We start from the raw sequence: 259867 nt of genomic DNA, 5'->3' as shown, positions 1-259867 counted from the left end.
CTCCAGGAACACACTTATGAGTTTAAACACTTCTGTTGGCACCAGAATCCTCAGACATGAACATTATTGAGTATATCTGGGATGCCTTACAATGTGCTGTTCAGAAGAGATCTCCACCCGATCATACTCTTACGTATTCATGGTGCCAGTTCCCTCCAGCACTACTTCAGACATTAGTCAAGCCCATGCCACATTGTGTTGCAGCACCTCTGCGTCCTTGTGGGGGCCCTACATGATATTAGGCAGGTATACCAGTTTCTTTGGCCTTCAGTTATAACAAAAATGAGATATAGAATATGTATACCCATTTTCCTTTCTATGATATTATTCATAAATTATATTGTCTTCTGTCATGATTTTACTTCTCCATGACTTTCCATGAATTAAAATTGCCTACAGTGTATCAATGAGCACCGCACTGTTGAAAAGAGTTGGTTTTTTTCCATCTGCTTCTCTTTGAACTTGTGTAGCCGAGGTGAATTTGCATGCGGACAAGGTTGATACAACAAGAACACTACTTGGGAAATGGGAAATGCACACTGTTCTTTTGATGATGGCCATTTGTAAGCATTGGCAGGACCATGAGGTGTCATAAAGGATATGGTTATATCTTGTAGCTCATGAGAGACACTTTTCATCTGTCCCAACCACTACTGATTGTCATATACACAAGAAATGAAGTGACCCACTGCAAAGTCTTTGAAAGTATACTGTAGTCTCTGTATTTCACATACAGTAACAGGCTGCATTCCATGGAGAACCATTCTTGCAATGTATGTGCCACTCCAGGATGCAACCCAGTAGTGACGATTGAATTCCTACCACAGGCTTCATAGCAGACCACCCTTCTCTCCTTTTTAAACACAATCCCCTTAATGTACTTTCATTTAGAATTACAGAGTTTCATGTTTGTTAATAATGTTGATAGGTGTGTACAAATCCTGTAGCATCTCTTATAGCATCAACAGCTCCATGCTGGAGGTTAAACCTTTTTGCAAGATGTTTACAGAGACCTCCTACCCCATCACATGCACTTTTTCCATGGCCTGTTAATGAAAATATCCATTTTTTTCCTTAATTCCTGTACTACAGTGTTGACCACACTCATAAAGCTGAAAATGGTTTTTAAAATGAGATGCTGCACCATCAGTCACATAGATATGTTTAGGAAATGCACAAGCTCTAGATGCTACATCATCAATTATCATGCTGACAGTGTAGCATGCAAGTGCACACTGTCATGAATGAGATCGTCAGTTACAATAGCAGAACAGTATGATGTTCCAAGGAAGTGAGCAAAACATGTGAATATTGATACCTGTGATGTGTGCCAGTGATAACTTTGAATTTCATTTTTAAAAGCAACAGATCAGTTCCCAGCAAAGTTGAAATGAAGAACTAATGTGTCAGTATTCTGGGATGTGGCTGGTTTTACTTCTGCTATGGCAGCTCTCTGAATCCTCCAGATATATTAGTGAGCTGTTCTTTTAATGACCCAGTGTCTAACCTCTTTAAAAAACTTCTCTGGCTCCACCAACTCTCTTCTTTCCTGCCATGCATAGGTTACATCATTGTCAGTATCCTGAAGGTGTAATGCTTCAACAGTCATCACTTCAGCACCAGAAAACATTGCACACACCTGTACCCAACATTTGTCTTGTGGCTCTTGACATACACACAAAAGCATCAGGTCCATCTCTGTTTACTTCTTTCCTGTGACACTGCTTATTGTAAAACAAACACATTTCAAATTAGTGCAGTAAATACATGTGCTTACTTTCTTCACTGCCTGGAATCTTACCCATTTTGGTTGTAAGAAGTAGAATTTTGTGAGACCAATTTTTAAATTTGGGTGCTCCTTTTTCGTTAGGAAAAAACTTCTCGAATTAACCTTATCATGTATCTTTTTAACTTTTCCACTAACAGAGATAACATCAACCTAGTTAGGGTTTTGCCTGCTGCAATGTTTGTCATCACTTAGGTAATATTCCAGAGCAATAGTAAGTGTACCATCTTGCAATGGATCTCCAAAGTAAGAATCTGGGCATACCCAAATACCTTCCTCACTTTTTATTTTACAAGCTTTTGAAATCAAATAATATGAGGAAGTGAGTATGTATTTCTGTATCTGCTGCTTAGCATAGCTGCCTGGTATCAATGTCTGTAACTGACCTTCTCAGTACAGGTAGCTGCCGAGATAGTAGTATTTGGGTTTTGAAGCTAAACATCGCATTTTGTGCACCTATTACTCTCTTCAGGTTCTGCACCAAGTGCTTCTACATTATGTATTTCACAAAGTTTTGAAGAAGTACTTCTGTAAAACTTGTTTCATTGTCTTTCACTTTTCTTTTTACATGCTGTTTTCTTCTTGTGCTTCTTACCTTTCCTGAACGTTTAAGGGGGGATATAGTAGGGGCTACAGCAGATGTGCTGACATTCAGTGCACCAACAATTTCACACGCAGCAATATTAACATCTGCCCTGTCTTCTTCACTTTCACATTTGGGTGATGGTGATCATTCAGGTGTCTTGTCACAAAATTTCTTCTTGCAGTTAGTGTAGCAATTCCTGCACAATACCGTTACTTGAGGACCAAGATATTTCTGCAGTACCTCTGACAGATTTCCAACAACTGTGAAGTATTTTTCACTTTTCCTAAACACCACCTTCTTGTGTCTTTCTTCATAGTCCAAACACCTCACTCTTTCACTGCTGTATTTCCTCACTGACATTGTATCTAACAAAAAGTAAGACACAAAACACAAAACTTGATCAGAATAGTTGCTCATTTGTTATAAACAGAAGAGCACTGGGCACAGTGTTGCCAACATGCATATTTTACACTAGAAATTCAGTGATGTGAAATATGCAGCATGTTGAAAAAATTTTAATGCTTTACACAGAAAAATATTGCCCACTGTGTTTGCACTGACTACTAACATATTAACCAAACAATATTTTATGTAATTCTCAAGAGTTGTTGGATAGGGGTTTTCGAATAAATCATTCATAAAAACTCATAGAAATGGAATTTGTTACAATTTCATAATAAATATTTGTATAATATAGATAATTGGAGCAGAGAAGATACTGTTTATAATTACATCGATAGTATCTGGTAATATGACAGAAAAGATAGTGTTCTGTGACTTTCCAAATTAAAAAAAAAAATGGAAAAATTAATTTAAATTTCATATTTTCATCTAAAATTTGTAATTTAAAAGAAGCCCATTAGTGTCAACGAAATTTCAAGACACTAAGAGAGAGCTTTAAAGCAAAACATCTGCCAGGTCTCCAGTACTTTCGACTTATTTGTTACATTTTTTTTGTTCTCTAATGTTTTAAGAGTTATGTACAAAATGTACATTTTCAAAGAGGAAAAAAATTAAGTTAGAATGAAAATACTTTTTTTTAACACTAATGATATAGAGGTCTAACATATATTTTTTCAAGAGAAATTCATGACGACAAGCTGACATGACCTGTATGATTTGAGACGAAATCACCCAGTAGTGTTATGAATGCCCTGCTATAAGTGCAATAGCTAATGTGAGCATTAAATGGGATCACAGCAAGTTGTTTAGTGAATTTTGATTCCACTTGTTGTGAGTTGTCATTGCTGATTGTGGTGGTAAGTGATAAATTCTGCATAAGCAAGCGAGGAACATAATTTCCAGGATACACGCTTTCTTAAAGCGGATAGCTGGGGCATGCACATACCGCAACTGCCACTTGGAACCACCAACAATGCAATCCCTGTCTATTCCACCGCATGTGCAAACCACCATTGTTCATGGATCGGACTATAGTCAAGTCAAAGCAAAGTCATACACCCCATTTATAAAGCGAAGTATCATGTGATCATTCATTTTCTGTATTTTAAGGAGAGCTGGGCTGAGTTGGTCGAAGTGTATGACAACAATGCCTCATCATATGACATAGTGGATAAATGGCATAGACACTTCCGAGGGGCCAAAGAAATCTGAATGCTAAAGAAATACTTGGCAGACCACATCACTGCGAAGAACTGTAAAACTCAAGAAAAGCACTAGTGATGATAGCCTGATGTATTCATAACCATGATGATAGTGGAAAAAGTGAAACCAGTCACAGATCCAATTTCAGCATCTTGCACAACATATTGAACATGGTGAAGGCCATGACTAGCTGGGTTCTGCAACAGCCCACATCCATTCAAAAGGCCCACCAAATGAAGGCAGAAGTGGAAATGTTGCAGCTCTATCAGGCCAGTCATAATGACTTCATAGCTGCCTGAACACCCTGAGTGCCAGGTTTATCCCTATGACTTGAAGTAAAGGAGCACAGCAAGCATCAAAAATACGAATTTACAGCTGCTGAAAAAAGGGAAGACCCAACCATCATTGGACAAGTTGATGCCAAGAGATTTTTGTGTGATACTTTTAGAATATGCTTGTAAGGTGCAAATTGCCACAAGCCGTATCAGCTTCTGGTGAGGTAACCAATATAAGTGAATCCAGGTACAGAGACTAGCCACTCTGTAAAAAGGGGAAAAGGGATAATGTAGACAATTTTCGACCTATTTCTATGCCATCAGGCATTAATTTAACTAAGACATTTGATTGTGTTGATCACAAAATATAACTCCAGAAGTTGGACAATTACAGAATACGGGGAGTAGTTCATAATTGGTTCACCTCTTACTTAAACAAGTGACAGCAAAAGGCCATTATTCACAATGATGAGAATGGCTGTGATGTGGGGTCTGAGTGGGGTACGGTCAAGTGAGGGTGCCCCAGGGATCAGTGTCAGGGCCATTCCTGTTCCTTATTTATTTAAATGATATACCCTCTAATGTTATGGGTAGCTCTAAAACATTTCTGTTTGCTGATGACGCTAGCTTGGTAGTAAAGGATGTTGTGTGCAACATTGGCTCGGTTTCAAATAGTGCAGTTCATAACATAAGTTCAAGGCTTGTAGAAAATAAATGAAAGCTAAATTACAGTAAGACACAATTTTTACAGTTTCTAACACGATTCAACAAAACCTGACATTTTAATTTCACAGAATGGGCATTGCTGTTGTGGTCTTCATTCGAGGGACTGGTGCGATGCAGCCCTCCATGCTGCTCTATCCTGCGCAAGTGTCTACATCTCCAAGTAACTACTTCAGCCTACATCCTTCTGAATCTTCTTAGTGTATTCATCTCTTGGTCTCCCTCTACAGTTTTTACCTTCCGTGCTGACCTCCGGTACTAAATTAGTGATCCCTTGTTGCCTCAGAACATTTCCTACCAACTGATCCCTTCTTCTAGTCAAGCTGTGCCAGAAATTCCTCTTCTCCTCAATTCTATTCAGTACCTCCTCATTAGTTGTGTGATCTAGCCATATAATATTCAGCATTCTTATGTAACACCACATTTCAAAACCTTCTATTCTCTTCTTGTCTAAACTAGTTATTGTCATATTTCACTTCCATACATGGCTACAATCCATACAAATATCTTCAGAAAAGACTTCCTAACACTTAAATCTATACTCGATGTTCACAAATTTCTCTTCTTCAGAAACGCTTTCCTTGCCATTCTGTCTATATCTTGTATCCTCTCTGCTTTGACCATCATCAGTTATTTTGCTCCCCAAATAGCGAAACTCATCTACTACTTTAAGTGTCTCATTTCTAATCTAAATCATCACCTGATTTAATTAGACTACTTTCCATTATCCTTGTTTTGCTTTTGTTGATGTTCAGCTTATATCCTCCTTTCAAGACACTGCCCATTCCATTCAGCTCTCTTCCAGGTCCTTTGCTGTTTCTGACAGAATTATAATGTCATCGGCAAACCTTAAAGTTTTTATTTATTCTCCCTGGATTTTAATTCCTACTCAAGATTTTTCTTTTGTTTCCTTTATTGTTTGCTCAATATACAGATTGAATAACATAGGGGATAGGCTGCAACCCTGTCTTGCTACCTTCTGCACCACTGCTTCTCTTTCATCTCCCTCAACTCTTAAACTGCCATCTGGTTTCTGTACAAATTGTAAATAGCCTTTCGCTCCCTGTATTTGAACCCTGCCACCTTCAGAATTTGAAAGATAGTATTCCAGCCAACATTGTCTAAAGCCTTCTCCAAGTATACAAATGCTAAAAATCTAGGTTTGCCTTTCCTTAATCTATCTTCTAAGATAATACTTATGGTCAGTATTGCCTCACGTGTTCCAACAATTCTTTGGAATCCAAACTGATTCTCCTCAAGGTCAGCTTCTACCAGTTTTTCCATTCGTCTGTAAAGGATTCATGTTAGTATTTTGCAGCTGTGACTTATTAAACTGATAGTTTGATAATTTTCACACCTGTCAACACCTGCTTTCTTTGTGATTGGAATTTTTACATTCTTCTTGAAGTCTGAGGGTAGTTCACCTGTCTCATAGATCCAGCTAACCAGATGGTAGAGTTTTGTCAGGGCTGGCTCTCCCAAGTCTATCAGTAGATGTAGTGGAATGTTGTCTACTCCTGGGGCCTTGTTTCGACTCAGGTCTTTCAGTGCTCTGTTAAATTCTTCACACAGTATCGTACCTCCCATTTCATCTTCATCTACATCCTCCTCCATTTCCATAATATTGTCCTCAAGTACATCACCCTTGTATAGACCCTCTATATACTCCTTCCACCTTTCTGCATTCCCTTCTTTTGCTTAGAACTGGGTTTCCATCTGAGCTCTTGATGTTCATACAAGTGCTTCTGTTATCTCCAAAGGTCTCTTTAACTTTCCTGTAGGCAATATCTATCTTACCCCTAGTGAGATAAGCCCCTACATCCTTACATTTGTCCTCTAGCCATCCCTGCTTAGCCATTTTGCACTTCATGTCAACCTCTTTTTTGAGACATTTGTAGTTCTTTTTGCCCACTTCATTTACTGCATTTTTATATTTTCTCCTTTCATCAGTTAAGTTCAATATCTTTTCTTTTACCCAAGGATTTCAGCTAGCCCTCATCTTTTTACCTACTTGATCCTCTGCTGCCTTAACTATTGCATCTCTCAAAGCTACCCATTATACTTCTACTGCATTTCTTTCCCCTGTTCTTGTCAATCATTCCCTAATGATCTCTCCGAAACTCTCTACAACCTCTAATTCCTTCAGTTTATCCAGATCCTATATCCTTAAATTCCCACCTTTTTGCAGTTTCTTCAGTTTTAATCTACAGTTCATAACCAATAAATTGTGGTCAGAGTAGGTATTAAAATCCATGGAGAAGAAAGAAAAACTTTGAGGTTCGTGGATGACATTGTAATTCTGTCAGAGACAGCAAAGGACTTGGAAGAGCAGTTGAATGGAATGGAAGTGTCTTGAAAGGATGATATAAGATCAACATCAACAAATGCAAGATGAGGATAATGGAATGTAGTCGAATTAAGTCGGGTGATGCTGAGGGAATTAGATTAGGAAATGAGACACTTAAAGTAGTAAAAGAGTTTTGCTATTTGGGGAGAAAAATAACTGATGATGTTCGAAGTAGAGAAGATATAAAATGTAGACTGGCAATTGCATGGAAAGCGTTTCCGAAGAAGAGAAATTTGTTAACATCGAGTATAGATTTAAGTGTCAGGAAGTCATTTCTGAAAGTATTTGTATGGGGTGTAGCCATGTATGGAAGTGAAACATGGACGATAAATAGTTTGGACAAGTAGAGAATAGAAGCTTTCGAAATATGGTGCTACAGAAGAATACTAAAGATTAGATTGGTAGATCACATAACTAATGATGAGGTATTGAATAGGATTGGGGAGAAGAGAAGTTTGTGGCACAACTTGACCAGAAGAAGGGATCGGTTGGTAGGACATGTTCTGAGGCATCAAGGGATCACCAATTTAGTACTGGAGGGCAGCGTGGAGGGTAAAAATCATAGAGGGAGACCAAGAGCTGAATACACTAAGCAGATTCAGAAGGATGTAGGTTGCAGTAGGTACTGGGAGATGAAGCAACTTGCACAGGATAGAGTAGCATGGAGAGCTGCATCAAACCAGTCTCAGGACTGAAGACCACAACAAACAAAACCCTGTATTCACCTGATCATAAGTCTTGTTCCTCATGCCACAGAACGTTAGTAATCTCCACTATATCTAACTTTAACCTATCCATATCTAACTTTAACCTATCCATTTCCCTTTTTAAAATTTTGAACCTACCTACCCGATTGAGAGATTTGTAATTCCACACTCCCATCCGTAGAATGCCAGTTTTCTTTCTCCTGATAATGATATCCTCCTGAGTAGTCCTTGCCCAGAGATCCTAGTAGGGATCTGTTTTACCTCCTGAATATTTTACCCAAGAGGACGCCATCATCATTTAACCATACAATAAAGTTGCATGCTCTCAGGAAAAATTATGGCTGTAATTTCCCCTTACTTTCTGCCGTTTGCTGTTTCAACGCAGTAAGGTAGTTTTGGTTAATGTTACAGGGCCAGATCAGTCAATCATCCAGACTGTTGCTCCTGCAACTACTGATAAGGCTGCTGCCCCTCTTCAGGAAACACACGTTTGTCTGGTCTCTCAACAGATACCCCTGCGTTGTGGTTGCACCTACAATACGGCTATCTGTGTAACTTAGGCATGCAAGCCTCCCCGCCTGCGGCAAGGTCGATAGTTCATGGCGGGGTGGGGGGTGGGGGGATTGGGTAAACGATTAGTGAAACTGAACAGTTCAAATTTCTAGGTGTTCATGGAAAATAGTAAACTGTTATGGAAACCCCACAATAAGGATCTTGTTCATTGACATAATGCTGCCATTTTTACTATTCGAACAGTATCTGAAGTGAGTGATCATTCGACACAAAAATTACGGCCTTTACAAATGTCTGCTTGTGTCTGTGTATGTGCGGATGGATATGTGCGTGTGTGCGAGTGTACACCTGTCCTTTCTTCCCCCTAAGGTAAGTCTTTCCGCTCCCGGGATTGGAATGACTCCTTACCCTCTCCCTTAAAACCCACATCCTTTCATCTTTCCCTCTCCTTCCCTCTTTCCTGAAGAAGCAACCGTCGGTTGTGATAGCTAGAAATTCTGTGTGTGTGTTGTGTGTTTTATTTATTGTGCCTATCTACCATGGAAACGAAGATTCCAAGACTTACCAAGCGGGAAAGTGCTGGTAGATAGGCACAATGAATAAAACACTCAAACACACACACAGAATTTGAGCTTTCGCAACCGGCGGCTGCTTCGTCAGGAAAAAGGGAAGGAAAAGGAAAGATGAAAGAATGTGGGTTTTAAGGGAGAGGGTAAGGAGTCATTCCAATCCCAGGAGCGGAAAGACTTACCTTAGGGGGAAAAAAGGATAGGTATATACTCGCGCACACACACACACACACACACACACACACACACACACACGCATATCCATCCATACATACACAGACACAAACAGACATATTTAAAGGCAAAGAGTATGGGCAGAGACGTAAGTCAAGGCGGAAGTGTGGAGGCAAAGATGATGTTGAATGACAGGTGAGGTATGAGTGGTGGCAACTTGAAATTAGTGGAGATTGAGGCCTGGTGGATAACGAGAAGAGAGGATATATTGTAGGGCAAGTTCCCATCTCCGGAGTTCGGATAGGTTGGTGTTGGTGGGAAGTATCCAGATAACTCGGACGGTGTAACACTGTGCCAAGATGTGCTGGCTGTGCACCAAGGCATGTTTAGCCACAGGGTGATCCTCATTACCAACAAACACTGTCTGCCTGTGTCCATTCATGTGAATGGACAGTTTGTTGCTGGTCATTCTCACATAGAAAGCGTCACAGTGTAGGCAGGTCAGTTGGTAAATCACGTGGGTGGTTTCACACATGGCTCTGCCTTTGATCGTGTACACCTTCTGGGTTACAGGACTGGAGTAGGTGGTGGCGGGAGGGTGCATATTTTATTTTTTCGGGAAATCTTTTTCGAAACTTTTTTCGAAAAATTTTTTCTTTCGTAACTTTTTTCGAGAAATTTTTTTCCAAATTTTCCTGAATTTCCCCACGCTTCAACGAGTTTTGGAGGCAACACAACTACCTATCCTTTGCACCCATTGTTGTTCACCAACTTAAGTTCAGCACAGGATCAACATAGCTCATCTCAAACCAACACTTTTTTGACTTTTTTCACACCTTTATCTCTCCCTATATAAATTTCTATTTATTTTCACTTTAACCTCATATTACCCTTTCCACCTTCTAATACCATGTCAACCTCACAACATCCTTACAACGACCCCATTAAATTTTATTTACATTCCCTCCGCAAACATGCCTTCACCCTAGCCAGATTACGCTCCCATATTTTATTTACTCAGGCTTGCCTGACATTTGGCATTACCCCCAAAGCCCTCACACTTAAAGTTCCCATCTCTGGCTGCAATCCTTCTTTCCATCAGTCCTTATACCAGTTCCAAACAGCACAATCCATAGCCCTCACCCACCTAATCCTTCACCTATACATCGACTCAGCCAATGAACACACCCGTTAACTCCTATCCCAAATCAAAGTCCTCAATCTTTCCTCTCCCACATCCACACCGGCTGTTCATAGCATCCTCCTACAGGCCAACCGCAAATTAGAACAGCATGCCACCCTCCACCTGAAAAAACTATCCAATCTCCTGGTTTCCCACCTCCGGAAAGGCAACTCACTCACCCTCCACAACCTTTCCGACAAACCTCAACCTCCTCTCATTGCACACAAACCCAGTCTCTCCCATCTACTCAATCTCCCACTTCCAGCTCCACTCCCCCCAACACCTCAAAATTCTAGTCAACACAATCTGGAACCACAACACCCCAATTCAGTAGTTAATCTTTCCTCCAAACCTCTCTCCCAATCCGAAACCTCTGTCCTATCCAAAGGCCTCACCTTCAGCCCCACTCCCAGGTTCAACCAAACTGCCCTTGTCAAAGATTTACTGTCCTACACTCGTAGTCTCTGCTGGAAATATCACTTTGCCACGAAGAAAAATAATCCTGATCCCACTCCTAATGATCCACCTACCCAAGACACTATCCAAATTGAACCCTGCCTGGAACAGTTCCGTCCTCCATTACAGCGGGACCCACCTCCTCTTCCTCAAAATCACCCTCTCCAAACCTTCCAGGAATTTCTCACTTCCAACCTTGCCTCTCAATCTTTCTTGAAAAACCTTAATCCTACTCCCAACATCACCACAGCCGAAGCCCAAGCTGTCCGTGATCTGAAAGTTGACCGATCCATCATCATTCTTCCGGCTGACAAGGGTTCCACGACCGTGGTACTTGATCGTCGGGAGTATGTGGCTGAGGGACTGCGTCAGCTTTCAGACAACTCTACATACAAAGTTTGCCAAGGTAATCCCATTCCTGATGTCCAGGCGGAGCTTCAAGGAATCCTCAAAACCTTAGGCCCCCTACAAAACCTTTCACTTGACTCCATCAAACTCCTGACCCCACCAACACCTCGCACTCCTACCTTCTACCTACTTCCTAAAATTCACAAACCCAAACATCCTGGCCGTCCCATTGTAGCTGGTTACCAAGCCCCCACAGAACGTATCTCTGCCTACATAGATCAACACCTTCAACCCATTACATGCAGTATCCCATCCTTCATCAAACACACCAACCACTTTCTGGAACACCTGGAATCCGTACCCAGTCTGTTACCCCTGGAAACCATCCTTGTAACCATTGATGCCACTTCCCTATACACAAATATCCCGCACGTCCAGACCTCGCTGCAATGGAGCATTTCCTTTCACGCCGATCACCTGCCACCCTACCCGAAACCTCTTTCCTCGTCACCTTAGCCAGCTTCAACCTGACCCACAATTTCTTCACTTTTGAAGGCCAGACATACCAACAATTAAAGGGAACAGCCATGGGTACCAGGATGGCCCCCTCGTATGCCAACCTATTTATGGGTCGCTTAGAGGAAGCCTTCTTGGTTTCCCAAGCCTGCCAACCCAAAGTTTGGTACAGATTTATTGATGACATCTTCATGATCTGGACTCACAGTGAAGAGCAACTACAGAATTTCCTCTCCAACCTCAACTTCTTTGGTTCCATCAGATTCACCTGGTCCTACTCCAAATCCCATGCCACCTTCCTTGACGTTGACCTCCATCTGTTCAATGGCCAGCTTCACACATCCGTCCACATCAAACCCACCAACAAGCAACAGTACCTCCATTATGACAGCTGCCACCCATTCCATATCAAACGGTCCCTTCCCTACAGCCTAGGCCTTCGTGGCAAATGAATCTGCTCCAGTCCTGAATCCCTGGACCATTACACCAACAACCTGAAAACAGCTTTCGCATCCCGCAACTACCCTCCCGACCTGGTACAGAAGCAGATAACCAGAGCCACTTCCTCATCCCCTCAAACCCAGAACCTCTCACAGAAGTACCCCAAAAGTGCCCCACTTGTGACAGGATACTTCCCGGGACTGGATCAGACTCTGAATGTGGCTCTCCAGCAGGGATACGACTTCCTAAAATCCTGCCCCGAAATGAGATCCATCCTTCATGAAATCCTCCCCACTCCACCAAGAGTGTCTTTCCGCCGTCCACCTAACCTTCGTAACCTCTTGGTTCATTCCTATGAAATCCCGAAAGCACCTTCCCTACCCTCTGGCTCCTACCCTTGCAACCGCTCCCCGTGTAAAACCTGTCCTATGCACCCACCCACCCTCCCACCACCACCTACTCCAGTCCTGTAACCCAGAAGGTGTACACGATCAAAGGCAGAGCCACGTGTGAAAGCACCCACGTGATTTACCAACTGACCTGCCTACACTGTGACGCTTTCTATGTGGGAATGACCAGCAACAAACTGTCCATTCACATGAATGGACACAGGCAGACAGTGTTTGTTGGTAATGAGGATCACCCTGCGGCTAAACATGCCTTGGTGCACAGCCAGCACATCTTGGCACAGTGTTACACCGTCCGAGTTATCTGGATACTTCCCACCAACACCAACCTATCCGGACTCCGGAGATGGGAACTTGCCTCACAATATATCATCTCTTCTCGTTATCCACCAGGCCTCAATCTCCGCTAATTTCAAGTTGCCGCCACTCATACCTCACCTGTCTTTCAACATCATCTTTGCCTCCACACTTCCGCCTTGACTTACGTCTCTGCCCATACTCTTTGCCTTTAAATATGTCTGTTTGTGTCTGTGTATGTATGGATGGATATGCGTGTGTGTGTGTGTGTGTGTGTGTGTGTGTGTGTGTGTGTGTGTGTGTGCGCGCGCGCGAGTATATACCTATCCTTTTTTCCCCCTAAGGTAAGTCTTTCCACTCCCGTGATTGGAATGACTCCTTACCCTCTCCCTTAAAACCCACATCCTTTCATCTTTCCTTTTCCTTCCCTCTTTCCTGACGAAGCAGCCGCCGGTTGCGAAAGCTCAAATTCTGTGTGTGTGTTTGTGTGTTTTATTCATTGTGCCTATCTACCGGCTCTTTCCCGCTTGGTAAGTCTTGGAATCTTTGTTTTTAATATATTTTTACCATGTGGAAGTTTCTTTCTATTATATATATATATAGTACTGTCATTTATTGTTAACAATATTAGCTGATTCCCAAGAATAAGCAGGTTTCACCCAATAAATACTTGGCAGAAATCAAACCTGCATTTGGATCAGACTTCCTTAACTCTTGTGCAGAAAGGTATGCAGTATACTGCTGCACCCATTTCCAATAAGCTACCATTCAAATTCAAAAATCTTAGCAGTAATCCACGTCCTTTCAAATACAAACTTGAAGAGATTCCTTATGGGTCACTCCTTCAATTCTGCCGAGGATTTCCTTGAAAAATTAAGCTGATTCTTGTTGTAAGATTGTGTTTACTTAAACTTATGGCTTGATTTTTTTTTTGTTTCATAAACATTTTATTTTTATCTGTTATTACTTTTATGTTGTAATTTAATGTACTGACATGTTCCATGACCTTGGAGATTTGCTCCTCTGTTTGGTCCTATGAAAATTGACATGTAAATAAATAAACAAAGCATTCTACTTAAAACTTCTGAGAGATGGCAGGAAGCTGTCAAGACAAAGTGTAGCTGTAAACTATTCAGGGAGTGTTTTTGATCCTTGGATTAAGACATCATTATGTGATAGGTATTTTCTGAATGATGAAAAGGTAATTTTCAAAGTGGGGCTTTTCATAAACAACTACAATGCACACTTCTGCTGTGAAGGACCAAGTCATCCATCATTCAGAAAAAATTGTCATAGTGGATGTGTACAGAAAGACCAACATGTCACATAGCTTTATTTTTTCTGAGGTGATAATAAATCTTTTATCACAGCCCCTCATATTTTTGTGTCTTGTATTGATGTTTTGTCAGTCTCAGCGTAGGAACTGGTATGTCTTGAAATAGATATCTGCAAGAAGTTTAGTTAATTGCTTTGCATATCATTATTACTAGAGATTTTTCCAAATAAATGTGTTTTCCTTAGCTGAAAAGCCAAAGAAGATAATTCCATAAGACAACTCGGAGTGAAAAAATGCAGAATATGCCATCACCCATCTTCAACTGCTTGTAATTGTAAGGCAAAAGTGCAAGACTGATCTTTTTTATTAATTTATCTGTGTGTTGACTCCATCTTAGCTTGTTATCAAGCAGCAGTTCAATGTATTTTACACACACTGTTTCCTCTAATGTATGGCCATTAATATCTCTTTCTGGTATCATCATGATATAAGATATCTTTGTCTGAAACTGCAGAATATGAGTCACTGTGAGATGGAGACATGAATTGTGCTAGCAGGGAACACTTAGGAATATATAGGTAACGTAATCAGCTGCCTAGAATTGCTACATGGTTAGACAAATTTTCTGCATGGGTGAACGCTAGTGGGACCAGGTCTCAGGGGCACCACAGCATTATCAGCTTCCAATGAGATAACCAATATAAATGAGTCCAGGTACAGAGACTAACAGCTTTGCTGGAAATGTGGAAAATCTCTGTGCATGTAATTTTGATGGCTGTCACTTATTTAACCTTTGTACAGAGACAATGCTCGAAGACATAGCAGTGTCTTGGACAAGCTGAAAGATAGTTTCTTACAGCACTTTGAGAGTCTATAACAATTTGCATCAAGTATTAAAGCAAATCTGAATGCATTGATGATCTCAGATAAACAAAGTGCATCAATGACACAACAGTATTTCAGTATCTTCAAAACTACAGAAGTTAATATTTCACAATGAATAAACATTTACACGATGAACTTCTGAGTTAACAGCTTTTAATTATATATGAAGGTAGTAACTGTTCCCAAAAGAACAGATACCATTGATGAGCATGCAGCTTCTCTAGAATGAAATGATAATTAAATCAACACCCTAGCTGCAAATAGGCCTTGATATAGATCATTGTGGACATGTTGAAAATGTGTCCCCCAACTGGGACTTGAACCCGGGATCTCCTGCCTACATGAGAGACACTCTGTCCATCTGAGCCACCAAGGGCACATGCTATACCCCAACTTGTACATGACTTGGTAGATTAATCTGCCATAAGTAATGAGTGTGATGGGCAAACATCTATTAGTTACACTACAAATGTAGTGGGGTGGACATGTTGGGAATGTAGGTCTCACGGGGAGCATGCAAGGGTTAAGTCCCTGCAGGTGCACTATCCTCTGTGCCCTTGGTGGCTCAGATAGGTAGAGCATCTGCCATGTAAACAGGAGATCCCGGGTTTGAGTCCTGGTCATGGCACACATTTTCAACATGTCTCCAATGATCTATATCAATGCCTGTTTGCAGCTTTTAATTGCTTCATGTGATTTCAACAAATGATATCTCACAAGATAACATTGTGCTACAACTATCACCCCAGAAAGCTATGTATCTGTATGTATTTTATTTGTTGATTTACAAAGTCTTTTATATCTGTTTCAATATGTAAACGTTTGTCAGTATATTGTATCCACCAAAATTACAGAGCAAATGAACTAAGCATCAATACCTTATATCATCATATTTGAGTAATTGCTTAATGAACAGTTTACTCTTTTGCCAGTAACTTTATTTAAATGTTGATTGCAAGTGCTATTAAAAAATTTTGCTAATTTAAAAGTGGTCATTCATATGCATTAGTGGACACCAGAATTAAAATGAGAAGTAAAAGATACTTCTGTCAAGAAGGCATAAATAATTGTTTAAATAATATTTAATGACAGTCTCTTCTCATTTACTATGTGCACACTTGTGCAAGAATGTTGGCTTATTTATTTAGAATTATATGTAACATAAGTGAACTGTGTGTAACTGAATAACATGTCTTTATTTCAATATTGTTGTAACACATTAGTTTAGTCAGGAAAGTTGTCAAATTGCAATGAAGGTGAGTCAAATCATGTCTGTAGCACATAAGAATTATGTAGTTTTGGTGAGGATGGCCTTCAGTCAAAGGAAAAGCAAACAGTAGTGAAACACTACAGGAGTCAAGTGGTGACTCAAACTTTTCTAGTGACAAGGCCATGGGAGCAAATCTGGCCACTTTGATGTTCATCCTGGAAGAAGACAGACCTGCCTGTCATAATCTGCATGATTCAGTCATATTGGTGACTGATTGTGGGTGGTGAATGTCTGCTAATTTACCCTAACTTTTGAAGGTACTTACATTTTGAGAAGTATGAATGTGCTCCTGAGTAGGACTCTAATTGTTCCCATTTGTATTACGGAACTGAAAATAGAAACAGTATGAGTTACTATTCTTTGCATCACACGCATCAGTTTGTGAATCATCATGTTGATCTCTGAACTGTTTTGAACTGGTGTATATTTCATGTATTGTGATAACAAAAGGAACCTAGTTTTCACATATCTTTGAAGACTATTTAGTTTGAGGATTTTGCTACCATTCTCTTAACACTCTCAACATAATTGTACTGCATTTGAAGAGGGTATTTTTTGTGTGTATTTTAATGAAATATCATAGGGCCACTTCCCATTTATTTGAGATGTCTTTTCTTCAATAAACATTATTCAACATAAGTCTTTGTCATCTGCATCAATTACATACATTAGCACAGAGCTGGTGTTATTAAATTATTCGTTTATCAACTATTTTAGATGATGATGTAAATAAAATAGAAAGAAACTTCCACATGGGAAAAATATATTAAAAACAAAGATTCCAAGACTAACCAAGCAGGAAAGCGCCGGCAGACAGGCACAATGAACAAAATACACACACACACACACACACACACACACACACACACACACACACACACACACACACACACAGAATTACTAGCTTTCACAACCAATGGTTGCTTCTTCAGGAAACAGGGAAGGAGAGGGAAAGACGAAAGGATGTGGGTTTTAAGGATGAGGGTAAGGAGTCATTCCAATCCCGGGAGCGGAAAGACTTCCCTTAGGGGGAAAAAAGGACAGGTGTACACTCGCACACACACACATACCCATCAACACATACACAGACACAAGCAGGTCTGCAAACTTTGGAACATTAATGAAAAATCAAGGTATTCAAGAATTTTAATACACGAAATAAACAGAAACTATAGTAACTGCAGGCAAAAAGATGACAGGGCCAGTAATCGTCAACATTGTTAAGTAGTGGAAATGGTAAGTTGAACAAGGTGTTAGACTAATACCAGGACACACTCACACACTCACACACACACACACACACACACACATACACACACACACACACACACACACACACACATATTAATTCTGCACTTTGCCAATCAAGTATTTATTCAGGAGACAGAAAATGACCCCCAGTTTGAAATACATTACCTAAATGAAAAACATAAGAACTAAAATCCAAACATTTCAGTAAAAAGACATAAGTAGTGGCTTTCAAAGGTACATTTCAAGTATGCTCCAAAATAGAACTTCATGAGAAATCAATAGAATGTGTGACACATTTTCAGTGGTTAGGCTGTGATATTACCTACAAATATGAGAACAGTGGAACTAATAAATTAAACAAGTTTCAAATTGTATGTGTCACAATTCACAGTTCACTGGGTGACAAGATTAGAAAGGATATACAACTAACATTTTGTAAAGTAATAGCTACACCTATTCTAAAGTATTTGGTCATTAACTAAGAAAGACAAAATAAGAATGCAGTCAGATGAAATGAAATTTTTAAGAAAATGTAAATGATATATCCTCAGACAACAAATACAAAACAATACAAGAGTAAAACTTTATATAGACCGCTTAAATGAAAACAATAGAGCAAGGATGCAATAAGTGGAAGTTAAACCACAGTGGGTCTTTTCCATCCATAACCCACTTTTTTGGCACATACTTGTCCAATGCGTGATTTACAATGTGTTTAAAATTTGCCCATAATTCTTCCATGTCCACCGTCCAGGAAGTAAATGAACTCAATCCAATTAATAAGTGGGATGCTAAGAACTGCTTATCTGCTCTTTCTAGTAAGAATACTCCCCTAGCCTTCTTGATCAACTTTTTAACTTTTGTAACCATAGTCATAATGACAACATCATGATCACAAATCCCTGCCACAACACTGACACCGTTGATGAGGTCTGGTCTGTTCATGGCTACCAGATCTAAAATATTTCCATTACGTGTTGGCTGTCGATTTAGGTGCTCAAGACAGTTTTCGGATAATGTGTTCAAAAGTAATTCACATGATGGCTTGTCTGTAACACTTGTAATGAATCCATGGACATCCCAGTCTATACTAGGTAGGTTGAAGTTGCCTCCGACTAATATAGCATGATCCGGGAACTTCTGCGATACAGAATGTACACTCCCTTTGAATGATTCTAGAAGTGTCACGGTGGAACCTGGTGGCCGATAGTAGCACCACACAATTAACTTTATTTCCTCTAGCCCTGTTAAAAGTGTCCAGATAACTTCACAATCAAACTCTACTTTGACCTCAGTAGACACAATATTTTTGTCAACTGCAATGAAGACACCACCTCCTACGGTGTCTAATCTGTCTTTCCGATACACGTTCCAACCCTCACTAAATATTTCAGAACTTCCTATCTCAGGGTTCAGCCAGGTCCCAGTCCTGAGAATAATTTGCATGCCAAATGCTTTCTGGAGGGCAGTAAATTCAGAAACTTTATTCTGAACACTCTGAAAATTTACCGCTAATATCTTGATAGCTGAAGTGTGTTTATACTGAGCGTTTCCTGATTTCCCTGCCTGCACATTGACTGGTGAGTGTTCATCAGGACACCTCGCACTACTGCCTAACCTAAAAAAAAAACCATGTGCACGCCACAAGATAGTAACATATATAATTATACTAACCCCCAAAGATATCCCCCCCACTGGTAAAAGCACAAATCACACACTGGCATCACCTGACTTAATTCGACTACATTTCACTATCCTTGTTTTGCTTTTGTTGATGTTCATCTTATATCCTACTTTCAAGACACTGCCCATTCCGTTAACTGCTCTTCCAAGTCCTTTGCTTTCTCTGACAGAATTACAATGTCATCGGTGAACCTCAAAGTTTTTATTTCTTCTCCATGGATTTTAATACCTACTCCAAATTTTTCTTTTGTTTCCTTCACTGCTGCTCAATATACAGATTGAATAACATTGGGGAGAGGCTACAACCTTGTCTCACTCTCTTCCCAACCACTGCTTCCCTTTCATGCCCCTCGACTCTTATAACTGCCATCTGGTTTCTGTACAAATTGTAAATAGCCTTTCCCTCCCTGTTTGGAATTTGAAAGAGAGTATTCCAGTCAACATTGTCAAAAGCTTTCTCTAAGTCTAAAAATGCTAGGAATGTAGGTTTGCCTTTCCTTAATCTTTCTTCTAAGATAAGTCGTAAGGTCAGTATTGCCTCACATGTTCCAATATTTCTATGGAATCCAAACTGAACTTCCCCAAGGTCAGCTTCTATCAGTTTTTCCATTCTTCTGTATAGAATTCGTGTCAGTTCTTTGCAGCTGTGACTTATTAAACTGATAGTTTGGAAATTTTCACATCTGTCAACATCTGCTTTCTTTGGGATTGGAATTATTATATTTTCTTGAAGTCGGAGGGTATTTCACCTGTCTCATACATCTTGCTCACCAGATGGTAGAGTTTTGTCAGGACTGGCTCTCCCAAGGCTGTCAGTAGTTCTAGTGGAATGTTGTCTACTCCGGGGGCCTTGTTTTGACTCAGGTCTGTCACTGCTCTATCAATCTCTTCACTCAGTATCATATCTCCCATTTCATCTTCATTCTACATTATTAATAGGCTGAAAGTACTGTTCCATAAGGGCAGAGATTCTGTCTGAGAGGCACAGCAACTAGCCACAACAGGGCATCCTGGACAGTCAGATTTATACACAGGGTGTTTCAGAAAGAATCATCCAATTTGGCTCATCTATATTTCTGACACTAATAAACATATGCAATGAACTTTGTTGTTTGATGAATGGGGAACTCGGAAAATCCCTTTTCATAGGTGTTCAATACGCCTCTCTTGAGATGCACTTCATATGTCAATGTGGTATTCAAATTTTTCCCACAGTGCAGCAAGCATGTCATGAGTTGCAGCTTCCACAGCTGCTGTTATGCGATGTCTCAGTTCATTCATTGTTGTTGGTAACAGAGGCACATAAACAGATCTTTTATAAACCCCCACAAGAAATAGTCACATACAATCAGGTCCAGTGACCCTGAAGGCCAGTAATGTAAGGCTGAATCATTTGGTCCAGTGCGACCATGCCATCATTCAGTAATTCTTTGATTCAAAAATTCTTGCGCTTCCAGATGCTAGTGTGCCAGTGCCCCATCCTGTTGATAAATGAAGTCATTTGAATCAGTCTCTGTGGGAAAAGAAAGTTCTCTACCAATACAAGATATGTGGTTCGTTTAACAGTGTTCTCGACAAAGAAAAATTGGCCATACACCTTTTTCCATGAAGCTGCACAAAACACATTAAATTTTGGAGAGTCCCTCTCATGTTGTATAAGTTCATATGGTTGTTCCATACCCCTTATTCTCTATACTAAGTGTGGAAGAAAACTGTCATCCTCCATCTTCCCAAGAACGAAATTACAGAACACCACACATTGTTGTTTGTCACCTTCACAAAGAGTTTGCAGTAGCTGAATTTTGTATGGTTTCATGTGTAAATGTTGACACAACACATGCCAGATGGACACTGGGGGCATGTTGAGCTCTTGAGCTGCTTGGAAGACTGATTTCTGTGGACTTTTTGTGAAACAATTGTGGATGTCTGTGTCAGACACTTTGCCTTTAAGCAAACAAACTGTTTCCTGGAAGTGTTCATGCTGTCATCTAATGCTCTGTGCTGTAGGAGGATCCACACTATACTTAGTATGAATGTCATGCTGAACAGTTATTACTGACCCTTACGGCACAAAATGTAGAACTTAAAATGCTTTCTGTTGCCCTGACACCATTTTTACTTGAACTGAAGTATGCGCACACCGCTGCTACCTAGCAGAAACCAAGTAAAGCTTGAGGATTTGCTCTTTCCTATAGTATGTTGTACACAAAGATATCTCAAATAACATGATAGTTACGATTTTTTAAAAATCATGTGATTGTTTTTGATACACTCTATATTTTAGGAAGCATGTATAATGTAGGAGAGTGGGGAGTATTTGGGGTGGGGAAAGGGACTCAGGGTGAGGTTCTGGGATGTATCTAAGGATCTGAGGAGGACTGGAGATCCTGACGAATTTGTGGGATGGGGCCACTGTGGCCAGGGCCAATGTGTGGCTGTATCTGACAGCTGGCAAAGTCATTCTGCCAGGTAAGCCATGTAGCTCAAAACACAGTAGTGAAGCATTTGTTGGTAGGTTGTTTCTACACAGTTGTATCAATTTTTATTAGTTCCTCTATGTGCAATGAATTCATGAATAATTTTCATGAGATTTCTGTTTTTTCCTAACTGTGCACCAAAACTGCCCATTAGAATTTTCATATGATTTTGTTGAATTTTAAAGATTATATTTTCTATCACATCTCATGATCTGTTTACTTTTTTGTGGTTTTCTTTTATTTTTATGGCTGAACAGCATACATGCTTCAATCAGCTTGTACATTTTATTTGCACATTTCAAGGAAATTGTCATTAATCTGTTATTCACAGACTTTACTTTGAATATGGAACTAAGAATTAAGGATTCTTTTGTCTGTTTTACTTTGGATCAGCAATTTCCTAAATTCATGGTGTTGTCACCTATCAGTTTTGCGTATTGAATGGCTAAAATTTTAAATCTTTCGTTTGTTAATTGTTTCTCCTAGTCTGTAGAGTTTACATGGCTTTAGTAGTGAGTTGATGCTGATTGTACAAAAGGAAATTTTGAGTCTGAGATTGTGTTGGCCAGAAGATTCTGATTTTGGATATACGTACTGTGCTCAAAATCTAATAAACTAGTTGTGCCATTGACGGTGGAGAATGTGCTGCTGCTTGTAGTAATTTTGTGAGATTAGATTAGATTAATACTTGTTCCTTAGATCATGAATACGATGCTTCGTAATGATGTGGAAAGTGTCAGGTTAATAAAAGATGTCTGTACAAGATATTACATTACACAAAATATTGCATGAGTTAGTTTTTTTCCCCCCTCCCGTAATTTATATCTAAAAATTCAGCCAATGAGTAGAAGGAGTTGTCATCTAGAAATTCTTTTAATTTATTTTTAAATGTTGGTTGACTATCTGTCAGGCTTTTTATGCTGTTTGGTAGGTGACCAAAGACTTTTGTGGCAGCATAATTTACCCCTTTCTGAGCCAAAGTCAGATTTTACCCTGCAGAGTGAAGATCATCCTTTCTCCTGGTGTTATAGCTTATGCACACTGCTATTACTTTTGAACTGGGTTGGATTATTAACAACAAATTTCATAAGTGAATATATATACTGTGAGGTTACTGTGAGGATCCATAGATCCTTAAATAGATGTCTGTAGGATGACTGTGGGTGGGCTCCAGCAATTATTCTGATTACATGTTGTTGAGCAATGAATACTTTTCTACTCAACAAAGAATTACCCCAGAATATGATGCCATACGAAAGCAGTGAATGAAAGTAGGCATAGTAAGCTAATTTACTGAGATTCTTATCACCAAAATTTGCAATAACCCTAGTAGCATACGTAGCTGAACTCAGACGTTTCAGCAGACCATTAATGTGTTGCTTCCAGTTTAACCTCTCATCAATGGACATACCTAAAAATTTTGAAAATTCTACCTTAGCTACAGACTTCTGTTCAAAGTCTATATTTATTACTGGAGTTGTGCCATTTACTGTACGGAACTGAATATACTGTGTTTTATCAAAATTTAAAGAGAGTCTGTTTGCTGAGAACCACTTAATTATTTTGTGAAGAACATCATTTACAATTACATCACTTAGTTCTAGGTTTTTGGATGTTATTACTAAACTTGTATCATCAGCAAAAAGAACTAACTTTGCATCTTCATCAATGTGGAATGGTAAGTCATTAATGTATATCAAGAACAGTAAAGGACCTAAGACTGAACCCTGCAGGATAGCCCCCCAGTTTGAGGAATCAGCTGTTGTTTTAACATTACATGAACCACTTATTTCAACTTTCTGCATTCTTACAGTTAAGTATGAATTAAACCATTTGTGCACTGCCCCCTCAAACCATGATGATTTAGCTTATCTAAAAGAATTCCATGATTCACACAATCAAAGGTCTTAGAGAGATCACAAAAAATACCAATGGGTGATGTCCGGTTATTCAGAGCATTTAATATTTGATCAATGAAAGCGTATATAGCATTTTCTGTTGAAAAGCCTTTCTGAAAACCAAACTGACAGTTTGTTAGTACTTTATTTTTACAAATATGAGAGACTACTCTTGAATACATTACTTTCTCAAATATTTTTGATAGAGCTGTCAGAAGAGAGATTGGGTGATAGTTGTTGACATCTGACGTATCCCTCTTTTTATGCAATGGTTTTACAATGGCATATTTCAGTCTATCGGGGAAAACACCCTGCTCCAAAGAGCTATTACATATGTGGCTGAGAATCCTACTTATCTGTGGGGAACAAGCTTTAAGTATCTTGCAGGAAATGCCATAAATTCCATAAGAGCTTTTACTTTTCAGTGAGTTTATTATTTTACTGATTTCAGAGGGAGAGGTTGGTGGAAATACAGTTGTTTCAAACTGCACAAGTATGGCCTCTTCTATCAGAAGCGTTGCCTCTTCTAGTGATGATCTAGATCCTATTTTCTCCGCAACATATAAAAATTGATTATTGAAAATATTTTCAATTTCTGATTGTTAGTACACTTCTCATTCAGTTTTATGGCACTTAAGTCTTCCTGTGCTCTTGGTTGCCCTGTTTCCCTTTCAATAATATTCCAAATTGCTTTAATTTTATTATCAGAGTTACTGATCTCAGACATGATACACATGCTTCTGAACTTTTTTATAACTTTTCTTAGTACCGCACAATAGTTTTTATAATATTGAACAATTTTGAGGTCAGTACTCCCTCTTGCTGTTAGATACACTTCTCTTTTATGGTTGCAAGATTTTCTTATTCCTTTAGTTAGCCAAGGTTTTTTTATATGTTTTCTTGGAATTATGTTTAACCATTTTCTTGGGAAAACAATTTTCAAATACCCTTAAAAATGTATTGTGAAATAAGTTATATTTCAAGTTTGCATTGGGTTCCATATACACTTCATCCCAGTCTATCTGCTTTAGGCTTTCCCTAAAGTTTGCAAAATTTATATTGTTAATTGAATGCACTGCTTTGAAATTCTGATTTGATATACTGCATGGAGCTGTTATGTACTGTAACTAGCTGTGCACTATGATCTGAAAGACCATTCTCAACAGGATAAGCATTTATGTCCTTAAACTTATCTTGGTCTATAAAAAAGTTATCTATCAATGTCCTGCTGTTCTTTGTTATCCAAGTAGGAAAATCAATGACGGAGCTCAAATTGAAAGAACTGAGTAATACTACAAGGTCATTCTTCCTATTATACTCTTTCAGGGAGTCAACATTGAAATCCCCACAAATGATAATTTGCTTCCCCCTGTCTGACAGATAGCACAACAAAGCATCCAACTTTTCTAGAAATAGCTGGAAATTCCCTGAGGGGGACCTATACACTGTTACAATTATGAAAGTGCCATCATTTAGTTTTAGTTCAGTGGCACATGCTTCCACATGTTGCTCTACACAAAATTTTTTAGTTTCTAAATTTTTTACACTGTGGAAGCTTTTGACATATATGGCAACTCCTCCTCTCATCATATTATCTCTACTTACATGTGCAGCTAATTTGTACCCATTGATGCTAACCTTTTGCATATCAGTGACAATGTGATGCTCAGACAGGCATAGTACATGTATTGCATTCTCAGTTTCTATATCTTCTAAACAAAGCAGAAGCTCATCAGTTTTATTCTTCAATCCCCCAATATTTTGATGAAATATACTAACATTATTCTTCACTTTACTTTTGTGAGTATCTTGAAGTTTTTTAGTGTCTTTAGTACTTGCCTGGCTGAGTTTCCCACTAGACACTGATCTTACACTAAAAAAGAGTTTCCACCATGAGATGTGGTTCCTCCTCCCTTTAAATTTCCTGCTATCAGTCCAGCCAGTTTACCCTTCCCCATCTTGTTGAGGTGTAGGCCATGTCTAGTATAGTCCCACCTACAGAGTGAATCAACAGGAATCACACCAATGTGTGACCCTGCACCAGATCCAAGTAGCTGTTCGAACTCCAAATTAACTCTCCTGACAGAAGAGCTCAAATGAGGCTGGTCGTGGCACTCCAGAACCGACAAAAACCCAGCACTGGTATGCTCGATGCTGATGCAATCTTTGCCAGGTCACACTCTATGCTGTACCCCAGATCTCTGTCAATACTGTTGCCTGGCCCACCCACAACAACCACGGTATCTTCCTTAGTAAAGCCTCTACATAGTGAACCTAAATCCTCTGTAACCTGCCCCAGGCCAGCACTAGGTTTGAAAAAACTTGTGACCTGGTATTCTGACCCTAATTCATCCTGCAGAAGTTGGCCCACACCCCTAGCATGCGAACTACCTAGCAACAAGATTTTCTTTCTCTTTGCAGACTTCCCTATCTTCTTATTCAATTTGCTGCTGAAAGCTTGTTGAGCCCTGTCTACATCTACTTCTGTGAGAGGCTCATCAGTTTCTGACTGAGGCAACAGGTCAAACCTATTTTGTACATTAATAACAAAGCTGTCAGAAGAATTTCTTGGCCTGTTCCTTATGCCTATTGCCACTTCCCACCCCTGTTTACCCTTCTCCCCCCTTAACCTGCCCAGTTTTTGCCTAGCCTCATCTAATCTCAGCCTGAAGGGCAGCAATTTTCCCCTCCTGTTCCACAATCTTTCTATCTCTACTGCATAGCCTTCAGAACTACTGATGAGTCTCGCTCATTTTCCCAATTCCCCCGCCACTACAATCACCCCAATGAAAAAAGTCACTACATCCATCACACCAGACCCCGGAGCTAACGATTCTACAGCAAGTCAGGCACTTTACACACATGGTACAAACTGATTTTAGTGACAGAAAGTAAATTAAGTTACTGGAAAACAATGAAAATACGTGTATGAAAAATTAGGCCTACTCGTGACAATGTAAACAATGGTTCAGAAGTTTATTACTGGAAATTACTTAGGAGATGACAATACTCTACAGATATACAGGGGCAGCAAACGTATTTAGCACACTAAACTATCAGTAAATGCACTTAAAATTGCAGTATGAAGTTTAATCTGAAAGCTCAAAAGTTCGGCCTGGTCATGATACGTAAACAAAACGAACTTTACGTGATTACTGTGAAAATAGCGAGTAAGACAATAACTTTTAATGGTACGCTTGAAGAGCACTATAATTAACGTAATAAATTAGTTTAAAGTGTTAGAAAAAGTTTATTACTACATAAATTACTTATCTTGTACGGGAGCTGTGACTCAAACGTCCGTATAGCAGGCGCAGGGCTACCAACCTCCAGTGTGATTATTAAAATGCTTCATTGTTGTACTTGGAATTACAGGTTTGAGTTTGTAAAGAAACAACAACTGTTTAGAAGTGGAGGAGTTAGCTCCATACCTGTGGAAAATGGACGCTGAGCACATTGTTACTTGTTCCAAGTTAGAAGCTAAGAGGATTTTGTGAAATGAGATGCATGTTCCAGCCACCACACTGAGATCAATTCCATCTGCCTTCACTGTTAACATCTTATGCTATCACCATAGCAAAGGATCTTCACAGAGTTCTGTTACTTGGACCAGCTGAACCTTCTCTTCACCCCCCTCCTTCATCAACACTTCATGATAAGGTCCCCTGGCTTCATGATTAGTGAAGTAGAGTATTACTGTACATATACTTTTCATTTAATGTTGCCAAGACAATCACTCTATCCTGATTATACTTTATATAAAAATCATCTCTTTCTAGTGTCATTATGGTAACTTGTAAGAAGTATATATTTTTACAGTGTTTAGTAATGCTTAGGGACAAAAAAGAGATGCAACTAACTGAAGGAAACAGGAAAATAAACTGTTCAGAATTTATAAGGAAACTTAAAAGTGATAAAATTCAGTACACATATTATTTTTTGTGTACAAATATTGACATTTAATTTTATATACACGTTTTTAGTACAGCATTTAAGTGTACTTAACAGTTTATAGCTCTATATACAGAAAGTTTTACTTTATGATGCAATACAAAAAATGACAGTTGCTGTACATTAGGAAAAAAAATAATTATCAGCCTTACTCAATGTCACATTACACACTGACTGACAATAAAAAATTATTGTTTCAAGATAATGGATCCCTCAGGCAAGGGGAATGGATGTCCATGTTCATATACCGTCTTCCCTCGAACAACAGTCCGCATAACCATTCCATCCAGCTGCATTCCAAGGTAAGGTGTTGTCTGTCAAAAGACACAAAATTTGTATTGATCATTCTACATGCAGGTGTTATAAAGAACGTTCAAAAGCCGTATTTGTTCCCTTTGTGTTTTTAAACAGACATTTTGGAAATTCTGATAATTTAGAAAATATATTTTTGATTGATTACTGAGATCCACTACATGTCACATTACACAAAAAAAGAATAAAATGTAGAAATATAGCTAAAGGAAAAATACATTTCTCTAGTCTATAGGTCATAGTTGGAAGTAACAATGGAATGGAACGGCTAAAATTCAGATTCTACAATATTAATATATTGAACACAATTGATCACTAAAAGCTTTTTTCTCTTAATTAGACAAATCAGTTTACAATTTCTGACAGAAAAACAAATCTTCCCAAGAAAATCTATGACAATTTCTGAAAATTTATTTGAAAATAAGTGTTCACAGACAGCTGTCCACATTGAGCATGCACAGTATTTTGTTACTGATTGTACATGCCATCAGAACATCAGGAATCAAGTGCTTGTGCCAATGCATGTGTCAATTTAATATACCAACTTCCAGCATGAAGTTCCAGTGCATTGAATATCAGTGTGAATTTGTTTCATTTTATAACTTTAGATCACATTTCAGTTCCAAAATTTCTCATTTTCCTCTGACTCATCCATTTCTTGTTAATGTTTACATCCAGGAACAGTTGTTCATTTACTCATTCACTCCCTCATGTTCTAATATCACAAATCTTGATATTCTACTAATACTCTATTTAAGGCAAGGACAATGTCAGCTATTTTCTCCAGTCCTTAATAAATGCTCTCAGATCTACACTCCTGGAAATTGAAATAAGAACACCGTGAATTCATTGTCCCAGGAAGGGGAAACTTTATTGACACATTCCTGGGGTCAGATACATCACATGATCACACTGACAGAACCACAGGCACATAGACACAGGCAACAGAGCATGCACAATGTCGGCACTAGTACAGTGTATATCCACCTTTTGCAGCAATGCAGGCTGCTATTCTCCCATGGAGACGATCGTAGAGATGCTGGATGTAGTCCTGTGGAACGGGTTGCCATGCCATTTCCAACTGGTGCCTCAGTTGGACCAGCGTTCGTGCTGGACGTGCAGACCGCGTGAGACAACGCTTCATCCAGTCCCAAACATGCTCAATGGGGGACAGATCTGGAGATCTTGCTGGCCAGGGTAGTTGACTTACACTTTCTAGAGCACGTTGGGTGGCACGGGATACATGCGGACGTGCATTGTCCTGTTGGAACAGCAAGTTCCCTTGCTGGTCTAGGAATGGTAGAACGATGGGTTCGATGACAGTTTGGATGTACTGTGCACTATTCAGTGTCCCTTCGACGATCACCAGAGGTGTACGGCTAGTGTAGGAGATCGCTCCCCACACCATGATGCTGGGTGTTGGCCCTGTGTGCCTCGGTTGTATGCAGTCCTGATTGTGGCGCTCACTGCACGGCGCCAAACACGCATATGACCATCATTGGCACCAAGGCAGAAACGACTCTCATCGCTGAAGACGACATGTCTCCATTCGTCCCTCCATTCACGCCTGTCGCAACACCACTGGAGGCGGGCTGCATGATGTTGGGGCATGAGCGGAAGACGGCCTAACGGTGTGCGGGACCGTAGCCCAGCTTCATGGAGATGGTTGCGAATGGTCCTCGCCGATACCCCAGGAGCAACAGTGTCCCTAATTTGCTGGGAAGTGGCAGTGCGGTCCCCTACGGCACTGCATAGGATCCTACGGTCTTGGCGTGCATCCGTGCGTTGCTTCGGTCTGGTCCCAGGTCGACGGGCACGTGCACCTTCCGCCGACCACTGGCGACAACATCGATGTACTGTGGAGACCTCACGCCCCACGTGTTGAGCAATTCGGCGGTACGTCCACCCAGCCTCCCGCATGCCCACTGTACGCCCTCGTTCAAAGTCCGTCAACTGCACATACGGTTCACGTCCACGCTGTTGCGGCATGCTACCAGTGTTAAAGACTGCGATGGAGCTCTGTATGCCACGGCAAACTGGCTGACACTGACGGCGGCGGTGCACAAATGGTGCGCAGCTAGCGCCATTCGACGGCCAACACCGCGGTTCCTGGTGTGTCCGCTGTGCCGTGCGTGTGATCATTGCTTGTACAGCCCTCTCGCAGTGTCCGGAGCAAGTATGGTGGGTCTGACACACCGGTGTCAATGTGTTCTTTTTTCCATTTCCAGGAGTGTAATTACAAATGAACTGCATCATCTGAAATAACCTGACATATCCAGTAATAGTACTATTACCTGCAAGGTCATCAATATACAACATGAAGAGCAGGGGCCACAAAACATCTCACTAAGGCACATACGATGTTACTTTTATATATGTCAATGACCGTCCATGCAAAATAAAATACTGCATTCCCCTACCTAGAAATCACAAATTGTGTTTGATAGCCTTATGATTGTACTTTCATTAATATACACTATTATGACACAGAGTTAAACTGTTTGGATGCCAAGAAATACTGCATCTACCTGACTGCCTTGATCTATGGATTTCAGGATGTCATATGAGAACAATGTGAGTTGGGTTTTGCATGTCCAAGATTTTCAGAATCCACAGTGGCCAAATCACTCTGTTCAAGATATCATATATAATGTTATGTTCCTGGATTTTACAACACATGGATTCTAGTGATATCGATGATAGTTTCATGAATCACTTCTTCTCAAAAACAGGTGTGACCTGTTCTTTCTCCTAATTACCAGGACACCTTTTGGTGTGAGGCTCTGTGGTATATTATGGTTAGTAATGCCTGATGTTGTCTGGAATGGAGAAAGCAATCTTTACATCATTTAGCATAAGTTATTATTTTAATTCTCTTATGTAAATTCAATCTAAAAAATATTGAGTTTAAAATACCATGGTTAAGCAACTGGCTAAGTCGGTTGTCAATTTTCTGTAGAATCTGATGTAGATTTCATCTGGCCCTGAAGCTCTATTTAGTTTTAATGATTTCAGCTGTTTTTCAGTGACAATTATAAGTACTACTTCTCAGCCCTACAGTAGGCTTAAATTGTTGCATTAGTTTTGGATTTCGCTTTGTAAAGGGATGCATAGAAAACAAATTCAACATTTATACTTTTGGTTTGTTGCCTTCAGTTTCAGAACCAGTGCAATCTGCAAGTACCTGGACATTAACTTAGGTGTGCTGACAGCCTTTACATTTGACCATAGCTTTTTTTTGTGACAGGTCTTTTGATAAGATAATGGTGCAGTAGTTGTTGAAGGCTTCATGCATTGCCCATTTGACAGCCAAATACATTTCCTTGAGTATCTATCTGCAGTCCTATGATTTGGCCAGTAGCCGCTGTTTCTTACAATTTCCTTAACTGAGACTGTACGCTATGGAGATACTCACCCATCATGAACTGTTGTGTTAGGTACATAACTGTACTGTTCTTGGTCAAGTTTATTTATTTATTTATTTAGCGCCTGTATTATCACATTCATGATGTTGGACTTGTCAAAGTTCAGAACAGTGTAAAATATTACATAATTACATCATGTACAAAATCTTATCATTAGTATCAACACGTCTTTATAACAAAAACGTTATTCCACTTCATTAGATTATAAAATTATATACGTACAAACAGATACAATAAAAGCTAGTGAAACCCCTTGGTTGATTTTACTAAAACTATTAAATACCAGTACTTTAGGTAACCAGGCATAGTAACATATGGCACAAATGCTAGGTGCATAATTAGATACATTCATGGATGAAGTAAGTTTGGTATTATCTAGGAATGGTTAATAATTATGAATTATGGTTTAGAGATTTATGAAGCAGACCTACAGTTTCAAGCAAAATTCCAGGTATTCATTAATGCTGTAGAGGTTGTTGTTAATTAGTAGGTGTTTTAGTTCTTTTTTTGAATGTGTTAATCTTTAGTATTTTTTTGATGCTATCTGGCAATGCACTGTACATAATGTTTGGTTTGTAAACAGCGCTGTCCTGATATATTGATTTTCTGTGCACATCCCTATGATAGTTGTCCCTGTTCCTTGTTTGATAATTGTGGATCTCACTATTCAATGCTGAAACTTGAAGTTTTTTTAAAGAAGCCTATTCTTTCAAATGTAAATATAGATGGTAAGGTTATGATTCTTAATTCCTTAAGGATAGCTCCATATGGTGTTCTGCAACCAACATCACTTATTAATCTTACAGCTTTCTTTTGGAACTTAAATGACTGCTTTGCAAAAGAGGTATTTCCTCAGAACAATATACCATACTTCAGCAGACTATGCATGTATGTGCAATAAGCACTTAACACTGTTTCGGTATTGTGCCAATCTTTAAGCACTCTTAATGTGTAACAGTACTTGCTTAATTTTTTGTTAAGCTTTTCTACATGTTTTACCCATCTTAGATGCCCATCCACCCATGATCCTAAATATTTTATGTGATTCTTTTGCTGAATTTGGCTATTTGATGATGTGAATTTTACATTGGTCCTATTTTTGTTCCTTATATGGTTAAATTTCATCCATACAATTTTCTCATCATTGACAACTAGACAGTTATCTTTAAACCATTTTTGTGCCACTTCTGCCATTTTGTCGAGTTTTTTCTGCCTCTCATAATCATTCTTCCCTTTTATAATGAAGCTGGTATCATCAGCAAATAATATGGTATCAGCTGTTGAAAACTGTTGTGGTAGGTCATTAATAAAACTCAAGTATAACAATGACTCCAATACCGAGCCCTGGAGCACCTCATAATTAACTCTTTTATGTTCAGAATGGTACACATTTCCATCCTGAGAAATTTGTACTCTTTGTTTCTTGAACCACTCGTACTACATGCTCCTGCCCTGAGCAACATATTTCCATTTTCTCCTTGAGATATATGAAACAAATGCCTTTTTATGTAGTTTACTGAATAAATAAAGCTTTTTATTTGTTCTAGTTGCCTTTTTACTGTGGTAATCATTGACATTACAACTGCCTTATGGTCATTACTACCAATCTCAATGTGAAAATTGTCAAACAGGATAAGTTTATTTGTTGCTATTAGATCTAATATAATCCCATCAAGATCTTGTCTTATCATGCTCACAATTTACAAAAATGTGATTATCCCCATTGGGTGTTGGATAAATTTAATATCCTCCAGTGATGACCGTACTCTTAGGGAGCTTCTGCATATGCAGCTTCAAGTTCTGTCTTGGCATATTTAAGTTCTTGTCTAGTAAGATTAATATATCATCACTATTTCCCACAAGTAGCAGAACATGTTGCAAATACGAAGGAAGCAACAGATGAAAAACTGGAACAAGGCAGTTATTAAAGAGAAGCCAATAGTTTCAAATAAAAAGCAATAAGAGTACTACAATATTACTGAATTAAAGAAATCTGTCTGTAAATTATTTCAAGAGGATGTGAGAAGCTGCAGTATGAAAAGAGAAATAAACAGAAAACATCATATGGTTTGTTATCTGCGAGACCCTGAGCAGTGGGATCAGCCATCTAATTGGAAAGGTTTCAAAATGGTTCAAATGGCTCTGAGCACTATGGGACTTAACATCTATGGCCATCAGTTCCCTAGAACATAGAACTACTTAAACCTAACTAATCCTGACTAACCTAAGGACAGCACACAACACCCAGTCATCACAAGGCAGAGGAAATCCCTGATCCCGCCGGGAACGAAACCCGGGCATGGGAAGTGAGAAGGCTACTGCACGACCACGAGCTGTGGACGTTGGAAAAGGTTTTCTTCCATACAGACAACAGTCCCTTTCCTCACAACGTGTAAGAGTTGTTTCTTAAGTTTATGTTGTGACTGCAGGTGACTGTAATGGCAGTGTGTATACTGAAGTGTCATTTTTGTGTTGTATGATGAGAGAAGGGAGAGGGTGAAACATGATGACAGAACATACACACTCCTCTTGGATAGCACCAACTGCGCCATCAGTTCTTATGTTCCCATTTGATAACAGATCACCATGAGTGAAGTCACATTCTCTCATTCCATGAGACACTGTAGGGATATTTTGAGTTTAATCCAGGATATTGGTGCCAAATATAGGGTTGTATTCTACTGTTTACTGGTTCTGTGAATCATACATTGTGCAGGGTGTAATGTAACGGACTACTGAAGAGTGCGATACCACCCTTATAGTCGCATCTGCTCTTGCAGGGTCAGTGCTCCAATTTCTGTTCTATGATTTTTTTTAATTTAATATTATTGTATGTAGTATTTAATTTTGCCCAAATCTTTTTTATTATATTATTCTATAATGTGAACTTTATTTGTTTATTTCTGGAGAATATGTTGGCACCAGTGTGAGCCAAAGACATTCGTGTGTGAAAGGTAGAGAGTCGGACATTGTTAAGGTGACTGTTGGAGTGAGTTAGTTGGACTGTTGTGGGGACAGCGTGGTTTTGTGAGGTGGACTGTTGATGGGAGTACGGAAGGAAGTCTGTCGTCTTATATAGAGAGTATCTATAAATAGTATGTGATATGAAGATGGAAATTATTGTGAAAAAGTTAAATTAATAAAAATGAAGAATCAATAGTAAAACAAAAAGCGAGCACCAGTTTTCATTAGCACACAAAGACCCGGACCTAATATTAACAATGTTAGATGGATGGAACGCACCATGGCGAGAATCAAGACAATGAGACCAAATTCAGCATCTAAAGGTAATGTATTTTAATTAGTTTTAGTATTCTGTGATGTATCCTTCTTTTGACTAAATATTAAGCTTAACATTGTCTGTTGTAGATACAGACCACCCAAGCTGGCGGGGTGTCGTCAATTGATCATCATAATCTCAGGGTTTGAAATATCATTTAAATGAATTGAAAGTTTGTCGCTTGATATTTGATTTTCACCCCTGACAAAAGAGGGTACATTACAATTGGGGGCTCTTGTCCGGGATCCATTGCATTATTGGACTGATACTCGTTTTATGTTAACAGGTATGGACTAATAATGTATTAGAAAGAAGAGGAGAACGATCTAAATGAAAGGAAATATAATCTACTGACAAATGGAAGTAACAACCCAACATGAATAAGAAAAGTAAATAATAACGGACGTGGGACCACGCGGAAAAACGAGATAAGTACACCTATTAAGTTATATGTATTGTTGACATTTTGGGCGTTTGGTCGGAGCAAGAGTTTCTTAATTCGATTAAAAATGACCGTGACAGATGAGTTGGAACAAAATCAGCAGGGGGATAAAAAGTCTATCGAAAGTGTTCAAGCAAGTGCTAGTACAGAAATGGCAGGTAAAAAAATCGGAAGGAAAGATTGAAGAATTAGATATGTCCACTATGTTGCAATTACTGTTAACACAGAATGCTGAACAATTCGATACTTTGAACAAACGGTTTAGTTGTTTGAACAAGCAATGTTCTGAACAATTTAGTTTCTTGAATAAAGTAATTACAGAAAACGCGAAAAGTATGGAAAAGAAAGTGTCTGGTTTAGAAGAGAACCTTTAAAAGAAAATAGCCAATTGGCTAAGGAATTCTTTAATGAATGTTCAACTATCAGATCAGAAATGAAAGAGACGAAAACCAGTTTGGAGGAGCAAACAGACGAAATTGAAGATAGGGTAGACAATGTGGAAGATAAACTCAATAAAGTCGAATTAACAATCAAACGGGAAGTGGAAGAAACCTCGAAGTATTTTGAATCATTTTCGAGTGAGAGAAAAATTAAAGATAGGGAAATGATTACCAGAATTGTCTTACATACGAAAAATGTCGATGACAAATTGTCATTGTTCGAAAACAAGGTAACAGAAAAAGTGAAAATTATTGAACATAATGTAGATTCTTGTAACAATGTAATTAAAGACAATGAGCATGAGGTAGTTCGACTACAGAAACAATTAAATGAAATTCGGGATAATTTAGCTATGAAATCGGTAGCGACTTCATTTAACGGATTTTGGCCAGGTACAAACGTGCGTAATTTTCCGATAGACAGAAAATTACACCCACTTGATTTCATTATGAACTGTCGTGACAATTTTTCATTCGAAATTAGTGACACTGTAAAGATCAAATGGTTCAAATGGCTCTGAGCACTATGGGACTCAACTGCTGTGGTTATCAGTCCCCTAGAACTTAGAACTACTTAAACCTAACTAACCTAAGGACATCACACACATCCATGCACGAGGCAGGATTTGAACCTGCGTCTGTAGCAGTCGCACGGTTCCAGACTGCGCGCCTAGAACCGCGAGACCACCGCGGCTGGCTGTAAAGATCAAATTTGTTAAAAAATTCTTAGATGGAGAAGCATTGTCATGGGCTAATCTAACCACCAGTTCTGATTTAACCTATAGTCAATTCGAAAAAAGTTTTTTGAACAAATTTTTCTCAGCGTCTGTTCAGGCCAAAATCAAAAGCGATTTTCTTAATGGGGCTAATTATAAAGAATGTGATGGTACAATGAGGGAATTTTGCGAGAAACAACTAAGAAAGTTGGCACATTTAGACAGACCTTTTGATGAACTAACGCAAATAGATGCTCTAAAAAGGAGGTTACCATCTATAAATAGTATGTGATATGAAGATGGAAATTATTGTGAAAAAGTTAAATTAATAAAAATGAAGAATCAATAGTAAAACAAAAAGCGAGTACCAGTTTTCATTAGCACACAAAGACCCGGACCTAATATTAACAATGTTAGATGGATGGAACGCACCATGGCGAGAATCAAGACAATGAGACCAAATTCAGCATCTAAAGGTAACGTATTTTAATTAGTTTTAGTATTCTGTGATGTATCCTTCTTTTGACTAAATATTAAGCTTAACATTGTCTGTTGTAGATACAGACCACCCAAGCTGGCGGGGTGTCGTCAATTGATCATCATAATCTCAGGGTTTGAAATAGCATTTAAATGAATTGAAAGTTTGTCGCTTGATATTTGATTTTCACCCCGGACAAAAGAGGGTACATTACAAGGGATAAATAGTGATACAGGATAAGCAAATAATTGCAATAAAATTTGAACAGAAACTAATGTATGGTTTACAGTATATAGCAATATAAGCCTAACATATAGGAAAATCAGTCCACAAGCACACAAATACATTTTACACTTACACAGTTCTTACTTTTGGCCTTGATTGTACATACACACATATATAGATAATTGTCCACAAATACAAAGAATACATAAATAAATTTATACATACATATTTCTTATTTTGGCCTTAATTGTATAAACTATTTAAATAAAAATTCATCAACACTACTAGTATACTAGCAATTCTGTACCAAGTAGTCACTCACTGCAGATCTGAATTTCAGCAAGCTAGTTATTGCCTTAATTTTTTTAGGTAGTTTGTTATACAGTTTTTTTCCTGCTTGCAGTGATCCTTTTTCTGTTAGTGTTGTACGTGCAAACTACACATGTGAATCTTGATCATTCCTTGTGTTGTCTGAGTGGATATATTGGTTTCTTGGAACAATCTTGTTGTTGTTGTCTATGATTTTCCTTATAAACATTATTGTTTCTAAGATATATGGGCATGGTAAGGGAAGAATATGAAGCTTTTTAAATGAAGGTTTGCATGAAGATTGAGGTGCTGTACATTTCATAGCCCCTATAATTCTGTTTTACGCAATGACGCAGCTTTTGCTGGACAGTGAATTTCTCTAAAAGTTAAACAATGTTTTAGCAGAGATTCTCCTTACAAATTTTTTGTGACTTGCATTGATGTGCATGTAGCAAGAATTTTAATACTATAACAGGGTGTATAGAGCCCGGGACAACTGGGAAAGCTGGGAAAAAGATTAATAAAGCCAAATTTCTTTAGCAAACTGACAAAAATAACTTCACTGTTCCGTAAGGCGATTAATGCTTGACTGCTAATAAAAGATTGATAAGTTTTACAGTTTCAAGGGAAAAATATACAGAAAACCTATTGTCACTTAGCATGGAAGAAGTGTATTTTCTCCCGGGAAAATGTATATTTGTTAAACGGGATACCTGGGAAAAATCCAGGAATAATGTGGGAATTTTTTTACTGGTCCACATATACACCCTGTATAACAAATGGTATTTAATTTACCACACAGGTGTTATGTACGGTTCTGCCATCTTAGGTCATCTTGGATCCAAAATCCTAGAAATTTGGTGCTATTTACAGTTTCAGGTCTCTTGCCTAACAGCTCTATGACTGCAGTTAGAGGCTATTTACTCTGCACTGTGTATAGACAGATAGTACTTGTTTTCTGGTACTCAGGATCTTCATGACATCTGTTGGAATGGCAAATTGAACCATAACTGCTCATACTATCAGAGACAAAATTGTAAAAGCATTCCAGCATATCTTTAAATGTTGGTAAAGATTGAGAGCTGAAGTAGAAATACAGATAATTACTGACATATATAATGGAAGTCTTTAAGAAGTGTCAGATGAGGTGCAGAAAGTAATTCAAGGCTTGATGTAAATGTCATGTGACTAGGGCCTCCCACTGGGTAGACCGTTTGCCGGGTGCAAGTGTTTCGATTTGACACCACTCCGGCAACTTGTGTGTTGAAAGGCTTGGTGAAAGAATAAAAGCCTAGAGCTGATGATGTTTCAATAGAAATAGTTACATCTGAATCAAAGGCAAAGGAATTTGCAAAATTGTCTAGAAAGGAATACAAGTCCTAAAACCAGGAACAGTGCTGTAATTACTTTGGTTCAAAGAAAAGGGGCAAACATAGCCTAGGTTATAGACGTATTGGCCTCATGTTTGTAAATTACAAGATATTCACCAAAATTATTCCTAACAACATAGAAAAAGAGAGTAGATTGTGACCAGGTTTAGAAATGAATGTAGCACTAAGAACTATTTGTAAGTTTTGAGTAAAACTATAGAATGGAGCAATGAATATAAATTATCATTTTGTTTGGGATTCATAGATTTTGAGAAAGTTTTTGACTCAATTTCAGCAAAGTATGACCAAACAGTCAATGAGAAACAAGAGAGTTACTCCACATAACTTAATGTACTAATGAATATGTACATCAATTCTTCAGTTTCCATTATAAATCATAAGGATAACAAGAAATTCAGAATATAAAGAAGAGTCATGCAAAAGACCATGTCACCAACAACTATTCTCAGCAATTGTAGATGAAGTTTTTGCATTGTTCATGTGAAGTAACGTAGCAGAAATTTATGTCAGTGGAATATTTCTGAACCACTTTCATTGCGCTTTTGGTGCACTAATTACTTCTATTGCTGTTAAACTTCAACAATAAATGGAATTTTAATGCAGCAAGTTTTAAAGTAGGCCCAAAAACAAATATATAGGACTAAAGTAATGTTCAGTGATCATACTGAAAATAAAATAATACAAATTAATAACAAAGTCATAAAACCAACTGATGGGTTTCTGTATGTAGGGCAGTTGAATACAAGAAACTGACTGACAGCGAAAGAAATAAGTAGAAAAGTAACATGATTTGATGTGCCTATTGTACAGATAACAGTTTCCAAAAAACTTCTGATGAATATGAAAAGGAAAGTGTGCAATCACCATGTGTTTCCAGTTTTGCAGTGAGACATGAACTTTAATGAATAAGCTCTACAAAAACTAAAGGTTACTTTTGACCAGAAGAAAGATGAATGGTGAGGATTAATGGGACAATTTAACAAACAAATGGATTATGGTGCAGACTTGGAGTGGAATATGTAATAATGATAGTAATGAAAATGAAATGCAGGTGGCAGGGATAGGTAGTGAGGTCAACAGTCCTCTGTCTTGATTCCAAGAGATTAGAAAAGATCGATACAATGGTGTAGTGAAATACAGGTAAATGGTGTTAGGAAACACACAGGAGCAACATAGATGAGTATAGAAGAAGAGCATAATGCATAAAAGATTAGAGGAGTCTTTAATATGGCAGTGGAAGTCAGATGTTTGATGATATGTTCTGTCACAGTGGGGTGAGCAGTTATTTGCAGGGAGGTAGATTGAGATAAAGAGGGCAGGAGGGGCTATTGAGATAACAGTATCAGTGTACATTGTACAGAAAATATTGCACCTTGAAGTGATAATTTTTGTAGAACTGGAATGATAATTGGTGGATCAGTTCCCAGTTGTGATTAAAGAGGCTTCACCATGAGCCCCTGGTGTATTCTGATCATGTCATACAGATAGTCATTAATAAACATACTACTTTTACAAACAATTTATACACTTTGCACCTACCCTGAGCACTATATAATGTTGCTTCCTGATTGTTTTAATGTGAGATACTTCAACCATCTCTCTCAGATTTCAGTTGAAGCATCACACTTCAGCCACTTCCCTCAGACTTCAGTTGAATCATCAGCTGTTGTCTCTGTTAACCTGTTGGTTGTAAGAGCCAGTTCCCCTACAGTAGCTGAGCACTTCTTTGTGAGGTATCTCATGATAAAAACAATTTGTATCCTTTACTTCTGAATGAAATAATGAATACTCTGATTGTCTGAAGTACTGTAAGCAGACATAACCAACAATGAGATGAGGCAGTTGGCTACCAGTGTGTCATTGTATTTCATTCCATGTGCCTCTCTTTAGCTATGCTGTACTACCACCAGTTACTTGTTTTATGACAGTTTTCTGCACTGTCCTGGACTGTTTAGATAGTCTAGCTGATGTAAGTTTTTCCCAGTGCAAGCCATCACTATCAATATTCGGGAGGTAAACTAGGTTCCCATTCAGATCTCCAGGTGGAACCTACTTCGGAGAGATACAGGCCAAAAGGAACTTTCAGACTGGGAACATGGAACATTAAAAGTTTGAACAGGCAAGGAACATTCCAGACATTATTAGACGAATTAGATAGATACGATGTAGACATTACAGCTATTCAAGAAACTTGGTGGCAGGGGAGGGTAGCATAAAGAGGGGTAACTATACATTTCTCTATGGAGGGGTGGAAGCTCACAGTTTTGGAACAGGTTTTGCAGTACAGGAAAAAGTGCTTCAAGCAATCAGAGATATAAGGTTCATTAGTGACTGACTATCAGTTATAGTGTTGTCCAGCAGGTGGCATAGACTAGTAGTAATTAATGTACACGCACCAACTGAGGACACTGAAGAGGTTGTTAAAGACGTCTTTTATGAAGAACTAGATCAACTGTGGGATGAGTTCTCCTCGTATGATACAAAATTAATCATAGGTGATTTTAATGCGAATATAGGGAAGGAGGAAGCATTCTAGCCTACAGTTGGCAAACAAAGTTTGCATAACATTTCAAATGATAATAACACAAGGGTGGTTAATTTTGCTGTTTCAAAAGACATGATTGTTGAGAGCACATATTTCAAAAGGAAGGACATTCACAAGGCAACTTGGGTCTCTCTGGATGGAGAGACCACATGGCATTTCCATTTCTATTTACCTGGAGTGATCAGTTGTGTCATTCTCTCATTTGCACTGTTTATGACCATTACTAGTGTAGTAACCAAAACCAACTGCAGGAACACCTTGGGCTGCAATCGGAGCCGCCAGGTGGGGAAGCTGCCGACAGTGGAGCACGCACCACCGGGTAAACACAGGGATGAGTTGGATGACAGACCAATGACAACTGACAACAACCGACCATGACCGAGTATGACTGACACAATAAGGAAGAGATAAACAACGAAGGCTTGTGGAAACCACAACACCAAACACCAACAGTAAATCCACTCGGAACCAGAGCCAGGCAAATGTCAACAATGAGCAATGACCAGAACGCAGTACCACCAAGATAGAAACGCAATCCAGAGTGAGTACCAGACTGGCTGGACTAGGGCAGAGCAGGTCCCTATATACGAAACCAGAGGGAGCGGCTATTGGCCGATGTCTGCACGTGGCGTAGCGGTGGCGCCCTCGCTGCACGAGAGCCGCTGTGCAGAATAGCCACTGCGGAGGCGAAACCCTCTATGGGCTGACCACGTCCATTTGTTCTGGCACGTGTTCAACTTCTGTGGCGCAAGGTACTAGATCCCTCCCCCCCGAAATTGGTGCATAGAGGCGGAAATGCCCCGGACGATGGCGAGGCGGGCGGAACGAGGGCACAGGTTGTGAGATGTCCGGAGGGACCACTGGGGGATGGGAGGGCAGACTGTCTGCGGCATCCATCAAGGTGTCACCAGAGGGCAGGGGGTCAGAGGGCATCTCTATACCATGGCGAGGTGGAAAGGGTGTCTGCAGAGCCGGCGAGGAGATGGAGGTTGAAGTGAAGGGCTCCACCTCGAGGGATGTGTCCGCACCAGGAAGAAGGGAAGGCGGTGGGGGAGAAATCAAGGCAGGGGCTCGAGGGCGGAGTTGGTTATGGTGGTGACGCTCGAGCTCTCTGTGTTTCTGTATGGTTGTCACTCGCTGCCCATGAGCCGCTGTCACTGTAGCGGGTGTAAAAACAGGTGTGCTGCCATAGGAGCGGGCCCACACGGCCATGCCCGGGATGTAGCGCTGGGAGGAGCGAGGTGGTGGGCGAGGGCTCGACTGATTTCAGCAGCTGAAAGTGTGGACCAGGCGTTCTGCTGCGCCGTTGGATTAAGGATGGAAGGGGGGGAGAGCGAATGTGTTTGATACAGTAGGTCTGGATCAAGGACAATGTGAATTGGGGCCCGTTATCTGTTACCGACGTCTGAGAAAGGCCTTCAATGGCCAATACCTGTGCCAAGTCGATGAGGGTGGCATCAGTGGTGATGGTGGTGGATGCCTTGTGGACCACATATAAGTATTTGGAATAGGCATCAATGATGAGGAGCCACATGAAGCCTAAGAAGTGGCCTGCAAAATCTAGATGGATCCTGTCCCAGGATTGGCTGGGTGTTGGCCAGGGCGTGAAAGATTGTGGAGGACTAGCCTGATGACGCACACACACTGTGCAACCATGGACCAGGTGCTCAATGTCTCCATCGATCCCTGGCCAATAGACATGTCATCGAGCCAACGCCTTCATGCAAGACATCCCCCAGTGTCTGCGGTGTAATAAGTGCAGGACGCGGTGGCGTAAGTCCGGAGGGATGACCACCTGATGGATGTCTGAGTCCATGGTCAACAGCAGGACATCCTCCATCACCGAAAGTCTGTGTGAGACATGACACCATAGGCTGAAGTCAGTTTTCAAACGTCGGGTAAGGTAGGGAGGCCAACCATGGGTCACATAACGGAGGACTTGCCACAGAATGAGGTCCTGGTGCATGGAAGCAGCAATTTGCATAGCCGTCAGAGGAAATCCATCGAGAGTCTCCCAGCGGGCAGAGTCGATGTGGAAGCACAGGACTTCCTGCTGGTCAAACGCCAGATCAGGTCCTGCTGGGAGACGTGACAAGGCATCTGCATTAGTGTGTTGACTGGTGGGCTTATAGCGGATGGTGTAAGTGTAATTATGCAAGAACAACGCCCAGTGCTGAAGACGCTGAGCAGTCTGTTCTGGGAGGTGCGAATGGGGCCCGAAAAGCGACACTAAGGGCTTATGATCCATGAGGAGGGTGAACTGCGCCCCAAACAGGCAAATGTGAAACTTCTGAACTGCAAAAATAATGGCAAGATCCTCCTTTTCAATCTGAGAGTAATTCCTTTCCACAGGGGTTAATGTCTTGGATGCATATGCCACAAGTTGTTCCAACCCATCCTAATTCCTGTGTGCTAGGACTGCCCCAATCCCGTACACTGAGGCATTGGCCACCACCACCAAGGGACGATCCAGAGAGAAATGCATAAGGCCAGGAGCAGATTTCAGCATCGTCTTCAGGCAGGTGAAAGCCTGATCACAGGCAGAAGTCCACTTGTAAGGTACCCCTTTGCGATGCAGGCGATTTGGGGGATGTGGGATATGGGCGGCTTGGGGTAAGAACTTTGAGTAATAATTGACCTTCCCCAAAATTACCTGGAGTTCGGATAAGTTTTGTGGACGGGGAAGGGCATTGATGGCTGCGACATTGGTCCGAAGGGCGAATGCCATCTTTACTGAGCCTATATCCTAAGTACCCCACTGCCAGTTGAAAAAAAACTGCACTTCTCCAGCCGACAATGTAAACCCACAGCCTGCAGGGTGTGAAATAAGGTACTGAGGTTGGCCAGATGTTCCTGGCGCGTGCGCCCCATGACTAAGATACCATCGAGGTAATTGACACAAGCTGGTATTGGTTGCGTAAGTTGCTCGAGATACTGCTGGAAAATCGCAGGGGTAGAGGAAATGTCAAACGGAAGACGCTTGTATTTATAGAGGCCGAAAGGCATGTTGATGATGTTGATGGCCTGCGATTCCTCATCCAACGGTAATTGGTGATAGGCTTCTGCCAGATCAACCTTAGAAAAGTACTCGCCACCTGCTAGTTTAGCGAGAATATCTTCCTGTCGAGGAATGGAATAAGTTTTGACCAAAGACTGAGCATTGACCGTAGCCCCAAAATCCCTAAAAAGATGAAGCAACCCATTGGGTTTCTTGACGACCACTAAGGGTGTTGCCTAGGCACTCAATTGTACTGGCTCAATAACCCCCACAGCCTGGAGCCGATCGAGTTCATACTTGAAGGCCACACGCAAAGCAACTGGAATAGGCCAACCCTGACAAAAGCGAGGCCGTGCGTTCGGCAGTAAAGTGATGTGTGTCTGGAAATCAGAAGCTCTGGTCTGCCGAAACCAGGGAGGTAAAAGACGCACACAGATTGTCTAGGACCTTGAAATGGAACCGTAGTTGAAACGAACTGCACTTCGTCTTGAATGGAAAAGCCAAACCGTGTAAACGCATCTAGTCCAAAAATGTCCGAAGCCGATGGGTGGTCCACCACAAATAGGTTAAGGGGCCGGGGAACATTTTTGTAGATGGTCATAACAGAAAACTGCCCACGTAGAGGGATGGAACTGTTGCCGTAGGTGTCCAACCTCCAAGATAGTGGGGACAATTTTGGAGACCTGAGATGTGCATACGTCGTCAGATTGACCAAAGAAACTGTGGCCACTGTATCGACCTGGAAATGGACGTCCTCATTAAAGATGCGTAGGGTGAGGAATAACTCTTGAGCCAATGTGTCGGTCTGAAGGGCGACTACGTGTAAAGCATGGACGGCTTCCTGTTGGCCTGCAGGCGTGGGACAGGGATGGGTCGAGCGGCTATGACAGACTGACAGAAGGTGGCCTTCTTTCTCACAGAGCGAACAGGTCTTCCAGCGATGGGGACAGTCAGCTCGAGTGTGGGCTGAAAAGCACTGGGGGCATGACGGGAGGGGGCCACACAGCCAGCGTCGAGGGGTGACCGGTGGTTCAGACGCCATAGAGACGTCAGACAGCAAGGAATCTCGATGGTGGTGCCCTCTGGAGACTGCATCCCGTCGATGGCGGGAAGGAGTGGATCAGGAAGTGGACTCAACTGCCGTCACCTGGGGCCGCGCCTTGAGACATTCATTCGCTGCCTGAGCAATTTCGAAGGAATGGGCAATACGCAGAATATCTTCCAACGAGGGGTTGTCCAACTTTAACGCTGCAGTGCAGACCTCTGGATCGGGCGCTAGTTGAATGACACTATCCCGAATTAATGAATCTGCATATGACGCCTTGCACTGCTGATTGGTGCACGTGAAGTTGCATTTGCAGCTGAGGCCTTGCAAATCTGTCACCCAGGAATGGTAGGACTGACCTGGTTGCTTGTGGCATTGATGGAATTACAAGCGAGACACAACCACGTGGTATCGATGGGAATAATAGTTATTAACACACAGATCTTGTGAAAGGAGAGAGCCACGGGTTCGGCCAATGGTGCCAACTTGCGGAGCAAGAAAAACGTGTTCTATTAGGCCCAAGACAAGAATAACGTTCGCTGCAGAGACTCATTCGACACCTGAAAGGCCATGAAATGTTGCTTCAGACGATGCAGGTACGTTTCCCAATCCTCTTTGGCGTCGTTGCATGGTGGGAACGACGGCGGATATGGGAACGTGTCTGAAAGCGGGGCACCTGGGAGAAAAGGTGGTAGGGAATCCCGCTTATTGACCCGGTCTGAGAGCAACTACACTGACATCTGTAAGACCTCCAACTGCTGCTGCTGCTGTCGCATGAGCTGCTACTGTTGCTATAAGAGAGTGAGTAATTTCTCTTCCATACTCCTACATTCTGTTTACCTCGCCCCCAATGTAGTAACCAAAACCAACTGCAGGAACACCTTGGGCTGCGGATTGGAACCGCCAGGTGGGGAAGCCACCGACAGTGGAGCACACACCACAAGGACGAGTTGGACGACAGACCAACGACAACTGACAACAACTGATCATGACCGACTATCATCGACACAACATGGAAGAGATAAACAACGAAGGCTTGTGGAAACCACAACACCAAACACCAACAGTAAATCCACTCAGAACCAGAGCCAGGCAAATGTCAACAATTAGCAATGACCAGAACGCAGTATCGCCGAGATAGAAACGCAATCCAGAGCGAGTACCAGACTGGCTGGACTAGGGCAGAGCGGGTCCCTATATACGAAACCGGAGGGAGCGGCTATTGGCCGCTGTCTGGCTTAGCAGTGGCGCCCTCCCTGCGCAAGAGCCACTGCATGGTATAGCCGCCGCGGAGGCGGAGCCCTCTATGGGCTGAACACGTCCATTTGTTCTGGCGCATGTTCGACTTCTGCGGCAGAAGGTACTAGAATTAGTACTTGGCTCTCATGAATTGAACTTTGATACAATCTTAGGCTGTTTTTGAATGTGTTCTTTGTACTTGTATTTGTAATGCCTGTGATGTACCATGAAGTTTGTGTTGTTATTAAGCCGTCTAACTGTTGTGCATAATTTTCACATGTGCTTAGTTACTACACACATGGTGATGTGGACATTTTGAACTTACATGTGTGTCTGTCTCAAGTGCTACAATGACAATGAATACTTCAGTGGAAATTGTACTCCAAAGCCTGTTACAACAGAAAGTGGAGGACCAACAACACTGGGAAAGACAGCAGCAAGGAAACATGACTGTGTTGGAAGAGGCTGATGGGACTACTTGCCAAATAGCAACAATAGTCAGCCCATCTGCTGCTTTTTCCAGCATGTGATGAATAGACCAAGGATTGGGAGGCATATGAAAAGCAGTTATGGTGACATTTTGCCGCATTCAAGGTAATGAGTGATGACATCATTAAAGTTCTTTTTCTGTTGCAAATTGAGTGTGTTGTTTATTGTGAAGGTTGGCTCCCCTCACGGAACAGACATTGCTGTCATTCAAGGAAATGTGTCAGTTACTAACAGCATATCATGACCGCCATTTCCATATGATAACTTCTAGGGTTGATTTTTATCAGTGCAAGAACCAATCTAACCAGACCTACCTTGGTTAGCCAGTAGAGTTGTAGGACCTCAATAGGAAGTGCAGATTTGTTACTACAAAGTATAAAGAGTCATATGCAGATACCATGATCAGTGATACAATAATTGACTTGACCTCCCAAGAGCCATTACAATTTGATAACCCCACTTTCAAAGAAGTTCTAACACTTGCCCAATAATTTGAAGTTTCATGAGTGACTGGGCACCATTTAGAGTCACTGAGTGAGGTGGCTCAGTGGTTATCACACTGGACTTGCATTTGGGAGAACAAGGGTTCAAACGTGCATCTGGCCATCCAGATTCAGGTTTCCCACAATTTCCCTAAATCGATACAGGCAAATGCCAGAATGGTTCCACTGAAAAGGCAAGGCTAGTTTCCTTCTCCATCCTTAACACCATCTGAACTTGTGCTTCATGTCTAATGATCTCGATGTCAATGAGACGTTAAAGCCAATGTTCCTTTCTCCCCATTTAGAATCATGGACAGATGTAGGCACAGTAACCATTGACAATGGCAAGTGCTCAGACTATGTCACATCCAGTAAGGCAGAAATAGCACCAATACAGTGTACCCATAAACATGCCTTGGCTAAATCATGTCACCAGCAGCCTCAAGTGAAATCTACTGCCCACTACCCACTTCCATCTTTTCCTGCTTTTTTCATCAAACATGACTGTAAGAACTCTCTGAATCATTGATCTCACTGCAATAAATGTAAAAAGTAGGGGCACATTCTGACAGTGTATGACTCAATGTCAGTCATGCCACAATGCAATGTGGGTAACCAGTGGACTTCAATATTATGGCTGGTGTTCAGAACCCAAGAAGCAGTGTCAAATAAATGATTTATAGCTGTGAGCATTAACATAAAATCCATACAAATGTAAGTAAATACTGGCACAGCAGCATCTCTCATTAACACCCATATGTATCTGCACCTCAGTGCCCCAACTTTGATACTCAGTACACATAGGCTTGTTAGCTACAATAAGCAAAAGAAGTATTTACAGTGGACACTGCTTACAAAGTGTGGTGCATCAATTAACGTTTCTTAGTGGTTAACAGCATGTCAGCTGAGGTTTATTTGGGTTAGGTGTATTCACAGCTTTCAGATTTACAATTTTGTACTCAACAGATATGGTTTCAGTACGACTTCCATTCCAGGCACTAGAAAATTGCAAAGGCTTTACCAACATTTTTCAGCAGGGCTAGGTGAAAGTAGCAATTTCAATGCTCATTTCACTCTGAAACCATGTGCACAACCATATTTCTTTTGGGCACAACTTGTGCCATTAGCACTACACAAACAACTCAGGCAGCAACAGGACATATTAGTGGGTATGAGAGCAATAGAACCAATTAAATCTAGTTGATGCATGAGGCCACTAGTGATGATTAAAAAATCATTCAGCAAACTCTGCCTCTGATGCACGTTTAAAGAGAAAGTGAAAGATCAAGCCATGATGGACTCATACCAGTATCCTATTTCTCATCCAGAAGCAGTAACAAAACTGACAGGGGTCAGTAGTTTTCTAAAATAGACCTTTCTTATGCATATTTGGAGTTTCAACTTGATGTAGCATCTCAACAGCTTCTGTAGTCAACAGCCCCTTTGGGATGTACAAGTAAAAATGATTATTTTTCAGCATGGACTGTGCCTCTACACTTTACCAGCGTTTTCTAGAATATTCAGGCAACAATTTACATGTTGCACAAACAATCTGGACAATATTGTGGTCATGGGATCAAGTACAGAACAACACCTCTGCAACCTCAGCCATCTATTCTAGACCCTACAAGATGCAGGTATAATGTGGAACTTAAAAAAATCAATTTTTTTAGCCCTCAGTTGAGTATCTGAGGCAAATTATTTCACAGTGAGGAATTCAGCCAGTGGATAGCCACATTGCAGCTATTGATGCTCTACCACAATCCACAAACTTCAAAGAAATCCAGTCTTTTATGGGCGAAATTACATACTATAGTAAATTCATTGCACAGGTAGCTAAAACTGCATATCCCTTGCATCAAGTACATAAAACAGGTGTGACATTGTCTGGATGGCTTAGTGTGAATGCACATTCCAAACATTGAAGAACCGTCTCTGTTCAGCTGCAAGCCTGGTCACCTTACAGCCATGAAAACAGCTATTAGTAGCTACTGATGAGTTGCAGTTTGGGCTTAGGCACTTCTCATCCATCAAAATTCAGATGTTTGCAAGCAACCAATACCATTAACCTCTAAAATGCTGCATGCAGCACATAAACACTATTTGCAAATAAAAAAAGAGTCCCTAGCCATAATACAGGTGATAAAAAAATCATGTTTTTCATGTGGCTTGAAATGTCACCACATCATGTATCAAAAGCCACTGATCTCATTATTTAGCCCTTATGGATGGGTTGCTGGATACAACAGCCCACAGTTTACAATGTTGCGCCCCATCCCTGAGGCACTACAATTACGAAATTCACTTTCATCCAACAAATCAACACTGACACCCTATTCCATCTTCCAATGGGTCCAGATCCAAGCTTTGACCAAGAAGAACTTCTCTGTTTCTAAGTCAATGACTAGGCTAAACAAACAGCAGATTCCTTTGCAGTTACTGGTTTGCGCATTGCTGATGCCATTGGCATGGACCCTATTTCACAACAAGTGCAGCATCATGCCCTGTGGGGGTGGCAGGGGGGGGGGGGGGGAGTGGCCCAAATGAGCACCAAGATGGAAGTGAGACACCATATTTCACTACTCTACACTGCAAACATGGATTAATTCTGGTGGATGGAGTGGTGCTGTTAACCACTTCCACCTGAGTGGTAATCCCACAAACTCTAAGCAATAACATCCTCCAGTCACTGAATCATGGACACCAGGGAATATCAAATGCTTGCCCATCTTTACAGTTACTAGCTGGACATACACTGGCAAATAAAGCAATTAATTCATACATGCGTTATGTGTGTGGGACAACAGACCACTCCGTTGCAAAGTTTTTCATCATGGCCTATTGTAGTACTTTGAGAATTTCCGAGTGAATTCTAGAACCACTTGACCTTCCTCCATCTTGAGCCCACGATATTTTAAACAGAAGTGTGAGAGAGATGAATCTGATCTACTGCACATTGCATGTTTGTGTGTGCAGGTCTAAAAACAGTCATGAGCAAAACGTGGATGTGGCTGTCGAACAGCATCTGACAAGTACCTGCTGTATGATCTATAGAGTTTCAGTGCATGTGTAGTGTAACATTACAGGACATATTGGGACATATTGAAGTATTTGATACTGTAGACTTTTAGGAGATGTCGATACAGATATGCAAAATGTAAAGGGAAACTTTGGTGATGTTTAAATATTGTACTGTGTCAATACTAGGACATTTTGCACAGAAAGAACAAAAATAGAATTAATGTAAATATGTATTAGTGTTAGTAACCTATTTTCATTCAATTTTGTAATTATATTTCATTTTGTAAAAGAAAGACTCACTGTTTGCTGTAGCTCTGATTAATTGTATAAATTATCAGTTTTGAGCTAAATTATTTCGTATAATATGGACAAGATACTTTTAAAAACTCACCAGCTAAAGAGAAAGTCTGTAAATGAACGTTTAATGCACACTTCTGGAACTTTCTATGGAGAAATTCTATATTATGATCACAAAAATACGAAAACTTGTGAAAACTGTTTCATAACCTAATTTCGAAAGACGATTTGTATCAAGAAATATTGCTAAAAAGATTTATTTACGTTTTGAAACACGATTTAAATCATTTTACATATAAATAGTTGTTCTAAATCACTCAAGAAATATCCAGAATCAAATGTCAAGATATTTCTGGAACATCGATACAAATCTGGTGAAGGTTATCCAGAAGCTGGTAGAAAAATGTTATAAAATCTATTTGGAAATTATGCTTGTAAGAATTTATATGTACTGATCCTTTTACTTACTTTAATCTGTACTAAAATTCTGTAATGTCTAATTTAGTTTTAAGTCGTGAATTGCTATCGTATTGTAAACAAAACATTGTCAAAGACTCTCATTGTTTGGAAAGATATTAATACACCTAGGAGTTGTCAGTTGCCAGTTCGGATATGCAGTGCGGTTAGCTCTGAGAGTCAGTTGTTGAGTCTGTGAAGTCTGTCAGTTCTGTTTGTAAATAAACTTCTGTAATGAAGAATTACTTGTTGTCGTCAATATGAACTCAAGACTTTTTGCATGAAGCAGACACCTCCTAATGCAACGTTTTAATTTGGTGTTGAGGAGCTGAAATGTTATAATTTGGTGGAGGAGCTGGGATGTTATAGTAGGGAAGGACCTGTGCTATACTATGCTGGTTTAGTGACTGTGATGATTGCTAAGGGCAAATGAAGAAATGAGGTTAGACTTTTAAGTAATTCATGTGTTGGACTTACTAGAAACAAGACATGTTCATATTTTCTGGTGGTTATTAAACCAAGCCTGTTGTAAATATATTTTATTAGAGTCTAATGTTTGACTACTTGGTTGACTTGCACAAGTTCGAATATTTATATGAGAAATGGTGAATTTGTTTTTTGTGGAAATTGAAATATACCATGAGTGGACTAAAAATATTCTTCGAGTACCAGATTATTTCAAGAGTAGAGAGAGAGTCCGATAAATTCCCTTAAGCAGCATTGTTCTTCAGAGAAGAAGTTTTTGAGATCAGTGTGGCAGGCTATCTAGAGAAGAAGATTTGCTGTGCATACCAAGTAAGTCAACCTATGGGAGAGAGGTGGGAAGTTTGCAAACCAGCTCCACATCGCTTCTTGTTGTCTAAAGTGTTAGACTATGCCCATGTGGCCATGGCAATACATCCACTTGGATTTTGCATGCCTCTTTCTCAATGTGAATTCGTTAACTTTTATTGAAGCATATTTGCATTATCCATACATCATCTATTGCCATTCCACAACAGCAGAGATCAGTGTAAGAGCCCCCATGAAGATCTTTATGGTTAGAGGTCTCCCCCCCCTCCCCCCCCTCCCCCCCTCCCCCCTCCCCCCTCCCCCCCCCCCACACACACACACCGCCCCCTCCACTTGCACTCTGGTGACAGATATTATGCAATAGATTTTATCCCAAACATTTAATGATTTTTGTTCTAAGAATGATTTCCACCACAACAAAGCACCACTGTTTCACCCCAATGAAATGGAGCGTAGAATGACTAGTTCAAATGTTCAGAACTCAAATGAAGAAATATGTTGGGGATGCCCAAGAGGACAGTACACCAGCACTCTTTCTTAGCACTTTCAAGGCCATGTCTGTTGGAGAGAAGAGCCCAGCAGATTGACTGCATGGATGCCAGTCATGTACCAAGGTGCACCTGTTGAAGTCGGTCCCCCCACCAGCTAGAGCACCAGTGTCACAGTGATTCTGACTGTGGGCCCCAGTACAGGCCCACACCTCTGGCCAGCAGGAGCACTGGATTCCTGCAGTCATCCATAGGCAGCAGAGAGTGTGCAGTAGGTGACAAGCAGGTAGCTGACAAACAAAACCAGCTGTGAATCTGTGTGGGAAATCAATGTCCGACACTCCTGCTGCTACTACTTTGTACACCTGCATTACCTCAGCATTTGTATCTATGCCATCTGACATCTCCAATAATCATCCTGGTCAATGAACCCCATCTGATCTTTCATTCTTCTGTATGCCTACCCTCCCACACAAGGGAACTCATCAGCCGACTTTTCCAGTACTTCACTGGACCTCCCACAGCCAGAGCTATGGGGGAGTCTATTGTGGGAGGTGCAGCATAAGGATTTGTAGGAGCCACCAAAGCACATTTCCACCTCCACTTTCTGGGAGCTGGATAGCCATACAGCTCCAACCCCAGTGCCAGATCAACCAGCCACCATAGAGCCATTACACATTCAACCACAGTGGAGCTGCTTTTCCAGAGGCCAGTTCCAGCCTTATCTCATGTTTCAATTGGCAGGGATCAGTTCACCACACATTATTCAGCAGAGCCCAATGACCTGGATGCCATGGATGTCAGCTTCATGGGGTCACCTAAAAATGGTTCAAATGGCTCTGAGCACTATGGGACTTAACATCAATGGTCATCAGTCCCCTAGAACTTAGAACTAATTAAACCTAACTAACCTAAGGACATTACACACATCCATGCCTGAGGCAGGATTCGAACCTGCGACTGTAGCGGTCACGCGGTTCCAGACTGAAGCACCTAGAACCGCACAGTCACACCGGCCGGCTGGGGTCACCTCGGCAGCACACAGCACAGAGGGGTCTTGTGGCTGCTGGCTCATCATAATCTTACCAAAGGAGGAGTAATGTGATAACACACCCATGTTAACACCCTCAACTGGTCAGCATCTTTGTCATCACTAAAATACCCACAACTTTGGGCATACTAATCTCATCGTCATTGCTGGTCCAGGACGCACCAGACCAGCACTGCAAACCATCACCACTTCCACAGTGCACCTATGTAGGCCACCACCATTGCGTCACCTACACTGTCATTAGTCTCAGCATGGGGGCCAACACCAGACAACGCCACCACTAATCCAGAGAGCAGAACCTCATCTAGGCCTGTGCACCCTCACATCAGTCAGCACCACCGCAGCTCACTGAGACACCAACTATCAGTATATGAGTCAGAGCAGAGACCACTTCTGTCATTCTTTTATTTGCACTCCTATGACTATTACTAATACTCTGCTCTTGTGAATTAAGCTTTGCTACAATCCTGGACTCTGGTTTTGGCTGAGGTCTTTGATCTTTTATTTGTAATGCCTGTGGTGTACCATAAAGTTAGTGTTGTTATTAAACTGACAAACTATTGTGCATGCTTTTCCTGTGTGCTTGGTTGCCACAGCTTCCAAGATATCCATTATGTTTTGAAACATGAAATAGTCAGTCTCATATATTAAATTGTTTGCATCAAAGATGTATTTTCAGCGCATCAACACCATTAGGTCTCCATTTCATTGGTATATTAGATAGCTTGATACATGCAAATAGGTCATTAGGTGTAGATTTGAAATAAAGAGTGTGTGGAAAAATTTCATTACCCTTTTTTTAGAAACATTACATCAAAATAGGGTCAAAAGAGATTTTTCACTGACTGATGCATGTAATCAGTTCCAGTAAAAAAGATCTTCATTCACAGTCACACTGAAGACCAAACTTTGGTGGTAGGGGTTAAGACTGCTGGTATGGGACATTTACTAGAGAATACTTAAAATGGAATTTACTATCTAAAATGATGTTGGTTATGAAAATTCAAGAAATATAAAAATTCACTGCTGCACTTATACATATTTTCTTCGTGTTCAGTTCAGCTTTTTCAATATCTCTGTCACTTGTTCCATGATAATACTCTCTGTATACAGAGATCATACAAAATATTATTTATTATCACTGAAATACCACCCCAACTGTCTATGTTGCCATTGTAAAATCTGTATCACAGAAATATCAGTTGCTCAGTGATTTCTCATGTCACAAATAGACTTATAATTTTTTGCCTGAAATAATATTATACACAAAAAATAAAAATAAAAAAATGAATCTATGTTCTATAATCTAGATGGTATAAGTGAAATATTTACCTTGTTCTTGAATTCAATAATTGACTTTGTTACCTGCAAAAAAAAGAGATTGTTTATAAAATTGGCAAAAAGGTAAAATAATGCTTTTGATGTCACTCAGTTGACAATAATAGTAATCATCTACAGGACTTCATTTGCCTGATGAGATAGAGGGGAAAAAAACACATTAAAAATTGGTTATGGCTGGTATACTGTTTAATAACACTACTGACTGCCTCACAAAAATTACAACAACACACATTAAAAAGTTATGTATCAATAAAGGCTCAGCAATTAAATTGTTATAACATTTTAACACTTTTAGAAATGAAAAAAACATTGTCTGGTCAAGTTGTGTAGAGAAGGTTCTTGAATTACAGAACTATAGTTTTAGGTATGTAAAATATTGACACTGACCCAGAAGGTGAGTGTGTTAAACCATATATCTGCTTAAACTGCTTGAATGCCAAATGCTTAATTAATCTTTGAATGTTTTTACAAGCAGTCATTAACATCCAATAAATAATAAATTGCTAATAATGAAAGGAACAAAAATAACCATTCACCTGACCGAAAAACTTTGCTGGGCTTTCTGAAAATGTCATTATTCCAAGTGAAATAACAAAACACACAGACAAGCTTTGCCTTTAAATATGTCTGCTTGTGTCTGTGTATGTGCAGATGGATATGTGTGTGTGTGCAAGTGTACACCTGTCCTTTTTTCCCCCAAGGGAAGTCTTTCCACTCCCGGGATTGGAATGACTCCTTACCCTCTCCCTTAAAACTCACATCCTTTCGTCTTTCCCTCTCCTTCCCTCTTTCCTGAAGAAGCAACCATTGGTTGCGTAAGCTAGTAATTCTGTGTGTGTGTGTGTGTGTGTGTGTGTGTGTGTGTTTTGTTCACTGTGCCTGTCTGCCGGCTCTTTCCCGCTTGGTAAGTCTTGGAATCTTTGTTTTTAATATAGGTTAACTGAGTGAAATGGGATGTGTGGGAACAGGGATTGCTAGGATCTAGGCCAGGAGAGTTGCAGGGTCAAAGGTAGTGTTCTATGGACAGTTCCCTTCTATGTAAATAAAAGAAGCTAATATTAGGAGGGGGCTCAGATAGTAATGTGAAGCAGCCATTGAAGTTGAGCTTGTGTCTGTGTATGTGCGGATGGATATGTGTGTGTGTGCAAGTGTACACCTGTCCTTTTTTCCCCCAAGGGAAGTCTTTCCGCTCCCGGGATTGGAATGACTCCTTACCATCTCCCTTAAAACTCACATCCTTTCGTCTTTCCCTCTCCTTCCCTCTTTCCTGAAGAAGCAACCATCGGTTGCGTAAGCTAGTAATTCTGTGTGTGTGTGTGTGTGTGTGTGTGTGTGTGTGTGTGTGTGTGTGTGTGTGTGTGTTTTGTTCACTGTGCCTGCCTGCCGGCTCTTTCCCGCTTGGTAAGTCTTGGAATCTTTGTTTTTAATATAGGTTAACTGAGTGAAATGGGATGTGTAGGAACAGGGATTGCTAGGATCTAGGCCAGGAGAGTTGCAGGGTCAAAGGTTGTGTTCTATGGACAGTTCCCTTCTATGTAAATAAAAGAAGCTAATATTAGGAGGGGGCTCAGATAGTAATGTGAAGCAGCCATTGAAGTTGAGCACATTTTCAGCACAAAGTTCAGTGATAAAGTAATCAATTTAGCTCTTAACCATAATTTTCTGGTAACCATTCATTTAAGGTTACAGCTGATTAACAATTATGCCAGTTAATAGGCTGTTAAGAATTTGCAGTGAAGTCATTATATGGCCTGACTGCTTTTATAGCTGACCCTGCCACTGATAGGTTGTGACAGACCTGTAATAGCACATAATTGTTTGGTATCTAGGATAGGTCTTGCAAATAAATGGTTTGCAGGAATATGACTAATGTGGCTAGTGGCTAGGAGTGTATGTTATATAAGTATAAGGATGGAGTCGAATATTTTGTACAGTGGATGGACATGGGATACCACCTTGGGAGCAGAGTGGGAAGAATGTTCCTTGTTTCAGGGTGTGGTAAAAGATAGTTGAAGCCTAGGTGCATGGTGGGGTTGAATTGCTTCAGTCTGGTGTGATATTGGTTAATGAGAAGTACGCTCCTATGCTTCTTTACAACTGATTTGTAGGGGGAGTAGAATTAAAGGCATATGTGGATATGGCATGGGAAATCTGTGGACTGTATTTGGAAGGTAGTATCTGTCTTTGAAGCCTTAGTACAACCTTCAGAACACTGGGCAAGGGGTTGCTCATCATGACGGATGTGACGTCCAAAAGCGGCCAGACATAATTGGAGAGATGTTTTGGTATGTAAGGGCTGGTAACTATTGAAGAGGAACTGCTGTTAATTGTTAGTGGGTTTAAGATAAACAAAGGCTTTTATGAAGCCGTTGGAGATTTGGAAGTCAGTATCTAAAAAGTGACACGTTTCATCGAAGAGGACAAATTATGATTGATTGGAGAGAAGGTGTTGAAGCTTTGAAGGAATGAGGGTAGAATGTTTTCATCTTTAGTCCATTCCATGAAAATATCATCAAAGAACGTGAATCACACAAAGGGTTTAGGCTCCTGGATCACTAGGAACATTTCATTTAAGTCTCCTAAACCGACTGTCAACTGGGGAATAATGCAATTGTCCACGGCCATGACATCAGTTTGTTACTCTTCTGCTCTGGGTAGAAATGGGGTGTTTGTTTTATTTGTTCACAAGTACAGCTGTTGCCATTGTAGTGAACATAAGATTTGTACATCACTTAACTTGATTATACCTTTTTCTGTTTTCATACAGTGTGCTATGCAATAGATGAACTATATTTACCTTCATTCTGATCTCGATAATATTTGTGTTTCTCATCTGTTCAACCACATTTTTAAATTAAGCAATGCTTTTTGGAAACTAACTGATGATATTCCCTGGTAAACTGTTCCATTCTTTTAGTGCTCTACTAATGTAATAAGATTTGCCTCCATTGTTTTTCCATGATTTTCTACTTATTTTGTCCTTTCATTCTGTTATACAGGGTGAAGCAAAATTCATGCACTTGGGCTTCACAGTGCAACACCTCACATGCCAGCGATAAAAGAAAATTTCTCTCCCAAAATTTCATCCGTTGAGTATGTCCGGCAGAGAAAGGACGTTAAAGAATGACAATCTGGCAACACTGTAACCACATGTATGGTGACTACCTCTGTCAGCACTAATTAGTTGTACTATGCAGTTGGTGCATTGTATAAAGTTTTGCGTTAGCATGCAGGAGGTTGAGGCATATGTTTTTTATTTGGTAAATGGAGTCCAGGTGGTACTGTATCTGGCACCTTAATCATCAACAGCAATTGCAACGAGTCCCCTAGAAAACATTTGTACTTACATACAACAATTGTAGAAAGGGAAGACTGATCAGCTTTGGAAGAAGCCCTTTCCACATTGTGGGCGTGAATTTATTCACACCACTTCATCTAGCAGATATTAAACCTGTTTTTTTGGTACCTTCCTCCAATGGTCCCATAGATTAGTACCAACTATTGTTCTTGCCTTGTTCAGGTCCATTACAATTTGTTAGGGCCTTAAGTTACCAGTAGGACTAGCAACGTGCTTTGTGAATAATGTCCAAACTTGGTTACTATTTGTATGTGTTATCACCATAATCCCACTAATTATACCTTTCAACCTTTCAACATTGAGTCTGGTAACCGCTTGCTGTTTAGTACATAACTCAATGCACTATTATTGTTATTATTATTATTGTTATTATTCTATTGATAGGATTGTGGAAACATCACGTCTATTACCATTAGGGAAACAGTGTAATTTGAACCCAAACATTTCACAATTAGCAGTGTCAGGATGAATCATGCAGAACAGTATCTCTCAGAAGGGTAATGTGCATTAGGTGGAAGAGCACACAGGACTGATAGTCTGTTTGTACTGTATGCAAGTACCCGTGACAGACTCCAATGTACATCTGTACATGTATTGAATTTTCTCATTGTAAATCACTAAATCAGTGTGGCAGACATATGGCATAGACAAAATACGATGTATATGTGAATATGCTTCTGGTCCTTCGTGCGTCTGATAACTGGGCTGGTGCTGCCACTAGTGAATTTGCTGCTAGATATCCTCATTGACCCCATCCAGAAAAAATGTGTTTTGTCATCTGGAGCTGTACCTTCAGGAGTCAGATTGTCTGTTTCCACCATTGCATGACAGAGGTCGTCCACAGACTCATTGTACTCCAGCTGCTGAGGAAGCTATTCATACACCAAGAACCTCAGCAAAGTACACATAGCATAGCAAGGGAGCTGTGTGTTGTGCAATGCATGGTCGTTAACATGCTGCACGAGCATGGGCTGTCCCCCTATCATTATGATTTCACGCAACATCTGCTTCCTGCACATCATCAGAGAATGCAATTCTGTGAATGGTTCCAACAACAACAGGAAACCAACAATGACTTTGTGAACACTGTAATTTGGTCAAATGAACCAGCATTCACTTGTGAGTGTGTCTTCAATATGCACAATGTCCACCCTTGGTGTGACGTTAACCCACACATCACCCATGAGTGTGGACACTGAGTTCACTTTGGTATCAATGTCTGGGCCGGAATGTTGGGTGACAGGTGGTTGGGCCCTACATGTTACCTGACTGGTTGACTGCATGAAGGTATCATGCATTCCTCTCGAACTATATGCCTGATGTGCTGGAAGATTTTCCACTACATGTTCAATAGGGGATATGGTTCCAACATGATGGTGCACCTCCACACTCTGGAATTAATGTGTGACAATATTTGGACAGAACATTTCCAGAGAAATGGCTCAGATGTGGAGGTCCAGTTGTATGGCCCCCGCTTTCGCCTGACCTAAATCCCTATGATTTCTTCCTGTATGGACACCTGAAAGAGCACATGTACTCTACTCTGCCAACAAATGTGGAAGAATTGGTAGCGTGTCTTCATGTTACTCTTGTTACTGTGGATGCACCTTTGGTCCAAAAGGACCAGAGCTGTATGGTCCAGTGAGCTGTGCAATGTTTGGATGTGGAGGGAGGTCACTTTGAGCATCTGTTGTTCTGAGGACAACGTATTCTGTTGTGAAGGTCATGCGGTCATTAATAGGGACATTATTGTTGTCATTGGTTGCTAACATGCTATGTCTGAATGCTCATGTTACATGTAGTATAAATGACAGGTAGATGTCGTGTTATTGTACTGTGCTGTAAAGTTTAAAATTTCGAAACTGATATTGTTTTTGTAGTTATTGTGTCCTATGACAGGTCATTTGTTTTGACTGTCTATTTCTTATTTGTCTAACCATGTGTTTGTTATGTTCAGCGTTACAAAATGTTGTAAATTTAGGATTTGCATGACCTAAGAAATGGTTCATATTGCAGGATAAAATGTCAGAATGAAATTAGCAAATAAAAAAAAAAAAAATGCACCCCAACCCAGGATCAAACTCTTGACCTCCTGCTTGCCAACCCAAAATTTTATACGCTGCACCAACTGCACAGCACAACCAACATGTGTTGACAGAGGTAGTCACCATACATATGGTTACAGTGTAGCCAGATTGTCACTTTTTAATGTCCTTTTTCTGCCAGATGTACTTGCCAGACGAAATTTTGGGAGAGATTTTCTTTTATCGCTGGCATGTGAGGAGTCATGTTTCAAAGTCTGAATGTACGAATTTTGCTTTGCCCTGTATACCTCATCAAAGACTACATCCACAACTATGCTGTGCAAAGTATTGTATGTGCATGCAGAGAGTATGTTCCATATTAAAGCATCTTCACATTACATTGTGTGTAGGTACAGGAAGAATTATTGCTTAAATGCCTCTGTGTGCACTGTCATTATTCTAATGTTGTCTTTCCAGTCTTTACAGGAGCAATGCATAGGTGGTTGTACTGTTTGGCTACATTTAAGTTTTGCTGCTTGTTTTTAAAAATTTGTATGTAGACTTCTGTAAAGCAGATAGTGCCTGTCTTCAAGTGTAAGCAAGTTAAGATTTTCATCATCTCCATAAAACTCTATCATGGGTTAAAAAAACATAACCACTTTGTTATATACATTCAATATTCCCAGTTAACACAGGGTTGAGCAATATTCTGAGATGGGTGACAGAGGCATTTTGTAAGCTATCTCCATAGTATACTGACTGCAGTTTCTCAGTTTATGAACTTATGTCTAACGCCAACTTTACCTATTACAGATCATATGTGACTATTCCCTTACATACTCATACACATTGTTACACAGAGATGTTTGTGTGAGAAGACTGATTACAAATGTTACTCTTCGACATTGTAGTCAGAGGATATTATGCTTTGTATTTTGCGAAGAGCTCATTTAACTTAACTGAAAATTTAAAGCAAGTTGCCAATCTTTGTACCTATGAAGTCTTACAGAGAACTGGCTGGATGTTTGGGCAGCATTTCAAAACAGTTTAGGTTAGATTAGGTTAATTATTCATTCCATAGACCCATAAAGGATGGAATCCTCCTGTGTGTGGAACATGTCAGATAAACACATTACAAATATGTAATTAGAAAAACTCAAGTTGCATTAATTTTTATGATCCTCAGTCAATAAAAAGTAAAATTACACACACAAATTAAATTTAAACTTCTAATATTTACAGGTGTAATACTTACATCTGCTTTCATTAAATCCATCATTCAGACATTTGCTAGTTTCTTGGCTATTGCAACCAAATATTGTCAAAAATTATTCAGTTCAGTGATCCTTAGTTAAGAACAGTCAGATTACGTACAAGATTTAAAATTAAACTTCCACTATTTACAGACTTAAGACTTACATCTGCTTTCCATATGTCCATACTTTACAATAGGTAACCGTTTTGCTTAGAAAAAATCTGGGGTTACTGTTGTCTGTTAGATCATTAATTTACAACATGGACATCAAAGATTTCAATGCATATCCGTGAAGCGAGTGTGAAGTTACTTGGACATCTGTCTATGCCTTTCCTTCCAAGATAACACACCACATCCTCTGCACAAAGAAATCTTCAATGCAGTAACACATTTTGTTTCATATTTATATAATCATACTTCTAAAAATCTTCCGTAATTCAAACTGCACAGTTTATATAAAAGACATTTTGATGTAAAACCATCACAAGCTGCCAGAAATTTTTATTATGCCATGACTAGTTTAGACATGAAAGTCAATGTCTGGCAAATCATGACATAATATGCAGTAAGAACAAACAATTTTAGTAAGAAAGACGTATAGTGTTGCATGATGAGTACAGAAATTTATGATGTTGTGCCATATCTAAGAGACAGGCTCATTGAAGGTGGTAAATAGTTATTTAATATATCTTAAATTGTTGGCATGTTGTATGCATCGTAATACAGGGTGAGTCACAAACTATTGCCACCTAGAATAACTCCAAAAGTATGATACACACATCAAAAAACGCTTTGCATCACCCCAGCTCCCAGAACTCCTGAAGATAGATGTTAACTGTGGGTATTGTATCGCAGACACAGTCCCTTTGACTGTTTAGTGATGTCACTAAACTGCCCAAAGATGTAAACAACCATGCATGAGTACCACCTATTAGACGGAGGGTGTCCAACAGCTGATCAGTTCCAGTCATTCCACCAGGAAGGAGGTACATGGCTCATGTTGTATGTAGTTCAACCATGCCCGGATGGTCAGTACCGCAGTTGGATCATGCCCACATTGTTACTTTGTGCCAGGAATGTCTCTCAACAAGAGAAGCATCTAGGAGTGAACCAAAGCGACGTTGTTTGGACATGGAAGATATACAGAGAAGCAGAACTGTCAATGACATGCCTCACTCAGGCCACCCAAGGGGTACTACTGCAGTGGATGACTGCAACCTATGGATTATGGCTTGGAGGAAACCTGACAACAATGCCACCATGTTGAATAATGCTTATTATGCAACCACAAGACGTTGCTTTATGACTCAAACTGTGTGCAATAGGTTACATGATGTGCAACTTCACTCCTGATGTCCATAGCAAGGCCCATCTTTGCAATCATGACACCATGCAGTGTGGTACAGGTGGGCCCAACAACATGCCAAATGGACTGCTCAGGATTGGTATCATGTTCTCATCACTGATCAGTGTCGCATATGCCTTCAACCAGACAATCATTGGAGATGTGTTTGGAGGCAACCTGGTCAAGCTGATCGCCTTAGACACACTGTCCAGTGAGTGTAGCAAAGTGGAGGTTCCCTGCTGTTTTGGTGTGGCATTATGTGGAGCCAATGTATGCTGCTGGTGGTCATGGAAGGTGCTGTAATGGCTGTACAATCTGTGAATGCCATCCTCCAAGTGATAGCGCAACCATACCATCAGCACATTGATGAGGCATTTGTCTTCACGGACAACAGTTTGCACCCCCATCATGCACATCTTGTGAATGACTTCCTTCAGGATAATGACATTGCTTGACTAGAGTGGCCAGCATCTTCTCCAGACATGAACCCTATCGAACATGCCTGGGGTAGATTGAAAAGGGCTGTTTATGGATGATGTGACCCACCAAACCTTCTGAGGGATCTATGCCAAATCGCCACTGAGGAGTGGAACAATCTGGACCAACAGTGCCTTGATGAGCTTGTGGATAGTATGCCTCGATGAATACAGACATGCATGACTGCAAGAGGATGTGCTACTAGGTATTAGAGGTACCGGTGTGTGCAGTAATCTGGACCACCACCTCTAAAGGTCTCACTGTATGGTGGTACAACATGTAATGTGTCGTTTTCATGAGCAATAAAAAAAGGTGAAATGACATTTATGTTCATCTCTATTCCAGTTTTATGTACAGGTTCCAGAACTCTCAGAACCAAGGTGATGCAAAATTTTTGTTGTTGTCTGTAGAAGCTGAAAAGGTTGTGGGACAAATGTTGCATGGGACAACAAGGGCCATAATATGGCATTGTTTTTTTGTTGCTAGGTGGGGTTGTGTCAGAGATATGAAGGTTAATTTTGTTTTTTTAAATGGGACGCTGTAGTTTGCTACTTATTTTCTGTTAACGACTGTCAAGACGAATTCAATGATGTGTAACAGTAAGGTCTTTGAAGGTCAACAAAGGTCAAAAAGATGGCATGAAAGTCGATTTACAGAAGGTATTTGAAGTGATGACCATTGGTATTAATGCAGTGTGCAATCTTCTTATCATGGATTGAGTGGTGTTCCTTATCACTTAGTCACTTATCAAAGCACATGCTCTGTCAGTTCTCTCTCGTATATTGTGCAAATAGTAAATATTCACTGAATACGGCATATCCATCTAACATGCCATTGATATGTAAACACCATTTGGTGGTTTCACAATACAACACTAATAGGAATTGTAAGACTAGTATTGTCGAATCAGGCAAATGTGAATGATTTATTCCTTCTAAGAACAAGTCAATATGCTTCTCATTTATGGAGAATGCCAACTAAATTAATTGATAGCTAGACACTTATATGCTGAAAGATATCCTCTATGTACTGACGCTACATGTTGTATGTTTAAATATGCGTATGAAAAAACTGAGAACATCTGGATCTTTAATACATCAGAATTATATCCGGCAAAGGAAAGTTACTAATGAGGGAATGGAAATTGGTACTTTTGCCACTGTGGTTCGAGATCCTTGTGTTAGTCCATGTCAAACTGCAAGTGAACCTGGCATGAGTCAGAGTAGTGTTATTAGTCATCGCCGTAAATATCATCATCATCCTTACCATATCAGTCTCCACCAAGAATTAACTGGTATGGATTGTGTGGGTCACATTGAATACTGCTGATGGACTCAACTTTGGATTCAGAGGGATGACACATTTATTAATTTGATTTTATTTACTGATGAGGCTACATTCATGAGCCATGGAAATGTTAACATGCATTATTGGGCAACTGAACATCCATGTTGGGTGCAACAAGTTGCACTCTAAAAACAGTGGTTGGTGGATGTATGGTGCGGGATTCTGAGGACAGAATTGTTGTTGATTAGATTAGATTAGATTAGATTAGATTAATACTTGTTCCATAGATCATGAATACGACACTTCGTAATGATGTGGAACGTGTCAGGTTAATAAAAGATGTCTGTACAAGAAATTACATTACACAAAATATTGCATGACACTAATGATTAAGTTTTTTTTTTTTTTACTTAGTTTATATCTATGTTGTTGTGGTCTTCAGTCCTGAGACTGGTTTGATGCAGCTCTCCATGCTACTCTATCCTGTGCAAGCTTCATCATCTCCCAGTACCTACTGCAACCTACATCCTTCTGAATCTGCTTGGTGTATTCATCTCTTGGTCTCCCTCTATGATTTTTACTGTCCACACTGCCCTCCAATGCTAAATTGGTGATCCCTTGATGCCGCAGAACATGTCCTAACAATAGATCCCTTCTTCTAGTCAAGTTGTGCCACAAACTTCTCTTCTCCCCAATCCTATTCAATACCTCCTCATTAGTTCTGTGATCTACCCATCTAACCTTCAGCATTCTTTTGTAGCAACACATTTCAAAAGCTTCTATTCTCTTCTTGTCTAAACTGTTTATTGTCCATGTTTCACTCGGTGCAAATTTTGATAGCCTCCCTTTTAATGCTGTCCCAATATTTAGAGGTCTGAGCCAGGATCTTGGTACACTCATAACCCATCTTGTGTTTCTTGGACAGTGTTCTGCTACTACTGACTTATTTGGATATTTCAGTCGAGTGTACCTTTGATGTTCTCAGCAATGATCTTCGATGGTGCGTACTGTTTGTCCAATATAAGTCTTCGCATACTCACAGGTAATTTGGTATATGCTGGCCTTCCTCAAACCGAGGTCATCTTTCACACTTCCCAGTAATCTCTGTGTTTTATTGGGCAGGCAAAAGACTGTTTCAACTCAGTGTTTCTTTAATATATGGCTGATTTTCCCCGATAGTGCTCCATTGTACAGAATGAGGGCAACGGCTACCTCTTCTTCCGTGACTTCATCTGCCTCCACAGGTTGTGCTGTGGTGGAGGGATGGAGAGCATGTCTAATCTGCTATTCTGAGTATCTGCTTTTTAGGAACACAGTTTTGAGGTGTTCCAATTCCTTGGGCAGCTTCTCTGGCAGCAATGGGCAGCCCACTCTCACCAGTGGACGGGAATTTGTACATGGAGTACTTTGAGGAGGAAGCCTTGGTGTCATCCAATTGGAAACCTACTTGTTTCTTTCGTTATGTCAATAATACATTTGTCATCTGGCCCCATGGTAGGGACAAGCTCCTGGATTTCCTTACACACCTAAACTCCATACAGCCAGGGTGGACGTAGCAAGCACATCAACGCTACGACAGATTGCGATACCCACGTCTTCGCGACCGCTGCCAAGCGGGCGCGGAAGGCGATGAGAGCGGCCCGAGGGGGGGAGGGGATTTAAATCAGCCACCCACCCTCAGGAGCTCAGTTTGTCAGCATACCTGACGAAGGCGACGTGTCTGATCGCCGAAATATTGTGCCTGTTGGACACTATGAACCGGCAGTATACCCGTGGACTGTTCGAGCAACAAATATGCCGAGTGAAACTGAAGAATCACTACTGAGTCAACTGATTTTTGGAATTAATGAATACCACATCAGACTAACTCCCTTAATTTGTAACTTTCAGCATGTCAAGTGAGAAAAGCATGAGTTGCGTTCCCCATGACTGATGTTCTCAGAATTCAAGGTACTTTACATGTTGGAAGTAATTGTGTTTCAGTTATCTTGTTGCGTTCCCCATGACTGATGTTCTCAGAATCCAAGGTACTTTACATGTTGGAAGTAATTGTGTTTCAGTTATCTTGTTGCATTCCCCATGAGTGATGTTCTCAGAATCCAAGGTCCTCTACATTTTGGAAGTAATTGTGTTTCAGTTATCTTGTTATGTTTGAGCTCAGAATACATTTCAAGATAAAGGGGAAATTTGGGGAAACATGTAAGACTATTGGGAGGTATTCAGAAATAAACTGAGGAAGGAGTAAGTAACAAAATTTTGACTATTAACGAAATGTGGCTGCCTATCGCAACATCTAAACAGGATTGGAGAACTTCCCACAAATGAATTTCCTATTTACAATATTGAGGTCCAGTAACAGTGATCAAGTGTGTATGAGTTGTTGTGTGAATGTGTGGGAATTCTACTTCTGAAGCAGATCTGTGTCTGAAAGCTTTGAAATATTTCTAGTATTGATTTTTGTTGTTGCTGTCTGCAACCTGGTGCCTTCTCTACTTGTTTTAGTTACCCTCTGTAGTTTGGTAATATTTGTAGCTAAAACCTCATAATGTTCATTGATACCAGATTCAATATGGACATTTTCAAAGAAGCTATGTCCATCTGTTACAGTGGATCTAAAATATTTCCATAAATATGCTTCCCAGATATCAGTTCTAGGCATTGTTTCACAGGATGTCATGAGATGCCCACCACTTACTAAATTGTAACTATTCCAAGAAATTTTTGGATGAATAAAATCTTCTCCAGTGATTACAGTATATTTTGGGAAGATATGTACCAGCAAGTTTGGTTTTCTGTAGTTTTCTGTTACATTTGGGGGTAAGCCTGGCTGACGCCAGGTGGATAACATTATAAATTTGTGCCCAGTCTTGTTTCTAAATCTTGCTCAAACTATGTCACTTGTGGTTTCTACTAGCCTTCATGCTACATATTCTTATGCATCCTCACTCTCATATACTAACAAATTCCTCCAAATATAGCACTTCTTTGTATGACATGACGTATGATATGATCTCATTCCAGTTTTTAATCATTTCTGTAGCATTACTTACTGGTCCTGTAGTCTCCCATTGAATACATGTCTCTCCTTCATTGTGCTCCCTATCCCTTGCAGCATAGTTCAACTGGGAATTTACAAGGGGCATTTAGTCTATCTCTTGTTTGCCCTTGCTTGTACATTTTGCTTCATCTGCATGCAGTCCAAGGTGTATTTTCCTATCATGTGCTGTCACATCCAGATATTAACACTGTTGTCATATGGTGATGTTGTCTGATCCCAGCTTGTACTAGTATCTTACAGCACTCCTGCTATTTTAAGCAATCTTCCTGCATGTACTAACATCTGATTTCTCTGTATCTCATTTCTGAACATATCTAGGTCTTCTTGCAGTATCTCACAATTTTGCAAATTTTAGTTTCTTATACATCATCTACAAACAGTCTTAATTCAGATTTTATCCTGTCCCCAGTGTCATTCACATGAAGCGGATATTTCAGTGGCTCTAAATTACTATCTTGTGGTACACCTCTCTCTGTCATCACTATCTGTGATATGAAGTCTCTCAGTATCACCCTGTGCTTTTTGTGGTGTAGATGTACTATCCCCTACCACACTAATCTTGCATAGGTACCCAGCCCTTGTAATTTTGTTAGCAGTACCATGTAAGTAAAGCTAACAAACCCTTTATAGTGATCAGTGGCTATATTGTAAAGTTACCCTCTCCTATCAATTGTTTCTGATATATCTTCTAGTATCTGCCAGTTCAGGTTTTTGTGAACTGTTCTGATGCTCTACCATGAGTTAGTTAACTTGTGTCTATTCATGCTGTTCTTCTTTGTATATGATATATGCTTCCCATTACTCCTATTTGGTTGTAAACATTTGAGCAGTATCTTAGAACTAGTCACATGAGTGTATTGTAAGCATTCTCTAGGCAGGCTGCATTTTCCAAGTATCCTACCAGTAAAATGAAGTCTGCTACCTGGTTTACCTGTGATTGAACTCATGTGATTATTTCAAGTTGATAACAGACAGAACACACTGCCACACAGTTGCCCCATGGCACAGTGGGTATTTATTGTGATTCAGAGGGATTATGTATTGCAATAGACTTTCCATATTTTGGTAACGTTGCAGCTTCAGCATGAAATTTTGGCTCTACAAATGGTTCATTTACATATGTAACTTCATAGATTAGGTTCACATTTCTTTTTTAACACAGGCAGAAACATCACCATGATTTATTCTTGTTCTACATAGTTGGATGCCAGTTCATAATGACACAATAAACATAATTTAATTTTTTGTGTTTAAGTCATGCCACATTTATGAAAAACGTACTGCAGTTAAAGTTTGCCAGTTAAGTCTGAACTTCAGATAGGTAGACTATTTTAAAGACCACACATTAATTTGCAAGATCATTAATGTTTGTGCTTGGGGCTTATCTACATTGAGTAATTTCCTTAGTAAGTAATTTAGTGTGTGATTTTGGGAGCAATCACATTCAGAGCAACTTGTTATACTGTTTAGACTGAATTATTCAAGAGATTGTCTGTTATTATCATTAATATTCAGTACACATTTTCTTACCATTTCTCGGAGTGATATTAGTGCAGTGAATCACTTTTTATTGCCATAAAATTTAGTTCTTGTGTCCTGCAAAAAACACCACTGATATTCATAATACTTATGTATTTATAGTGCCTGCAGTGTTCTTCATTAGCAGCTGTGACATCATAATAAGGAAGTGAACTTGCAATAGAATTCCGTAGTCACTGCCAGAAAACATTTGCTACTAATAAAAGCAGCACACAACTTGTATAGTGCCAGAGACTCTGGTCATGTGTATGTGCATCACATATGTGTGTGTGTGTGTGTGTGTGTGTGTGTGTGTGTGTGTGTGTGTGTGTGTGTCTGTCAGTCTGTTGTCTATTTTTGACAAAGCCTTACTTTGCGACAGTCTGTTTGTTATGCCTACTTGCAAATCAATATTAAAAAATTACAATATTAATTCAACTGTCACTAAACAGCTTGTCCAGGTGATAATCTGTTTTGTGTATTAATGAATTTTGTATGATGTGGTTGGTGTATTTAATCTGTGTTAAAATCTTTTTTTTCCCTTTTACTGCTTAAATAATAATCTTGGAAATTATAATCCAGGTATTGTGTGAGACATCAGTGATGTGTTAGGTCATGTTTACCCCTATAATGTTCTTCTGTGGAGAAGTGAGGAGTGCCACAATTATTAACTCTTATAATGTAGTTTTGAGTTAATTATCCAATCAGTTAACAATAGTGCTGTTATAGTAGCTTGGGTGTGCTACATCAGTGAAGTTACACACGAAAAACAATTGGGCAATCCAGAAATTCTACAGCCATAACCACATTAGTCTAGATTTACTCTAGTGGTAAATGAGTCACAAGGGCTCACTTAGTCAGATCTTTGTACTATTATATGCAAATTTTGAGGACTTGTTGTACAATTATGTATAGTGCCAAACAAAAATTGCAAATATTCGCTGTTGTCTATAGACTGCTGGAAGGTATCAGACAGATGACCAATATTTCTTTGAAATCAGGTATCCAACATGTTTTTTCAAGTCTGTACAGTTCCATGCCAAATTTGTCTATAGTATTCATGTTTCTTGCTTGCATATCAGTAGAACATTCACAATTATTGGATAAAATGACAGTATTGTAAAAGTAGGACATACCGTAAAAGATGCATCAGGATCCCAAATGACAAAGTCAGCATCCTTGCCTTCTGCAATGGACCCTTTCCTATTATCTAGATGACACATCTGTGCTGCACCTTTGCAGAGAAATCGTGCTGCATCCAGCAAGCAAAATCCTCGTTTACGTGCTTGTGTCCAGAAAAGTGGTAGTCCTGTTGAATTTGGTTGTGGTCAGCAAAGTCTGTGACTGTATGACATCCTTACAACTATTGAAGCAAGTAAGAATCACTTTCTGTTTACTCAGTGACCAAAAGATACAGGAACATATGCTGAAGTACTGGATTATCTGAATTCACTGTGAGTTTAAAATTCACCATGCAATTTGAAATAGTTTTGTAATTTGTAAGTATTCTCATGATGTAAATAAGATGTTACAGAATACTTGACAGAATAGACAATATGACATCACAAATGCCTTTCAAGGATGCAAGGAATTTTGTATTTGGGAATTGCTCTTGATACTTACTGTGCTATACACTTTAGCCTCTTATCAGTCTCAGCTTGAAGGCTTAGATCTTCATTCAGATTTCTGTAACTTTTACATTTAAGACTCATTGCGGCCTAAACTACAGTTATCTTTGTTTACTGTTTTAATATAGTATTGAATGTCTGATATTTATTTACTTTTTATCATATCCATAAACAAAATACATTGTAAGGATCAGGTGAAATAGTATTATCAGTACTGATAAACATACATTAAATTAATAAACTGCTAAACTGGAATGAGGCCGCAGTTGCAGTTTGCCTATCTAACAGCCTCCAGGACAAAAATATTTACGTTTTCAATGTTTTTCAAACTTATTCACTGAATTTAAAATGCCTTTGTAACCTACTCATTAAAAGGTATAATCTTATGTCAGTATGTTAACATTATATGAAGAACATTACAGTCAGAAATAATGTGTTTGTCTTGAGGCAGTGCGACTGACAGCATCAAAATACCTTGACTATTTTCATCAAGTATTTGAAAATGAGAGTACTGACCGACTCCCAACAAAATTTACACATAATTTCAATCCTTTTAAAAACTCTTTCTCACTGACCCAAACACAAAATGATAAAAAGAAAAAAAATTATCACTTACTGTATTTTCACAGTTTGTGTGGTCAAACTTCAGCATCAGGCATGATATTTTAATTTATAATTTATTTGCTGCCAGTTCTATTTCCAACACAGCCAGTGTCCACATATGCTGCTGAATGTACATGTTAAATTATGTTATTGTGCAACACATAGTTCAGGAGATACAATGTCATGAACACTGAGATGAATGAAAAATTAACTTTTGCTTCAAATGGAGCACAAATTACCTACACTATGTTCATCCAGTGTTTCATAATGAGAGCACTTAGTGGCTGTCAACAAACTTTAAGCGTAATATCAAAACTATCCTATACCTTTTCATGCCTACACGTTTAAAGTTAAATATTTAACACATTAACTCATTTTTAGGCAATCAGATCTTTGGAACTGTTTTATACATGGGAGTTAGTAGTTGTTTAGTAACTAGGGTATTTAGCAAATTATAGCTTTTTGCAATGATATGCTAATCTTGTTTCATCTTAAATTACAACTTTGTTTACATTCTTTATGCCATGTGTACTTCTATATTTAATTTATATTTCTTCTTGATACAGTAATTGGACTGCAGTAGGTTTCAAACTGTAGTGAACATAAAATCATTTATAGTATAATAACAGTTTTCTATAAAAAAAATTTGAGATATTTTTCAGAAAATGTTTTTATTGTTTTGTGGCAACACACTAAAGTGTGTATGTGCCTGCCACTTCTCTGCTTTGACAGATGTCAACAGCAGAGGACACATCGCACAGTGCCAGGTTGGGCCTCAAGCAAATGCAATTCCAAGAGTTGGAGTTTTTGTCTGCCATGCACTTCCATGCTGACACTTTGAGTTTTCCCAGAAAGGCACACCACAGAATGTGCTCCCTGGCCAGAACTTCCAGATCTGATGCCTAGTGACTCACATCTTCATTTAAATGGAACAATTTAATCATATTGTCTTGCTCACATTGTAATTACATTGTAAGTTGTGGTATTAGTATGTGAATATACCCTTGCACATGGCACAACATTTCCCTCACTGCTGTAGCAAGAGTATTTAATTGTATTGTTTCTGGCACACATGATTAAGCTTAGATTAAATTCGTCTGTGGTCATTTTGCCCACCTCCTTTTGTATTACAGGTGTGTGATAGTGTTTTGTTGTCACAATAACACTGTGTGTGCACAGTCTGCTTGTAACTAGTACTGACATATTTGTCTAAGTTAAGCAGACCACCATGAGGATGTTCACAAGTTATAGATTGTGTAGTACCTTTTTGGGTTGTGTGTGATAAAGGATGCTCACAGCTCATGTTGCAAACACCCAATGTGTGTCACCTATCACAACTTAGTCATGGTTTGGCATTTACTCTTTGGTAAGCCAGGTAAAGGCAGCCTCTTGTAACCATGCATATGCCAAAGGGTTACATGGCAAGGATACCTTCAACCTAATATTTAATTTTGCTTTGGTTTGCACACCAGATGTAGGTGCATGCATATATTAGTGTCCAAGAGGAGAGAAGTAGTGCTTATTATGGGACAGCTTAAGTCATACATTATCCTATGTAATCCTACTATATGTTATATGTAGTTGTGGCCAGGTCCAATACAGGAACCATGAAAACAATTCTATGTTCTGTTATTTCATTCTACAGACCCAATCCTTCATGTGCTAGTGCATGACACAAGGTGAGCTCATGTGTTGCAAGATAGTTAGGAATGTATTTTCCACAGTTTCTGTCTCTCAGGTCACTATGTTCGAATTCTTTGTAATTTTATAGAAATAGCAATGAACAGCCTCTAAAATCAGATCATTACACAATACACAATGCTGTATTATTTCAGAATAGCTATGCATTTCAGGCCCATTTAACTGTCTTTAGCTGCTTCATCACACTTTGATACACAATGAGCAGACAAAGGTGTAAATAAATTTTGTAATGATGAGAATAAGTGATCACAACAGCTAACCTTGACATGCTGCTGTATGTAGATGCTATTATTCATTACAGTATATACAATAGATACAATTAGGAGAAGATGAAATACCTGTTGGAAACAGAAGAATTTTAGCAATGTATGAAGAACTGCACTAATTAAATATAATGAGTATTACAAAATATTACAACAAATTAGGAGATATCTCAGGGAGACATCTCTGAACTACAGCTGAACTGCAATACTGATCTTTTTATTTAATGGCTTGTTTTAATTTTGAAATATAGAGTCACATCTTTGAGCTAATAGCAAAAGGAGAGGATGTTGTGGAGAGCAATTCTCAGTTACTTAGAAGGAAAAACATGGAAGGTTAATTTCTTAAAAGATAATAATAAGCATACATTTTGGTATGAAATATTCTTTAGGATATCTAGTCCTCAGTATAACTTACAGACTGCACAAATTGCCTCTTTCAGTTAGAATTTATTGTAAAATGTCTGATTACCAGCAAACTGCTTTGAGGATTCCAATTTTTCTCTCTCATATATATATATATTTTCATTTTCAACTCATTCGAAAAGACAACATACCTCTTTTAACTTTTCAATCATCAGTATGTTATTAGTGGACTTCAAAGATAATTCTGGTGTTTGATGTTTTGAAATTGTTGTTAGGGGATTAACAATTAATTTTGAAAGAGCAGATTTCCCTGTACAAAAAAATGGTCTTTATTTACTGTAATGAGCTGTTACACATAATTGCTTGTAGCTCCATAAGGAAATCAGAGAAAACCAAATTCACAATTAATAGTGTTAACACTGATTCTATGTATTCACTCACTGCTTGGTGATCATTGGTGCAACAGCTTCAATTGAGCCTGATTTTGTTGTGCAAATGCTGGCCTCCTAACAGTAGAAAGTGTAGTAACCAAGTAATACTTGAAACCTATCTAAGTAACACAAATATGGCTTTATTCATAAACCTCTGAACAATGATGGAAATAGTTTTCTCGTGACTCCGCATGTAACAAGAAAAAAAGAGTCATACAGATGGTGCAATGTAAGTGATATACAGAACAATTGATGTGAGCAGTATAATCTAAAAAATGTAGTGAGAATGAGTCAGCACTGTTCGATGCATATATAGACACGAGTCATCGGTAGATGGCATGGTGAAGACCATGCTGTTTACACACTTCATACTGGTGGCTCCTAGTGGCCACCCCATGCTGATACAGTTGGCAGTTGATTTAAGTACACATGTGCAGTGGCACTACAATTGGTGAACATGCAGTAGTAACAGGATACAGCACACTTCTCTATTGTGTGAAGAGGGTTTCCAAGAGGAGGAGGAGACACCGGCAGTCCAATGAAAAACGTACCCATTAGATTTGTAACAGCAGCAGCTAGTGCCAACAGTGAAGGTGAGACAATGTGTCGGGCAGGCACCGGAGCATAGGGCTGGAACGTGTGGAAGCACGGGCATGCCCGAGGGTGGTGGCCCATGCGGGAACCAGTGACAGAACCAGAGAGGAGGGTTCTGTCACCATCTCTGCATTGTCATCAGCATGGAGGTCCCAGTGCAGAGGAGGTGGCGCTGGACCCACTGATGACAACTGCTGCGGTGACGAAGGCGAGGGTGCCGGTAGAGGCAGCCCAACCAGAACAGCAGGCTGTGGCAATGGACCTGAGGCCAGAGACAATCTGGTGCCTGCACCAAGAAGCTGAAACCCCAGGCTGCCACACATGGAGGAGGCAGCCAATGGGAACTTTCACAATAGGAAACGACAGGCTTGAGGTGGATAGAGGCAGGACAGTCTGTGGTAATGGGGGCTGCACTCATGAACCAGTAGCTTCCAGCAGCAAGCAGGGGTGCAACTAATCAAAGTAGTGTGCCACCAGCCTGTCAGCTGGGGTGGACATCACAATGATAGTGTCCCAGGCATTAGACAACAATGACTGGAATCCACTTAGGATGGCGACTACCGACACCAGCGATCCCGCTGCAAAGTGGGTAGGTGAACCTGATTGCAGAAATTGCAGCACAGACTACAGAATATCGAGGAACATGCATGGCTGCTGCCTGAGAAGCAACTCAGCCAGGCTTTACTTCCCCATAAGTGTGAAGCAATAGGTCCTCACAAAATGGAGAAGGCCATCATCTGGTGAAGAATACACAACAAACTTTTTCATTTGGGAATTTAACATATGTTCTAGTTGTTCTGCCTCACCATTTGATTGAGGGTGGAATGCAGGAGCTGTAACATGATGAATGCCATGATGGGAACAAAACAATTGAAAGGTGTGAGAAACAAACTGGGGCCATTATCAGAAACCAAGGTACAGGGCAATCTCTCAATAAAAAAAAAAACTCTCAAAGGCATGTGAATTGTGACCTCCATTAATGATGGCAACACCAGAGAATGTGTGGAAACTGGGAAAATGCATCCACAGCCAAGGGCCAATAGGAAGTCAAGAAGGGACCCAAAAAGCCTACATGAATATGTTCACAGGGAGACAGACATGACCTGGGAGCTACCTGTTGTCATGCACACTGCTCACTAGCTGTGGTAAAATGGAAAGTTTCGCCATCAATCCGTGGGCAAAAAATGTATCCTGGTTAGCAGTTTAGTGCATGAAACTACCCAATGGTCCTGGTGAAGAAGGTGTAGAATCTCGCTCTGTAATGTAGCAGGTATGACTATTCTGGGAGATAGGTCTTCTGTGGATAACAGCAAAATGCCATCAAAAACTGAGAGGTAATACCATAAGAAAATATAGTTGTGCAAAGGGTTTGAAGCCCAACCAGGCAATTTATCCGGCCAGCCCTGTTAAACAATCTGAACCTTCTGGCAGAGAACCAGCAATTGCTGCGCACAACTACGTAATTGGGAGCCCTCCACTGCAGCGTGCATTTCAGTATCAAGATGGAAGCAAAGCAATGATTCATGATGCAAGTTGGGGTCAGGACCCACAGGAAGGGAGTCTGCATTGGCATGTTAAGTACAGGTCAAAAATGGATGTCATAATTGTAGAGAGACAAGAACAGCACCCAGCACTGTAGACAGTGTGCTGCCTTGTCAGGCAAAGAAGTGTGAAGGTTAAACAGGGAAACCAGGGGTTTATGGTCAGTAATATGGTGAAACTTGGACCCACTAAAAATAATATGAAATTTTTGGAGAGAACAGGCTATGTCAAGAGCCTCTTTTTCCACCTGAGAGTAACACCGCTGAGCTGTAATGAACATTTAAACATGAAAGCAACAGATTGTTCAGAGTTGTTTGAATATCGGTACACTAGAATTGGACCGAGGCCATACTGTGGGGTGTCAGTCACCAAAATTATGTGCTGTTCTGGAGAGAATGTACCTAAGAAAGAGGCAAGACACACCAATAGGAAGGTGCAAAAATAGATGGAGCCCAAAGGAGTATTCAAAACCAGAACTTGTTGAGACTCTTCATCCACAGGAACCTGCAGACATGCTTCAGAAAAATCAATGTTAGAAAAGTTGTGGCCACCTGATATTTTTGCCACCAGTTCCTCCTGGCATAGGTATCCATGACTGACTAAGCATTGACAGTAGTACTGAAGTCACCATGCCGGCCAGAGTGGCCGAGCAGTTCTAGGCACTTCAGTCTGGAACTGCGCGACCACTACGGTCACAGGTTCGAATCCTGCCTCGGGCATGGACGTTTGTGATGTCTTTAGGTTAGTTAGGTTTAAGTAGTTCTAAGTTCTAGGGGACTAATGACCACAGAAGTTAAGTCCCATAGTGCTCAGAGCCATTTGAACCATTTTGAAGTCACCACAGAGGCAAATTTTCCTCACTAGCTACAATTCGCTAGCCATAACAGATTGCACCACCCCTACCAACTGAAGCTTGTCCAATTTGCCTTTAATTGATCTTCCAGAGTGACAGAAATAGGATGTGCATGACAAAACTGATGTCAAGCAGTGGATTTCAAAGAAATTTGAGCAGAGAAACTTGTAGCATACCCTATTCCAACCAAAAACTCCAGTTGAGAGTATGGAATCTGGTTGGACACAAGGTGAACTGTGCTGGTGATAGGAAATCCAAATGCTTGAGGTGCGCCCATCCTGAACAAGTTCTCAACACCGGGGTCAAAGGCCACCAAAAATGTAATGGAATGAACTACCAACTTCTAAGAAGCAGATGCTGTAAATTTTCCATGCAGCACAATATTCTGTTTGTTATAACTGACCAGCTTCTGTGTGACTGGTGATGGAGGCAGTGAGCCTAAACTCACATAGGTTTGAGAATTCAATTACATCACTGCAGTACCTGTGTTGACCTGTAGCCAGACCATTTGGCAAAAAAATGCTAAACTCAATAAACAACCAGGAGAAGTCAGAGACATTGGAGTCACACAGTTTGCGCCCATGTCTATATCCTGAGCAACCTTCAGTGAATGACATACAGAGGTGATGTGGCCTAATTGGTGGCAAGGGTTAGAAGTAGTCCAGTACTTGGGACATGCCATATGTTATGCTGAACAAAACAAAGGGAACAGGTTGGAAACAGAGAACACTGATGCTGGCATTGTGAGAGTCATGGCTGCTTGGTTTGGCCTTGGTCTGCTTGGTGCTGGGCCCACATGCTTACCACCATCACTGCCACTTCCTCGTGCAAGCTTTGTCACTCCATGTTTCAGTTTGGCCTGAGAAATTTCGAAAGATTGTGCTATTTACAGAACTTCTGTCAACAAGGAGTTTTCACAGAGTAAAGCCTTTTGGTGCCCTTCCTTGTTCGGAGATGACCAGAGAATTGCATCACGTACCATAGAATCTGCATAAGAGTCATTATGGGTGACAGCCACAAACTAACACTTATGGCTAATGCTGTGAAGGTCAGCTGCCCACATCCTATATCACTGGTTTTGTTTCTTACGGCATCAGTAGAATTCAAGTCATACCACTATGACATCAATATGTTTGTGACAGTTATTGGACAATAAACTGCTCATGTAATTAAAAGTGAGAGGAACCAGTTCTTGTAAAGGGGCAAGATGACACAGTAATTGATACAACTTAGGTGGAATCTATGGAAGGAATCAGGCTTTGTACAAATTCGAGTCTGTCACATTGAAAGTCAAAAAATACTGTCTAATTATCTTTTTGACAGCTTCCCAATCATTGGCTGAATCATCATGTGGAGGAAAAGTGGGTCAATAGACCAATGAAACAGTACCGTGTCTCTTAATGGAAGCCAGGAAATGGGTCACTGCTGAAGTAAGGTGTTCAATCAGTGCTGGTAGCACAGTGTCCATAATAGCTAAACCTGATGGAACTGTACTTAAAGACTGAATATGTGGAAACCATTCAAAATTCATCACCAATTGTATAGTAACCAAGTAATACATGAAACCAATCCAGGTAACACAAATGTGGCTTTATTCATAAAGCTCTGAACAATAACGGAAATAATCCTCTAATGACTCCACACATAGTAAGACAAAAGAATCATACAGAAGGAGCAACATAAGTGATTCATAGTAAAACTAATGTGAGTGGTACAAAGTAAAAGAATATAGTTCAAGTGAGTCAGTGCTGCTCTGTGAATACCAAGGCATGAGTCGCTGGTAGACAGCTTGGTGGAGACTGTCCTGTGCGTACACTTCCTACAGGTGGTCTGTGGTGATCAGCATGCACTGATGAAGTAGGAGGTTGATTTAAGTACACACACACTGCAGCACTGTAGTTGGTGGACTCATTCATGTTCACTAGTAGCACAATACAGCAGAAAGATAGAGAATAAAGGAGTGAATGAATAGTGCTGATGATTAACACAAACAAGGGCACAGGCTGTTGTCCCATTTGAATTTGATTACTGTGTGAACTAAATATCAAGTTGCTATAAACTGCCTAAAAATTTCTTCTATAAATTTTGAATCTCCTTCCCTCACCATCTTCAATATCAATTTCACATTACACCTGTTTATAAATATGTATTCCTTACATTTTATGACGTAATTACAGCATTGAGCAATGGAAATTAAATTTACCTAACTGCAGCGATGGAATTCCACCCCAAGCACGAAGAAAATCACCTTCATCAAAATATTTTACATCCGGTGTACTGGGAGAATGATCCGAGACAACAAAGTCTATCTCTCCAGAAGTCAAAGCAGCCCACAGTCTTTCCTGCAACATGATTCAGAGCTCAATGTGAGTTATATAAACAGAATCAGATAACAGCTAAGAAATGCAGTAAGGAATTGAGCCTCTGAAGTATGAGGAAGTGTATTTTGTTTGAACTTACTTAAGGAATACATAAGTTAATATATGAATGGCAACAATACATTGGATAATATCTAAATACCGACAAGTCGAATGTCAAATGTATCATTTTGAGTTATTGTTGTTTTTTTTCTATTATTTTTACATGCTTTCACAAATGAATTTTCAAGTATGATTATTTGTCTTCCAGTATTGGTACATATTTTTCACAAGGTATATATTTTTCACAAACTATCTTGATTTTAACAATATTTTGAAAATACCAGTACACTCTTGTATTCATGAATGTCTTGCATGCATTTGGCAGGTACAAAACAGTTATTGAGTTCTAACTCTAATGAATTTTCAGCAGAACTAAAAATCTAGAAAAAACCATAATGAAGTTTGCTATGAAATAGAAACAGCTGTAAAAATGTAAAATAATGGGAACTAAATAGAAAATTGAAAATATGTGTAATATTTTGTTTAGGAAGTAACATCATTGCCATTAAGCACTCATCATTGTCACTTAAGATTAACTGCCATACTTATTTAAGCATCATGCCTTAAAAGTGAAACAATTATGCGCATCTGCCCTTTATGAAGATAAGTGTTTCAAAGTATGATTAATGAGCTGGCACAGCAATTGACTTCTAGTGACTATACTGAGTGCCACATGACACCTTTATGTTGTTACTTCAATCCTCTTCATATAATCCTTCCTGGTATTTATCTTATGTTCTTTAGCAAATCCACAATAAAGACTTAAATCAGGATGGCAAGACACTGATTTACACCACCATTCTCCTGAATGTGAGTCCATTGTTTTCCCACTACACATTTCTCAGAAGACTATATTTACTCCACTTAAAGACATATGTTTAGTTAAACAATGGAAACTCCAGGAAGGAATATCAACAATGCAGGAAAAGATAGATTCCTGCTTACTGTAAAGACCACACTTGAACAGCAGACAGGCACAATTAAAAGATATTTACACAGGGCTTTTGGCCACAGTCTTCATCAGAAAAAGAGAAACACACACACACACACACACACACACACACACACACACACACACACACACACACACACCATTCATATACACAAGCAAACACACATGACTGCCAAATCTGGCAGCTTGGGCCAGAATCTTACATTTAATTATTATGATGAAATTTGAAAGCTATGTTCTGTCCAATAATTTCAGCTAAGTATAACATAGATATGTGACATAAAGAGATGGTAGGGGTGGAGATGGTCTTTGTTGCCATGTATTCTAGAGACCATATACAGTTCATAAACTGGATTTAAAAACAGGTCTTAGTGTAGAAACAAGATTTGAAGTATCAGCATTAAAGCTAGCTAGTGGTAAATTAAGAGTATTGCTGTAGTAAGGCTGCACAAATATTGTTGTATAGCTGACAATTTCTTACAAAACAGAATAAGTGGTTAACATTGTGTTTAGGAAATATAAGAATGTAGGCATTGCTTTACCTGGTGATTTTACTATAGGCTCCTTGAAGCACACTAAAAATTATGAACAATTAAATGATGTTCAACAAATCTTTGCACTTATAATTTGCCAGACAGATATGATAGGCTAACTAACAGAGAAAATAACTGTACCAATTCAGTGATTCAATGAATTAATATAACAGATACTTATGTCTGTGATAACTTTTACTAAATAGCTGAACTCCTGAGTATCAAAGTGGGCTTTGTTTGTGATGCGGAAAGAACCAATTTGTGGGTGCAAGTCATTGATATGAGGTGTCCGGGAAGGTTTGAAGACGACCTGCTTTGCAGATCTGGCAATTGGGTTGCCTAAATGCAGTTGTGAACTAATTCAATTTCACAAAACAGATATGAGGTATAACAATAAAACTTGAGGGCAGGACAGTATATAGGTGCAATTTATAGTTGTAAGGATTCTGCAAACCATTAGTATGCTTCCTTTTACCAGTGGGACACTGACACAAAGCAAAACATGCAACAAATTCCAATTGCTTCTCTGGTAACATATTGTGGGAAACATACATCTCAATAGTAGACAAAGTGTTAAAATGTCAGAGATTGGTCAGTAACATTTTCTGAATATTTTAGCATAAGAGACCTGTCATCTCTAGTGGGTTATTACAGTGTAATAATGTAGTTATCAGCTATATACATTGTTACCCAATTATCTACCACCATGAACCATGGACCTTGCCGTTGGTGGGGAGGCTTGCATGCCTCAGTGATACAGATGGCCGTACCATAGGTGCAACCACAACGGAGGGGAATCTGTTGAGAGGCCAGACAAATGTGTGGTTCCTGCAACCTTTTCAGTAGTTGCAGGGGCAGCAGTCTGGATGATTGACTGATCTGGCCTTGCAACACTAACCAAAACGGCCTTGCTGTGCTGGTACTGTGAATGCCTGAAAGCAAGGGGAAACTACAGCCGTAATTTTTCCCGAGGGCATGCAGCTTTACTGTATGGTTAAATGATGATGGCGTCCTCTTGGGTAAAATATTCCGGAGGTAAGATAGTCCCCCATTCGGATCTCTGGGTGGGGACTACTCAAGAGGACATCATTATCAGGAGAAAGAAAACTGACGTTCTACAGATCGGAGCATGGAATGTCAGATCCCTTAATCGGGCAGGTAGGTTAGAAAATTTAAAAAGGGAAATGGATAGGTTGAAGTTAGATATAGTGGGAGTTAGTGAAGTTTGGTGGCAGGAAGAACAAGACTTTTGGTCAGGTGAATACAGGGTTATAAATACCAAATCAAATAGGAGTAATGCAGGAGTAGGTTTAATAATGAATAAAAAAAATAGGAGTGCAGGTAAGCTACTACCAACATCATAGTGAACACATTATTGTGGCCAAGATAGACACAAAGCCCATGCCTACTACAGTAGTACAAGTTTATATGCCAAATAGCTCTGCTTCTGATGAAGAAATTGATGAAATGTATGATGAGATAAAAGAAATTATTCAGGTAGTGAAGGGAGATGGAAATTTAATAGTCATAGGTGATTGCAATTCGAGAGTAGGAAAAGGGAGAGAAGGAAAGATAGTGGGTGAATATGGATTGGGGGAGAGAAATGAAAGAGGAAGCCGTCTGGTAGAATTTTGCACAGAGCATAATTCAATCATAGCTAACACTTGGTTCAAGAATCATAAAAGAAGGTTTTATACATGGAAGAATCCTGGAGATACTAGAAGGTATCAGATAGATTATATAATGGTAAGACAGAGATTCAGGAACCAGGTTTTAAATTGTAAGACATTTCCAGGGGCAGATGTGTACTCTGACCACAATCTATTGGTTATGAACCGTAGATTAAAACTGAAGAAACTGCAAAAAGTTGGGAACTTAAGGAGATGGGACCTGGATAAACTGACTAAACCAGAGGTTGTACAGAGTTCCAGGGAGAGCATAAGGGAACAACTGACAAGAATGGGGGAAAGAATTACAGTAGAAGTAGAATGGGTAGCTTTCACGGATGAAGTAGTGAAGGAAGCAGAGGATCAAGTAGGTAAAAAGACGAGGGCTAGTAGAAATCCTTGGGTAACAGAGGAAATATTGAATTTAATTGATGAAAGGAGAGAATATAAAAATGCAGTAAATGAAGCAGGCAAAAAGGAATACAAGCGTCTCAAAAATGAGATCGACAGTGCAAAATGGCTAAGCAGGGATGCCTAGAGGACAAATGTAAGGATGTAGAGGCTTATCTCACTAGGGGTAAGATAGATACTGCCTACAGGAAAATTAAAGAGACCTTTGGAGATAAGAGAACCACTTGTATGAACATCAAGAGCTCAGATGGAAACCCAGTTCTAAGCAAAGAAGGGAAAGCAGAAAGGTGGAAGGAGTATATAGAGGGTCTATACAAGGGCGATGTACTTGAGGACAACATTATGGAAATGGAGGAGGATGTAGATGAAGATGAAATGGGAGATACAGTACTGCGTGAAGAATTTGACAGAGCACTGAAAGACCTGAATCAAAACAAGGCCCCGGGAGTAAGCAACATTCCATTGGAACTACTGATGGCCTTGGGAGAGCCAATCCTGACAAAACTCTACCATCTGGTGACCAAGATGTATGAGACAGGCGAAATACCCTCAGACTTCAAGAAGAACATAATAATTCCAATCCCAAAGAAAACAGGTGTTGACAGATGTGAAAATTACTGAACTATTAGTTTAATAAGTCACAGCTGCAAAATACTAACGTGAATTCTTTACAGACGAATGGAAAAACTGGTAGAAGACTACCTCAGCAAAGATCAGTTTGGATACCACAGAAATGTTGGAAGACGTGAGGCAATACTGACCGTATGACTTATCTTATAAAATAGATTAAGGAAAGGAAAACCTACATTTCTAGCATTTGTAGACTTAGAAAAGCTTTTGACTGGAATACTCTCTTTCAGATTCTGAAGGTGGTAGGGGTAAATAAAGGGAGCGAAAGGCTATTTACAATTTGTACAGAAATCAGATGGCAGTTATGAGTCAAGGGGCATGAAAGGGAAGCAGTGGTTGGGAAGGGAGTGAGACAGGGGTGTAGCCTCTCCCTGATGTTATTCAATCTGTATATTGAGCAATCAGTAAATCAAACAAAAGAAAAATTTGGAGTAGGTATTAAAGTCCATCTAGAAGAAATAAAAACATTGAGGTTTGCCGATGACATTGTAATTCTATCAGAGACAGCAAAGGACTTGGAAGAGCAGTTGAATGGAATGGACAGTGTCTTGAAAGAGATGAACATCAACAAAAGCAAAACAAGGATCATGGAATGTAGTTGAATTAAGTCGGGTGATGCTGACGGAATTAGATTAGGAAATGAGACACTTAAAGCAGTAAAGGAGTTTTGCTATTTGGGGAGCAAAATAACTGATGATGGTTGAAGTAGAGAGAATGTAAAATGTAGACTGGCAATGGCAAGGAAAGTGTTTCTGAAGAAGAGAAATTTGTTAACATCGAGTATAGATTTAAGTGTCAGGAAGTTGTTTCTGAAAGTATTTGTATGGAGTGTAGCCATGTATGGAAGTGAAACATGGACGGTAAATAGTTTGGACAAGTAGAGAATAGAAGCTTTCGAAATATGGTGCTACAGAAGAATACTAAAGATTAGATTGGTAGATCACATAACTAATGATGAGGTATTGAATAGGATTGGGGAGAAGAGAAGTTTGTGGCACAACTTGACTAGAAGAAGGGACCGGTTGGCATGACATGTTCTGAGGCATCGAGGGATCACAAATTTAGCATTGAAGGGCAGCGTGGAGGGTAAAAATCGTAGAGGGAGACCAAGAGAGGAATACACTAAGCAGATTCAGTAGGATGTAGGTTGCAGTAGGTACTGGGAGATGAAGAAGCTTGCACAGGATAGAGTAGCACGGAGAGTTGCACCAAACCAGTCTCAGGACTGAAGACAACAACAACAACAACATGCCCAATTATCTTTGCTTCTGTGAAATACTTGGACAACAGTGAAAAATGCCCATAATTTGTAACCATCAAAAATTCTAACACAAAACACAGAATAATGCAAGAAGACCTCATATGCATAAGCACTATGATGTTTTTGCCATAACCATGGGATCAGCTCTGAACAGCTTTGTTATACTGCTTATAATTTAACAGTAGTATGTGATACATCATTTTAATGTACTTCATGTATGACCAATGTTATTTTACAACTTACTGCCATCACTGTGTAACATTACACAGTATGATAATTTGACTTCAAAGGATTGTAAATCAGTGCAAACTTATTAAATGACAAAATAATTTTTCATTATATAAATAAGTTATATAATAAGCCTTGAATGCAGATTGGAATAGTGTATGTTGTACAAAATAACATTGATTTAGGTATGACATTACCACTATTAAAGATAAAGGAAATACTAATTTAATTTTAATGAAATTCACACATTGTAATGTTAATTGTGAACAATATTCATCTTGCAAAATTTATCATTGTAAAACTGTGCATTTTACAAAATAGTTTATTTCAAATATGATTTTGTTATCTTTTGATCTTCATATTACACGTTAAATTATTTGTATTGATTTCTTTTCATTGTAATTTACATGTAAAATTAATTGTAATAATACCTAAAACTGAGTGCATTTTCAAGATGTTATATAAGTGAGTATGGCTGTGACTGCAGGCTAAGTACAGTTATGGCTCAGATAATTTTCAAAGACTGGGTTTAAATGTATCAGCAAAATGTAATTGATGATAATGAAAAATTCTGAATTTATCTATTGCATCAGGAATAAATTATAAGATGTATACAAATATTGTCAGATTATTGTTTTTATGGCCAAGAACCTCATACCTGTTTATCTGCACAGAAGAGAAGATGTAATATTATTTTCGTTCTAATTGTATCCAAGTAGTTGCTGCCATGTGGCAATATGTTTGGGTTGCTGTATCAACCAAATCACCAGTTAAATGATACTGTATTTTATATTTCCGCAAAAGACAGACAATTTTATGTTGAAACAATTGGCTAATTATGGTTACTGGCATGTTAGAAATGGGGCTCATTTGCTGGTATAATTGTGTAATATTTTTTAAATGTGACACTAAAATTATGCTCCGCATTTGGTTAAATAAATGAAAACATTGTATAGAGCAAAAAACCAGAAAAGGAATGAATAACAGGAATGAAATAATGTTTAACTAGTGGACTGGACATTGACTTTAAATAAGAAAAGAGATAGGTTCCAGAACTTGTTATTATTTTACTCCAGGCTCATTGTAATGTGGTAATGTGTAATTCTCAGAAACATTGTATGGTATTTTCTTAAATTTTTGAACTGTTTGTAAACTGAAATACTAGTACGATGAAATTAAATTTCAAATTGAGTCACAGATGATAAGGAGGAGTGATTTTGGATTAATTTGAAAGGAAATAGAAATGCTTATGAAAGGACTGAAGGAGATACAGTTTTGATCATAGAATCATAAAAATGAAAGAACTGGAAAATTTTTAAGTCGACCAGATAGTTAAAAAATAGGCTGAGTCATGAACAAGAAGCCCAAATCAAGAAATTGAACAAAAAAAAAACAGATAGAATAAAAAAATGAAAGTATTGGCAAAATTTAAAGTCAAACAGAGCTAGAAGTCCAGATCACAAAATTGAACAAAAAACCAGATAATAAAATTAATATGCTAAAAACTGAAATTTATAGTCAGGTAGTAGAGACAAATAGAAAAATTTTGCTTGTAAGAAAAGAACTAGGAAGTGAAATTCAGAACAATAATGGTGAGCTAGCAGAAACTGAGTCAGAAATCCTTGAATTAAAATTTACTGTAAAAATGAGGAAGGAACAGTTAAATATTCAGGTGGAATTTGGTTTAGAAGTTGAGAAAAGTGCTGTATTTAATGATGAAAATTGTGATGTTCCTGTACCTGATGTCTGACATACTGGTAATCATTAAGTGAAAGCTACTGTTTGCTTTGAAGTAGATGATGCCGATGGGGAGACAAAAGGTTTTCTTGTTTTGATAGATGTTTGAAATATGTACAATTTGACATGTTCCATATCCTTGCGATTCACTCACTTCCAGGTTCTATGGAACATGAAATAAATAAATAAGTAAAGATGAGTTTCTGTCAGAGAAAAGTGAAAGCATAGTATCTGAGATGTCAAAAGAAGATGAATTTTCAATATTAAATTAAAAAAAAAAACTAGTCAAAGTCCATTCTGTGTAAAGAAACTTTTTATAAAAGAGTGTCTAACTTTTTGTAAACAACTGCAGCTTGACTGGTGGGATAAGTATAAGAACAAATTTTGTAATCAGTTTAAAAGCAATTCAAAGGATTTAGTTGCAGTGTAGTATATTATGCTGATTCAAGTAGCAGTAAGTCTACGCTAGCATACTTGTTCTTTCTTATTCAACTTTTGAACTGGTTGACATATTAACTTTGCTATATAGGATTATATGCTAGTGACTGTGTTGAATTATAAGAATTTGATCTAATAACATACTGTCTTCCATATTTTAGTATGGTTTGCACTGAAGAATTTTGTTTATGCTCTGTAGTTACATTTCATATAGCTTTGCTGTAATGTTGAAGGTTTATTTTATATAAACACTCAGAAGGACATACACATATTGTATGTTATGTGCTTGGCATGCATGGGGCCTCGAGCTGTTGTAGCACTTCTGCCATTTCAGTTTTCTGTGGTGTCTTTCATCTTATATCTTTTCAGTTTGTTAAAGCTATGTCTTCCTGTCACTGATATCAATTCTCTCAGTTTTTAGTCATAGATTAATTATTTTAGAATATGATCTCACAGTGATTAAAGAATTTGCAAAACATTATGCTTAATTAATGAAAGACAGTACGTAGCTTCAGAAATTAATTTGATGTGTGAAATTCCTTAATAACATTGCTTCAAGTTTGAGCAATAAATTTGTTTCACTGTAATTATACTTAGCGTGGTTTGGCAGTACATCTTGCTACTTCTTTTGATTGCACTCAAATAATAATTATGCTTCATCTTATGAAATTGCAATTACAATAAGGTTAATAATGTGGGAGACAGGGAGACCAGATTTGTTGCCTTTACAGTCATGCTACAGTTTTTTTGTGGCTAGAACTGCTTTTACTAACTATCCCATTTGTACTTAGAGGCATTTATTAAGTATTAGACTAGATAAGGAAAAATGTTTTGTGCAGAGTGAGGCCATACAAAATAATGAAGAATCTTGTCAAAATGAGAACAAACTAATACTGAATAATGCTATTAATGAGGATGAATATGTGATGTCTGCTGTGAGACCTTGATTAGATAGATAATGACACACTATTTTCACAATGTTTCAGTTAGGTGAGAGGTAGCTGTCAATTGAAGCATTTAAGATTTATTGTGAGATGATATGATTATGATGATGTATTGGGTTTTATGGAGTATTATGATGATGATGATCATGATGATGATTATGAGGTCTGAGGTCTTAAATATGTTATTTACTATTAAGAAGAATATGATAATGAAGTTATGGTTAGGGATTAGTTGTCGTGAGATAAAATGGATTATTTTTATTGAGTCATGTATAATGTGTTTTCACTGAATATTTGTTGAAGATGAGGTGACATGCTGCTATCCACCATGAATACCATCTGAGAGATAGTATAAATGAGTTTTGACAAACAAGGGCATTGCAGTTGATGTCGAATGTAACAAAGGATCTGGGGGATCAATATCACTGGATTGATGAAAATTCTGATTATTATGGTATAATTTAGACAAATTAACTACGCTTTTACAGTAGTATTGTGAAGTCATGTTTCTGAAGACGACTACAACTTACTTTTGTGTTTTGTACACAGTAGCAATTAGTTGCCACTTAATAATAAACATCTGGAGATTACGATACTTTGTTTTTGTACATTATTAAAAGCACTATTGTTCACCAGTATGAAGAACTGACTTGTTTACATGGTGATGGATATGGAATGTTGCTAAATGAGTAAGCTATTGATCATTTTTTTCCTCTGTTACTAATAAAAATATTACTCAGTAATTTAATTCTTATGGATAATCTATATGTAAATATGCTTTGTAGTTTTGTGTAATAACGATGAATTTCTTTCAGCATTGTGATGATTCGTGGATCGCATGCATTACACTATCAATTTTTGACACATGTGGTGCCCACAGTTGACAGAAATGTATTTGTTCCTTCTACATTAAGTATTCAAGTAATTAGCTTAGGCTAGTATCAATGAAAGAATTTTTTAAATGCATGCTTATGAAATTGAGCTGATTCTTTTCACACTGGAGTTACTTTTCTATGTTTAGCAATGATCATATACATATTGTATTATGCATCCACCAAAAATTTACTGTTCTTTCATGCATACTTCATTTCGTATACCTAGGGCTGATTCAACAAAATGATGTAACATGATTCATAGAAGGAAAGAGATGTAGAGTTTATGCAAATTTCATGAAGGAGATGAAAGTAGATGAATGGTTCCAAGACACAAGAAACAAGGGAGAAAAAAGAAGATGAAGACTAATTAATTATTTTCCTTGATGCATAATATACAACAAACAATTATATAATTAGGTATGTTTGAAAATAAACGCCAACAGTTACTATTTATAGGTGCTCCTGTAACAAATAAACACCCATCCTGATCCAGTTTTGCCAGTGTCCACTCAATGCTGACACTTAAAAATATTTTTTCAATTTTCCAATTTTTTATGTCACATGCATTTTCCAGCAGACAATCATGTATAAATTTAATGCATGGAATTCTGGGTGTGTGTGTGTGTAAGCATGTGATTCAGCTTTTAAGTACACATTGTCATACATAATACACATGTCGCAAAAACTTTTGCATCACCACTGTTCCGAGAGTTCCAGAACCTGTACAGAAAATTGCAATAGAGATCAACATAAACATCATTTCTGCCCTTTTTATTGCTCATGAAAACTGCACATTGCATGTTTCACCACCATACAGCAAGACCTTCAGAGATGGTGATCCAGACTGCTGTACACACCAGTATCTCTAATACCCAGTAGCATGTCCTCTTGCATTGATACATGCCTGTATACTATCCACAAGTTCATCAAGGCAGTGTGGGTCTAGATTGTCCCACTTCTTCTGATTCGGCAGAGATCCCTCAGAGTGGTTGGTGGGTCACATCGACCCTAAATCACCCTTTTCAATCTATATCAGGCATATTCGATAGGGTTCATGTTTGACGAACGTGCTGGCCACTCTAGTTGAATGATGTTGTTATACTGAAGAAAGTCATCCACAAGATGTACATGATGGGGGTGTGAATTGTCATCCATGAAGACAAATGCCTCACCAATATGCTACCAATATGGTTGCACTATCAGTCGGAGGATGGCATTCACATACTGTGCAGCCATTACAGCATCTTCCATGACCGCCACCAGTGTACACCAGCCCCACATAATGCCACGCCAAAATAGCAGCGAACCTCCACCTTGTATCACTCACTGGACAGTGTGTCTAAGGCATTCAGCTTGATCGGGCTGCCCCAAACACGTCTCTGATGATTGTCTAGTTGAAGGCATATTTGACACTCATCAGTGAAGAGAGTATGATGCCAATCCTGAGTGGTCCATTCGGCATGCTGTTGGCCCATCTGTACCATGCTCCATGATGTTGTGATTGCAAAGATGGACGTCGGGAATGAAATGCCTATTGCGCACAGTGTGATTCGTAACATGGCGTCCTATGGCTGCACAAAAAGCATTATTCAACATGGTGGCATTGTTATCAGGGTTCCTCTGAGTGATAATCCATAGGTAGTGGTCATCCACTGCAGTAGTAACCCTTCTGCGGCCTGAGCGAGGCATGTCATCGGCAATTCCTGTCTCTCTGTATCTACTCCATGTGCGAACAACATCACTTTGGTTCACTACTAGACACTTCCCCTGTTGAGAGCCCTTCCTGGCATAAAGTAGAATGTGGACATGATCAAACTATGGTATTGACTGTCTAGGCATGGTTGAACTACAAACAACATGTACCTATTTCCTGGTTGAATGACTGGAACTAATCGGCTGTCAGACACCCTCCATCTAATAGCCACTGCTCATGCATGGCTGTTTACATCTTTGCGCAGGTTTAGTGACATCTGTGAACAGTCAAAGGGACTGTGTTTGTGATACAATGTCCAAAGTCAACGTCTATCTTCAGGTGTTCTGGGAACCGGGGTGATGTAAAACTTTTTTTGATGTGTGTAATTTTGTTATGTTAAAATATATGTATGACCACATATTAATTTTCACCTTAAAGCACTTAATGTATAATGCCATGAAGAGTAATGATTAGACTTCAAAGATCGATAACTCAATACAAACTTATTACATGATGAAACTGTTCTTTCATAATTACTAGTCTTCAGTATGAGTTGGAACAAATGGCACCCATATGATAGTCACAGGGGGCTAGACCTATGGTTATAGAGATATTTTTAATATATTGAAAGACAAATGGTGACTTGTAAGTACCCATAAAAACTTACAGTTCTGACCCTGTTAAAAACCTTTGTAAAACTGACTTTGAAACCATTTCCTTGAAACAAAAATACCTGACTACACCACATTTTTTGCTTACCCTGAAAGGTAGGGGAAGCCGCAGGGCCCCACGCCTTGCCACTGGTTTTAGTGCCAATGGATGGAACAGTGTATTTTGTACAAAATAATGAAGATTTTGGAATGGTATAACCACTATTGTAGGGTGTTGCATGTGAATTTTTTGTACTGATCTTTTTTAGTTATCATTTACATTTAATATAAATTGAAATAGTAGTGAAACTGAATTCATTCTTGAGATGTTATTTAAGTGAATAAGGCTGTGAATTCAGGCTCCGTACAGTTATGGCTTAGATGATTGTTGTGTTTCATACTACAATGTAATGTCGAAGACTGGATTTGAATTTATAAGTATTATGGAACTGATGATTGTGAAATACTCTGGATTTATCCATTGCATCAGCATGGATAAATTAGAAGATATATACAAATACTGCCAGATTAATATTTTTATGATCAAGAATCCTGGATCTGTTATTCTGCATGGAAGATAAGCGTTATTTTTATTCTGATAATATCCAAGTAATTAATGACCTGTTGTTATATGTTTTGGGTTGATGTGGTAACAAAATCACCTGCTAAATCATGCTGTAACATAGACTTTTGCAAAAGTCTAACAATTTTCTGTTGAAAAAATCAGTTATCTTAGATAGTCATCCATTGCATTCAAGGAATAAATACTCTAGGTGCATATTGGTCTACTCTTGATCAGTAAATCTATCCATACAGTCATGTATAGCTGTTAATGGCAGATAAAACCCATTACTCATAAGGGAAGAAGCAAAAGCTATATCATCTCTTGTAGGACAAGCACTTTTCCACTGGCTACAGTAGCAAAGGCTCCAATGGAAAGCTTTTCTCTTTATTTTGATGAGGGGATAAAATTAGACAGTTTTAAAAATAACCCCATGGAATGATGGAGTATTGTGTTGTTCTTTATGTTTTAGTTTTGTGTCAAATGGACCTGATGAAAGTGTCTGTGTTTCTTAAGGATTAAATAATAAAAAAGTTCAGCACCAAAGAAACTATAAAAATCATTATTTTGCTAAAAGAGATGATTCTTCTGGCTATGATAATGTCTTTATTGAAATTTTAAGATAAATTAGTATATTTTGCACTTGGAAATATTTTTTATTAAATTTACTAGAAGATAAAGATATTAGCTATACTGAAAACTTTTGCTGTGGTCCCCTATTATGGAATTATTTTCTGGAGCAAAGCAGTTAAAGAAAATGAAGTATTTACACAGACAAATTGAGCTGTAACATATATTAAATCACTAACCACAAGTCTCGTTGGAATTGTTTCATAGAAATAGGAATACACATTCAGCTGCTAGTACATTTTCTAGCATTGGTGTAGGGCCTTGGTAGCTAGTAAGAACAATCTATTTGAGCTAAACTATGATTTATATGATTGTGATATGACCTACAATTTTTTTTCAAATTACTGAATTTCCTTGTAAATGGTTCAAAGTGGAGTTTTGTATTCTGTTGCTAGCAATTTCAACAAACTCTCTACATGCATAAATCAAGATACTGTGATTCCTCAAAATATTGCAACATTTCTTTTTAACACTCCTTTAAATTAACTGTTTATCTACATTTAATGACTGAAATCTCCTGTTAGTTGCATGCCAAATGGGTGTGTTCATTGTAAACAGACTTCTGTTGTTACAAACCTATATAACTGTTCATTTTTGATTAATGCTAAAATTGTCTTTTTCAGAATTTGGCCCACAACCAGACTAAATGTCTTGAAAGAGAATATATTTTACCATTGGTTGTATTTGGTATTTATAATTATACTCTTCAATTTCATTATTATCCAAATCATTGGTCATTCTGAAATAGGAGGGTAATCCCAAAAGTAAGGTCTCCTATTCTTTTATAAGTACATAGACCTATTTATTTCTACAATGGTTTACATCAGTTTACAGCTTGAACATTTAGCTATTTTTCAACATAATCACCATTCCTGTCAATGCATTTTTGTGGATGCTGTGGCATTTTTTGTGTGCCCATGTCATACTGGCTCGCCGGCATGCTGTTCAGAAAGTTATGAAGCACTTCTTTCACCTCATCATCAGAGCTCAATTGCAGGGGACCACTTTTAATGTTGACAGGTACTGTGAGACTCTGAAAAAAACTCAAACAGGCAATTCAGAACCAGAGAAGAGGAATGTTGAGCAAGGGCATACACATTCTCCATGACAATGCTCACCCACACATCACTCGGCAAACAATTGCTCTCCTAAAACAGTTTCAGTGGAACATAATCACCCACCCACCCTATACTTCTGACTTGGCACTCAGTGACTATCACCTGTTCCTTAGGTTAAAAGAACATTTGGCCAGAAAGTGATTCAGCTCCAACGACGAGGTGAAGGAAGAGGTTCATAACTTTCTGAACAGCATGGCAGTGGGCTGGTACGACATGAGCATACAAAAACTGCTACAGAGTCTACAAAAATGCATCAACAGAAATGGTGATTATGTCAAAAAATAGCTAAATGTTCAAGCTGTAAACTGATGCAAACCATTGTAGAAATAAACAGATCTATGTAATTATAAAAAATAGGAGACCTTATTTTTGGGATTACCCTTGTACATATAATCAAAAATAATGTTGCATACTACTTCATAAAATCAGATATTTTTATATTTGAGCAAGTTGTTATGTAAACTGGAGCCAGTGGCATCTCAGTTGTGTGTGGCACATTACACAACACTGAATAGAACAGTCACATGCACTCCACAGTGCAAGAATTTGTTGACAATGAGACAATGTCTAATACCAACATAGATCCTAGTTTCTACATGTTTACATGCACTGTCATTTGCAGAACAGATACTCTCTTCCAATGCTTTTGTGTCTTATCCTTGCAATTTTCCATTTTCAGTAGCTGATGATGGAGCTTATTATTCAAGAAGACTACCATAACAATATTTGTATGATGGTAATATACATCTAGACAAAAGATACTTATGACTCACTCTGTTTTGCAGTTCACGAATTGGTGGGCAGCATTTGTACTGTGTTGCTTTATCTGGAATTGATTCAGCATTCAATGTGAGGTAGTGGAAACATGTCTCTACTGTTAGAGGTAATCCTGCTTGTTTTGCTTTGTGTATAAATGGAAGAGCATCTGCTGCAGATAAATGAACCACGTGACACCTTACTCTGAAATCATTATAAAACTGAATTAGCAACTCAGATCTAAATCAAAGTTTGTTTTGACAGTAATACATAACACAAATAATGCATTCTAAAATAATTTAAATAAGCCACATGAGATGATATGCACAAATGTCTCCTTAATGAATGAAGATGTTAAATGATGTGGAGCTAGAAAATACGTGCAACAACAGAGAATATATTTACTTTTATAATAAGAAAATCACTTGTTCTTACAAACCCATTACATTTCTTATACTATTTTGACTATCTTTTGTAGTAGTTGCATACAACAAAATTCTGATCTGTTTAGGAGTAGAGACATTGTAAACACCCATTTTTAAAAATAATAAAATTTTCTCCACAAAGAAAGTAATATATGAGATCACAGATGTCATCGTGACAGAACTAAACACAAAAATATCATGTTGGTAAACACTGTGTGACCATTCAGAACTGTGTGCCAAACTTGGCTTTAATATGTTTACATGCCTTTCACTGGCACAGCACTTTTTCAACCTACAAAAACTGGCTTATTGTATGTAGCTACAGATTTTTAATTATCACTTTGAAAAAGTCAATATGTGATCATAGAACTTGTTAATGGCATCAAGCCTGTTCTTCATGTTTGGCCTTCTATGTGACACATTTTTCTTTATGATACATTACATGGCAGAGACCTTAATTGTGAATATCTGCATATTCACTGTTCAAGAAATGTAACTCCTTGTAAACCAACATGTTATCATTCTGGAAATACTTGCAGTGGAATGGCTTCTTCATCTGAGGAAACAGGAATAAGTTGTTGGATGATATCTCAGGAAAGTACAGGGAATGAGACAAAATTTGATAGCCCAAAGAAGCATCCATTCAGGATGAGCTATGTCACTGTCATGGAGCAAAAATATCCCCTTAAACAGCTTCCCATGACACTTCATCTTGACAGCCCCCTATAAACTCAAGAGTCTTTGGTAGTATGTTACTACAATTGTTTGCCCTGTAGCACCATAGTCTGTTGGCACCTCCACACTCAACTTTACATTGAGCAGTTATGGTTAGGTCTCTGTATTATTCTGCATGTTTCCACTGCTTGCTCTGCTCCTTTGTCTTTGGGTTAATGAGGGTACACCCAAACTTGTCCATGGTGATTAGATGGAATGCCCTGACCTGTTGTAGTATTTCACTGCTGCCTGAGGTTGGTGGGACTTTTCCTAGTTTTTCACAGAGAGTTGTATGTCAATGTGTCATATAACCTACCTTCATAGCCAGTGTCACTAAAACACACTTTTTCTGAGTCCTGGTGGTGAATGAAATTTTAACTGCCAGTTTTTGTCCAGTGAAGGGTGGAGGGGTAGTGATGTATAGTTCCTTATCACCTTTCTTTGCACAATATTGTGGATTAAATTCCAGATCTCTGCAGTATCTCATGAAGTGAGACTGTTGGTGGTGATCTATCTGTCAGATGGGGATGATAATTTCAGTAGCTCCCTTGATGCCATTTGAGAGGAGTGAGCTATGTGTCAGCACTGGGTTTTGCCCTCTCTCTCTTCTCTTATCATCATCATAACCATCATCATCATCATACAATATAAACATAACACGACAACAATATGAAAAAGATAGTCTGCTACTTCTCACATAGAGGACATTGAGTCACTGACAAACACAATGAAAAGACTCTTAACATGTAAGCTTTTGTACATAAAGACCTTTCAAAATAGAAAACACATACAAATTTGGAATGGAAATCCATGATGGATTAATAACAATATTATGTAAAAGCTAGAATGACACTCACCATATAGTGGAGATTAGTGCAGATGCTGAGTCAACAGACAGGCACAACAAAAAGACTGCCAAACAAGTAATCTTTCAGCCAAAGAGCCTTCTTCTGAATTAGACAACATACACCTACACATTCATGCAAATGCAACCCACACGCATGACCACTATCTGGCTGATGAGGCCTGTGTCTGGCCTTGGCAGCCAGACCCAGTTGTGTGTGTGAGCTGTGTTTGCATGAGTATTTGTGTGTGTGTGTGTGTGTGTGTGTGTGTGTGTGTGTGTGTGTGTGTGTGTGTGTGTGCTTGGTCCAATCCAGTAGAAGGCCTTTTGGCTGCGGGATCTACGCATATAGTGAGTAGCAGTCTATTCTTTTTATAATACTGTCATACACATTCACACAAGCACAAGTAACATATATGGCACTCTCACTGATTGACAGGGCCTGAATATGGACTGTGATTGTATCTGACATGAGCAGTGATCTGGGTTGGTTCATGGGGGTAAGGAGGAGGTGTGGAGCAATGAGGAGGAATAGCAGGGTAGGGGTGGGGTTAGAGGTTAGACTACATGGAGTAAGAGCATCCAGGGATGTGCTGGGGACAAGATAGGGCTGCTAGGTGCAGAGTGCAGAATCAGGAGTCTGATAGTCTGATTTTTATTGTGATGGTGAGAGGGGCTAGGGGAGGGGGGGGGGGGGCAGAAGAGAAGTGTAGAGAAGGGGAAGAGACTTGTAGGTGCATCGGTGGAATTGTGTAAGGTCTAGCAAAAGGGTGAGGTTGAGGGGGTGGGGGGGCAGAAGGGGGGATTATGGGAGTGAAGGACAGTTGCAGAGAATTCTCTCTTGTGCAGTTCAGAAAAGCTGGTGTTATTAATAAGGATCCTGATGGCTCAGACTGTGAGGCAGTCATTGAAATCAAGTGCATCATGTTGGCCAGCATTTTCAGCAACTGGGTGGTCCAGCTGTCTCTTGAAGTGCATGATGTTCAGTAACTGGGTGGTCCAGCTGTCTCTATGTCACAATTAGGCAGTTACCATTTATATGGGCAGACAACTTACTAGTTGTCAATCAGCACAATAGTTGCAGCTTATTTTGTAGATCACATTGCTGCTTTCAGAGATAGCCCACCTTTGATGGGATAGGAGGTGCCTGTGACTGGCCTGGGGTAAGTAAGAATGGGAGGATTTATGGGACTGGTCTTGCATCTAACATTATGCTGTACACACACACCTATTATATATACATCAACTCTACAAATATATATGCAACACATCTGGCACATATTCACAGTGAAAGAGGCCAATGCAGGCAGAGGAAGAATGACCTTCCTGATGGACAACTGAAGCTACCTTATGCGATATCCCAGCCAACAATGCCGTATAACATTTATGTTATTACCATATCATATGATGCATTGCTGCTGTATACTTCAACCAACTCAGAGCTTATTGTTGCAGGGTTTTTCTCCTCCAAATGCAGAAAGTGGAGTACCACATAATACATAGGAAAGCTCTGGTACAGTGTGAATACTTAAGGTGTAAAGGAAACCACTCATTGAAAAGCAGAAACTAAAGTGTAGTCAACAGGCAGACACAAAAAAGAAAGGAAACTCAATAGCTTTTGGAGTCATCCTGTTTCAAGCTAGAGTACAATATAGACAACACACACACACACACACACACACACACACACACACACACACACACACACACACACACACACCTTTCCTTAAATGGTGCCAGCTAGACTTTAACAGAACCCCTCCATTTCATCAGTGAGTTGCTCCATTTTCTTTTGACCCCTATAGCACAACACTTTGGTACTGTGGTGCAAGAATTTCAGTGAATTCTGACCTTCCTAACAGAAAATTCTTGGTCTACATAAATGATTTATCCTGACCATAGGAAGACTTTTAAAAAACTGTAACGTTTCCTGATGACAAAGTTATATGGACAAAGGGACCATACAAATTCATACCAGATGCAGCCAGGAGAATAATGGAACAGGCCTACAGCTGGTTCACAGTAAACCCTAATCTTGTGAGAACTCGTGTGCAAAATTTTCTTACAGATTCAGACGTAGATGTTAATGGGCATACAGTGTGTGAAGTTCCTGAGCATCCATATAGATAATAAATTGAAGTGGCACCAGAATGTGAATACATTAACCTGGGCAACATGCATGCAAATTCAAGTGGCCCCCCAAAGAAGTTGTTGCCAAACATTTTCCTTAATTGGTTTCCTAAAACTGAGTAAGAGACCAATGCAAAAATTAGACATGGGACAGTAGTAATGATCAAACCTGTTTCTAGACTATGAAAACAACTGACACTAAATGTATCTGGTAGTCCACTTGAATCTGCATGCACAATGACCTGACTGGCTACTATGAATGCTAATTAGATCACAAATGATGCAATGTATCGAATCTTTTCTTAACAATTATATCTCAACACAACCTATCCTTCAAACCCCTTACAAACTTTTCAGGCTCTTTCTAACCATCCTATACATACTCCGTAATGGTATTTGTGACTAATAAAATGATCAATTTTTGATGAACTTAGCAATTTACAATGGAAATACTAGCAATAATATTCATTTAGACTATTTATCCCACACCAGGGCTCAGAATCTATTTTTATATTCTGATGCAAAAGTCTTTAAAAGGTTGCTATCAAGCAAGAAATTGGAAATCACTGACCATTCAATACTAAAGTAAGAGAATACCTTATTAGTCAATATTTCTGTGATTTATCAGAAAATTTGTATTTGTGGTTGTAAATTGTGGTTAGCGCTGATGTTCATATTATATAACTTTTGGATATAGCAATATGTAGATAGCTGACAGGGTGCTTCGTGAAGTATCATAAATGCATTGTGTGAAGTATTACATAAAAAAGGACAGATGACCGAAGTCAAACATCAGTGGTTTTTAAATATTAATGTGATTAGATTAACACTAGTCATAATTGACTTTTAGTACACAGGGTGTTTCAAAATGAACAAACCAGTTTTAAGGCATTGTAGCATTTATTATGTTCAACTTAGAATTGTAAATAATGCAACAAATGAAAGAACAACTCAAACAGTTTTGTTTTTATACATGTGTGCAATGGGAAGAGTATGGAATGACAAAGAGTGACTGAAAAAGGTATTAAATGAGTGTGAGTCTTAGCCCGGGGAAAGTTTATGGGCCTATCTTTTTCAGTGAATCAACTGTAACTGATGTTTCTTATCTTGATGTGCTACAGCTGTGGCCCATGTCTAAATGGGAAGAAGAAGAACAACACATCTTTATGTGGGAGCAAGATGGTGCGCTACCTCACTGGCATATCTCAGTATGCGACTGGTTAAACGGTGTTGTATCCGACAGGTGGATTGGGTGCAAGGGACCAGTTGACACAGCATTTCATGCATGGGCTCCACGTTCACACACAATCTGATGTGATCATGTGTATGTGCCTCTGATACCAGCTGATCTGACTTTAGAAACAGTGTTATTGCAACAGTTACTCCTGACACATTGATAAAGGTTTCGGAACAACTTGCCTATCGACTCGATGTGTGATCAGTGTTCACACTGAATAATTGTAAGAAAAAATGTTTGTGTTTCTCTTTCATTTGGAGCAGTATTTATAATTGTAAAGTGAATGTAATATGTGCTACAAAGCCTTAAGACCTGTATATTCATTTTGAGACATCCTGTATTTTACAGAGATAGTTTGCAGTGGATACTTCTTCAAACCAATGTTCTATTTAACCAATTACATGTCCCTGAAGGATTCACAATGTGATTAATGGAACAAGACATAAGAATAAGTGAAAGGATGAATGAATAACATCTTGTGTGACTTTAAAGGTGAGTGCTATGCTGCTATAAGCCAGTAAAATCTCAAAGGAAGAGGAACTGTGATAACAGCTTCCACCATTGTCATTGACTTGAAAAGGTGGAATATTGCCATGTGTGCGAGTATAGACATGACAGAATCAGCAGCCACCAGCGCAAGTGTTTTTCATACCATTGCGATCTGGCTCATACAAAAAAAGTGTTAAAACATTGAAGTGTATGTGTAATCTGAGTCTCGGAAGAAGACTTACAGGGAAACGAGAGAGTCCTGATATGCACAAAGTTACCACAGTATGGCATAACTGCTATACTGACCACATGGCTAGAACAGACTACATAACTTTACCTATATTGTTGCTCAACAATGCTGCACTGCACTAAGAGTAGCTCTGTCAGCATCACATCTGATAACACTTGCTGTTGGCTTTGTTGTCCAGAAATCAGAACCATCTCAGGCTGTAATAGGCATGTGAAGGCTGCGAGTGTGGTGTTGAGTATCAAATGAAAATTTTTCTGACTAGTGCCATGTATACTCTTACAGTAATAGTCAGATATGCGTTAGTTGTTATAGGAGTGACCACAAGCTGACTGGTTGTAATGCAAACACATATCATAGACAAATTCCAAGGCTGATAGTTTGAGACCTAATTAGATATTACATATGGTTTTTACTTCTATGTGTTGAAGACATCTGGAATAGCAACTTCTATGGCAACCAGGATCTAGAGCCAGCATTACAACCTCTTCTTCAGACAACTCAACTTAAGATGTTTCAGTGTGACAATACCTGGTCACATATAAATAAGAATTTACTAGCCTTTGGCAAATACTGACAGGTGGCAGTGGTCTTCAGGGTGGTGCAGTCTCCTGACAGATCATTCATCAACCGTGTCTTGTATATGCACAATTTAAGTTGGAAAAAGTCAATAAGTCCCTCATTGGAAACATAGAATAAGACGTAAAGAGAAGTAACATAAAAGAATACTACAGAATTTAAGAAATTTAGGGGTACAAGTCACTATCAACATGTTTCCAACAAATGCCTAGAACACTGACAATTCATAAGGAAATTCATAAGATATTGGCAGACTACTTTGTGAGCTTATGAGACTTTATAATACACACATGACTTGTGAAGACCATGACTACAAACCAGCACACATGAGTGAAACATTAAAATACTTAAAGGAGGTTGAACATTAAAGAATTTTGGAAATATGCTCCAAAAGAATTAATTCAAAGCTCACAAAAGAAGTTTCAACAAACCAGCACACTAGAGTGAAACATTAAAATACTTAAAGGAGATTGAACATTATAGAATTTTGGAAAAATGCTCCAAAAGAATGAATTCAAATCTCGCAAAAGAAGTTTCAACAAAGAGACTTGACTCATATTTGAACATCTGGCCCAAGTCACACATTAAGCAAGAAATGTAGCTGCCCTGAGTCACACATAAAGTGATAAATGTAGCATGAGGACATCCATAACTCTCATTAAACCTTGATCTATGAACTTATTTTGCTTGTGTAAGGCTGATTTTTATATATGATGAAAACGTGTATATTCATATCCTTACCACAAGTTTTCTTGAATTCTGACAGCTAGTTTACAAGTAGAAACACCTAAGTACTAAGCACAAGAGGTTCTTATGACAGATAAAAGAATTAATAGCTGTTAAACTTTCTGGCATCGTGTTGCTTGCCTCAACACTGTTTAAGAGCTCTCAGTGCTGCAAATACATGACAGTATCTCAAATATCATTCACTCAGCTTCAAGTTAATAGCCTGTACAGTACTTATTTAGTTAGTTTATTTATTGGAACTTAATACACATGACTGCATTAATGATTCCACATTTTTTGTACTCCCAAATCTTGCATTTAATGTTGCATTAATGGTCTTCTTTCTCTTTATTTCACTCTATTATTATCATTTTCTTCAGATCATTGCAAGTGATTGGACAGCTGATGAGATGTAACTATTACTAAATAATACACAAAAATAAATGTAGCATACACATCAGAAAATCACACCACAGCACCACAGTACCACTATGTTGATCTCTTCACAGAAAACCTTGATTGTTCTGTAAGTGGCTTGTATTATAATTATAAACGGAATTAAATCGTAGGCCAACAAAAGAACATAATATCGCTAACAAAACATTCATTTTATGAATACACTAGACAGTTACCTTCCTTCCCCCCCCCCCCCCCCTCCCCTCCCCACATCCAAGAACCATGGACCTTGTCATTGTGGGGAGGCTTGCATACCTCAGTGATACTGATACAGATAGCCATACCGGTAGGTGCAGCCACAACAGATGGGTATCTGTTGAGAGGCCAGAAAAATGCATGGTTCCTGAAGACTATTTGCAGGGGCAACAGTCTGGATGACTGACTGATCTGGCCTTGTAACATTAACCAAACGGCTTTGCTGTGCTGGTACTGTGAATGGTTGAGAGCAAGGGGAAACTGCAGCCATAATTTTTCCTGAGGGTGTGCAGCTTTACCGTATGGTTAAAAGATGATGTTGTCCTCTTGGGTGACATATTCTGGAGGTAAAATAGTTCCCAAATCTGATCTCCAGGTGGAGACTGCTCAGGACGATGTTGTTATCAGGAGAAAGAAAACGCATTCTACAGATCAGGGCGTGGAATGTCAGACTGCTTAATCAGGCAAGTAGGTGAGAAAATTTAAAAAAGGGAAATGGATAGGCTAAAGTTAGATATAGTGGGAATTAGTGAAGTTGAGTGACAGGAGGAATAAGAGTTATCAGGTGAATATAAAATCAAATAAGGATAATACAGGAGTAGGTTTGATAATGAATAGAGGAACAAGAGTGTAGATAACCTGCTATAAACAGCATAGTGAACCCATTATTGTAGCCAAGATAGACATTAAACCCACGCCTACCACAGTAAAACAAGTTTCCATGCTAATTAGCTCTGCAGATGATGAAGAGATTGAAGAAATGTATGATGTGATAAAAGAAATTATTCAGGTAGTTAAGGGAGACAAAAATTTAATAGTCATGGGGTATTGAAGGAATAGTATGAAAAGGAAGAGAAGGAAAAGTAGCAGGTGAATATGGATTGGGGATAAGGAATGAAAGAGGAAGCTGACTGGTAGAATTTTGTTCAGAGCATGACTTAATCATAGCTAACACTTGGTTTAAGAATCATGAGAGAAGGCTTGTAGCATTACATGAGTATGTCCAATATAGTTGGATCTACTTTGCGTCATGTGAGTGTAGTGGAGTTGAAACAAGTAGTGACCCATGACATCATATCAATTGATATGTTTTTATACATGTAATTAATTTCTAAATTTTATTGATTATTTTCAAAGTAAAGAATTTCATTATGTACAAAATTTAATAGGTAATGAGTTTTAATGAGATAGATATAAATATGTTTTGACATAGCAAATCACTTTGTTGCATTATGCCTGATATGTTTTCTCTTTGTGAGATCAAAAACTTCCTTGTTGCTTGAGTGCATGATCAAGCAGTGTCCAAGTGCAGATCTGCTGTAACTTTCATGAATGGGCATATAATTGTTAATTTATAACCCAGAGTTGATTTAAAAATTATTCTAGGGAACCACGGCCTGACTTTGGTGGAAACAAATCGTGCGCAAATTCTCAAATATCAGTGTGGAGTTTAAGATACGTGGCTGAATATCAGGCATTATCATTGCATGGAGGATTCAGTAACATTAACTGCAATCTATGGACATTAGCTTGATAATAACTACCAAATATTTATATGAGCAGCATAGTAATTGTCTTGATGCTTAAAGCAAGCAAGAATCGATTTACTGTTGGGATACTACAAATATTAATCATTGCATAGACAGATCATTGATATGTTGCTTAGGAACTCATAAATGGACAGTGACAGAATTAGTGAAATGATCTTTTAAGTATCAATGACCACTACACACACATCAGAAACAAATTGCTCTAACTGTGAGTGACTTCTTGATTGGATGAAAGGTTTTTATTATTTTTGTTTCAGCTAATTGGTATTAATAAACTTCTTTCAAGTTGAAACTTCATCATTCAGTTTAGTAGAATGATAGATAATACTAGCTATGTTACTATTTATAGTTTTAAAAGAAAAGAGAGCACATACCTATTTTTCTTTTGAGAAATGTTCGTACTTCAGTCATCAGTCTTCTCAAACCAGAGTGATGCTCCCTTAGAGCACTATGGCATTGTAAACCACCACACACATATGCCCCCTTCTCACTATATTTCTCCATTGAAAACCCTGAGATATAGCAGCGGTACGAAGAAGGATGAAAGAAGATGAAAGATCAGCGAAAGAAATGGAGCACGGAGAGAAGGGGAGGTCACTGGCTGTATATGTGAAAGAGGCTGGGAGACACTGGAAGGTTTCAGATAGATTATATAATGGTAAGACAGAGATTTTGGCACCAAGTTTTAAATTCTAAGACTTTTCCAGCAGTAGATGTGGACTGTGACCACAATTTATTGGTAAGAACTGTAGATTAAAACTGAAGAAACTGCAAAAAGTTAGGAATTTAAGGAGATGAGACCTGGATAAACTGAAAGAACCAAGAGTTTCAGAGAGAGCATAGTGAACAGCTGACAAGAACAGGGGAAAGAAACACAACAGAAGGAGAATGGGTAGCTCTGAAAGATGAAATAGTGAAGGCAGCAGAGGATCAAGTAGGTAAAAAGATGAGTTCTAGTAGAAATTCTTGGGTAACAGAAGAGATATTGAATTTAATTGATGAAAGGAGAGAATATAAAAATGCAGTAAATGAAGCAGGCAAAAAGGAATATAAACGTCTCAAAAATGAGAGATCACCAGGAAGCGCAAAAAGGCTAAGCAGGGACAGCTAGAAGACAAATGTAGAGGCATATATCACAAAGGTTAAGATAGATACCACGTACAGGAAAATTAAGAAGACCTTTGGAGAGAAGAGAACCACCTGTATCAATATCAAGAGCTCAAATAGAAAGCCAGTCCTAAGCAAAGAAGGGAAAGCAGAACGGTGGAAGGAGTATATAGAGGGTCCGTGCAAGAGTGATGTACATGAGCACAATATTATGGAAATGAAAGAGGATGTGGATGAAGATTAAATGGAAGATATGAAACTGTGTGAAGAATTTGACAGAGCACTTAAAGATGTAAGTTGAAACCAGGCCCTGGGAGTAGACAACATTCCATTAGAGCTTCTGATAGCCTTGGTAGAGCCAGCCATGACGAAGTTGTACCATCTGGTAGAGAAAGATGAAATACCCTTAGACTTTAAGAAGAATATAGTGATTCCAATCTCAAAGAAAGCAGACAGGTATGAAAATTACCAAACTATCCGTTTAATAAGTCATGGCTGCAAAATACTTACATGAATTCATTACAGACAAATGGAAAAACTGGTAGAAGCCAGCCTCAGGGAAGATTAGTTTCGATTCCATAGAAATGTTAGAAAATGCGAGCCAACACTGACCCTACGACTTATCTTAGAAGATAGATTAAGGAAAGGCAAACCTACATTTGTATCATTTGTAGACTTAGAGAAAGCTTTTGACATTGTTGACTGGAATATTCTCTTTCAAATTCTAAAGGTGGCAGGGATGAAATACAGGGACCAAAGGCTATTTACAATTTGCACAAAAGCCAAATGGCAGTTATAAGGAACAAGGGGCACGAAAGGGAAATAGTGTTTGAGTAGGGAGTGAGACGGGATTGTAGCCTATCCCTAATGCTGTTCAGTCTCTATATTAAGCAAGCAGTAAAGGAAAAAAAGAAAAATTTAGAGTAGGAATTAAATCCATGGAGAAGAAATAAACACTTTGGGATTTGCCAAAGACATTGTTATTCTGTCTGAAGCAGCAAAGGGCTTGGAAGAGCAATTGAACAGAATGGACAGTCTCGTAAATGGAGGATATAAGATGAACATTAAAAAAAGCAGGATAATGGAATGTAGTAAAATTAAATCAGGTGATGGTGAGAGAGTTAGATTAGGAAATGAGACACTTAAAGTAGTAGATGAGTTTTGCTGTTGGGGGAACAAAATAACTAATGATAGTTGAAGTAGAGACTGACTGTAGACGCTATGGCAGGGAAGTGTTTCTGAAGAAGAGAAATTTGTTAGATTTAAGTGCCAGGAAGACTTTTCTGGAAGTATTTGTTGGAGTGTAGCCATGTATGGAAGTGAAACATGGACAATAAATTGTTTAGACAAGAAGAGAATAGAAGCTTTTTAAATGTGTTGCTACAGAAGAATTCCAAAGATTAGATACACAGATCATATAACTAATGAGAGGGTACTGAACAGAATTGGGAATAAGAGAAATTTGTGGCACAACTTGACTAGAAGAAGGGGTTAGTTGGTAGAACACATTCTGTGGCATCAAGGGATCATCAATTTAGTGTTGGAGGGAAGTGTGGAGGGTCAAAATCGTAGAGGGAGATGAAGTGATGAATACACTAAGCAGATTTAAAAGGATGTAGGTTGCAGTAGTTGCTCGGAGATGAAGAAGCTTGCACAGGATAGAGTAGCATGGAGAGCTGCATCAAACCAGCCCTGGGACTGAAGACCACAACAACAACAAAACAGTTACCTGTCTCCATCTTTTACCATGTCTCTTGTAATCCCACTGATGAATGATATCACATTATCAATATACCTACAGTCAGCAGTGTTGCAGTTAGCAGATAGGATCTCCAGCCGGCAGGTCATATGACCCTGTCAGTTGGATGTTCTGTCTTAGTTTAGTCCACTAGCCTGTGTGTTCCTTTCCATGACCAGCCATTGCATTGACTCATACTCTGCACTACATCAGTTATTATTTGATACTAGATGCTGATGATACTAGAGTGTATTATTCACCCATCACTTTTAAGTCCTACCCTTACAGACTGGGATACAGTTTGACAAAGTGATTGTTTCCTGGCTTGCCTAGAAAAATCTAGTTGTTTCATTTGTAGTCCTGGAAAATTCACAGGGTCAGTAACTTTTATAATCATGTGTCATTAATTTTGTTTTTTAGCATATTCAGCAAAGTGCTAACAAATGACTTTTGTGACTTTCTGACAACAAGTAGAATTATGAATGACAGAAGCAAAAATTATCTTGAACGCTATCAGAATATTTATATTTAACTTTGATTAATGATGTTCCAAATCATTATAGTGATGCACACAGATTTTCAATAGTGGAGATTCGACCACTCTGTTGATTCCCTTTTCCTGCAAACAGCAGAATGTCCAAGTCACGTGGAGATTGGTAGAAAATCCTTAGGCTGACTGAAATGAACCTTTGGGAGGTCCATAAAGGCTGTACTCTATGGAAGCCACACCTCCAACCTCAGCAACATGGAGCTAACTAGAATTTCAAGGCACACCATTAATACTACCCACTACCTTTCGGAAAATATCATGCCATATTAACAGCTCCAACAATTTTGACAGTCATTGTTTAAATCTTGCAGTAAATATTTGAAATATATCCCATAATTTAAATTCTGTAAAACAGTGTTAAGAGAGATATTGAAATACATATTTTGGGGTGACTCCAAAGCCTTTAACTACAAGTTTTGTCTGTTTGAAATTTAGCAATACCTGGAGATGAGTCTTCAAATGACAATAAAAAGCTCATAAAAATTATATGTACTTCACATTTGAATGATGGTATGAAACTGCTGTAGTAAGACTGATTTATTTGACATCAACATTGTTGATAAAGAATTGGAAATCTTTTCCAATGGATATATTCAGGTTTTCAGTTAATGTACATGATAAGCCACAGCCAGGTCAGTTATGTATAGAAACTAAATAACAACGCTACAGAATGACTGTTTATTCCTCTAAGAGTACCATAGTGGAGACTTACTTGTATTTGTCACAGAGCTCGATAATTTTCTGTATAGCTCTAACTTCCATTTCAGGAGGTCTCGTTCGGAGGTATGTCTTATACTCAGTTGGAAGCCCTAAATTCATGATATATCATCACTAATCAGTTTTTGTAAGTAATGAAAAAAGAAAATTTCATTAAAGTTTTTCATATTGTATGTAAAACTTACCAGGACCGTTTTCGTCTTCTTTTGGCAGCACACATTCTGCATGGAACTGAAAAACAATAACTTTGTGCTAATTTTTACTTCTACAGTGCAGATTAGTGGCAGGCAAGTGCTGTAGTGTATTTTGAAGTAGTTGACTGAATAATATGGGGGTGAGAGAATAGGCGTGGATCAAGGATATGGTTCTGAGAGGAGGGAGGAATACTAGTTCATTATTGTCTCACCCTTCCCTTATCCCAGAAATAACTTCTCATTTCCATCACATTTAACATATATATCTATATTTTGATAATAATTACAATACAATATAAAATTTGTTATAATGTAACAATCATAATTAGTTAACACCAGTGCTTAGTACATAGTGTTAGCATAATGTCCAAGAAATGGCAGTTCAGATGAATATAGCATTTGAAAAGCATTCATCCAGATATTTGATAGGTGTATGAATAGCAATGGAATGGCAATTCAAGGAAACTTCACATGCGACAAATCTCCTTGACCGACACTAGTTGTCTATATGCAGCAATTATGCTGCTCTCCTTATCTATGACACAATCATCATTACATGACATGCCAAATCCCCTTTCCATGAATTTGTCATGCCTCCTCTGCCTCTTCATTACTCCCCACTGCTCCAATAAGACTAGAATTTTACCTGCTATTGAAACGAAACAACTAGTCACAGAATAGTATTTTTATGACCATTAATATGAAAAATCCAGCCACAATGTAGCCCCGGAGTCACAAATGAGTTATAATCAAAAGTATCTTAATGATATGAATTTTTTGCTTTTTTCAAAAATATCCTAACAAGTTTTATTTATCAAAAAAATTACATTAAATGTGTAGCTTGCATTACTTCTACATCACACAGAATGCTTGTCATGATATGGTAAAGAAGTACAATTATAGATATCTAATTGTGAACAAAAATCTGAACTTTTCCTCAAAATAACTTTTTGTTTCTCAAAATATGCGAAATTTTGATCACAGAAAGCACATTGCACTACTGTCACAACTTAATTACTCTGTGAGATTAAAAGAAGTGCATATTGGCACTTCTGATAAAACACAACCAAAGTTTGGAATCTTTAGCATACTTTGCAAGCACAAAGAACCCTAAAATTAAATATTTCCAGATAAAAATTGTTTGTATTGTTGATCAAAATACACGTTCTTGCTTACTGGCCCAACTGAAATAAATTGTAGATTAATTGCTCAACTGTACTACCCAATAAATGTATCAAAATACATAAAAAATTATTCTATATCACAATACACAAAAAAATTTCTATAACATTAGAAGCCACACATTTTCACTACTGCTAATTTCACACACATTCTAAAGTACACTTGCCAATGATGATTACCAAAGTATGGAGTGTTATTCCTGCATATAAATTTGTGAAACATTCCTCTCTAAAACCAATATCAAAACCCACCAAATACTACAATGACCCAATGTTAAGGTATTAAATTTATCTTGGAGTACAAAACACTTGGCATATTCTGCTATTGCTCAGTAGAGACCACATGATACTTCACCCAATACAGCACCATTTTATAGCAAAATTCTAACAAGTTACCCAATGTTAAATAAAAAATGTAACCAAATGCTGCATGTTATGGCAAAAGTGTAACAAGCTGACGTATTTATCGCCATGATATAGCAGAATTGTATCAAACTGCCCCATACATCACCACATTACAACAAATTTGCAGCAAACTGCTCTGCACATCAATATTTTACAGCAGAATTGTATCAAATTGTCTCATAAAAACACCAGTAGCTGACTGTGTGTATCAGTTAATGGGGGTGTCAGGTACTGGATGATGATGATGATTAGTGTTTTAGGGCGCACAACAACAAGGTTATCAGCGCACAGGTACTGGAAGTGACAACTACAGGGGCTGCCATTCCATTCCATTTTTAATGGTCTGCATGATTGAAATTCGAAGCCGTTGTATAGTGCTCCATGTTTTGACGTTCTGCACGCATGAAATGCCCATCCATTCCGCTCTGTTCCGTTTTTTTAACGGCCTGTGTGAATGAAAAACCGTTTCTTTACTTTCCATTTCATTTTTTTTGGTGCTCTATGAGAATGAAGTTCAATACCGCGAGTCTCTGAGTTGAGGTTGTGCATCGGTTGAGAGCTTGCATCCAACTAAACTTGACTATCTTCCAGACTATTTAGCGGGGTTAGCTGTTAGGATTGTCAGAATGTCGTTGACTGATACAGTTGGTGAGGTCAACACGTCGTTTGAGTGCAGTCAAAATCAATGCAATAGAGTACTCTTTCAGTTCAGGAATAAACCGATTGCCCAGTACACAGAATAGAACAACTTCCTTTGGGTAAGCCTCTTAGCCTGCAACAAATGAACCACACATTTTTGAACACTGATTTTATGATGCCATTCTCTCCATCTGTGCATGCATTTGAGATTCATGTTGAGCGCATAGATAACACATTTCTCAAATCCAAATTAAAATAATCATATTCGGCAAAAAATTAGTCAGCACACAGGAGACATGACGGTAACACCGTGTAACATCGCCTATATCTTTTGTAATGACCTAAGTTCAGCTAGGAATGGACTTCACAAGTTTCTTCAGGTACGCCATATCTAGCTGAAGCCACTTATTAATGTTTGGCTCCCGTAGAGGGAGTAAACTGTGGGATTGTTGACTGCTGTGTTCCACCTACTGTTCGTAATAGTTCCAGACATTTTCTATGGCATTATGGTCGCGTGATTTAGTGGACCACTCAAGGTACGTCAGGGTACCTGAGTGTCCATCAATCCGGGAATATCTGCTTGCAGCCCTGTGAACATGGCATTTGCCATCTTGGAAGGTGGGATTGTCCACAGTTTACACATCGTGAAAATTTACAAAAAAGGGTAACACATTTGTTCACTGAGAATGTTCGCATTAACCTGAATAGCTGAACCCAAGTCATTTAACGAAACATCTGCAAAACATCGAAATATTTCACTATATGAAAAGAGACAAAATTAAGGGTCATCGGATCACACTATGAATCTTTAGTCAGCCACTATCCAGTTTCTGTAGTCTGTCCCATTGAGGATGTGCAGAATTATGTGCCATTATGAGGAATGGCCCTTCGGGAGGTATTGGACTCAAAATGTTCCTTGCAAGTAGCTCTAGCTCTCTTCACTTTGTTCCGTAGGAAACTGGCTGAGATGTACCTGCATTCGCTGACAGCAGCATTCCTGTCGAGTTTGTAAGCTATTTTCATTGATAAGGTGCTACACTCATTCGCCGTAGGTTGGAGCCATTCTACAACTACTGTTCTTATGTCATATTGCTTGGCTGTAGTTGGTTCACCATTCCTTGCAGGCATGTTTGTCAGTCTACGTTGCAACACAAAAAAAAACATTTACGGTTCTTACGTGACTGTTTTTCGGAAACAGTCCCTTAACTAACGTAAAATCATAATGCAAAGACCCGTTTGAATGGAATAATTAACTGACACTGAAAGACGTGATAATATAACAGTACTAGCGACTGTCAGTAACTGAGTAATGCAGTTTACTCTTCATTTACTCTTTTATTCAAATTTGCAAGTCCTAAATAAATGAGAGGACACCAAAGGCAGATTGGAATTAGGCAACAGCACTGTGGAGTCACCTAGGTTACCAGTCTTGGAGAAGTTCTCAGAAGGGAGTGCCGGGAGGCACGCAAGTCAGTGGTTTGAAGGCTGCTGGACAGTCTTTTGCAGTGCTGCTGCTAAACACCTGAGGCACTGCAGGCAAACACAGGTAACATTTCCTAAGGCACAAGTCATTGAGCCGCGACCATTTTTGCGACCCAAAAGTGATTGAGAAGGAACTTTTTTTTAGTGAAATCCAAGAAGACACTATTATGCACAAAACGTAGAAAGCCGTATTTTCTCTGAAAAGTATCTAGAATGTATCTAGTATGTATCTAGAATGTATCTAGAAAGTATCTAGTATGGTATCTAGAAAATGGGGTGGGATCCCACAGTTTTTGGACATTTGGAAGGCATGAGATGCCATTGAATGTTGACTTCACGAAAACCAAATGTTTACGCAACATACGAGTTGCCAAGATTGGCTGATATGAATAAACTAGAGCTTAGACAGAGAATGTAGACTGTACTAATGTCCCATCTCTTGGAAAGAAAAAGATGGAACGAGAGTGAGATGCCTTTTTTCAGTGTCAAGAGTTCTTCTCACAACTTCTTCATAGAGAGCCGTCGTCATTTCTGAGGGTCTTGGCTGCCAGAGTCCAACAGATGTATCGAGGGACATAGAGAGATTTCGGGCTGATCTGCGCTTAGCTGTTGGCGAGGGTCGTTGGCGCGCCAGCAATGACTGGTTCTGGAGCCACTTCAGCCCCCACCTACAATTTTTTATGGTCAGATTGAGCCACAGCTGCGAGACGATGTGTAAGGAATTGCAGCCATTTTGTAGAATTTCACAACTTCAGGCTTCACTTTGGAGAGTTGCATTCAGATTCAATGATCAGCTTGCTTTCAACTCTGACCAAAGGTTCAAAACATTCCCTCCAGCAGTCCTATCTGCCTTTTCTACTAACGTCAAGACAATGAAAGTACAACTTATCATTGCCTGTCAAATGAATTCTTCAACGAAAAAAAAAACGAATTAATTGTGAGTCTTGTCTCATTTAAGAGTTATTTAATTCATAATTCATTATTCTGGAGGGTGAATAATTGACTTACGTCAGATACAGGGTCCAGCTTCCACGCCTCCAACTTTGAATCACATGACTGTACGTCAGCAAGGTGATAATGGGCATGTCCAAAAATAATAGCTCCTCTCTGTCACGGCACCAGGTCAGCCCGTTTTGCTGTTTTCGAAAGAAAAGTAATGAGAAAAATCTGGGGACCTGTGTTGGAGAGTGGTGTATGGAGAATTCGAAAGAACAATGAAATTTATCAGTTTATGAAGTAACCCACTGTCATCCAGAAATTAAAACGTAGGAGACTGCTATGGGCTGGATATGTGGCTAGAATGGAAAACAACAGAATCACCAAGAAAGCATTTGAAGGGACTTTCCAGGCAACAAGACCATTGAGCCGACCCCGTACAAGGTGGAAACATGACAGAGAAGGACAATGCAGCGTTAGGAATTTGCACAGGGTGGAGAGAGGCTGCGAGAGATATAAGGCGGTGGAAGCAGATCGTTGATGCGGCGCGTGGTCTACAGGACCTGTGGTGGCTGAGAAGAGAGAGAGAGAGAGAGAGAGAGAGAGAGAGAGAGAGGGAGATGGCACACAACAAACTGGCACATCACACTGTTTCACTGCCTGTTTATGTCAGCTTTGAAGGGTCACGTGATAGCCTGGTACCCGCTCTACACTATATACAATGCTCAAGCGGCCAAATGTATTCGGTTAAGCAGGGATTTTCACCTGCCTCGAGATGACTGGGTGTTTGTGTTGTCCTCATCTTTTCATCATCATTCTTGAAAGTGGTGATAATGGACTGAGCAAAGGTTGGGAATTTGTACGGGCGCTGATAACAGCGCAGTTGAGCGCCCCACAAAACAAACGTCATCATCATCTTCGTTTAAGGTAGTGACTAATATTTTGTCTGATGAGGAACGAGAAACACGTGATCGTAGGAACATAGTGGGTTACCGTGGAGACATGACTGATTGATAATTCGTAAAGTAAACAGCTTTTTTAATACAGGCGTTAAAATTATCAAAATACAAAACTGACTGAAAAGTCTAATAGCAACTGCAGCTGTATTTATTCAAATCAATTATAGACTCACACAACCGGTTTTGCAACTTTTGAGTTGCATCTTCTCAGCCATCCCCACTGATTACAAACAATCATCTATGATGAATGACATGTCAGCGCTAAAATCACAAACTGTCATCATTTTACTGATAAAAATACGAGGGTCAGTCAAAACGTAATGCCTCCTATTTTTTTCTACGTTTAATTGTCAGGAAATTTAAATGCAATTACATAGGTTGAAAACCACAACATTGAGGATCATTTTGTCATTTTTCAATGTAATCTCCGCCCATCTCTACAGTTTTGGTCCATCTTTGAACAAGGGCATGTATCCCAGCACGGTAAAAATCACAGCTCTGCTTCCTAAGCCATTGACGCACGGATGTTTTGACGGCCTCCTCATCTTCAAAATGAATCCCACGATGAGCTTCTTTTAGTGGCCCGAACAGATGGAAGTCTGATGGTGCCAGGTCAGGGCTGTATGGGGGATGAGGCAAAACTTCCCATTCAATTTTGACAATCTCGTCAGAGGTGTGACGACTGGTGTGTGGTCTTGCATTGTCATGCAAAAGAAGAACATCTGCCATTGATTTTGTTGGGCGAACTTGCTGAAGACGTGCTTTAAGTTTTTTGAGGGTTGTGACGTATTGAACAGAATTTATTGTGCATCCCTGCTCCAAAAAATCAACCAGAATCACACCCTCTGTATCCCAGAAAACTGTTGCCATAACTTTCCCTGCCGATCGCACAGTTTTGAATTTTTTCTTCCTCGGCGAGCTTGTGTGACGCCACTCCATTGACTGCCTCTTTGATTCGGGTTCAAAAAAATGCACCCATGTTTCGTCCCTGGTCACAATTTTTTTCAGAAACTCATCTCCCTCCAAACGGAAGCGCTGCAAGTGTTGGGAGGCTATTGTTTTCCTTGCCTCTTTATTCTGATCGGTTAACATTCTTGGAACCCACCGTGCACAAACTTTTGAGTACCCCAATTGTTTAATAATCGTGATCACACTGCCTTTACTAAGAGAAATAATGCGACACACTTCATCTGCAGTCACCCGACGGTCACCACGAATGATGTCATCAACTTGCTGAATGTTGTGTGGAGTCACTGCACTCACCGGCCTGCCGCTCCGCTGTTCGTCAGTCAACGGTGTTTGCCCTTCAGCTTCCTTACAACGACGAACCCATCGTCTAACAGTGCTGACATCCACTGTCACAACACCATACACCTTCTTCAGTCTTTCATGAATGCGTATGGGCGTTTCACCTTCTGCATTCAAGAATTCAATCACACAACGCTGTCTCAAACGAACATCGATGTCGGCCATCTTACAAACTTCTGCTGTGCTGCCACCTGTTGACACAGAAAGTTACTACTGCAGTGGATTGCAGAAGAAGGTTTGAGGAATGGCGCCAAATTCAAATTTTTCACTTAACTTAATTTTTTTAAGTAGAAAAAAAATGGGAGGCATTACTTTTTGACCGACCCTCGTATGTTGATGTCGGTCTCTGTCAAGAAACAGACAATGCCACTGATAGATGTTATCCAGGGAAGTACTGGGCCCAAAATCCGACACGCTCATGTGTGTTTATCAGCACCACAGCAGCTGACATCATAAGCTACGAATCGAGCGAGGTGGCGCAGTGGTAGCACACCGGACTCGCATTCGGGAGGACGACGGTTCAATTCCGCGTCCGGCCATCCTGATTTAGGTTTTCCGTGATTTCCCTAAATCGCTCCAGGCAAATGCTGGGATGGTTCCTTTGAAAGGGCACGGCCGACTTCCTTCCCCATCCTTCCCTCATCCAGTGAGACCGATGACCTCGCTGTTTGGTCTCTTCCCCCCCCAAACAATCCAATCTATAAGCTACGAGAGCCCTGTGTATTGTAGAAGCGTGTGCTGTGGCCTCTGGCCGGGTACTGAGACGGTATGAGGACTGAGAACTTCGCCTAGCTGCGCCAACGGTTACTCTGCGGCATTCTGTAACTACTCTCCACAACATACGAGATAGCATTATATACACTGTAAGATCCAGCTTAAAAGTTGAGAAACCGGTTGTGTAGGTCTATAATTGATTTGAATACGAGGGTTGTCCAGAAAGTAAGTTCGATTGGTCGTGAAATGGACACCACAGTGAAAACCCGATGAAGCTTTGCACATACGTGTTGGGTAGTGTCTCTAGTATGATCGGTTGATCGCATCAAGACGCTCTTTTCAGTTGTGAGCGCAGTGTGAACGAGTAAAGGTGCTTAGAACAACAATGTCTGCCGTCAAGTAGGAGGGCCCGCTGAGAGGCTTCGCCTTAATGTGTGCAGCCCACCCGACACAACTGCCTCGCACTTCCCTCTTCACGGCAGTTCTCAGCCGCACTCTGCAGGGGCAGTGAGAATGCTCATGCAGCCTTTTCGATGGGAAGTGTTCGATCACCTACAACATAGCCCTAATTGGTTCGTCCTGAGTATCATCTCTGTTCACATGCAATGCTGGATACGAAGACAACACTTGGGTGCAGGCTACACGCTTAGACAAGCGTAGAGAATTATCGGAAAGCACAGGCGGCTGCCTTCTGTGATGATGGTGTTGGCAATTTGGCATACGCTCCGACAAATGTCTAAGTCGGAGCAGCGACTATGTAGAGAAGTATCTGGAAAGAGTAGCTAACTCCTGCAAATAAAATGCTTCTGATTTTCACTGTTGTTTCCATTTAGCGACCGATCGGAACTTAACTTTCTGGACAACCCTGGTAAATACAGCTGCAGCGGACTTTTCGACTTTTCATTCAGTTTTAAATTTTAATAGTTTTATCACCTGTATTAAAAAAAAAGCCGTTCACTATATGAATTATCGATCAGTCGTCTACAGCCGTTTTAGCTGTGGCTGCCCCACTTAGGTGTCGAGGCCTCGGTACTCACCGCGAACACGGCGTCAGTGCCTTGCAGCTCCTGCATCGCGGACTCGACGCGCGCCCAGTCGACGTTCGGGAAGCTCTCCTCGCCGCTGGGACACAGGAAGCACTTGAACCCCACCACTCCGGCGTCCACCATGGCGCGCAGCTCGCCCTGCGCATGCAGACGCCCCCTTAGCTGTGCGGTTGGAGACAAGGCACAACGCTACTGGTCTCTGCCCTAGTACCCAGAGGTTAAGTGCAATCGAGAAAACAGGAAACTGGGAAGGGGAAAAGTGAACAACCACTGTAAATACCAGCAAAGGTTTCTTCACAAGACTGAGCTCTCCTGTCTGCGTAGGTAGTGAGTACCCTCTGCTTCGAATAGCGACGAGATACAAAGGTTTCGTAAAGCTATGGGGTTTTATCCACAATTTTCCAATCGCTTTTCTCATTCGTTCTGAGTGAAGCTCCTGGTGGAGTTTACAAAGTAATTCCACATAGAGGCCAGATGGACCTCATTTATCAGAGTGAACTTCCGAATGCTTTGAAGTAGGACTCATATTAAGCCAATGTTTGACAATAGTATCCTTAATTTGTCCTACTTCAAAGCCTCAGCCTCAGCTATGTATGACGCCCTCGTCACCTGTTTAATTTGACACAATGTCGTTCAATTTTGGCCTGTACGTGGTCGAACAAGGCTAACTACGCTGCAATATGAGATCTGTTTTTTGGTCATGTATCTTCTGACTGTTCTTTTCCTTTTTTTTTACGGCCCACTATCGCTTCTTCTGTGTTGTCAACCTCCTAATCCAGGAGTAGCATTTACACCCAACGTACTCAAGTGTTTGTTCGATATATTCCAATCTCTGTCAGTTTTTACCCTCTACGACGGTGATATCCTACCACCATATCCCTTCTCCTTTTCAACGTTCACCACATATTCCCCCAATTTATTGCAGAACTTCCCCTCTTCTTATATGATCAACCCACCTTATTTTCAACACTCTCATAAAGCGGCACATGTCAAACGCTTCGGTTCTCTTCTTTTCTAGTTTTCCCACAATTCATGCGTCACTTCAACACAATGATGTAGACCAAACATATATTCTCAGAATTTCTTACTCACATTAAGCCAATGTTTGATAATAGTATCCTTTATTTGTTCATGAGTGCCCTCTTTGTCTGAGGTCGTCTGCTTTTTATGTCCTCCTCACGTCGCTTGTCAAATGCTATTTTGTTTCCGAGACTCATTCCATTGGTCTACTGCGTGGTTTCCAATTTTGACGTTAAGGTTATCGTTAATCTCATTTTGACCCACATTCTACCTTCTGGCTGCTCTAACGCCTGAAGTCAGCGAAACGCCGCCTCAGGATGTCGAAGGGGTTGCCTAACCTTCAGTCGCTACACCACCCATGAGGCTTAACGTCTGTCGAAGTTTTAGATAAGTACATTTGTAACGAGCTCGACTAAGGTCTGTGGGGGGTACCCAGAGTGTTGCTAGACTGGGGCGGTCCTGCCGCGGATCACGTTCAAATTTCGTAGAATTGTTCTGAACGGTTGCCAGTGGTTCCAATCTGTACATGAGAGCAAAAATTGCGGTCGTGCTGCTCTCCAAAGGAGTGACATCACGTTTGATGTGGGTGCAGCCGCACAATGTCCTTAGAGAAGGAATGAAACGTTTGAGGGTCTCAGAAGTGTCAGTTGTCAAAAATGCCGTCGTCCTGTTGCTCTTCGCACTGCTTACTATCGTTTTCGACCACGAAATGTGTGGGAATCAAGGGGTGGTTTCATTGACGCCTTTCATGGCACCCCCTAAGGCCTTTTCGTTGCTATTCTGAACGACGGTGTGCCGGAATGTTTTCTTCGGCCACTCACAAGAAAAATGCGTGATTTCAACGCTGGGCTTAAGCCGTCCAGATCTCCAGTGAAAAAAAAAAAAAAAAAAAGATGAAATATGGGTAAGAGGGGCTGCGGCGACCATGACTTCTTTTGTGTGACATGTCCACGGTGGCGCTGGGCAGAATTGTGGTGAAAATTGGTGCTAATGTGACGTCATTAACCAACCTGCAAGTATTTAAAGCTGCAGTATTGTTAAACTTTATTATAATAGGAAGAATCAATTTAGTTTCGCATTCCGTACATGTAAAATTTCATATTGTGGAAGCAATACCTGTCTTAGTAACAAGGTGGCAGGTCATTAGTAAATGGTGGCAAAAAGAAAGAAACACTCCGGTATTCTCGCAAAAGGAGCGCCGTCGCACACTGCAGTTATGTAATCGAATATGATGCATAACACATCTGTTACACACGGATCCGCATTTGACAGTACCCCTCGTATACCATCAATGTGACGACATTTATGCGTTGGGTAAAGTATACGAATCTACGTTTCGATTTAGTAAACAATCGCCACTTTAATTCTGGTGTTTCAGTGCTTCTGAAGAAACTTATGTATCATTCTTTCTTTTTAGTGTGTACTGTCCCCACGATAGATTATTAGAGAACCAGTGGGAGTTTGTTGCATGTTATTGGCATGTGCAAATGTCTCACAGTAAAGGGAAGCCTGTTAATGGTTTTCAAAATTCTTATAATAACTTACTGCGTCTGTACGTTGTGATGTCTTGACGCTTCATTGTTAACCCTATGTTCTGTATTGCAGCATAGAAATAGCTTGCGCCTGCTCATAGGGAACCCACCGAACAGATTTGCAAAACGGGCAGCTGTCACACCCTTCCGGACAATTCGTGTCAATGAACAGCACGCACGTGTTACGTTTGCCGCGTCACAAACGGTGCATATATTGAACATCTGTAATGTGAGTTGCAAATTGTGAAAAGATTCTCTATTTTTTGAATGAACACAAAGTAATTTGACTGTATTATTTTTTGTCTAATTACGACCCAGGTTTCGGCCTTTTATGCCATTTTCCAGTGATTGAGTTTATGTCATTAACTTACTTGAAAATGGCATAAAAGGCAGAAATCTGGGTTGTAATTAAATAAACAATAATACAGTCAAATGGTGGTGTGTTCATTTTGAAATTATATGACTGTTGCTCAGCGACATCAAAGATTCTCTATCTACTGAGGTATGTCTGTTTTCTGTACGTCTGGTAGTTTTAGCGTGGTCTTATAAAATTTCAGAGGTACCCGTGAATACCCTCCCTAAGTTGGAAAACGAAACGAAGGGAAGTTTTTTTTATATTCTTGCTTCTGGCTACGACAATAATGAAAATAACCACACGTAACGTCTTCCACTGTGGAAAAAATGTTGTGAAGACGTTAAGACGTCTGTAAAACTAAATCCTGTGTATGGAACAATTCTTCTCGGAGTTTCCTTGCTAGCCGTGAAACTCAGTGCTGTGTAATAAACGCTGTGGAATTTTTACAGAATAGTTATTTCTTTGTATTGTTGATAACACCGCAACAGTTGCTGTCAAATAACACACTTCTCCATGTCATAAGTAGGATATTCATTGTACACATTTTGCTTTTTTTCGTTTCAGGTGAATACTTGAAAACTGACGTATTGCAAAACAGAAGAATGCGATCGATTTACTCGTCGAAGTTTATCGACAGATTTTTGCTTCATGATCACTTCAAAACAACAGTGATCACATGGCCGTTTCCGGCAGTTGATTGCCATCGTCCGATGTGACCACTAACAATTTCGTCAAGATATACGGGGCGACTCAGATGCACCTTCCGATGTGGTTTTATGCAACCTGCCGTTTTGCAGGAAATTTAATGCCGTTAAACTTTTTACTGGGAAACGTTTTCGCTAGAGGCTGTAGTTTTCGAGTTATTCAAGAAAAATGTACAAAGTGACCATCGAATGCAACTTCACTCCCACAGTCAGTCTTCAGCACTCAGAATTTCTATTATGTTGTTGATGACATTCCGTCCTACCAATGAATAAAAATTTGGCACTGCGTGAATTATAAGTGACTGGAGTTATTACGCCACCGGCTTAGCCGACCACTTACAAATTGTAAACGAGAACTGACGTTTGTGTAAATTTTACCTAACAATTGTGTGAGCTTTAACAGCATGAAATAAACAATTACATCGTTGTATTCGTCCAGCCTTCCGACATTGTACTTGTCAGGGTTAAGTTTGGATCGAACTGTCAGCGAAATTAGTTTTGGCATAGCGTTTACAAAAGTCATTTTTTCTTTCATTACTCTTACGAGAACATTTAAACTGATAATGTTTACGATATAGTCGACTATTCCCGGAGGCGTCATAGTCCAACCAACAGAGACCAAAAATGTCTAATATAGGAAATAGTTCGCGTGGTTGGAAGTTTACGTGCAGTGGTAGGATGGAGTGTCACGAACAACAAAATAGAAATCTTGACAAGTGAGGGGTGAGTGTGGGGGTGGAGATTCATTTGAAAGTCACTTTTATACGTTTTTCTTGATTAACTCTGTGGCCTTCAGCGAAAACATATCCCAGTATAAAACTTAACTACATTAAATTTCGTACAAAAAGGCCCTGTTCATTTTTTTCTGTAGGAGTAATAGTTTGCGCGTAAGCGAGCGAGAGAATATGAAAATCTAGCGCGTGGTAATGAAGGCCAGATATATTGCGTGTGCATAAAACGACATCGGTAGCGGCAGCTGAATATCCTGTATAAATATTCCAGTTAAGCGCTCTGAACATCTTAAAGTCGTTTGAGATATGGCAATGAATTATATTCATCTGACATGTGGTGGATGGTATAAGAGGATGATGAAAATTAAATCGGCTGGTAAGATAAGATTCTCTGCAGAATCGACAAGGAGAATAATATGTGGGAAACACTGACTAGAAGAAAGGACAGAATGATAAGAGTTGAAACGTCAGGGAATAGCTTCTGTGGTACTAAAGGGAGCTATAGAATGCAGAAATTGTAGTGGTAGGCAGAGACTGAAACATTCTTCTCGTTCCTGAGCTTCATCTCGTTTATGCGCCGGTTCGGCATGTTAATTCTCGTATGTGGGAATGTTAGTGATACAGAATGATTGGATTAACTCCCCGTCGCCCATCTCCTCCTCCACTCCTTCCCCACCCGTCTTTGGGACTACATTTTGTGTATTACAACTGTCTACGCATAGTGTGTGAACGTTTCTTTAAATGTTTGCGTATCGTGTAACTGAGACGAAATGTGGATACCAACCCAGCATTCACCCAGTCGGTTGTGAGAAACCGCCAAAAAACACATCGAACCTGGCTGCCACACCAGCAGTCGTCGTTGTTAATCCTCCAGGCGGATTCGATTCGGGGCCGGCAAGTCTCGCGGAATCCTAGAAGAAAAGTGCTAACGCGCGCGGCTAAATACAGACTGGAATACACTCAACAAGTAATCTTCATTGCTGGATGTTAATGCTACCTACAGATGCAGGTGTTGGCACAGGAGGAGAAGAAGAAATTGAGGCGGAACAGATCAACCCAGTCAGAAGACCGTTGACCGCCACCCCCCTCCCCCCACCCTCCCATGTTCCTTCAAATTCCTGAAGAGATACTGCAGCAGGCATGTTGTTCCTGGTGCATAGTAATGGACACTTACTAAAGATCATTACGTGACAGAGTCTGCAGCATCCCACTCACAGGGCTTGTGAAACCGGCACATAAGCTAATTATCCAGTGGGTCAGCGTTTCCTCTGTGATGTTTGGCTCACACCTGTTCTGAACCAGATATTCATCTTTGGGGTTCCGATGCTATATGCTCTTCAAGTCCTTGTTTGGTAAAGCACATTGAGTGAAGCACAATTCCTCTTTATTGGCTTGGAAACACAAAAACATCCTGCTGTCTTTTATAAAGACAAAAGTCTGCACGTGATTGCGAATCCGGCTCAGTGAAAGATAAACAGTTCCATTGGTGAACTTTGTTACTGTAAAAGGCGACATCACACATTTAGAATATACACCGCATCATAGATCTGTGTTGTGCTACTAAGACATAATTTGCTGAAACTCGTTTACAGAGTGTGTTCAGATGGTTCAAATGGCTCTGAACACTATGGGACTTAGCATATGAGGTCATCAGTCCTCTAGAACATACATCGCATCATAGTTCTGTGTTGTGCTACTAAGATATAATTTGTTAAAACTCGTTTACAGAGTGTGTTCAGATGATTCAAATGGCTCTGAACACTATGGGACTTAACATATGAGGTCATCAGTCCTCTAGAACATACATCGCATCATAGTTCTGTGTTGTGCTACTAAGATATAATTTGTTAAAACTCGTTTACAGAGTGTGTTCAGATGGTTCAAATGGCTCTGAACAGTATGGGACTTAACATCTGAGGTTATCAGTCCCCTAGAACTTAGACCGTAGCGGTCGCGAGGTTCCTGGCTGAAGCGCCTAGAACTGCTCGGCCACACCGGGCGGCATAGAGTGTGTATTCAGGCTGTTACATATTGTGAGATTTAAAACTTTCCCGGTGTACATAGTGTTCCACAAAATTTCGGGCGAACTGCTGGATGTTTGCAACTTCTTGCCACAGTATTTCGACGCAAAGTCTTCTGGCCATCTTCAGATGATACTGACGAAAGCGCACTAAGCTCTGGTATTTAAGGCCCCTCCGGCACATGCGTGGTGGATTCACTTGGCGTTGCGCGTGCGTTACTTGAGCGCTTTCGATTCTGCTGCGCCGCACGCCCTCCGTGGTGAAAACTCACCGCATCGATATCAAATCGTTTGTCATCCCGCGATTCCATCACAGAACTACGCCGGCTACGGAGGACACGAAGTTTTTGGAAGATTGGATTCCATGCCGAATTCAATTGGAAACCGCTGTCATGATTAATAAGAGACTTATTGTTAGACAATCGTATTTCCACGGATTCATTAACAATAGAACTCCAAAAGTAAGACTATGGGCCACAATTGTTGTCCGAAAGAACAGATACCATCTTTATATAGTTAAGGCTAACCGGGCATTGACCTTCTTCTTCTGTGAGGATGCACATGTATTGCCCGAACTCTTACGGGACTCGGTAAGATTGTCTGCCGCGAGTAATGATGTAATGGGCAGGTTCACTACGAATGTAGTGTGTGGACATTAAGTTGGGAATGTGGGTCTCACGGGGAGCGTGCAGGGGATAAGTCCCTGCAATCGCACTATCCTCGGTGTCTCAGATGGATAGCGCCTCTGCCATGAGATCCCGGGTTCGACTCCCGGTCGGAGCAAACATTTTCAACTGTCCCCGTTGATGTATGTCAACGCCTGTCGGCAGTGTAGGATCTTGATTTAATTATCATTTCTTTCAGATGTAGAAACACGCCCACCAACTTCCGTTTTTGTCGCACAGCTTCTTCTTGGTGTTGCGATTTTTTTCTCCTTTAGTGTGTTATTTATCTTATATGAATCAGCTACAAGAGGAGCGTGATCACTCGTTATTATTTTACATTCCCAAAATTACCCTTTCACGCCGCACTTTACATGTAGACATACTCCTAAATGTGGAAGATAATACTGGCAAAGGCAGTATTATGAATCTTAAGGGACACTACCTGTTTAAACCGTAAACCGACATAACAGAAACGACTGAGTAAAGGTGGAAAGACGTCAAAGGTGCCCATATGCTGGAGTAAGGGGGTGCCGTGCTCCTTCTCCTCCTCCCCTCCCTCTCCCCCTTCGCCCTGACTCTCAGGGAAGGGAAAAATACAGTTTAGTCAAGGTTTTCTCTTCAAGAAAATGATTTAAAATCCAGTATTACGATGATTTTTAACAGCGACGGAAATTGAACTTTTTTACGGCTGCTTGGAACTCGTCACCCCTCCCCCCCCCCCTCCCCACCTCTAAAAACTTTCTATTGGCGTCCTTGAAGACATCTCCTTGAGTACTTTTGTTGGAGCTTGCAAGAATGTTATGCTTTGACAATTTGTTCTATTATAGTTCACTCGCAGTGGACAGCTTTCTCGTCTCTGTACTATTTTTAAACTCTTTTTATTCCAGTTTCGTGCTTGACTATTTCTCACAAGTTTTATGTTACCCACTACATCAGTGGTTCCCAACGTTTCTGAGATCTTTGCTCCTGAGCGTAAACAGATGTTGGCTAGTACCTGCACCCTTCACTTCACCACCAACAACTTTAGCGCCTAACTAAATATTAGAATGAAAAAGAATTTTCTTTGAAAGCTTTTATTTTTATGAATGATGGAAGATAAATTATTTTTAGTTTTTGTAAGTAATCTCAGAAATAATAGTAAATGAGACAACTGATACCGCTTAATTCTAAACCAAATTTTATTTATGTTTATAGGAAGATAAAGTAGTTCTCAGTCGATCGTCAGTGATAACTAAAACTCCTCCTCAGAAAAGGAACCTAATTATCCTCATTGACGGTAGATAGTTATTGCAAAACGTGCTTCCTCTGCACCACTCGTCTCCCGAGTGACATTGCTTCACTGACGCCCTGCAGACACATTTTCAAATCAACCAAGTCAAAGCGTGTACACTATTCCTACTGCTTGTGTACCACTAGATTCCTGGACGCCTTACCCCTGAAATGTTAGAAATGGGAAGACTTTAGGCTGACAGTGCTTTGACCCTGGCCACTGCCGCACAGCAGTGTAGTAGCCGATACGTAGTTACAGTTGTGTTTTGATCTCAGTTAGATAGTTTACGAGGTGCATTCAAGTTCTAAGGCCTCCGATTTGTTTTTCTCCGGACTGGAAAGAGATAGAAACATGCGCATTGTTTTAAAATGAGGCCGCGTTCATTGTCAATACGTCCCAGAGATGGCATTACCGTACGGCAGATGGAATTTTACCACCAGCGGCGAGAATGAGAACTGTTTTAAATACTTAAAATGGCGACGTTTTCCTTACTTGAACAGCGTGCAATCATTCGTTTTCTGAATTTGCGTGGTGTGAAACCAATTGAAATTCATCGACAGTTGAAGGAGACATGTGGTGATGGAGTTACGGATGTGTCGAAAGTGCGTTCGTAGGTGCGATAGTTTAATGAAGGCACATCATCGTGTGACAACAAACCGAAACAACCTCGGGCTCGCACAAGCTGGTCTGACGACATGATCGAGAAGGGGAGAGAATTGTTTTGGTGGATCGCCAAATGATTGTTGAACAGATCTCCTCCAAAGTTGGCATTTCTGTGGTTTCTGTGCACACAGTCCTGCATTACGACCTGAAAATGCGAAAAGTGTCATCCAGGTGGGTGCCACGAATGCTGACGGACGACCACATGGCTGCCCGTGTGCCATGTTGCCAAGCAATGTTGGCGCGCAACGACAGCATGAATGGGACTTTCTTTTCGTCGGTTGTGACAATGGACGAGACGTGGATGCCATTTTTGAATCCAGAAACAAAGCACCAGTCAGCTCAATGGAAGCACACAGATTCACCGCCACCAAAAAAATTTCGGGTAACCGCCAGTGCTAAAAAAATTATGGCGTCCATGTCCTGGGACAGCGAGGGCGTAATCCTTACCCATTGCGTTCCAAAGGGCACTACGGTGACAAGTGAATCCTAGAAAAATGTTTTGAAGAACAAATTCCTTCCTGCACTGCAACAAAAACGTCCGGGAAGGGCTGCACGTGTGCTGTTTCACCGAGACAACGCACCCGCACATCGAGCTAACGTTACGCAACAGTTTCTTCGTGATAACAACTTTGAAGTGATTCCTCATGCTCCCTACTCACCTGACCTGGCTCCTAGTGACTTTTGGCTTTTTCCAACAATGAAAGACACTCTCCGGGGCTCCTCATTCACCAGCCGTGCTGCTATTGCCTCAGCGATTTTCCAGTGGTCAAAACAGACTCCTAAGAAAGCCTTCGCCGCTGCCATGGAATCATGGCGTCAGCGTTGTGAAAAATGTGTACGTCTGCAGGGCGATTACGTCGAGAAGTAACGCCAGTTTCATCGATTTCGGGTGAGTAGTTAATTAGAAATAAAATCGGAGGCCTTAGAACTTGAATGCACCTCGTATTGTAGCGAAGTGAATAATGAAGCAGTTTCTGCTCCATTATGGGAACTACATACAATCCGCAGAAGGAATTTTCATGAGATATTTGAGCATACATGTATCAGTTTTACTGTTACGGATGGATATACAAAATATATGTGCAGTAGGTGGACGACGTGAGGAACAAGGGAAATGTTGTTCATACATTCGTTCACAAGCTGGAAGCTCCACCAAATTGTTTCACTGTTAATGCTTGCATTTGGAATGAAAATGTAATTATTGGTAACTCATGTAATCAGTATTACAGTTTTACGAAACAGTGATGATAATAATAATAATAATGATCTTTTGAAAATAGTTCAGTTTCGAGACCCAAACACTACTGACTCCTTTCTCTTTACCCCATAGAAAATTTCATTTTACCCCTCAGGGGGTAATTACACACAGGTTGGGAACCCCTGCACTACATGCTGGTAACTGGACAGGGCGATGGGCCGTCCCCCTGCACGTCAACTGCAGCTTGATGATGATAGCCGAAGGTGGCAAAAAGTGGGTGGTGGATATGTCGTGATTTCAGAAATTTTAAACGATTGTGGCAACTGCCTGAAACAAAATAATTGCGTTTGGTGCACAAAAAAAAAGATAGGGGGTCGATGGTGAGATCTTTAGTGACGGACGAAAAACCTGAGTGCGACTAGGACAGTGGAGGAAATTGGCCATTTCTTTTGGTATTTAGGGAAAAGATGGGAAAGTGGAAAGTTGGTTAACTAAATGGTTTCAGAAGCCCGCGCTTCCAAATGAGAGACCCCTGCACCTTGTCGCTCTAGTGTCAGGACAGCACGGAAGCAGTACTTGCCTCGTTGTCGGGTACGACGCCTCCCCACAGAGCGACGTCGACGTGCAGTTTGCCTCCAGCGGCTTCCAGTTTCGCCTGCAGGTTGTCCTTGGTCGTCGTCGGTGGCCTCGAATTCCTGGCAACACAGGCGTCTTCTCATTTTGGTGCTACACACTATGGAACCGGCTTTGCCGAACCACAACTGGAAACGAATATCTCATCCAATGGCTGCAGCAGTGATCATCTCACATTCATTGATTTCAGCTTAGTGCATTATTTTGAGTTTTGTTCGGTCTGGGGTGCACAACAGCTTGCTCACTAGCGTCAAAGGAGAGTAAATGAAAGATAATAAAAATTTATGTTTAAGGAAATTTGAAAATAACAATAATCATCAAAACGAAATACTAATATCAACGAAATCGTAAGTTCGTGCAGTCCAAAGTCCTGCCGCATACAGTATAGTGAAAGGCCAACGCTAGAAAGATTCACAACAAATAAATAGCGTACGTACCCGAACGATGCTGATAACATTTTGAAGGTTGTTTGGAAATACTTTCTGACTCTTTTGGTGCCAGGGACCCGTGGTCTCCGGCGACCCGTTATAGAATAATAATGCAACTATCATTTATTCGGTTTGTCATACAAATTAAATTGTAATTATGATTTAGTGGGATTGTTTCAGAACTTGCCTGTGATTTTATGAAAATACATTCACAACAATGAAAAGGTCTGTACTATGCAATCACAAAAATGTAAACCACAAAACAGAGAATAATGCAGTAACCCTCACATGAAACACGTACATTTTTATCATCATGCGTTCAATGTCTTCTGTCAGTGTACAATGTAGTACATTACAATGAACAACACAAGACGTGCATATCGCCGAATTCTTCATCAGTAAACCTATTCGTACAGTTGTGTATGACTGTTAAAGTACAACTGAAGTTGCCCGTAAAATAAACCTGACACAAAACCAAGCAGTACTGAATAAAAACTTGATGGTGATGGCGGAGAATAAAGTAGGCATTACTTCACTGAACAGCGAGCAGCGTGAATGAATGGAAGCAGTTTGTTTCTAAATAAGACACTCACTGCATACCATCGACATTTACGATACTGTGAGATTTTCATTACAGTACAGATGCAAAGGTAAACGGCCGTAAGAAATCAAAGGAAATCCAACGAGTCATCAGTGACCAAGGATCAATTCTATTGAAGTATTCAGAATATCCCAACCACCGAAATTTTGAGGGTAGAGATTGGGTTCACCCTGTAGAATTGCTGAGAAAGGAACAAAATTGTATAATGAGGACAAAAAACGAAATTATCTTATGATTTGCTATGTAACATCTCAGTTTCATTTTAATGCGTAGGAAGTATATTCTCCTCATAATGTTTTTAGTACGTTGTTCTCTGCAATTTTTAGCAAGACAGCGATTTGCCTTTTCCTCTCTGGATTTTTCGTTAGTCATCCTGTCTGCGGATACGCAGACAGTATCAGGGATTAGTTGTGATATATTAACAAATGAACTAGCAGTCTTCTGTCAAATATGTGATTTACACATTTAGTCGCCATTTTATGAAAGCATAATTTAATGAAACATTATTGCGACATCAGAATGTAGAGAGTATCTGTTGAAAGTCAGCATCTGCAGTGCTTAAAAATAACTTAAGAACAAGGTACAAGATTCTCTCTTTCGTATTTTGACAATGACTACTAAGCCTTTTTTCGCAGAGTTAGGTGCCGAACAGTGATGGTACATCACGGACAAAATAATTGTTTTTATGTCTCGAATGTGGAGATCAATAAAGACAAACATTAATTATTGCTAATTTACGACATTTAAACTTTATAAAAATGTTTTTATCAAAATATGAGAGCCGTAAGTTGCATATTCAATGCTATTGCTGAAAATGCAGTATTTCGTTGGCATTTAAGGCGAACACCAACAGATAATGTACTGATTTTCATACGCACTCGTTCACACACACACACACACACACACACACACACACACACACACACACACACACACACAAGCACACACTGCTGATTTGTGACGCTGGAGGAGGAGCCTAAGCGGCCAGTTTCTTAATAGGAGACGAAGAGTACTAATTCCGCTTCAGAGGCCAAACTTCGCAATTGTCGTGTTGTGTTGCCTCGAATTCCTATATGGTCTAATACCAAAAGAATGAGGCATCTTTCCATAGATTATGTGGATGACGTGGACGGTCTGGTTTGCTGCGCCGTGTTGTTTGGCTTCAATGATTGTAACTTTTGTGCCTGACTTCTCATCACTTACTCCCTAGCGCCTAAACAGCAAGGTCATTGTGACAAGAGTGCAGTTTACTACACCGCATTAAGTGTTCTTGCATGTCGTAGTCAATTCATTGGTTCGAATTCCCACATGATCTGTTACCCAAAAGAATGAGGCATCTTTCCATGGATTATGAGGGTGAAGTGGATGATTTGATTTGCTGTGTCTGTTGGTTTTGGGCAGTGTATGGCTTGGTGTGGAGAGGGGGCAAATGAAAAATTTCACATTGCGGATGTGTCCTCTCTTACGCAGCTACCTTTTGGCTTGGTGGCTGAAAACTGTGGGCAAGTGATCAGAAAGCTGTCACAGCATTCTGATGCAAGAAGCTTTAGAGAGGCAGCGTTGACATGACGAAAGCTTCAACAACAACAAGATGTCAAATGTGTGTGAAATCTTATGGGACTTAACTGCTAAGGTCATCAGTCCCTAAGCTTACACACTACTTAACCAAAATTATCCTAGGGACAAACACACACACACCCATACCCGAGGAGAGCACTCGAACCTCCGCCGGGACCAGCCGCACAGTCCACGGAAGATTCCGCCCTGGCGCTCAGGCAAGTATGGTTCCTACTCTAGCTCCGCTGCGTGCTGTTTCGTGGATTTCGAATATTATCAGCGCAGACTAGTACTGGGACGAGATTGTCATAGTGGTGACCTAGACTGCACCACGTCCAAGTCTCGTGCTGCGCCGCTTTCGGGGCCTAAGTGATTAGGAATGATGGCGTGTCAAGACGATGCAGGCCCGCCCCGGCTACGCAACGTCTGTCATCGTCTGCAGCCATTTCCGAGAGGTACTTCGCGGCAACCATTGATCTGATGAAAGTCACCCAGCCTGCACCTGCAAGACGCTGTGCCTGATGCTGTCTGGAACTGGGGGGGGGCTTCCAGCTGGGGCCCATCAGCTGGCTGACTTTGACGCTTACACGGGGATTCAGGGTGCGCCTGTCTCTTGCCGATCGCTACCTGCTCAGCGTGCTCACATTCTGCTAGCACAGGCTTGTGTCCGCGGGCAGCTGTCTCGCTACATACTATGCCGGGGTCTTTGGTTCGCCTCTGCTCTCGGGAGCTTCCTGCATTAAGTCATGCATTCGCGCCAAATGTCTTGACCAGCTTGCAATGGACGTTGCTGTCGCTGCGTCCTAGTCGCCTGCCCGCGCTTCAAGCGGCGCTGTACTCTGCAAAAGTGTGGACAACGCCTTATCACCGCTGTTGCCTGCCTTACCGGGCAGCTCTCGTATCTGATCTAAGCACACCACTGTGTGGGGCTAGCTGTGCCGTCGATTGCTTAACGCAGTAAGATATCGTTTCAACTGCTATTTTGCTTGTGAATACTAAACGATCTATTATTCTCTCAACGTTTCTATGAATTTTCGGAGGCCATCCCCCTTGCACTAGGTATCCGCTTCCCCGCCAATCATCTTGCATCGTCGTCACGGCCTGCAATAAGGTAATTATAAACTCATCCCATCCTGACCCCGTTGTCCCTCATTTTCTCCAGTTTCCTAAGATATCGTTTGTCTTTGAGTCATAGACGCACACTTATACGTGGAACATTACGACGGTAAACTGTACACGCTACTTAAGGACATTACCTGTTTAATCTAGTCCAAAAATGAGAGACCACATAAAAATGGGAAGGTGTTCCCTTGAGTAACCTCGTTCGAGGACCCGTACTGACTGAAATAGCATTATTCAGGTATGTTCCTTACGCTTCAGGTAAGTTTAGAAGTATCCGTAAAAAGTTCCTTATCCTTATTAAGCATTTCTAGCTCCTTTCCGGTGGAAATTTTTCTATAGTTCTCATGGGCGTAAAGAGCAGAGGGTTCGTTTCTTAAGCTTCGGGTCTTGGAGAATACAGACTCAAAGAAATTTTTCAAGTTTTAAAGTGCACTAGAAGGGAAACGTGTTTGTTCAAATTTTGTGGTCTCGGTAAGGTATAAAAACAGACTGTTTTCAAAATGACGAAATCACTCATCCATTCCCAAAAAAAGTGACTCAAAATTTAGTAATACAAGACTCGATACATTTTGACATATTCGTCAGAGAGAGGGAACTGTATACTTGTGACAGTGTTGACCTTTTGAAAAATACTTAAAAATACTGCTAGTTCTTCTTGCTTTTTAGCATATCACGTCCTTACTTCTGATGTGCAGTAGTTAACGTCCAATGACCTCCTCCACAAAACATTGAAAAGTGTATCTGTCAAATAAAGTATGTCATGAAAACCTGATGCCAGAAATGTAAATACAGAATTTTTCATGTCGTTCAGGAAACCTCTGGCAAGCTGAGTGGAATTATCATCAGACACTTCACAGCAACCTATGGTTTCGAAAACCTCTTTCAAGTTTTCTTGTGTTCCACAATTATATGCAATAAATTCGAGCTAGAGGTCCAGCAGAAGTAGCCAGGAATAAAATTCAGATCTACCTCACCGCCATGCCCCCTCCGCAGAAAAACTGAAGCGGATGACTCCACGTTCCTTATAGTAACCATACAGTTATGTTCGGCCTCCGGCTCCGCCCACGAAGTTGAGCTGCGAGTAAGAGAGGTGAGCTGTGAGGAAGGCGGGCTACTTACGTTTTCCTGGCTACAATCGCGCTCCTGTTTTTGCAAGAGAGTTCCGCAAGTACAAAACAGGGAAATACGTTTGGCGTTAAAACCTGCAGTCACCGTAAGATAAATAAACTTTTATGAACTGTGACCAGATAAAAATATTAGTGAAGTGCCACTTCACCTAAAATGCCCGAAGAGCCCCCTCCACGAGACAGCGTCAAGGAGATATTGGAAAATGAGAACTGGCAGATGCGTAAAGCTAGACGCCACATTACCCACGAGAGCCTACTTACAAATTTTGGAGAACCAGTATTAAGAGGAAATTCTAGAGATATTTTTCGTCATTGTTCATACGGACCGTGAAGACAAAATTAGATTAGTTCCAACACGCAGAGAGGCATTTAAGAAGTCATTTTGCTCAAGCTCCTCATATGACTGAGTCGAGAAGAAGCCAAAAATGTGGCCGTGACTATCGGACTAGGTAGGCTCTGCAAGGACTTCACAGTCTTTTGCTGAGTACGATTGTAGTCATAAACGCAGATAACAGCGAGGATCTCTACCAGACAACAGTGATGTTGCAGTCAGCGTGTTCGCACGTCCCTGTTAACACACAGCGGCTTTGCTGTCGCAAAACGTGCGGGCGACAACTGCAATTAACGCATCAATCAGATGACCACTAGTGACGCAAGTAAGCCAACTTAGCCCGTAGTGGAGTTTGAAAACACAGACTGCTATGTGTAAAGTTCACCTCAGTGAAGCTGTGAGTTAAGGCTCTTAAACTAAAGAACTCAAAGTAGCTGCAAACATAAGCTGCCTCCGCCATGTCTAGCGCACTACGTGCATTTGTCCTTCTGTGCTTACGAGGTCTGTTAGGGAGAAGTTCTGAGTGCAAATTAAACCTTGTATTCCTTGGATATTTAGCAGTAATGAAGCACATCCACAACAAAAGTCTTTAGGCCACGAATTGAAGAAAGACATTTCATGAATTACAAATTTGTTGACTCCATTTGTATTTTCTGCGCTTTATTGACAGCAGTTTAGTATATGTCACAGCCTGGTTACCGAGGGGAGAGCGGCGCTAATGCTTCTTTCCAAGCGTTCATTTCAGTGTCCGAAGCACCTTTTACACTGAGGTGGCAAAAACCATGGTATAGAGACATACAGATATTCCGGTAGCATCACGTCCACAGGGTATAAAAGGGCAGTGCAATGACGGAGCTGTCATTTGTATTCAAGTGATTCATGTGAAAAGGTTTCCGACGTGATTATGGTCGCATGACGGGAATTAATAGATTTTGAACGTGGAATGTTAGTTGGAGCTAGCCGCATGGGACATTACATTTCTGAAATCATACGAGAATTCAGTACCTTGAGATCCACAGTGCCAAGAGTGCTCCAAGAATATCAAATTTCAGGCGTTACTAATCACCACACGGACAACGCAGTGGCCGACGGCCTTGACTGAACGACCGAGAGCAGTGGTTTTTGCGTAGAGTTTGTAAGTGCTAACAGACAAGCACCACTGCGTGATATAACAGAAGAAATCATTGTGAGACGTACGGCGAACATACCCGTTAGAAGAGAGCGGCGAAATTCGGCGTTGATGAGCTATGGCAGCAGACGACCGACGCGAGTGCCTTTGCTAATAGCACGACATCGCCTGCAGAGCCTCTCCTGGACTCTTGACCATATTGGTTGGACCCTAGACGACTGGAAAACCGTGGCCTGGTCAGATGAGTCCCAGTTTCAGTTGATACGAGCTAATGGTAGGATCTGAGTGTGGTGGACCCGACGAAGTCATGGAATCAGGTTGTCAACAAGGTACTGTGCAAGCTGTTGGAGGCTTCGTAATGACGTGGACTGTGTTTACATGGAGTGGACTCGGTCCTTTGGTCTAGCTGAACAGATCATTGACTGGAAATGGTTATGTTGCTATGTTCGGCTACTTGGAGGCCATCTGCAACCATTCGTGGATTTCATGTTTCCGAACAACGATGGAATTTTTATGGATGACAATGTGCCATGTCACCAGGCCATAATTATTCACGATTGCTTTGGAGAAAGCTCTGAACGGTTCGAGTGAATGATTTGGCCACTCAGATCGTTCGACAAGAATCGCTTGGAACATTTATGTCACACAATCCTGCACCTGCTAGACTTTGGCGATTATGGGCGGCTATAGAGGCAGGATGGCTCAGTATATCTGCAGTGGACTTCCAACGACTTGTTGACTCTATGCCACGTCGAGTTGCTGCACTACGCCGGGCAAAAGGAGGTCCGACACGATATTAAGAGGCATCGCATGGTTTTTGTCACGTCAGTGTACATTCGTTACCTTCGACATCTGCTAGCGCCGTCGTGAAATAGCGTTTTATATTGCCGACATCGGCACGATGTTTCCTTTCAATTCCCTTTTCATGTGATGTAACAGGGAGAGGCCCGAGGGAGCTAAATCTAGCTAACAGGGCGCGTGTGTCAAGGAGCCATCTTCGCGAAGACGAAAACTGGCGAACATAGAATGTAGCGTGCACCGAGAGCGTTATCATGATGCTGGAAACCTCTCAGGAATTCGACAATTGTACACATTTTGTGCCAAACGTCTTTCAACCCAATTCATAACCTCCAAATAGAATTTTTGGTTTATTGTCTGTTTTTGTGGGACGAATCCTGAGGGTACGATCCCTTTTATGTCAAAAGAACAAATCGTCATGGTCTTAACGTTCGATTTCCTCTGATGAACTTTCTTTTCAGGAAATGAACCAGGTGACTTCCATTGAATTGGCCGTTATTTACTTTCCGTATCGTACCTATATGGTCCTGACTCATCGTCTATGACGATTTTGTTTAAAAAATTATATCGTCTTTGAATGCATTTTTCATCTCACCGTAGGCTCGATCGCGATATCACTTCGATCCCCGGCGAGAAGTCTGGATATAAACTTTTCTGCTTCTCGTCACGGTCTCAAATCAACATTCAAAATGAGCTGAATTGTCTTGTAGGGCAGTCTGGATTGTGTTGTAGGACAGTTCTTTGATTTTCATGCACCGATCTTCACTGATGAGATTGCAGAGTTCGAGCAGTTCGAGCAATTAAAGGACGAATGGAAAGGGGCTGCTCTTCAGTGGCTACTTCCCTCTTTTTAAACAGAAAACCTTTCATACGCAAGATTTCACTAAGAGCGCGTTCCTTGTATACTGATTGCACCAGCACAACAATTTCCACTGCATTCAGGCAGAGTAAAAACAGCAAACTTCAGAGCCGCACCTTGTTCATATCTGTCAGCCCTCTCTTCTTGTGGTGAGGGCACTACAGACACACACAAAGAACTGTCGCGGAAACTACGCTCATCGTTGAAGGATGACTCCACTTGGCACACTGACTCAAGAGAGGTCCTAAACACCTTGCTAGCGGTGCAACCTGGTATAAGTACACGATGCTCAACATTACGACTCCTAATTACTCTTCGGTCGCCTTCCTCTAATTATAGAATTTCAGTCATCGTAGATGAGATAATGTTGATCTATCTGATGATTTGTTCGGGCTCGGTTTTACGATCGTTCGGGGATCATAGCGTCTCTGAACTATGGGATCTCTATGCAGCAACAAGTACTCACATTTGTGTACACATATTATTTTCTTTCCATACCATATGTCAACATAACGTTTCATGATATTTTATTTCACTTACTTGCTCACACACAGATTTTACGCGCTTTGTGTTCTGAACCACTATCCGACTAACATAAGGAACCTGAGTCAAGACATTAAAATTGACTATCATAATTGAGTTTTATTATTTATTACGAATACCTCTCACAATTTTTCTCCTAATGTGCTTAGGAAGCACAACGTTGTATGGAAGTGAATCATGGACTGTGATAAAAGAAGAGACCCGAAACATTTGAGTCGTGGTGTTAATCGAAGTGTGTTGCAAACTACATGAACTAATTGTGGATAAGGAATGAGGAGGATACTGCAGAATGGGCGACACAGACAGGAAGAATTAACAAGATGATAAGACAAGCGTAAAAAGATCAAAGAGGTAGCTGCAGAGGTAAAAGCTGTAAAGGATGGTAGAGACTGGGGTATACCCGACAAATAATTGAGAATTCTGGGTGTAAGCGTGTTCTGAGCTGAAAAGTTGGACACAGGAGAGGAGGTCATGGGGTTTCGCATCAGACCAGTCAGAGAAATGGTGTCTAAAACAGAGAGGGATGTTCATTAGCCAGCTGTTGAGCTTTCAGGTAACGGGCATTTACAGTAATTTTACATGAAGTGCCAAGAGCAGCTGGTAGATGAGACCTTGGCGACATTACGGTCTTTTTAAAAATATCCATTATTTTACCATGTGGAAAACATAGCACATAGTCCTACGTTGTTCAACGAACAAGGTGCGAACAAACAGTTTTTATTCAAATTATCCATTTTTTTAATTGCAGTTGCTATGCTCAGCGTCCAGAGTGGACAGCACAAATTTGCTGGTAACCTAGGTTCTATTGTGTTTATTTTAAGCTTGTGCTGTAATTGAGCATGGCAGTAAGGAAGAGAAAGTGCGCTAAAAAGAGTGGATTGGGGTTTTAGAGACGTAGAACAGGTTTGGATTGGAGAAGTATGAGATTGTCATATTGTGATGTATCACACTCAAATATGTAAAGTTTATTATAATGTTGTTGAACTTTTGATTTTGTTGCCGCGAGTAGAAAATGAAATACTGCAAGAATGAAAAACCCTACAACGTGTAAATTAAGCTAATGAGTCGATTTCTCAGTGAGGAAACTTACAATGAACTTATACAATATTTCGTTCTGTTTACGCTCTGACGAACATTTGTGGCGTATCCGGACACGGCACGAGTGGACCATCGCCTCACGTAGTGACCCAAGAATTCAACTGTCCACTTGTTTCCGCCTAACATGTTTAAGCTGCAGGGATGCTGTGTAGTTACGCTGCAAAATTGGTCAAACACAGCTTCAGATACGGGTTCGAGTCCCGTCTGGCACAAAATTTAAGTTTTTAGGCTTGTCAACGGGGAACGAAATTTATAACCTTCCATCATTACGTAATAGAGACGAAAAGAAATGGTCTGTATGTGCAGTGGGTGGTACGAGTGAGAACTGTGGAAGCCAGCACGCTCAGATTCTGTGGGAATTCCTTTTATAGCCTACAAAAGAAAAAAAGTATTTCTACATTTAGTCGACTTTACTCGGATCTTCCAATGGGAACACTCACAACAGCGCACTGAATTATTTTAAACTGTGTGTGATGCAGGTAGCAAAAGCAAAGGCAAATGCTCACCTAACCCAACGATTATCATCTGCAGATACACACATCAAAAAATGTTTTGCATCACCTTGGTTCCGAGAGATCCGTAACCTGTACAGAAAATTGGAATAGAGATCAACATAAACATCATTTCCGTCCTTTTTATTGCTCATGAAAACCACACATTGCATGTTGTATCACCATACAGCGAAAACATCAGAGATGGTGGTCCAGACTGCTGTACACACCGGTACCTCTAATACCAGTATCACGTCCTCTTGCATTGATGCATGCCTGTATTCGTCGCGGCATACTATCCATAAGTTCATCAAGGCACTGTTGGTCCAGATTGTCCCGCTCTTCAACGGCGATTCGGCATAGGTACCTCAGAGTGGTTGGTAGGTCACGTAGTCCATAAACAGCCCTTTTCAGTTTACCCCAGGCATGTTCGATAGAGTTCATGTCTGGACAGCATGCTGGCCACTCTAGTCGAGCGATGTCGTTGTCCTGAAGGAAGTCATTCACAAGGTGTGCACGATGGGGTCGCGAATTGTCGTCCATGACGACGAATGCCTCGCCAATATGCTGCCGATATGGTTGCATTATCGGACGGAGGATGGCATTCACGTACCGTACAGCCGTTAGTGCGCCTTCTACAACCACCAGCGGCGTACGTCGGCCACACATAATGCATCCCCCCCCCCCCCCCCGAAAAAAAAGCAGACAACCTCCACCCTGCTGCACTCGGTGGGCAGTGTGTCTGAGGCGTTCAGCCTGACCGGGTTGCCTCCAAACTCGTCTCCAACTATTGTCTTGTTGTGGCATACACGACACGTTCACAGAGAACTTGATGCTAATCCTGAGTGGTCCATTCGGCATGTTGTTGGGCCTATGTGCACGGCGCTGCATGGTGTCGTGTTTGCAAAGATGGACCTCATAATGGACGTCGGGAGTGAAGTTGCGCATCATGTAGCCTATTGTGCACAGTTTGAGTAGTATCACGACGTCCCGTGGCTGCACGAAAAGTATTATACAACATGGTGGCGTTGCTGTCAAGGTTCCTCCGAGCCATAATCCACAAGCAGCGGTCATTTACCGCAGTAGTAGAATTTGGGTGCTCTGAGCGAGGCATGTCACCGTCAGTTCCTGTCTCTCTGTATCTCCTCCATTTTCAAACAACATTGCTTTAGTTCACTTCGAGTCGCCTGGACATTAACCTTGTTGAGTGCCCATCCTGGCACAATGTAAGAATGCGGACGGGATCGAACAGTGGTACTGACCCTGTAGGCATGGTTGAACTACAGACAAAACGAACCGTGTACCTCCTTTTTGGTGAAAATACTGGAACTGATCGACTGTCGCCCCCCCCCCCCCTCCGTCTAATAGGCGCTGTTCTTGCATGATTGTTTACGTCTTTGGCTGGGTTTAGTGACGTAAGTGAACAGTCAAAGGGACTATGTCAGTGATACAATATCCATAGTCAACGTCTATCTTCAGGAGTTCTGGGAACCGGGGTGATGCAGAACTTTTGTTGATGTGTGTATATGCTAGAACACATAGAGAATTGTAGAGAACTTATTATATCATGACCGTTTCCAGAATGATAATTTCACTCTGCAGCGGGGTGTGCACTGATACGAAACATCCCGGCAGATTAAAACTGTATGCCTAACCGAGACTCGAATTCTGGAACTTTGCCTTTCGTGAGAAAGTGCTCTACAATCTTTTGTTGTTGTTGTTGTTCTCATTTTGTTCGATGTTGTTCGTTGCATTCGTTCGGTGCGGATATAGCAGGTCACCCGTTCAAGTGCAGTGTTGAGCCATTGACTCAATTTTTTATCACAGAGGGCAGCTAACCGTCTGACAGAACACGCTGAGCTACCGTGCCGGCAAATGTATGCCACAGTCAGGGCTCGAACCCACGTCTCCTTGCTCACTAGCAGGAATGTTGACTATTACACCACCACAACACTATGTCCATCTGAGCTACCCAAGCACGACTCACAAACCGTCCTCACAACCTGGGCACGGTCACAGGAGAGCTTCTGTGAAGTCTGAAGGTGGGAGACGAGGTACTGGCGGAATTGAAGCTGTGCGGAGGGGTCGTGAGTCGTACTTGAATAGCTCGGATGGCAGAGCACTTGTCTGTGAAAGGCAAAGGTCCCGAGTTCGAGACTCGGTCCGACACACAGTTTTAATCTGCCAGGAAGTACCATGACTGTTGACGTGTACAACTTCCTAACACCATAGTGGAGTCCTCAAAGGAACCCCCGCTTTTTGGTGGTTCCAATTCATCAAAGTGAAAAGAATTAATCAGGTACTGTGATTGTGTTTAAAAATGGGCAAAAACTGTATGTCTGAAACTCTCGTAACGGGCTTTCCAGCTTCCGAGAAACATTTGTTGCAAATGTATTATAGATGTGATGATTCATCTACGTAAGTCTAGGAGCTTGTTACAGGTGACCCATTCCCGGTTTGGCTTTACGTGGAATGGTTTTAACTGATCCTTTTCTACCGTAAAGTTTTTGATTACTTACTTACTGACTTTAAAAAATGCGGTGCACTATAGTGGTCCTCAACGAATGTATTTTCCACACCTAGTCATATTAGGTTTCATTTGACATTTTACTGTTTAGTCGTTGTACGTTCTTTTAATTTGATGACTATATTCTTAGAAATGGCACTGTCTAATTTTACTTTATTACATCCGCGAGATAACTTATTACAAACATATGGTTCTATGGCAGATACATATTGACGAATTTATCGATCCCTTGCTCTATCTTATCTTGGATGAGATTCTTTTCGTTGAGTCAGCAAACAGTCTAAGTAATTATCTCACGTTAACGACGCGGGACCTTAACTTATTAAAGCTTTCCTGACTCTTGTGCCGTCTTTGGTGCACCGTAGAGAGCAATATGGTACAGCTCGCAGAATTTGTCAAATTGCCGAAGGCACCACCAACAAGGCTCGGAAACGATACTCGCGTTCGAACAGGCTTGAGATTTCCCGATCATCCGTTGAGTCCGATACGGTATCCAACCTTCAGACGAGTTTGGACTCGCACTACGTGACTGCAAGTGATACACAAGAAATTGCAAACTAGCCACAAGAACAACCTGTAGGTCTGTGACTCGTTTGCTACTTGCCAGCAATAAGCAGCAACGAACACAAAACTTGATCTGGCGACAGCCCCACGAGCTGTATGTTAAAGGTGCAGTTCTGTTTAAAATTTTATAATAACGTAAAGCACAGGAGGGAATAGCTTTACATCCTACCAAAGTACAATTTGGTGTTGTTCGGCTCAAATGGCTCTGAGCATTATGGGACTCAACATCTGAGGTCATCAGTCCTCTAGAACTTAGAACTACTTAAACCTAACTAACCTAAGGACATCACACACATCCATGCCCGAGGCAGGATTCGAACCTGCGACCGTAGCAGCACTGAAGTGCCTAGAACCGCACGGCCCCCGCGTCCGGCAATCTGGTGTTGTATTTAAACAAATTTGTATTAAGAGTTCTCACATGTGCGGTATGTATGGATAGACAGTATAAACATTTTTGATGAACTTTAAGTAGAGCCTAAAATCAAAGGTGAAAATATTGCCTGAAAAAATGTTACTTGACTCTGAACTCAGTACAATATTTTATTTGTACTTTGGTACTTCACCTAAGCCTATTGACGTTCTATGTTTTGGTTTCGCGCAGGTTTACAGATTTCGTATTCTGTGGTTGGTGAATATCATCGTACTTAGTGCATAATTATTTACAGGTACTACATTTGTTTTTAGAAAGATTGTTGTAATTTCTGTGCAACACTTGAAGCAAGCTCATGTTCAAAGTTTCCTCTCTATTGTACCTTATTTTGAAATTGATTTTTGGCGGCAATAAGCACCTTCGTACAAATCTTTTTGTACCTGTGACAGAAATTTAAGAACTCTGACCCATTATGACTCTTTCTCATGGAACTGAAATTCTGAAGGTTTACAGAGGTCTTTAATAACACCTGTCTGTGTCCATCTGTTTTCCTGAGACACTGACACTGATGTGCGCACTTCTGGAAATTTCTAGTCAAAGTTCTTTAAATAACGTTGAGAATTCAGATAATTTTTCGTTAACAGTGGTTTCTCTGTACTTTTCATTCCAACTCCGGTTGCTACTTGAAATGCCTAGTACTTTGACTTCTGACAAATTTGTTTTCTGGGTCTGCAATTTAGGGGATTTTACTTATTGGATTTTTCTGTTATCATTTCTCAGAAATAGTCTGGGAGTGCTAGAGCTATTACTGCTACATCACGCTTTTCCCTGTCCATGTTTGTGACCACATATTCGGTGTTCAATTACTGACGTAGTCATCATAGTAACAATTGTTGCACTACTGACCGGCAATGACACATCAATACTCTGAAGGATGTTTATGAGGGTGCTACAAGTTTGTGTTTATGTTGAAGTCTCCACAAATATTTTATTGATTTTTGTAGTTGTGTCTTTATGTAGAACTTCCCTTAATTTATTGAAAATAGTGTCCACGCTACGAATGGGCGAAACAGACACAAAATGGTTAATGTCTTGTTGATGTTAAGCACTGTAAATCAGCAGTTCATGTTCAAAGTGTTTGTCTTCATGTAATATTCTAATGGTGTATACTGATTTACCTCTCTACCTTTTCTGTAATAAGCTCTCGAGTCCCTGCCCTTTGAAGTACTCCTACAGTAATAGCCTGTCCTCTCATGCAACAGTAATACGATATGTTGGATATCTGTGTCTCTACACCAGTGCTCAGTCCATAAATTACTGTGCAGTTCAAAGACTGGAGCTCAACTTAAAACCGCTGTATTTTATTTTTTATTGATTGCATCTTCTGATGAAGGAAATCCGTGAAAAGTCCCAAGTTACTTCTTCCAGTAGTTTCGTTTTCTTATGGCATTTAGTATGTGTGCTATTTGGAGTGCTGTAATCTGTCTTATGAATGCCTATTTCTTTTTTTTTTAATTTCTGGAGATTTTCTTTAGGTGAGGGAACTTGTTACCTGGATTTACCCTAAAAGAGACCTGCTTCGCCTACCCACGACAACGTATATGTGGCCAAGTGTGGCCCGAAAGCTGTACCAATCCTCCCTTCCTAGTCCTTTTCAGGTGCAGCCCATGCCTAATGAAATTCCTCCTCTTGATATACCGACAGGCACCAGAGGAACATGTGCAAAGTCGGCTGCAGTCTTTGTCATTTGTAACTCCACATCAATCCGCCTCGCAGCTCCATAAACGAGTGACCGAACATGACGCCGGAGCAGCTCGACAAAGTGTACATTGAGGCCACTGGTCAAGGAAGCTATTTCGTTCAAGTCAACACCTATGTTATATGACACGTCCCTCACCCAACTGTTTCTCACTCCCCCCTCTATAACTAAATGGTCCTCTTTTGAAACACTCTTACATCTAAGACCGTAAGTTCTCTATCATTTGATTTAGCCCAACACTTGGTTTGGAGCTCCTGGTGGTCGGGTAGCAGAATCTGAGACTGTGCGAAAACTGCTCGAGACGTCAGAGTCGTGCTCAAGCGCAGCACTATCCACCATGCGAAACTTTAGACGCCGGCGCAAGCGTATCTCTGATCGCGTTATTTAGGCAACTACTTCGGTTTCTGTCTCTTAATACAGTGTCCAGTTTTGCAGCAAACATCAGTGGCTTAATTTGTAAACTAGTCTCCATAAGTTGTTTAGGATACACTCAAAATTATTTACCCCTTCCGAGGAAGAGGAAACATAACAACTGCACGAAACTGGTAGTTCCACGGGTTCCACAGGTTCGACTCTCAGATTCGTGCTACATTCATACCTAGACTAATGACATATGGAAGCAAGCGGGAGGAAATCGCTCCTTGTACGCCGATAATGTTACGCTATTCAAGATCTGCCACAATCTAAACTTAGTTGGGCCCCACCAGGCACGTCTGAACAAAATAGTCCAATGGTGTACTGTCTTGAAGTTGAAAGTCAATCTTAACAAGAACCAAGCAATTCTGTTCCTATCGCAGGCTCCCCAGTCGACAATCGTAATTGGTGGCACACAATTGACCTGAAATGGTTCAAATGGCTCTGAGCACTATGCGACTTAAACTTCTGAGGTCATCAGTCGCCTAGAACTTAGAACACATTAAACCTAACTAACCTAAGGACATCATACACATCCATGTCCGAGGCATGATTCTAACCCGCGACCGTAGCGGTCGCTCGGTTCCAGACTGTAGCGCCTAGAACCGCACGGCCACACCGGCCGGCTGACCTGAAATGACTCGGTCAGATGCCTTGGTCTTACTATAGACAAGAGATTGACTTGAAGGCCTCCCTTAAATGGGGCACTCAGTAAGGGTGGCCTATTTTATCAATTGTACCCCCTCTTCAAGAATTAACCAGTGTCAGACGACACAAAACTGACTACTTAGAGTGCAATCACACTTACTGCCATCTCGAATAGTTCGGAAATGTGGCCAATGGTCGCCGACAAACACGCTAAAATACTGGAGACTCTTCAGAACAAAATATTCCGAATTGTAACCTACGCTCTCTTCTATACTTTCAACATACATGTTAGGCAACAGTTAATGCAACCATACATGAGTCAAATTATCCAGAGAAAATCCGATTCTACATGGAAACTACTTCTTCGCTCCACAATCTCCTCAAGTTATTGTTAGGTCAAGAGACCCAAAATTTTCTTCATAAGCGACCAAAGGTGACCCTCACACAACACTTGAGGAACAGACATGCACTTGCAGATTACACAAACACTAACACTACATACAGTTCATATCCCCTAATTTTTCTAATTATCCATAGCACGGTCTGAAGTTGCACGGGCACATCCTGTGGAGCTTCAGCTTGCTTGTTTACCTGGTCAATTAGCTTAGCCCATCGCCATCTTTACCCTCTCGTTGCGTCGGATCTTTGCTAGGGTGTTTTTTCAATCGGACTGCTGTTCGTCTGTTTGCTTGTGGCTCGGAAATCGAAGTTTGTGCAATGCTCTTGCCTTGATTGGATATTCTTACATCAGATTCTTTTTAGCCTACTATGAATGTGGAACTCTACGTTCTGCTGTTAAGTTTTAATGAACTCGTGTGTTTTTTATGAAGTCTCTTGAAAATGGTAACAATCCGTCTCCAACTTCGGGGCACATCTTCAAGTACGTAGGGCAGCTTAGTTGTACGGTTAATAATCGATGTATACCGCAGCTCACTACCGACGGAAGTGACCTTTCGTCGTAACATATATCAGTGCAGAGGTGTGTTGTCGATTGTCTTATGTAATTTGAACACAATATGGCGTTTTACTATTGTTGCTACTATCGCTAAGTCCTACGGTAGAAGCCTGATGCACTTCCTGTTTAATAGCGGTAACGGGATACCGGTAAGCTTTAAATTATCCTCTTTTCAACCGAAATTTTTATTGTTTTGAGCAGTCCCTATCACTTCCCTGGACAGCCTGTCGTAATACCGATTCAAGGGGTCTAGAAACTGAATCTCATGAATCATGTGATTTCTTAGACGCAAAGCGAATTACATTATACCTGGTTTATTCGTTTCCCGATTTTAGCAGTTGCCGGTTTTTTTTAAAAATGTTGTTATCAGTCTTCTGAGTGATTTGATGCAAACCGCCACAAATTTCTCTCTTAGTCTAGCATTTTCATAGCTCTTGAAGCCCGCATCCTCATTTTTTGCTGGATGTATTCGAATCTCTGGCTTCCTCTACAGTCTTTAACCTCTACAGCTCTCTCCAGTGCCATTGAAGTTATTCGCTAATGTTTTAACAGACGTCCTATTATCCTCTTCCTTCTTCTTGTCAGTGTTTTCCATATATTACTTTCTCGCAGATTCTGCGGAGAACCTCCTCATTTCTTACCTTGTCAGTCCATCTAATATTCAGCAACCGCCTGTAGCACCACATCTTAAATACTTTGATTCTCTTGTCTTATCTTTATGTTCCTCAACTCATTTCTCAGACACTAAATTCGCAGTACATCTGGACCAACATCAGCATACCGCAAGCCACCTGACGGTATGTGGAGGAGAGTACTATTGGTATCACTAATTCTTTGATTCTCTTGTCTTATCTTTATGTTCCTCAACTCATTTCTCAGACACTAAATTCGCAGTACATCTGGACCAACATCAGCATACCGCAAGCCACCTGACGGTATGTGGAGGAGAGTACTATTGGTATCACTAATTCTTTGATTCTCTTGTCTTATCTTTATGTTCCTCAACTCATTTCTCAGACACTAAATTCGCAGTACATCTGGACCAACATCAGCATACCGCAAGCCACCTGACGGTATGTGGAGGAGAGTACTATTGGTATCACTAATTCTTTGATTCTCTTGTCTTATCTTTATGTTCCTCAACTCATTTCTCAGACACTAAATTCGCAGTACATCTGGACCAACATCAGCATACCGCAAGCCACCTGACGGTATGTGGAGGAGAGTACTATTGGTATCACTAATTCCTCCTCCTTCCCCTATTACATTTGGCTAATGTGTTCAGATCTTAACACAATAATGCTACTTGTCTCTAGAATTGATGCAAAGTGAAATTAAAAGCATGAAATGAATTCGCAGTTCCAAATAAGGACAACCAGGAGCTGTAGAATGGAATGATGACGATGAACGTTGGTGCCGGATGGGGACTCGGAATCGGATTTCCCGGCTATCCGTGCGCGACTAACGGCCAGACCCAAACCTCCACATGCCGTCAACCATGCGTCTGCGTCTACGATCTGTACTCGTACGTCCATTATGTATATTCCCGTGCAAGTCAGACTTTGTACGTGAAAGTCGCTTGCCCGGTATCGGCACACAAATACGATTTTCATCCTAATCAGAATAACGCAGGCACTGCAAGATCGTATTTACCTGCCAATACCGGACAAGCAACTTTCAAGTACATCGTATGACCTCTACAGGAATATGCATAATGGATGTACGAGTAGAAGTGGATGGCGCACGGCTGACGACATATGGAAGTTTTGGACTGGCCGTGAGTCGTACAAGGATAGCCAAATGGCACAGTCTGCCTTTGGCAGGGCAACAGAGCGGACGCGTCCGTGTTTCCCGCGTGCGGAGCTCGAACTCGCCTTGTTTACATTCTGACGGCGGTTGCTTAAGTGCCGGCTTACCGTCTACGATACATGGCAAACCGTTACGTTAATCTACACTCCGATTTACTTTCTGCAACGATTATGCCCGACCCAAAGCACTCGAGGCGGAGCGTTTTCTGCGACAAGGCGTGAAGATCCCGGCGACCGATATTATCGGCATTCATTTGTTGGTCGTGAGCAGCACGGTCTATGTTAAAATCATTAACGACGCGGCGTTCGAACGCATCCTACGTGAGACCAAACAGAAGCTCCGCTTCTGTCAAGCTGATAGGAATGTGGGACCGGTAACCGTCGACCTCGCGGGCTTAAGTATGCGTACGATACGCATTTTCGAATTGCCATTGGAACTTCCTGCTGAGGAGGTCGTCGCACCACTCCGACCATACGGCACTGTCGACGGCCACTCTGCGAAGAAGTGGACACAGTTTCGAACATATCCTGTCTTAAACGCCGTCCGACAGGTCACCATTGATCTCCGAACTCACGTCCCATCCTACTTACAGATCGGCGGATGCCGTGCGATAATTATATACGCCGGCCACCCTCGGACCTGTTCCAGGTGCGGCAAAGAAAGCCACCTTAGATCCGAATGCCTACAGCGGCGTATTACGCAACTTCCAGCTGCCGAAGCACCACCCACGTCGCAACTTACGGTGCTACCGGTGACCTACGGCACTGCTCTAGCTTCTCCTACCGCTTTGCATCGCCGCCCGGATGCCACAAACGGCGCTACAAACGAGCCCGACCAGACACTGATGGAGAGCGCCTCGGACTGCCGCCGCCTCGGCCGGCCATCGACGCCGCTCCGATGATGCCGACGCGTTTGGCCGCTGACACTACCCTCAGCAACACGATGGAGATCGACTCGCTCATCGTCCGTACCGCGGCCTTCCTGCCAGAGCGACCCTACCGTCGTCGAACACGGAGGGTTTCATACGGAAACAACGTTCTCCGAAACGTCGTAAGATATGGCGCCGCACTATTTCCGGCCAAGAAGAGACGTCGTTGCAAGTCTAGGGTGACGCAATCATCGACGAGTACGACTCCCCCGAATCCGCTACTGCCGACGAAGACTTTATGAGTTCGGAGGCATCCACCGGTGTGCGTGCACCCGTCTCCCCGACGCCCCATGGGGACGCTGAACTAATTAATCGACAAATCACAGCCGACACTACACCACGAACCACTGCATCATCTTCTGCAGACGGAATGGACGATACACCGGTCACGGGACCCTGCCGCGTCGGAGCCGATCCACTAATCATGCTCTCCCCAGAATCCTCTGCTGGCGAACAAGATAACGTTCCATTGCGACACCCGCGCCCTTGCGCTGACGCCAGAGGAGAGCAGCCACCAGCAGTCCGCCACCAGGCCTACCAGTTAGCAACCATCAGTACCGACAACATCCGTTCCAGTGTGAAAATCCGCCTTATGCAGGAGATATTCTGCGCTTCTGATATTGATTTCGCCCTTATTCACGGAGTTCACTTGGCCAGTCTCCCAGATATCAATGGCTATACCGCCCACGCCTCCGCGAGTGTTCCTAAGGGCCGTGGTGTGGCCATCTACGTCCGCCACGGGATTTCTGTCATCGACGTCGCCTTCCTTCCATCAACTCGGGGCATGGCACTCGCTGCCATGGGGACAAGCATCATTAATATCTACATCTTCGTTCCTTTTGGTACGACCACTGCCGACTAAGAGGTGATTTTAACTGTGATCTGCACCCCAAAGATCAGATTTCACACTATACTGCCTGCCAGGAACTATGTATAGTGGTGTGGGACTTCCTGCTTCACGATACCTGGGAAGTTCAACATGGCGACCGCTCTGGACATACCTTTCTTACCAGTCATTCCGCAAGCCGTCTAGGCAGGATATATGCCTCACAAACTCTTAGATCTGCGATACGGGGCGCTGGACGCTGGTCACTGGCCTTTCCTGACCATTGCGCTTACATCTGTAAGGTCATACTTCCGCCTCAATCTTTATGGCACAGCCGTGCACTGTGGAAACTAAATACTTCTCATCTGCATGACCTTACTTTTCGCCAACAAGTCACTGAGACGTGGACAGCCTGCGAACGACGTCTTCCCCGCTACCGCTCGACAGTGACATGGTGGATGGACTGCGCCAAACTAGCGATCCGGAGGACACTGATGAGATACGGGAAGGACATGGCCGACTGGCATCGCAACACTGTTGACTTCTATTATGCGATTCTCCGAGATCTGGGCACTCAGCCGCCAACCCCAGATAACCAATTGGAACGGCAAAGAACTAAGGCGAGGATAATTGCGATGGCACGCCAGAAATTGCAAGTGATGGTGATACGGGCGCGGCGCCTCGACCATACTGGTCTGGAAATTCAATCCATGCATAATATAGTATCCGACGAGCGACGGCGTCGTCGGCAGATCATCAACACTCTGACCACACCTCATGGCACACAGGTGACCAATCAGAATGACATCATCTACGGATTCGTCGAGCACGACCGTCGTACTTATAGTGAAGAAGATGCTCATACTGAAGCAAACGACTCTTTTTGTATTACGTCACGCGCACCCTACCCCACACGGAGCCGGATGTTTTGGCAATGGCGGTCACGCGAAACAAAGCCGCCAACGCCATCGACAAGGGTGCAGTCAACAAACTGCCCTGCATTGACGACTTACCGATTGAGTATTACCGTGCCTTTCGGAACCTCATGGCACCACAGTTGACGACTATGTATAAGAACTGATGACATCTGACCAAGCAATCCCACCCGCATTTATTGAGGGCTTCACCATTCCGGTCCACAAACCAGCCTGTGGTTCGACGGTCAAGAGTTACAGACGCTCAACCTACTCAATGCCGATTACAAGATTTTCTCTCGCTTACTGGCAATGCGTCTGTGAACAATACTCCCTCATATCCTCTCCCCAGAGCAAACGACACGTGGGGGACAGGTTAACATACAGACTGCCACAGGGGAATGAGGCGACTTAATTGCGATGGCGGCGGGCTGCAGACTCCGTGCAGCGGTCGTCGCTATAGACATCGATAGCGCCTTCGATAAAGTGCGCCATCGTTTCCTGTTTTCGGCGGCGGCCCGAATGGGCATCCGCCCTCCATTCCTCGACGTCCTCCGGCATCTTTACAACAGTGTCAGTTCAGTTGCCCAAGTCAATGGACGTGTAGCGGGGACGTTCCATACGGCAAAGGTGCCCCCTCTCTACCCTCCTGCATGCATTGTCCTTGAGCCCCTTATTGGGGACTTGACAACTGAGCTCTCAGTCTCCAAGGTCTCACGCACAGCAGCAACGAATTTACGTCACCTGTTACACGTCATCCGCAACGACGTCCGCCAGAACCACCTGCGCCGCCAGGACACACATCGACGCGTTGAGTTTCTTATTCGTCATGTGGCATCAAAATTCGTCCACATCGAGCAAGTTCTCCCTCTGCCGACAGCGATTAGGCGCAACCTTCAGGCGGCCTTTGGCTATTATCTCACGGCTGGTTCCATGTTTAAAGTCCGTTATGAAACACTTACCCTGCCCCCACGGGATGGTAGCCTCGGGCCCGTCAATGTCTATATGCGAGCTGCGGGCTTGTATATGAGTACCATGTGCAGACAGTGGACCAGACGCGGCACATCTCTATCATGTAGCTTGCTTGAGGTCCTCCTGCCTGCTTCCACCTCACCACCGATGTTTGTCGGCCACATTTGTCTCACATTTGGCCTTTTACTTGACTACAGTTACACACATACCAGTCTGCCAGATACGAGCCCATCCAGGACTACAAATTTTTACAGCCTACTATAGCGCGGTGTTCCCTGGAGTGTGATGGAGACCAAACATTCCTCCATTTACTGGCCCATAGTGTGGACTACCATTCACCAGCCCTTCCTCCCTACGGACATACTGGCACTGTGGTATCACATAGTCAACAGGAAATTTGCCATAGAGCAGCGACTGCACAACATTGGCTTGCCAGATTCCTCTCTTTGTCTCCTTTGCCAGCAACTGGACGCTGATGACCACCATCTGACATGCGCTTCTTCTCAAGATGTATGGTGCTTCGTGCAGTAAATAATTGCCTGCTATCTCCGAGTGCCACCAGACACAATCGAACCTCGAATGTTTCTATACCTGGAGGACAAATATTTTCCCGCCGCCAAATGTTATGCAATTACGTGGGTCAAAGGGTGGGCGGCCGCTTATCTCTTTCATGAGGGACCTAAATCGCGCCTCGACTTCTGGACCTATTTACGAAAAGCCCACGCAGGTCTCGAAAACGCGCCACGTTACCGAACATTATTTGCTAACTATCTTCGACGGGTCTTTGTTAGACTTCCACTAAGTTGGGGGATACCTGTAGCTGAGGAAATCTACCCCCCCCCCCCCCCCCCCCCACCCGCGCTTCGGCGGTGTTTGAGTTTAAGCCACCTATGATCGATTCTACCTCTGACCTCCACGGATTGGGCAGATTTTATTTCTCTTTCCTTTTTCTTTTCTTTTAATTTACCCAGCACTTATATTTTTTTCTCTGTCGCTAGTGTATGTGCAACATAATTTCATAATAATAGTGAATATTACAAAAACAAAATGCAAATAAATAATCAACAATAACGACATCCACTTCTGTTGATTCCTGTGTCTCCCACTTCCCTATGCCGCACATGCTCGGTGGTGGTGAGGGGGACACTGTACCCGGGCCTCGGGTTTCGACCCCTGCCCACTTTGCCCCCTGAGCCCCCACAGATCCACTATCCCTTAAAATAAATAAATAAAAATGGTAGAGCAGTTGCCCGCGAAATGCAAAGATCCCGAGTTCGAGTCTCAGTCCGACAAAAGAAATTAAAAAAAAGATAAGGTGACCTCTCGCAATAAGCAGGAAATCCGGGTTCGAGTCCCGGCCCGGCACAGATTTTAACTGTCGTCATTCCATTATACAGCTATGCTTGTCCTTATTCGCAATTGCGAGCTCATTTCATGTATTTCATAACGGCTGTAGTTGCCGCAGTGCCTGTTCCTTTGGTCATGCATGCATGCAAATCTTCGATAGCATGGCGTTAACAGAACGCACAAGACGCACGTTGTCATAATGAACCAAAATGTAAGGCGGAAAAGATCACGACCAAAGGCGCGTTAGTGGGCTTTTGTCCCAAATAAATAAAAATAATTGAGCAACAGACATCGAATAAGTTATTCCATGGACAGTACATCGTGTTTCAAAAGTACGAGTTTGTATCTCACAAAGCGTACTCCAATACTGGAAGAAAGCCAAAGACAGGACGAGGTCCCAAGGTCACGGAGTGATCGTGCCACGCTAGTCTACAGGTTGCAGAACGGGTTCCAGTTATCAGAAAATGCCTCACGCAGTTCAGTCTACGTCGGTCAGCTGCAACAGCAGCCGCCGATGACCGCTACGTTCGCGTCTGTGCGCGCCAAAATCGTCCGACTGCTGCAAGCGACGTCGCTGCTTGTCGTCGAGTGTTCTGTGTAAGTACTTTTCCCAGATGTCTTCCGGAAATAAGCTAACCCCCCAGAAACCGATATGCACCACTGAATACATCATCGCAAGAGATTTCTCTTGGTAGTATTTTTGGGTATGCTTAAGTAAAAAAAGAACAAGGCTCTTTTACCGTGTCTTCTGTATCACTACCTGTGAGTGGTATGTAGATGTCAATGTTGCTTCACTGTCGCTTTTTTCTTTGGAGTCGTGCTTGTGCGCCGGACCATACATATCCAAGAGATGAAGCGGTAGCATCCTGTATCGATAGACACCTTGTTTAATATGCGATGTAACACACAATAGTGAATAGTAAAATGTATTATTCGACTTTGGTAATGCTTGTTACAGCAATTGTAGAATTCAGGTTTAGCCTATCTGTCCTGCTTTGGCTATAGTTCCATGAACACAAATTCATAATTTTCTCTGAACTAAATTCAGAACAAATCTGATCTTCTGTCTTGATGTACTATTCGATGAACAGTTCCAAAGAGACAGTACACAGTTTAAATATCTAGGCAGGTGACCTCTGTCCATACACGACAATTCTATTCACTATTCTGTTTCTACTGAAGACTAACCAGAGTCTATCTATCGGCCACTATTTCTATCTCACTCGACGACTTTGGAAGACACAACAAACGTTCTGCAGGAACTCCTGGCAAAACACTGACTGACTCACAACTTGCAAATGACAACTGCGGCTTGTGCACGTTACTTAATCGCGTGTCTCAGCCTGGAGGGGCGCCGACTCCAGGGGGCGTGATTCTCGCGGGCAACGTGATTGGTTTGCGCGCAGCGATGTTCCACGGTACTTCTGGAACCAACAGTCGGAAACTCTTCTTATGTGACATATTAGCATACCAAAGAATGGAGTTTCATATAGTGATCACAAAGCTAAATCCTGATGATAACCGATGGGACGCTCTACATGGAAGCCAGACTACCTTTGGATCCTTTTCGCGAGCTCTGCAGTGGTTGTCTAGCGCTCTCTGAAGACAAGAAACACGGACACCAACAATGGAAGTTTTCCACGCAAGCAGATATTAGTAGCACAGGAATTGCGATATTGACATTGGTGTCCATATTTCTTGTTAGAGGTTAGGTACAACATTTCACCTTGTCAAAACGAAATAATAAAAACAATGCAACAATGATGGCTAGAATTTATCTTGTCGTCGACATTGAGGTCGTTAATGTCACAGTAAGAGCTCATTTAGAACAGGGTGGAGAAATCTGATGATTTAAGCAAATCCATCACCATTTTCATCTTTAAATCTGTTAACAGCCAGATTTCGTCTGTATGATGCGGTATTATTTGAAGTTTCCTTTAACTCACAGTAGGATATTCCTTTCCTCAAATTTCTTAGCATGCCATTTCTTCTATCTTTGTTTGTTTATCTTTCCTTTTAGTGTGTGGGGAAAGATATTTCCTTAGAATATGTCCAGCCTATTTCGCTTTCCAATTTCTGACACACTTCAGAAGAGTTCTTGTTTCCTCTACTCTTCCTATATTTCGTTCTGTACTCCGTCAATCCATTTCACTTTCTCCATCCTCCTCTTCAATCAGATTTTAAAGTTTTCCAAATATTCTTCCCACTTCTTCCCCAATGTCGAAATCTCAGCCATATTCAACCAAACTTTCAAATATTTCTTTGATCGATTCCTATTGTTCTTACTGACAGTAAATTTTGTAATTTTCTAGATGCATCCTTCGCATGTGCTATCTTTCTTACTTCTGTGAGACAGTTTTCAGTTTCATTAAGCGTCCTTCCTAAATAAGAAATTAATGTACTTTTTGTTAGTCGATGTGGGTCGCGTAGTCTAAATGTATGCTAATCACATCTTTTTTATCTGACGTAAATTAATTAGACGCCCTCCAAAATAATGAACCAGAAATTCAGCTACAGCAAAATGAAACAAGAATCATAATTAACCTGGTTTATTGCATTAAGGTGACTCATAGGTTATCTGACAAGCGATAGCATTTCCAAAGTAAAACCGTGGCATATCTGACTAAAGGGTCTGGGGTAAGATTCTAGCAACTTTGTATAAAAAATGAGACGGTTACGTTTGCGAAGCTGTACTGCAATTATAGTGATTTTAGTATAAAAAACAGATAGAAAGAGTATGCGTTGCATCTGTGGCCATATTTGAAAGCATATTTGTTATACGAATCTGAAAGCAAGCCTTCAGGGTGAAACCTGAAGTTATTGAAGTTCTATAAAAATCACTGTCCTTATGGCCTGTCTCACTATAACTGCTCGATCTCACGATATCAGTCCGTAGGTGGAGTCTGAAGCGGCTTCCGAATCGGTCATTCGCGGTCCGTAAGCGACTAAGTTCAAGGCAGCCTGAAAGCTTTCTAAGTCCCTCAGTTCATCTGCTCGGAGTTATACTCCAGCAGCAATGAAGGCCAACTGAGACAAGTCTGACAGTGAAATCTCCTTGAGGTGAATTCATTCTGTACTGACAGCTTCTTGAAAAGGTAGTCTCGTTTTCTGCCTTTTGCGTTCTTTACTAGGGGGAACTCATGTATGGTGCTCTCCAAGGCTTAATCTACATCTACATGGTTACTCTGCAATTCACACTTAAGTGCCTGGCAGAGGGTTCATCGAACCATTTTCATAGTACTTCTCTACCATTCCACTCTTGAATGGCGCGTGGGAAAAAGGAACACCTAAATCTTTCCGTTCGAACTCTGATTTCTCTTATTTTATTATAATGATCATTTCTCCCTAAGTAGGTGGGTGTCAACAAAATATTTACGCATTCGTAAGAGAAAGTTGGTGATTTAAAGTTCGTAAATAGATCTCGCCGCAAAGAAAACCGCCTTTGTTTCAGTGATTGCCATCCCAGCTCGCGTATCATATCAGTGACACTCTCACCCCTACTGCACGACAACACGAAACGAGCTGCCCTTCTTCGCACTTTTCCCATGGTCTCCGACAATCCTACCTGGCAAGGGTCCCATACCGCGCAGCAATATTCCAGCAGAGGACGGACAAGTGTAATGTAGGCTGTCTCTTTAGTGGGTTTGTCTTATCTTCTAAGTGTTCTGCCAACAAAGCGCAGACTTTGTTTCGTCTTCCCCAGAATATTATGTATGTGGTCTTTCTAAATTAAGTTGCTGGTAATTGTAATTCCTAGGTATTTAGTCGAACTGGCAGCCCTTAGATTTGTGCGATTTATCGTCTACCCAAAATTTATCTGATTTCTTTTAGTGCCCACGTGGATGATCTCGCACTTTTCTTTGTTTAGTGCGAATTGTCACTTTTCGCACCATACAGGAATTCTCTCTAGACCATTTTGTAATTGGAATTGATCGTCTGATGATTTTACTAGACGGTAAAAATCTGCAGACAATCCAAGGGGGCTGCACAGATTATCACCTAGATCATTTATATAAATCAGGAACAGCAGAGGGCCTATGACACTACCTTGCGGAACGCCAGATATCACTTCTGTGCTACTCGATGATTTACTGTCTATCACTACGAACTGTGACCTCTCTGAGAGGTCTCTTAGACCCACTACTGTTCGTCATTTATGTAAACGATAGTATACAACAAGCAGAATTAGTTCTTTTTGCAGGCGATAATAGTATTATAATCAGCCAAGCATATGAACAGAAACAGAAGAAATGGTAAACAAAGTTCTTAAAAATATCACCGACTGGTTTTCTGCGAACGGTCTTACTCTCAATTTTAAAAAGACAACATATTCCGTTCTGCACAGCTAGAGAGACTACACAATGATAAGTATAACACGTGGTGAGGAAATAATAAATATGGCGGAAACTTCAAAATTATTAGGGGTCCATATTGATGAGAATATAAATTGGAACTCCTAAAACAACTTAGTGGCTACATTTGTGCATAAAATCGTCGCAAATCTTGTGGAGAGAGAAATCCATAGGTTGACATATTTCGCATATTTTGAATCATTAATGTCGTATAGAAAAACGTTCTGGGTAACTCGTCTTTAAGAAAGAAAGTCTTCATTGCACACAAATCTGCTATAAGAATAATATGTGATGCTCACTCACGCTCATATTGTAGACATCTGTTTAAAGAGTTGGGCTTTCTGACTACTGATTCAAAGTATATTTATTCCCTCATGAAGTACGTTGTAAATAATCCACTACAGCTCAAAGGAACAGTGAGGCCAGTAATTAGAACATCAGAAGGAAAAATTACATTCCTTACACTACATTAATGTTATCTTTAGCACAAATGGTGTGCACAATGCTACAACAAAAGTTTCTGATCACTTACCCAGTAACATAAAGTGTCTGACAGACAGAAAAGTGAATCTTGAGAACAAACTAAGAACGTTTATCCTTGATAAGTGTTTCTACTCCGTGAAGAATATCTCTTTCTGTAATGTATGCAAGTAGTGGGTAGGAATTAGTATAAAAACCCTCAGAAATGTTCAGAATGTAATTCTATGAGCATATTAATTTGCAATGAGACTATAAAAAGACTCGTTCCACATCATCGCAATATGTCATGCAAAATGATCCATAAACATGTAACTAACTAACTTTGTTCAGATTGGCTGGGCTATGTCTCTTTCGAATGTCAACCAGTAAACAGAGTCCTTAAAAGATGCTGATCCCCTTTCTCGTGTTTCGCTTCAGCTGGTTAAACAGTAACAAAGTTCCTATCATTTTCTACTGAAAAGAGGAATTTCATTTCTTTCCTTCTCTTTCTGTGGCCAGTGAAGTGGGACCTCAGCAGCACACTCGAGTTTCTCTCTCTAATTTCCAGTTTATGTACATCAGATCCTGGCAGTTCTTACATCGCATAAATATTTAGTTGTTGTGGATCCAGCGTTAAGCGTCATCCCACATTTACAAAGACGTCCCAAACCGTAGGCTGTCACTCCCTTTTCTAGCTATTACCTATGGCGTCTGGTCCATCGTTGCTCTTTATGGTCTTCTGCTAGGAGTGAGGAGCCCAGTGGGCACATACCTTCGAGTAACCCTAGCTGGAGGACGAGTGTGTCAGCACTAGCAACAAAGATGTCCAGCGGATCAGCGAGGCGTTTGAGTCTGATCCATCGATCACCTCCAATGGGAGTGTCCGCACTTTCCAGCGTTTCAGGAGTCACAGCAGTGTGCGACCGGCCGTCACATGGGAGATAGCACAGGTTTGTGCGAACTTGTTGAAATGATGACAGATGCCTCGTCCAACGACTGACCGTGCTTTGGTTCACCATCAGATCTCCGTTGACATTCTGCAAATACCTATGATTATCTGTGATACTCTAGTTTTCCGCCGAAAGAAATTCAGTGACAGCTCCCTGCTTCGAACGAACCTCCGTTAAAGACACCGGTTTGTAGGCTATATAAAATGCCACCATCTATTGGAACTTCGTTAAACTATAGGGGCTGAAGCGGGAATGTTCTACGATGTCCCACAACAAATTCCGCATTGTTTCCAATCGAAATTCGCCTGGAAAAAATGTGTTGCGTATGTGATACAATTGTGCATGGATGGCTCACAGGCACTAGTGAAGTTAGAGGATCCATATGCTCCGAATTCCCAATCAAAACAGGCTTACGACAAAAATATGTTTATAAAAGACATCATATTTACTCTAGTGACTGTAACACTTTCTTTATTTCACGATTGCAATTTCGGCCTTAGGCCATAAAAATGGCTCTGAGCACTATGGGACTCAACTGCTGTGGTCATAAGTCCCCTAGAACTTAGAACTATTTAAACCTAACTAACCTAAGGACATCACACACATCCATGGCCGAGGCAGGATTCGAACCTGCGACCGTACCAGTCGCGCGGTTCCAGACTGAGCGCCTAGAACCGCTAGACCACCGCGGCCGGCCTTAGGCCATAATCAAGTGCAGATTTTTGTGGCTTTAAGCCATGTAAATTTAAAATGAGCTAACATATTTATATATCGTTGTCATTACTATTAAATATATTCGTGACGCTGTTATATATTGCGAGCACACATATCCATATGTCATAAATCAACATAGTCTGTAGACACTCATGTTCGTTTGAGTAATGGGCTAACGAACATGAGTGTCTGCAGACTACGTTGTTTTATGACATATGGATATGTGTGCTCGCAATATGTAACAGCGTCACGAATGAATTCAATAGTAATGACAACGACATATGAATGTGTCAGCTCATTTTAAGTTGACATGGCTTAAAGCCACAAAAATTTTCACTTGATAATGGTTCAAGGCCGAAACTGCAATCATGAAATAAAGAAAGTGTTACAGTCACTGGCGTAAGTGTGATGTATTTCATAAAGTTCTACATCACTCTGAAACCCAGGTATAAAAAGACAAGAAGATGGTCTTTCATGTGTTCTCTTCAACCTTGCATTCGAGAAAGTGGTTAGAGAGATTAATTTACATCTGTACAATGATCCCCGATTTGAACACAGTGAAGTAAAACTCCTGGCATACGCAGACGGTGCAGTCTTATTCTGTGAAAAAAGAAGAACATCTCAAGGACATTTATAGATATCTCAGGCACAATGCCAGCAAAATGGGACTTCTGATAATCCAAGAGAAAACAGAATGTATGGAAACAAATCGAGACATTGACGAAAATCCTCACTATGAAATCCACACTAATAAATTAAATACCTTAGGTTGCGCATCAGCAATAAAAATATCGTAACACTGGACATAAAAGAAAAAGCAGATTAAGATGTCAGTACGCTCTAAGCAGCCCACAAAAGTAAAGCTTTGTCAATCACCACAAATATGAATACATAACACCATCGTCTGCCCTGTAGTACTGTATGATTCGGAAAGCTAGACGCTTACCAAGAAAGAAGGAGAAAAACTGAATCTTGTAGAAAGAAAAGTGATGAGAAAAATCTGATGATGTGTGTTGGGGAATGACGTCTGGAGACTTCAAAAGAACAATGAAATTTATCAGTTAATGAAGCAACTGTCCAGAAATGAAAAAGTCGGAGACTGCAACGGGCTGGGCATTTGGCTAGAATGGAAACCAGTAGAATCCCTAAAAAAGTTTTTGAGGATACTCTCCAAGCAACAAGACCATTGAGTCGACCTCGCAAACGGTGGAAAGATAACATAGAGTGGGACGTCGCACCATTAAGAATCTCGCCAGGATGGAGAGAGACAGCGACAGATAGAAGACGGTGGAACCGGATTGTTGATGCAGGGCTCGTGATAGTTGAAAAGAAGAAGATGATTATATACTGAACGCCGCTCGTGCTATACGTTGTTGGTGTCATGTGAATACATACAAGAAAATAAATGTTGTAATTCGGCTATACTTTGAATACAAACAGTTCAAATGGCTCTGAGTACTATGGGACTTAACTTCTGAGGTCATCAGTCCCCTTGAACTTAGAGCTACTTAAACCTAACTAACCTAAGGACATCACACACTTCCATGCCCGAGGCAGGATTCGAACCTGCGACCTTAGCGGTCGCTTGGTCCCGGACTGAAGCGCCTAGAACCGCTCGGCCACACCGGCCGACGTACCTTGAATTTAATTTAAGTTTTCAGAAACTCTATCCATCTCATGTTAGGTATTATAAATGTTGAGGTACCGATGTCACGGCCCATTTACTTTGGCTCGTTTTGACGTCATTTAAATTATTAATTTTTATCAAAATAACTAGCGTTTCCATTGTGTATCAATTTTAATAAGTAGTTGGGTTCGTGGGAGCTACCTGTCTTAATGTAGCTCCGGTCAGAGAGGACACTTTTTATCGAACTTTTTACGGAGCTGGGTCGGTATCTTGCAAGCATTCCTGCAACACACTATCAATTCCGTTCATCTGCTCTTGTTGATCCTCTGTCCTTTGCACATTTCGAGGTTAATATGTTTTCTATCTCAACTTTAATCCCCTTTCCAAAGTTCTCCTTGGTGAGTACCAGTTATGACTTTTCTTCAAATGGCTCTGAGCACAGTGGGACTTAACTTCTCAGATCATCAGTCCCCTAGAACGTAGAACTACTTAAACCTAACTAACCTAAGGACATCACACACATCCATGCCCGAGGCAGGATTCGAAACTGCGACCGTAGCGGTCGCGCGGTTCCGTACTGTAGCGCCTAGAACTGCTTGGCCACTTACTTTTCTTCGAACAGGAATAAGTGGCAATTCATTTCTGAAAAAGTCGCTTCGAAATTTACAATGAATACTTGTCTTCGGTCATCAGTTGGAAGAGTTTATATGTATTGTACACCGTAATACAATGGTTGCTTGTCTTTGGTCGTCAGTTGGAAGAACTGTGTACGCGTATTGTAAGCAGTAATACAATGAGTGCTCATCTTTGGTCATGAATTGGAAGAACTGTGTGCACGTACTGTAGACCGTAAGGCACTTGGAAACAGTTGGAAACAGATGGCTAAAAAGGAGCGTCCTGGCACAAGACAAAAGCACGTCGTAAGAGATGAACGGCGTTGCTGGAGGACCTCGGAGAGGGAGGACAGGACGGCGTCGCACACGTGGGTGACCTGGAGCGTCGCGATTAGCTGCTGAAATGAGGATTATGAGCGACATACGGCCGGGCTGGAGGCCAGCGTCCATGCACAAAGGGCTTAAATGGTACGCAGCTGGGGACGGGAGAGGGGAAAGGGAGGGGGGCGGAGGCGTAATTAAAGTCTGCAGTCGGTCGGGAGGGCGGCGCAGGCGACGACACGCGAACCCGGGATTACGTCCGTCTGCGGCGCTCAAACTCCGGCCGACCATTGTCTTCATTACAGACTTACACGCGCAGGCCGGCGTCGCTGGGGGCCAGAGATTCGGTAAATAAACCTCGTTGAAGGCGAGCTGCCTTTCCTATCAGGGCAGAACCGTGCGAGGGAAACTCTCAGTTGGACCGCCTCAGATTTAGTGCTAAGATTGCCCATTGGATAGTCCATCAGAAACTGAACGCAGATCAAGGACTTAAACAGGAAGAAAGAGTAAAAACTGAGAAAAAAGAAGCAAAACAGAAACAGTGAATGGTCCAAGGTCAAGATGTGCAGCATCGACATCTGAATCTACATCTACATGACTACTCTGCAATTCACATTTAAGTGCTTGGCAGAGGGTTCATCGAACCACAATCATACTATCTCTCTACCATTCCACTCCCGAACAGCGCGCGGGAAAAACGAACACATAAACCTTTCTGTTCGAGCTCTGATTTCTCTTATTTTATTTTTATGATCATCCCTACCTATGTAGGTTGGGCTCAACAAAATATTATCGCATTCGGAAGAGAAAGTTGGTGACTGAAATTCCGTAAATAGATCACGCCGCGACGAAAAACGTCTTTGTTTTCATGACTTCCATCCCAACTCGCGTGTCATATCTGCCACACTCTCTCCCATATTACGTGATGATACAAAACGAGCTGCCCATTTTTGCACCCTTTCGATGTCCTCCGTCAATCCCACCTGGTAAGGATCCCACACCGCGCAGCAATATTCTAACAGAGGACGAACGAGTGTAGTGTAAACTGTCTCTTTAGTGGACTTGTTGCATCTTCTAAGTGTCCTGCCAATGAAAAGCAACCTTTGGCTCGCCTTCCCCACAATATTATCTACGTGGTCTTTCCAACTGAAATTGTTCGTAATTTTAACACCCAGGTACTTAGTTGAATTGACAGCCTTGAGAATTATACTATTTATCGAGCAAACGAATTCCAACGGATTTCTTTTGGAACTCATGTGGATCACCTCACACTTTTCGTTATTTATCGTCGACTGACACCTGCCCCATCATACAGCAATCTTTTCTAAATAGCTTAGCAACTGATACTGGTCTTCGGATGACCTTACTAGACGGTAAATTACAGCATCATCTGCGAACAACCTAAGAGAACTGCTCAGATTGTCACCCAGGTCATTTATATAGATCAGGAACAGCAGAGGTCCCAGGACGCTTCCCTGGGGAACACCTTATATCACTTCAGTTTTCCTCGATGATTTGCCGTCTATTACTACGAACTGCGACCTTCCTGACAGGAAATCACGAATCCAGTCGCACAACTGAGAGGATACCCCATAGACCCGCAGCTTGATAAGAAGCGTGTATTGAAGGAATCGAGGAGTCTGACGGTATTGAACTGCAAAGTGAGAGATCCGTGTTCAAATCTCTCTCGTGCCCCATTTTATTTGTGTCTGTGTCGTGGTGTAACGTCCGTTTGCGACTGCGAGGTTTAGGGAAGGGACCTCGAGACGTACGTACCTCATACATGTTCTACACAAGTACCACATGTTACAAAGGCTGCGTTCCGTTTTGGAAGTTTTGGCTATTGAATTCTTTGTTGTAACATAGTTCACACCCGTTTATTCGTTGTTTCCAGTTCTGTGAGAGGTCTATGCTGCATTTCGTCTTGTCTCACCATTCATGACCTTTACGTGCGACAGTGATATATTCTTACCACAAGACTCCCATTCTATAACCAATGTATAGCATGACAGTTGCCAAGGCTACAGAAGGAGGATAGATACGTCAATGAGCGGACGGAAAGTTCATAATATTGCAAAAAAAAAAAAAAAAAAAGGACCACAGGGCACGAGTAAGATCTGAACTCCGATCTCCCGATTTGTAGTCCAACAGCGTGACCACACAACCACGGCACAGTGATTCTTGCAATACGCTTGATACTGCACATCTTAAGCTTGGACCGTTCACTGTTTCTATTTTGCTTATTTTTTCACAGTTCAGTACAACTTCTTCCCATATTCATGCGTGATCTGTGTTCTGCTTTTGGCGGGCTACCCACTGGGCCTTTTTACCACTAAATATGGGGGGGGATGCGATGGGGAGTTGGAATTTCTCTTCTAAGTGACTTCGCCAGCACTGAGACCGTCTGGCAGCAGCGGTGTAGGTTGTGCTGTTTCGGACTGACCAGGAAGGATACGCCCAGTGGATCACCGGTTTCGATCTTTCGCTCGGTATATTAGTTACTTAGATGTACCAAGGCTGCTCTAATACGATACGCTTTTCAAACGTTTCTGAGGAATCAAGGTTCAAATGGCTCTGAGCACTATGGGACTCAACTGCTGTGGTCATTAGTCCCCTAGAACTTAGAACTACTTAAACCTAACTAACCTAAGGACATCACACACATCCATGCCCGAGGCAGGATTCGAACCTGCGACCGTAGCAGTCGCACGGTTCCGGACTGCGCGCCTAGAACCGCGGCCCGCTAGGAATCAAGGCTCAAAGTTTTGTGAGCCTATAACAGCAATAACAGCAAACAACACCGTCCTTCGAGCAGCCGCTTTAGCGTAATCGACTACAGCTGTGCTCGCAATGGCACCAACATGTGGGTATTCCATCGAAGACTTACAGTGGAACGAGTATCGATCTTTTCAGAGCAGTACGTCAGTATGTGCACCGTCTCAGTACAACCGTCCTCATAGTCTGAATTCACAAACTTCGGAGACGATCTCCAGAATTCAATTCAGTTTTTTTCTTCGCCCGACGTTCCCGGATACAAAACGTAGATTGTGAGAAATTTTCAAATTCAATACAAGAAAGGACGAGTCCCTGGCATCCCCAGGAGGAGAAATACATTGCTCAAAACACTTAGAGGGACAAGAATTTGATCGAGTGTACACGTACGTAGTCTGCGGTTAAGATGTATACTATTGCTATAAGTCTTCCGACGTGTTTTGACAGTGAGAACAATTCTCCACAAAACGTCTGAAAGCCATGGCTTAGTGGCAGTATTCAAACGTATCGTCGTGCTACGTCTAAGAGTGAAATCGACGAGCAATACCTCACTCTGCCATCTAGTGAATGTAAGTAACGGGTGCGTCTCTATACTGTGGTACGTTTTATCAGTCGCCGTGAAGCATCTGACTGAGGCAGAATGTATTCGGTTGGTGACATTACTGCAGGAAGGTTGGTCTATTAGTGCAGTGTCTACAGAGCTTAATGTGGCTTCATCTGTTATTGGCAGGTTTTGGAAACGATTTCATAAAACTGGTACACACACAAGTGCCTCTGGGCAAGGGAGAAAATGGAAAGCATCTCTCCTGTGCCATCCTTGTCATCTCAGAGTAACACCTGCAACCTGCGTCCTTCGTTATTTGCTCGATATATCCCAACCTCTGTCTTCTTCTACAGTTTTTACCCTCTGCAACTCCCTCTAGTGCCACAGAAGCTATTTCCTGATGTCTTAATACATTTGCTATCATCTTGTCCCTTCTTCTTGTCAGTGTTTTCCATATATTCCTTTCCTCGCCAGTTCTCCGGATAACCTCATCATTCCTTACCCTATCAGTCCACCTAATTTTCAACATTCTTTTGTAGCACCACATTTCAAACGCTTCTATTCTGTTCTGTTCCGGTTTTCTCACAACCAATGACTCACTGCCATACAATGCAGTGCTCCAAAAGTACTGTCTCAGTAATTTCTTCCTCAAATTAAGACGCAGTTTCATACTAGTAGACTTGTCTGGGCCAGGAATGCCCTTTTTGCAAGTGTAAGTCCTCCTTGCTCCATCTGTTATGGGTAATTTTACTGCCTAGGTAGCAGAATTCCTTAGCTTCGTCTACACTTTACCCAACAATTCCGATGAAATGCTCTTATTTATCTACTTCTCATTATTTTAATATTTCTTCGATTTACACTCAGTCCACATTTTTTACTCGTTGACTGTTCATTGCATTGAACAGACCTTGTAATTTTTATTCACTTTCTCTGAGTGTAGCAATGTCATCACGAATCTTAACGTTGATGTCCTTTAGCCCTGAATTTTAATCTCACTGGTGACCTTTCCTTTTAACCTCGTCATTGCTTCTTCGACTTAAAGATTGAACAACAGGGGTGAAAGACTACATCCCTGTCTTGTACTCTATTTAATCCTCGCACTTCTTTCTTTTCAAGTATTATTGCTATGTCTTGGTTCTTGTATATATTAATATTACCTGTCTTTCCTCTCAGCTTGTCTCTGTTTTTCTTGGGACTTTTAGCATCTTCCACCACTTAGCTTTGCGAACACTTTTTCCAGGTCGAGAGATCATATGAACGTGTTTTGATTTTCCTTCAGCCTTGCTTCCATTATCAATGGGAACGTCAGAATTGCCACTCTGGTACCCTTACTTTCTCTAAAGCCAAACTGATCTTCGTCCAACAGATCCCCAATTTTGTTTTCCACTCCTCTGTATATTATTCTTGACAATAACTTAGATTAATAAACTGTTAGGATGATTGTGCTATAATTCTCTCACTCGTAGGCTCTTGCAATCTTGGGAATTGTATGGAAGATATTTTTCCGAAATTTTGATGGTATATCCCCAGTCTCATACATTCTACACACCAACGTGAATAATAGTTTTGCTGCCACTTCCTCTACTGACTTCAGGAATTCCGATGGAATGTTATCTATTTCTTCTACCTTATTTGATTTTAAGTCTTCCAAAGCTATTTTAAATTCTGATTCTAATGCTGGATCCCATATCTTTTCCCTATCGACTCCTGTTCCTTCTTCCGTCATGTCATTGGACAAGACTTCTCACTCACGGAGGCTTTCAGTGTATTCTTTCCACCTATTCGCTGTCTCCTCTGCATTCAACAAAGGAATTCTCATTGTACGTTGCATTCTTAAAGTTACCGCACTTGCTTTTAATTCTACCGAAGGCGGTTTTGACTTTTAAATATGCTGACTCAGTCCTTCAGACAATAGTTCTTTCGATTGCTTCACATTTTCAATTCAGCCATTTCCCCTTAGATGCCCTGCGCTTACTTTTTATTTCACTCCTATGTGACTTTTATTTCTGTGTTCTGACTTCCGCGAACTTTTTTCCTACTTCCCTCTTTCGTCGATCATCTGAAGTATTTCTTCTGTTACCCATGGTTTCTTCGCAGTTACCCTCTTTGTACCTAAGTATTTCTCTTCAGCTTCTGTGGTTGCCCTTTTAGAAATGCCTACTGAGCTATTCACGAGTGCAGTAAAAGATTTTTAAATAAAATAAATGTTATTTACATTCAATTACGTTATTCTTCATATATACATATTTGCAGCGCTCTGCCGCTAGAAGGCTGCGAATTGTAGCGTGTGACATGGCGCTGTCTAACGTAACTATGATGTTGCTTGAGAAACAGCATGTGCAATCGAGTTTAGAATTCGAAGAGTTTGTCCACTCATGGAGCAACCCTATCCTTCATCATGACAATGAGCGCTGCGTCATCAGTAACAACCTGACAACTTGGGTTCACTGCCATCCATCAACCTCCTTATAGCCCCAACTTCGCTCCATCAGATTTTCTAGAAGTTTCCAGGAGTTTCCAAAAATTTCCAAAAGTTAAAGAAGGCTTTCTAAGACTTCACTTTGGTAGTGATGACAAGATGCAAGGAGTGGTAAGGTTGTGACTTAGTCGAAAAGTCAAACATTTTACAGTGACGGTATCAACAAATTGGTCTCTCGCTGGGAGAAATGTGTTCATCACCAGGGTGACTATGTTGTGAAATAAATACTTAGTCATGAAGGATAAAGGTATAGAATGATAATAAAATTTGTTCTATTAAAAAAGGCAATAATTTTCACATGGAAAGTTTGGAGGTTTTTTTCAGCACGCCTTCATAATAATTAATATAACGTTACCTTATAATTATTACATAACGTATTTCTGTGGCTGTTTAGCCATTTCGGCCTCATATCTATAGTTAATGCAGTATGTCATCTGCAATACAGGCGAAGGCAGTATCGAAAATTTTAGGCCTAGATTGTAATTTCAAAATAATTATCTCTTGAAGTGAGAAGGTATTGTAGTGCACCATTATCCGACTGTGATAGATGGGAATTAACTGTCAGCGAATTACTACTACTGCTTACTGATGTTTTTACGTCAATAGGGCGGTGATTCTGCTGTATGGGGTGGTTTGCAAATCCAGTGTATATGTTTTCACGTTTCAGTGCTTTAGGTGCTCACAGTATCTTATTTTTTATGTTTGTATTTCACAGAAATCCTGAATTACGGTCATTGAAGGTTAATTGTCGTATAGTACATCTGTTTTGCTGAATTCATTTGAACTTGTGCAGAATGTTTGTAATCTTGCTTCTTAGTGTTTCCACGAATCATCTTGAGTGTATCATAGCCTAGAACATTCTCCATTTTCTAGGCGCGCAGTCCGGAACCGTGCGACTGCTACGGTCGCAGGTTCGAATCCTGCCTCGGGCATGGATGTGTGTGATGTCCTTAGGTTAGTTAGGTTTAAGTAGTTCTAAGTTCTAGGGGACTAATGACCACAGCAGTTGAGTCCCATAGTGCTCAGAGCCATTTGAACCATTTTGAACATTCTCCATTCGCCTCTCATATTCGTAGAACTTGTCTGGTTATTCTAATAACCGATGAACGAGCGTGCAATACTCGCCATATTCTTTGATTGGTAGATGCAGCTCATCAGATGCATTCTTAATACCAAAAGACGTAATGCAGCTCTCGTTTCCAAGAATGGGGCGATCGTGGCGTCTACCCCGCTCAAGGAGATGTAGATTCTGACCTTCGTGGTCCCGCCAAACATAGTCGAAGGAGATCGTTTGCGTTGATACCAGCTTGTCCTCCGATGTTGCCGTGCGACCTCTGTCGACGGCGTCTGGCGAGTGTTTCAGTGCCACTATGATAGCAGCCTTAAGGCGGCAGACTAGAAGTCTGCTCATATTGCGTTTCCTAAGTCCATGATTCATTTGCATATATTGCTGTGCTCCAAATAGAAATTGTCGGAATTGAGTGCATGCCGCGCTGAGTTAGTAACGCGATATTTCTCGCGCTTATCTGCCCTAGATGTATTCAGGATTGTGTGGACGATATTTTTCCGAAAGTCTGGTGATACCTCTACATACTCACAGATTTTATAAACCAACTTTAATAGTCGTTTACTTTCCACTTCCCCTAATGATCTTGGGAAATTCTGATGGAATGTTATACAGCCCTTCTGCCTTACTTGATCGTAAGTCTTCCAAATCCCTCGGAATCACCGATTCCAATACTGAATCTCCTATGTCTTCCATATCGATTTCCACTCCTTCTTCCATTACGTCATCAGGTACTTCTTCCGCCTTTCCACCTGTTTGCTCTCTCCTTTGCTTTTAACCGTGGAATCACCATCCCACGCCTAATGTTGATGCCTTTGGTTTTAATTTCACCGAAGGTTATTTTTACTTTTCTATGTGTAGAAATCAGCGCTGCCAATGATCATTTATTTTCTATTTCTTAATATATGTGCTGCAGCCATTTCGCCATGAATCCCCAGCATTTGCTATTTATTTCATTCCTAACGGATTGATACTGCTGTATTACTAATTTTCCCTGAATATTTTTGCACTTACTTCTTTTGTCGATGAATTGAAGAATTTCTTCTGTAACGCAAGATTACCTACCTTGTACCTATGTTTTTCTGTCCAACTTCAATGACTGCCCTTTTTAGCGGTGTGAGTTCCTCTCGGACTGCAGTGCCTGTTGGATATTTACTAACGCAGTATCTACAGCCTAAGATAACTTCAGAAGCACACCATCATTCCTCAGTACTTCAGAATTCCACTTTTTTTCGCACTGATTCATCTGCACGATTCACTTCAAAGTTCTGCTCATCATTACTAAAGTGTGATCTGAATCTGTACCTGCTCCTCTGTATGGCTTACAATTAAAAGTGTAACTTCGGAAACTGTCTTACCATAATATAGTGCAGCTGGATTTTTCCCGTAGCTCCACCCTTTTCGAAGTATACTTCCTTCTCTTGCGATTTTTGAACAATGTACTCGCTAATACAAGCCCAAATTCACTTACCAGACCTCTTCTATTATTCCTACTACCGCGCACATATTCTCCCATACCACTGTCTGCTATTCCTTCTCCTAAATCAGCATTCCAATGAGCTATGATTATTAGATTTTTATCTCACTTTATATAACTAATTACACCGTCAGTGTCATATACTTTCTTGGTTGATTCATATTCTGCTTGTTACACAGGCATGTATACCTGAGCTATTGTTGTTGGCATTGTTTTGCCGTCGATTCTGTCCTACCTTCCTGTTTATGACGAATCCTGCCCCCGCTGATATTACCGTATACTGCATTCGTCTGGACAGAAATACACTCCTGGAAATTGAAATAAGAACACCGTGAATTCATTGTCCCAGGAAGGGGAAACTTTATTGACACATTTTTGGGGTCAGATACATCACATGATCACACTGACAGGACCACAGGCACATAGACACAGGCAACAGAGCATGCACAATGTCGGCACTAGTACAGTGTATATCCACCTTTCGCAGCAATGCAGGCTGCTATTCTCCCATGGAGACGATCGTAGAGATGCTGGATGTAGTCCTGTGGAACGGCTTGCCATACAATTTCCACCTGGCTCCTCAGCTGGACCAGCGTTCGTGCTGGACGTGCAGACCGCGTGAGACGACGCTTCATCCAGTCCCAAACATGCTCAATGGGGGACAGATCCGGAGATCTTGTGGCCAGGGTAGTTGACTTACACTTTCTAGAGCACGTTGGATGGCACGGGATACATGCGGACGTGCATTGTCCTGTTGGAACAGCAAGTTCCCTTGCCGGTCTAGGAATGGTAGAACGATGGGTTCGATGACGGTTTGGATGTACCGTGCACTATTCAGTGTCCCCTCGACGATCACCAGAGGTGTACGGCCAGTGTAGGAGATCGCTCCCCACACCATGATGCCGGCTGTTGGCCCTGTGTGCCTCGGTCGTATGCAGTCCTGATTGTGGCGCTCACCTCCACGGCGCCAAACACGCATACGACCATCATTGGCACCAAGGCAGAAGCGACTCTCATCGCTGAAGACGACACGTCTCCATTCGTCCCTCCATTCACGCCTGTCGCGACACCACTGGAGGCGGGCTGCACGATGTTGGGGCGTGAACGGAAGACGGCCTAACGGTGTGCGGGACCGTAGCCCAGCTTCATGGAGACGGTTGCGAATGGTCCTCGCCGATACCCCAGGAGCAACAGTGTCCCTAATTTGCTGGGAAGTGGCGGTGCGGTCCCCTACGGCACTGCGTAGGATCCTACGGTCTTGGCGTGTATCCGTGCGTCGCTGCGGTCCGGTCCCAGGTCGACGGATACGTGCACCTTTCGCCGACCACTGGCGACAACATCGATGTACTGTGGAGACTCACCCCCACGTGTTGAGCAATTCGGCGGTACGTCCACCCGGCCTCCCGCATGCCCACTACACGCCCTCGCTCAAATTCCGTCAACTGCACATACGGTTCACGTCCACGCTGTCGCGGCATGCTACCAGTGTTAAAGACTGCGATGGAGCTCCGTATGCCACGGCAAACTGGCTGACACTGACGGCGGCGGTGCACAAATGCTGCGCAACTAGCGCCATTCGACGGCCAACACCGCGGTTCCTGGTGTGTCCGCTGTGCCGTGCGTGTGATCATTGCTTGTACAGCCCTCTCGCAGTGTCCGGAGCAAGTATGGTGGGTCTGACACATCGGTGTCAATGTGTTCTTTTTTCCATTTCCAGGAGTGTATCTTCTTTGAGTTTGATTTGATTGACCCTAACTATGTCTAAACTGAGCCTTTGCGTTTCTCTTACCAAATATGTTGTGTGTACAGTGATTTCCATTGCTCTCTGATTCCCCATACCAGTGATCATTGCTGGTTCTTCTGCCTGTTAGAGGCAGTTTCCCACACAATGGCCAAGAGGGTGTCCGAAATCTCAGTCCGCTCCTGTTCGCAGTACGAGAGTAGTTCCTCAAACGAAGTCTTTGGCCGACAACCGTGATGAGTTTTGTCGAGAATGTGAGCAATGACTGGGATTGAACACGGTCCTAAGAACGATTACTAGCCGAAGATGCTACTTCTGGACCACCGTAGCATTATGAAAGCAGATGGCAGACTTAGATTCATTGGAAGGGTGCTGGAAAAATGCAGCGAATCTTACAAAACACTCTTACGACCCACTGCAGACTGTTGCTCAAATGTGCTCAATAGAACAGGGTGTGTTGAACGTATACAAACGAGGAAATCACGTATGGTTTGTCTGACCCGCGGCAGAGGGTCGTGGAATTACTGACAAACCTGAATTAGAAGATGCTTGAACATAGGCGCCAACTATCTTACAAAAACCCACTTTAAAAGTTTGAAAACCAGCTTTAAGTGAGGAAGCCAGGAATATACGACGACCCGCTACCTATCGTTTCTATAGGGACTGCTAAGATTACACTACACCGATAGACTAATTACCCCCATTTAAGGGAAGTTGGAATGTCCTGTACCGATATTCAAAAAACGCAGTAGCAGTGGCAATGAAACTTTTACAGGACTTTACGTGTTATGTTTTTGATCTACTGAACTAAAATCATTGCGTTTCAGCACTGGTTTATGGAAATACTATTTTTTGATTAAAAGGTTAAATTTTTGTAGAATTTTTTGTTATTTTTCCTAAATAATTTTTATTATACTTTACATCTTGCTTGTATTTCAGTTCAGTAGACTCAATGTGTCTATGTTTTAACTCCCTCAAAATTTGAATACTCTACTCCAGTTAGTTCCTGACATTTAGGGAATAACGCAACCGAAAATGTAAATTTTTATAAAAATCGCTTAAAAAGTTTGAAATGATTAAAAATTACATAGAATAGGTTTTATTTGTTACTTTTACTCACTCAGAAGCCCCCTGCACCATACTGTGTATAATATTTTCTATGATTTTCCATGTATCTCATTTTTTATCCCTTCTGAACCCCTTGGTGGCCGTATCTGCTGCACAGTGGCGCGTTATCGATGCGAACCTTGTCCATTCGTTGAAGTTCTCTCATGCAGTTTACTCCAGGAAATTTCACCCTACCAATGTTGTCATTATTAAACACAGTAACTCATTACAGAATCCTCCCACATCATTTTAGTGTCTTCTTCTAAACAAAAACATGTTTTGGTGTGCGAGTCCATATGACACTAGTGAAAGACTTATTTGGATTTTGTGTCTCCCCATGCAGATACTTCTTCAGTATGTCAGGATGTGCCAGGTCTCTGTACAGGTGCTTTATGACTTCCTAGACAGTTGCTGGGATGCAATATTTCTTCATGTACGAAGTGTCTGATATTGGGAGTTACGTGACTTGGACAATGAGTCTGGTCTGAGAGAACAGAGTTGATGTGTTGGTTGGTCAATTGTTGACAGTTTGTGGAAGGAGGTAGCACATATTGCCTGTCGCATTCCGAACAAATCATCAATGTTAGTCCTAATGGCCGTTCCGTACTAGTGTTGTAATTCATTAATAATTTTACCTACCAGCCTATCCCTTATGGTTTTACCATCAGAGTGTTTCTTGTTACTCAAACTTAGTTTCAACTTCTTAACCTGACATCCATCCTCTTCTGGACACGATCCACAAATTCCAGTTTTGTGATACCTTATCACTATAACGTCTGGCTGCAGTTACACCGTTGTATGCTTCTGAGCCCCATCGCCTAAGAACTTAGAATAACCAAGTCGTTTCATTCATGAATCGATTGAAAGTCGTTTCATTCATGAATCGACTGAAAATTTCATTAGCTGCATAGATATCCGTTGCACTACTTGTTCATAGTTCCTATCCCAGACATGTTTCCCTTTGTCCACTGATTTACATTTATAACAATGTTTCGTTGGAATTTGAAACTCAATTAACCTTTCAGATACCAACACTTGTCACTGCAGCAACAGGCTTCTTAGAATTTCTACATTTACTAAACGGGCCTTCGGTATGAAAAGCTACTTTAATGAAAATAGAAACAATGTAATTTCGCCCTTGTAATACTGCAATCTGTAGCCTCCGATATAAGAAGTTATCGACGTTTCTTGATGTTAGAAAACGCATGAAAAATTTGTAACATGTTAATGAGGCAAAGATGACATCTAAAGAAAGTTAGCCAGATGCGAGTAGGACTCGCCCTCTGAGGACTCTGTACAAACTTAATTACGTACACAGACAGTTCATCGATCCCAGGAATCTAGAATCTCTTGGAGGAAGTTTTAATTTTAAGTTTGAAGTCGGATAACAAATGACAAAATAAATATTTTTTTCGTATAGTTACAAATTAATAATTTTCAGATTTTTTTTTCCCTTTACTTTTACTGTGAAGCATTGCTTCCTCCCAAATTTCATGATTCGAGGTCGACGCGAATTACGTGCAGCGTTTGCGAGTGTGACATATGTGACATAAATGGCCGTATCTTCTGGCTGTATTGGCTTAGAAGCTAAACATTTTTTATGTCACCAAGGGCTCGTAGACCTTAGTATGTGACATAAACTTCAAGTGTACCTCTACCTGTTCCTGAGAAAAAGACGTCTTAATAGACGGACAGACAGACAGTCGGGTAACAAATGACGAAAGAATTATTTTTTTCGTGTGATATAATTACAAATTAACACTTTTCTGGTTTTTCTCTTTTTTATTGTTACGCCTTGCTTCGCGCTGAATTTCATGATTCTAGGTCAACGTGATGTACCCTATAGGTTTAAATGAGTGAGTTCGCGAGTGTCAAAACAAGTAACATAAATAACCGTATCGTTTGATTGTATTGACTTAGAAGCTTACATCTACTGCACCATCAAGGGATAATAGACCGTAGTATGTGACGTAAATTTCAACTTCATACGTCCAAAAGTTCTTGAGAAAATGGATCTTAACAGACGGACGGATAGAGAGACAGTCGGATCACAAATGACAAAAGAGATTTTGCATGTGACAGAATTACAAATTAACAATTTTCGGATTTTTTCCTTTACTTGTGCTGTGAAACCTTGCTCTTTGCCAAATTTACTGATTCCAGGCCTAAGGCAAATATGCTATGGGTTTAGATAAGAGAGTTTTCAACATCTAAATACGTAACATAAATGGCTGTATCGTTTGAATGCAATGACTTAGAAGCTTCTGTTCATTACAACGTGAAGAGACGTTATACGTGAGTAAGTGGTATAAATTTCAACTGGATGCGTTTATCCTTTCAGGAGAAAGAGGGCTTTCAAGAGCCGGACAATGAAATGATCTTACAGGGGTTCTGTTTTTACCGACTGAGGTACGGAATCCTACTTTCCATGCGACTTCATGTGATTCATACACCATTTTATTAAGAAAATTGTCATTTTTATAATGAAATGAAAATAAAAAAACAACAAAAAATTTTACTTCCAATTCCTCTTCAAAAGTTATTCATGTAAATCATCATGGCTTCTCTGTAAATCACACTGGAGTACCTGGCGTAGTGTTCATCGGACCACTTTCACATTAATTCTCTATTGTCCAACAATCGAACAGCGCGCGAAAAAAAAACACGTATATTTTTCAGTGCGAGCTCTGATTTGCTTTACTTTATTGTGATGATCGTTCCTCTCCGTATATGTCGACATCAAAAAGATATTTTCGCGTTCGGACGACAAAGTTAGTGACTAAAATGTCGTGAGAGAATCCCGCCACAACGAAAAACGTCTTTCTTTTAATGAATTCTACCTCAAATTCTCTATTATGTCCGTGACATTCTATTCCCTATTTCTCGATAGTACAAAATATGGTACCTTCCCTTTAACTTCCTCGATGTGGTCCGTTAACTCTATCTTGTAAGGATACCACAATCTAGCAGCAGTACCCCAAAAGAGGATGGACAGGGGTAGCGTAGTCAGTCTCTTTAGTACATTTACATCTACGCAGATACTCCGCAAGCCACCGTATGACGCGTGGCAGAGCATATAGTGTACCACTACCAGTCATTTCCTTTCCTATTCTAGTAGAGCGAGGGAAAAATGACTGTATATATGTTTCCGTATGAGCCCTAATTTCTTGTATTTACCTTCGTGGTCCTTATGTGCAATATATGTTGGCGGCAGTGGATCGTTCGGCAGTGAGCATCAACTGCCTCGAAAAGAACGTCGCTTCACTCCAGGGATTCCCGTTTGAGTTGCCGAAGCATCTCCGTGACACTGACACGTTGCTCGAAGCTGCCAGTAACAAATCTAGCAGTCCGCTTCTGAACTGTTTCGATATCTTCCTTAAATCCGACCTGGTACGGATCCCAAACAGTCGAGCAGTACTCAAGAATAGGTCGCACCAGCGTCTTGTATGCTGTCTCCTTTGCAGATGAACAACACTTTCCTAAAATTTTCCCTATAAACCGAAGTCGGCCGTTCGCCTTCCCTACCACATTCCTCAAATACTCGTTCCATTTCATACCACTTTGGAATGTTACGTCCAGATATTTAAACAACACTACTTACGATGCGTCTGAACATTACGGGTTTGTTTTTTCTACTCTTCAGCTTTCACTTACACTTTTCCACTCTACTCGGACGATGCTAAACTGTTATACATCACACCAACAAGATATGTTATTTAAGTCATCTTGTATCCTCCTACAGTCACTCAACTTTGACACCTCAGCGAACACCACAGCATCACCTGCAAATAACCTAAGACGGCTGCTCAGATACTGGACGACTCCGGTCAGTGTATGTCTTGTTTGATCCACTGAAGACATGCAGCCTTATGTCCAGCTGTGAGCAGTGGCCTGGTGCGAGGAACACAACCCCAAAAAACCATTGGATTGGTTCCTCTTCCCTTCGTAATATTCGCACGGATTCTGGTTGAGGTGGGGCTACATTCACTGGCAGCAGCGATGTCTGTCGCACTGGAAGCCGATTGTGTCTCCTAAATGTATAAGGAACAGTAGAGGACGTATAACACCATCTTGGAGAACGCCAGAAATCACTTCTGTTTTACTCGATGACTAAGGACTGTAACTTCTCTGACAGGAAATCACGAATCCGGTCGTATGACGATATACCATAAGCACGCCCTTTGGTTACAAACTGCTTCTGAAGTAAGGTGTCAAAAGCCTTCCGCAAAATGTAATCAATTCGAAATTCCTTGTTGGTAGCACTCAACACGTAGTGTAAGTAAGGAGCTAGTTGTCTTATCTTCTAAATCTGTACTGACTATTTGTCGATATACTGCTGTATTCGAGGTAACTCGTAATGTTCGGATACAGCGTGCGTTCCTGGGCTGCTGAATATCGACCGCAATGATATGGTCCTGTAGCTTACTGGATTACTCTTATTGCCTTTCTTGAATATTGGTGTGACCAGTGCAACTTTCCTGTCTTTGGGTACGGATCTTTCGCCGATCAAGAGGTTGTATGTGATTGTTAAGTTTGGAGCTATTGAATCAGCATACTCTGAAAGGAATACAATCTGGATCAGAAGACTTACTTTTATTAAGTGATTTAAGTTGGTTGCTCGTGTTGGCAGCTGTTCTTGATTGGAACTCTGGAATATTTACTTGGTCTTCCTTGGTGAAGGAATTTTGGAAGGTTGTGTATTGTAACTCTGCGTTAGCAGCACTGTCGTCGATAGTTATCTTCATTGCTATCGCGCAGAGAAGGCGTTGTGTCTTGCCACTAGCAAATTTTACATACAATCAGAATCCCTTTGGATTTTCTGCCCGTTTTAGAGACAAAGTTTCGTTGTGAAAAGCATCTTGAATTAAAAAAAGAGAAAAAGAACTAACTAAACTGCGTCCGAACAGGCCTTGGAAGGCCAAAAGGTACCGACCGGATGCCGTGTCAATCTCAGCCCACAGGCGTCACGGGATGCGAATATGGAGGGGCATGTGGTCAGCACACCGCTCTCCTGGACGTATGCCAGTTTAAGGAGCCGCTACTTCACAGTCAAGTAGCACCCCGGTTTGCCTCACAAGGGCTGACTGCACCCCGCTTGCCAACAGCACTCAGCAGACTGGCTAGCCCAGCCCGACAGCACTTCACTTTGGTGATCTGACGGGAACCGGTGTTACCACTTCGGCAAGGCCGTTGGCCATCTTGCATTGAAATCCACGTGCAATGTCGAGCTTTTTGTAAGTGATGGCCAATCTTTGTGTGTTTTGCTTTCGTTTGAATTTGGCACTTTTTTCGTTGTTCCTGCAACAGTGTTCTCACCTGTTTTGTGTACCATGCGGTATCAGCTCCGTCGTTTGTTAATTTATTTGGTATAAATCTCTCAATTGCTGCCGATACTATTTCCTTGAATTCAAGCCTCATCTGGTCTGCACTTACACTTTTAATTTGGAAGGAGAATTATTGACTCTCAGGAAGGCATCATGCCACGTTTTGTATTTAAACAGAACGGCAGGAAGTCTTTACGAGCTGTAGAACGATAAGCACGCGGTTAAGTACGCTGTGCCGTGCAGTTCGCAGTGGTTTGCTGAGCATCCTGTAGGGGCAGCACAGAGAAGCGACCGCAGCGCCAGCGCACTCACAGCGGCATCTCGACGAGGGTGGTGACGCCGCCGGCGGCGGCAGCGCGCGTTCCCGTCCAGAGGCCCTCCCATTCGACGCGGCCCGGCTCGTTGAGATGCACGTGCGAGTCCACCAGGCCCGGCATCAGCACCAGGTCGCCCACGTCCACGATCTGCAACACACGCCAAGCCATGCTCTTCACACGCTCTTCCGTACTTTGAAACAGTCACGCAATCATTTTAGAGGAGAAGAACAAGGGAAAGTTCCCCGATTGCCAGTGCAACACTTCTTCCCTACATAAAAAGGCAGTCATTTTCAGTGTCGTCTGCTTTTAGGCCAATATAATTCGTCCGCCTTTTTTCTCCAGTTAGCTGATTCCACGCTTGAAATACACTACGAGCGGTATGCCAAATACTCTTCTACAGCGAACTAAACCTCAGTGTCTACATATACAGGGTGGTCCATTGATAGCGACTGGGCCAAATATCTCACAAAATAAGCGTCAAACGAAAAAACTACAAGGAATGAAACTTGTCTAGATTGATGGGGGAAAGCAGATTGCGCTCTGGTTGGCCCGCTGGATGGCGCTACCATAGGTCAAACGGATACCATTGCGCTTTTTAAAATAGGAACCCCCATTTTTTATTACATATTCGTGTAGTACGTAAAGAAATATGAATGTTTTGGTTGGATCACTTTTTTCGTTTTGTGATTGATGGCGCTGTAATAGTCACAAACGTGGTATCACGTAACTTTCCGACAGTGCGGACGGTATTTGCTTCGTGATACATTAGCCGTGTTAAAATGGACCGTTTACCAGTTACGGAAAAGGTCGATATCGTGATGATGTATGGTTATTGTCATCAAAATGTCCAACGGGCGTGTGCTATGTATGCTGCTTGGTATCCTGGACGACATCATCCAAGTGTCCGGAACGTTCGTCAGATAGTTACGTTATTTAAGGAAACAGGAAGTGTTCAGCCACATGTGAAACGTCAACCACGACCTGCAACAAATGATGATGCCCAAGTAAGTGTTTTAGCTGCTGTCGCGGCTAATCCGCACATCAGTAGCAGACAAACAGCACGAGAATCGGGAATCTCAAAAACGTCGGCATGAGAATGCTACATCAACATAGATTGCACCGGTACCATATTTCTATGCATCAGGAACTGCATGGCGACGACTTCGAACTTTCTGTACAGTTCTGCCACTGGGCACAAGAGAAATTACGGGACGATGAGAGATTTTTGGCACGCGTTCTATTTAGCGACGAAGCGTCATTCACCACAAGCGGTAACGTAAACCGTCATAACATGCACTACTGGGCAACGGAAAACCCACGATGGCTGCGACAAGTAGAACATCAGCGACCTTGGTGGGTTAATGTATGGTGCGACATTATGGGAGGAAGAATAATTGGCCCCCAATTTATCGATGGCAATCTAAATGGTGCAATGTATGCTGATTTCGTACGTAATGTTCTATCGATGTTACTACAAGAAATTTCACTGCATGACAGATTGGCGGTGTACTTCCAACATGATGGATGTCCGGCGTATAGCTCGCGTGCGGCTGAAGAGGTATTCAATAGCATATTTCATGACAGGTGGATTGGCCCTCACGTTCACCGGATATGACGTCCTCGGATTTCTCTCTGTGGGGAAAGTTGAAGGATATTTGCTATCGTGATCCATCGACAACGCCTGACAACATGCGTTAGCACATTGTCAGTGCATGTGCCAACATTACGGAAGGCGAACTACTAGCTGTTGAGAGGACTGTCGTTACACATATTGTCAAATGCATTGAGGTTGACGGACACCATTTTGAGCATTTATTGCATTAATGTGGTATTTACAGGTAATCACACTGTAACAACATGCGTCCTCAGAAATGATAAGTTCACAAAGGTACATGTGTCACATTGGAACAACCAAAATAAAATGTTCAAACGTACCTACGTTTTGTATTTTAATTTAAAAAACCTCCCTGTTATCAGCTCTTCGTCTAAAATTTATATGTTTGTGACTATAACAGCGCAATATATCACAAAGCGAAAAAGTGGTCCAACTAAAACATTCATATTTCTTTACGTACTACACGAATATGTAATAAAAAATGGGGTTCCTATTTTAAAAAACGCAGTTGGTATCCGTTTGACCTATGGCAGCGCCATCTAGCGGGCCAACCATAGCGCCATCTGGTTTCCCCATTCAAGCTAGACAAGTTTCATTCTTTGTAGTTTTCTCGTTTGACTCTTATTTCGTGAGATATTTGGCCCGGTCACGATCAATGGACCACCCTGTATAGCTACATGATTACGCTGCAGTTCAGAATTAAGCGCTGACAGAGGGTTTATCGAAACTTCTTCAAACTATTTCTCTATCGCCCCACTCTCAAACGGCGAGTGGGAAAAACCAACGCTTAAATCTTTCTGTGTGAGCTCTGATTTCTCTCATTTCATCATGATGATTACCTCTCCTTGTGTGCGTGGGCGCCAACAGAATAATTTCGCAATGGGAGGAGAAAGCTGGTGACTGAAATTTCACGTGAAGATCCTGCCGCAGCGTGAAATGTATTTTCTTTAAGGACTGGCAGTCCAATCCAGATACCATGTCCGTACCACACTCTCCTCTATTTCGCTATAATAGAAAACGAGCTGTCCTTCTCTGAACTGTTCTGACGTCCTCCGTGAATGCCATCTGATGCTGATCCCTCACCGCACAACAGTACTCCAGAAGAGGGCGGACAAACGTCGTAAAGGCAGTCGCTGGTTCGCTTTCCCCACAACATTCCTAAATAAGTTATTCGTAACTGTATTCCTAAGTATTTAGTTGAATTTACAGTCTTTAGAATTGTGTGATTTATCCTGTAACCGAAATTTAATGGATTTTTTTAGTACTAATGTGGATGATTCCAGACTTTTCATTAGTTAGAGTCATTGTCACTTTGAGCACCAGGACTTTACAACACGGTAAATGACAGTATCAGCTGAAAACAATCTAAGAGGGCTCATATTGTGTCCTATGACGTTCATATACATCAGGAACTGCAGAGGGCCTATAACACTTCCATGGGGAACACCAGAAATTACTTCTTTTATACTTGAGGACTTTCCATCAGTTGCTACGATCTGTGACCTTTTTGACAGGAAATCAAGAACGAGACGACACTCTATTGGACTCAATTTGATTGGAAATCGCTTGTGAAGAAATGTGGTGTGTGGTGGTGGTTAGTGTTTAACGTCCCGTCGACAACGAGGTCATTAGAGACGGAGCGCAAGCTCGGGTTAGGGAAGGATTGGGAAGGAAATCGGCCGTGTCCTTTCCAAGGAACCATCCCGGCATTTGCCTGAAACGATTTAGGGAAATTACGGAAAACCTAAAGCAGGATGGCCGGAGACGGGATTGAACCGTCGTCCTCCCGAATGCTAACCACTGCGCCACCTCTCTCGGTGTGTGAAGAAATGTGTCAAAAGTCTTCTGGAAATCTAGAAATATGGACTCAGTTTGAAATCCGATATAGATAGCACTCATAACTTCGCGAGAATAAAGAGCTAGTTGTATTTCACAAGAACAGGGTCTCCATACCGCCACCCATGAGCCACCACCAGCCCTCGAGCCCCATCAACCTGGCCCGCGGTAACGGGTCAGACGTGCATGGTGTCCGGCCCGCCGTAATTTTTTTTATTACACTCGAGTCTTTCTTATCGAGCACTTTCCGTAACGAGTGATTCGCACCAGTAGAAGAAAACCTGAGAGACAGACTGGCTTAACGAATGACGTTTTCGGTCTTAAATAACCATTTCCGTTCTCTTTGGCCACTGTAAATAAACACTAAGTCACGCGTTCTGCTATAAAACACCGATCGGTAGTAAGCTGTATTGAGTCAGCTGTACAGATCACAAACCGCTTCCCGCCACAATTTTTGTGACCGGTACCACTGCTTGGGCTTCCTTGACAATGTTACAAACTCACTGCCAGCCCCGGATCTACGATATTTCCGAATCTGGGCAAAAACTTGATAGTGGCGGCCCCCTCCCTTCTCGAGCGTTTGAGATAGGACGTCAAATACTTTAAAAAATCGATTTTTCAAAAGTATATCCGGATTTTGGCGCACATCTTTCTGAAGAGTTTGATATATACAACTTGTATATTAGAGGAAATGTAAAACATATTATTTGCTCTTAAGTGTGTCAAAGTGCAGCGCCACGCGTCTTCAAGCAGCATTCTTCTATCACACGTCATTGTGTTTTGCTCTGTGGAACTCAAACCTGTGTGTTTTGTAATAGAAGCCATCAGATCTACATTCAGCACAAAGGAAATTAAAATTTTCTATGGTGCATCTACTGTTCCCAGTCGGCCGGTTTGACATCCTGCCCCCCTTAAAAAAAACCTCGTAGTTAACACTGGATCGGATCATTTGTGACCGGGAGAATAAGAACTCTTCAGAAAATTCACATTCTTCATTGCCTATTAGGTAATAACGCTCACTTTTGTTTGACATAAAATTAAATAAAGGGAACATAAAACCAGAAGAGACAAGAAACAAGCAAGATAGTACACATTTCTTCAGTCCATAAGTCCCAGCATTTTTTTTCTCTCTGATATTGCTACAGCTTTTTACGGCGTGTTTTCCTTTCTGCAAAAGAATCCATCATCTCATCAAACGTTTTGCTATATGGAAAATCAAAATATCGTTGTGTAATACTGAAAAAGCTGTTAATACGAATAGTATCTAAGAGTGGTGTGGTCTGTTGATCTAATTACAACTACTTTGTTACTGCCTGCTAGGTAGAACGAAATAGGTCTTTCTGACATTGCAGCAATTGTAACACGTGCCCAATAAAAAAGACTATTTTGACACAAATGGCCATTTTATGTACCTCATTTACATAAATAACGAGACAGAATACAATTCACGAAGTACCTATATGAAATGCCTGTTATTCCTACTACATGCAAAAAGTTTCATGTTAGGAAAGAGTGTCATATTTCATTCTTATACTACAGTTTGTCAAGCATGAGGCAGAAAAGTAGTAGTACTAAATTGTTATGTAAATTTGGAATCGTCATATCCTTCCATATAGCTTGTGAGATGTCCCCGTTTCTTCTTATTCATTTTCTAACAAAGAATCTTGCTCATGACTATTTCAGTAACAATTCCTGCCATTGTAAAAACTTGTACTCCGGTCAACTTCACTAACCAAGCCAGAATCACCGGTTCAGTTATCCCGCGTTTATTCTTCGGTTAGGCTTTATTACATGTTCGTACAATGCATTTTCCGCGCTATTCCCAGAATATAACTTAAATCCGGTGCTAACCGGGGACTATACAACTGGTCCTTAGTAGTGCAGCGGTGTGGCAAAATTTTTTGTGAAAATTTAACTTTATTGGATACACCGAGAAGATAATATCTAATCTTTGTTACCTGTTACTCTTGTTAAACGTTTATTTCCGCCCTAGTAGTCCGAATCTAAGGATTTCGCTAACAATTATAATAACGCTGATCATTCGTACATCAAGTCAACCGCATAAACAGCTATTGGTACACACCCGTCCGGGTTCACTCAGCTCAGCCCGTATAGCCCTCTCCCTACTTTTTTTTTTCTTTATCGCATTTCGATTCCCCCCCCAGAGAGGGAATCAGCGTAACAGGCCGCTCTACAGCCTACAGAAAAGTTGAAAAACATAATGAGAATATAAACAAACATTAAAAACAGGTGATAAAACGGTGGCATTGTAAAAAACTTTAAAATGGTGCAAAGTTGTGGAATTCAAAATATAAAAACACGGCGTTAAGGATGCGAATGAAGACACACAGTAAGTAGGCAGGCACAATTAAAAAACCACGGCGATAATCTGGTTTCTGTTCGCACGAGATTAAAAAGAAAACTAGCGCTCTTTTGTCTGCGCGAAAGTTTTTTTATTTTTAATTGTGACGTGGATTATCCTGGCAGCATTCAAAAATCAACTTATGATTCGTTCAGAAATCAACTTAGAATGTGTTCAAAAAGCAACTGCGATGCGTTTCAACATCATATGAACTGTCAGTAGATGAACGTGCACTGGATGCTTTGTGGAACAAGGTTTTTTCTTCAAGAATACGAATGTGGCGCCCCCTGAAATTGCCGTCTGTTGCAGATACCTCTGCCCCCCCCCCCCCCCCCCCCCCCACCTAGATCGGGGCCTGCTCTCTGCAACGATATTGCAAAATCTTTTCTTCGCTGGCGCGTGGTAACCTTTCCCTTGCGGTATTTGTTAATGAATTACAATTCTGATTTGTCGTCGGTTTATTAATGATGCTCGTAAGGTAGTAGCTATGTGCGCTACGAATATTCCATGTCTCTTTTTCGACAAACGTTGAAGCGCAGACATAAACAAATATCTTAAGAGATCTTTCTTCTAAAACGGGATGCACTACAATACTATATTGTGAATCTGTTTCAGTTCCTGTTTGTGGAATGCGTTGACCTATTCTACATGGATTCCTAGAGAAAAAAGTGTTTATCTTTACGAGTGTTAATTAAGAGTAATATTTAGGAACGAATTATACTCGTTAAATGAAATAATAATGTAAAATTTACAATGCAAATAATACATACTAAATTCATACTATAATCAGTTGTCTTTATTTTATGACCAATTAAGATACTAAGTATCTGACATACGTAATATAACTGAATATTTTAACTGTAATTAATTACATGAGATTTCCAATTTATATAATGAAATTAGCGATTGTAATGATGATTAGTGATATTTATGTAGCTGTAACTTCTCACTTAGAACTGTTTGCTGTTCTGCGTCAAGTTTACTATTGAAAATTATTAGCAGCGACTTGAAATGCTTATGAGCTAATTGGCAGTTGTATATAATTTTAGTATATTTTTCTTAGGAGAATTATTTTCATAGTTAAATAATGCCGAAAGGGGAAAACTTATGCAGCTGATCAAACTGTGTAAGTGGAAGACTCCTATGAAATTCGAACAATGATGAAATTAAATATTTGTCTTTATAAAAATCGCTAGTTTACAAAACAACAATTTCGAGGGCTTAGTAAAGAATTCGGTTCTGACTAAAGAATTGCCCTGGATTGATCTTGAAGTTAATTTTAACTAAATTAAATGCTCTCTGTTAAGCACACCCTATCTAAACTAAGGAACTGTACTCACAAAGCACAAATGTCCCACTATATTTTTCTTTTCAGAACACACATGTTGTCGTTTCCCACAAGATGGTACAGCTCTACTGCACTAAACTTCTCTGCTCTTCGGAAGACGTCACAGTAGTGACAATACAGTGCGTTATAAGTAGTCACGAGTCACGTTGACTGAACGTAATTATAACCACACATATTCCAGTCTAACTCAGGTACGTACAAACATTAGTCCTCAAATATCTGAGCCTGAGTTGGGTTGGAATATGTGTCGTTATAATTAAGTTCAGTCTCGACGACTACTTTCAACGCACTGATGATAGCTGTACTGTCAGTTGAAATCTAGATGTGCAGTGCAGTTAAAGAGACAAAATGATATTACGACCAATGCTGACCTTGTTTCTGTCCTTGTAAATTATTATTCTCTCCCGGTTTGGGTCATAAATCATCTTCGCTGTACGCTATATACAAAAGAAACAAAACAGATGACTAAGCTACACGTAACAACTGGGTTCAAAGATTTCTGTTGTCAGTGTCATCGACACACCACCCACACTCAACAGTCACTGACAGAGAACGTCAGGATGTCATCTCCAGCTACAAAATTACTTTTATTAAGCGAGATAGGTTCAGGACCAATCAGTAATTATCACATGAATGCATATAATAACTACAAGGATTGTCTGATAAATTCCTTCGAGTATTCATCTTATTTCTAGTTCTTGCTGTTGATGAGACATAATTATTGGATACTCTTTGTGATACAATAAAAATTCGAAATTGTGCTCTGATGGTTATGCTATAATCAAAAACATTATAAAGTTTAAAGAAACAACTTTGAGAGGTTTGGCGGTAAATGTACCAAGCATGGGTCGAAAAGGAAGAAAATTTCAAAATTCACAGGGGTATCCCAGCTGCCCTTATCGCCAATGTATTTTCAGATAAATTCTGAATAAATAAGGGAATATGACTATTTATAGTTTTCCGACTTTCTCTTGGTTCGGCATCTACAGAAACGCAAAAAAACTGAATTTCTAACAGTATCTCTGATTTTCGGTTATGTGCTTGGGAAATTGCTAATTTTATCACTTGAGCCTTGTCCCGAAGTTACGCAGGGTCAGCCATTGTCAATCGAATTTGGCATGTTAATATGTAAGGGGTGGCCGGATGCCCTTACTGCTGCCACCCCATACCCCACGGGGGGGAAATAGTGTACTCCAACTGTCTGCGTCGAGTGGAACCCATGGAATAATGCGAATGTGTTCAGATGTCTGCGAGCCGTTTAACTGAGGCGGAACATGGGGACCAGCCCGTTATTCACCTAGCGGGATGTGGAAAACCGCCTAAAAACCACATACAGGGTGCAGGGTGGCTGGCACACCGGCCCTCGTCGTTAATCCGCTGGGTGGATTCGATCCGGGGCCGGCGCGCCTACCTGCGTCCAAGAAGCAGCACGTTAGCACTCTCGGCTACCCTGGCGGGTCGGGAAATTGCTAATTCTCTAATTGTAAAATAAAAAAAGCAACAAACTTGTGTCAGGATGGATGTTTGAATCTTACAGATCGATTAACCGAACAGATGCGTGTTGTTACAGTAACTTCTCAAAACTTTTCAAGACTATTTATACATTGTGGTATTTCTAATAAAGATTTTGAAAGTACTGAAATGTCATTGTAGAAATAATTTTATTACAAAAAAGACATGAAAACAGTGAGAGAGTAGAACTACTAACTGTTTTCAGCTTTTGATCTAATATTTGTCCTTTATAATCTATTAAGGGACACAAAATTTCATATTTTGTCCACGAATCAAATATTTTACATTTAAGTTAGAGACAATTCAGTTGTAAGATAGTTTAGCTCCTGTAAACAAATTTCAAAACTGTGACATCAACTTTTTAAGTGTGACATCGCGATGACCACGGCGTTAGTGTTTAGCAAAAGTAAGCTTTTCTGGGTTTGCCCTCTTCCCGCTTCAGACAAAGTAACTGACTCAAAACTGAATTTTTCGCAAGTAACAGTGATAGGTAAACGCTCTGTAACGATGAGCTAATTCACTGATGCTGAAAAACTGAATTATTTAAAACATCAAAAGCTGCCCTAAATTTTAGTTTTAAAGAAAGCAAAGAAGAATTCAGTGACATACCCATCAGAAAAATCTCCTGCGTACTCACTCTATATATTAACGCTGACGTAATGAAAGAGAGAGCTCAAGGTGGCACCCATACGTCATAGTACGAAAGACCAACTAGCAGGACATTCAGTGCCGTCGTTTTATCAGAGAAACATCTTGCGCATCATTCATATACATTTCGGGACTCGAAATCACACACTAACTTATCAGCGGCATAGCTTTGCTATTCAAGCGCACTGCATGGATCGACTTCACCCCACTGTCGTTTGCCTCTTGTGATCAACACTGTGCGTAGCCCGATGTCATCGGGCCTCGATTCACTGTCGATCACAAGAAGTGAACATTTGGATGAGCACCATGCAACCAATTCTGATAACGGATCTCCATATACAACAAGGTTCAGCTGACGCGACAACTACTGCCAATTGACCATTTCCAAGAGCGAGAATTCGCCCATTGTGTGCTGGAAAATCAATATGTGGATGATAATTTTGAGAGGAATGTCCAACTTTAGCGATGAGGCGCATTTGAAACTGGACAGTTACGTCAGCAAGTATAACTGTCGGATTTAGTGCGAAGTGAATCCTCAAATAATCCGTCAACAGCCGATGCATGCAAAGACGCTTTGCTGTTTGCTGCACAGTTTGGGCGTATTAAGTGACTGGGCCTTGCATTTTCCAGACTGCCACACGTAATACAGTGACAGTGAATAACGTACGTTATCAGAACACGATAAGTGAGTTCCTTTGACCTCAACTGGAGGTGGTTGACCTCGAAAATAGGAAGGTGGCGTGACCTGTTACGCCGCTCATTGTTTCAGCAGAAAATTCTGAGTTATGTCATGTCACGACTTGAAGACCAGAATTAGCCATCAAGGTCTTGTGGTATGACCTTTGACTACCTACCGTGAGGTTACGTGAAGTCACGCGTTTACACAAACAAATCCTGAACGATTTCTGAGTTAAAGCTTTAAATTCATAAAGAAAATCGATCCAGAAATGCACAAAAAACGTTATAAAAATATTGTATGGAAAAGTAGGAGTTCATCAATAAAATTAGACCAACATTTGTTTTCCATACGTAACGACATTGCATATTGCTGGATTGTAATAAAAATATTTATAATTTGAAGGTAACCAACGTATTTTATCAGAAATTTATTTGTGCATTTTCATTGGGACACTCTTCCAACATACGATGAGTTAGAAAAATGTTCAGCATTCTAACGCCTAACTTTCATCGGCAAAGTTATTTCCTCCGGGATGTTCAAGCCACTGGTCTTAGCTACGTCGGCCTTTATGATTATTCAATAAAATGGGTGTTATATAACTATAGTTATATAACTATTCTTCTTATTCTTTTCTTCTCCCTGGGACACTGGTCCTGCGGCATGAGTAGCAGAACAGGCTCAGTGAAGTTTAGTAGTGAAAGAGATAAGAGCATACCCAGAGTCTTAGTTAAGCGGGAAGAGGAAGGGGGTGCGGGGCGAAGGGAGTCATGTTAGATTAGCTTGCAGTGAAGAAATAGTTTTGAGGTATGCTTGCTACTAGTCAGTATCTATTACATGTTCCAGCTTTCTTCAAACTGATGCTGTACTGATCCGTCAGACAGATAGGCGCGATTAGACGGGTAGTGGTGTCACACGGGGTGCAAGTCCTGACACGGGCGAGGAGATAGCTACTGGAGCTATTAGTTTCATTGCTTTTGGCACCTAAGTATCTGTTGCTCGTGAAATTTACTGCTTACTCTGAGAGAGTGGCCATTACAAATCCACTTGTAGCATGAGTGTATCGCCACGGTGTACACTCAAAGGCAGAAAATTATTTCATGACTGCCACACAAGCAAAGTCCATACCAATAAAAATACAAAACAGACGATGGCACCACATGAAAGAGAAATGTGAGGCAGGAAAACCATCTAAATATCCAATCTTTAGATGTAAAAGTACCTTTGCTATTGACCTTCCAAGGTATGTATGTACCAACTGCCTTCCAGAATTGGTCTAAACAGCTTAAGTGATCGTGACGAACAAGGTGTCAACAGATAGCCCTTGAACAGCGCTACCGAAAACCAGCTTCAGAATTTTAGTCACAGCAAGACTATTTTAATTACAAGGTAGAATGTTGATTCTTAGGCTTAAAAATGCGTTAAGTACAAAATAATTTGCAGAACAATACCGGTAGCGGGATAGGCTTATTAGATAATAGAGTTCGACAGCTGCCTGTTGATGTATAATTTTCCTTGGGTTTAAAACAGTTAATAGCAAAGAATACAAAATGTAATCATTTCTCTGAATAAGATGTAAAATAAGCAGAAAAGTAAATACGCTATGTGATCAGAAGTATCCGGTCACCCCCCAAAACATACGTTTTTCATATTACATGCATTGCGCTGCCACCTACTGCCAGGTACTCCATATCAGCGACCTCAGTAGTCATTTGACATCGTGAGAGAGCAGAATGGGGTGCTCCGCGGAACTCACGGACTTCGAACTTAGTCAGGTGATTTTGTGTCACTTGTGTCATACGTCTGTACACGAGATTTCCACACTCCTAAACCTCCCTAGGTCAACTGTTTCTGATGTGACAGTGAAGTGGAAACGTGAAGGGACGCGTGTAGCACAAATGCGTACAGGCCGACCTCGTCTGTTGACAGTTGAAGAGGGTCGTAATGTGTAATAGGCAGACATCTGTCCAGGTCATCACACAGGACTTCCAAACTGCATCGGGATCCACTGCAAGTACTATGACAGTTAGGCTGGAGGTGAGGAAACTTCGATTTTATGGTCGAGCGGCTGCTCATAAGCCACACATCACGCCGGTAAATGCCAAACGATGCCTCGCTTGATGTAAGGAGCGTAAACATTGGACGATTGAACAGTGAAAAACATTATAGGGAGTGACGAATCACGGTTACAATGTGGCGATCCGATGGCAGGATGTGGGTATAGCGAATGCCCAGTGAAAGTCATCTGCCAGCATGTGTAATGCCAACAATAAAATACGGAGGCTGTCGTGTTATGGTTCAAATGGATCTGAGTACTATGGGACTTACCAGCTGAGGTCATCAGTCAAGTTTCCGGATACTTTTGATCAGATAGTGTATCTCAACAAAAATTTTAATACCATTACTGAAATCCTTGTGAAATTTTACTCCTAATTCGTGTGTAGTACTTATAATAACGATTATTTTAATGTAAGTTTTATTTATTATAAAGTTCATGTGTAAGCAATGAAAGACATTCTGTAAGATTTACTGATCAATATTTTACACCTAAAAGAAATTAGTATGCGAGTGCGAGCCATCTAAAGAGTTCAGATATGTACTTTTAACAGCAATGGCTGCAGTATGTGTGATTTTGCAACAACAGATCGAGGCTGTTAAAGGACAGCGGTCATGTTGTTCTGGGTCAGTTGGTTGGACAACCTCACTGAGTCACGATTATGAATTTTTTTGGGTATTTTAGGAATTTTGCGGGAGTCCGAGAAGTTATACAAGTTTTGATAGTCGCGTGTTTGGACTCTGAACAGCAGTGTGATCATAACGATTTGTAAAATTTCTACTTGAGCTCGTTAACTTTTGTTCTGTGCAGCAGCATGGTTTTTAGATACTTGTAAAATTGCTCCATAGGTTGCAAAATTTTCCACGGTCGATTTTTCGAACTTTTAGCTTCGAACAGCAATGTAATGTGCCGGGCTTAGAACATTCTTAATCGAGTCCAGGGATAAGTCTCTCATTGCACTCGCAGTTTTAAGCAAGGACTAAATAAACATTTTAATTACCAAACAGTAGCCAGCTTGTGTTGAGGACATTTATCTATTTCGCCATCCATAATTACGCATGTAATTTAGTTAATTTATAGAACATTAACAGAACAATAACAGGGTAATATGACAAGTATGTGATCGTGCTCTAGGCGTAAAAAATAGGTCACACGCTTTATTAGCGACTTTTACACGAATTGAGTGAAAAATAGAGAGAACAGTAGGTCGCGTACCTGTTTATCGGGGCGGAATGTAAAGCATTTTTTAAAATTTTTTTTCTTAGTGGGGGTTGGAGGGCAAGTTCCCTCTCCTGCCTCTCTCTGGACACGCAGTTGGAATGAGAGCCTAAGTGAACGAGATTTGTCATTTCTTCTCACATACTCAGGAATAGGAATGCTTGTGAACTAATGAAATACAGATACGAGTCTCCCAAGCCAGTACACAGTTTTAATTCACCAAGTAGTCACCAAATACTCGGCACGATTCAAAAACATTTCGTTTCTCTTCCGCGATAGATTTGACTGCGGTCTTGTCATTGGTACAAATGAATTCTCGGTTTAAATTCAACCGTACAGGAGGCTATGAATTCCTGTATGGAAAATACCATTGCTTGCACATTAATTTCTCGAGGAACTTTGCGTGAAATACTGGATTTTTTTCACTGGTATGCAACATTATACATGACAGGTTATTTTCTTTCCTTCCGTTATAGCTAAATATTGTGAGGTAGCAATTAACAGAATATGCTACCTACCTCTGTGTTGTCTGCTTTGTCCATTTTAAGGTCTGTAATTTTTTAAATTTTTTACTGTGCAGTTTTTAAGCGTAGCTCTGAAATTTCCAGTCTTTTTCCTCACTCTCTTAGTCAACGGGTTTTTCGTCAGCGAACAAAATTTTCCTCGTGCAGTCCAGACCAGTGGGCAGAATATTTAAATTTAGCTCCACAGTGTTTAAATGTCCAGCAGACTCATTTTACGCTCTTGCGGTTAGAAGGATTCTTCCAATGGAATACGCTTACAGTGTATTAAGTATTTAGCAACTACAACTCACTGTCTATTATCCGAGATGATATCCAAAGTCCTCTTTTTCCGCATTAAATGAGTAATATTTTACTTTACACTACTCACAACGTGGAGCTGCGACAAATAACAAAGACTGTAATACGTGTGGCCACACGTCTCTATGTACGTCCCAACACTGAGATCACTGTACAATGCTGCCCGTGTGCACAGCATACGTTCCTTCTGTCGATTATATCGCTTCAGCGAAAGTCTTGAAGAGGCAAGAAGCATCTATTTTTATTTGTTTATTTATTTTTTTACGTTCTGGTAGGAATCATGGGAAACGAGAGCGATAAAAGACTTCCAAATTTGAGAAATGTTAGTTAGAGATTAACTATAGGAAAAATTCCCTTTAAATTTGTTTACACCATAACTGATTTAAATCAATGATCCTCATCACTTGATGGCGTTATTTGAATCCTGTGCAACCTTCTTCATCTCCAAGTACTTATTGCAACTTACATCCTTCTGAATCTGCTTAACGTATTCGTCTCTTTGTCTCCCTCTATGATTTTTACCCCCAACGCTGCCCTCTAATACTAAATTGGTGATCCTTTGATGCCACAGAACATGTCCTACCAACCGATCCCTTCTTCTGATCAAATAGTGCCACAGATTCCTCTTCTCCCCATTTGTGTTCAGTGCCTCCTCATTAGTTACGTGATCTATCCAGCTAATCTTCAGCGTTCATCTGTAGCACCACATTTCGAAAGCTTCTATTCTCTTCTTGTATAAATTATTTATCGTCCATGTTTCACTTCCGCTACACTCCATACAAATACTTTTAGAAAAGACTTCCTGACAGTTAAAACTATACTCGAAGTTCACAAATTTCTCGTCTTCAGAAACGCTTTCCTTGCCATAGCATTGCATAGTCTACATTTTATATCCTCTCTACTTCGACCACCATCAGTTATTTTGCATCCCAAGTAGGAAAACTCACTACCTTAAGTGTCTCATTTCCTTATCTAATTCCCTCAGCATCAACTGATTCAATTCGACTACATTCCAGTATCCTTGTTTTGCTTTTGTTGATGTTTATCTTATACACTCCTTTCAAGACACTGTCCATCCCGTTCAACTGCTCTTCCAGGTCCTTTGCTCTCTCTGACAGAATTAGAATGTCATCGACAAACTTCAAAGTTTTTATTTCTTCTCCATGGCTTTTAATTCCAACTCCAAATTTTAATTTTGTTTCCTTTGCTGCTTGCGCACTATACAGATTACATAACATCAGGGATAGGATATAACACTGTCGCACTCCCTTCCCAACCACTTCTTCCCTTTCATGCCCTCGCCTCTTATAAATGCCATCTGGTTACTGAACAAACTGTAAATAGCCGTTCGCTCCCTGTATTTGACCCCTGCCACCTTCATAATTGGAAAGAGAGTATTCCAGTTGGCATTGTCAAAAGCTTTCTCTAAGTCTATTAATGCTAGAAACGTAGGTGTGCCTTTCCTTAATCTATCTTCTACGACAAGTCTTAGGGTCAGCATTGCTTCACGTGTTCCTTCATTTCTACGGAATCCAAACTGATCTTCCCCGAGGTCGGTTTCTACCAGTTTCTCCATTCGTCTGTAAGGAATTCGTGTCAGTATTTTGCAGCCGTGACTTCTTAGACTAATTGTTCGGTAACTTTCACGCCTGTTAACACTTGCTTTCTTTGGAATTTGACCTATTATATTCTTCTTGAAGTCTGCGGGTATTTCACCTGTCTCATATATCTTGCTCACCAGATGGTAGAGTTTTGTCATGGCTCGCTCTCTGAAGGCTATAGTAGTTCTAATGGAATGTTGTCTCCTCCCGAGGCCTTGTTTCGACTCAGGTCTTTCAGTGCTCTGTCAAATTCTTCACGCAGTATCATATCTCGCATTTCATCTTCATCTACGTGCTCTTCCATTTCCATAACATTGCCCTCAAGTACATCGCCCTTGTATAGAACCTCTATATACTCCTTCCACCTTTCTGCTTTCCCTTCTATGCTTAGCACTGGTTTTCCATCTGAGCTCTTGATTTTCATACAAGTGGGCCTCCTTCTGCCAAGGTTTCTTTAATTTTCGTGTAGGCAATATCTGTCTTACCCCTACTGAAATATGCCTGTACATCCTCACATTTGCCCTACAGCCACCTCTTCTTAGCCACTTTGCACTTTCTGTCGATCTCATTTTTGAGACGTGCTTCATTTACTGCATTTTTATATTTTCTCCTTTCATCAGTTAAATTCAATATCTCTTCTGTTACCCGAGGTTTTCTACTAGCCCTCGTCTCTTTACCTACTTGATCCGCTGCGTTCAGTATTTCATCTTTCAAAGCTACCCATTCTTCTTCTAGTGTATTTCTTTCCCCTGTTCTTGTCAATCGTTGCATAACGCTCTCTATGAAACTCTCTACAACCTCTGGTTCTTTCAGTTTATGCATGTCCCATCTCCTTAAATTCGCACCTGAGTATCTGATGAAACTGATATTTAACTTTTATGATATTAATTTCGTACCTCTTTGTGTCTCCTGCCATATTTCGGTAATGCCATCTTCTTTAGGTACTAAACATTGCGTTCATTTTAAGTAGCCAAAACCTATTGCAAACAGCTGAAGTTTATATTTTCACTAAATCCAGCTCTCTGACCCATATCTCTCAGTAATTTTGCTTTAGTTTTCCTTCCTTAAGTCCCATTCCTTGCGTTGCTGTCCATGTTTATAGAGTTGATAGGTTCCTATAATTTCTATCATATTACGTTTCTTAATGCTCTTCTACGGGGAAATTCGACACCGGTATTGCACATTACGGTTACGGTAACTGAATCAAAAGTGGTTTGTCGTTATAGTGCCTTTTCACTTACTTGATTATCAGTTATATGTGTTATGGGATCCAATTTCCTATAGTGCCTTGCGACTCGGTGCTTCCCGTGCTTGTGAGTGGCTCCCCGCTTGATGGACACAAGCAAACGAAGTTGCTAACGACCCCAAGTTAAATCGGCTTCAGCATCAGTCTCACTTATTATATCAGGCATGAGGCATAGTTGGCTTGCCAAAAATAAACTTTTCCAGATATCACGGTAACTGAACTTGACAAAACGGAGAAAGAGAAAGAAACAGAAAATTTACTAACAAGTGACTATACAGTGATGAGCCAAAACATTATGGCCTCTTGCTTAATAGCTTGTTTGTCCATCTTTGGAACAAAGTACACAACTGATTCTGTGTATAAGGGATTCAACAGTTTGTTGGTAGGTTTGTGGACGAATGTGGCATTAGATGTCTACGCACACGTCTTGCAATATTCGCGTAAATAACGAGCCGCTGATTTGCGTAAGCTGTCATGACACTCGATAATGACCCAGATGAGTTCAATAGACTTTACATCAGGCGAATTTTGTGGCCGAGACATCAACGTGAGTTTAGTATAATGCTCCTCAAACCACTGCAGCACGTTTCTCGCTCCGAGACACGGACAGTTATTCTGGTGAAAGACGACATCGCCTTCGGGGCAGACATCAGGCAGGAAGGGATGCAGGTTGTTCGCAGCTGTCAGCGTGGCCCGATCACTACCACGGGTCCCATGCAAGTGCAGAAGAAAGTCTCCCATAGCTTAATACTGCTCCCACCAGCCTGCGTCCTCGGCCCGCTGCACGTTTCGAGCCGCCGTTCACCTCGATGACTGCGTTTGTGGAGACGGCCATCGACCTAGGGTAGCAAAAATGTGTTTCACCCGAACAGCCGACACGTTTCCATTGTTCCATGGTCGAATCCTGATGCCGCGCAGGATTAGCCGAGCGCTGTAGGGCGCTGCAGTCATGAACTGTGCGGCTGGTCCCGGCTGAGGTTCGAGTCCTCCCTCGCGCATGGGTGTGTGTGTTTGTCTTTTTATATTTTTTTATTTTACTTAAATGTCAAGGTCCGTAGGACCAAATCTCCAAGGTCATGGAATGTGTCAGTACATGAACTTACAACATAAAAAGTAATAACAGATAAAAATAAATGTTCATGAACCTAAAAGAAAATCAGTCCATAAGTTTAAGCAAACGCTATCAGCAATACAATGAGAATCATCTCAATTTTTCAAGGAACTCCTCGACAGAATAGAAGGAGTGACCCACGAGGAAACTCTTCAGTTTCAATTTGAAAGCACGTGGATTACTGCTAAGTTTTTTGAATTCGAGTGGCAGCTTATTGAAAATGGATGCAGCAGTATACTGCACACCTTTTTGCACAAGAGTTAAGGAAGTCCGATCCAAATGGAGGTTTGATTTCTGCAGAGTATTAACCGAGTGAAAGCTGCTTATTGTTAGAAATAAACTAATATTGGTAACAAGAAACGACATTAAGGAATATACATATTGAGAGGCCAATGTCAAAATACCCAGACTCGTGAACAGAAGTCGACAAGAGGTTCGTGAACTCACACCACTTATTGCCCGAACCGCCCGTTTCTGAGCCAAAAATATCCTTCTAGAATGGGAAGAGTTACCCCAAAAAATAGCACCATACGACATAAGTGAATGAAAATAAGTAGACTAATTTACGTGTCGAAATATCGCTCACTTTCGATACCGTTCGAATAGTGAAAATGGCAGTATTAAGTCTGAACAAGATCCTGAACGTGGGCTTTCCACGACAGCTTACTATGTATCTAAACACCTAGGAATTTGAACTGTTCAGTTTCACTAATCATATGCCCGTTCTCTGAGATTAAAACGACAGGTTTTGTTGAATTGTGTTTTAGGAACTGTAAAAACTGAGTCTTACTGTGATTCAACGTTAGTTTATTTTCTACAAGCCATGAACTGAGGTCATGTACTGCTCTACTTGAAACCGAGTCAATGTTGCACACAACATCTTTTACTAGCAAGCAAGTGTCATCAGCAAACAGAAATATTTTAGAGTTACCCATAATATTAGAGGGCATATCATTTATATAAATAAGGAACAGGGGTGGCCCCAACACTGATTCCTAGTCAGCCAACCGGGCTGTCCATTACTGCTAGTACCCCGTTTAGCATGTTCTAATGGAAAGCAACTCTCAGAGAGCATGAGAAATGTGTTATGGGAAGCATTGTATTTATCATCTATATTATCGGCACTGTAAACATCTTGCCACTCTTGTTCCTTGACAAGTTTTGAAAAGCTCTCTATTGCTGTTGGATTAACTTTCCTACGTAGTTTGTAATTAAATACGACATTGGTTTGAGTACAAAAACCTTTCAGTGTTAAAATTAGTGCATCATGGTCTGAAAGGCCATTCACCCTTTTGCTAACAGAAAGCTCATCTAGTAATGAAGAATGAATAAAAATATTGTCTATGACTGTGCTACTGTTCCCCTGCACCCTAGTTGGAAAAAAACACAATTTTCATCAGATCATACACTCCTGGAAATTGAAATAAGAACACCGTGAATTCATTGTCCCAGGAAGGGGAAACTTTATTGACACATTCCTGGGGTCAGATACATCACATGATCACACTGACAGAACCACAGGCACATAGACACAGGCAACAGAGCATGCACAATGTCGGCACTAGTACAGTGTATATCCACCTTTCGCAGCAATGCAGGCTGCTATTCTCCCGTGGAGACGATCGTAGAGATGCTGGATGTAGTCCTGTGGAACGGCTTGCCATGCCATTTCCACCTGGCGCCTCAGTTGGACCAGCGTTCGTGCTGGACGTGCAGACCGCGTGAGACGACGCTTCATCCAGTCCCAAACATGCTCAATGGGGGACAGATCCGGAGATCTTGCTGGCCAGGGTAGTTGACTAACACCTTCTAGAGCACGTTGGGTGGCACGGGATACATGCGGACGTGCATTGTCCCGTTGGAACAGCAAGTTCCCTTGCCGGTCTAGGAATGGTAGAACGATGGGTTCAATGACGGTTTGGATGTACCGTGCACTATTCAGTGTCCCCTCGACGATCACCAGAGGTGTACGGCCAGTGTAGGAGATCGCTCCCCACACTATGATGCCGGGTGTTGGCCCTGTGTGCCTCGGTCGTATGCAGTCCTGATTGTGGCGCTCACCTGCACGGCGCCAAACACGCATACGACCATCATTGGCACCAAGGCAGAAGCGACTCTCATCGCTGAAGACGACACGTCTCCATTCGTCCCTCCATTCACGCCTGTCGCGACACCACTGGAGGCGGGCTGCACGATGTTGGGGCGTGAGCGGAAGACGGCCTAACGGTGTGCGGGACCGTAGCCCAGCTTCATGGAGACGGTTGCGAATGGTCCTCGCCGATACCCCAGGAGCAACAGTGTCCCTAATTTGCTGGGAAGTGGCGGTGCGGTCCCCTACGGCACTGCGTAGGATCCTACGGTCTTGGCGTGCATCCGTGCGTCGCTGCGGTCCGGTCCCAAGTCGACGGGCACGTGCACCTTCCGCCGACCACTGGCGACAACATCGATGTACTGTGGAGACCTCAAGCCCCACGTGTAGAGCAATTCGGCGGTACATCCACCCGGCCTCCCGCATGCCCACTGTACGCCCTCGCTCCAAGTCCGTCAACTGCACATGCGGCATGCTACCAGTGTTAAAGACTGCGATGGAGCTCCGTATGCCACGGCAAGCTGGCTGACACTGACGGCGGCGGTGCGCAAATGCTGCGCAGCTAGCGCCATTCGACGGCCAACACCGCGGTTCCTGGTGTGTCCGCTGTGCCGTGCGTGTGATAATTGCTTGTACAGCCCTCTCGCAGTGTCCGGAGCAAGTATGGTGGGTCTGACACACCGGTGTCAATGTGTTCTTTTTTCCATTTCCAGGAGTGTATGAATTTAGGAGATCTACCAACATCCTTTTTCTTGCACAATCATGTACAAAATAAATATTGAAGTCACCACATAGAACTACTTTTTGGTACTTCCTACAAAGCGAATCAAGAACCCTCTCTAACTTAAGCAAAAATGCTCTGAAATCGGAGTTAGGGGACCTATAAACAACAGCAATTAGAAGATTCACTAAATTCATCTAATGCTGCACAACTTTCAAATATCTGTTCAGTGCAGTATCGTGATACGTGTATGGACTCAAATGAAATACTGCTTTTTACATACAGAGCCACTCCCCCACCCCGCAAGGAACTCCTTGGGAAACAGTCAGCTAATCTGTCCTTAGGATAATTTAGGTTAAGTAATGTGTAAGCTTAGGGATTGACGACCTTAGCAGTTAAGTCCCATAAGATTTCATACACATTTCGAATCCTGATGGTCTCGTGCCCACTGCAGTCGTAATTTACGGTGTCGCTGGGTCAACATGTGAATACGTAGGGATGGTCTGCTGCGGAAATCCATGTCCAACAATGTACGATGAACGGTGCGCTCCGAAACACTTGTGCGTGCACCAGCTCTGTGCTCTTCGGCAGAGATGCCACGGATCACCATCTGTCCTACGTTACTGAGCAGACAAGCCTCCCAACCCAATGTTATGTGAAGAGTCGTGGACGTCCAACCACTTAGCGCCTATTCGTAATTCCCCTGTCGTTTTACCTCTTCCCGTAGATGCTTATGACGTAGCACATTCGACCAACTTCGCTGTTTTCGAGATACTCGTTCACAGGCCCTCTTCAATAATATTCTTCCCTTTGTCAAAGTCGTTTATCTCAATGGATGTACCCATTTGCAGCCCATATCTTCGCTGCTTTGATCCCCCGTCCGTGCCTCCTCCGCTTACATACTTTTTGTACCGCGTCACGTGCCCGCAACTCCACCAGATGGCATCAAATGGTTCAAATGCCTCCGAGCACTATGGGACTTAACTTCTGAGGTCATCAGTCCCCTAGAACTTAGAACTACTTAAACCTAACTAACCTAAGGACATCACACACATCCATGCCCGAGGCAGGATTCGAACCTGCGTCCGTAGCGGTCGCGCGGTTCCAGACTGTAGCGCATAGAACCGCTCGGCCACCCCGGCCGGCAGACGGCATCCAGTGTCGTAGTGGGCAGCAGTTGTCGTGTTTTGTCTGATCAGTGTATGTATGAAAACCATGTGATTGTTAATTCACCTTTCTTTTGTAACCTGTTATAGTAAAATCCGTGGTTAATGTCACCCATTGACAAGTGCAGACGATCTTTTTTTTGTGGAATATATAAGGAAAAATTTTGCTTGAAGAATAAGTATTGTTTTACAACATATAACTTATTATTCTTGCTCTACAGACAAATCTGTGTCATTTGATATGTTGTTTGAAACTTGTTGCCTCATCTTTGAAAACTGTGTGTGTTGATAAGTAAGCAAAAATGTGGGAGGGATTACATTGTGATGTCACACACAAAAGAAGTTAACAAAATTCACCGGTTTTAGCAAAAAGCTACATATATTCTTCTGAAACTCTGTTTAGCAAGGAACTCCATATATTCTTCTATAACTCTGTGCATATTCCTCCAAAACGTAGCAGATGGGAATTAAGAAAGCACCATGGCTCCAAAATGTATGCGTTTCTGGTGTATTTACTTCACAACGAAGAGTGTTACGTAATAACTGAAGCCCTGATGATTAAGTTTTGACTTTCAAATATAAATTGGCAAAAACGCCATTGAAAAGATAGTACACGGATTTTATTATGAAGTTTTAAAAACTTATTTAGACTAAAGTACCGTCAATTTTTGGGCGTATGTATTATGTGCTAACAATTTATACAAATCTGGAATCGAATCTGAATTCGTTGATTTCCAACCTCAACTGTTCGTCGCGCTTTGAACTCGTTAAAGAGATTCCACTCTTCGTGAAACTACTCACAAAAAACAGAAACAAAAGCATAATTATGACGGAATCTTTGTATTGAGCGCATGATCCTAAAAAATAAGACTTGCAAAAATATTTGCTCAGTACAGAAGAATAAAACTCAGCGAGTGAAATGATGCAGACTGACAAGATGAAATCTAATGAAGTGCCTCAAAGCGTGAACGTAACGTGATAGAAAAGTGAAAGATTGTTAAAGAGTGACACTGAAAACTATGACATAAGTTTATACCACGTAAGTAAGAAATACGTTTGATTTTATCGGTCGGTTCAAGGCGATACGACAGATATGGAAGTACTTGGCAGAATGACAAACAAGACGCATTTGCTGCATATAGATAACTTAGTCGCTATCGTCATTATATCGCGTGAAGGACAAACACCAGTCTACAACTTGACACTTACGTGTATAGCTTCGGTGCCGTTGAGACATATTTACGTTATCTTACATGCGAACGAACATTAGCGCTGATACGAAACACCTAAAGGACGATAGCGCTACGCACTATGTTTTAGATTGGGAAGAACATTAAAGTTGTTGACGGTGTTCAAAGTATGGGAGCAACATTTGCTGTGGCGGACAAAGATGGGAAAGGTAATCGGCTGTGGTCGTTTCTAGGAATCATCCCAGCATTTCTCTGAATCGATTCAGGTATACGACAGCAAATGTGGGGATCGGTGGCTGGACGGAGATTTTTTTGAACACTGTAGCTCCTGAGGAGAAGTGAACTGTTTTAACAGCTGTGCCTTCTCATTATGTTTACTGTTTTACCTGCTAGGAAGGTAGTCTGCGGAGAGAGCATAAGGACAAAGTTTTCCTGAACTGGACTACGAGGGCGTGCCAAAGTGAGCAGGTACGGCGAACCTCTTTACAGGCATTTACACTCCATTTTGGCGTGTAGTGCAGATTTCAGAAGAGGTACTAGGGTCCCTATTGAAGGCATGTTGCTTAATTACTCACAAACCCAGTTTTACGTACTGGAGTACGTCTTGTGATGTATTACTAGAACCTCTACGTTTTCATTCAGTATTAATCAGTAGGCGTAACTGTACATAGGTAAAAGTACAACATCTCTAAAAACAAGGAGAAGTGAAATTTACTGTGGGCACCATGATTAAAATATTCCATTACTTCCCTAACACATCTTAAATAATTTCTAGGTGGGTCCTTCAATATCAGCATAAAAATATTAAATACAAATCTTCGATGCTTAAAAACATACTAACAACGAGATTAGAAAACGAAAATGTTTCACCTTTTTGAGCAGAACGAACTAAAGTGTAACTGAGAGACTGCCAAGATATCACGCAGATTGCACTGAAAACCTTCCCAAAAGGCAAAGAGCAGGCGCATCTGCAGATGACGTAGGGGGAATAGTTACTTCGAACAGAGTAATGTCGCTCCTCCAGTTCCAGTGAAGGTGTCAGCTCAACGGAGATTGCTACATTAATAATTCTCTTTCAGTGATTTTACAGCCAGCGTAAATTGTCCATAAAAATCAAAATAGTCTTAGAGAGTTTTCAGCTTCACAAAAGATAATTACAAACAAAAGGTCAAAACTGTAGTAAAATCTACAGCTCTGTCTACATGTGACCTGTTTGAAATCAAGTAACAATGTCAATATAGAACTGAAAAATTACAGAATCCTGTACAGCAAATAAAAGAAAAGTACATGAAACCAGAGGGAAAGAAGAGAAAGTCATGGATGACGGATGAGATACTGAGTCTAATGGAAATAAGAAGATTAAATAAGGGAAATCCAACGGAGTGCAGGGAGATAAATAAGAATATCAGAAGAAAAATAGTGGAGACAAAAGAAAATGAAAAAAAATGGACCTATACTAGGAAATAAAATTTCATGAAAGTAAATATGATAGTTTCAATGTACCCAAGAAAGTCAAAGAAATAACAGGGAAATATAGGAAGCGTATCAGTAAAAAACTGGTGGACGAAGCAGGAAACTTGATGGTGGAATTAGAAGACAAGAAAGAGACATGGGGAAATATATAGAAAACTTATTTCATGACACTAGGTGTGTTTTTAATTCAAGCACAAATGAAATTAGTGGCACAGATATACTACGAGAGGTTCAAGCAGCCATCAGTCAGATGAAGGACGGAACGGCTGTGATACCAAATAAAGTAGGACAAGAGTTCTTAAAACTGATAGATGAAAATCATGTAAAATGGTTAGCCCAAGTTTTCAGTCAAATCTATGCATCTGGGAACATTCCATTGGAGCTGGTGAAATCAGAGTTCATTATTCTGCCCAAATGCAAAACACCACGGAGATTAGCGTACGATGAGCATAATGAGCCATATTTTGAAATTATTTTTGAGGGTGTTACATAGAAGAATATAAAGGCTGTGTGAGGAACAGGTAACCTCTAAACATATTGGGTTTGTTAATGCCGTGGGTACGAAGAAGCCTTGTTCAGTGTACAAGTGTTGTTACAGAGATGTAGAGATATAAGTAAAATGTATTTGCTTGCCTAATAGGTTACCAGAAGGTTTGTGATAGAGTAAAACAAGACAAATTGATGGGTATTTTGAGAAATATTGGAATGGAGGAAAGAGGTCTGCGAATTATCAAGAACGTGTACTGGAATCAAACAACGGTATTGCGAATTGATGGAGAACACAATGAAGCATTCAAAATTCTCAGGGGAGTAAGACGGGGATGCCACCCATACTAATTAATATGTACTCAGAATTCATATTTAGAAAATCCTTGGAACAGGTAAAAGAAGGAATTCTGATAAACAATATTCGACATGCTGATGATACTACTGTATTTACTGACACTGTTCAAGCGTTACAATTATTAATGGATAGAATCGTAAAAGTTAGCAGTCAGCATGGGGTTTAAATATACAGCACAAAGACAAAAATGATGGCCGTAAGTAAGAAAAATATTACAGGAGTAAACTTTGTCATAAACCAAAGAACTATAGAAAGGATAAAACAATATAAACACCTCGAAACCATAATAAATAAAATTTATGATAACCCACAAAAAATCAAGATTCGCATCTGGAAAGGAAGAAGTGTGTTTTAGAAAATAAGTCTGTCTTAAAAATCTTAAGAACAAAAATCGGACTTTTACACTGGTACTTATATTTTGCCCTGGTATTAGGGGTAGAGATATGGACCATAAATAAATACACGGCTTTATAGGAGGATCCTGAGAATGCATTGGACCCTCAGAATGACAAACGTAGAAGTTTTGAGAAGAATAAACATAAAACCTAAATTAATCAAGATAGTGAAATGCCCAAAGTTGCAATATTTAAGACATATCATGCGTAATACAGATATATATGATTTGCTTCAAAACAATAGTTCAAGTGAAAATAAACAGGAAAAGAAGACGAATATCTTGGTTTGACAACCTTAGATGCTGGTTCAGTATGTCATAACTCTTCCGTGTTGCTACCATCAAAAGAAGAATAGCCATCATGGTCGCCAACATCCGAAACGCATAGGCACCGAAAGAAGAAGACATCTACATGAATACTCTACAGTTCTCGCTTAATTTGCTGGCAGAGGGTTCTGCGAACCACCTTCAGACTATTTCTCTGCGTTCCACACACTAACAGCTGGTGGGAAAAATGAACACTTAAATCTTTCTGTACGAGCTCTGATTTTTCTTATTTTATTATAATCATCATCTCTCCCTATTTAGGTCGACGACAGTAAAATGTTATAGCACTCGGAGGAGAAAGTTACTGATTGAAATTACGTGAAAAGATCTTTCTGCACCGAAAAGCACCTTTGTTTGAACGACAGCCATCTCAACTCGCTTATCACATCAGTGACACTGACTCTTCCCGTATTTTACTTTAATACGAAACGAGCTAACCTTCGTTGAACTTTTTCGATGTTCTCGGTCAGTTTCATCTGGTAAGAATCTCGCACAGCACAGCTACTCTAGCAGAGAACGAACAGACGTAGTGTAGGCGGTCTACTTATTACACCTGTTCCTTCTTCTGCGTGTTATGCCAATTCTTTGGTTTACCTTTTCCACAACATTATCTGTATGACCGTTCCAATTTGTTCCTAGTTGCAGTTCCTTGGTATTTAGATTTGTGTCATTTATAGCCATAATCGAAATTTAACGGATTTCTTTTTCAACTCATGTGGATGACCTCGCACTTTTCCTTATTGAGAGACAATTGCCACTTTTCGACCATTCAGATATTGTGTCGAAGTCATTTTGCAATTGGTTTTGATCTCCTGATGGCTTTAGTAGCCGGTAAATGACAGCATTATCTGCAAACAATTATGAGGGCTGCTCGGCAGAGGGCCATAACACTTACTTTGGGGAACGCCGGATATCACTTCTGTTTTACTACGCACTGTAACATTTGCGAGAGGAAATCTCGGATCCAGTCGCTCAATCGAAGGGATACTCCATAGGCTCGCAGTCTGATTAGCGGTCTCTTTGTGAGGAATAGTGCAAAAACCCTTCTGGAAATCTAGAAATATGGACTCAATTTGAGATCCCCACTCGATGTCACTCATTACTTTATGCCAATAAAGAGCTAGTTGTGTTTTACAACAACGGTATTTTCTGAATTCGCGTTGACTGTGTGTCAATAGACCGTTGCCTTTGAGATAATTCATAATGTTCGTACACAGTATATGTTCCAAAATTCTACAGCAAATCGACGTTAATGATATTGGCCTGTAGTTCAGAAGATTACTCATATTTCCTTTCTTTGGTTATTGTTGTGACTTTTACAGCTTTCCGACCTTTTGGTACGAATCTTTCATCTAGAAAGTGGTTACATATGATTGCTAAGTATGGGGCTATTGTATCAGAATACTCTGAAAGGAACCTTACTGGTACGCTTTCTGCACCAGAAGACTTGACTTTATTAAGTACTTTAAGCCGCTTCTAAGTTACTCATGTTGGCAGTTGTTGTCGATTCAAATGCTAAAATATTTACTACGTTTTCTTTTGTGAAGGAATTTCTGAAAAAAGTATTCCATGACTCCGCTTTTGTGGTCCTGTCATCGGTAATATTACCACTGGTATTGTGCAGCTTCTGTGCCTTGCCGCAGGTGTACTTTGCATACGACCAGAATCTCTTTGGATATTCTGTCAGATTTCGAGATAGAGTTCTTTTGGAAGCTATTAAAGGCATGTCGCACTGAAGTCAGCACTACGTTTCGGGCTTCAGTACAGCATTGCCTATCTTGGAGATTTTGTGCCCTTCTAAATTTTCCATGTTATCTTTATTGCTCCTGCAACAGTATTATCACCTGTTTTGTGTATCATTGGGACCAGCAACAACTTTTATTAATTTATTTGGTACAAATCTCTCAACTGCCTCAGATACTATTTCTTTGAACTTAAACCAATCTTGTCTACACTTACATAGTTAGTTGGGAAGGAGGCTACCTCGTAGGACGACGTAAGTGAATATTTATGGTTTTTTTAAACCATATATTCAAGACAATTTTTGTGCATTGTTCCGTCTCAGTTCCACATTTTAAATCAGATTACACGTCTCGATCAGTCTGGATCTTCTTCAGATCCAACAAGTTGTGTCAGCAACCCGTATTGTCTACTCAGAACCACATATCAGAGTATACTTTGCGTTTAATTTTGGTGTACTTGGATGTTGAGTTGGTGAGTCTCGCTACAACGATCTTATGGTCAATAATCCATGTATCCTTTACGATGCTCCCTATTTACTCAGGACTATTTGTTGCTAAGAAGTCGTGACTCATTATGCCTAAACACTCTGAGGTGACCTTGAATATTCGAAACAAATTACAAATTTATAGGTTTAGTTACGTCAGAATGAGAGCCCAACAAAAATTTCGGCCTCATTTCATTCCCTGTGCGGCACTGGTGGATCTAAAGTTATTTGCTTGCGTAAGTCCATAGAATATTGACGAAGAATGAAATATTGGCGCTAAAGCCATGTATCTGTGAAGCTCTACGCTTGAGATCGTCGTGAGTGAGCGCCGTTCCAAGCAACTTTTACGATACTGTGAAGTTCGTAAATAAGCTATTAACATTTTTAACGTTATTGGCTCTTTGTAACCCTTTTGAAACCCCTAGTTCTGCACCCCGTTCGGCCGATTTAATATTGTGCCCTTTACATACGCTTTCCCCTTGTACAATGAACTCCTAATCGACGGACGTTAAATTACAATCTTTATTCCTTTTATACGTGGAAATGAAATTTGGTCGTATGGCACGTGAATAGGTTGTTTATCTGTGTTTTAAGGAAATAAGAAGCACTGCAGGAATGTAGTCGTACAAGCGGGAGGACAATATAGTTTCTTTGACTGAAAAAAATCAATTTGTAAAAATATTATAGGAAAGCCCAGCTGCAAGAGAAAGCTGACTCGTTCAGTCTGTCATGTGTCAGAGAAATCCCAAAACAAAAATAATCTAATGGTGGTAACTCTGTAAATATTGGTGGCCAAATAATGGCATTCCACGAGTACTCCACCAACTGATAGTACGGTTGGTATGTTGTTTAACACATATAATACGTTTGTGGATGGATGACTTCCATCACGGCTGAAGTACGTAGAATTTAGTTCTATGACCGTAACGCCCTCTTGTTATGCAATTAAAGAACATAAAAATAAGTACTCTATTTTCTGTTCTCTCAAAATAACAGTAGTTATGAGTGTGCCAAAAGTCATCCAACATCACATTTCAATATCTGGTTCCACTTTACTATGCAGGTTGACGGGCTACTATCGACGGCTATTACGCGTGTTATTGATTATATCCATTTGTAAGAAGTGTGAATAGTTTTCATTAAATAAGTGAAAATTTCATATCCAGTGACACTAAGGTATGAGAAGTGCATATAATATTCGACACATACCAGTTTGTGGAACACAAAGACATGGCACCACGTGCCAGTATAGGCACATGAAATGTGTTCTACCTCGGGAAATGTAGGTGACATACATAATTCTTTTTCAATTCAAGTAACCATTTCTGTTACCTTTTGCAATACCAGTCATATCGTCCGCGGTTCGTGGTCTTGCCGTAGCGTTCTCGCTTCCCGTGCACGGGGTCCCGGTTTCGATTCCCGGCAGGGTCAGGGATTTTCTCCACCCCTAGATGACTGGGTGTTGTGCGTCTTTCATAATCGTTTCATCCTCATTCACTCGCAAGTCGTCGTAGTGGCGTTAAAGAACTTGTGAAGCGGCGGCCACCAATGCCACACGCTCATTATTTATTACCAGTTATATCCTGCATAGACAGAAGACAATGCCTTTCGAGCGATATCAAACCAAACAGCACTCGAGAATCCGTCTAAACATTTAAAGTGAGAAATGAAAATTAGAGAAAAGATCAGGAATCCAAATTGGATTTCTGTTTTAAAAGTAGTCTCTTTAACTATTAGGCTATAAAACATGCCTCCTGAACTGATCTCTTACTCTAAAGTTCCCTTCCAATTTCCTAATGCTTATGTGGGTGGAAACACTCTGTCATATCTATATCTCACTGGAAAGAGCCCTCGATGACGGCCTAGTGATCATGCAGAGTAGTTTGTCATTTGGAAAGAACGACATTTTAGTCGTACAGAAGAAGACTGTGATTGTTGAAACGCTTTTTCGGCGGGGCGTCCGTTATGTTGAAAACTCATGGGTAGAGTTACGTCCAGTGGGATGTCTTGATAAGACGTATGCCACTGCTGAATTGGTCGCTAGAATAATAGGTTACTGATGTTCAAAAATTATTATTTATTGAAGAGTTTCAGGGCAGACTGTCATCAGAACATTAAAAAGAAAGGTCTTCATACAGAGCATGGAGGCACATGTGTTCCCGTCAGCATCAGTACCTACCCATTATCCGACCGGGAAAAAGAGACCTACAGCTAAACGTGGAATCCGAAGAACGTGTCGCCGCTGGTGGCTCCTTACATTGTTGAGAGGTGAAGACTACATTAAAGGCGAACAGAAAATTTCCTTTCTCCGATCGGTATTCGATTTCGCGACTTCTCAGTTTCCAGGCACGTGCTTTACAATGTATATACATTTCTACGCCGTTTTTCTTGTGCAGTTATATGAAGATGTCACATGACATGTCTCAAATTCCACCGCTGAATACTTTCCTCTTTTTTTTTTTTTTTTTTTTTTTTAATTACTGAAAGCGGTCAATCCCATGCATTGAAATACAGCACCACTAACACACAGCGAGTCTCCGTGGTCTAGCGGTTGCGTCTTTGGTTAGTAATCAATATGCCCTCGGTACCCGGTACGAACCCCACAACCGTTTAAACACTGAATAAAAATCGTTAGCTTAGGCGGCCGAAAACTACGGCAAAGGAAGTCACCATCATTCTGCCAATGGCCTTGTCAAAGAGGGCGGAGGAGCGGACAGAGATTCAGGACACTCTCTTGCCCTTAGGGTGGGAAACTGCTCCTACAAGTGGAAGAATCAGCAACGATCAAGGGTCTGAGAACTCAGAAGACAATGGAAACCACTGCATTAAAGACACATAACGAGGGCATGTAGCCAGTAATTGAAAAAGTGTCAGGATCAGTTCTCCATTGGCAAAAGTTTCCGGAATAGTTCCCCATTTGTTTCTCCGGGAAGGGACTGCCATGGTGACAACGAGAAAAACATTGAATTCTCAACGGAAGGATATCGTTCTACGAGTCGGGGCGTGGAATGTCAGAAGTTTGAACGTGGCAGGGAATCTAGAAAATCTGAAAGAGGAAATACAAATTCTCAGTTTATGCGTAGTGAGGGCCAGTGAAGTGAAATGCAAAGAAGACACGGATTTCTGGTCAGATGACTGTAGGGTAATATCAACAGCATCAGGAATGGTATAACGAGAGTAGGATTCGTTATGAATAGAAAGATAGAACAGAGAATGTGTTACTGTGTACAGTTCAGTGATAGGATTGTTCTCATTAGAATAGGCAGCAATCCAACACCAACAACAATAGTTCAGGTATACCTGCCGACGTCGCAAGCATAAGACGAGGAGATGGAGAAACTATATAAGGATATTGAACGGGTGACTCAATGCTTAATGGAAGATGAAAAATCTAATAGTCATGAGGGACTGGAATGCGGTTGTAGACGAAGGAGTAGAAGAAATGACTACGGGAGATATGGGCTTTGTGTTAGGAATGAGAGAAGAAATATACTAATTGAGTTCTGCAATAAATATCAGCTAGTAGCAGCAAATACTCTGTTCAAGAATCACAAGAGGAGGAGGTGGCGGTCCGCCACATAACGTGGTAAATATGATATTGAATAACTTCGCAAATATAACAAAACTGACGGCGTAACGAAATAAATATTATTGCAGAAAAATAACTAAGACTTCAGTCAATTAATATGATCTGAGAATGTAATTGCAATCTCTGTTCCTTTTGCAAAAGGATCGCTCTCTCTCTTCCCTTTTGTTTCTTCGTAGTGTAAGAAGCCATTTCGTGACGAGGCACGAAAATGTGTAAGTTCCATGTAATATTTACCCTAAATATAATCAAATCTTACTTAAAAGTGTTGTAAAATTTTGTATGTACCCTCTCTTATATTCACGAAGAGGCAATATCAATGTTTTAATGCAAATTTTATAGGGGAAAATTGGTGCAGATGTCAGTGCCACTGTTCTGAATAATAACAGCCCAGAGTTGTAATAAAAATATTAATATTTGCTAATTTTGACAAATAAAAACACGTGTAAATGTAGAAGAATTCTCTTGATTGGCGGTTCTTCCTTTGAAACAGTAAAAGTAATCAGTTTTTCCAATATTGAATCATATTAGAGCAAATGGATACCGGTAAATTTAATTTGGATCCCCGCGCAACGGGAATTTCGAGAATCTCCTTAGCCTTGCACGTTCATATTCGAAAGTCAATCTCAGTAGTAAAACATACAGCCATATATCTGCATCTAATGAGGTACCTTTTAATATAGAAATATCGTCTCGCAAACTAACTGCGAGACGAGAAGTACCACAACTGAGTCACCGACCTAAATAAATTTCTAGTGGTGAAGCAGCCAGAATAACACTAACTCCAACTAATCATAGCACATAAATACCAGTACCTAAAGGAACCAAAACAGAAGTAGTTGAAAAAGACTGGAAGACACAGGACAATTTCATTTAGATTACATAACAGTCAGGTAGAGATTCCGAATGCATCTCGATTGTATGTCGGACCCACGAGCGGATAGAGACTCAGACCACAATTTAGTAGTGATGAAGACGACTGAAGTTTAAGAGACTAGTGAGGAGGCACCAATACGCAAATAAGTGGTATACGGAAGTATTAAGGAATTAAGAGCTACGCTTGAAGTTCTACAAGGGTACATTCCAGAATATCTCAGAAGGCAGTGCAGTTGAAGAGGATTGGACAACTGCCGGCCGATGTGGCCGAGAGTTGAAGGTAACAGTGAAGGTGCTAAATTGTGCTACTGCTAAAGACCCTGTCTTTGAATACTGTAATTAATGACTGCAATTGTCTGTCACCTTATTTATGTCATTTCATTGTAGCCATTTTGTTACTGTTTTTGTGGAATTGAAAAAAAGCGGTTCTAGGCACTTCAGTATAGAACCGCGCAACCGCTACGGTCGCAGGTTCGAATCCTGCCTCAGGCATGGATGTGTGTGACGTCCTTCGGTTAGTCAGGTTTAAGTAGTTCTAAGTTCTAGGGGACTGATAACCTCAAATGTTAAGCCCCATATTGAGCAGAGCCATTTGATTGGACAACTTTAGAAATGGAAGTTGGAAAGAAATACATAGGTGCAAAGAAGAAACCATTGGTAACAGAGTAAATAGTTCAGTTGATCGACGAAAGAAGGAGGTACAAAAATGTTCAGGGAAATCCGGGAATAGGAATTACAAATCGCTTAGGAATAATAAAAGTAGGAAGTGGAGGGAAACTAAGGCGAAATGGCTGAATGAAAAATACGAAGAAATCGAAAATGAAATGTTTGTCGGAAAAGCAACCTTAGGTGACATTAGAAACAAGGGCTGTAACATTAAAGAGTGCAATGGGAAATCCCCTGCTAAACGCAAAAGATGCAGTGGAGAGAGCGGATAGGCGGAAAGAGTACACTGAAGGACGCTATGAGCGGGAAGACTTGTTTGATGTGGCAGGAGAAAAAACTGGAGTCCATAGGGAATAGGTAGGGGATCCAGTATTAGAATCAGAATTTAAAAGAGCATTGGAACAGTTAAGATCAAATAAGGCAGAATTTCTAAAACTACTGGGAAAGTGGCAACAACACGATTATTCACGTTGAAGTGCAGAATGCATAAGTCTAACGATATGCCATCCTACTTTCGGTGAAATATCATCCACACAGTTTCGAAGACTTCAAGAGCTGAGAAGTGCGGAAATTATCCCACAATAATTTTGACAGCTCGTGGATCTAAATTGCTGACAAGAAAAATGTACAGAAGAGTGGAAAAGAAAACTGAGGATGTGTTCAATGACGATCAGTTTGGCTTTAGAAAAGGTAAAGGCACCAGAGAATCAGTTCTGACTCTGTGGTTAATAATGGAAGCAAGACTAAAGAAGAATCAAGACACGTTCATAGGAGATATCGACCTGGAAAAAGGATTCGACAATTTCAAATGGTGAAAGAGGTTCCAGATTCTGAGGAAAATAGGGATAAGCCATAGGGACAGGCGGGTAATATACAACATGTACAAGAGCCAAGAGGGAATAATAAGAGTGGATGATCAAGAACGAAGTGCTCGGATTAAAAAGGGTGTGAGATAGGGATGTAGTCTTTGGCCCATAGTGTTCAATCTATAGATCGAAGAAGCAATGATGGAACCAAAAGAAAGGCTCCAGAGTGGAATTAGAATTCAAGGTGAATGGATATCAATGATAAGACTCACTCATGACAGTGCTATCCTGAGTGAAAGTGACGAAGAATTTCAAGATCTGCTGAATGGAATCAACAATCTACAAAGTAGGGGATTTGGACTGAGAGTAAATCAAAGAAAGACGAAAGTAATGAGAAGTAACAGAAATGAGAACAGCAATAAACTTAACAATAGGATTGATGGTCACGAAGTAGATGTAGTTAAGGAATTCTGCTACCTAAACAGTAAAATAACGCATGACGGACAGAGGAAGGGGTACATCAAAAGCAGAATAGCAATGGCAAAAAGGGCATTCCTGGCAAAGAGAAGTCTACTAGTATCAAACATAGGCAGCAAGTTGAAGAAGAAATTCCCCAGGATGTACGTTTAGAGCTCAGAAATGTATGGTAGTGAAACACGGACTGAGGGAAAACCGCAATAGTAGAGAATTGAAGCATTTGAGATGTTGTGCTAGAGACGAATGTTGAAAATTACGTAGACTGATAAGGTAAGGAGTGGAGAGGTTCTGTGCAGAATCGGAGAGGAAAGGAATATATGTAGAACACTAAGAAGAAGTAGGGACAGAACGATAGGTCATTTGTTGAGGCATCAGGGAATGCCTCCCATGGTACTAGGTTGTAAATACGGTATAGGAAGACAGGGATTGGAAATATATCCCGCAAATAATTCAGAACTTCAGGACTAGGGTGCAAGTGCTACTCTGAGATGAAGAGGCTGTTCATCTTGTTTACGTAATTCTAGCAGTTAGCTTATGTACTATACTGTAGCAGTTCTTTTCGCGTATTGTTCTAGATTCATCGAGCTCTGTTACTTGGAAGTGAAACATCATGAGAGCTACGTTTTGCACACTAGAGCGTTTACTCATTCGGATCTAAGGGAGATGGACTGTCTTATATTCCTTATCCCGCGCATTTTTGTTCGAGACTTGGTCCGTGCATAACTTTTAATCCGTCAGTTTTGGTGGGCGCAGAGGAAGTCATTGCATAAATAGCAATAATCCATGAATTCTTGATTCGTGTTCATGAATGTAAGTAGATTAAAGTAGAATGAAATTTTCACTCTATAGCGTAGTGTGCGCTGATATGAAACTTCCTGGCAGATTAAAACTGTGTGCCGGACCGAAACTCGAACTCGGGACCTTTGCCTTTCGAGGGCAACTGCTCTACCGACAGAGCTACCCAAGCACGACTCGCGCGCCGTCCTCACAGCTTTTGGAAGGTAGGAGGCGAGGTTACTGGCGGGATTAAAGCTGTGAGTACCGGGAGCGAGTCGTGCTTGGGTAGCTCAGTCGGTAGAGCAGTTGCCCGCGAAAGGCAAAGGTCCCGATTTCGAGTCTCGGTCCGGCACACAGTTTTAATCTGCCAGGAAGTTTTAGATTAAAGTAGTTTAAAAAAATTTCGTTAATTCTGCCTCCTTCTTCCACCACCCAAAAGCCGTGCTTTCGAATTCAGTGATGGAAACCAAAAATATAAAAAAAGATTCAGTGAAAGAGAAATTATCAAAAAATAAAGAAAAAAGAGAGAGTGAGAGAAGTGCAGGGAGAGGGCGGGCTACGCACCGTGGCGCCCTGCGGCAGGTAGGGGGCGTCGACCCTGCCGGCAGCGCGGTCGCTGGCGGTGACGATGCGATGGATGCGGCCCTCCGGCGTCACGTAGATCGACGCCTCCTGCACGCCCTCGTCCAGGACGACGCGCTTGCTCCGAAACAGCTGCCACTCCGACATGCTGCGGCTGCGGCTGCTCTCTCTGCTCCTGTAGGCACCCACCCACCACAACGTCACCAGCGGCCTAAGTAAAATGACGCAGAACTTTCATTTATTCAGTAACGATCTGGAGGATGGAACTCTCCTCTCCGTGTTCGCTTACAAATAAATATCCGCCTAGAGCAAAACGCATTTTTTTTTCTTTTCTCCTATTTCCTACACACTGTTCGCTGTGTACTACTTGTACACATATAAGTTCGAGTTTTTAGAGTTCCGCACCCCGATGGGTGAAAACGGGACCCTTATAAAGGATCACTTTGTTGTCCGTCTGACCGTCCGTCTGCCTGTTGTCCGACTCTTAAGTCCCCTTTTTCTCAGGAAAGAACGGACGTACCAAGTTGAAATTTATGTCACATAAATGGTGTCTTGTCGGTTTAAAATATATAAACTTCTAAGTCAATGCAAGCAAAACATCCTGCCATTTATGCCACATTTTGTTATTCGTAAACTCACTCATCAAAACCTATAGGATAGTTCCCATTGATTTAGAATCATGAACTTTGGCAAGAAACAAAGTTTCACCATACAACTAAAGTAAAAAGTATGAAAATTGTCACTTTATAATTATATCACATAAAAAGAAAATACATTCGTCATTTGTCATCCGTCTGTCTATCTGTCCGTCTGTTAAGACACCTTTTTCTGAGTAACGAGTAGATTTACACAATAGAACATAATGTAACGTACTAAATTCTACGGTCCTTTGGCTCTGTAAAAATGTAAGCATCTAGGCCAGTTTATTCAAAAGATTATGCCACATACTTTTATACTCGCAAACTCACTCATCAAAACCTGGAGGGCACTTCCCGTTGAAATGGACTCACAAAAATTAGTAAAGAAGCAAGGCTTCACATACAGCTAAAGGAAAGAATTCGGAAACTGTTAATTTGCAATCATATCTCAAAGGAAAAAAAATGCATGCCATTTATCCAACCGCCTTTCTGTACATTTTTCCTACGAATTACACGAAAGATTTAAACTTAAAATCTTCTCGGAAAATTATATCTTACCAGTATCGATATCGATAACGGGTAAAAATCGTCAAGGTTGTTAATCCCCGGGAAGAATGAACCATCTATATACATAACTGAGTTTGTGCGGAGCCCTTGCAGCGCGAGTCCTATTCGCACTTGGCCAATTCTTTGTACATACGTTTTTAAAAACTCGAATTTATATGTCTACATAAAGTAAAGATGATTTTTGCCATTGTTTAATAGAAAGAAAATGAAAGGCCACTGATGGAGCTGAAACTTCAGCGAATCTTAACTGAGTAATAGAAGAGAAGAAAACAATTGTGTTCTTCTTAAGGCTGATCCACTCCAAAAACAAATTTCGTTTATTCAGTTGGCTACTGCGAACAGGGTAGAGCCTTTGGGGAATATCTTATGTTAAACCAAGATACCTAGTATTTTACAAACTAGACTTACACTGTATGATCAAAAGTATCTGGACTTCCCAACGTAATGCGGAATTGACCACTAGATATTACGAAGGGTGGATCCACCAATACAATCGGAGGCGGGGGCTATTCTGTTGTGAATAGAAAGGCAGTAACAGCGAAAGACATCGATAAGGAGAGGTCAATGACTTCGAAAGGGGACCAGTCGTTACCTGTCACCTGAGTAACAGATACATCAGAGACATTTCATCCCTTCTAAAGCTGCCCAGATTGATTCACGGTGGTGTGACTGTAAAGTGGAAACGCGATGGAACAACAAGAGTTAAACCGAGACCCGACAGACCTCATATACAGAATGTCAGGGATCGTCGAGTATTGCGGTGGTGGAAAAATTCGCATCAGAGCAACAGAGTTACAAAGTGGTATCAGCTCTCCATAACTCAAAGCCTTTCAGTAGGGAGTTAGAAAGAACCGGGTACAATCGTAGAGCAGTTTATCATAAGACTTAAACTTTTTCTTGTCAATGTTGAACGACGATTGGGCTGATTTAAAAGCGACGCCACTGGGCAATTGATGACTGAAAACGTGTATGAATCAGGCTATACCCTGTGAAAATGCGACAGAATGCTTTGGGCTTGGCGAATGCCTGAAGAGTGTTACCTGCAGTCATTTGTAGTGCCGACGGTGAAATACGAAGCAGGTCATGTTACGGTATGGTGATGTTTTTCATAGTTAAATAACGTTTAAAAATGCTAAGAATGGGAACACATTTTACAGCATTGTGTAATGCGTACTGTAGACGATGATTGTATCGGCATGACAACGCACTAAGTCAGAGCAACATCTGCGAGGCAGTGGTTTTTGGACAAAACCATTCCTGAAATGGATTGACTTGCCCAGAGTCCCGACGTGAACGCAATGGAGCACTATGGGACGAGTTAGAAAGTTCGACTCCGCTTCACACTCCAAGTGTCTAACATCACTACTTTCCCTAGTTTCGGCTGCTGAGGGAGAATGGGCTGCCATTCCTCCACAAACATCTAGTCAATTCATTGAAAGTGCCTCCAGCACAGTTTAAAGCGTCATAAAGACAAAGGACGCACCTCATGCTAATGGCTACTAACAGGATGCCTTTCATCAGATAGTGTACGTACATTAGCGTCACTTTTAACAACAATACAAATACGTTCACAGGGATTCCATACGTCGAACTGGCTCTTCTCGATATAAAATTTATGTACAGTTACTTAAATATACATGGCAAGCAACTGTGCCCTGCATGGCGGAGGATATATCGTGCCAAAACTATCGATTTTCTTTCCTATTCCATTCGCGATCTGAACGAGAGCAAAATGACTGTCCATAAGCATCTGTAAACGCCATAATCTACCTTATTCTCATGATCGCTACGCGAGGTGTGCGATAGTGGGAGCACAATCGTCAAACAGTCTTTTCCGAATACAGGCCGTAGCAAACATGGTTTCCTATGAACTGACTGACTACCTAGGGTTTCAATTTAAGTTTGCCGGGCGTTTCTGTTATACTTTCGTTTGGGTTTTACCGAGCTGGTACGATCCTATCAGCGCGTTGGATGTCTATTGCCAAGTCTGCTCGTTAACGAAACCAAACATTGGAACAATATAACTGGTCGCTTGTATACCATCACCCTTACAGAATTCTTCTCAGAACCCGTTCAGCAATTCTGTCTTCCTTTACCTTTTCCTTATACTGATTTTATGATCGTTCCAATTCAGCATTATCGTTTCTTAGTATTACTCCTCAATACTTATACGATATGATTTGATCAACATGTGCACCAGCAAACTTGTAATCATATAGTCCCGGGTTCTTTACCTTTCTTTATCTATGTAACATTTACTGTATACATATTTAAAGACAGCTCTCATTCATTACAACGGGTGAAAAATTTGTCAGAGACTTTCTGCAATTAATTATGATCTCTCGAAATGCTATACTTTTTCTGGCACCACATCATAGTCATCGAAATATGTTATAGTGCTACTATCCTATCTGATAAACTGATTACGTATATTCAGGGCAGCACATCTTACGCATCCTCAGCGAGCACTCGATTACTTTGGTTTCGTTGCAGCATTCTCCTCTATTAGTCACATTACATATTTGAAATATATTCAGTGTGTTTATCTTCGTTAGTAGTCAAAGGTACGTTACAGAGCCGAGCGCTTTTAGCAGTTCTAAGAAGGCGGAATTTATCTGTTCAACTGTAACAAACTATGGAAGCTGCGTGAAACCTAAATCAAATTTACAGCATTTCCAGAATACTAATTTAGCAACTTCAGCGTTGCAGCTCTGATTCACCAAGATATTATAATTTATTTTTCGATAACGAGTGGATTTGGGATTCTTGTCGTTCGGAATATGATGAATATACTCTGTAGTAGCTATATCATTTACATAGCTGCAGCAAGACGCTACTGGAAGAGATATGACAATACGACATATTGGAATCAGCTGTTACAGCTTGGGTAAATTCAAAACCCCGTCGCGAAGATCTCCCCCAAAGCAGGGATCCTGTTGCCCACTTCATCTAGCAACGAATATTAAATCTACGCTCAGCGTTTTAGCGCTCTAACCTCGACGCAGAATATTAGTTGCCTGTCCATAAGCCATCCATCAAACAACAAAATATTATGGCTACCTACACTGTAATTCGTGCACTGCTAGTTTTTTCCATGTCCTTTGACTCACATGTGTTGTGTCAATTAATAATGTACTTATTTATTATCGTTCATGTTGCAAAATTTTTTATCTGTATACAGTTGGTTTTGATCTAGGAAGAGACACTTCAGAGATGTGGAACGCTTAATGCCTTTAATTTCTATAGTACGAACTTGCTACACCACCAAATGAAACGATATTGAAGTTGAAAGTTACTGACAGACCCGCTTTACCGATGGGTGCTTACATACTTAACAGAAAGCTCCTGGATGTAATTGTTAGTTAGCGTGCATAAACGAATCTTATAAAAAGTGTTTTTTTTTGCCTAGCTACGTACACTGCAAATTTCAGAACAGTTAGAAACATAACGCGAATTCTAGTGCTGTGTAATTTTAACGTACTGAAACATACGTTGAGATGGGCAATGAAAACTTGTAGTGAATCGTTGCTATAGTTTAGATGGATATAATGCGCTTTTTAGTACGTATTATTGTAAATTACGGCAACTGGAACGGATCATATGAAAATCCTTCTCTGTGGACAGCGAACTGCATATTTCAAGGGACTGGATCAGTGTTTTAACTATACAGAAAATCTGCAGCGTGTGTAAAGAATGAAATACCGTGTGAAGCGTCAGAAAAATGCAAATGGAGAAAACGTAAAGGAAGTTTCCTAATACAGTGAGGTAGTAGCACATCTGACTACGATTCAAACAGTAATTAAGTGGAAACGCAAGATCGGTGATCAGAGGTAAAAAAAGTCGCGACCACACTACATCGTTTATATTTGTGTCGAGTTAGGTAGTTGAGATTCGAAATCTGTGCGTTTTTCATATATTAATCCGAGAATAATGGCGCTTTATTAAAGTATTATTGCTGTCTAGAACGAAGAACATTCTAGAGCTGTGGATGGTTTGCTGGAGGATCTAAGAAGTTTCACAAAGCGAAAAATATTACACTGAATTGACAGAAAGAAGAAGAAGATACGAGTGTGCAACAAAAGGAATGGCAACGGCAGCGGCACAGAATTTTGTAAAACTGATTAACATTTGAAATTATAGTGAGGTCTGAGTAGCCAAAACTTTAAATATTAAGTTTTGGCTACTAACTCAATATTCAAAGTTCCTGTAATGCAAGCGGGCTCTCTAATATTTTTAGATAGTTTTGGGAACTCTGGCTGATCATTATGACGCTACAAATTGTAATATTGACACAAGATGACAAAGTTATTGTTTGCATGCCTCAGACAACTGTAATTTGAAGACTGACTTGGACAAATACTGCATGACAAAAAAGTGAATCAACCAGAAGACATGGTCGAATGTTATTACATGTTCTTAAATGTACACGTTATCGGCGTGTATGTAAGTGATTACAGTGTCAGTGCTCTGTGAAGCAGACCAACCACCGGAGAGCTTTAGTGTTGTTCGTGTTTAGTCTTGGTAGGAGGCCTGGTAGTGTATCTAAGGGATGTGAAGAGCGTCAGATGTTGAGAGACTACTGTGAAGGACGTATAAATGCCACGTATCATGTGAGACAGCGTTATCAGTACCCGACAGAGATGGAAATAGTTTCATTATAGGTTTCCATTTGGCCGGCTGATAGAACCGTGCAGTACCCAGTTCTGTGGGGTATGCAGACATGTCAGTGACCCGATGTTGGACTGTCTGGCAACGTGAGGGCAGACGTACTCATTAGTGTTCCGGTCGACGACGTCTGATTACCGCAGGGGAGAACCGTCTATTGTGCACCAAGTACATCTTAACCCCTCACATCCCTGACTGTCCCGAACAAGGAACTGACTCCGTACAACATTCTGTGTCATCTCGAACCACTGGTCGGAAATTAGCAGGTGCCGGACTAGGGAATTACTGTCCCATGCCTAGGTTGGCGTTAACACCAAAACACAAACGGCTGCGACTGGAGTGGTGCCGTGAATAGAAAGCATGGAGAAATGGTTCTGCACTACCCTGGATGACAATAGTCAGCGAGTACGGCGGCGACCTGGGGAAATGTCCCGTTCTTCCAATGTTTTGCGGGGCACAGTGGCGTTACTTCTGGCGTTACAGTGTGGAGAGCCATCGAATATGTCTGTACGTCACGGCTGGTAGTGATTCAGGAACTCTGATGGGACAACGGTACGTCACGGACATCCTGCATCCCGAGCATTACCTCTCATGCGCCACTAGGTCGGTGCCATTTTGCAGCAGGACAGAGCTCGTTCACACATGACCCATGTCTCTATATGAAATGTCTGCGTGATTCCGAGGTTCTCCCGTGGATCTGTTTCCAATAGAACGTGTAGGGAATCAGTTCGGACATCAAATTAGACCCAGGATACAGGGATCAGCTACAACACCTGTTGGTCACCTTGCGTCAGGAAACTTTATTTCTGCTTTTTGTCTCTTTTGCCATCCTAATCAGTACATGTATCCAAGCCAGAAGCGGTACAACGTCATACTGTGAAGGGGCTCATACTCCCAAGTTCCTTTTGAGTTTGACTTAGTTTTGGAAACACTGAAGTAAAATTTCAACCTCTCTCAATCCGTGAAGTTTCATTTCGTTCACTCCTCTCCTTCTGGGTGCTTCACTTTTTGTCAGGCAGTGTAGTTTATCTGTTTCCAGGCGTAGGAGATGCACTCAAAAGCGTTATGTGTCTTTGAGACGTGCTAAATATAGAGAAAAATTATGGTAATAATTACGTCAATTTTCACTTTGGTCAAGTTATGAGATCCATTGTTGGCTATAAACGCAACACAGTTGGGTGACCTGGGAGAAATCTCCAGCTGATGGTGGCGACGCGTATTACTGTCTTGACACACAGCCAAGCTGCTCCAGAAGTAGCGATTACGTCAGACGCTACTTCTCAGTGCAGCGTGTTTAGCGCGCCGCGGCACAGGCTGAGCCGAGTGTACATCTGCTGAAACTGTGAGCACTTAATGAGATAGCATTTTATGAGAAGCAGTGCTTTCTATATATACTGTTTCGTGTTTTACAGATGCGACACCTCTTTTTGTCGTCAGTAATTTGTATCGTATTGAGAATTTCATCGCGAAAAAAATTATTATAATATTAATTACAGCGGTAGGAGTAGGAACGACGTTTAAATGTTGCAGAACGCATTGCTTGCTTAGAAAAGACTCAGAAATGGGCTACATTACGTCTCGAAGACTATTGTCAAACTCCATGTCAGGCAACGTAGTTGGGACAAAATGAATAATGCTTTGTCCACTGCCAGTCATATATTGCCTTTTATTACATCTACACCTACATGGATGCTCTGCAAACCATACTTAAGTGCCTGGCAGAGGGTTCATCGAACCACTTTCACAATAATTCCCTATTATTCCACTCTCGAACAGCGCTAGATCTTCCCGTGCGAGCTCTGATTCCCCGCATTTTATTACGATTATCGTTTCTCCGTATGTAGGTCAGCGTCAACAAAATATTTTCGCATTCGGCGGATATAACAGGTAATTGAAATTTCGTGACAGGATCCCGCCGCAACGAGAATCGCGTTTTAATTATGTCCACCCCAAATCCTGTATCATGTCCGTAACTCTCACTCCCCTATTTCTTGATAATACAAAACGTGCTGCTCTTCTTTGAACTTTCTCGATGTACTCTGCTAATAGTATCTGGTAAGGATCCACACTGCGCAACAATACTCCAAGAGAGGACGGGCAAGCGTAGTGTAGCAGTCTCATTAGTAGGTCTTTTGCATGTTCTAAGTGTTCTGCCAACAAATCGCATTCTTTATTTTGCCTACCCCACAATATTTTATACGTGTTCTTTCTAATTTAAGTTGTTCGTAACTGTAATACCTAGGTATCCACTTGAATTTACGGCTTTTTGATGAGACTGATTTACCGCGTAACCAAAGTTTAATAAATTCCTTTTAGCACTCATGTGGATGACCTCACATTTTCGTTATTTAGGGTCATCTGCCAATTTTCGCAACATTCAGATACCTTTTCTAAATCGTTTTGCAGCTTGTTTTGATCTTCTGATGACTTTATTGGCCGATAAACGACAGCGTCATCTGGAAGCAACCGAAGACTGCTGCTCGGATTGTCTCCTAATCTGTTTCTTTAGAAAAGGAACAGGAGAGGGCCTATAACAGTAACTTGGGGAACGCGAGAAATCCATTCTGTTTTACTCGATGATTTCCCGTCAGTTACAACGAACTGTGACCTCTCTGACAGGAAATCGCGATTCCTGCCGCATGACTGAGACGATATTCAATAAACAAGCAATTTGATTACAAGTCGCTTGTGAGGTACAGCGTCAAAAGCCTTCTGGAAATCTAGAAATACGGAATCAGTTTGAAATCCCTTGTAAATATTAATAAGCAAAACTGTTACTATGGAAGCACGTAAGACAACATAGCCTACTCAGAAGTGAATTTTGTGACACGTTCAATCATATCGACCATGTAGTCGGTAGCGTACGAGTAGCTTACTGCAGGCGTTCCTTCTTTGGTCTCAGCGTGTTGCTTTGTCTCAGAGTGTACAGGAATCGCGACAGCTTTTCGTCCAGGTGGGGAGCAAAAACACGACTGGTAAATTGCTCGCGCGCTGCCACTGAGTTGCTCAATTTTGATGGAATCTGACACAGCTAACATCGAAAAACAGACCCACACTCATTCACTATGAGAAACGATTCGTTAGTAATGCAAAACAGTTTCATTTATTCTTTTTTTCCTTAATGTATGTAACATTGTATTATGATCTAAGGTCACCGGACAAAAAGTTGACTCATCCCACTACGAACGCAGAAATGATTCGCTAAGCCTTTACAGTTGGGGCAACGATGAAGCGACGTATTCAACCGCGCCCGCACTGCCTCTACGTGATCATAAGGCACTATCGATTAGTGAGACATTTATGTTTCAAGCGGAAGTTATGCGTAAAAATGGGTAAATGTAAGGACGTGACAAGAGTGACAAAAGGGGCAACGTGCTTGGCACTGCCCAAGGCCATACGATGTGTGATGCTACTGGATTTGTTGGTGTTCGCGGCGGATTGTTCAACATATCTAAAAGCAGTGGTGTAACACGTGGTCATGAAGCACGACAATAGAATTCTAGTCGGAAAAAGATTCTAACTGGGTCCGGAGGCGCGTTTCGAAACTTGTGACACAAAATCACTCCCAAACCCGACAAGAACTGCTGTAAGCAGTGAATGAAGGTTAATTCCAACCTATTATCCGGAGCACATTGCACGGCAACAGCGTGGAGTGGTATTTAAATCTGACAGGAGTTTCTGCATGCATTGAATGAAGCTCCATGGCAACCTGTTAGCGAGAGAACATTGCGGCGGGAATTGCACGCAATGAACATTTCTAGTCGGTCACTTCGCAAGAGGCCATTGCTCACTCAGGCACATGAAGACTAAAACAGCAAAGTTCATCGGGCTGGAGGAATATGTGAATGGTTTCTGAACGCTGTACCACCAGATTCTGGATGCGACGTACTTGCGTAACCTAGTGGAATCACGTCCTAACCGAATCCACACGATTATCAAGTCCACAGTCGGAATTACACAGGATTAAATGATGCTTGTAATGATTTCTCTAAGGCGACTAAAGTTCTGTCCAGTGAGCTTAGCAATGGTTGGAAGAAGCATGGGAATGTATGAAGATTGGATCTCTTCGATATAATTACAATTAAAGCGTTCAGGAAAAAGATACAGGATGAAATAGGAAAATTTTGTTTAAGGAATCGCTATGACACTCGTGCGACATGGTTTATGAAGGACAAAACGGAAAATTTTGTGAGAATCATCGGACGAAGATTTGCGAAAATGATCAAGGCTCAGTTGCGTTCTGGTCGGCTGGATGACGTGAATGCATGCACAAGAAGTCTTTACATGGTTTCTATTGCCTCTTCTGGGAAAAGCGCTTCTTGCATTATATACCTATAAGTGGTTATCTCGCACCACAGGTGGATATAAACTAGTTTTATATTTATTTCGCCGTCCTCAGATCGTATCTTCCTTGTTAGTCACGACTGAAAATTGATCTGCAGCGAATTGACGCATGGTGCACGGAATGGCAATTGAATCTCAATGTAGACAAGTGTATTGTGATGCGAATACATAGAAATATAGGTCCCCTATCATTTAGCTACAAAATAGCAGGTCAGCAACTGGAAGCAGTTAATTCCATAAATTATCTGGGAGTACGCATTAAGAGTGATTTAAAATGGAATGATCACATAAAGTTGATCGTCGGTAAAGCAGATGCCAGACTGAGATTCATTGGAAGAATCCTAAGGAAATGCAATCCGACAACAAAGGAAGTAGGTTACAGTACGCTTGTTCGCCCACTGCTTGAATACTGCTCAGCAGTGTGGGATCCGCACCAGGTAGGGTTGATAGAAGAGATAGAGAAGATCCAACGGAGATGATAGATAAACTCCAGTGGAAGACTCCGCAGGAGAGACGCTCAGTAGCTCGGTACGGGCTTTTCTTAAAGTTTCGAGAACATACCTTCACCGAAGAGTCAAGCAGTATATTGCTCCCTCCTACGTATATCTCGCGAAGAGACCATGAGGATAAAATCAGAGAGATTAGTGCCCACACAGAAGCATACCGACAATCCTTCTTTCCACGTACAATACGAGACTGGAATAGAAGGGAGAACCGATAGAGGTACTCAGGGTACCCTCCACCACACACCGTCAGGTGGCTTGCGGAGTATGGATGTAGATGTAGATGTAGTAGATGAATCGAGTCAGTAATGGCGATCGGCGTGACATGGTCAGCCCGCTTTGTGGGAAAATCCCATCACTAAGTTACGCCTATAGATAAGTAAACCAAGAAAGCGAAACGAAAAAACCGTAATTTACGCGAAGAGGTTGACGTCATACACGAGATAGTCACAGTGAGCCCCCAACTGCTTATCCAATTCTGAGGTTCGACGTTGCCACTAAAATGACAAGTAATTATTTCATAACGTCACTGAATGAGGCGGATAAAACTTGATTGATAGAAGTTAAGTAATGGACAACTCTGATCTGAGTTAAGTAATAGGAGAGAAGGAGAAAACTACAAAATTATCTTGTACGCAAACCGTTTACAAATTACGAATAGCAGCTTACAGAAATGATGTTGAAAGAAAATGCTTTACCGACATTCTTTTCTTGAAGAAATTCGCCTTTAGACTATAATAAAGTAAGTAAATCGTATGTAACGTTGAATATTAACAGTAAAAAGAATACAGTATGATTTCCATAAACGTATTATGTCTATACCGCATGGGTTTAGAAGGGATATATTTATGAAAATGCAATACGGCTGTAGATCCATAGGCCTCGTTTTCGGAACCGATATCCCTTATTTACAGGGCAGAACGGTTAATTTCACCATAATATTTTATCCGTTTGTAAATAAGAAGTATTGCACTTAATGTAAAGATTATGATCGTTTGTTCCGTTTTCTATAATTCTCTCTCTCTGTCACACACACACACACACACACACATATATATATATATATATATATATATATATATATATATATATATATTGGTCATTTGTTACGGTCCTCCTTTTCATCTCAGAGTAACACTTGCAACCTATATCCTCAGTTATCCTCGTATGCTGGCTATATTCCACTCTCTGCCTCCTCTACCGTTTTTACTCTCCACAGTTTTCTCTAGTATGTCGGAGGCATCTCCTGATATCTTAGCAGCTGTCCTATCATCCTGTCCCTTCTTCTTGTCGGTGTTCTCTATGTCTTTCTCTCCTCTCTGAGTCTGTGCAGAACTTCCTCATTCCTTATCTTATCAGTCCATCAAATTTTCAACATTCGTCTCTAGTACCACATCTCAAATGCTTCGATTCACTTGTGTACCGGTTTTCCCACAGTCCACGTTTCACTACCATACAATGCCCGGCTCCAAACGAACATTCTCAGAAATTTCTTTCTCAAATGAAGACGTATGCTTGATACTAGTAGATTTCTCTTGGCCAGGATTGCCCTTTTTGCCAGTGCTAGCCTGCTTTTGATGTTCCCCTTGCTCCGTCTCACGGGTTGTTTTACTGCCTAGATAGCATGATAACTGAGGATATAGGTTGCAAGTGTTACTCTACATCGGGACCATCAATCCCAATGTTAAGTTTCTCGTTGTTCCCATTTCTGCTACTTCTCATTAGTCTTTCTTCGATTCACTCTCAATCCATATTCTGTAGTCATTAGACTTTTCATTTCACTTAGCAGACCTTGTAATTCTTCTTCATTTTCACTGAGGATAGCAATATCATGAGCGAATTTTATCATTGATATCCATTCACCTTGAATTTTAATTCCACTCTGGAATCTTTCTTTTGGTTCCATCATTGCTTCTTCGATGGAGAGATTGAACAGTAGCGGCGAAAGACTACTTCCCTGTCTTACACCCTTTTCAATCCGAGCACTTCGTTCTTGCTCTTCCACTCTTATTATTCTCTCTTGGCTCTTGTACATATTGTATGTTACCCGTCTCCCCTTGTAGTTTACCTCTATTTTTCTCAGCATTTTGAACATTTTGGACCATTTGGCACTGTCGAAAGCTTTTTCCAGGTCGATAAATCCTATAAACGTGCCTTTATTTTTCTTTAGTCATGTTTCCAGTGTCAACCGCAACGGAAGAGCTGATTCTCTGGTCTCTTTACCTTTATGAAAGCCAAACTCATCGTCATCCAATACGCCCTCAATTTTCTTTCCCATTCTTCTGTATATTATTCTTGTCAGCAAATTGGATGCATGAGCTGTTAAGCTAACTGTGCGATAATTCTCTCACTGGTCAGCGCTTGCAGTCTTCGAAATTGTGTGAATAATATTTTTCCGAAAGTCGAATGGTTTATCTCCAGAATCATACATTCTACACACCGACGTGAATAGTCGTTTTATTGCCACTAAAACTAATATCCAGAATCTTAAGTCTTTCATAGTTCCCACCATTAAATGTTATTACAGCATTAGATACTGCTAACTTTAGACTCATAAGGCTAACAAATATATTTTTAGGCATACAGCATCACACAACATTATTGAAGGACTCATTCACATTCTGGGTCTTACCATGTAAACACTGTTTAGTAGTTTAGGATTTGCCAAATCTCTGTAAATAGGTTTGATTGCCTCCATTACTGCCAAACGAAAAGAATGTTTATGTGTTAATTCATGCAGGATGCCAGAAAATTCAGCTTGCCTATATTTACACCAAGTGTTTGGTGTAGGTGGACACGAAGCATGACATGACTCTTCATCGGCTGATATTCGATGGACGAAAGTGCTCCACACAACTCTTGTCATCTTCTCTGAATTGTCACAGTTATCTCTAATGGCCTATTCCTGTAATTTATCAATTACTTTGTCTGTTAGTTCTCCAGCACATTTTATTTTCTTGCAATCAGAAGGTTTTGTGTTACCCAGCTTGTTTTTTAGGTACGCAGACGAGCTCCCATCCTTTTCCTGACATGTCGTACACACTCAAGTTTTTTGTATAGGAACATCATATGGCTTACTGTTTTGTGATGCAATGAAAGACTTGCTGTCTCCATCACCTAAGCAATTCACATATCTGACACCTCTCTTTTTCTACGAACACTGGAAAATGTTAACTACTCCTATTATCTCCGTTTCTCCACTTGTGCCACCATAATTTTTTATTCACTGCTGCTTATGAAGTAATCTGTTCTTTTGGTTCACTGTACAACCTTAGCAGTACTTACTGAGAACTTTAAAATCCAAAACTTTACAAGTGTCAATACTTATTGCAGATGTAAAACCATTTTTAGAACTAAACCCACGCTTTGCAAGGAACCATCCACAGCAATACTGATGTCTGTGTCACCCTCATTTTGTTCAACAGCTTCTGATGTAGCAGCATCACTGGATCTTCAGCCACAGCATTTACAGAGTTCCCAATTTCTGTTACATATTTCGTGTACCTAGAAGGTGGTTTTGGCAAATTCAACACAGTACAGAGAACATTATCAGCCCTTGCACCTTTACGAATGCATCTGAGGCCATAGAACAGTCTCACATTAGTTACATCTAATTTAATACTTGAACACTTTGATGAAGTATGAAATGCTTTTTCGTTTTTGCACTTCTGAAATTTAATAATTAATTTAGACACAACACCTATCGAGCTCCAGTATCCTCATCAAGTTTAACTTCACCACCACAAAGACAGCAAGAGACAGTTTCAGAAAGAACTTGTGAAAGGATTTGCAGATCAATGATGACGTTGTCCTTAATATTATTACTTTTACGACTGCCACCCGTTTCTAAAGATACTTTTCTTTTCGATGCACTAGGGGGCGTGGTTACTTCAGAAATATTATCGTGGTTTCCTTCACTGCTAGCACACATATTTTCAGGTACTTCAGAAGAAAATGCAAGTCTCACATATCTGTTAGCCACAAATTTGCTTTTCTTGAAGTTACTTTTACTCTTACTCATTTTATTTACGTATAAAAAGCAATAGAAGTTAGCTTACTACAAAAATAGCCGATAATAACACTACTTTCAACGAAAACTAGTATCAGAAACAAATGACTGATTTATAGAAGACAGCCGCGAGTGCTTTTCGACAGTTTTCTTCTCTGGACTGCAGCTCGTTGTCTGTGTCAAAATAATGTCTTCATAGCCAGCGGTTCATTTGAGTAGAGATGAACCTCAGGGGTAGTCAATTACGGGCTGTATTGTGCGTAATCAAACACTTCCCGTCGAAAAAGCTGCAGTAGCATCTTCATTGCCCCTGCAGAGTGCAGCCGAGAATTGTCGAGTAGAACGAACCACGTGACAGTTATGTCACGTGGATTGCATAGCTTCAGGCGAAATCTTTCGCCAGGCCCTCATACTTGGCGGGAGACGCTAATTTCTAGTCATCTTTACAATCTCATTGTGAGCGCAGAACTGAAAAGAGCGACATGATGCGATAGACGAGCGTACAAGACACAGTGCCCAACCCATCTGTGCAAATCTTCATCAGATTTTCACTGTATTTTCCATTTAGCGACCGATCGTTCCATACTTTCCGAATAACTGTCGTATTAATCATTAAGCTCCGTCAGCGCTTTGTTGTTCAGATACCGAACTTGTAAGGCAGATATATTCATTCTTTGAGTACCATTGTGAACAAACACCATCACGTATTTTAGACGGACTCCGACGTCTTCCAAAACGAACGTCTTAGAACAAGTATTTGCTATTATTATCGCACATTCTATGATTTATATGTGTTCATTGCATGCGTTAAACAAAATCGACTAACTATATCAGATTTAAAATCTATATTAATAGCATGCTTATGTGAAAACATGAAATAGTTGGTGAGTTGAAAAATAAAACATTAACGCATCTTAAAAGTAAGTAAAATGCTGTAATTTACAGAAGTATTAGTTAACTTCAAGACATGTAGGTTACCAAAATTTCGAAATATAAACTCCTATCAGATCGAGTAACAGGATGGTAAGACACATGGTTAGTCACAAAGAATCGCTGGAGGGACAAGTCTAGAGATACAGAGAGATTAAAAAATATAGCGTAGCATACAAGTGCAGTGGAAAGGATTGCTACAAAGAAATAAAAACTAACGAAGCAAGAACAATAAAATAAGCAACTTGTATACCAAGTTCTCAAAATATGTGAAAGGTACTGTCGGATTCCCCAATATTTTATCGAGGAGAATGTAATAGTTTCCAATTACGTAAGTAACAGATGGCTAGCTGTAACGCCGCTGCGAATAAAATTTACGAGTAAGAATGGCGCCTGGTAAATCGGTATCGCGAGTTCTCAAGTCAGATTACGCAATGCGCCTCTCAGCTGACAGCCATTTCGCAACATCAGAAGCAGATAATGGACGAGGAGTTCCCGCAATCACTGCTAATGTGGGTTACGGGATCAGGACGGCCAAGCTGGGGCTTGGCTCAAGTACACTGGGTCATTAACTGTCCAATTCGCTTAGCGGGGAATCATCCCTAAACAGCTTTATCAGACACGTGTTCCGCCAAATTTTGAGGACCCTTGTTGCGGATCGTAAATGAAAATGATTTTATAATTGAAAGCGTGGGAAAAAGAACCAGACGAGACAGAATTGTTGCAATTGTTAAAGCTGTTACCTTCAATTAAATCGCACTCGACGAATTCGCATGTTGTAGCTAGTGAGAACTCGTCAAATCGAACCGCAAAGGGTGCCGAAAACGCAAAGGGATGTCTAGGAATATTTGAAATTTTGTGGCGTGGAATAAAGTTTCAGATTTATCTAATAGATTAACAAGCAATGGTAATTATTTTAAATAGTATATCTGGCGCAAATAACGCAAAGGAAAATATTTCCTGCAAGAAAGTCACGTTAGGTCAGATGAAATGGATCGGGATATGCGATGATTGGAAAATTATAGTAATTAAAAATTTAGAATGATATAACATTTCTCACACTAGAGGATTGGAGAATCAAATTATCCTTAGTATTCCTGGATCATGGTTTATTATTTTTTCTGAATTATATCAAAGGTTAAATTACTTATATTACTAACGAATGCAAATCCTACCAGCCTCGAGGCGCATTTTAACAGCTAGTTACTCATGCCGTGATCGACAGATAAAATGTGTGTTTAAATCGGATATACGTTACTATTTTGTACAGTTTAATTCTTCCAATCACGCAGTTCCTTGTACATTTTATCGTCTCAGGGCAGCGTACAAAAGTTCGTTTCACTGCAATGTATCAGTTACTCTTCGACGTGAATAAGCGTCCGTATGCCGCTCTTTATACTCCGCGCTATGTTAACTTCATTAGTAATTTGCTTTTGCACGCAAAGTACCGACAGTGTTGTGGACAACACGTCGTTGTTGGCGCATTAAAGAGGAGTGAGTTTTAAATCCCCATCTGGAAATTTAGACTTACATTTGCCATACCTTCCTTAAATGAGGGTATGGTTTATTTGGATAGGTCGCAGGAGGTTTCTTTCTTATCCGTGTCCAGTACAGCCAAGTTTGCTACTGTAACGGCCTAGATACCGTCGCGATACTAATTTTAATCTTCATTCCTCCCTCCCTCCTTTCTTCATAATGCTGGAAACCTTTATTGTCAGCTATTAAGAATTATTGTGCTCCGTGTCTTTTACACGTCAAGCGCAACTAACCTCACAATGATCCAACCTGTAAGACGGTCTGTGAGTAAGGGTAGGCACTAAAAATGAGGAAAACGTCTGCATCCACATCTTTACCCTGGAAACCACTATTGAATGTGGCAGAGCGTATTTACCACTGTACCAGTTTCTAGGGCTTCTTCCTAATCAATTCATTTGTGCAGCAGGCGAAGAATGATTGCTGAAAACCCTCTATGGGTGCTGTAATTAGTTAACTTTTGTCTTCGCGATGCCCACGTGAGCCGCACGTTAGACGGATGTAGTATATATCTTCTTCGTACCCTTGTGACGCTCCCTCATGGGTCAAACAAACCTGTGACTTTTAGTCCTACAGTATTTTGCACGGTCCCACACATGTGAGTAACATTCTAGAGGAGTCGCAGAAGTGTTATATGAGCAATCTCCTTTATAGACGGAATGCATCTTCCTAGTAACCTGCCAATGAACTGATATCTTTTATAAGAAATAGACAATGGGGAAAGGAAGTGAAGGGATCAGTGGGAGTTCGCAACTTCCAGCCGCACAGGGCATTGTTCTAATGCAATGGCAAAAGTTGAAAACTTGAGTCGTACCGGCACCCGAACCCGGATTTGCCGCTTCTCACGAGTGGTTGCCTTAACCGCTTCGACCATCCGGACACGGTTCGACTCAAGTTTCCAGCTTATCAGACGATACAATGTAGCGTCCCGCGTCCATTAACTACCTACTCACAAACTATTGATTCTCTTACGAGCCCCGGCTGTTTTAGTACGTCCGCACTGAGACTCCATATATATATATATATATATATATATATATATATATATATATATATATATATATATATATATATATAGTCACTGATGACAGTGCCACTGAAGCAGAGTTATTAAACGCAGTTTTCCGAAACTCCTTCACCAAAGCAGACGAAGTAAATATTCCTGAATTCTAATCAAGAACAAATGCCAAGATGAGAAACATAGAAGTAGATATCCTCGGGGAAGCAAAGTAGTTTAAATCACTTAATAAAGGCAAGGTCTCCGGCCCAAATTGCATACCAGTCATGTTCCTTTCAGAGTATGTTGATGCAATAGCTCCATATTTAGCAATTATATAGAACCGCTCGCTCACAGAAAGATCCGTACCTAAAGATTGGAAAACTGCTCAAATCACACCAATACCCAAAAAGGCAAATAGGAGTAATCCGCTGAATTACAGGCCCATATCACTAACGACAATTTGGAGTAAGGTTTTGGAACAATACTGTGTTCGAACGTTATGAATTACCTCGAAGAAAACGATTTATTGACACATAGCACGGAATCAGAAAAAATCGTTCTTGTGAAACACAACTAGCTCTTTATACTCATAAAGTAATGAGTGCTATCGACAGGGGATGTCAAATTATTTCCATATTTTCAGATTTCCAGATTTCGACACCGTTCGTCAGAAGCGTCTTCTAGCCGAAGTGCGCGCCTATGGAATATCGCCTCAGTTTTGCGACTGGATTGCGATTTCGGTGTCATAAAGGTCACAGTTCGTAGTAATAGACGGGAAGCCATCGAGTAAAACAGAAGTAATATCTGGTGTTCCCCAAGGAAGTGTTTTTATAGGCTCTCTATCGTTGTTGATCTACATTAATGACATAAGAGAAAATCTGAGTAGACCTATTAGATTGTTTATAGATGATGCTGTCATTTACCGTCTTGTAAAGTCATCAGATGGCCAAAACGAATTGCAAAATGATTTAGATAAGCTATCTGTATGGTGCGAAAAGAGGTAATTGACCCTGAATAAAGAAAAGTATGAAGCTATTCACATGAGTGCTAAAAGAAATTCTCTAAATTTCGATTACGCAATAAGTCACACACATCTGAAGGATGTTAAGTCAGCTAAATACTTAGGGATTACAATTGCAAATAATCTAAATTGGAACGATAATGTTTTGTGTAGAGCAAACCAAAGACTGCGATTCATTGGCAGAACACTTAGCATGTATATCAGGTGTAGTAAAGAGTCTGCTTACACCACGCTAGTCCGCCCTATTATAGAGTATTGCTGTGCGGTGTAGGATCCGCATCAGGTGAGACTGACGGATGACACCGAAAAAGTACAAAGAAGGGCGGCTCGCTAGGGGAAATAGTGCCACAGACATGATACGTAAACTGGAGAGACAATCATTAAAACAAAGGCGTTTTTCGTTGCGACGGGATCTTCTCATGCAGTTTCAATCACCAGTTTTCTCCTCCGATTGCGAAAATATTCTGCTGGCACCCACGTACATAGGGAGAAATGATCATCACGAGAAAATAAGAGAAATCAGGGCTCGCACAGAAAAATGTAAGTGCCCGTTTTTCCCGCGCGCCATTCGAGAGTGGAACGGTAGAGAGACAGCTTGAGCCCTCTGCCAGGTAATTTATTGTGAATAGCGGAATAATCACGTGGACGTAGCTGTAGATCTATGATTTAACCTATGTAACTGCTCCGTACGAATATTTTCACCCATATATATATATATATATATATATATATATATATATATATATATATATATATATATATATCAGTTGGCCGAATCCAGTTGTGACTCAATCGAGTTTTACTCACCAGATTTTTTGGTTTTGTGAAGAGCACAGTTTTACAGTCCTCAGCATTAAAGTACGTTGTCAATTTTTGCATCACTTTCAAACCTTATCAAGATCTGGCTGAATACTTGTACAGCTTTTCTGAGATACTACTTCTTTATAGATAACTGCTTCAGCGATGGGAATTCTGGGATTATTGTTTATATTATCTACAAGGTCATTAGGATGAAATACCAACAGCAAACTCCGCAACACAGTTATCTGGAGCACACCTGAAGTTTTTTTTCTGCAAATGTTGATGACTGTCCATCCAAAATGACATGCTGCATTCTTTCTACCAATAAATCCTGAACTCAGTTACAAATTTCGTATGATATCCCGAACGATCGTACTTTTGGTAGCGGCACATGCGGAAACAGCTTTTTCAACAGGACGCTCTGCACAATTGAGAGATTAGATTGCTACATGAAAAAATTTGTTTTTCAGTAGATTTCTCTGGTCGCTATAAGGGTTTGAACCCAAACACGAATAGTAAAAACTACCAGTTTGCATGTAAATAAAGGAAAATTGTTAATAGTAAAATCTCAGAAAATGCCAACTTCTTTCGGGAAAATTGTCAGTTTACCAACATTGTCAGCGAAACTGTTATTTTTCGGGTCTGCGTGAGAGAAATTATGGAAATAAATAGTTTCCTTTAAAATAGACTTCCATCATGCTACAGTCTTTCCCACCCTTGAGAAAGCTGTCTTGATGCCGCGCCTTTGTAAACACGTCCTAACTTTCCGTCACCTACAGACGTTCCACATTTTTTTCCCAACGTAATTCAACTCACCTCCTACTCCCAAAACATAAGCTCATCCCTGAAATCTGTTCTTCCTCCTTAAACTACACATTCCAAATGAAGATCGTAGCTCACCCTTCCCTTGCCCAGTTGGCACCCCGCACAACTCCTAAATACACGTCCTACCTATCAGTTCCTCCCAAACAGAATCTCCCCATCTTTTTCCTCTCCAATAATTCCCACATCCCAGTCCCACCAACAGTTACCTCACAGTGAAGGGAATCTGCAGCGTTTAATTATTTACGTGCTACAAACATCATCAATTTAAACTTCACTCATTTTTCTTGCTACACTTGTAAATTATACAGTGCAGTGGCAGAAGACCGACAATTTTCCCGCTGCCAGCCCGCCCCAGAAGGAGAAATTTAAATTGTTAGATAAAAACGAGCTTACTGTCATTTAGCATGCTTCACAGTTGACATCACGCTGGCTTTCCAGAACGTACGTGTAAATGAGTAGTGCAAGTGATCGTGGCGAGAGCATATAGACTGTTGTTTCGAGTTTAAATCACAGATGACGAGAGAGAAACTGGTATATTAAACAGGGCTTCGATATGTAACTTATTCCTCTTGGGTTGCACCAAGGCGACTCAATGGTCCCATCAGACTGGCATCCGTCACCAGCCTATAAGAACGCCTTTGTGTTGTCTGGGAAAAGTTGAGGCAGGTGCTTGCAGAGTTCGGTGTCCCACCATACGTGATAACACTAACCAGAAATCTGCACTAAAGCCGTCTCGCACATATGAAGACAAGTGCTGGCACGTCTGATTTCGTTCACGTATCTAAAGATGACAGACAGGGTTGCATCGTATACCCCAACTACTGTATACGACATCTATGCCGAACACAGCATTAGAAAAGCCCTTGATGGTTAGGAGAAAGGTATCTCAGTTTGCGGAAGATCTACTAACCTCCGCTTTGCCGTTGACACCGCACTTTCAGCTAGCAATGACTAACTTGCTGCGCTGCTGACATAAATAAAGAACTATCTATTATACGCATTAGTCATCAATCCAAAATGACGATAATTGGTCGCGGAGCACAAGTCCAATTCCCATGTCGCTTAAAGAAACTGGAAGTCGTGCATTCTTTCGTATATGTTCGGTCAGCCATCTGCGACACGGGAAGTCTGCAGATGAGAAGGTGGATCACGCTAGGGCAATTAGCCATGAAGAAGGTCACAAAGACTTAGAAGAACAGAGCGTTGATAAACAGTACGAAGATCTAGTTTGTTGAACCCCTCGTGTTTTCCGTCTCTTTTGCGATTGTGACACATGGAATCTCAACTTCAGAGAAAAGTAACTTATTGATGCATGTAAGCTTTGGAGCTGCCGCAGGACGCATAAAATGGACCGAAAGAAGGACTAGTATGTCCGTTATGAAGCAAATTAATATCTCCAGGCGTCTTTTTTCTCGGTCAGCCAAAAAATTCTTCTGTTCTTTGATCACATTGTGAGACGAGCCAGGAAAAATCTAAAAAAAAAAAAAAAAAATTATAATGGAAAGAAAAATGGAGGCGTGAGACTGAGGATAACCTTCAAACTTATAATTAAAAGAATAATCTTTTAGGCCTTAGTAAAAATGTACACCTCTAGAATTGCAGTCGAGAATCATAATTGAATATAACACCAGTGATGATAAGAGAAAAGATATAAGTGGCGAGCAGGTGAATAGATCAAATCAAGATCACCAGTCTCGCTAAGACAAGCTGACGACGATGGGTTCATAGGATCACAACGCAGGGCAACTTGTGTTTATGATGGCAGTCATGCGATTGCAATCAGCATACCACCATTTCTCTTCCACTTACCTTGGTACATACATATACCACACGTGTCGGCGATGAGGGACCCTGAAGATCATGCGCCGACCTTACAATTTTCCTCCGTAGATGGCTATCTTAGGCACGTTGAAACCATTTCTCATAGACATGAAATTGTTAAAGATGCTCCTATCGCTTCCCAAGTCTTACACTTGGACGAGTTCCATCAGATTTTCCCGTAAGCACGGCTTTAGTCAGCACGTTCCTGACCTAGCAATGTGCCCTGCCAGGCTTATTCTGCACGATATTCGGTTCGTTCATAAGGTCTTACAGTTCCTGGTTCATCCGACTTGTCAGTGTGTTCTCTTCGCCTATTGGTTCAGAAGAGATCTTTCTCATGGTTTTCTGTTCGAAGATCAGCAGGTTATCGTCATCTTTTCTGCGGTGTTTAACGCTTCTGACACTGGTACTATCATTGCATTATAGGCTTTGAGTTTGGTCTTAACTGACAGCTTTCTTGATGGCACTATCTGTTTCAGACTGAAATTAGTTTTAGACCCACTGACAATACGTTGATCAATTTCTTGATATAGATTTTTATGCCTGTTGCACCAGATGCCAACGTATTTAAAAAAAATTTCACTCTGGTTATATTCCATATTCCGACCTGTAATGGGGCGTTGTTTTAGGGAGTTCTTTAGGTCTGTAATGTCAGCACGTCCTAATAGCTGTGTTCTTCTATTTCGATTTATTCCTCTACCTTCTCTTTTTCCGAATTACATTCTCCGGGACCAAATTAAAAAGCAATGCTGAAATAGCATCGCACCTGCTCTGATATTGAAACTTGGTTTTTGGATACTGGAAAAAATTCTTCCACCATCTAAATTAGAAACGGCTACTCCAGGTTCCAGGGGCACCGCACTAAATTTCGTTAGAGCCCAAGAACGTTAAAGTACGTAAATTCCAAGAAGTCATCGAAAAACGAAATAAATTAATAGGCGCCTACATAAGTCAGAGGAACGCGCGAAAGAATTTCTCACGGGCATAGTATAAGGTGACTTGTAAAAGGCGTACAGGCGTTTAGACAATTGGTTTACTCTTTAGTAAACGTGTGCAGGAACATATCGTCGCAAATTTTCTTAAATCTTACTTTACATTGCATCAAATGATAGCCAATGGTCGCTAAGGACATTATCCTGTCTGCGGGCAGAGTGTTTGTGGCTCATTTAGAGAAGCGGGAGAAGGTTTCAACTGGTTTTATCCAGCTCGGTCTTTTACGCAGTAGGATAAATCTGGCTTCCTTTCCTATCAGCGGAGCGTTTGAAGAGCAATTCGCTCACTGCCAGAAGCAATCGATGCGATGCTAACCTGTAAGCGTAGATGGGATGCAGCGGTTAAACTGCGAATAGAAACTGTGTCTTTCATTTTGAGATTTAAAACGATAGTAGGCTCTTTCTAGTTTCCGGTCCGCAAAAAAGAAACAATAAACAACGTTACCGGAAGACGTTACAACTCAGTGGGTGAGAGTTGTCTGATGAAAGGCTCTGAACGCTTCAGCATAAGAGCAGACCTCCTTGTACACTAGACTCTCGCTAGTTCTTTGCACATGTGGATATTACATATGATAGTGGTGCAGACTACCCTAGTAGTAATCAATCACACAATTATTTGAGTAGATTTATTCAATATGAGAACACATTACAACGTGACTCTCTACAGAACATGGCGCAAAACGTCAGACAATAGAGACAAATCAAAAAGTAAGCGTAGAGGAGAATACCGAAAGCAGCGATTATGCTTTGCTGTGTCGACACTCGCCAGACACATATGGGTGCCGGATTAAGGGAAGTGCCTAATTATTGAGAGTGTCTGAAGGACCTATACTTTATTAAATCGAAAGATACGTTCGTTGCCATAGAAACCTTAGTTCACGAGCGTTTGCATATACCGTAGTAGTATCGCTCACTGTAAAACAAGTCCAGAATTTTAGGTTAGCGCAATGACAATACCGACGCCGGCACGCAACCGCTTTACATTACGTTCTCCAGGAAGATGACTGAAACCTCACCAACAGCAATGTTGAAATCTTAATGCTCTCAACTCCTATTTTTACTCCCCTTTCATCATTACTTTTCTGCACACTTTCAATTATTCTTCATCTGTTAAAATTTGGTCTATCAGGCAGTTTTCTTCATTCAGCCACTTAGCAACATATTCTTCATCAGTTCCTACTCCTCCTGGAATGTATAGCGTTGTTGAACACTGCAGTTAACTAACAACATTATTGCACACGATGATTCATTGTCGTGTGCGTCGTTTCTGCTTGACGGACTAGAGGCCTTCTGTGGGCCGGATTACTGACAGGCCGGATTAGCAAGAGCTGGTGTATTTAACGCAGGAGTAACGCAATAGGACAACGAATTTGACTGATAGGTCACAGAGGACACAGATGATTATTAGAATTAGACTGGCTGTCAACAATGAGATCACTGCAGTCGGAGCACTTGATCTGCACTCGAGTAAAGCGAGCGTCGTTGGCCGTAGCATTGTTAAAGAAACAATCGGACATTTGTCTGAAGTTATGAGGAATTGACGGAATATTTATTTCAGGTTGTATCCAAGGGTACTTAAACCAATCGAATCGGTCAAAAACGGCTTTCTTTTCCAGCGGTTTACAGTGGAAAGATTAAGAAACATGTCTTTCGAAGATAAAGTAATTTTGACAGCGAGTGCTGCGTGGCGGTGTACCAGATGATTGGAAACGATGTTGCTGGCTGTTTCCAGGGACTAGAGGTACTGTCCTAAGAAGAGGCTAGTCTCCGGCTTTATACGTGTTATACGTGAAACACGCCGACAAATTACACATTTTACTGAAAGACTGGAAATAATTTATTGCCAACGGGCAAGACAACACCCACTAGGTGGACAGAAACAGTATTCGTGGAGATTGTTGTTATCTTTATGATGTGATGCGGATGAATTTGGAATGGCCTATCACATAACTGAGACGAGAGTACTTGCTGAGCCGGCCGGTATGGCTTTGCGGTTCTAGGCGCTTCAGTCTGGAACCGCGTCACCGCTACGGTCGCAGGTTCGAATCCTGCCTCGGGCATGGATGTGTGTGATGTCCTTAGGTTAGTTAGGTTTAAGAAGTTCTAAGTTCTAGGGGACTGATGACCACAGATTTCAAGTCCCATAGTGCTCAGAGCCATTTGAACCATTTGAAGTACTTGCTACATTTCGTCTTTAAGGTATTTCGTGTAGCTTATTAACGCGCAAAGGGCTGAAGCTGTCTGGCTCAATTCATACTTAGTATGAGCAATCCGTTGAAAAATTCAAATGGCTCTGAGCACTATGGGACTCAACTTTTGAGGTCATCAGTCCCCTAGAACTTAAAACTACTTAAACCTAACTAACCTAAGGACATCACACACATCCATGCCCGAGGCAGGATTCGAACCTGCGACCGTAGCGGTCGCTCGGTTCCAGACTGTAGCGGCTAGAACCGCTCGGACACTTCGGCCGGCAAACCAATCCGTAATACAACCACCGACACAGAAACTGTGTTGAGAGTTGCTACGCAAAGGTATGTTATTTAGGTACAGTTTCATATCTAGATGAAGTAACATAGCTCGAAATAATCATAGACAGAAAGTGTTTTCTTGTTCGAGTCTCTGCTGAGAACGATGATAAATCGGTACTGACGTCATCTGGAAAAGAGGAGCATAAGCCCTAGCGTGAATGCAAAAGCTGGTGTCAATGTGAATTTACGAAATCGTGAATACTGCCTGATGGCTCGAAAGCTTTCATGTCATGCGAGCCGTCATACGACATTCGCAAAGCAAAACAGAGGCTCTGTTTGACGCAGACAATGAACGTTCGCTGATAGCAACCGCACGAGCGGTCGAGGTCACGGTGTTGTTTACAGGAACGCGACGATAACTGGCACTGCTGTTGTCTTGAACCACTGCAGCAGACGCCTTTCATGTATCCGCACTAGCCTGCGTGATTAAGACGTTTGTCTTTTGAAACGACTGCAGTCTCGTACCATGCTCGTTTTCACTAAGTCTAGGATGGAAACAAAGTGTTACATGAATTTCCTAGACGGAAATCTAGGTTCAGTTTCTCCAATAACTGGTACACCAAGATCTACCACTCCAGCGAGACTGAGAGTGGTCTGTATAAAATGAGCAGACACTCAGTTAAAATAAAATTAAGAATATCTCTACGGTCAGAGCCACCGAATTAGAAAGGGAAATATTATCAGTCTAGGTATAAATACATTAGTAAATGTATTGGATCTATGTAAAATCTGTTCACGTATCAAGGTCGTCTATCGATACCCTTACCGATCAGCATGGAAACGAAACAGAAGATTATTAAATGGAGGTAAAAATACGAAATTAAATTTTCTTATACGGTTTTACCGAAGGAGGTCATAACACAGATCCACCTGCAAACCTTCAAAAGGACACGAAAAGATATAGGCTCAGAAATAATTTCGTGAAGCAATCAAAGATGTTCGATAAAACAAAGGCGCTGAATGTTACGGCGTGCCAGACAGTCACTAGTTTCCAACCTGCGTTAATTAGCACTGGGTGCAAAACGAAAATTTCTCATGTTTCGAACACGACAAGTTAAGAAACTAAATTATTATTAAAATAATCGTTATATCTCCATTTCGTGAATCTTTAATATTTATGGAATACGCAAAACATAACTACCTAGGATTTTCAAGTCAACCATTATTGCTTAGATAATATAATTTTTTCTGACAACATCATATGTATGGTGTTTATTGATAAGTTGCTTGAAGGCAGCCATATGGTTCAAATGGTTCAAATGGCTCTGAGTACTATGGGACTTAACTTCTAAGGTCATCAGTCCCCTAGAACTTAGAACTACTTAAACCTAACTAACCTAAGGACATCACACACATCCATGCCCGAGGCAGGATTCGAACCTGCGACAGTAGCGGTGGCGCGGCTCCAGACTGTAACGCCTAGAACAGCTTGGCCACCCGGGCCGGCAACGCAGCCATATTCAGATACTCTAACAATAGAATAACCAAACCTCATAATTATCATCCATTTATTATCCAGTACTGAAAACAGGCCTCTTCTAGATATGATACACGCTTAGCGTCCGCTGCTTTCCTCACGTACGCTATATGGTCTAATTAAAGCCATAGAAGCATCGTCTTTCCCGTACGTGTTTCTCACCAAGAAGCGATCCCGGTAGCTGGGGACTGAGGTTTCCTCAGATTTGCCTTTTGACTTCTTATGGTGATACTTCCATAGAAACTTTCATCCTCTAACACATATTTATTTATTTTTTACCGAGATAACGAAATGTTCCTGTTTTAATTACCCATTTCGCCTTCTTCCAAAAACACTGTAAAAGGTATGTTTTAATTTCTGACAGAAAAACTAAATAGTTTTCGTAGTTGAGAATGTATTGATGTACTCAGGATTGATAATTAAGGCTTCCTCGTACGATGATAAAAAAAATTAGCACTTATCCTTAGTAACAAATTACATCAGTAACAATTATTATTATTTGGAAAATCGAGAAGTTAATTCCTGAGTTCTAAGACTGTCTCCACTGAATGAAGGAATATTTTCAAATAGAAAGATTCTGCCACAGTTTATCTACGAATACGACACCTTGGAAATACATCTCATTAAAACAGAAGTGCCAATTTCTTGGTGAAATGTCAGTACCGAATATCCACCATTACCGAAAAAGCTTCTTGAATTCTGATATAATCATCTAATCTTACAAGTATATTGATCTGCATTGAATGGATACGACTACCTCGACAAATTCAAAGAATATCGTATCCATCAGGCTATTAGTTTGAGTTCTTTGTTAAGGGGTAACATTCATGAAACTGACAGAAAGCCAATTTTTTATTTATTGGTAGAAGTAATGTACAATAAGTTCCCTTATTTTCAACGGGTACTGTTATTATGAGGTAACAAAAGGTATCGTTCACACAAATAAAGCGTTTAAGTGTGCTGCTTTATTTGTTATGATCTGAATGTAGCTGAGAATTGTTCGAAACCGATGATATTGTGAGACATTACAGTGATAAATATAGTATAAAACCATTATTAGCATTTATATTTCATGTACATGAACGAATAACGAAAGTAATATATTTTTTGCTATTTTAGCATTTAATTAGTATTCTGCAACGGAAATCTTGAAAACACGTACATTGTTCATACTATCTGGGGATATGAAAATAATTAGTGCTGTTATAACTTCTAATTGGTCATATTGTTGCAGTTCGCTTTACAACAGAATAGTGGTTAAGAACAGAGCGAATGTTTTTCTCGTTGAATTTCGCGCATGGGATTTACCTACAAGTCCGTTTACAATAAAAAAGAGACAGGAAGAAAAGCTGTCGTCATTTAATGAAATAAAAGTTGGTGGACTCTCTTCGGTGAACGACCGCGTTCCCAGCACGTTATCTGTTTACACGCTCTTTGGGCCGGTAACTAGATTACAAGTCGACACGGCGGTGCCGGTGTTCACCGGTGTTTCGGGTTCCTGACCGAATAAGGTGGCGCAGTGCGTGATGCCATAGGACGCCTGCTTCTGAGACTTAGGTTCATATCACAACGGACCAGACCGCATACAATACGTTTTCTGTGGTTTGTCTTAATTATTTCAGTCTAACGCCAGAACGGTTCAGTCAACAGAACTGTGACGGATTTATTTCCCCACTTTCAAACAGTGAGGGTAGTGATTCAGTAACAGTGATGTTGACTGGACTATAACCTTCCAATATTTAACCTTCTTTTCTTTACTTCTGACTGCATTGACAAAATACCAGTTATGTTTCAGTTTGGCTGCACTGTTGAAAATCTTTGTCTTTCCTAATTTGCGATGACCGTGTAAAATTAGAAAACAATGAGTTCATTGATTCCTTTCCTAATCTGGTTGTTGTTGTGGTGGTATTCATTCCAAAGACTGATTTGAAGCAGCTCTCCATGCTAGTCTCTTCACCTCTGCATAACCGCTGCAAACATATATGATAGTGATCTTGCTTAGTGTATGAAAGCCTTGGCCTCTCTCTACAGCTCTCCCCCCATATACTACAGACCATTATGAAACTGACGACTCTTTGACATCTCAGTATTTCTCCTCTTTACTTGTCGCATGAATTTGACCCCCCCCCCTCTCCCACCCAACATTTCAATTTAGTGCTTCCTCATTAGGTATTCGATATACTCACTGAAACTTCAGCACTCTTCTATAGCACCTCAAATCGGAAGCTTATACTTTTTGAATTCGTTCATTTCAGACTCAGTCACATTCTATATACAGTAATAACCAGTGTCGATCTACAATGGAGTCTTCAACGTTGACATTTCATTTCTTCAAACTTCTAGTTTCTTTCTGTGTGAACTATTTATCATCTCTACAGGTATAGCTCTTGGAGGCTACACAATTACAATGACAGAAAAAAAAATCCCGACATCAGGAAAGAGTTGTGCGACATACGTGGAAGTTGATAGACGTATTTATGCATATGAAACATAATGTCTGTTCAGATTTTGTACTAAGCATAAGAGTGATGCCAGTAGCACCACTATGAGGATGCAAATAAGGATTGCTTTAAACACAAGCTGTAAAAGTCATGAGCGTTAGTTACCTTTGAGATTGGACGTGGTGAGTAGATGTTGGTCAAGAAAGCCTTTAGGGCGACAACGACACGATTATCAACAACTCACTGAGTTTGAACGATATCGTGTAATAGGTCCACGAGAAGCTGGATGTTCCTTCTGCGATATTGTAGAAAGACTTGGCAGGAGTGTAGCCACAGTACATGACGGCTGGCAGCGGTGGTCACCAGAATGTACGGTCGCAGAAAGACCGGACTCTGGACGGCCACGTGGCACTATCAAGAGTGAAGAACATCGCGTTCGGTGTATGGCTCTGGCCCGTCGTACTACATCTGCAGCAGCAATATGAGCAGCAGTTGTCACCACAGTGACACAGTGAACTGTTGGAAATCGGTTACTTGAAAGACAGATCCGAGCCAGACGCATTCCACTGACTCACCGCCATTTGCACTTTAAGTGGTGTCAAGTGAGAGCACATTGGAGGCCATGGCGGAGCTCTCTTGTGTTTTCTGATGATAACTGGTTCTGCCTCGTTGCCAGTGATGGCTGTGTGTTGGTTACAAGCGGGCCAGTTGAGAGCCTGCAACTAACCAGCCTGCGTGCTAGACGCTACTGAGGGATACCTGGAGGCATGGTCTGGGGTGCGATTTCGTATGACAGCAGGAGTACTCTTGTGGTTATCCCTTGCACCCTTAATGCAAATTTGTACGTCAGTCTGGTGAGTCGGCATCTCCCATTCATGGATAGCAAGCTAGGAGGGGTTTTTCAGTAAGATACCGTTCGCCGTTGTAACCCAACATGCTCTCCAGAATATCGATATGTTTTTGGCCTACTCGACTACGAGCATACAGGGGACACCATCGGGCGACAACTTCAACGTTATCTACAACTAGCATTAATCGCCCCTATATTGGTCCAACAAGTGCAACAGGCATGGGACTCCAGCCCACAAACTGACATCTGGCACCTGTACAACACAATGCATGCACCTTTGCATGCTTGTATTCAACGTTCTGGTGGTTACACCGGTTATTAATGTACCAGCATTTCACATCTGCAACGGCCTATCTCGCCCATATATTAACTCATGGTTTTGCAGTGTTAATCACTTAAATATGTGGTCTAGGCAAATGTAGTTCCGAAATTTCATTACTCTGCATTAATTATTTCTTGGTGTTGTAATTTTTTTCGTCAGTGTATATTTATTTCTTTATTATTGCCTTTTGTTAATTATATTTGGTTGTATATATCAATAGATTCCAATAATACATCTGAACATATATATTTCAGTGTACTTGTATATTTATTTACTAAAAGAGGGCCTTTTTCTACTACCGGAACTGAACAGTCCAGTGATTGTGTGGTAACGAGGACAAACTGATTGCTGATGTGACTGTTTGGCTAGTATACGGATAAAATACGGATAATGTGTGCACTGTATCGTGTGAACAAAAGGTGGAGAGTGATTAATACTGAGTATACTATGAATTGGGGCACTGCTTTTATGCGTGAATCAACTAAAAAGTTTACGCGTGTGTAGTGAACGCAAATGGGTGGATCACTGGTGAAACAGTTCGTTTGCACGAGGTCGGATTTGACCTTTCCGAGGACTGAGCTTTGATGTGAATGGGCTTCGAACTGTGTCGTATCAGTCAGTGAATCGTATCGGTCATAGGACTGTTTCGCATATGCCACGGAGTGGGAAATTTATAGAGGAAAGTAACTCCGTAACTACCACAGTTCCGTGAGTACTATGAAACTGAAATTCCACGATCCCAAGCTCACGATGACAGCTACAACAGTAGAGGAGTTCTATTTTACCTGCAACAGATGTATAACAGATGTTCGGACAGTATTTTCGATGGAGAATCTCTACATACGAGCATCTGCCCACACCTTCGCCACACTATCTCAGAATCCTGCAACGAGATGAGGTGGAACCAGAGCTACAAAAATTTCAGGCTCTCAATTGAAAAAATAAAGTACTACCTCTTTTCTCTTTAAAGTAAAATTTAGTTCCAGTCGAAATATTGTAATTTGTCCATCTTCAATAACATTGCATTGCCTAGTGCCTATATGCAAATGTAAACTCCACATCCCTCCCCGCAATTTTTCTACTATTTAGAAATGATAGTCACACCTACTACTATTTAATAAGTGCATTTGTCGTGTTTCACGGATTCTCTTTTTTCACGCAATAAATAAATAACTTTATGAAGTGAGCGAATTTACAAACCGCCAATATAAGGCGTGCACGCGAATCCAGCGTAAGGGAACTGTGCTCTGAGTTGACGAGGACCGCAGCCAACACGGTATTCATATCTGACAGCTGGTGTACACGTGCTTGCAACTGGTTTGTTTATAACGTTACGAAAGCTGCAAGGGCTAGTCTATTTCAAGTAGCTGAGCGAATTTCTCGGTCCGTGGACATTTATTATTCATCAATATTGCTACTCTCACTATATAATAGCCGGCCGGAGTGGCCGATCGGTTCTAGGCGCTACAGTCTGGAACTGCGTGACCACTGCGGTCGCAGGTTCGAATCCTGCCTCGGGCACGGATGTGTGTGATGTCTTTAGGTTGGCTACGTTTAAGTAGTTCTAAGTTCTAGGGGACTGATGACCTCAGAAATTAAGTCCCGTAGTGTTCAGAGCCATTTGAACTACATAATTGTGTTGTTACATTCATACATGGATCACTTTTACAGCGATATTGGACATGTCATAGTATTACAATTTAAGAACAAGAGAAAAATTGATATACGGAAGTAGTCATATTCTTACAGGTCTAATTTGACAATGACGGAACAGGTAGACGTTCTGTTCAAATAACTTACGGGTTTGCTGCCGGGTGACGTCGTCGACCACCGCCGATATTTCGACAGGAGCACACCCTGCCATTCTCAAGGCACAAATGCAAAAAGGAAGCCAGCTTCCTGTGCTTACTAAAACTTTATCATTTTATGAGCGCAGTATCTCATCCATTATAGAGATATACTGACTCAGTTTTTCACGCAAACAAATCGAAAGTTGAAGAATACACAAAATGGGAAACAAACTTCCTGTGCTCCTGTCGAAATATCGGCGGTGGTCGACGACGTCACCCGGCAGCAAACCCGTAATTTATTTGAACATTCGATTCGCCGGGAAAAGTTAAGGTCTCAGGTAGACGTTCTGATTAAAACCAGGAAATCTCATTCGGTTTATCCCTAATGTACAGTGCGCTTCTGCGAAGCCATTGTTTAATAATATAAAAAGCTTGTGCTACACAGTTCATTCATTTCTCGCTACATGAGGGCACACAGTATAAAAACATTACTTCATAATGTAACACAAAACACGCTATCACCTGTCATAGAAACCATAGCGACGATGTTTGTTTCCCATTTTGTGTATTCCTCAACTTTCGATTTGTTTGCGTGAAAAACTGAGTCAGTATATCTCTATAATGGATGAGATACTGCGCTCATAAAATGATAAAGTTTTGGTAAGCAGTCAGTGTACGGTCAGGGACAGACATCTGAAAAGAACGAAAAGTGACAAAATAGCCGTAGGTGATCGTACTTATCTTGAACTAAAGTATGGTTGCATTATAGTAATTTACTACTGAGGCGGCCGCGCGGTTATAGCCGCCACGACACTGGTTTCTACATGACTACTCTGCAATTCACATTTAAGTGCTTGGCAGAGGGTTCATCGAACCACAATCATACTATCTCTCTACTATTCCACTCCCGAACAGCGAGCGGGAAAAACGAACACCTAAACCTTTCTGTTCGAGCTCTGATTTCAGTTATTTTATTTTGATGATCATTCCTACCTATGTAGGTTGGGCTCAACAAAATATTTTCGCATTCGGAAGAGAAAGTTGGTGACTGAAATTTCGTAAAAAGGTCTCACCGCGACGAAAAACGTCTATGCTGTAATGGCTTCCATCCCAACTCGTGTATAATATCTGCCACACTCTCTCCCCTATAACGCGATAATACAAAACGAGCTGCCCTTTTTTGCACCCTTTCGATGTCCTCCGTCAATCCCACCTGGTAAGGATCCCACACCGCGCAGCAATATTCTAACAGAGGACGAACGAGTGTAGTGTAAGCTGTCTCTTTAGTGGACTTGTTGCATCTTCTAAGTGTCCTGTCAATGAAACGCAACCTTTGGCTCGCCTTCCCGACAATATTATCTATGTGGTCCTTCCAACTGAAGTTGTTCGTAATTTTAACACCCAGGTACTTAGTTGAATTGACAGCCTTGAGAATTGTACTATTTATTGAGTAATCGAATTCCAACGGATTTCTTTTGGAACTCATGTGGATCATCTCACACTTTTCGTTATTTAGCGTCAACTGCCACCTGACACACCATACAGCAATCTTTTCTAAATCGCTTTGCAACTGATACTGGTCTTCGGATGACCTTACTAGACGGTAAATTACAGCATCATCTGCGAACAGTCTAAGAGAACTGCTCAGATTGTCACCCAGGCCATTTATATAGATCAGGAACAGTAGAGGTCCCAGGACGCTTCCCTGGGGAACACCTGATATCACTTCAGTTTTACTCGATGATTTGCCGTCTATTACTACGAACTGCGACCTTCCTGATAGGAAATCACGAATCCAGTCGCTCAACTGAGACGATACCGCATAGCTCCGCAGCTTGATTAGAAGTCGCTTGTGAGGAACGGTGTCAAAAGCTTTCCGGAAATCTAGAAGTACGGAATCAACTTGAGATCCCCTGTCGATAGCGGCCATTACTTCGTGCGAATAAAGAGCTAGCTGCGTTGCACAAGAGCGATGTTTTCTGAAGCCATGCTGATTACGTGTCAATAGATCGTTCCCTTCGAGGTGATTCATAATGTTTGAATACAGTATATGCTCCAAAACCTTACTGCAAACCGACGTCAATGATATAGGTCTGTAGTTAAATGGATTACTCCTACTACCCTTCTTGAACACTGGTGCGACCTGCGCAATTTTCCAATCTGTAGGTACAGATCTATCGGTGCGCGGCCCCTCCCGCCGAAGGTTCGAGTCCTTCCTCGGGCATGGGTCTTTGTGTTGTTCTCAGTATAAGTTAGTTTAAGTAGTGAGTAAGTCTAGGGACCGATGACCTCAGCAGTTTGGTCCCTTAGGAATTCGCACACATTTGAACACACACTACTGAGGTCAACACCATGCCTCAATCTGTATTGTCGAATAACAGCTGTCGAAATGAATGGCAAACATTATGGCTTGGGGAGCTACTAGATGCCACCATCTGGTTTACCAATGATTACAGACGACTGCTAAGGAAACTGCTTTATAAGTGTGACAAAAACTCAGCACTCTCATAGCACCGTATTCCAACTCCCATTAAAAATCGGGCCATTTTCACAAAATATTGATTGTTTTTAGTACTTTGGTTGTATTGCCTTCAAACGTCAATCATTTACTACTATCACTAGAAATCTCTGATATAATTTTAAGGTTTTTTTTTATTATTCCGTTTTTGTAAGGCACGTTACCTTCAAGGTAATGTACTACTCCACAGAACGTAACGAAGGCTAACAATGAAAAACATTTTTTTAATTGGGCTGAAGTTCGTGGTTTTTTGTAGGTTCAATCTTAGTATGACAACGATAAAAACGTATCACCTATCACGTTTTAGCGATTTTAATGATACATATCTTTCGTTTCCTGTTGAAGTTGTGGCGAGTTTGCAATAAACATCAGGGGAAAACTATAAATTACTTAAAGAAAGTAAACTTCTCACAGTTTGGAAATGCACTTGGTGTCAAGATACGTCGTGAGTACCTGATGCGATTCTGTAACATATCGGCGTATATGGTGTCAGTAACGTGTTCCTGTCCACGCCATCTGTTGACTGGTTTTTACGTGTGCCAAGTTTTATCTCCCCACCTACATTATTCCACGAATAGGTGAATTTTCAAATATTAAGGACTTTTGGATTGCGCTGTATGTAAATAACCCATTGGACAACGTAGAAGGCTCTGTACTGTTGTTAGCTGATGATTTGGATGAATATACAGAACGCTAGAGAAATGAGGAGAAATCCAGGAAGACCTGCAGTGAATCCTGCTTGGTGACGGTTGACTCTCAAAATTGACAAATAGAATGTTTTTACGCATAAATAGGCACAGAGCCCTGTTATTGGTGAATTACATATTTGTCGAAAAATCACTGGAAACAGTCGAATTCAATCAATATCTATGAGCATGAGCATGGAGACATTTCAATTAGAACTGCTCTATCAAAGTAATGTAGGAAAGACAGATGTCAGTGTCATTTAAATAATCCTCAGGAACTATAGTGCATCCACGCAGGAGTTAACTTACAAAACTCTTATTCGACCGTTACCTGAGTTATGCTCTTCAATGTGAACACGTAGCAGGTAGGATTGGTAGAGGGATAAAGATGAACCAAAGAGCAATAGCGCGTTTCGTCACAGGTCCATTTGGTAAACACTGGAATGTTTCAGAAATGTCCTTCCCATTCGCGCAGGCCGGTGTGGCCGTGCGGTTCTAGGCGCTTCAGTCTGGAACCGCGTGACCGCTACAGTCGCAGGTTCGGATCTTGCCTCGGTCATGGATGTGTGTGATATCCTTAGGTTAGTTAGGTTTAAGTAGTTGTAAGTTCTAGGGGACTGATGACCTCAGAAGTTAAGTCCCATAGTGCTTAGAGCCATTTGAACCTTCCCACTCAAGTGGAAGGCACTACAAGAGAGGTCCTGTGCACCGCCGTGTGGTTTACTATTAAAATTTAGGCAACGTGTAATGCTAGATGGTTCAAGGAATAGAGTACGTTCTCCTATATATATCTCACGAATAGACCATGAGGTGTGTTACTAACAGTCGTTCTTCGTGCAGACCACTCATGGCTGGAACATAAAAGAGAGGAGGTTACAGTGGTACAAGGCATGCACCGCAAGGTGGCTTGCAGAGCGTGGTGTCTGAGAACCACACTTGAGAACAACCAGAAACTCTCAGAGAATCAACTGAACGGATCTGTTGAAAATGGCAGCAGCAAGAGCCAGCATGCTTTCAGCATCGAATTCCCCGCATCTGTCACGTGCGCTGCTTACAGTGGCTCGCGGATGTCTGCCAAGGCTGGCGAGGTGTGTGCCAGAACCGCCCATTGCAGAGCGGCCGCAGAGGGACTGTGTGTCAAGGTCGCCCAGCGACTCGGAGCGAACTGATTGAGGCAGCGGACGGCAAGTGCGAGTGCTGCGACTTACGGCGCTGGATTGCTGGGGTGGGGCGGCGCAGTGACTGCGAACCGTGCGTGCAGAAGCGAAGCGAGGCGAGGCGCTGGCTGCTGTCGCGAGGCGATCTGCGGACTGCCGTGGGAGCCGGACTGCGGCCGCGCCGCTCGCAGACCGCGAGTCACGTGACAAGCGTCTGGTTATCAGGCGCCTCCGTCTCTTGTTAAGCGTCCCCTGCCCCGCCTCCGACGGCCGTATCATTGCTGCCATTACATACAGCTGGAAACATCGTGTGATTCGCATACGATCTCTCCATCTCCCACTGCACCTTCACTACTCGCCATTAAAATTGCTACACCACGAAGATGACGTGCTTCAGACGAGAAATTCAACCGACAGGAATCATACACAAACAGCAGTTGACCGGGCGTTGCCTGCTGAAGCGTTGTTGTGATGCCTCGTGTAAGAAGGAGAAATGCGTACCATCAAGTTTCCGACTTTGATAAAGGTCGGATTGTAGCCTATCACGATTGCGGACTATCGTATCGCTACATAGCTGTTCGCGTTGGTCGAGATCCAATGACTGTTAGCAGAATTTGGAATCGGTGGGTTCAGGAGGGTAATACGGAACGCCGTGCTGGATCCAAACGGTCTCGTATCACTAGTCCTGAGTCAACAGATGGCGACGTTTGCAAGACAACAACCATCTGCACGAACAGTTCGACGACGTTTGTAGCAGCATGGACTATCATCTCGGAGACCATGGCTGCAGTTACCCTTGACGCTGCATCACAGACAGGAGCGCCTGCGATGGTGTACTCGACGACGAACCTGGGTTCACGAACGACAAAACGTCATTTTTTCCGATGAATCCAGGTTCTGTTTACAGCATCATGATGGTCGCATCAGTGTTTGGCGACATCGCAGTGAACGCACATTGGAAGCGTGTATTCGCCATCGCCATGCTGGTGTCTCACCCAGCGTGATGGTACGGGGTGTCAATGGTTACAAGTCTTGGTCACCTCTTGTTTTCATTGACGGCACTTTGAACAATGGACGTTATATTCCAGATGCGTTACGACCCGTGGCCCTACCCTTCATTCGATCCCTGTGAAACCCTACATTTCAGCAGGATAATGCACGACCGCATGTTGCAGGTCACGTACTGGCCTTTCTGGATACAGAAAATGTTCGACTGCTGCCCTGGCCAGCACATTCTCCAGATCTCTGACCAACTGAAAACATCTAGTCAATTACATGCCATCTAAGCTCTGTTTCACTCAATGCCCAGGCGAATCAAGGCCGTTATTACGGCCAGAGGTGGTAGTTCTGGGTACTGATTTATCAGGATCTATGCACCTAAATTGTGTGAAAATGTAATCAAATGTCAGTTCTAGTATAATATATTTTTCCAATGAATACCGGTTTATCATCTGCATTTCTTCTTGGTGTAGCAATTTTAATGGCTACAGTGTAGTTCTACATTTCGCAAACCATCTTGTGGTGTGTGGCTGAGGAAACGTCGTGTAGCAGTCAGTTCCCCCCCTCTCGTCCCCTCCCTCCCTTCTCTGTTTATCTACATCAGTATGGTTACTGATCACTGTACTCTGCATTTCACGGTTAAGTGTCTGGCAGAGGGTTCATAGGCCCACCTTCAAGCTATTGCTCTACCGCCCCACCCTCGGAAAGCGCGCCGGAAAAGCGAACGGGTAAATCTTTCGTTGCGAGCTCTGATATGTCTTATTTTATAACGACGATCATTTGTTCCGATGCAGGTGGGTGACGACAAAAAATTTTGTCATTTAGAGCAGAAAGCTGGTGTTTGAAAATTCAGAAAAGATCCTGCCACAACGAAAAGCGCCTGTATTTTAACGATTACCATCCCAATTCCTGTGTCATATCCGTCGCAGTCTCTTCCCTGTTACACGATGATACAAAACGAGATGCCCTTCTTTGAACGATTTAGAGTCCTCCTTCATTCCTATCTGATGTCGATCCCATATCACGCAGCAGTACTCCGGAAGAGGACGGACAAGCTTGGTATAGGTAGTCTCTTTAGCAGACCTGTTGTATCTTCTAAGTGTTCTGCCAATATCTATTGGAACCGATGGCCAAGTCTGCCCCTCTCCCCCCCCCCCCCCCCCCCCTGCCCCAAGCCTCCCTTAAACCAACCAACCAGAAATCTTGTCTAATCATTTTGCAATTGGATGGATCATCTTATGACTTTACAAGTCAGTAAATGGCAGCATCATCTGCAAATATTCTAAGAAGGCTTCTCAGATTGTCTCGTCGTTTATGTAGATCAGGAACGGCAGAGGACCTAGAACATTTCCTTGGGGAACTCCAAATACTACTTCTATTTCATTCGACGACTTTCCGTCAATTACTACGACCTGTGAATTTTCTGACTGCAATTCACGAATCCATTCGCACAACTGAGACGATACTCCATAAGTACACAATTTGATTGATGTAACTTGTGAGGAATGGTGACAAAATCCTGCTGGAAATCTAAAAACGTGGCATCAGTTTGACATCCCTCATTACTTCGCGGGAATAAAGAGCTATTTGTGTTTCACAAGAACGATATTTTCTTAATCCGTGTAGGCTATTTGTCAATAAATGGTTTTCTTCGATATAATTCATAATGTTTGAACACAATATGTGTACCAAAATACTACTGCAAATCGACGTTATTAATATGGGTCTGTAAAGTCGCAAATGGTTCGGGGGGAAGAACGATTGTTGGAGGGAATCCGAGTGAGCCTGAGTAGCGCTATTTTTACTTCACGCTCTTTTCGAAAGATAGTGGAAGGGGCAGCAATATATTCATTTAGTCTTCTAGGAACGTACGCTCTCGGAATTTTACAGTGAACCACACCGTTATGAAGAACGCCTCTACTGATGCCGCCGAAGTTGAATGAGCATCTGTGTGACGCTTTGGTTTACTGAACGAACCTATGACGAAATACGCTACTCTTCTTTGGATCATCTCTGTTTTCTACCTGGTTCGGATCGCAGACGGCCAAGCGATATTTCAGTACCGATCGTGTGAAAGTTTTGTGAGCTATCTACTTCGCTGGTGGACTACACGTCTCGAATATCATTCCAATGAATCTCAGTCCGACGTCTGCCTCATGTGTGATTAGTTTTATTTTCTTCGTTGTACTGTAAATCACTCTGTACACGTAGTCCGAAATATTTAATTTATTTCGTTGATTCCAGTGATCGTTCGGCAATCGTGTAATACCACAATAATGAGCCTTTCCGCCTACTGAACCCGATTCGCAGTCCTGGAAAGGCCCCAAGCAGACATGATTTTCATGTACTCTTCAATGCTTGCTACAATAAATCCTTCTGTCCTCGAATAAAATCTGCGTTCAAGAAAACCAGGATACACGCTTTTAACAGAGATGCAAATCCACCAGAGGCTGTAGTAACTTCTTCAGTCTCGGGAAAGAAAAGAAAAAAAGAAAGAAAATAAGACAACACGTTCTGGGTGTAATTTGGACTATAAATATGATATACAAAATCGCAATGGAACACGGTGCATACAGTGTTGCTTTTGCCATCAGTGGTACCATGACAAATGTGAGGATCTAAGGGATGATTATGACAAAGGCTTTTATATCGAACTGCACAATAATCCTGGATTTGGTGCGGGGCGGCGGTGAGTTGTGGACTGCTGTGGCCTTTTATGGGGATATGAACCACTGAGGGCTATGGCGGGATGAAGCTTCTCTGTCGTTTGTAGGTCTCCAGTTTAAATACACAATATACACACTGTAATATCAAATGGTTCGGATATCCTCACACTTTTGATAACCACAGCTAATTTAATGTATCCCATCTCCGTGTCCGGAGATTCGCTCACTTGAACTCTCTGGACCTGGAGGCCTTGAAATCAACGAAATCTCTTGGCATCCACCATTTCTGTCATGTCAAGCCATTCGTAGAATAAGTGTACATAGTAGATTTATAGATCAGAGAAGGTGCAGTATGTAAATAGTCTCCATGGATGAACTGTTTAACGTAATTTAATGTTGATATTTTGTTGCTTAGCCTAATTTTCCATTTGTTCGATTTCGGTGTTATTTTGTTTGTTTGTCATTTCCATTAGTTTTGAGCATGATTCCTTGTTGAACATGGTCATATGTGTCGAATATTTGTGACATCTTCACGCCAACATTCACTGGCAGGTGGCAGTTTGAATTAAAATTCCGTTGCAAGTTATATCTCATCAACAATAGGCACTTTTGTGGCATGCCAAACTAAGCACGTTTCAATACTGCGTACTCCAAACAACTGAGTACTACTATCATTTCCTTGTACCTCATAATTGTCGTCCTATCTCCGCTCCCAGGAGAGCAAGGAGATCTGTCGTAACCTGACCGCAATTGAACATCGTACTCTGTCGTAACATTCTCTTAGAAGAGCCTTCACAAGTATCATCATGGCCAATGTAATTGTTTGTTTACTTTCCGTGGTTTCTTGTACACTGCCCAAGGGACGGATGTACGTCACTTTATGTTTTTTCGTGGTGTCAAGACGGTAAATCGTGCCATAGAGCAAGTGCTCCCCGATTTTCTGATATGTTTCGTATGATGCTAGCGGTCCACGCTTTGGGCGCGTGTCGACCCGTGTGTTATGAGTATGTGCGTCTTGATCATCGGATGTCTTTCGTATGGTGTTAGCAGTCCATGCTTTGGGCGCATATCGACGCTAAGACTTGGTGTGTTATGAGCTATCGCCTGTCATGTGGTGCAGCCTGTTTTGTAGTGGAATTTTGTCAGAGCCATGTGAGCGAAGTCGGTGAAATATTGTGTATGGGGAATTACCACGGACAAGTGCAACTCACGGTAGAGCGGCGAACTCCAGACCCGGAAATAGGAAGCAGAAACGAAATGATGGACCATGGATGGGACATGCAGTATGCTTGTTTTTCATTTCAGCAGCAGCGATCCCGACAGAGAAGACAGGAGGAATCCTTGTGATATTTGTGCTATGTAAAATTACGTGTAGACAATCATAAAGTGCCAAAGATTTCTGGCAAATCACCAGCATCTGAGTGAGTAGACACAGTTCCTGACCACTTCAGCGTCAGCAGACAACACCACCGGACATCGAAAAAGTAAAAGAAGAGTATGCAAGGAATAAAATGCATGAAATTTCGCTTTGGTAGTATTAGTGAAAGCATATAAAAAAAAAACACGTAAACACGTGAACACACAAACAAAGACACATCACACCGCGTAATTTTCATCGATACGTCTTTAACAGGGCCCTGGAGTCATTAAATTTATTTTTGGATATTTCGTCTTTAGTAATAGAAAATTACTCTTCCTTAATTTTTTTTGTTAATTGATTATATCAATGTAATGACATTTGTGAGAGAATATGGCACTTCACCACACTTGTGGATTGTGCAGCCTCCAGAACCAACACAGAAGACTGGACGTCATGGCCGATGCCAGCCAGGGAGGGGCGAGTGTAGTGGGCAGCCGTAAAGAGTCAGCTGTAGCAGCCCAGGTGAGGCGGGCCACCTGCAGTGACAGAACTGCCCGCTGCCAGCTGACGCGCCTGTCACGCAGCCGGGTCATCTGCCAGTGGAGGTGGCACGTCTCAAGCCATCACAGACAGTGGAACGCCACCACAAGTTGGCAACAACCCCCAAATGGCCAACGACCCACCATGACGCTAATCGAGGGACAAGCAAGTCTTGTGGCACCACAGTCGACACGCTTGCCGAGCCTAACTGACTCAGCAGGGTCCTTAGAGTGATATGTCCCATTGACAAAAGGTGAGCTAATCTGATGTCCCAAGCCAGCAGGCATGCGTTCTGACGCAGAGGCGAATGAGAAGAGTAGGGCTGTCCCACGACCCGCTGCGCTAAATGTATTTCTATGCCATGCGGGTTGCAATGCTATCATGCCCGTCTCTGACAGCTGACTGCGGCCTGACCAGGATGAGGTCAAGGGTCCAGCTGCAGTCCAGAAACTGCCAAAGATGCAGGATGCTGCCAAGATGCTAGATGCTGCCAGAGATGAGAGGGATCGCCAGAGATGTCTGCCGCCACATCTGCATGAGAGGCCATTTGACCCTGGTGCAAACTGCTGTTCTTCAGTCCTACCAGTCACGGTTTGTGTGTGTGCATAAGTGCCATGTCCTGAATTCGTGTGACATTTTCAGTTGTAAAATTTGTCTCCCCAGGAACCCATGTGGAGGGAGCAATACGATATCTTTCTGTAATATCCTTATGTAATATCTTTTTGTATTTTTTATGTATCACTTGAATTGTTTTGATTGTGAGGTCTATGTTGTTCTGCATATTTATTCACGATTATGTGCCTGTAGTTTTTGATGGTGTAGAAAATAATACATAAATGTTGACAACTTAGGTAACTAGACAAGCAGATTAGACATGTGATTTCCTTGTTCACTGAGAATTCTAGAATGTATGTGTTTCATGATTGAGACCAAATAAGTGATAGAGCAGGGGTAAATCAATGAGCAGAGAACAGTTCATACTCCAGGACATTGTAGATGATTAGGGATATCTCCAACCTTAGATATGGTGTGAATGAGTACATTTCTTTACTGCAAGGTCTTTTACCTGCATATAAATTGTTTAACAGACGTCTGTGATGTAGCAATAACTCCTGGGTCTAATGTAATTCATACTACTCACAGCAATGTTCACATGTTCTCTTGCTGGCATTCCCATGAGTGAAGGATCCCTGGAATGAATGAGTGCAACCTAGGATGTGTTTTAACCATGGGCAATCCTGATTGGCAAAATTACATTTATCCCATATATATATCAGTCATCAGTATGTGATTCTCCTACTATTTTCAACAGTTTGCTCTCTCACCTATTTTTCGCATCCTAAACAGACGTTGACGGAGCCTGGTAGAGTGCTAAAAGCATGAGGCATTTTATGATTGTTACCTCGTAGAAACGGCTTTTTGAGAGTTGAAAGCAATTGGTGGCGAGCCCATCCTTTACCTGGGAACGGGCAACGGCCTAAGGAACAAGTCTATCCAGTGGAGTCGAAACCTGGCATTGCGTGCAGAGCCACACGTAATAAAAATTCACATGTTTTCATGATTGCCGATAGTGCAAGTAGGCCAGTGAACCACTTCCCTCAGTCACCTCTGTTGTATAGGAACACTCTGGCATCTGAGAAACGTTTAGACATAGAATCTTTATTACACCTCATAGCTAGGACTAACAAGCTCCAAGGTACAGGTGATTTATATAAAGGTCTTTGAGATTGTATCTGTTTGCTTGTTGCCATGGGAAGAGAGACAGCTTTAGAGAAAATCATCTCTTCTCCCACTGCGAAAACTTAAAAAACCAGTAATAGGCAGATTCTTTTCTTTAAAAAATGCAGATTTCTTAACTCTTGCCTGGTTTGACATGAGTTTGTGCTGTTGTATGGGAGTGGAGATATAACGCCTCTAGAGCCTTGGGATTGGCTCAAGATGGCATGAAGGCGGTGTCGTTCATGCACTTTGCGGGAAAACGGATTTTTTGGGGGTTCGTGGGACGGGGGGGGGGGGGGGGGAGATGCGAAACACAGGGGTGCAGGACTTAGGACTGGTAACGGACTTCTGGTAAAGCTCCTGACTTCACTTGCGAGTAGTTTACACTGGGGAGCCTGTGGTGATGTTCTTACTGTACTGACAGTGCGAATTCAAACGACTCGTACTACTCATTTGCCGACGACATGTTTATTCATGTTTGGTTTACCAGTCTTGACATCTGGTATCCTTGTGTGCTCTGTTATATAAGTGAGCTAAATTGGTCCTTGGTACGACCAGTGAATGATGTGTCACACACTGAAATCTACCGTGATTTTAGGGCTCTGGTAGAGAGTAGATTGCGATCCGTCTGCCTGATCGCTAGACTGTGAGATTTTTGCCTTTCTTTTTTGGCCGCGATCGGTCCTTTCTATTTTTGGCTACAATCTTCTAGCATTGCTACTACTCTGTATATAAAAGCATAATTCGTGAGATGCTGAATTAAGTAGTGAACTTCCAAAGTAACTTAAGAGTTAGTATTGTTGAGGGAGTATTTATTGAAGAAGTATTCACTGAGCTGACCAACTGTAGCTTAGTGACGTAACAGGATTCGAACATAGGC

The 259867-nt window shown here is 41.0% G+C and overlaps 1 protein-coding gene across 1 annotated transcript; it reads right to left on the bottom strand.

The window, feature by feature from the left end:
- Positions 1–27585: 27585 nt before the first annotated feature.
- On the bottom strand, positions 27586–251902 carry LOC126356044 (allantoinase). Its single transcript, XM_050006723.1, has 12 exons — positions 251755–251902; positions 214265–214457; positions 178027–178178; positions 127998–128112; positions 117251–117397; positions 108581–108626; positions 108391–108487; positions 94709–94895; positions 79390–79528; positions 70345–70517; positions 54878–54910; positions 27586–27938 (listed from the first exon to the last, which is right to left on the bottom strand). Exons 2-12 carry the CDS (start codon positions 214427–214429, stop codon positions 27813–27815), a joined length of 1380 nt encoding a protein of 459 aa, XP_049862680.1. The 5' UTR covers positions 214430–214457; positions 251755–251902; the 3' UTR covers positions 27586–27812.
- Between the last annotated feature and the right edge of the window lie 7965 nt (positions 251903–259867).

Source organism: Schistocerca gregaria, chromosome 3 (assembly GCF_023897955.1).
Source record: "Schistocerca gregaria isolate iqSchGreg1 chromosome 3, iqSchGreg1.2, whole genome shotgun sequence".
In the NCBI taxonomy this organism is placed as follows: Eukaryota; Metazoa; Arthropoda; class Insecta; order Orthoptera; family Acrididae; genus Schistocerca; species Schistocerca gregaria.
The sequence above is the reverse complement of the archived record's forward strand: the minus strand, read 5'-3'. Positions and strand labels throughout refer to the sequence as shown.

Coding starts and splice junctions, on each gene's coding strand:
- LOC126356044 (XM_050006723.1), bottom strand. CDS start 214,429: ATGTCGGAGTGGCAGCTGTTTCGGAGCAAGCGCGTCGTCCTGGACGAG. Junction 108,627..117,250: donor GCACTGACGCCGTGTTCGCG/GTGAGTACCGAG, acceptor ATTGTTTTTCAG/TTCCATGCAGAATGTGTGCT. Junction 79,529..94,708: donor TTCGTGAACTGCAAAACAGA/GTGAGTCATAAG, acceptor ATCATGTTGCAG/GAAAGACTGTGGGCTGCTTT.